The sequence below is a fragment of the Planococcus citri genome, chromosome 3 (genome assembly GCF_950023065.1).
Source record: "Planococcus citri chromosome 3, ihPlaCitr1.1, whole genome shotgun sequence".
NCBI lineage: Eukaryota > Metazoa > Arthropoda > Insecta > Hemiptera > Pseudococcidae > Planococcus > Planococcus citri.
The window spans coordinates 78,735,413-78,957,871 of record NC_088679.1 but is presented as its reverse complement, the minus strand read 5'-3'; the positions used below and the strand labels follow the sequence as shown (position 1 = coordinate 78,957,871).

The 222,459-nt window shown below is 34.5% G+C and overlaps 15 protein-coding genes and 2 long non-coding RNA genes across 23 annotated transcripts; 12 read left to right on the top strand and 5 right to left on the bottom strand.

Annotated features, from left to right (window-relative positions):
• Positions 1-2,248: 2,248 nt before the first annotated feature.
• Positions 2,249-3,681, top strand: LOC135839548 (ribosomal RNA processing protein 36 homolog). 2 transcript variants are annotated; one of them, XM_065355630.1, is made up of 6 exons: positions 2,249-2,452; positions 2,538-2,680; positions 2,846-2,969; positions 3,055-3,186; positions 3,305-3,422; positions 3,502-3,681. In XM_065355630.1, exons 1-6 carry the CDS (start codon positions 2,408-2,410, stop codon positions 3,633-3,635), a joined length of 696 nt encoding a protein of 231 aa, XP_065211702.1. In that variant the 5' UTR covers positions 2,249-2,407; the 3' UTR covers positions 3,636-3,681. The 2 variants fall into 2 exon arrangements, with proteins under 2 accessions (XP_065211702.1, XP_065211701.1); XM_065355629.1 differs by having other exon boundaries at positions 2,254-2,452; positions 2,535-2,680.
• A 95-nt stretch (positions 3,682-3,776) lies between these two features.
• Positions 3,777-7,823, bottom strand: Elp1 (elongator complex protein 1). Its single transcript, XM_065355628.1, has one exon. The coding sequence runs from the start codon at positions 7,672-7,674 to the stop codon at positions 3,871-3,873; it is 3,804 nt and encodes a 1,267-aa protein (XP_065211700.1). The 5' UTR covers positions 7,675-7,823; the 3' UTR covers positions 3,777-3,870.
• A 368-nt stretch (positions 7,824-8,191) lies between these two features.
• On the top strand, positions 8,192-9,777 carry LOC135839546 (retinol dehydrogenase 11-like). The gene is made up of 4 exons (XM_065355627.1): positions 8,192-8,654; positions 8,737-8,972; positions 9,061-9,358; positions 9,441-9,777. The coding sequence occupies exons 1-4, from the start codon at positions 8,382-8,384 to the stop codon at positions 9,612-9,614; spliced, it is 981 nt and encodes a 326-aa protein (XP_065211699.1). The 5' UTR covers positions 8,192-8,381; the 3' UTR covers positions 9,615-9,777.
• Positions 9,778-9,901: 124 nt separating this feature from the next.
• Positions 9,902-16,761, top strand: LOC135839544 (SCY1-like protein 2). Of its 3 annotated transcripts, none has more exons than XM_065355625.1 (17): positions 9,902-10,581; positions 10,655-10,853; positions 10,925-11,129; positions 11,217-11,361; positions 11,438-11,587; positions 11,657-11,989; positions 12,087-12,229; positions 12,305-12,464; positions 12,553-12,789; positions 12,856-12,997; positions 13,119-13,208; positions 13,281-13,452; positions 14,876-15,002; positions 15,124-15,213; positions 15,282-15,456; positions 16,123-16,282; positions 16,356-16,761. In XM_065355625.1, the coding sequence occupies exons 2-13, from the start codon at positions 10,727-10,729 to the stop codon at positions 14,877-14,879; spliced, it is 1,908 nt and encodes a 635-aa protein (XP_065211697.1). In that variant the 5' UTR covers positions 9,902-10,581; positions 10,655-10,726; the 3' UTR covers positions 14,880-15,002; positions 15,124-15,213; positions 15,282-15,456; positions 16,123-16,282; positions 16,356-16,761. The 3 variants fall into 3 exon arrangements, with proteins under 3 accessions (XP_065211697.1, XP_065211694.1, XP_065211696.1); XM_065355622.1 differs by having other exon boundaries at positions 14,342-15,002; XM_065355624.1 differs by having other exon boundaries at positions 14,342-15,002; positions 15,086-15,213.
• Positions 16,762-18,153: 1,392 nt separating this feature from the next.
• On the top strand, positions 18,154-22,027 carry LOC135839545 (SCY1-like protein 2). Its single transcript, XM_065355626.1, has 12 exons — positions 18,154-18,357; positions 18,460-18,656; positions 18,729-18,933; positions 19,061-19,205; positions 19,282-19,431; positions 19,512-19,844; positions 19,925-20,067; positions 20,167-20,326; positions 20,407-20,646; positions 20,714-20,846; positions 20,966-21,188; positions 21,392-22,027. Exons 2-12 carry the CDS (start codon positions 18,530-18,532, stop codon positions 21,438-21,440), a joined length of 1,908 nt encoding a protein of 635 aa, XP_065211698.1. The 5' UTR covers positions 18,154-18,357; positions 18,460-18,529; the 3' UTR covers positions 21,441-22,027.
• Positions 22,028-23,269: 1,242 nt separating this feature from the next.
• LOC135839543 (SCY1-like protein 2) lies at positions 23,270-28,819 on the top strand. The gene is made up of 13 exons (XM_065355621.1): positions 23,270-23,472; positions 23,577-23,773; positions 23,844-24,048; positions 24,164-24,308; positions 24,387-24,536; positions 24,607-24,939; positions 25,025-25,167; positions 25,247-25,406; positions 25,481-25,717; positions 25,792-25,924; positions 26,457-26,676; positions 27,636-27,797; positions 27,867-28,819. Exons 2-13 carry the CDS (start codon positions 23,647-23,649, stop codon positions 28,336-28,338), a joined length of 2,487 nt encoding a protein of 828 aa, XP_065211693.1. The 5' UTR covers positions 23,270-23,472; positions 23,577-23,646; the 3' UTR covers positions 28,339-28,819.
• A 2,116-nt stretch (positions 28,820-30,935) lies between these two features.
• Positions 30,936-39,706, bottom strand: LOC135839527 (RNA-binding protein spenito-like). Its single transcript, XM_065355601.1, has 2 exons — positions 37,023-39,706; positions 30,936-31,728 (listed from the first exon to the last, which is right to left on the bottom strand). The coding sequence occupies exon 1, from the start codon at positions 39,378-39,380 to the stop codon at positions 37,071-37,073; it is 2,310 nt and encodes a 769-aa protein (XP_065211673.1). The 5' UTR covers positions 39,381-39,706; the 3' UTR covers positions 30,936-31,728; positions 37,023-37,070.
• Positions 39,707-57,202: 17,496 nt separating this feature from the next.
• LOC135839528 (uncharacterized) lies at positions 57,203-64,271 on the top strand. The gene is made up of 3 exons (XR_010557612.1): positions 57,203-57,522; positions 63,706-63,869; positions 63,987-64,271. It is a non-coding gene; the product is annotated as an uncharacterized LOC135839528 (long non-coding RNA).
• A 2,530-nt stretch (positions 64,272-66,801) lies between these two features.
• On the top strand, positions 66,802-72,072 carry Amun (protein amun). 4 transcript variants are annotated; one of them, XR_010557610.1, is made up of 8 exons: positions 66,802-67,191; positions 67,699-67,795; positions 68,238-68,397; positions 68,467-68,622; positions 68,708-68,889; positions 68,968-69,285; positions 69,373-69,540; positions 69,651-70,139. XR_010557610.1 is itself a non-coding variant. In XM_065355596.1 (7 exons), the coding sequence occupies exons 1-7, from the start codon at positions 67,031-67,033 to the stop codon at positions 69,472-69,474; spliced, it is 1,176 nt and encodes a 391-aa protein (XP_065211668.1). In that variant the 5' UTR covers positions 66,803-67,030; the 3' UTR covers positions 69,475-69,587. The 4 variants fall into 4 exon arrangements, 1 of the variants encoding a protein (XP_065211668.1); XR_010557609.1 differs by lacking the exon at positions 69,651-70,139 and adding an exon at positions 70,162-72,072 and having other exon boundaries at positions 66,803-67,191; XR_010557611.1 differs by having other exon boundaries at positions 66,803-67,191; positions 69,928-70,139.
• A 655-nt stretch (positions 72,073-72,727) lies between these two features.
• Positions 72,728-74,466, bottom strand: LOC135839525 (uncharacterized). The gene is made up of 6 exons (XM_065355598.1): positions 74,175-74,466; positions 73,952-74,089; positions 73,557-73,837; positions 73,295-73,457; positions 73,077-73,191; positions 72,728-73,009 (listed from the first exon to the last, which is right to left on the bottom strand). Exons 1-6 carry the CDS (start codon positions 74,350-74,352, stop codon positions 72,892-72,894), a joined length of 993 nt encoding a protein of 330 aa, XP_065211670.1. The 5' UTR covers positions 74,353-74,466; the 3' UTR covers positions 72,728-72,891.
• LOC135839526 (uncharacterized) lies at positions 73,829-78,558 on the top strand. Its single transcript, XM_065355599.1, has 6 exons — positions 73,829-73,941; positions 74,648-75,251; positions 75,413-75,498; positions 75,952-76,098; positions 76,753-76,809; positions 76,895-78,558. Exons 4-6 carry the CDS (start codon positions 75,975-75,977, stop codon positions 77,299-77,301), a joined length of 588 nt encoding a protein of 195 aa, XP_065211671.1. The 5' UTR covers positions 73,829-73,941; positions 74,648-75,251; positions 75,413-75,498; positions 75,952-75,974; the 3' UTR covers positions 77,302-78,558.
• A 2,184-nt stretch (positions 78,559-80,742) lies between these two features.
• On the top strand, positions 80,743-84,218 carry HBS1 (translation elongation factor EF-1alpha (GTPase) HBS1). The gene is made up of 14 exons (XM_065355595.1): positions 80,743-80,925; positions 81,157-81,231; positions 81,301-81,396; positions 81,479-81,529; positions 81,612-81,743; positions 81,832-81,967; positions 82,053-82,310; positions 82,393-82,505; positions 82,588-82,704; positions 82,772-83,005; positions 83,089-83,262; positions 83,333-83,532; positions 83,603-83,848; positions 83,948-84,218. Exons 1-14 carry the CDS (start codon positions 80,883-80,885, stop codon positions 83,954-83,956), a joined length of 1,884 nt encoding a protein of 627 aa, XP_065211667.1. The 5' UTR covers positions 80,743-80,882; the 3' UTR covers positions 83,957-84,218.
• A 2,277-nt stretch (positions 84,219-86,495) lies between these two features.
• On the top strand, positions 86,496-91,208 carry LOC135839520 (protein adenylyltransferase FICD-like). The gene is made up of 7 exons (XM_065355594.1): positions 86,496-86,599; positions 87,566-87,660; positions 87,768-87,863; positions 90,086-90,177; positions 90,282-90,376; positions 90,489-90,872; positions 90,962-91,208. Exons 1-7 carry the CDS (start codon positions 86,565-86,567, stop codon positions 91,128-91,130), a joined length of 966 nt encoding a protein of 321 aa, XP_065211666.1. The 5' UTR covers positions 86,496-86,564; the 3' UTR covers positions 91,131-91,208.
• Positions 91,209-92,488: 1,280 nt separating this feature from the next.
• On the bottom strand, positions 92,489-109,576 carry MED23 (mediator complex subunit 23). The gene is made up of 21 exons (XM_065355591.1): positions 109,144-109,576; positions 108,842-109,086; positions 108,632-108,764; positions 108,377-108,559; positions 108,023-108,310; positions 107,758-107,955; positions 107,591-107,677; positions 107,313-107,515; positions 106,822-107,240; positions 106,563-106,737; positions 106,137-106,470; positions 105,893-106,047; positions 105,635-105,815; positions 105,422-105,564; positions 105,207-105,336; positions 105,035-105,134; positions 104,721-104,951; positions 93,799-93,958; positions 93,442-93,726; positions 93,143-93,352; positions 92,489-92,948 (listed from the first exon to the last, which is right to left on the bottom strand). The coding sequence occupies exons 1-21, from the start codon at positions 109,261-109,263 to the stop codon at positions 92,810-92,812; spliced, it is 4,119 nt and encodes a 1,372-aa protein (XP_065211663.1). The 5' UTR covers positions 109,264-109,576; the 3' UTR covers positions 92,489-92,809.
• Positions 109,577-109,856: 280 nt separating this feature from the next.
• Ssl1 (general transcription factor IIH subunit 2 Ssl1) lies at positions 109,857-111,829 on the top strand. Its single transcript, XM_065355593.1, has 6 exons — positions 109,857-110,176; positions 110,251-110,455; positions 110,523-110,828; positions 110,910-111,154; positions 111,229-111,472; positions 111,542-111,829. Exons 1-6 carry the CDS (start codon positions 110,115-110,117, stop codon positions 111,644-111,646), a joined length of 1,167 nt encoding a protein of 388 aa, XP_065211665.1. The 5' UTR covers positions 109,857-110,114; the 3' UTR covers positions 111,647-111,829.
• DCTN2-p50 (dynactin subunit 2) lies at positions 111,760-114,255 on the bottom strand. The gene is made up of 9 exons (XM_065355592.1): positions 113,960-114,255; positions 113,810-113,884; positions 113,598-113,731; positions 113,398-113,509; positions 113,169-113,329; positions 112,872-113,091; positions 112,610-112,801; positions 112,429-112,531; positions 111,760-112,335 (listed from the first exon to the last, which is right to left on the bottom strand). Exons 1-9 carry the CDS (start codon positions 113,993-113,995, stop codon positions 112,148-112,150), a joined length of 1,221 nt encoding a protein of 406 aa, XP_065211664.1. The 5' UTR covers positions 113,996-114,255; the 3' UTR covers positions 111,760-112,147.
• Positions 114,256-114,562: 307 nt separating this feature from the next.
• Positions 114,563-173,488, top strand: LOC135839521 (uncharacterized). The gene is made up of 7 exons (XR_010557608.1): positions 114,563-114,827; positions 114,904-115,105; positions 115,237-115,411; positions 116,633-116,798; positions 119,820-120,082; positions 136,573-136,701; positions 172,400-173,488. It is a non-coding gene; the product is annotated as an uncharacterized LOC135839521 (long non-coding RNA).
• The last annotated feature ends 48,971 nt before the right edge of the window (positions 173,489-222,459 follow it).

Here is a 222,459-nt window from a genome sequence, read left to right as displayed (position 1 = left end):
TTTTAATAAACCAAAATTTGCAGAATTTTATCCTCTTCAAAATGAGTTTTCATTCAAAACGCTAGCACTAACAGTTCGAAACTTATTGAAGCTCAAAGTCGTAAAAAATTCAGTGTTGGCAAAACGAAATTATTTCGTTTTGTAAAACGTTAAAAAAACGCAAAACGAAACGAAAACGAAATGAAAACGAAACGAAATACAGACCAAGAAAATAACGTTATGACGAAAACGAAACGTTTCAAAACTTTTCGTTTTGAAAACGGATTTTCGAGAAGCAAAACGTTTTTTTCGTTTTTTTTTTCGTTTTACCTACTTTTTCGTTTCACCTTTTTTCGTTTCGTTTCACCTTTTTTTCATTTCGTTTCACCTTTCTTTACTTTCGTTTCACCTTTTTTTCGTTTTGTTCCACATTTTTTTCGGTTTTTATAGTATTCTTTGCTAGTAATATGCAATGATTACTTCACAGAAGTTGTTTTAAAACTGTAGAAACGTTATTACAAGGCAAAACGTTATTGTAAGGCAAAACGTTATCATAGGGTAAAACGTTTCCATAAGGCATAACGTTATTTTAAAGCATAACGAAATGAAAACGAAAAAATTTGAGCAAAAGTAGGCAAAACGAAATAAAAACGAAATATAAAAAGGCATAACGCGAAACGTAACGAAAAAAAATCAGAGGCATAACGAAAACGAAACGAAACGAATTGCTGTTCCATTTTACATAACGTTATGAAAAACGAAACGAAATTAATTTCGTTTTGCCAACACTGAAAAAATTGTTGCGCGCGGTAAAAATTCAACTTCAATTAAACTGCTATTTTTTTTATAGCGCTTTGGATAATAAACAAATTTTGAAGAGGATAAAATTCTGCACGTTTTGAGTTTGGCTTATTAAAATACCTATGTGTTTTCTGAAAAACGAAAATTAAAGTGAAAATTTCGCATAGGTAATTCTAATTCTAATTCAGAGTTGACAATTGTATATTTGTATAATTTGTTCATGTTCATAAAAAATAATATAATGTTAAAATTAAAAATCACAATTTTTGTACAAAATTGACTATTGAGAAAAAATATGTATGTCAATAATCAATATTACCAATCAGGCAATCAATAGGAAATTTAATTTTTTTTAGTTCATGTCCAAACAAATGAGGGAAAAATGGGAAAGTGCATTTATCATACAATTCTATGGCTGTATTCATATTTCATATTCATACCTACGAAAAATTTTTTTTACTCAAAAAAAAAAGAAAAGTCAGCAAAGCTCCAAAAAAATTTACATCTTGTCATTTACTATCGAATTGTAATTTTTTCCGATGGAAAAAATGATTGATGATTCTAGAACAATTTCAATTCGAGATTTTTTTTCAACATTTTTTTATTGAGTTGATGAACTTTTTGATTTTTTTATTTTAAAAGTTTTTTAGGAGAATTTTTTCTTGAAATTTTATTTATTTTACATAAATATTATGAGCCATGATGCCATGAATGATGAAATTGAAATCGGAAAATTGAAACATCGGAGCTAGCATTCGGAGGTAAGTACATATTTTCATTATATAAAAAAACTTACGTCCGAATGCTAGCTCCGATGTTTTTTTTACAATATTATAGAAATATAACAATAAATAAAATAAAAATATAGGTAATTTGTTTGATCAAATTATTATTTTTCAAATTTTCACTTTTGTTGTAAAGTAAATGAATTAAAAATTTAAATGAAAACAAAAATTAAAAAATGCAAAAACTATGAGAAATTGTTATTTTTATTTCAAGTATTAGGTATAGGTAGGTAGGTACATATTTAATCATGTACTGAAATATCACTAGGAAAAAAAGGTAAGAAATGAGAAACTGAATTTATTTATTTCTCTATTACGATGAAAAAAATCAAAAAAATATAAAATAATAATTTGATCGATCATTTTACACTTATTATTATTTATTCTTACGAGCATATATTTCTATATTACTATATTGTAAAAATAATTACCTCTGATGTTTCAATTTTCCGATTTCATGGCTCATATTTATGTAAAAGGAATTTAAAAAACATTAAAAATCATTTATTTCAAAAAAAAATTGTCCTAAAAAATTTTTTAGCATAAAAAAATGAAAAAATTGATCGTGTACAATGTGTGTTTCATATAAAACTCCCTATAATGTTGCGAGAGAGTAGCCCTCATTTCGCCGCGAGCGCTCTCTATAAGGCGGCGACGTCGTTACTGACGTTTCTGAAAGTGCTAGATTTTCGTCTTCCTCTACACTGTCTATAGTGAAAATTTTACTTTTTCGATGAATTTTTCAACGTTTTTATACACTTTCCAAGATGTATTATGTTAATTTATGGAAATAATAAATTGATTGTTTATTCCTAGCATAATTATTTTTCCGAACTGGAAAAATGACGGATTCAGAACCAACAGACGTAGAAACCGAAGGCGAAGAGGTGAGTGAACTGAATTCTCCGATAATATTCAATATCAATACGTTAAATTTGTCATCTTTCATGAATCTGTGATGACTTGTAGCAGGATATTCGAATGCCCGATGAATTGTCTAATGTTCCATTTCAAGATCTGGACAAATACACAGATAAATTCAACGTTAAACGTCGGAAAATTAAATCGAAGAAGTCCGAATCACAATCCCAATTTCATCGAGAAAATAAGAACAGGTACAGTTCTTTTTGCAATTATGAAGGTACTCGAGATCTAAGTATGTACCTCAGAATCGAAGGATTGTTGAATACATATTCTTACTGAATATTTGAACAAATTATAGCCTTAATCAGTCCTCTACTTCATTCAGATGTTTTTATAATGAAATCCTTCAATTTCAGACCAACTGAAGTGTCCTCCAAAAGACCAAAACAACACTTGGCTCCGATCCCAAAAGCTCGTCCTTCTGAACCAAAACCAAGAGATCCGAGATTTGATCATCGAACTGGCACATTTGATGAGCAGGTAAAATCAAAGGGATGAACCCTTGGTAAATAGTGTCGTGAGTTTTCTCTATACAGGTAATTAATAAATCAAATCTGTATTTCAGCATTTTCAAAAAAATTATAAATTTATAAGTAAGATCAAGAAGAAAGAACAGAAGATGTTATCTCAAAAGTTACAAGATCCTGAAACTGATTCCAATGATCGTGAAAAAATTAAATTACTATTACAACGTCAAGTAAGCTTTACATTTGTATTTCTCGAAGTCCATATGCACTTCATTTTCGTTACACACTTTTAACCGCAAGCGATAGATTTCAAACTGAATTAAAATTTTTGCAATTATATTCTCACAGAAAAATCAAAATCGAGAATTGACCAAGAAACGCAAACAAATGAAATTATTGAGCGAGAAACGAGCATTTGAAATATCTCAATTGAAACAAGGAAAGAAACCGTATTATCAGAAGAAATGTAAGTTGACACACGTTCTCAATAAATTCTCTACAAAAATAATTATCCAAGTTTTACACGAATGTTGTACTTTTTTCAGCTGCTCAAAAACTGCTCGAATTAGCTGAACAATTTGAAGATTTGAAGAGTAAAGGATCGTTGAATAAGCATTTGAAACGTCACCGGAAGAAAAAGATGATACAAGATAAAATTAAAATGAATTCCGCTTTGTAATACACCTGTTTTGTTTGTATTTTTAAATTAAATTTAGTCGTCATAATTTTGAGTTTTATTCAGACCCAGATTATTATCGTATTCCAAATTCAAATATTCAATATTTCATTTTCTACAAAAAAAAAACCAAATAGCACAAAATTATAATAAGTTAAATTTTTATTAGAAAAATACATCACGATGATACATTTTAACAACGTTCAAATAACAAACAGCATTACAAAAAAAAAATTAATCAACTCTGTACATCAGATTTAATAAAATTACTTTGAATAGAAATTGGTGTAATAGTAGGAGGACACTTGTTCATTAAATCCTTGAACCCGCCTTCTTCGCTGATCTCATTAGGATTCCACACTTCAGAAATGACTTTCTGAATAAACCCATCGAACCTCTTATAATGTTCAGTTAATCGATCGGCCATATCTCGTTCATCGATTAAAAACAACACCTCGATCAATTCGGCCACACGAGTGTTATAATTGCTGTCAAATTGGCTAATGAATTCCTTTATGGCGTTGATTATCGAAGGCTTCTCTCTGGGATTACCAGGTTTTAAGTTCCATAGTTTTCTTTCTCGTCTTCGAGCACGTTTCGCGCTGCTGGTAACGCTACCTCGAGACGATCGAGTCGAATACGTACTGGCTGAACTTTCCGACGAAGTGACACTTTCGCGACTGCTGAATCTGTCGAATTGGTCGTCTTCGTTGGTACGTTTACTTTCATTTTCTTTAATTTGACGTAATCTCGATACGTGCTGCTGGAGAGCGTTCGCATGGGTATGGAATTCATCGATAATTGAGGTAGCATGTTGCAGAAGTTTCGGTTTGAGGGAAAACGACGCTGTAGATTGACCACCTCCGGAAGCTTTAGCCATATCTAGAGTTTTACGGTATTTTTTAGCTTTCAGGTAGTATTTGGTAGCCAACGAAGAATCTTTCATGAACATGAACGCTATCAAAGCGGCGTCTTCGAAGTGCTGTTTCGATACTAACGTATAATGAAGTTTAGCGTACACATCTGCTGCTGCTGAAGGGTCTCTTTCGTTTAAACAAATAGCGTTGATGAGAACAACCGCAGAATGCCAGTTACCGCTACTCGAGTAGCATTCTAACGCTTGGTCGTTCAGACCGATTTTCTCGTAAATGACGCCGGCTTCGTCGTAGCATTTTTTCTCGAGCAAGTGTTGAGCAAACATCGAGGTTACTTTGATATACCTCGAGGCTATTTGCTTACTGTCGTCGACGGTTTTCAAAGTTTTATCGAAAATTTCGTAAGCTTCTCGGTAAAGTTGATGTTTTACTATGAAGTTGATGCATTCGTCGAAGTGTTCGTCTTCTTGACAAGCAGCCAGATTCTCCAAAGCCAGTGCATTGTTTCCGAGATATTTATTGATAGAGAATTTTTTATAATCATCGTTCATCTTTTGTAAACTCTTAATGAACGGTAGGTAATCTCCTGGGTCCATTTTTGAGAACTCGGCGATTTTCAAAGCGCAAGATAAATCGTACGAGGCGACCACAGCTCTATACACAGCAGGACTATCGACCAATTGGAATAGAAAAGACAATTCGTTATTTTCCACAGCGTATTTGGCAGCATCGGATAATTTCTCTAAACGTACCAGTAAAGCGATCTTGGGTAATACGAATTTGGACGAGTTTATTTCATCCAGAACCGATAGCAAAGTTTCGCATACTAGGTTCACTTTGTTATCGCAGCTCGTATCTGAATCTTGATACTTCCAAGGGAAAAAACGTTCGACTACGTTGGCGTTTTCCAATTCCATCGCGAAAAGCGTCAAGTACGATGGATCTTCTATCGTTTGTACGATCGATTTGGCATTTCGTAGGAAGCTATTCGCATCGTGATCGATTATAACGTTCGAATTGATACGTTGTTTTCGTAATAATTTAAATACGCGGTAGTAACGTTGATTGTTCAACTCGAAGGCCATTTTATTCGCGACAAAAGGACGCGGTATAATGAGTTCGACGTTGCCACGAGCCATTTCTAGTAAAACTTGGTCTCCGACGATGGTCACTAGATACGATTTTGGTTCGACTCGACGATTGGAAATTTCGCTGAATTGATTTTTGGTCAATTTTGCGATCACCATTCTACTATTCGAAAGTACCATCACCAAAAACGGAGCTCGCCAATAGAACGAGCCAACGTCGCGCCATTTTATCTCTTTGTTCACGTATAAATTACGATTTTCACTCAACGCAGCTACAACGCCACCGGTGCTCAGGGGTATAATACGGTAACAAGGTTCTGGAAGCGATAGATTTCGACACAGGTGTAGTTTTTCATCTTTATACATCAATACTTTGCCATTCTCCGAATGTACCATCAAACACGAGCTTTTTGAGGACACAGTCGATATCACCAGAGCTCTGCAATCCAATTTAAAGCATTTGTTGATGATCACCCAGTTTCGAGACTCTTCTGTATGTAGAAATGACTCGCAGAAGTAATATCCTTCGGGTCTGGTCCAACAGAAGTACAAACGGTTGTCTTTGGGTAACCACGTGAAAGCTGATAATTCACCAGGACTGGTGAATTTGATCGGTTTCATTGGCTGGGTATTTTTACCACTAGATCGTATTGTAAAATGATGAACGTCGTCGAAAACATCTCGCTTCGATTCTTCCGGAGCGAAGTTATACTTGAGAATAGTATTATTATTCGAATAAATCAAAGCTTCGGTCACATGACCCTCGGTGTTTCCTCCGGTACTCCCAAAGATCACCGAATTTGCGTAGAACGGCAACGTGACGACTTGATCGGCTAAACTAGGAGGTCGAAATACGCTGCCGTAAGAAGTAACACCAACTTCGGGACCATTTAGATTGCATATAATTTTAGAATGATGTTTCTGGTTGATATATTCATCGGATTCGATTATCTGCCAAGTCCACTCGTACATTCTGTACACTCCTCCATCTAGAATGAAATGTAATCGATTTTGGGCCTGATCGTCCCACTGCATGTAAGATACTCGAGATGAGAAATCCAGTTTCTGTTTAATATACCATTTGTAATTACTCGTAGTCCATAAAAGCACTACGTGACCAGCGTCTTCCGATACATTTTCAGCTAAACTGGCTAAAACGGTGCCTTGATTATTCCACGCTAATTGCGTGACTTTTAAATCCTTCGGTAGTTGAAATTCGCCATGTCGTAGACCATTCTCTTCGATAAAACACACGACGTCTTTGTTAGGAAGTTTTTGAACGTTGAAAATTAAATTAACCGAAGGGCACCAATCGATAGCCATTTCTAATCCGCGAGTGTTTTTCACCACGTTCATCAGAATACCATTTTGATTGAATATTTTCACTTTTCGCGTCATTTCTCGACGACATTTATAACTAACGGCGAATGTAGAGCTGTCGTTTTTCCAAACGACGAAAGTTTGGTCGTCGATAGCTTCGCTGATGATGGCGGTATCGGCGTTGTCGTCTTTCTTCTTCGTTAGTTTACCTTCGGATCCTCGAAACTGCGTCTCCGAACTACCCCAACCAACATTGACGAATTTTTTCGTCTCGTCTTCGATGTCTTGTAAGGATACGCAGGCGAATTTTTCGCATTCGTTTTCCACATTTAGTACACACATCGTGGATGATGATGTTACCATAACGGTTCGTTCGAAGTCGCCGCTCCATGATACAGATGTCACTTCACGTACTTCGGAATCGTAGGCGTTGAAGTCGTCGGCGGTTGAATATGAGAATAAAATGATAACGCCTGAATTCAGAGTGATATATAGGATATTGTAAACTTGTTGTATGTTTACAATACGAGTATCTTCGAGCCATTCGATGCAATCGGATTCTTTCAAATCAACCACTGATGCTGTTTTCATCGAGTCTTCGCAATTTGTTTCCAGGATATATAACTCGCCGAAATCAGATGCCAAGCAGAGATATGTCGGTTTTCCGGTACTTGGATCCGTGAAAATGGTACATTTTTCGAATGTTTTTGGTACTTCGTACCGAGAGATGAAATTACGAAACGGGATCAAGTTACGCATTGTTTTCACTTTTAACAAATTGGACGACTAGAATGATTGAGTTTTAATGTCTGCGGTATCATTTACGCGATTCATTTTACCAATTTCTAATTATTTTCACGATATTTTCAAAATTTTTTATGAATTTTATTATCACTAAAAAATTCAAAACAAGCACGTGCCAAAATCACGTTGCCAAATTGGCCAGGAGTCCACGTGCAGCGTTGCCACGAATGCCAGCTCTTCTTTTCATCACTGAATTTTTTATTTTCATTTTTTTCCTTGTATATTTCAATAATGTTGAAAAAATTGTAATAAAAGAACATTATCAATTGTTGAAAATTTTTTTTACATCATCAAATTTTCAATTCATCATTTTTGATTGAGAAAAAAAAAGAAAATTGATATTCCAAACATCACAACAAAAAATACGAAACGACATCCGAACAAAAAAATCAAATCGGTTTGTCAATGTTGCCATCTTTTAAAAACACTAAAGTATTGCTTCGATTTTGAGATAAATTGGCAAAACTGGACGATAAAAATTGATAAGTGATGATAAAAATTTGAGCCTTGAAATAATTTTTCGGTTTTCTACGATGTATTTAATTATCTTTAGCTGTTCGAAACGCGAAAAATTGTACAATTTTTGCCTTTTCCCATTCGTAAAGTGATGTAACGACTAACGAGTGTTTCACAAAAACTACGCGTCAGTATCATCAACCACAATGATTTCAGGTTTCCTTTGTGTTATTCTGCCCATCGTTGTTACCTTAGGCATTCTTAGAAAATATCGCGAATCGAAATGGGGCAAATTCGAAAGCCAAGATTCGCTGAAAGGAAAAGTTTTCATAATTACCGGTGCCAATTCCGGTATAGGAAAAGAAACCACAAGGTGTTTGGTTCAAAGGAACGCTAAAGTCATCATGGCTTGTCGAGATATCAAAAGCGCCAAAAAAGCCATCGCTGATATACGTACAACAACGGCGAATGGTGAAATGGTAAAGATAACTTCACCTTTACGTATTTCGTTTCATATAAATCATCGTCGTTAATTCTGAAACTACTGAAACGTGTTTACAGATACCTTTGTATTTGGATTTGCAATCGTTAGATTCTATCAAAACTTTCGCCAACATCATACTGCAAGATTTCCCTAAAATTCACGTTTTAATCAACAACGCCGGAATCTCGATTCCTTGCAGACAAAGTAGCATTACCGACGACGGATTCGAAATACATTTTCAAGTAAATTACTTGGGACATTTTATCCTCACCAAATTACTATTGGCACGTTTACAAGAATCCGCTCCTAGTAGGTGAGCGATCGCACATTTCACTCAATTACGATCGAATCTGTTCCCAACTTCACAAGTATTTAATTCGCTTATCCTTTTATTTACTCAGGATTGTCATCTTATCGTCAACACTACACGAAAGAGGATCCATCGATTTTGAAAATTTAAACGGAGAAAATGGTTTCGACTTGAAGACTCGTTTCAATCCACCGTACTGCAATAGTAAACTAATGGATACGTATTTCGCTTACGAGTTGCGTAATAAATTGCAAAACAGCGGCGTATCGGTGTACGCAGTTTGTCCAGGATGGTGTAAAACAGGATTAATGCGACATTCGCGACTTACTTGGTATAAATGGCCAATATTCCTCATGGTGGCGATTTTCTTCATGAGATCATCGTATCAGGTTAATTGAGTTAACCGATTAATTGATTCATTGAATGTTGAATTACTCTTGATGTAATATATTTCTGTTTTTGTTTCAACAGGGATGTCAAACTGTCGTTTATTGTGCTACATCTGAAGAATTGGAGCTTCAAAAAGAAGACTGGTTTTATCGCGATTGCCAAAAGTATAAATCGAAACACGATTTTAACGCCCAAATTAGCGATAAGTTGTGGCAAGTTAGTGAACAGTTGATTGCCAACACCAAAAAATTTTAGAACCAAATATCTACTTGTACCATTATTGTAGCGAAGAATTTTTATTTATTATTTTACCTCAGTAGATGTATTTTATGTTGTAATTTTCGGTGTGAGAAGTGAAAATGTATCGTGGTTTTTTTTTCTGTTTAGATTTTTAAGCAAAATAGAAGTGTTCAGATTACGTGTGTTTTCAGTTCACTTCTTGAGTCGTAACGTATAGCTTAATATTGTAAGCCAACATTCGAAATAATGGGAAAGTTTAGTTATTTGGGATGAAAGTAAATTGTGGAAAAAAATACTCGATTTGAAGAAGCTTCGTATTATTTTGATAATTGAGATGTAATTTTGAGTTGCTTTTTTTTTTGTTTGAAGTCATTTTTGCAAAAATATCAAATTACGCGATTCTGTATGATTCGTAACTTTTTGGATCACAAACCGAAAATTAAAACGAACGGATCTTTAATTATTGAACTAATTCGTCTCAAATATTGATGTAAGAAAAACACGTTAACGATTTGTAATGACGAAAAATTTCAAATTAATGTTGACCAAAAAAATGCATCCAAAAACGTTGTGAAAAGTATCCAAATTTTGATGAAATTCGTCGTAAGAATGTAATTTCCACATTTATTGATATTTTATTTTTTTAAAGTTGAAAACAGGTGGAATACTGGAATCATATGGACTCCTCACTGACAATATTGGATGTCCATGCCCGACTTGCTCGTGCGCAGCAATTTGCCTATCCTTTTAGGGTCGAAAAATTTCAAGCTTCTGGCCTGTACAAAATGTTTAAAAATTTCTGCCCCTTAAAATAAAAAAGTAGGCAACTTTCAGAACATGGCAAATGAAGGGCAGAAATCGCAGGAAGAAACCGGTTTGTGATTGAGGGTGGCGACAAAACCATAACGTGAATCATCGAAGTCCAAAAGTGACGAACAATCAATAAAGAGCACGAAGTTCAAAGTACCAAACCAACTGATAGGTACAGGCTTTTATTATTTCAACGCCATATGTTGAAATAATATAATACTTACCTATACCTATTTGTTCCCCAGATTTACGAAGCATTGCAGAAGTTGATGTTTAAATTTAACTCGTCGTGAATTAACGTGTATTACTGCTTGAAAATGGACGTACTCAATAAGTTATACTATACTGTCAGTAGCACCGTATCACAGCTATCTATAGTTTTACCAGGAAATCCGGTTACCAGAGAATACGAAGCCACTAATCATATCGCGAGCGCTGGACCAGGTTTGAAAATAATTCCTCATAACTGTAATTCTCCAACCAAGATATTTTTTAATGAAATTTCTTCATCGTAGGACTACTGTGGAAGATATTCAGCGGATTCAAGAAATCCACCAACCAAGAGGCTTCAATATTAGTATTAGAAAAGAAACAGTTGGGCAGATTGTCAAAGAAAGATCGCGAAGCTGTGCTAGATACTTTGAGAAAAAGTATCTCTCAATTAGCTCGTTTAAGACATCCTCAAATTCTGGCGGTGCAACATACTCTAGAAGAATCACGGTAAGTTCGTAGTCTTTCAACTAGGATTGACCCATGTAAACTAATACTGTATGTGATCGTTTGATATACGTTAACTGTTTGTTACAGAGATAGTTTAGCTTTCGCTACTGAGCCAGTTTTTGCAAGTCTGGCAAATATTTTGGGTAAAGTAGACAACGTACCAGTTCCAGTTCCTGCCTCGGTGGAAAACTACAAATTATTCGAAGTTGAAATAAAATATGGCTTGCAACAGGTCCATTAACCTTTCATCATCACATCCTGCCAAAAAAAATTGAAAACAAACTTAATTTTCGATTCATTTTTTACAGATTGCCGAAGGCTTTTCATTTCTACACAACGATGTGAAATTATTACACCGGAATCTATGTCCGCAGAATATAGTAATCAACAAAAAAGGTGCCTGGAAAATATTCGGATTTGATTACAGCGTTCACTGTATTAGTGGAGCAGAAGCTATCGTACGTTGTCAATTATAGGTTTCAAACTCGCAATTAGTTTTAAAATTAATTTCAAAATCTATTCAATAGGTAAGATGGCCGACTATCGAATATGCCATGGATGTACACGCATTGGCTCAGCCAAGTTTAGATTACTTGGCTCCAGAATCCGCATTATCTTGCAAATTATTAGTGTCCAGCGATGTGTTTTCATTTGGGATGTTGATTTACACTTTGTACAATAGAGGCCATCCTCTTCATTACTCCAATAACAATTGGACAACGTATAACCTGAATGTGTTGAAATTTAAACGAATTTCTAATTCTGATCTGTTATCGATTCCTCAAGAAATTAGAGAAATTGTTAAACTCATGTTGAACTATATGCCCGAGCTGAGGCCAGAGTTTCATGATTTTTTAAAGGTAAAGTGATCATCCTAACTTCTTTTTTTTTGAACTACCTACTAAATTGAAAGAAAATCGCATATTATTCTATTCCATACGTCGTATTTTGTTTCAGTCTGAATTTTTCGATGATGTTGGTATCAAAGCATTAATTCATTCGGATTCCATGTTTCAATGGGATAATCTACAAAAAACACAATTTTATGAAGGATTGCCTCAAATTTTAGAAAAAATTCCCCATCGTGTATGCCTATTTAGGTAAAAAAAATTCTTACATGTCTCTTCATTTTACAGTATAAACATATTTTCACACTGATCAATTTCTGTTTACAGGATAATTCCATGTTTGTGGAAAGAATTCGTCAATCCAACCATGGTGCCTTTTGTTTTACCAAGTGTATTCGCCATCTCCGAAGGTTGTACTAAAGAAGAATTTACGCGATATATTTTACCTTATTTAAAACGAGTACTAAGGATGCAAGAACCCGTGCAAGTGAGAAAAATGATAATTTTTCAATGTGTACTCATTAATGCAATGTAATGTAGGTATCTATACCTTATTCAAACTGTGCATCTTGCAGATTCAACTTATCTGTTTGCAAAAAGTGGAACTGATGCTGAAACTCGCTCTCGCCGATGAAATAGAATCAGAAATTTTACCCGTGTTATATCGAGCACTCGAGTGTAATTCGCAACAGTTGCAAGAACAATGTTTATCTGTTATACCCACTTTCGCTACCTTAATCCATTACCAGACGATGAATAGAGATCTGCTGCCTCGTATTGAAAAACTCTACAAATCCAACTGCTGCGCTTCTGTGAGTGACATTAAAAAATTTTTGTTCATCTATTGGAACTTCTGCTCAATTTTACATACTTTCCAGGTTCGAGTGAATTGTTTAGATTGTATCGGTAAACTAGTGGAGCATTTAGATTCATGGGGAATTCGGGTTGATGTTTTATATTTCTTACTTTTTTTGAGAGTCAAAGATCGCAAAGAGCCGGAAGTTCTGATGAGTATTGCAGGTGAAAATATTTTCAATCCTTATTAATTCGACGATTTTCATTATACAATTATGTATTTACATTTTTTCTTCGTTAGGTGGTTTTCGTGTTAAGTGAATAAAAATTATCATATTTTTTTCAGGTATTTATAAGAAGATTTTAAATCATAAAAAAGTTTCCGTTACTAAAAGAATAATAGCTGAGAAAATGATTCCAGTTTTGATGTGTGTCGGTAGGGAATTGTCTTATTTTTACCATTATGATACAATGTATTATTCAGATTACCCTAGCTATTTTGTCGTAGAATTCGGGGAGGAGGTGCCGTTGCCGTTAGAGATGCCTCTTAGTATTGAGAAATCTCTTACAGCGAATCAGTTCAACGCTATAATGACTGTGGTAGAAGAAATGGTCAATGTGATTGTAGCTGAAGACCCAGCTGAAATCGAGCAACTTTGTTCAATGCAAGAACAACATAAGTAAGTGTCATTTTTACAATAGAATTTGTTGGTGTTGGAATAAAACATGAAAATTTAATTCTGAGCTCAAATTGAACGAACATGTGCCTTTTATAGGTTTCAATATTTTTAACCTAATTTGTAGGGCTGAGAAAAATATTTTATAACATATTTTTTTGTAGCATACTATAGATAAGGTATATGTATATCCAACATAGTTTTACGTTTCATAAAATTTCGAGTCGATTGAGCCTCACATGTTAGAGAATATTTTGGTACCTTTTAGACATGAATGCATATTTTAGCATATTTTGAGCTTTTTTTGTGAATATTTGGCTATATGCTATATTTAGCAATTTTCATTGTTTTTCGAGAATATTGTCTTTTTAAAAAACTCATGAAACAGGTGAAATTTTGAAAATGAAAAAAAAATTTTTCAATCAAAAATGAAAAAATTGAAATTTGAAAACAACATTTTTTTTTAAATCAAAAATTATGTTAATTTTGATGGAAAAGGATAGGATTTCTTATTTATTTACCTAAAGTATCATATAATAATCATAATATCAACAAAATGAAAGAGAGAATAAGATTGTCTTTAAAATGATAACCCATATTGTAAGGGAATTTTTTTGCATATTTCGGGTTTTTAGGGAATATTTTACATATTTCACGCTTTTTATTTTTAGGAAAGTATTTATAAGGAATATTTTAGCATTTTTTAGAAAATAAATATCTCAGCCCTACTAATTTGATATCTCTCCGGGGTCAAAAAAGTGTTGTATAAAGAAAAAATTTGGTCAGTTTCTGATTGAAAAAGTAATCAAGATCATCTGATATGTAACTTTTGAACTGTCACTTTTCTTGATTTAAACTGAATGGAAACTAATTCAAATATTCTGTTTAAAAGGAATTGCGATTTCGGTACCAATAACAACATTTCTGATGGTTTGGGCACATCGCTGACATCCCAAGAAAAGGAAGGATTATTATTATTATTATTCTTATTCTCCGGTAACTTTTTCTTCTAAATCAAAACCAGCTCCGAAGGACCTAAATTCAACTCTGATAAATAGTAATTTGGAATATTTGGATAAATGAAGTTGAATACATCTTTATCATCAAAACTACATACCTATTACCTACCTATCAAAACCATCGCTAACCATCTCATCGCTGCAAATGTCTCCAAATGCAAATATTGCAAATAATTTCAGCACTTTTCATAAGTCCTATCAACCGACGTCGTACATATCCAATTCGATGTCTGATTTCAATAATTCGGAATTCCGCATTTCCTGCGCAGAATGTACCCTTAAATTCTGCAGGGCTTAGTCCAGCAGCGTTTTTCATAAGAACATCGCCAATTATTATAAATTTATCTCTTGTCATAATATAACGCGTTATTATGTATTACCTACTTACGTTTCCTTTTTCCTATTAGTTAATAATCGTGGGTAAACTAGTGGAGCATTTAGATCCATGGGGAATTATTGTTGATGTTATACTTTTCATACTTTTTTTGAAAGTCAAAGACCGCAAAGAGCCGGAAGTTCTGACGAGTATTGCAGGTGAAAATATTTTCAATCCTTATTAATTCGACGATTTTCATTATACACTAATATACAGTGTATTTACATTTTTTCTTCATTAGGTGGTTTAAGTAAATAAAAATTATCATATTTTTCTCAGGTATTTATAAGATGATTTTAAATCATAAAAAAGTCGCCGTTCCTAAAAGAATAATAGCTAAGCAAATGATTCCAGTTCTGATGTGTGCCGGTATGGAATTGTCTTATTTTTACTATTATGATACAATGTAATATTCATATTAGCCTATTTTGTCGTAGAATTCGGGGAGAAGGTGCAGTCGCCGTTTCAGATGCCTCTTAGTATTCAGAATTCTCTTACAGCGAATCAGTTCAATGCTATAATGACTGTGGTAAAAGAAATGGTCAATGTGGTTGGAACTGAATACCGATGAGCTGAAATCGAGCAACTTGGTTCAATGCAAGAACAACATAAGTAAGTGTCATTTTTACAATAGAATTTGTTGGTGTTGGAAAATAACATGAAAATTTAATTTTGAGCTCAATTATATTCATACATCTTTCATTCCCTTTGAAAATGATTGCATTTCACGATCCTGTTGCCGGTTATGATAGGTCAGGAAATGTCAAATTAAGGGAGTGAAGTTTTCTTTTAGGGATCTTGCATTTACCCTTTAAATGAGGAAATTAAAAAGTTGGAAATTACAGAGAGGTCATTTTTTTCAAAGGACCATAATAAGGACCCAACATTAATAAAAATGAAGCTATGGATGAATACATATACCCTTCATTGTGACCAAAATATCCAAATTTCAGCATCTCAGGTCATCCCATATCCCATTTAAGGTGGAAAAATTACATTTTCCTAATATTTTTGACCCTCAAACACACCATAGATGTGCCTTTTATAGGTTTCAATATTTTAAACTTCATTTGATTTCTCAGTGCTGATAAAAAAAAATTGAAAATTGGTCGGTTTCTTATTGAAAAAATAATCGTCTGATGAATAGGTAGTCACTTTTCATAGTGAATAGCAACAAAAATAAGTACCTATCCACCTTATGATGCCTGCATTACTCTGAACTGTCACTTTTATTGATGTTAACTGAATGAAAACTAATTCAATTTTTCTGTTTGAAAGGAATTTGGATTTTGATATCAATAACAACATTTCTAATAGTTCGGACACATCGCTGACATCCCAACAAACGGAAGATGAATTACAAGATTCAAAATGAATATTTCCGATAGGTGTATAAAAAAAAGGAAAGCAAGCCACTGAATTTACGTGAAAAACAATGGTACCTATCTCGAATAACAATATTTCAGATAAATCAAGTTACAATGGAGTTATTAACGCGAATCTTTTTTTAGCTTATTTAAACAAGGCGAGCATGCACCGTCGTCTCGAATAGAGCCAGTAATTAATCCTACACCGATCACTTCTTCTAAATCGAAACCAGCTCCGAAAGACCTAACTTCCGGCTTTCATAAATAGTAATTTGGATGAAGTGAAGTTGAATACATCTTGATCATCAAAACCATCGCCAAACATCTCCTCGTTGCAAACGTCTCTAAATATTCAAAATAATTTCAGCACTTTTCATAATACCTATCAACCGACGACGACGTACATGGCCAGTCAATAATCGTGGTCTTACTTTCAAGAGGGGCACATTCTTGGCCGATTACATTTTTACATCACCAGATTCAAACGATTTTGATTTTTGATGCACTTTGTAAATATTTAATACAATTTTATTCATTTTTTTGTTAATAATGTTACCTATCTTATTTATGATTATGAATTAGGAAGTTACCTACCTACGGAATTTTCTCGGTTGGTATTGTTTTGACTGCGAAATGTACAAGTATCAAGAGAACAAAGTAGAGGCTGGAGAATCAAAGGACAAAAAGGGTTTTCCCGAAATGGATCGAAATTATTTACAGACATTTTGACAAGGCCCAGGCAAGCATTAAAAATTCAAAATAATTCATCATGAAACAAACATTAGAAAGGAGTCAAGGACAGACAAATAAAGAGTGGAAAAAATTAGAAATAAGCTATCAAAACTGAAACTAATATTTAATTTTTTCAGAGGCAAACGATAATTTTCTGGTGGTATTTTTATTTTTTTGGTAATAACAAATCAAATTTTTTTATTTTTTTCATCTTGGAAATTTCAATTTTCAAAAAGAAAGACTGAAAGAATAAACAGGCTTGATCCGCATTCGATACAAAGACTAAACCTTTAGAAAATTTGTCTTTTCAGAAAACAATAATATTGTTGAGTTTTAGAATTTGAATAACTTTTTTCCAGAAATTGAAATTTTTAGGGCAAAAGCTTTCAAAAACAGGCTTGTAGGACCCCTCAGGTTTTGCGGTTGCTCTAAAATCAAGGTGTTTGTTTGGAGCTTTCAAATGGTCCGGTCCGGTCATTCTGTTCTACATTTTTTGCCTTTGTAGGTGGCGGTCTGGTTCGGTCCTGACCAGAAATTTGTATCCTGGTCATGGGTCAGCCCATGAGCCCAGGTTCAAAAAACGGTCTTTATTTTTCAGAAAGAAAAAACTTTCCAACACATTAGATGAGTCTAAAAATGGGATTTTTTTCTTTCAGAACATTGAAACTCCGAAAGATATTGAAACATACCTAATGGAATTTAATTCGAAATAAGCATCTAAAATGGCTCAAAAATTTGCGTTTCAAAAAAAAAATGTTTTTTAAGAGGGGTTTATTAGTGTTCAAAATTATATGTTTTATCATTTATGGATATTCTGAATCAGAAAATTCAATTTTAAAAAAATAAAAATAAAAAGACTCGAACAAAGCAACTAGCAAGGGCAAGGGCTGAACTGAAGTATTCGAAAATTTCATTCTGCCTTTGCCAGTTGGACATTTTCAAAAGTTGAACTTTGATGTTAAAGAAGCTGATAATGTTCTTGATGCAGAATTTCAGAATTAGACAACTATTTAAACCTGATCGAAGCAAGGGCAAAACCAAAAAAACTTTCATTTCAACTTTCAAGCTCCGAAAAAAGCAAAAAACTAAAAAAGTTGTTAGCGCACTAGATCAATTTGGCAACGTCTGGCAACATTGCAATCCTCCGTGCAATTTTCGGACTAGCCATTGACGTTATATCAAGAGTAGGGCACTAATCAAGAGGTACAACTAGTATAACATAACGTCAATGGGACTAGCTGATATGCAAATGATGATGACTCAAGACTCAAATTCTTTTTTCAGTTTTATTATTTAGGTATTTCACGATTCTTACCGTACGCATATTTGAGTAATTGAATCGATGAATCAGCGTTATGTTTCATATCCACATTGCTAAATTGTCAGCATCGTTGTTTTAATCCATTTTCAATGTGTAAGTAACTTTGTAAAGATAGGTACAAGGCTCCTATTATTTCAACGCTATGTAGATAAGCTATGTTGAACAAATATAATACTATTATTTAATGTTCTCCAGATTTATGAAGCACTGCAGAAATTGATGTTTCAATTTGACACGTCGTGAACATGCGTATTACTGCCGGAAAATGGACGTATTCAACAAGTTATACTGGACTGTCAGCAGCACCGTATCACAGCTGTCAACAGTTTTACCAGGGAATCCACTTACCAGAGAATACGAAGCCACTAATCATATCGCGAGCGCTGGACCAGGTTTGAAAACAATTCCACAAACTATAATTCTCAAAGCAAGCCATTTTTTAATGAAATTTCTCCATATCGTAGGACTACTGTGGAAGGTATTCAGCGGATTCAAGAAATCCACCAACCAAGAGGCCTCAATATTCTTATTAGAGAAGAAACAATTGGACAGATTGTCAAAGAATGATCGCGAAGCTGTGCTGGATACTTTCAGAAAAAGTATCTCTCAATTAGCTCGTCTAAGACATCCCCAAATTCTAGTGGTACAACATACTCTAGAAGAATCACGGTAAGTTCGTCGACCTTGAACCATGATTTAATACTCGTGCTATCGAACGAGAGTAGGTATATAGGTACACTTTGAACCAATACTATTTATGTGTTCGTTTGATAATACATTACCCTGTTTGTTACAGAGATAGTTTAGCTTTTGCTACTGAACCAGTTTTTGCTAGTTTGGCAAATATTTTGGGTAAAGTAGACAACGTACCAGTTCCAGTTCCTGCCTCGGTGGAAAACTACAAATTATTCGAAGTTGAAATAAAATATGGCTTGCAACAGGTCCATTAACCTTTTTTCATCATATCCTACCAAAAAAATTTGAAAACAAACTTAATTTCCAATTAATTTTTTACAGATTGCCGAAGGCTTTTCATTCCTACACAATGACGTGAAATTATTACACCGAAATCTATGTCTGTACAATATAGTAATCAACAAAGATGGTGCCTGGAAAATATTCGGATTTGATTACAGCGTTCACTGCATTAGTAGAGCAGAAGCTATCGTACGTTGCCAATATTATAGGTACCTAGGTTTCTAACTCACGATTAAGTTTTAAAACTAAATTCAAAATCTATTCAACAGGTAAGATGGCCGACTATCGAATATGCCATGGATGTTCACGCATTGGCTCAGCCAAAGTTAGATTACTTGGCTCCAGAATCCGGATTATTTGGCAAATTATTAGCGTCCAGCGATGTTTTTTCATTCGGAATGTTGATTTACGCTTTGTACAATAAAGGGCAACCTTTTCATTCCTCCAATAACAATTGGACAACGTATAATCAGAATGTGTCGAAATTTAAACGAATTTCTAATTCTGATCTGTTATCGATACCTCAAGAAATTAGAGAAATTGTCAAACTGATGTTGAACTATATGCCTGAGCTGAGGCCAGAATTTCATGACTTTTTAAAGGTAATATGTGATGAGTACAACTTTTTTTTATCTAATTGGATGGATCGTATTATTCTATTCCATGTTGTATTTTTTTTCAGTCTGAATTTTTCGATGATGTTAGTGTCAAAGCATTAAGTTATTTGGATTCGATGTTTCAATGGGATAATCTTCAAAAATCACAATTTTATGAAGGATTGCCTCAAATTTTAGAAAAACTTCCCCACCGTGTATCAGTATTTAGGTAAAAAAAAAAAAAAAAAAAAGGATAGGTACCTACATTTACTGTCCCCTTATTTCACAATAAACGTATTTTTCACCTTAATCAAATTTCTGTTTACAGGATAATTCCATGTTTGGCAAAAGAATTCGTCAATCCAACCATGGTGCCTTTCGTCTTACCAAGTGTATTCGCCATCTCCGAAAGTTGTACTGAAGAAGAATTTACCCAGTATATTTTACCTATCTTAAAACCAGTCCTAAGGATGCGAGAACCTGTGCAAGTGAGAAAAGTCAAATAGTACTTTTTGAATACCTACATTAATATTGCAGTGTACTTACTAGAACTGTGCATTTTTTGCAGATTTCACTTATCTGTATACAAAAAATGGAACTAATGCTGAAACTCGCTCCCGCCAATGAAATAGAATCAGAAATTTTACCCATGTTATTTCGAGCACTCGAGTGTAATTCGCAACAGTTGCCAGAACTATGTTTATCCGTTATACCCTGCACTTTCGCTACCTTAATCGACTACCCGGCGATGAAAAGATCTGTGATCTCTCGTATTCTAGGACTCTGCATTGTAACTAAGTGTACTTCGGTGAGTGACATTGGAAAATTTTTTGTTCATCTATTGGAACTTCTACTCAATTTTATATACTTTCCAGGTTCGAGTGAATTGTTTAGTTTGTATCAGTAAACTAGTGGAGCATTTAGATGCACTCGGAATTTTTGCTGGTATTATACCTTTCTTTCGTTTAATTAAATCCGAAGAGCCGGAAGTTCTGATGAGTATTGTAGGTAAAAATATTTTCAGTCCTTATTAATTATTCAACGATTTTCATTATGCAGTTATGTTTTTACATTTTATTTTCATTATAGGTGATTTAGTTTATTAAAAATTATCATGTTTTCCTCAGGTGTTTATAAGATGATATTAAATCATAAAAAAGTCAGGATTCCAAAAGAAATAATGGCTGACCAAATGCTTCCTTTTTTGATCCCTCTTAGTATTGAGAATAGTTCTCTTACTGAGAATCAGTGCAACGAAGTAATGACTGTGGTAAAAGAAATGGTCAATAGGGTTGAGATTGAACACCGAGCTGAACTGCAGCAACTTAGTTCAATGCAGGAACAGCAGAAGTAAGTGTCATTTTTTCAAATACAAAGTTGTCGGTGTTGGAAAAATAACGTTAAAATTTAATTTTGAGCTCAAATTAGACGATTTTAGGCATGTCACATTTTATTTACACACATCTTTCATTCATTCCCTTTGAAGATAATTGCATTTCACGATCTGTTGCCTGTTCTGATAGATAGAGTTATTAAAGCGATTTTTTTTTCAGCTTATCTGAACAAGGCGAGCTACACCATCGTCTCGGACGGAGCCAGTAATTCATCAATCTGGATAAATGATGTTGAATACATCTTCATCATCAAAACCATCGCCAAACATCTCCTCGCTGCAAATGTGTCTCCAAATATTCAAAATAATTTCAGCACTTTTCATAATACCTAAGTATCAACCGACGACGACGTACATGGCCAATTTGATGTCGATGATGTCCAATAATATCGCATTTCCTGTGCAGAGTGTACCCTTAAATTCTTCAGGGCTTAGTCCGCAACAGCATTTTTCAATAACAACATCGCCAATAATAGTATAAATTTATCTCCTGCGCTTAGTAATAATATGACAATAAAAGCGTCGGCTGAACCTTTAACTTCGTCAAGAAAATAATGATTTTTTGAATTGAGTTTACAGTCATTCATAACGCGTTATTATGTACTTTTTACTTGAGTTACCTTACTACCTAGTCAATAATCGTGGTTTTACTTTCAAGTGGGCCACATTCGGTGCCGATTACTTTTCTACGTTATACCAGATTCAAACGATTTTGATTCTTGATACACTTTGTAAATACATAATATTTAATGATGTTACGTCTTATGATTATGAATTATAGGTACCTACGAAATTATCTTTGTTGGTATTGTTTTAGCTGCGAAATGTACAAGTAGGTACCGAGAGAACGAATTTGCTTTTCGAATTAGAGGACAAAAAGGGGTTTCCCGAAATGGATCGAAATTATTTACAGACATTTTGACAAGGCCCGGGCAAGCATTAAAAATTCAAAATAATTCATCATAAAACAAACATTAGCAAGGACAGAGGACAGATAATAAGGAGGATAAAAATTTGAAATATCAAAACTGAAACTAATATTTTTTTCAGAGGCAAAATGATCATTTAATGGTGGTAATTTGTGGTAATGACAAATGCCATTTTTTCATCTTAGAAATTTCAATTTTCTTAAAGAAAGAATAAACAGGCTCGATCGATGCGAGGGCTAACTAAATAACCTTTAGAAAATTCGTATTCTGAGGAAGTGAGGAGTAAAAAACAATGCAAAGTTTCAGAATTTGAATAACTTTTTGAGTTTTTTCCAGAAATTTTTAGGGCAAATATAAGTTTCCCAAAATTTGTGTTTCAAGAAAAAAAAAAGTGTTTTTACAAGGGGAGTTTATTACCTTAAATAAATATGTGTTATTCAGAAAGTGCAATTTTGAAAAAGAAAAATACCCGAACAAAGCAAGGGCTAAATAGTAAATTATTCGAAAATTTTATTTAAATTATTTATATTTATCAATCAAGAAATTAATTACTAAAAGGTCGATGGGTATAGTTTTTTTTTTTTTATAAGGAAGGATAGCCCGATAGGTCAATTTTTCTGTCTTTGGGCCTCGACTTTTTCAAAAGTTGAAGAAGCTGATTTGTTTCTGATGCAGAAATTATTTAATAAACCCACTCGAAGCTAATCGAAGCGAGGGCAAAACCTTTGACTATATATACATGGACTGCTATCTCCTATTGTTGTTGAACGGGAATCGTGAAGCCAAAGCAATGGAGGTACTTAATCGGGACATGGGCTCTGAGCATGCGCGAGATTTCGTTGCAGCGAGCAGTGCGGTTGTTGGAACGTAGGAGGGTGTCCGTCGCTGGTGATTGGAAGGTGTGAGCGCGGTTCGGATTCCTGCGCGCGCATGAAAATTCCCGATGCTCCGATTAAGTACCTCCATTACTTCGGCTTCATCGGTGACAATGAAGATAGCAGTCCATGTATATATAGTCAAAGGGCAAAACCAAAAGCTTTCATTTCAACTTTCAAGAATTCAAGCACCGAAAAAACTGAAAAAGTTGTCAGCGCGCTAGATTTGGCAACGTTGCAATCCAACGTGCAACTTTCGGATTAGCTGATATGCAAAATGATATGATAAGACTGAGATGCTCAACACAAATTATTTTTTCAGCCGTTTTATTACTAATTTCACGATTCTTACGCTTAGATATTTGAGTGATTGAATCAATAAAACAGATCCGCGTTGCTAAATTGTCAGCATCCTTGTTTTAATCCATTTTCAATGTGTAAGTAACTTTGTAAACAATGAGCATAGAGCCATAGACACAAGGATCCTATTATTTCAACCATACGATAAAAAAATATAATACTTGTATTTGATGTTCTCCAGATTTATGCAGCACTGCAGAAATTGATGTTTAAATTCGACTCGTCGTGAATATGCATATTACAGCCTGAAAATGGACGTACTCAATAAGTTATACAGTACAGTCAGTAGCACCGTATCACAGCTGTCAACAGTTTTACCAGGGAATCCGGTTACCAGAGAGTACGAAGCCACTAATCATATCGCGAGCGCTGGTCCAGGTTTGAAAACAATTCCACAAACCGTAATTCTCAAACCAAGACATTTTTTAATGAAATTACCTCATCGTAGGACTACTGTGGAAGATATTCAGCGGATTCAAGAAATCCACCAACCAAGAGGCTTCAATATTCTTATTAGAAAAGAAACAGTTGGATAGATTGTCAAAGAATGATCGCGAAGCTGTGCTAGAAACTTTGAGAAAAAGTATCTCTCAATTAGCTCGTTTAAGACATCCTCAAATTCTAGTAGTGCAACATACCCTAGAAGAATCACGGTAAGTTCGTCGACCTGCAACCAGGATTAAATACTCGTGCTTTCAAACGAGAGTACACTTTGAACCAATACTATTTATGTGTTCGTTTGATAATACATTACCCTGTTTGTTACAGAGATAGTTTAGCTTTTGCTACTGAACCAGTTTTTGCTAGTTTGGCAAATATTTTGGGTAAAGTAGACAACGTACCAGTTCCAGTTCCTGCCTCGGTGGAAAACTACAAATTATTCGAAGTTGAAATAAAATATGGCTTGCAACAGGTCCATATAAACCTTTTGTCATCATATCCTACCAAAAAAAAATTGAGAACAAACTTAATTTTCGATTCATTTTTACAGATTGCCGAAGGCTTTTCATTTCTACACAATGACGTGAAATTATTACACCGTAATCTATGTCCGCACAATATAGTTATCAATAAAGAAGGTGCCTGGAAAATATTCGGATTTGATTACAGCGTTCACTGCATTAGTGGAGCAGAAGCTATCGTACGTTGCTAATTATAAGTTTCAAACTCACAATTAATTTCTAAAACTAAATTCAAAATCTATTCAACAGGTAAGATGGCCGACTATCGAATATGCCATGGATGTACACGCATTGGCTCAGCCAAGTTTAGATTACTTGGCTCCAGAATCCGGATTATCTGGCAAATTATTAGCGTCCAGCGACGTGTTTTCATTCGGAATGTTGATTTACGCATTGTACAATAAAGGCCAACCATTTCATTTCTCCAATAATAATTGGACAACGTATAACCAGAATGTGTCGAAATTTAAACGAATTTCTAATTCTGATCTGTTATCGATTCCTCAAGAAATTAGAGAAATTGTTAAACTCATGTTGAACTATATGCCTGAGCTGAGGCCAGAAGTTCATGATTTTTTAAAGGTAAAGTGATCATCCCAACCTTTTTTTTTTCGAACCAATTGAATGAAAATCGCATTATTCTATTCCACGTCGTATTTTTTTGCAGTCTGAATTTTTCGATGATGTTGGTGTCAAAGCATTAAGTTATTTGGATTCCATGTTTCAATGGGATAATCTACAAAAATCACAATTTTATAAAGGATTGCCTCAAATTTTAGAAAAACTTCCCCACCGTGTATCAGTATTTAGGTAAAAAAAAAAGATTCATTTACTGTCCCCTCATTTCACAGTAAACGTATTTTTACGTTGTTCAAATTTCTGTCTACAGGATAATTCCATGTTTGGCGAAAGAATTCGTCAATCCAACCATGGTCCCTTTTGTTTTACCAAGTGTATTCGCCATCTCCGAGGGTTGTACTAAGGAAGAATTTACTCAGTATATTTTACCTTTTTTAAAACCAGTCCTAAGAATGCAAGAACCTGTGCAAGTGAGATAAAATCAAATGCTATATTTGAAATACCTATTACTACAATGTACTTACTGGAACTGTGCATCTTGCAGATTTTACTTATTTGTATGCAAAAAATGGAACTGATGCTGAAACTCACTCCGGCCGATGAAATAAAAGCAGAAATTTTACCCATGTTATTTCGAGCGCTCGAGTGTAATTCGCAACAGTTGCAAGAACTATGTTTATCTGTTATACCCACTTTTGCTACCTTAATCGATTACCCGGCGATGAAAAATGCTCTGATGCCTCGTATTAAAAAACTCTGCTGTGTAACCAACTGTACTTCTGTGAGTGACATTGGAAAATTTTTGTTAATCTATTGGAACTTTTACTCAATTTTATATGTATATGTATTTTTCAGGTTCGAGTGAATTGTTTGGTTTGTATCGGTAAATTAATGGAGCATTTAGATAAATGGCTGATTTTGGATGATATTATACCTTTCTTACCTCAAATTAAATCCAAAGAGCCGGCAGTTCTGATGAGTATTATAGGTAAAGATATTCTCAATCTTTATTAATTATTGCAGGGATGAAAACGTTTTGGAACAACTACTTTTGGAACCATCACTGTCCGTTTTTTTGGTCAGATTTGAACATTTAGAATAGAAAAATAACAAAAGAACCAACATCGTTGAAACGCCCTGTTTTTACCAAACTAGGAAACATTTTTTGTTTCAATTTTTTTTCTATATTCTGTGACTGGAACAATTTGAACACCAAAAGTGAAATACAGAGAACAACTAGAACAAATAAAACAGTTTGAAATTTGAATATGGATCAATAACCTGAAAGGTACCTTTTGAAACTAAAAACAAAAAAAAAAATCAAAGCCACACTTGAGAACCTTTTAGAAACCTCAACCTATAATCACTCGTTTCCAAAGGTCCTGAAAATCACCACCAATTCAAATTTAAACGATTTTCATCCCTGATTAATTCAACGATTTTCATCATGCAATCGAGTACTTGCGTTTTTTTCTTCATTAGGTGATTTATTTCAATAAAAATTATCATTTTCTCCTCAGGTATTTATAAGATGGTTTTAAATCATAAAAAAATCACCATTCCTAAAGAAGTAATGGCTGGCCAAATACTTCCATTTTTGATGCCTCTTAGCATCGAGAATTCTCTTACATTGAATCAGTTCAACGCTGTGATGACTGTCGTAAAAGAAATGGTCAATATGGTCGAGACTGAACACCGAGCTAAACTGGAGCAACTGAGTTCAATGCAAGAACAACAAAAGTAAGTGCAAAATGAAGTAATACAAATAACATATTATTTAATATTTCAAGGGATTTTTGGTAGGTACATTATTTAAATAGTATGTTGTAGGTAGTTCATTGTTCTTTGAAAAATGATACTTGAAAAATTTGGAGAATAATTAAAAATTCCAAAAAAAATTTAATTCTGATTTCTTAGATGTTTCATTTAAATAATTTTGAAAAAAGCAATCGGAATCTGCCCTTGAAATGTTTTTAGTTTTTTTTTTTTTTTCAACAGAAAATCAAATACGATTTTAGGTACTTTATTCTTCATTATAATTGCAATTGAGAGGCTTCATGGAAAAAGGGCTTTAGTCAATTTTTTTCACTGATTGTTATACTCAAGTTCAAATGGACTTGAAAATTTTTTATACAAGCCAAAATTTTCCAATTTGTTTTTTTAAAAAAAATGTCAATGCATTCAAAATTGTTAATGAAGAAAAAAAAACAAAAAAAAATCACTACGGTCCTTTTCCATGGAAGCTCTCAATTTCAAGCCTTGAAAAGCCCCGGAGGCCCGGAAAGCCCTGGACACTGAGCCCTGAAACCCAAACCCAAGTTTCCTGGACCCCAATCCAAGCCCAAGACCTAATAAATTTTTGATTGAAAGCCCAAACTCCGAAACCCGGAACCCGAAAAAAAATCGTTCGGGGCCTCATCCCTGAAAATTACAGAGAGTCATTTTTTATGGATCATATCAAGGATCAAAAATTGTTATGAATGGTCAAAAATGAAGCCATATTTTCCTACTATTTTTGACCCTCAGACACTCCATTAATGTGCCTAACTGCCTATGTGCCTTTTATAGGTTTCAATATTTTCAACCTAATTTGGGTTGGTCTTTGATTGAAAAATTAATCATCTAATAAATTTTGAACTGTCGCATTTATTGAGTTAAATTGAATGGAAACTAATTCAAATATGTATTCTGTTTAAAAGGAATTTCGATTTCGGTACCAATAACAACATTTCTAATGGTTTGGACACATCGCTGACATCCAAACAAACGGAAGAATTACAAGATGTATTCAAAATGAATATTTCCGATAAAAGTGTGAAAAAACAGGAAAGCAAGCCATTGAATTTACGTGAAAAACAAAGGTACCTATCTCGAATAGCAATTAATAAGTTACGAGTATTATACAGTTATTAACTCGAATCTTATTTTAGCTTATCTAAACAAGGCGAGCTACACCAGCGTCTCCAGATGGAGCCAGTAATTAATCCTACACCGATCACTTCTTCTAAATCGAAACCAGCTCCGAAAGACCTAACTTCGACTCTGATAAATAGTAATCTGGATGAAATGAAGTTAAATACATCTCTATCATCGAAACCATCGCCGAACATCTCATCGCTGCAAATGTCTCCAAATATTCCGAATAATTTCAGCACTTTTCATAATTCCTATCAACCGACGACGACGACGACGTACATGGCCAATTCGATGTCCAATTTCAATAATACCGCATTTCCTGCGCAGAATGTACCCATAAATTCATCGGGGCTTAGTCCTGCAGCTTTTTTCAATAACAACCTCGCCAATAATAATATAAATTTATCTCCCGCGCTTAGTAATGTGAAAACTAAAGCGTCGGCTAAACCGTTAACATCGTCGGAAATTAATGATTTTTTGAATTGAGTTTTCAGTGATTACGATAACATAACGCGTGTTATTATGTATTACTTAATTAAGTGTTTCGTTTACCTAGTCAATAATCGTGGTTTTACTTCCATTTTATACCCCCGTCACATTTTAAAATTTTTCTTATTAAGTCAACACGAGAGTGAAAGTTATATACTAGATGAGCACATTCGGTGCCGATTACTTTTTTTACGTTATCAGATTCAATCGATACATTTTGTAAATATTTAATACGTTTTTATTCATTTTTTTTTTGTTATTAATGTTACCTTTTATGATTACGATGAATTAGGTACCTACAAAATTATCTTTGTTGGTATTGTTTTGACCGCAAAATGTACAAGTACCAAGAGTACGAATTTGCTTTGGTTAAAGACGCTTCGTATTACAAGAATGCGAAGATGATCGTTGATCTATTGTAAACTACCTATACATAAACATTCCAGTAACGCTTAATAAACGTTTATATTTGTGTGTATCTTTTTCAAAAGTTTTTATTTAATGAGTTGTTTAAAATTAGAAGAATTCTAACACAGAAATAAGAAGTTTTCAAAAAAAAATATATTTGATTTTGATTCACTCATTTTTTTTTCAACTTCGAGGGTGTCATACAGTAGTCCGGCATATGACAATAGGAGTAATTGAACCCCCCAGACAACTTTTTTCTTAAAGGGGACATCCTAAGGAACATTTTAAAGCAAACTTGCCCAAAAAAAAAGTTGGCTTTACTTACAAAATGGCGGCCAGTTTGATTGACAGGTCTGCCGTAATCGCAGATTTTGCGTTTCAACATAGGACTTGCACGAAATATTTCAAACTTTACAAAGATAGATCGAAAGATCATGCAAAAATTTATCACCTGTCAAAATTTCAAGTGCTAAAGTGCGTTTTTCGATTTTTGGTGAATTTCTGAAAATCGAATTTAGGGCAAAAATGAGGGAAAAAATCAAAATTTTACCAAATTGACCAAGAAAGCTGAAATTTGGGATATTCCCTATTTTCGACATGCCAAATCAATTGGAAACGATTTCAACCCGTTTTGAGCAGTTCTGGAGCCTCCAGCAGATTTTTGAAACTCGAAATTCCCACAAAATTCCATCGAATTGGAGTTGTAAAGCTAAAATTTATTCTGAAAACTAATTTCAATACGCAACGAAGTACTGCAGGTGAATTTCAAGTCGTTTTGGAGCCTCCAGCGACTTTTTGAAAATTCCTAAAGCCTCCAGTAGATTTCTGAAATTTTAAATTTTCACAAAATTTCATCAAATGGAGATGGAAAGCTGAAATTTACTCTACACTCAAATTTTAACACCCTCTGAAGACGACTTCAGGTAGGTTCAAGTCATTTTAGGGCCTCCAGCGACTTTTTTGAAAATTACTGGAGCCTCCAGTAGATTTTTGAAACTTGAAATTTCCCCAACATTTATTTATCAAATGGAGTTGGCAAGTTGAAATTTACTTCGCAGACTACATGGTGGTTTCAAAGGGTTTTGAAGCTTCCAGCTACTTATAGGAAATTTCAATTTTTCAAAAAAACGTCATACAACTTTTCAAAAAGTTGCTGGAGGCTCCCAAACGACTTGAAATTCATCAGCAGTCAACTTCGTAGCGTATTGAAATTAGTTTGCAGAATGAATTTCGACTCTCCATCTTGGTTTGATGATATTTTGGGGAAATTTCAAGTTTCAAAAATCTACTGGAGGCTCCAGTAATTTTCAAAAAAGTCGCTGGAGACCCTAAAATGACTTGAACTCACCTGAAGTCGTCTTCAGAGGGTGTTGAAATTAGTTTGCAGAATAAATTTCGACTCTCCATCTCAAGTTTGATGAAATTTTGTGAAAATTCAAAGTTTCAGAAATCTGCTGGAGGCTTTAGGAATTTTCAAAAAGTCGCTGGAGGCTCCAAAACGACTTGAAATTCACCTGCAGTACTTCGTAGCGTATTGAAATTAGTTTTTAGAATAAATTTTAGCTTTAAAACTCCAATTTGATGGAATTTTTTGGGAATTTCGAGTTTCAAAAATCTGCTGGAGGCTCCAGAACTGCTCAAAACTGGTTGAAATCGTTTCCAATTGATTTGGCATGTCGAAAATAGGGTATATCCCAAATCTCAGCTGTCTTGGTCAATTTGGTAAAATTTTGATTTTTTCCTTCATTTTTGGCCTAAATTCGATTTTCAAAAATTCACCAAAACTCGAAAAACGCACTTTAGCACTTGAAATTTTGACAGGTAATAAATTTTTGCATGATCTTTCGATTTACCTGTGTACAGTTTGAAAAATTTCGTGCAAGTCCTATGTTGAAACGCAAAATCTGCAATTTCGGCTGACCTGTCAATCAAAATGGCCGCCATTTTGTGAGTAAAGCCAACTTCTTTTTGCGCAAGTTTGCTTCGAAAAGTTCCTTAGGATGTCCCCTTTAAGAAAAAAGTTGTCCCGGAGGATCGGCGGGAGGGGGGTGCAATTACTCCTATTGTCATATGCCGGACTACAGGGGATCAACTAACTAACGTATTAGATGATCATTTCTTTCCATCTTCAGTTTCCCACACAAAATCTGAACAAAAAAAATGCGATTGTAAAATGAAAAAAAAGAAAAACTCATAACGTATATTATTGTTCAATATAAGCACTTTGATAAAACGCCACTATAAATATTAGAATACATATAAATACACACTACGTTCTCGTATTTCTCACTTCGTTAAACATTACTTACACGTTAAAAAATACTATCGAATAAAACTCCTTTTTTAAAAAAATCAAAAAAAATTCACAAACCAATCCGCGTAAAACAAAAAAAGTTTAAACCATTATACGAACTGTCCACAATTTACAATACGTCTTCGTAATAAATATCATACTTGCGAAATGAGTAATCACAAAAGTAAAAGCATCGGCTTCGAAAATATGAAAAAAAAATAAATAAGTAAAATAAAATTACGAGTAAGTAAATAAAAATACCCGTTTTATTGCATTTTTTTCGAAACAAAAAAAAACTATAAGTTTGTTAAGAAAAATAAAATGAATCAAAACTAGATTAAACCATCGCGAAATTACACAAATAAAAAAAATTATATAAGATGCATTTTAAACAAACGTCACACAAACACACACTGTCTTTGTATAGTATTCAATAAATTAAACACTTTCACCCCGTAATACTATTACATGAAAAAAAAAATCACGATTCTTATTTTAACATGAAAATAAGATACAAATTATAAATCCGTCCGCGATGTAGTTCTAGATTTGCGGTACTACAAGTATGTACAGTCCACCACGAGCATCACAAAAATATCAAAACGAAACCGGTTAAGTTAATCGCAATCGCGCGGCGCGGGCACAATTCTTCGGATGATAAAAAATCAATCACATTACTACTGTAACTGAAACAACGAAATGATAACAAATAATCAAAATCAATAAATACAACAAAAAAAATAAAAATAAAACAATAAATACGACACAAAATTCTGGCTAAAACTTAACATGAACCCCGCACTTATTTTACACCACGAAAACTCTACGAATCGATAACAAATTGTAAAAAAAATATTCGCGTACTCGAAATAAAAGGTAACGATAATTTCAAGGGTTAAAAAAATGAAAAAAATCGCGCACATAAACACCATACATATTGCGGGTCACACCGATACGTTCGTCACTTGAAAAAATTGTCGAATTTTAATCGAAACTTATTCGCTAATTTTTCCATTTTTCAGAAAAACAAAGCACTTAACATCTGCACTAAATGATCGTGTAACTATATCGTAGAACACTCAAATCAGTCACTAAAATTAACACCACTTCACTACATAGGTATTGCAACACTATAGAGTAGAAAAAAGACGCCCACAATAACTTGCAATAACGAACTTTTCGCGAAGACGATCTATCGAAGTCGAGATTATTATTTTACATACATGTAAGATGAACAAAACTTATTCGCGCAAGAATACCATCGTAATTGGTTTTCTAAAACGAGATTTTAATCGACGATTTTACACCACTAAACATGATTGTGTATGTTCGAGAGTATGCTTTTTCAACGAATCAATTCGAAAGGCCAATTAAACAAACCTATAAATACATAAGAAAAACAGATGATGAATATTACACACAATTAGGTAAAAAAAAAAATGAGTAATTAATATCAACGAGTTGGTGAAATACATGAATTACCCCTCCGTTCAGGCAATCAGAAGACAGAGTTCTTACCAATGGGGATGTCAGTAGTCACTAGTCAGTACCTGCTGTAACTAAAATAATGCTTAGGTAAACATTGAAATTTGCTGACTGTGTGTTCGGAGAGCCTAACCTAATCCCAAAACCGAGCTGATTCGACATGAAATGACCATGCAAAGGCTGAAATTTTCGGAATTTTTTTCGCTATAAAAACCAATAATTTTGAAGGGGAGAGAGAAGTAAAAAATATTCACAAGGATAAAATAAAAATTGCATTTCGTAAATTAAAAATCCAAAATTTTCAAAACGAAATATTGAAAATCCAGTTTTACCCCCCCCCCCCCAACCACAATTAACTCTCTTCTACAGTATGACACAAAAGTAGTGCTCGGTGGTTTTTATTTCCAAGTGGGAAGAGCTAGCGAAATGAATGAAGCGTCGTTGAGTAGGGAAAAATAAGGACTTTCAAAAGCGACCTTGAAAATTTCAGGCTCATGCACAGGATGTCCACAAATTAAAAAAACCGGTTTGGTCAAAAAATGCAAACTGGTTTTTATTGGCGCCATGTATTCCACATTTTAAGGCGTCAAAAATGTGATGAATTTTTTGAAACCTGTTCATTAATTTACAACCAGTTGACAAAAAATACCCAAAAAATGTAGATAGAGAAAAAAACTTGAAACAAAATGTAATATTCTGGCTAGATTTCATCAGTATTTTCATCTGCTAACTTTAATCACGTCACTAATCGGTTCAACTCGTTCATCCCCTAATTCAAATTAATTAAAACTCTAAATCAAAATATTTACTCGCGCTTTCAAAATTCATTAAGCGTTGTAAATTTAAAATCAAAACATTTACCCATGGTTTGGGTCAATTATTAAACAGTAAAATTTTATAGCTGTGGCCTCTTCAATTCCCACAGCCACCCCCTATTCATGTGATAATTTGATTCTCATAAATGTCAAATTTTTTCACCCTTGTGCTAGCGACCATTTCAATATGATTAAAAACTGAAATTATTTGAATACTTTAATATTTTCTCATACCAAAAAGTTGACACTTGTAACAATTTGTACAAGAGCTAATGAGCTCTAAGTGCTTTTTAAACCCCTTTAAAATTAACCACAAGTACATTCAAAACATTGACATGACATTTACAACTTTTTTATCACTTACTAATTATTCAGAATTGTAACCCTTTTTCATTTGTCGCGCCCACGCACCCTCAAAATTTCAATTTTACGATGTCATAAATGTCATTCACATTATGAAATTGCACGTCCTTTTTGATCCTTTCCCAAAATAGATTTAAATCAAACTGTCATACCAATTTACCCAATTCACAGCCCTCCCTCTCAAAACAAACCAAATTTTAATATAAATAGAATTAGGATGAGTCTACAAATCCTCAGTTTTTTTCGGACCTTCTAATAGATACTTTGAGTTCTGTTTTACAGTTGTTCGTTTCTCAACTACCTACTGTCAAACCCCCTAATTTCGGACACCTTTTTCATGTTTTTCGTAAAAGGCTTTAAAACGAGCGATTCAACTTTGTGTTTGTCTTCACATTCTCATAGAATGTCACCGTGTGAACAGTTTTTGAGCATCAATTTATTAATTTTACGTGATTTTGTTTGTTTAATTTGAATTCGAAAAGTGTCCGAAATTAGATCCAAGGTACCCTAATTTCGGACACTTTTTCTTTAACGTGGGAACTCGAAAATTTTAGTTGAAAAAGAAATTATTTACCTCTGAAAAACAACTCCAATCAAAAACAGCTCGAATCATGATGTGAAATGTAGAGAAAAACGATTTTTCAAGGAAATGTTCAGCACTCTCATTATCCACTTTCTCATTAGAAAAATAAGTTGGTAACATTGAACAATTTCTTATCAAACTCCTTGTTGATGATTTTACGACTCCGACTTTTACTTTTCAGTATGGTTTTTAGGAAAATGAGTGAAATAATAGTACAATATCTTCATCAAAACTGAAAACACTTGAAAAAATACCTCCGAACTCGAAAAATACACATTTGCAAGTGCATCAGTGTTACCCTTCCAAACTCGGTAAAGCGTTAACCAAAGTGTCCGAAATAATGATCCGTTTCGCGACTTTTTCAGTTTTTAGGATTTAAATAATAGACACAAAACGTGAAATTTGATAAATGAATTTTATTTTTAATTACCAGTGACTTCTTGATATTTTAGAGCGATTTTCGTGGTTATGAAAGCATTTGGATAGACTCTGTGAATAACTTTTTCCCCACACTTTACATGAAGCACTTTGTAAAGTCCATCTTAATGGCTAAATAAATAGTGTAAAATGAAAATTCTTACATCAGGGAGATTGTCCGTGATCTAAACTAATAGAAGAAGTGTTCACTTTTACTTGTACCCTTGGTTCTTATCAATAAAAGAGCAAAAACACTGAGTGTCCGAAATTACGTACCCTGTCCGAAATTAGGGGTTTTGACAGTACTTTGTATTTTTAAAAAGTTCGTTACTGAATTTTGTCATTGTCGAGTTCACAATTTCAATTTATTTTGTTCACTAGTTTTCAAGTATAGTTTTTCGGGAGATTTATTGAATTTATTTGCGAATCAATTTATGGGTCAATTATTTTTACTCTTGAGTCAACAAACGTTTTTTATAGCGAATTTTATAATTTTTCACAAGATCATTTGAGAATTTAGATTTTTGGTTCGCAAACCCATTTATGGCACCTGAGATTTCCTGTCAATTTTACTAGTTCAATTTATTCGACTTAATTGTCAAGTCTCCTTTTGGAGTTTTATTTTATTTATTTAAATTTTAGTTTGAGTTTTTCCTTACTTTGCCTAAACTTGATTTCAAATTTTTTGTATTTCGTGTAAATAACAATTTAAACATTTTTCCAATTTAACCGTAAATTTTGATTTTTATAAATTTAGATTTTATTACTTTTTATCCACAATTCTATCTTGAATATATCAAATTAAATTTTGAAAACTTGAATTTTCAAATTTTATGTAATTCGTGAAAAATTACACAATTCTGTCAATCACATTTTGAAACCAGTTCATTGGTTCGCATTTAGCAACCAGTTTTTGATAATCACCTAAAAAACATTCAATATAGGGAAAAAATCTTGAAACAAAAGTTGTAGAGCGTAAAAAATTGAACCATTTTCACGGATAGGATTTTGAAACCGATTCATTAGTGCACATTTTAGCAACCATGTGTTTTTGACAAACGCCTAAAAATTGGAGATAGAAAAAAACTAAAAATTTTGAAACATAAGTTGTAGAGTGTAAAAAGTTGAAGTATATTTGATAATCAGATTTTGAAACCGGTTTACTAATTTGCGGAAAGCCATCAAAAGTTACCTGGTTACAAATTAATTAGCAATTTTCAAAATCTAATCAGTAAAAATGTATCAATTTTTCACGCTCTGCAACTTTTGTTTCAAGCTTTTCCCCCTATATTCAATTTTCAGTTGATTATCAAAAACTGGTTGCTGAATGCGAACCAATGAACCGGTTTCAAAATGTGATTGAACAGAATTTTGTAACTTTTCCCGCCCACAACTTTTATTCCAAGCTTTTTTCTTAATCTCCAATTTTTAGGTAATTGTTGATAACTGGTTGCAAATTAATGAACCGGTTTCAAAATCCGATCCGCGAAAATGGTTCAATTTTATACGCTCTACAACTTTTGTTTCAAGCTTTTCCCCCCTATATTCAATTTTCAGTTGATTATCAAAAACTGGTTGCTGAATGCGAACCAATGAACCGGTTTCAAAATGTGATTAGACAGAATTGTGTAATTTTTCACGCTCTACAACTTTTGTTTCAAGCGTTTTTCTCTAACTACATTTTTGGGGTATTTTTTGTCAACTGGTTGCAAAATAATGAACCGATTTCAAAAAATCATATCACGTTTTTGCCGTCTGAAAGTGTAGAATACATTGCACCAATAAAAACCAGTTTGAATTTTTTGACCAAACTGGTTTTTCGATTTGTGGACACCTTGCGCATGGGCCTGAAATTTTCAAGGTCGCTTTTGAAAGCCCTTATTTTTCCCTACTCAACGCCGTGCCGCTTCATTCATCTCGCTAGCTCTTTCCACTTGGAAATAAAAGCCACCGAGCATTACTTTTGTGTCATACTGTATTCCTCATACCGCCTTGCTTTCGACCTTTTCTAGGAGTTCCTTAGCTTTCACAGGAATCAAATTTTCCCTCCAGATTTTCAAAACTGTTTTAAAACAAATGCAAGAACTCGAACGTCTGAATACTCATTTTTAAACTTCTACAAATTTTGAAACTGGGATCATTCTCGATTTTAACCGCAATCATGAAAAATGAGAAAACAGCTGTCCAAATTTTTCCCTCGACTTACCACAGAACCTCAATTGAACGATGATTAATCGCTGTAAAAACTGGATTAGTAAACCAACAATAAAAATACTCGTGCAAATGAGCTGTATCGAGCATCGCAGTTCATACTTACGAAAAATATGTAGACCACGCGAAGTACACAGCACAAATTGGAGCCGATCTACGCGGCGGCGTCATTTTTCACGACGACGATCATAAGGTGATCTTCCTTCATACTTTCGGCTGACATCGCGTGGGCGGTACGTTTGAGCAAATCGGCCGCGAACTGACAGGGCGGAAAAGCGTACAGTACTCCCTTGGCTTCGGTATCTTTATTGAACAAAGATATCACACCGGCGGCTTCTTTCTGCTTCAAATACGAGATGAGATTTCTCAGCGGTCTGCATTGAGCGGTAGTTTCGTCGAAAAATATACTAGACGAAGGGCCGGGTAGTCCGACAAAAATCCCGTAACCAGGAGATGAAACGATACGCTTCGAAACGTCTTCCAATTTAGCCGTATCTAAGCGTAATCTTTGCGAAATTCTCAGCAGGTGTTTGCTTTCGTCACTTTTCATCAGAACGTTGATTATGTTACCGTCGCCATCGGTGATATGGAACTTGGCCGGGAACAGCGAGCTTTTAAGGATCAGCGCTCCTTGCCAAGCGTTAGTAGTGCAACGTGTGATATCAGCCAAAGACGTAGCCGTGGCCAGAGCTCCGTTGAAACGGTTATCGGAGTCGCTTTCGCTGTTATTGCAAGATGAACGTACTCGTTTATATTTATGACCATCGTAATCTCGATCTGCGGCTTCTTTGGCCCAATCGTCTTCCTTCGGGTAGTCGTTCGGACTGCTGAGGGTGCGACTGCCGTACGAGTCTTTGTCGTTTTTACCTCGTTCGCTCCATAACGTGACACCGGGTGGAATACCAGGCGGCCTGCTGTCGTATTCGTAATCGGTATTCCATAAAGGTTCGTAAGGCTCGTACGCAGGTACATCGGCACCGGAGGATCCGATTCTGTTATAATCTCCGGCACCGATGGCGACATCATCGTACGAAGAAGCGGGCGGAGGTGGAGCTCTCGGCTGGCGAGATCCGATATCGGCGAAATCTACTCTGAGCTTGTGTTCGCTGCCACCTAGAGGGAATCCGCGCATTTCTTTCACAGCTGCGGTGGCTGCGTCGATCGAATCGTATAAAATATAGGCGCTGTTTTCGTTTTTATCGTAGTCGATTTTCTTAATCGCTCCGAATCTATCGAATTCTCTTTCGAGTTGAGTAGTCGACGTCCAAGGGCCTAAGCCGCCGACCCAGATTCTAGTAGTAGGCGTGGCTTTTCCGTAACCGATTTTACACTGGAATTTACCAATGTATTGACCGGAAAGTTCAACTTTGGCGCGATGAGCCATGTCTAAATTCTTATACCGGACGAAAGCGTAAGCGTTACCGGTACCAGGCATTGGTCTTTTGATATCTATATCTTCGACGACACCGTATCGATTAAATATACGCCTGAGCTCTTCTTCCGATATACTCAGCTCTAAATTACCAGCAAACAGAGTACGCGTAGCCAACGGATCGTCTTCCGGCGGTATATGTTGAAGATAGTTGGGAAACTTATCTTTTTTCTCGAGCTTATCCATGAAATGAGCGTGAGGCGGTTTGAACGGCATAAACGGACGCGGTCCGGGCACATATAGATGAGGAGCCGGCGGCAAATGAGGCGGAACCGGAAGAGCAGGATGAAGAGGCGGTCTCGGCAGAAATTCAGGATGCGGTACGGGCGGTAAATCGCGCCGGAAATCTCGTATCATCGGTAGCGGAGCGTAAGGTAACCGATCGTAGAATCTATCCGCTCGGTACGGATCCGGTATAGGTGATCGGCGATAATACCTGTCGTATTCGGGCGAATAGCTCCGCGATCTGGGACGACTACGATGTCTATGACGTTCGACCGAGCTTCGGCTTTCGTAAACTGGTTCGACTAAAGCCACTTTATCGTAAATAATGACCCGAGGTTTAGCGTGTTTGGCTTCTTTAGCATCTTCGCTATTGCGAAAACATACGTAAGCTACTCGTTCGTCTAAATCGTGCGAAATACGTACGCTCAAGTCGCCGAATTTCTTATACTCGTTGTACAAGGCGTCCTTTATAACGTCGTCGCTGGCTTTGGTATGCAGGGCGCTAACACATAGTACTTTGTACGACGCGTGAGGTTTTTCACCGTCTCTAGAAGCACCGTGTTCTTCTCGCGCACCTTTTTCGTAGCCGTATCGAGAATGGGGACTAGCAGGAGATCGAACCCGGCTATGGCGTCGAATTCTATCCGGTGAAGTACGTTCGTCCGAGCTGTCGTCATATCTGGAACGATTTCGCTTCCTGCGATACCGAGAGCTGTCTCGGCTAGAACTGCGTTCGCGTCTTTTCATATTCTTTATCTTTACCTTGATATTACTGTCGTTTTTGTAACTCGAAGAAACGCCAATCATGAAGAGTACATGAACGAGAAATATTTTACTTGGAATTGGAAATTATCATCAGAATATCACACCGAGAGTTGAACTACGTCACGAAAGTAGACTAATTGTTATGATTACGAGTATCAAATATCACTAGTAATAAGAACAATATCGAAATTCAACTACGAATTGATCGCGGAAACGTTCAACTGTTATGTAGAACTATTTATTGATACCTTTAAATCGCGATTGCACAAATTAAAACGAAAATTGCATTAAAAATTTAAATTACTCGCGTATTCGTACGAAGAAATTCTTGAACTTTGACTCAAATGATAATAAAAAATATTAAAAATGGCGTTTACGGTGTTTGCGACTTTGCGACGTTTCATTCGAAAATATGGGCGAATTCGTTCACGTTCGTTTATTAAATTTAGTTTATCGACAAAGAAATAGGTGGCGCTAGTGTGTTATCAAATTTTTAAATTAAAATAAAATGTCGGAAAATCGGGAAAATGTGCGAAGAAAATTCGCCAAAGAGTAACTTGAAGATCAAATCTTCGAATTAATTGCCAAAAAAAGGGGTTCATAACTTTATCTGAATAATGAAACTCTTGGAATTAGAACTTTCAAGTTTCAAAACATCCAAAATCTAAAATTAGATTTTTCAAATCACCCATGACCCAATTAATAAAGTGCATATGTATAAAAAAATAAGTAATTGAAAAAAAAATAGAAAAAGGAAACTTTTGACTCATTTTATGATTTTAAAGCTAAAATTTACCCACCTTTTTCATGCAGATTCTATCAATTTTGAATTAACTTACATAAGTTCGATAATAATATTCTTCTACATACACCACAGTACTTGCCTAACTTTTTTATTATTCTATTCCAATGATATATTTTTTTTACTGTCCCGTTTCTAATCCATATTAAATTCATCGTGAAAATCGCAGTTGAAAGTTGAAACTTGAAATGTTGTAAATTAGCTTAAAATACAATAATACAAATAAAATAAACGTAAATACTCAGGACTCCGCTCACAGCTGGAAAGTCTGGCTCAAAATTTTCGATTTGGATAACATCAAAATGATTTACCTATAATTAAAATCTTCCTGATACTCATTTAAATACTTATTATCTCCTTATCAGGAAATACATCAATGCTACCTATGTACAATTTTGGAAAGACTTGATGATTGTAAAAATATTTTTCATTAGAGCCCGTTTAGAGCCTCAATCAATATCCACAATATTTCAATATCAAAATTCAAAAAAGTACCCGACTGTTCATTAAACGTTTTCAATCAAATTTCATAAAATAAACGCGTACTTTCAAAAGTAACTCAATATTCACTTACCTTGACGCCATCAATAGATTTACTTGATCTACCGAATCTTCATATTCATATGCTGTCAAGAAAAACATTATTATACACATAACATTATTCAGTTACAATAAACGTGACATGAAAAATAATGAATGCAATCGCAAATACATCGATAAATTGATAGGCACTTAAAAATAGATACGATCGTTACATATTTTTTAACCTACTGCTTAAATCTAACCTATAGTATCCGGATACTCCTCACAACTTAAGATACTATGTTATACATAATGAATTACAAAATAAATTTTTCAAATTAGGTACAATAATAATATGAACATTTTCACGAAATAAAAATGATTACGAGTCCAATTTCACTAATTTCAGAGTATGATGGTACTTCTGGTACTTCACGGTAGAAATCTATAATGTCCAATGAAATGAGTGATGTAGTTGGCAAATATTTGTGGCATTTTTATAATACGCAATATGTACCGAATATCCAACGCTTTCAAAATATTCTTTTCCAAAAAATTAACCAACCTCGTCGACTGTTTCCAAAGGTACCTGCATAGAAAAAACAATAAAAACAAAACCCATAAAAGATAGGTACGATGAACCATGACCATGACAAACAAATCTCATAAATTCGCGCCAATTCATCGGGTTCCTCCCAAGCTCATCTTTTTACGATCTCTGACATATCAAGCTGACGTCAGACGTGTACGAAGCAATTTTATAAAATACTTATTTAAAAAAACAAAAAACACTCACCAACAATCGTTGTTCGTTGAATTATTTGTCTTAAATAAATTTATCTCGTAAGTCGTATAATTCCATCAAATGAGCAGGAACTTGCCAAATTATTATATTTCGCAGCTTTCTATTAAGTAATCATACTTTGAAATGTTGAATTCATACGTTCAGATCTCTGAGTCGAAATGATTCTTTGTACAAGTTGGAACTTGCCTATAAAAGAAATATTTTATTTAGGTACTTTATTTGCAAAATATTGAAAATGCATTATATTTAATACTGATACGAGTAGGTATTCACAAGAATGAGAGTATGATTTACTTACCTTGATATTTTCAACCATTAGTACGAATCACACAGCCCCTAAAAATGATAGGTAGGTACATTATTACATATATTAAAATATTTTTCATTTTAATTATCAACTTCCCATTTTATTCTAAATAATAATACTCTATTGAAAAGAGCAAAAGCATTTTTATAAATAATTATTAAGGGAATTTTTCATGCCAAAAGATGAGAAGTCGAGAAAAAAAACAACAAATGGAAACCGATTCTCAACTCCATACTTTCCCATTCCCTTTTTCCCCCCAAGCTCATCAGTTGATCGATTTCAATTCCTCTTGTGGAATTTTAAAATGCTTGAAATTTTCTCGAAAGGTATTGCCTCATAAAACTGATCTGCCATTTAGAACGAATATACAGGAAGCTCAACTAAACTTTTTCATCTAGATAATTGAATGTATATCTCAAAACGTTACGTTTGGTGCAAATCGAAGGTTTCTAGCGTTTCAGACGTTCGCAAAATAGATCGAAATTATAAAAAATTGTAAAATTGGATTTTTAAGTACCAGCAGCGCAAAATTTTATTAAGCCCAAAATTTGGTAGGATGGAGGTCTTTCAGATACTAATTTGATGTAATTAATCTACTTAATTATATTAGCCAAACGAGTCATCGAGGCTGCGGTGCACAGGAACACAACCCCCGAGCAGCAATGACAACAAATCATACCCAGAGTTCAACATGTCACCGCAAGCAAACGCAACAAAGCATTGCAGCAACGAGAGCCCACTCTGCCGTCCAACCATCAGGAAAATTTTAACCATCATCGGGAAAATTTTAACCCATCACAGGAAAATATTAACCCTCAGGAAAACCTTTTCCCAACTGCGACAGGGAGCCCGGAGACCCGAAAGACCCTCGCCACCACAAATTTCCACCACGCTCGCCAACAATGGCACATCTCCCTCCAAGTAATCTCAGCTGAAATCACCACCAAGAAGCGTGTAACCGGCACCACAGACTTAATTTCCATTTTTATCACACTGACCTGTATTGACTTGACTGAGCAGACCGAGACTGGGCTGACCTTACGGGTGGGTGGACAAGTAAGTCGGCAACTGAGCGTATATACAGAGAATCACCAGTCGATGGAGACTGAGCAACCGGACTGACTAACACCAGAAACTTTGGATTTGTGAGACTCAAGACTCATGAAGGGGCTCTCAGAAGAGCTCATTGCAGAAATGAAAATAAAAAACTAGCCAGACAAAAAAACACTATAAAGTCCTGATGAACATGTGTTCAAAAGTGATTTTTTTAACTTGAGTAGTTCGTGTTACTCTTAGAAAAAGTTTTGGAATGAGCTCCTCATTGTGAAACTCGTACTCGTGAGACTCGGACTCAATTTTCATAAATCTCTTCATCTCTGGTGCAGCGAGACAAGGACGACAGACCCTCCGCTGCACAGACATGTCTGTGCAGCAGATCCGACCAGAAAATTCTCAACACTGCAGCCCCGAATGCAGAGAGTCGAGAGAACACCCTAGGAAAGCTTACAGACCCGGGCAGACTCAGACAAGACATGCAGGTTTTCTTTTTGACATTAGGTATGCTAGATTTTGTTAAACTTGAAAAAAATCTACATATCAAGAGATACTGAATAACAGTGTGAGGTGACTTTTGAAAACTGGGGAAACTGGGAAAGAACCTGTTGACTGTCATGATATGCTATCAAACTTCCAAAAATGGCACCAATTCTTTGCAGGCTCACTACATCAAAAAACTTCAAACTTCTACAAATTTTGAATGAAAATTAGAAAATTCAATTCCCCTCCTACAATTCTAAAATACTGCCTGGGTACTGAAATTTTCTTGAAAAGTATTTTGCCTCATAAAACTCTGATCTGCCATTTAGGAGATTTTGGATTTGGTGAAAAGCAATTTTTTGTCAATGCCAATATGTGCTCTGTAAAATGTAGGTATATATCTGCAGTTCAAGAAATTTCAGATTCACATGTAAAAGGTGTCTTGATTTGGAAAACAATGAATTCAAATTTTTGAATGAAATTTATCAAAAAACTTTGCATCAGTTAAGAAAAATACTTTTAAAAAGTCCGAAGTCCGAACATTTGGCAAATAATTTTGCTTACAAATTAGGATTAGAAAGCACATACCTTTGCAAGTCCCGAGTATAGAAATTGAAAAAAAATCACTTACCAATGATCGTTGAATTGTTCTTAAAAAAATTCTCGTATTTTTACCAATTATAATCACTCGTAGGTACTTGGTACTTCCAAATAAATGGAATATTGCATGTTCAAGTAGACAGTATCCGATTTCGAAATAATTCTTCGTAAAGTTGGGACTCAGTATGATACAAACCTATAGCAGGGACAAGCAGAGCATTATTAGTAAGTACATACTTATGCATACATTTATTCAAATGAAAGTGTAATGTGGTTCACCTTGACCAGTAATATCTTGAGATTTTCAATAGTGCACAATATAATTGTTTGAATTTTCCAGGAGTCATGATCAGTTATTCAGCTTGAGGACGTTAGTGGGTGGGAAACAGCTCCTAAAAAATAATACATTATTATGTTGAAATATTTTTCATTTCAAATTATGAACTTGGGTAGCCTACTCGTAATGGATAGATAAGTATTGCTAAATTTATCGTGTATAGGTACTTGATACTGAAACGTATTCTTATCCCCAATCATAAGAAATAAAAAATAAAGGAAAAGAACCAGAAAAATAATAAAATGTCAGGGAAGAAAGAAGATCGAAAATTGAATGACACGTTTCGAGCAAAACATACTCGTATTTGTACATTACATAAAATAATTATAAGTCAAGACAAATCTGGAATTTTCTTTTCCTAGAGTTCGAAATAATCTATAATAATGAAATTATGACTGGAATAATATGTACCTATATTATACCTAATTTAAATAAAACATACATCTATTTGTTTTTCTTTTTACCTTGATTTCTTAAGTTGTCAATACAATCTACGAAACATAGTCTACGTAGCAAGAGACTGATTCTGATATTAATATGCAAACTACATATTTCAATAATATTCTGCAGAGTTTTCTTTCCATTAAATACGACTCGTTCATGCTGCTAGAATTCAAGCATCTGCGGCAGCGTGTGAATCAATTATCTGTCAATTAAACAAATAATACGTTAATTTCTAATTGATGATGAAATTCAATTTACCAAAAAATACACTACGTAAATGTAAAATATGCAAAAGAATTGGAAAGTAAAACCATATCGTCGATTTCCATACATTAAAATACAGGTAAGGAAATGCAATTACAAAGTTACAATTTTTTGTTGATCTTTGGATCAATGCAATAAATAAAGCTCACAAATCATGAAAAATAATTTAGTAAAAATAAAAGTTTAGGTAGGTATGTATTGTTCATAAAAAAAAATCAAAAAATCATGTAAAATAAGTTGCCTATCGGGTTTGCCGTAAATAAGAATTGTTTTGAAAAATAACCACTAAGTAAATTGATCATTCTTAAAACCGAAACGTCTTCTTTAGCTATCATGAAATACTTACAGAAGAGAAGAGAAGACTCGAAAAGAAAAAAAGTGAAAGTAACGAAGAAGATCAAAAATTGAATAGATGTACATACAATGATTAAATAATTATGATTGAAATACACTAAGTACATAGGTACATATAATTTGAAGACCAAAAACAAACTACCTACAACCTACAAGGGAAAAGAATGAACCGAAACTCTTCCATTTGAACGAAACCAACCCAGATCGAAAGGTCACCTCCTAAACCCAGTAACCAACATTTCAAACGCCAAAATTCATTTTTAAATTCCTGGCAAATTTTTGAAAATTTTAAAAATCCTCAACTTTTTTATGAAATATAATTTTTTTTTGATCAAAATGAACCGATGTGAGGAATGCCTTCAATTCAAGTCCACACACATCAACAACTTCTGGTTTTGGGCCATTCTAAAGCCTCCAGAAGTCCAGAGATTTTTCAATTTTTTCCGAACATTTCATATTGCTCTGGAGAGGCCATAAATGAACTTAACACCTATAACTTTGGTCAGAGCTCACTGCACCATTTTGACCAATTTGTAAATGGGCAAATTATCCAAAAATTGTTCAGAAGTCTAACTCAAAAGTCAAAATCAGTACCTAAAATCCTATAATTGTAGCAAATACAAATTTCAATTTGAATTTCAATTCCAATTTTCAAAAACTTTAACAAAATCTTTTGCAAATCCAAAAGGTACAATACACACGTGTTCAACAAATCTTACCAAAATTCAAAAATTTTGAAAAAAAAATCCCAAAATTGTACTAAAAAGTCATCTAAAATTCGTTCATGGTTTAAAAGCAGATTATTGTCCAAAAATTGATCACAGGTTTCTAACATTTCAGACGTTCCCAAAATAGATCAAAATTACGAAAAATTGTAAAACTGGATTATTGAGTACCAGCAGTGCAAAAAATTTTATTGAGCCCAAATTTGGTAGGATGGAGGTCTTTCAGATACTAATTTGATGTAATTAATCTACTTAATACATCCTAATCCAATTAATTATATGTATTAGGCAAATGAGCCATCGAGGCTGTGTGGTGCACAGAACCACAACCCCCAAGCAGCAATGACAACAAATCATACCCAGAGTTCAACATGTCACCGCAAGCAAACGCAACAAAGCATTGCAGCAACGAGAGCCCACTCTGCCGTCCAACCATCAGGAAAATTTTAACCATCATCGGGAAAATTTTAACCCATCACAGGAAAATATTAACCCTCAGGAAAATCTTTTCCCAACTGCGACAGGGAGCCTGGAGACCCGAAAGACCCTCGCCACCACAAATTTCCACCACGCCCACCAACAATGGCACATCTCCCTCCAAGTAATCTCAGCTGAAATCACCACCAGGAAGCGTGTAACCGGCACCACCGACTTTACTTCTATTTTTATCACACTGACCTGTGTTGTCTTGACTGAGCAGACCAAGACTGGGCTGACCTTACGGGTGGGTGGACAAGTAAGTCGGCAACTGAGCGTATATACAGAGAATCGCCAGTCGGGGGGACTGAGCAACCGGACTGACTAACACCAGAAACTTTGGACTTTTGAGACTCGGACTCGTGAGACTTGACTCGGACTTTCGTAAAACGCCGTTTTCTCCAAATTCAACACTCTGGAGCTTTGCAGACTCATGAAGGATGAGCTCGTCATTGCGCGACTCGAACTCGTGAGACTCGGACTCAATTTTAAAGTATCTCTTCATCTCTGGTGCAGCGAGACAAGGACGACAGACCCTCCGCTGCACAGACATGTCCGTGCAGCAGATCCGACCAGAAAATTCTCAACACTGCAGCCCCGAATGCAGAGAGTCGAGAGAACACCCTAGGAAAGCTTACAGACCCGGGCAAACTCAGTCAGACATACAGGTTATCTTTTTGACAGTATTCCAGATTTTGTTAAACTTGAAAGAAAATTTATCAAGAAGATACTGACTTTTGAAAACAGAAAAAAAATTTTCCACTTCCTGACATAATGTCAAGATTCTAAAACGACTTGGAAAGATGATCAATTAAAAACAGTGTGAGGTTGACTTTTGAAAACTTGGGAAAGAACCTGTTGACTTATTGAAAATGTGTAGAAGCGATTCAAGTCATCTTCCAAAAATCGCACCAATTTTTTGCGTGCTCACTTCATCAAGAAACTTTAAACTTCTACAAATTTTGAATGAAAATTGCAAAATTCAATTCCCTTCTTGGATTTTTAAAATACTGCCAGGGTACTGAAATTGTCTCGAAAAGTATGGCCTCATAAAACTGATCTGCCATTTGGAAGATAGTGTGGGAGGGGGGCATCAAAATCGATTCGTACCTATTTAACTTATATAGTAGATATATTAATTTAAAATATAAGGCACTTTTTCATCAATGCCAATGTGCTCTGTAAAACGTAGGTACATATATACTCGTATCTACAGTTTGCTTCATTTTTAAAAGGTGCCTTGATTTGAAAAACAATGAATTCAATTTTTGAATGAAATTTATCAAAAACTTTGCATCACTAAAAAAAAATACTTTTAAAAAGTCAGAACATTTGGCAACTAGTAAAGGGTGTTGATTTTGCTTACAAATTACGAAAAGAAAGCACATACCTATGTAAGTCCGAGTATTAAAATTGAAAAAAAATCACTCACCAATGAACGTTGCATTTTTCTTAAAATAATTCTCATAATTTTACCAATTATAACAGGTCCTTCCAATACTTCTAAATGTATGGAATTTGTATGTTCAAGTAGACAGTATCCAATTTCGAAATAATTCTTCATCGTAAATTTGGAACTCGGTGCAATACAAACCTATAAAAGGCACACAGAGAACATTTCATTAAGGTAGGTAGAAGGTGCTTTATTTATTAAATTTATGTACCTCGAATTGAAAATACAAAATATACTTATTAGCCTATGGCGTGGCGATGTGATGTGTCGGTGGGATGAGGGGGGTGAGATTGAAATTTTTCCAGCTTTTTTCGCCAAATCTTCTCAACTTGGTGTAAATCTTTTGAGAAAAAGATCACACCACGTTTTGTCGTTAACTTTTTGGGGAAACGAACCATTGTGCTTTGGATTATTCTGAAAATTTGTGTTCAGCGATCTTGAAAACATGATGGATTTTCGATCTATCATACGATTTTCGGCGACTTTTCAAAATTTTATCCTATTTAGGGGGGCGTAAGGGGGTTTTGAGGAATCGTAAGCAGAAAAAAGTTCATATTCGGGTTCAGCTGGTGACCTTAAAAACATACCATTCGATATATCACCCGACTTATTTTCACGATTTTTCATAATTTTTGCCCCCTTTTTGGGACACAAAGAGACATTGAGGGGTTGGATCCAAAAAATAAGCTCATATTCGTACTCATGCGACCTCAACAACGTACTATTCAATATATCACACGACTTTTTCGTGATTTTTCGAAATTTTGGCCCCTTTTTGGAGCACAGTGGGACATTGAGGGATTAGATTCAAAAAATAAGTTCATATTCGTACTCAGCAACCCCGAAAACATACCATTCGATATATCACTCGACTTTTTCATGATTTTTCGAAATTTTGGTCCCTTTTTGGAGCACAGTGGGACATTGGGATTGGAAATAAGAAATAAGTTCATATTCGTACTCAGCAACTTCAAAAACGTACCATTCGATATATCACTCGACTTTTCACATTTTTCAAAATTTTGACCCCCTTTTTGGGATACAGAGGGGCTTTGAGGGTCTGGACCCAGAAAATAAGTTCATATTCGTATTCAGCGACCTCGAAAACATACTATTCGATATATCGCACGTCCAGATCCGTTTTTCAAATACATGATTCAGTTGTGTGTTTAATCAAGCACCCCCCCCCCCCCAACCAACCCCTAAGGATGGTTGAAGTCCAATCAACGGTGGTTTGATTAGTAGTTGGGTGAGTAGAGTTTGTAAAAAAAAATTGAGCGAAAACGAATGATATTAAGTAGTAACTTTGATCAGTTCATTGGACTGACCTTTTTTGAAACACCTACTCTTTCCACCCCTTTGAAGGATGGGTATTGAGCGTAGTATCAAATTGTCGAGAATTTGAAGGGGAACATTTTTTGTCATGGTAGTTTTTCTCGTAAATATAATATTTGCGGAATAAATCGCAAAAAAATGTAGAATTTCTATAAAAGCAAAAATTTAATGCAAAATAATTTTTAAAACTGTTATAGTTAGATGCGTTTTAAAATATTTTAAACCAAATTATTAAAAAGTTTAAGCAGAATAATTAAAACATGAATTTTGAAGCTGAATCCAAAAAATTTAACTCTCAAAAAAATCACTGCAAGCAGTCACTTGAATTTCAACCCTCCCCCAACTCCCACACGCAAAAAAAAATAAAATTATTCAATTTCAATAATAATTTAATTAAAAAAATTTCAACCAATAGGCTGATCTTAAAACAAAAAAAAAAAAATAAACTACTAAAATGTCGACCTCGAAGTTTTAAAAAATTTTCAATTTTTTATTTATTTATTTTTTTTATGTTTATAATTACAAGATTATTACACCCGTAAAATGGGGGTTTTTAGATTTGGTGTGTGAGGTTGATGTTTTTTATTAGGGAAATAAATTTTTGCATTTCGGAGGGTTCGTCGGGGATAATAGAACGGTTTTCTTTCATCTTTAGTGAGAGTCTGTTTTGTTTTAGTTGAGAGGACAGTTGAATAGTATAATGTGAATTTCGAAAATATAGACACTTTGGCATTACTAAAAATGTTTCATAATTTCATTTTAAAAATTTTAAAAAAAAAGGTAAGTGAGTAGGTAACTGTTAAGAAAAACGTATTTTTATTTATCATTTTATTCCAACACGATCATTATTATTGTGTTTCAAAAATAAATTAAAATCATTTGAAAAATATGGTTAAAATTGCATCAGTCACCTGGTTTTTTTTTAACCAATTGGGTGCGTATTTTAAAAATGATATATTTTCAATCGAATTTGAAAAAAAAATTAAATCTTTAAAATTCAGAATGGGCTATCAAAAAGTTTTGAAATGAAATTCTGATGGATCAAAAATATTAGCAAAAAAATAAACAATAAGCATACGTATAGGATAGGTAGAGGTACCTAAATAAGTTTTGGAATTTTTTTTGGTGTTTTCAATTCTTAGATCTTAAAAGTTTGCTAGGAGCTAGGTTATGTTTCTTCATCGAGGTGATGAATTTTTCTGTTTCAGAGGGGTTGTCAGAAATGAAGGGAGAGCTTTCGTCTATATAATTTAAATTATTTCTTTTATAGCAAAAAACACGAGTAATTTTTTTTGACTCGAATGTGGGCAACCAGATTATTACACTCGCGAAGAGAGAGATTTAGATTTAAAAATTTTCCCTTGCAAAAAATGTATACCTACGTAAGAAAAACTATTTCGTCCATGCCATTGATTTCAAAAACAATTGAAAAATATAATTACGAACTCGCATACAGGGGAGGAAATTTATTACCAAAAATGAAGTTTCAAATCAAAAACGAAATTATGAACCAAGGATGATGTTAGGACACTCAAATTCAGTTCGGAATTGAAAATTGAGTTCAATCAAACTCAAAAATGAAGTTCAGGACCAAAGATGGAGTTTCTTTTAGCCAAAAATGGAACTTTAAATACAAAAAAAAATGAACAAAATTTGAGAATAAAAACGACGTTTGGAACCAAATACGAAGCTTAACCTCAAAAAATAATATTTGAAAACAAATACAAAAACGTGGTTTAGAGCCAAAAATGAAATTAATATGTATTCAAAAATATAAAGTTCGAAGCAAAATAGAAGTTTGAACTCAAAATTGAAGTTGAAACCCAAAAACATAATTATTTTTGAACCAAAAAATGACGTTCGAAAATAAAAATTGAGTTTGAAATCAAAAATGAAGTTTTAAAATTCCAAAATCAAAAATTTCGTTTTTTTTCATAAAAATTGGAAATTTTGTTGCGTTTTAGCTATAGATTTAGATTAATAATTGTTAAACTTCTCAATCACTTTATTAGTTTCATAATTACCAGACACGATGATCTCAAATTCCACTACCATAAAACCCCCCTTCCCCCATCATCAAGCTAATGAAAAATAATTCAATGGTAGTGTAGTACAGTAGGTACGAGTATTATTCAAGAAAAATAATTTTTCTTAAAAAATCACGTGAAATAAGTTGCCTACCAATATGCCGTAAATATACAAATTGTTCAAAAAAAGATGTGAAATAAATTGCATATTCAGTTTGCCGTAAATGGATATTACATAGGTACATAGCAACATTCTCAGTGAGACTAACTGGACTATGATGGTGTGAGAGGAGGGGTGTAACGTATCCCAAAGAAAACTAACAAGTAAGAGCTATCACGAAACTTCATCCTCGAATATACATACAGTATAATGTATTACTGGTGAAAATATCAAGTGAAAAATAAACCCCATGAAATAATGTGAAAAGGTCAAGTAACATAAAATCCAATAAAATGTGTAAGTAAGAAAACGAGACACGATACGTCAAATTAGCTAACATGAAACAGAAGCCAGATCGTCAGATGCCAAACGATTCGCGAGAAAATTACTTAAGTTACACGTATGTAAATTTCAAAATTCAAATAACGATTATTTAAAAACAAAGAACTTCAAACTTGAAAAAGAAAAGTAAAAAAGACCCAGTGAAGCGAGGGCAAAATCTCTCAAAATGTAAAATTCTAATTCTAAAAACGTCGACAAATGAGCCCTTTTCTACAAGATTTGTTCAAAATTCCAGAAAAAGAGGGAAAAATTGAAGATTTGAAAAAGTCTTATTGAAAAATGAAACAGGACTTTATTTGGATAAAATTGTTGATGAAAATCGAGTTGTGTATTATATGTACTCGACCTGTTTAAAGAGTTTATCCACATTTGAGTCTTTTTTGGGAGAGGGGACACCTCAAGAGTGGTTTTTTGACCAGATTTTTTCAAAATTAAAAAATCCAAAAAATCAAAAGATAATCTTTTGTGAGAAAACTTTTAAAATTTGCGCGAATCGCTGTATTTCTTCAAGAACTAACCCCCGGAGCGCAAATTCTACCATTTCCAGCCGTTTTGGAGCGAGAGTGACACCTCAAAAAAGCACTTTTGAGGTGTCATGTCACACTCAAAATCGGCTCAAATGTGGATAAACTCGTTAAACAGGTCGAGTATAATACACAACTTGATTTTTAGCTGTCCAACTGCATATTCACGCCTTCTGGAGCAAATCCAAAATTCTGGAGAAATTGAAAAATCACACAGGAGGCTCCAGAATGACGGGAAATTGTGGAATTTGGATTTGGGAGGTTAGTTTTGGACAAAATTATTGAGCGATTCGCGTGAATTTCGAAAATTTCCTCCCAAACGGTTATCTTTTGTTTTTTTGGAATTTTTAATTTTGAAAAAAGCTGGTCAAAAAACTACTATTGAGGTGTCACTCTCAAAATCGGTTTAAATGCACGTGGATAAACTCGTTAAACAGGCCGAGTGTAATTTACAATTCGATTTTTAACTGTCCAACTTCATATTCACGCCTTCTGGAGCAAATTCAAAATTCTGGAGAAATTGAAAAATCGCACTGGAGGCTCCAGAATTGCTGGAAATGGTAAAATTTAAATCTGAGTAATTAACATTAGTTTTGGGACTTGTTTTGACTATTTTTACTGATCAAGTAGGGGAGAGGGAGGATGTTCTGGACAAAAAAGTTTGAACCCGATTTGTGACTCCCAGTAATGTGGAAAAAATTGATCAAGTGCGGCAAACGATTCCTTTGGGTGACACATACCACATATATTTTTTGCAAATTTTTAAATACAAAACTGGTGGAGTAATTCAACTTTGAAAATTTCGATGTTTTTGTCCAGAACATAACTTTGGGTGCCATGTTCTGGACGCAAGGGTGCCATGTTCTGGACAGCATACAAATTGTACCTAAAATCAACGATGTGGTATTCTAATCAAAGGAAAAACGATTGAAATTTATTAAAAAACAGTTTATGCGTTTATTCAGAACATTTAGGGCATTCTACAACCTCTTGGTCATTTTTTGAAAATCCGAGGCAAACATCATGCAAAAAAAAAAAAAAAAAATGACACATTTCGAAAAAGGACGCATATCCACGCAAAACCAAGCTTCCTTTCTTTCTAGGCCAGTTTTCCAATCTTTCATGCATTTCTTCAGTTTCTGAGACAATGTAGGTATTCCATACATGTAATATAACCCAAGTGTCCAGAACATCACACCCCCTCATTTTGGAATCAATCGGAAATATTACGAGTTGAAAGCGTTCTAGGATGAATATCACCAATTCACGTTATAAAGTAAGGTTCACTACTTTCATAATTGCCTGCAGTTTTTTCTCCCGTCGTTTCTTCTTTTCAAAATATTGAAAACTAAAAAAAGTTGTTGGCGAAAAAATCACACACGTTTTAAACAAAGTCACATATTTTTTTGATAAGAACTGCCAGGGGAATGTTTGTCAGTGCAAACGCATGTAGTATCACAATGCCACGTACTTTTATGAAAAAATAATTTTTAGGCACAGTCAAAGTGGTCAAACTAGATTTCGTCCAGAACATCACCCTGTCCAGAACATCCTCCTTCTCCCCTACGTACTTTTTTTTAAAAAAGTATAAATCGCCAAAAACAGTTACGTAATTTTGGATTTTCAAAAATTCGCCAAAAATCGAAAAATGAACTTGGGCAGCTGAAAATGTGGTTTTGGGGGTTTTAGACTATGCTCTTTCCAAAAATCGCGGTCCTGTTCAAATTGGAATGTGACACCTCAAGAGGTTCCCTTGTTAGGTAGTAGTTACCTATACTTAAAGAGACCAAGCACGAGCTCTGAGCGAGAGCAAAAGCTTGTTTTGAGAAGTAAAGTTTTTCAGGTAAAAAAAGTGTTTTTTTGGCGCAACATTTCTTTAAAAATTTGAACGATATATTTTTAAAAAATTCAATTTGAAAGAAAAAACACAGGAATCCAAATGCAGGGACGAAGCGAAGGGGGGCTAAGGGGGCAACCTGCACCCCAGTGTTTCGCGAAAGTTAGGAAAAGTTGGGAAATTGTGAGAAATACAAGAAAGTTGGGAAAATACAAAAATTCCGACAATAAGTATTTTAGTTTTGGAGTTTTCAAAAATATTAAAATTTTTTACAATCATCAAAGTTAAAAACTTTCCCAACTCTTGAAGCTAAAACCAGTTTCCAAATCTGATTTTCGCCCAACTAAAATTCGCATTTTTTCAACAAATTTTGCCCTCGCTTCGCTCGGGCCAATTTGTTTTTTTTTCACGCTTAAAATTTCAAGAAACTATTGATAAATTTCTTACAAAAGTTGAGATTAGAAAAACCGAATTTTTTCATTAAATTTGATATCGTTCTACTTTTTGAATAACAATTATTCCAAAGCTTTTGGCTTTGATTTTCTCGGGCCAATTTGATTCTCTTCTACTAAGTTACAATTTCAAGAAACGTACCTATGCTTGAATTTGAAAAAAATTCAGACCAGAAAAACTGGATTCTTTTATTAAAATTTGATGTTCTACTTTTCCATATTTTCAAGTCACATATTTTCCAAAACTTCTGCCATTGCTTCACTCGGGCCAATTTAGTTCTTTTTTTCACACTAAGAATTTCACAAAACCATTGATAAAATTAAAAGAAAGTTGTGATCAGAAAAACCGACTTTGCGAACTACAAACTTTTTAAAGCTTCGGCCTCGCTTCGCTGTTCGCTCGGCCCAAATTGATTCTCATCTGCAAAGTTACAATATTTTAAAAAATCTATGATTGAATTTGAAAAATGTTGAAATTAGAAAAACCGAATTCTTTCATTAAAATTGGTGTTGTTCTACTTTTTAAATCATAAATTTTCCAAAACTTTTCCCCTCGCTTCACTCGATCGGGCCATTTCAAAATGTTCCTTTAAAAAATGTTAAGAATATGAAAATTAAACAGAAATATTCCAGAATCTCATAATATTCAAAGCTTATAAAAAATGCAAAGTTTTCATTTCTTTCGGAACAGAAACACTAGCTTTTCAAAATTTTTTAATACCAGAGTGTCAGCACGTTAAAATTTTGATTATAGTCGGGAAAGTTACAATTTTTTGGTTACAAAAATGTCGTAACACAATCCCCTCACTACTTGTAACTTAAATTAGTCGGGGGGCCCGCATAAGGATCACATGCACCCCCCTGCCAATTCTCCGGGACAACTTTTTTCTTAAAGGGGAAGTCCTAAGGAACATTTCTAGCCCTTGTCCTCAAAAAAAAAAGTGGCCCTACTTACAAAATGGCGGCCATTTTGATTGACAGGTCAGCCGAAATCGCAGGTTTTGCGTTCCAACATAGGACTTTCACGGAATTTTTTAAACCGTACAAAGGTAGATCGAAAGAGCAGGCAAAAATTCATCACCTGTCAAAATTTCAAGTGTTAAAGTGCCTTTTTCGATTTTTGGTGAATTTTCAAAAATCAAATGTTGGCCAAAATGTGAGAAAAAAACAAAATTTTACCAAATTGACCTAGAAATCTGAAATTTGAGATATGTCCTATTTTCGACCTGCAAAATCGATTGGAAACTGTTTCAAACCGTTTTGAGCAGTTCTGGAGCATCCAGCAGATTTTTGAAACTCGAAATTCTCTCAAAATTTCATCAAAATATGAAGTTGGAAAGCCGAAATTCATTCTGCAAACTAATTTTAATACGCTATGAAGTCGACTGCAGGTAATTTTCAAGTCGTTTCGGAGCCTCCAGCAATTTTTTGAAAATTACTGGAGCGTCCAGTAGATTTTTGAAACTTGAAATTTCTCCAAAATTTCATCAAAATAAGGTTAGCAAGCTGAAAGCTGAAATTAACTCTGCACTTCAATTTTAACACCTTCTGAAAACGACTTCAGGCGAGTTGAAGTAATTTTGGAGCCACCAGTGACTTTTTGAAAAGTTTCAACGCGTTTTTAAAAGAATTGAAATTTCGAAAAAGTAGCTGGAAGTTTCAAAACCACTTGAAACCACCATGCAGTCGACTTCATATTGTATTGAAATTAGTTTGCAGAGTAAATTTCGACTTGCTAACCCTATTTGATGAAATTTTGGGGAAATTTCAAGTTTCAAAAATCTACTGGACGCTCCAGTAATTTTCAAAAAATTGCCGGAGGCTCCAAAACGACTTGAAAATCACCTGCAGTCGACTTCATAGCGTATTGAAATTAGTTTGCAGAATGAATTTCGGCTTTCCAACTCCATTTGATGAAATTTTGAGAGAATTTCGAGTTTCAAAAATCTGCTGGAGGCTCCAGAACTGCTCAAAACGGTTTGAAACAGTTCCCAATCGATTTGGCAGGTCGAAAATAGGACATATCTCAAATTTCAGATTTCTAGGTCAATTTGGTAAAATTTTGATTTTTTTCTCACATTTTGGCCAACATTTGATTTTTGAAAATTCACCAAAAATCGAAAAAGGCACTTTAGCACTTGAAATTTTGACAGGTGATGAATTTTTGCCTGCTCTTTCGATCTACCTTTGTACGGTTTAAAAAATTCCGTGAAAGTCCTATGTTGAAACGCAAAACCTGCGATTTCGGCTGACCTGTCGATCAAAATGGCCGCCATTTTGTAGGGCCACTTTTTTTTTTGAGGACAAGGGCTAGAAATGTTCCTTAGGACTTCCCCTTTAAGAAAAAAGTTGTCCCGGAGAATCGGCAGGGGGGTCTCTTTTTTCATTCAACTTGGGAATTTTCAATCGAATAAGTTGGGAATTTTCAGTCAAATTAGTTGGGAATCTTAGGATCTTTGCCCCCCCCCCCCATCAAAATGTATTTTGAATCAACACTCCCCCACAAAATCGGGTCACGAAAAATTATAATTACCCGAACGAAAAATAAACACGAAAACGAAAGTGATAACGATGACACGATAACGTAATTGAAACAACGACGTACGTAAAATCTCCAGATTTTTACCAAAAAACAGTAATGAAAATGGTATAAACTGTCACTTATTAATTTAAATAAACTTTTCACTCTTTGTTCGTGACGTAGATTATGCATTTATAGTATCAATAAACAAATCGCTAATTCAATTTTTCCGAAAACGAACTCGAATAAGTAAATCTAATATCACCGTCAACATAATACCTAGACCTACGTGCAAAAATAAATCGCTCGGAACAACACAACAATATTGAAGATTTGATCATAAGTTTATCTACATACATTGTAAGTACCTAGCTACCTACCTATGTACAGTATAAACACACGAACTGAAATGATTTGGATCCATAATGATTCATAGAAACTTTAATTTCAAACAATATGATCGTCAAGAGAAAACATTCCAAAGACATCTTTTACTAATGATACTAGCGTAAACTAAACTACGTATATCCCATCTATTATTGTTCGACTTTTAATAAGTTATCATGAATGTTAATCGTATTTGTTTTCTAAATTGTATACCACATCAGTGACATGAAGATGAGAAGACATCGCAGACCAAAAACGCATCATCGTGCTTCACTTGGACCGCATAATACTATTTTTAACATAACTCTCACTTCCTAAACCTACTGTTTTATTTAAATTTGGACCCATCGCAACAAACAAATCGCATAATCTGTCAAAAACCCATCCAACGTTACCAAACACCTGAACTTTTGAAGCAAGTCTAGTCACAACTGAATCAACAACCATCAAATCTTTTCCGAAATCAATGTTACTCTCACCGAACCGCGAACTAACCCGAGTTGGTTTATCATCGCCAAGAACATCGCTATAGTGAACGTACCATCATAATTTAAATCACTATAGTTTTAGTATTCATTTCAATCAACAGTTTTCCGTTCCTCATCCCTTAATTGCTTCCACGATGGAATTCACGAAGGAATTTGTAACCTGACCGTAACATATTACGTACAATAGTTACCTATGCCAATTTTCTAACCTATGTAAGTACTTGAGAAAGACTCGAGGTTTAGAAAAAAAATGGAATTCGCATGAAAACACTAGAGAAAACGAATAAAATTCATTCAAATAAGAGTAACGTAGACGCCTACGGTTTCGTCGTCGAACACACCGGAACTCGAATCGACTCGCGAAGAAATCACATAATACCGGTACCTACCACACAGACAGAGGGTACGTAAACACGAATAATAATTACGTGCGTAAATTTTGAATAAAAAAATAACACGAGATTAAGAACAAAACTTTGAAATTAGCTCAATGAACGAGAGTACACGAATGAAAATTCACTCGAGTTACCGAGTAGGAATAAGGAATAACGTACAATTTCACCGTCAGACACACCGGAACACCGAACGATCCGTTAAAAAAGCACATAGACGAACAGAAGAATTACCTATGCAGATAATATATCTACCGGAACACGAATATTAATAAACGATACGAGATTACAAAACACAACTTGTAGGTAGAATTTGATCGAATATGAGAAAAGAAAACGCGAAGGAAATTCACTCCATGAGTAGTCGGGTAGGATCGTGTGTGATTTCGTCGACGCAGGAAATTTAGAAGAATAAAAAACGAACAACACGAACGAAATTCATACATTGAAAATTGAAATACCTACCATAAACGGATATTTAAAACACATTTGAGTAATAATCAAGTAAAGTACTCACCGATTAACCGAAGAAAATCTGTACATAATCATGATGAATCAGCTTTCAACCGGTAGACTACTGGGCGCCGGAAAACACGTAGACAGCATCGAATACATCACAAGAACGCCGTCAAAAACTACCGGAAAACGAAACACGCGAAAATATTACGTAGGTCACCGTGACTTAAGTAAATCAAATCACCACAAATCACTTTCTAAGCATAGTTACGTATAAGATCCGATGAAATTTACGAGAATAAATTCGCGAGAAATAAACCGTCGAAGCTGCAAACGAATACACGCACTTCTTCAATAAAAAAACACCGTTAAAGAGAAAATATCGAACCTTATATACTTTTGTTCACTTCGAGGCACTGAACTGCACAAAATTATCCAAAAATATTAACAAAATATCGCGTTTAATTCGAATAATTAACGGAAACGTACTTACGATCGAGTCACGACAAGAAAAGCTCAACTAAACAAATAGTCGTTATAGGTATCGTAACGGTCAACGGCTCGATCAGGATTACAAAAACATAGTTCGGAGAAAACAACACGTTCGCGAAGAAATTACCGAATAATCGAACGTAATAATATTTAAAATCGAATCTACGAAACATTTTAATAAATATAAACGCGAAAATACCGTATTAATTAATAAAATTTAAGTACATATTGAGCGCAACGTAAGAGTGTTTTCCCAACGACTGAAATAAAATGGCGGAGTACTACAAAACGCGTAACTGCGTTGAGCCGCGGGTGCGCACGGCGCGGGGAGTTTGATGAAGTAAACAGAAATTAAAATCGTACGGAAACTTTCGTTTTTCATTCTTTTTCAGCTAGAAATGGAAATTGATCGTAGTAAATGAATAATTTAGAATTGTTTATGGAAATGGGAAATGCATTTTCAGCTTTTGCATCATGATTATGGAAAGAATAAGTATGTTTTTAAGGCGGTTTGAGGAATAAAATTCTAGTCTTTTCCTTAGCGTTACCTTAATGCCAAATCCGAGTATGTCCAAGAACGTGAATTTTTCAGGAGAGGAAATTGAAAGTTTGAAAGATGATAAAAACAAATGGAGGGGATATAGAGTAGTAAAATTTTGAAGTATGATAGCTCAATCTCTTATGAAGAGATTGTCTGAGCTACATTTGTAAAATTTCTCAATTTAGTACCTGTAATTAAATGTTTTTCAAGCGGTGATGGACATACTCGGGTTTTGATTCTATATGCCACATGTTGTTAAGAATTGAAATCCGAGTATGTCCCAAATTTCTTATGAATTTCCGGTATCTGTTTAGGTTTTAAATTAAGTTGATGATAATTTAGTTAACCATTAATCCAAATAGTGTTTGGTAACCTGTCTCCTACAAATACTAGAGCCTAGAACAACACAACTGCGGACATACGCAATTTTCCTTCCTCCGTTGTAAAGTAAACAGTAACAGAACGTAAGTTTGCATATAATTTTTCATGTAAAAAATCAAATTTTTTCGTTTGTTCGCGGGTTTGGGTGAACTGTTATGCAGTCTTAAATTAAAGACAATGAAATTCCTATTCGATTGGCGTTGAATTTTTATCATTTCGCGTAAAAATAACGATTTTATGAGTACTTCTATTTTACTGATTTTTGCATACTACGTACGTCATAAATGGACATACTCGATGTTTAAAATTTATTTAAATTCAATTTTTTTACATTTTCATAATAATTATAAGGCAGGGCCTATTCTAAGGTTTTTTTGGAGCTACACAATACTGACTGAAATTTTTTGAGATTCGTTTCAAAGGATATCTTCTCCCCCCCCCCAAAAAAGAAAAAAATTAATGCAAACTTTTCATATTTTTTTGAAAAAGAAAACTTCTTACTTAAAAAAATATGTGATGTTTTATTTTGAAAAATTATTAAATTTTCGAAAGTTTTTGCCCTAGCTTCGCTCGGGTCTTTAGACTGTTGTTTCTATTTTTGAAATTACATAATATAATTTCCTGAAAACTATTGTTAGGATTTTTAAATGTTGGAGCTATGAAAATCAACTTTTTGCATCAGCCATTTTCCTTTTTGAATTTGTCAATTTTTTAAATTATTCTATTGTACAATTTTTTAAAAATTTTCAACAATGAAACATTACCTTCAGAAATTTAATAGACATAACCCAATCAGTACACGGTTGGTATGGGTGCGAAATAACGAAACGTCAAAAAATTATTCTATGTAACTCAGAATAGCGAAAAAAAGTGCTAGGATTCATTCAAAAATACCAAAAAGCTTGAAATTTAACGTTGAAACTTCTTGAAAATAATGATGGGTACTTTACAAATTGTGAGTTTTCTTGGTAAATCTTTTACTCTCACTTCACTCGGGAAGAATTGAAAATTTTCCAAAAATTATATCCTGTCCTCTTTAAATTTTGTTTTCACAGACCAAAAGCCGAAGAAAATCCACAAAAAATATGTAATAAGAAAAAAGGTGCGAATTTTTGATTTTTGATCTTACTTCACGAACCTTGCAATGGAACAATTCAAATTTGTTTTGATTCTAGGTAGCATCGTATGTATTTTGAAAATTTAAATTATTCAACATTTTTGCTTCCAACTCCTGGCTAAATGGTTCGAAAAATCCGTGGAAGGGGGTTACCTGGGGTAAAAAGTTGAGAAAATCTGGCGAAAAAAGTTGCAAATATTTCAGTCTTACCTCCTTCCCTTGGAGCCCTGTAACTAAAATCAACTCCCATGAACTAACTTTTGTAATTTCTAGCCATTTAGCCATTCTGGAACTTCCAGCGCGATTTTTGATCCCCCCAGAAATATAATTTCAAAATTTCTCTTACGAAATGTGTGGAAATCAATTTGGGCAGCTAAAAATTGTGGTCCATTTTCGGGTCTATTCAACAAGTTTGTCCACATTTAATTTGATTTTCAGGCAAGCACATCAAGGACATTTTTTTCAACCAGTACTCTCCACTAATCAATCATTAAAAAAAAGATTTGTTAAAAAAACGTACCGTGTGTGACTGTCTGAAAATCAGATCAAATTTGGATAAACTCCTTTAATATGTAGATCAAAAATAAGCTGGTTTTTAACTCTTCAGCTCTTCAAATTTTTTAAAAATGTTTTTAAAATAACGACGGATCGACATTATTGTAAAACTTGAAATAGGTAATAGACATACGTTTCCCCAAGATTTCTTCAAAAAAGCCTCAAAAGTTTTTTTTCTCCACAGAAATAGCTCATTAACAGTAGGAAGAGCGTTACGAAATTGTCTATGGATTTGTTTTTTTATCATTAGAAGTGAAAAGAACTGGCCCATAAAAAAATTTCACATAACTCATGGCAATCATTAGGTTTTTTCTGAAAAAAAATGGGGGTCCTCCTGAAAATTTTTTGGAACCCTCAAAGATTCCGCAATAGCACATTTCTATCCGCTGGGCGCCACTGCTGTTTAGTAATTTTTTCTACTACATTTATGTATCTACCTTTTACCTGATGATTTGTTTGATAGCATTGTGCAGTTGTTTTTGTAGTGTACCTTTCACACTAAAGTTACATGGCTCCCAAATTCGTTTTTTTTGAATTTGATTGATAACTGTTGTAGTTCATTATTTTATAACCTAGTAATTTTTTTAAAATTTGGATTCTGAATAATTTTTTTCCAACTGCACAATTTTTTTTCCAACTGCACATCGATTTTTTGGAGCTACACAATATTGTTGAAACTACACGTTAGAATAGGCACTGTTATAAGGGTTATTATTTATTTCACTAGATTCGGCTGAGCATCAGCTTTCCAGTGATACCAAAATCAAAAAATCGAAAATTTTGGACATACTCGGATTTGGCATTAAGGTAACGTTATCAGTAGGTCTAGGTACGTACTGCAGAAGTGCAGATTCTGTAGAATAAGCACATAAATTATCGTTCCTAATCCAGCGTTTTAATATTCAATATGAATAAATTAAAATTTAGATCATCGATTAACAACATGAATGATGAAATTCTTGCATAAGTATAGGTACTTTCAAGTTCTAATATCTATAAGTATAAAGACGTAGCTAATCACCATCGTCTTGAATACTTACCTAAATGAAATCTTTCATATTGTCCGTATAGAAAAATTAGAAGATGGATGATTAGGAATCGTTTTAATTTTTTTTAAAAAAGTGAGAAGATAAAATTTCGGTCGCAACTTTACACGAATAATACTTAGATAAGCATTATAGTTAATAATCAAAACGAGAGAAAATCTGCAACTGTTTCGTTATAATTATTTCGAAATCTAAGTATATTATTCGCTTTTCGAAACAATTATGGTGAAAAGAAAAGATGTCACATATTTTCTTATTCATTTAGAGAAGTAGGTAGCCTTACCTGGAAGAAAATGCTCTCATGCCTTTCAGTCTTTCATATTTACCTGCATACATATTTCAAAACAGATAAATACTTATACTTATGCAGTAGAAGATGATAAAAGCTCAAACTCAACTATTGTAATCCAATCTAACATTCGAATTAATGGGATTTCCGAATGCTTAGTCGAAATTTAGCAATATTTTTTCAAACAAATTGAGAAATTTACATTTGAATCACACTATTTTGGGTAAAATTCTGAGATTTTACTTCGTTGAAATTGTGAAAACATAATTTTAACGTTTTTTAATCAGTGTTCAACTGAAAATTTTGCAGGTTATTGCGACGAAAAAAATAGTTCAAAATCAAAAAAATGTCTTAAATCTGGATTTCAATTAATTTTTTTAATTTTTTTTTTCGTTTCAGTTACCATGGCAGAGAGAAATCCAGAAGAGCTCCAACCATCAGAGATTTCGAGACTAAGAGCTGAATTAGCTGATCTGAGGGTTGGCATGCAAAATTTGAAAGATAAAATAGCTCTGTTCCGTGGCGAAATAGCCCTTTCAGACAGTAGGGATCTAAATTTAGAGGTAAGTTTTTTGCACATAAATATGGTAGTTAATAGGTAATATAACTTCACAGAATATATGGATATAGGTACAATTTTATTAAAAACGGCAAAATTAATGACTTATTGTGTCGACTAGGTGTATGAATATTTTCCCTCTGAGAACTCCAATGCTGGTCCCTTGAAGTTGAGCCGCTCAATGATTAATAAAAGGTTGAAAAAATATGGACTCGTTATATGCAAGAATATTGAATCGTCTAAATCCAGATTTGGGAGAGAGAATTAGACTCTCCACTCCAGTTTATAGCCGCAGATGTCCCCGCTCCATTACAGTTCCATTTGAATCGAGATGCGGCTGTTACCCACGGAAAATGAATTCTGTAAATAAACATAAAATTCTCTATTAAATTTTTATCAAAGTTCATATGATTTCATTTACTTGAATAACATTCTATCAAACTCATAACTTTTTGTTTTAAAAAATGATATTTGATTAGTAATAATGTTTTAATCAACGTTAAAATGTAATTTGAGCTTTAAATGCAAAGTAGCGCGTGGTAAATGTTATCAAAATAGTGAAAAAAAACGTTGAAAATTTTTTTCTGCCTGTGAGGAGATTCAAACCCTCAACCTCCGAGTTCTAGATCTGTTCTCTTAACCAGGACACCACCCTGTTCCATTCCATAAGGGATATGGTATTAAAGAAATATATATTCTCCTTCCCACTCTCTGGACTTGAGAAATTTTTGGAAATGTTGAATGAAATTTGATAAAATGAGGTTGAGGTTGATTAAGTTCGATCAAACTTGATCAAGATGAATATGTTGTACGTCATACAGAAATTATTTTCATCTTTCATGTCCGTATAGAAAAAATTTCAGATAGATAATTAGATACCTACGTTTTAATTTTTTAAAAAGAGGGTGAGATGAGAAAATTTCGGTCACAACAATACATATGTAGGTACTTGGTTAACGATCAAAACGAAGACAAAATCTACTAATGTTTCGTTAATTATTTCGAAATCTACCTATATATTCGCTTTTTGAAACAATTATGGTGAAAAGAAAAGGTGTCACATATTTTCTTACCGGTATTCATATAGAACTATAGTCTTTCTGCATATTTACATATTTCAAACCAGATAAATATATACAGTAGAAGATGATAAACGCTCGAACTCAATTACGTAATCCAATCTAACATTCAAATTAATAGAATTTCTGAATGCTTCGTCGAAATTTAGCATTCGTTTTTAATAATTTTAATGCTTTTTTTGAGTATTTTAAAAACATGTTACTGCATTTTCCACTCTTTTTGTGCACTTTTGGCAAATTTATCTAGAATTTCATTTAACAGTCATTTTTCGTAATTTAGTTGGTGTTAGAGGAGGGAGTTGGAGCACTTCGAAAGCTTCTTGATTTTTACAGAAATTGTATCACTCGAATTTAGTTCCTAGTGATTTTTTTCTAAATGCAGTTTTGATTTTGACAATTTCTTCGCAATTTTAATTTTTAACTTGTTTTTGAACACCTTTTCATGCCTTTTTGGCAATTTTTTTTAAATTTCATCCTTTTTGGCGATGTTTGTTGTTTTGGTTATTTTTATAGCATTTAAAAATATTTTCTACACTTTTGTAAGTTTTGTATGCGTTTTTGACAAATTTTACTGAGATCACTTTATTGTTTCGTCATTCGTCCTGCGATCGTGTTTTAATTTTTATGGTGTATTTTTGGCAGTTTCCATGTTATTTCAACACCTTTTTATCGCTTTTTCACGTATTTCGCGCAATTTTAATAGAACTTGAAGCAGTTTTTGATATAATTATCAGTAATGCCATTGCTTTTTTGAGTAATTCTGCAACATTTTGAATTTTTTCAACACTATTTCGTGCACTTCTGTCCAATTTCAAAATTGTATCCTTATAGGGATTGATAATTTTCAGTAATTAAAAAAAAAAAATGCAAGGAATAGACTTACCTATTGGGTTGATAAATCATTTTTTTTCTGTGTGATTAATTTCGCACCTGAATTGATTAAGTACCTACGTATGGTATGCGTAATTCATTAAATGTAGGAATGGATGAAGAATAATTGAAGATCTTCGAGTACCTATACTGGAAATTGTAATAAAATGAAGTTGTCAGAGTCCGTTGTTTTCCTGCAGGTATTTGAATAAAATAAAATCTCAGCATGCTTGGAAAATTAAAAGTACTTAGTCAATGAAACAAACTTTCCTTCATGTTTTAGTGATGTTTTCTTTATTAACGTTTGATTATTATTCAATCAACAGTTATACCTACTAGCATTTCATTGAATAATAGAGCAAATTTTTGAATGCTCAGGATCTTGCATGACAGTAGTTAGTTTGATTGATCTTCTATCTGATTAGTGATTTTATTATTTTATCGTATCGAGTACCTATTTCATTCTGACTGTCGACTTCTAGTTCTATCTGATATTTTTTTGTAAGCAAAAATCAAGATCAATGCATAGCTAAAAGCTATTTCGGACATTTCAAAATTTCAAATTTGAACGCTATCAAAGTTCATTCTTATTTTTTTGAAAAAAAGTTTTCGATTTGTCTTGGACGTTTAAAATTGAAATTCCCTTTTTGGTGCACATATTTTCAACTTCACTTCGTCTATGATGTCTTTTTGTTCAATATTTCATCGCAATAATGATCACGAAAGTCTTCAATGCAGCAAAATACAAAATACAGAATGAATAAACGATTATTTAATTACAAAATCGACAAATATTCACACGTAAACGAAAAATCAAAAGAGAATTTTTCATTTTCGATTTTTCGCTCGCAATTTTCGAACGAAAACGTTACGGTTACAATTTTGGGAACCAAGCGCGACGCCGATTGGCTGATTTCGGTTATAAAACAAGTTTACGTGGATGGTCGTCGAGAGCGCTACATGTCACAGAGAGGAACAATAAATAGCGGTTTCCAACTTTCCATGTAAAAGCGGGGTTCAAGAAGTTTCTTTTATTGTTATGTCTCGATGTAAAATATTCAAGTGTGTAGAAATAATTGATAGTAGAGAATTTTATTGAAAAACGTAATCATTTGCACACTAGGTTTCGCGAATTACGATGTAAATATTGTTATCGGTCGGTATCAAACGCGGTTAAGTGAGCTAAGATTTCTAACAGTATTTTCATATAGTTAACATGGCTTCCATGAAAGACACAGCCACCTTTTTTACAGAAGGTACTGCGTCTCAGTTTCAGTATATGTTAAGTTTATACCCTCAAGTATTAAAGCTAAAAGCCGCTAGGAAAGCTGAGAGTAAAAACAAAAACCCGGAGGATCTAATTAAACTCGACAATTGGTAAGTATACGATTGTGTTTTACTCATCTACGCTTGGTATGTGTGTCATTGAACCTCACTTTTCAAAGAATTCACTTCGTCGGCTAATTCTTTTCCACGAGTCGATATTCGCGATATTTTGGCGTTATTTTCATTCGAACCAGCATCCGAATATTAATAACGTATTCGCTCGGATCGTTTAATCGCTAACGTAAGTTTACTCTTGCGAAACGCGTTATTCGGTAATTATGTCGGTATCACGAAATGTGCTCGTACAAGCATTTCGGTAAATTTACATTTTCACATTTTCTATCGATAAAATCGACGAATTTGGTGATTTTTCTTATTTTTACTCGATTTGTTTACGTGTCGAAGCGTATTCCGGTGTATTTGCGTTAGTATGCAGGTGTCACCACTCACAACCATTGTTTGCAACTGAACTTTGCTTTGTTCAGATCATTATCCGGTGGTAGTGAATAAATTTCGGCGTTCGATCGATAGTAATTTTTGTTCTGTTTTTTATTTCAGGTACCAGAATGAATTACCAAAAAAACTCAAAGCCAGAGGGAAAGATGCTCATTTGAATCACGAAGAATTAGTTCAACTCATGAAATGGAAGCAAGCTGTGAGTATTATTTACTCTCTCGCATATTTATTTACAACTTTACTCTTTATTTCGAGTATCATTTTTTAGCAGAAAATCTCGTTCGAAATTCCATCGATGGATTTTTCAAGTACACGTAGCTACGATTACGTCGAACGCTTGTTTTGACGAAATTTGTTCAATTTCGGTTTCATAATCGAACAATTTATGGCCAATTTCAAAAAAAAATCGAAACGATTTACTGGAATAAATCACATGTTGGTCGTGTGTTATCAGTAAACGTTTTTCAAAACTTATCTCGAGTTATCTGCGAAAGATAACGAGTTGTGAAACACGATTCGAATCGATTAACGATGGTCGTTTGGCATTCTGTTTTGTTAACTTGTAATATTATTTTATATTTTTTACGATTAATCGATTCGATATTTTATTCATTTCGGATGTGAACTTTTGTTTGTTTCAGAGAGGCAAATATTACCCTCAGTTAAATTATTTAATTAAAGTAAATACTCCTCGAGCTGTAATGAATGAAACGAAGAAAGCTTTTAAGAAATTGCCCAACCTGGAACAAGCAATCACCGCGCTTAGCAATTTAAAGGGAGTTGGTACTACGACAGCTTCAGGTAATCAGGTTCGCTGGACTCAATTCCGAATACACTGACGACATTTGCTAAGATTATTTAATTTTACAGCTTTATTAGCTGCTGCTGCGCCTGATATTGCACCTTTTATGGCCGACGAATGTTTGCTGGCGATTCCTGAAATCGAAGGCATTGATTACACGACGAAAGAATACATGAATTTTGTATCACACATTCAAAATACCTCGGATAGACTCAGTAAAGAATGTATGTTTTTTTCCTACTCTTTGAAAATTTGAAAGAGAGATATTTTTCGGTCATTTTAATGAAAATGTTTTATAATGTTACGCAGCAACAAACGGAACGTGGAACCTGCATTCCGTCGAGTTGGCTTTATGGACTCATTTTGTAGCTAGTGAATTGAAACCAGAATTATTGGACGGTATTCCATGTCCGAATGGCAAAACACCGTCGAATGTTACTCACCAAAACGGCGACGTTTCAAATACTGCCTCGAAGACAACTTCGCCGGAGGTAAATATATAATAATTGCCACGTTAACGTTTCTTCCTTTCTACGGTTTCGATAAATTTTTCACTTCCTTTTGCGCAGAATGCAGATTTATCTAACGATGTAACTTCATCAGAGGATGCCGACAATACTAATAAGGTAGCTAACGCCGAGTGTTCAAATTCAAATAATGACGAAAATGACGCGATTTCAATTAACGAAGAAGACTCGTTGGATAAGTCTTCGGTGACGCGTATCAACGCCGAAATTAATAACGACGATGATGCGACCAACGATTCAGTGATAACTTCTGATTCAGCTACGAACGATTCTGTCGAAGTTGAAAACAAACAGAAGAACGTCGTAGTGGACATTAACGAAGAAACTTGCTCGAGTTTCCTCGAACCGCCTAATAAAAAGGTACGTCAGTCGTCAATCTTCTTCTGCCACTGAATCAAATTTTCAGACGGTCGAAAGTCAACCTAAACTTATCTGATCCTTTTGCAGGTCAAGTTACAAAATGAAAACAGTTTGGATGCGGTAGAGAACAACAGTTCGGATGCGGTAGAGAACGATGATTCGCAAAACTCTATACCGGATAATAAATGACAATGTTCCCTGTTTTATACTTACCTTCACAATGTGTACGTGTATTAAATGCGATATCAGTAACAGGTAGGTTTCTCCTGTCATAAATTTCTCACTTCGAAATCGATTTTGATTATAGAAAGCACCAAAGGGCTGGTGAAAATTTTAATCTCGGTCTCGGTATTTTTTTGGGACAGAAAAACGAAGAAGATTCGCTTTATTAGTTCAGAAAATTAGTCGAATTCGTTACGTTGTCGAGTCATTATGGTAGCTTTTGTAAAACATTTTCGAAAACTCGCGATTTTTATGACAAATCGGTCCCTCATGTTTAGCTTATTTTTCTGGTCGACAAAATATTAATCTCAGACTGTGGAACACGCGTTCTTATATTCTATTAACCTTGTTCTCAATATTAATCGTTTTCGTTCCCTGTAACATTTCTTTTTTCTCGATGATTGGATGATCACATCGCAGATGAAACTGGCCAGCACCTTCATTGAATCTTCAATGTGTCGGTGAATGGGCTCGGGGCTTATGGGAGATCGTGCTTCGTCTATGTATAATGAATGGGTTGAACTCGTAGTATAATTCTACCACTTGCTGAGAAAAAAAAAATCGCTCTTTTTTAAGTTATTTGACGATGTGTGGTTCTTTTTTTACTGACTAATGAAATTTTTCTTCTTTTGTTTTGTTTTGTTTTTTTTTTAGCAAGTATTCAAATAGTAAGAAAATTTTGCACATTTGTAAAAAGTTATACGATTTTGGAGTAGTAGGTAATTTTAATTTTATTCACGGATCTGTGTAATTTATTAATTTTATATATTTATTAAAATTTAAATGAATACGATGAAATGAATAATAAAAATTAACGATCGATGCGGTAAAAAGAAAAAAAAGGGATTCAAGATGAGATTACTTTTGAAAAAGTACGAATGTGCAATGCGATTCTGATCAGTTTTCATGTTGAAACGTTCGTCTTCGTCGTCGTGATTTGTTTGGTAATAAGCTTCGCTTAGTTTTTAAAAATTGAAAAAATTGAAAAAAAAAACTGAAAGTATAACAAATTATTTAAAACTTTTTTATCGATTTTTTTTCTTTTTTTTTTTGATTAATTATTTCGTAACTCTAAATAGGACCTTATAAATTATCGTTAGTGCTACTCGTTCTACTATTAACGTTAAGGTTTATGAATTACGATTTCTATATTGTTGTTATTTATAATAATTTTTCTAATTTATTACTTTTACTATTATTATTACGGTAATAATGATAATAATAATGTCTTATAGTTATTATTTATTCGATAATTATGGTTACTTATTGTACGTATGTAATTTATAATATTTGAAATTCAAATGTAGCCCTTTTTATTCGTGTGTTGGTTGGTACTTTGTAATCGACGAATGGTGATGTAAAAAAAAAAAATTCCCCCGAATAAACGTAACGGATATTAGCAGTATGTACAAAATGTTTTATTACTTCAACGGATATGTGTGTATTTTTTGATCTTTTTTTTCTGTTTCTGTTTTGTTTTTTTTTTTTTTTTTTGTTTTTTTTCACCGTCTCTGTCTCTCGAAATAATTATGATGTATATAAAAAGCAGACATTTTTAGACTACGATGTAATTATCTACATATATACCTGTTTTATGCTTGCAAATTAATTTTTAATAAAAGAAATATCGTAAGTATTGTGTGCCTTATCGTTTTATTTTAAAATATTTATATAGTAGCGCGTGTATTTCTATTTTACTTTACTTGGGTGTCGTATGTTGTACAATGGTGATCAGAATCGAGTTTTTTTGAAGCATATACTGTTCTGTCTGGCACATATTCGTTGTATTTTAAGTTGAAACGTTTTGTTATTCACTATTTTGGGAAAGTCGTTCTTAGAACTTATTTAAATTATTATGTTAATGCCCAGTTGGAAAAATGAAAAATGCATTACTAATTATTTATTTTATACCTTAACGGTACCTTAATTTATTTTTTTACCTATTTATGTCGCGACACGACCGTATGAACCTGTACTTTGAGATTTTTATTTACGAAATTGATTTTCATTTATTTATTTATTCGTTCGTTCGTTTTTTCTGTATGAAAATACGCGTTGATTCGATTAACAACTTCTTCTTATAAATATTACAATGTACCGCGGCTTTAGTTTGGATTTTTTTTTCACCAATCGCTGTCTCAATTGTATTCCTGTTTACATTCCTTTTTATTTTATTCATCCGAATCGATGAAAATGTACCTATAATTTATTATTTCTTTTTTTTTTTTCTTTCATCGTCTAAGAATACGAAGATATTGTGTTATCGTTCGTAGAAGTACATACATTCGTTGTTTGAATGGCGATTTTTTTTTTGTTTTTTTTTGTTTCAACGTTGAAATTTGATGGTATCTTCCTAAAGGGAAAATGATGGCGAATAAATGTGTACTTTGAAAAAAAAACGGAATTATCGAGTTTGTGAAATAGTTTAATTTAGTATTGTCTAGTGCTTATGGTGCTGTTAACGTTGGACTTGTAATGTGTCGACCAACGAGAAGAGTATTGTGTTTATATACTTTTTTAAAACATTTCATTATGTCATGCATGAATTATACCCTTTTGATTAATTGTCGTTTACGTATTAGATGTGAAAGTAAAATTAATAATTCATTTTCATCGTAATTCGAGTCCTTTTTGTTTGTCGTACACGTCGAACTTACTCTTCTGTTTTTGGAGCTTCTTACTCGAACTAAGAAGTTTGAGACGTTGATAGGTATATGTTTGTGTTTTTGATCGGTTTCATGGCTTCTGGGTGAATTTGATTTTGTTCGGATGAATATAAACCATCTAGCATTTCGTTTTGATATGTTCATGTAAAGTTGGATCAAATTCGTGGTTAAAATTGTGATGATCTCGCTGGACTGGAGGAGTTATTCAGAGTCCTGCTAACGCTAGAATTGTAATGTTGATCGAAATTTGATTTTATTGATCGGTTAGAGCATTAGATTTACTTATACTTCATGTGAACATACCTTCTAAAATTTGTACGAAATTCTTATTTGAAAATTTTGAGAAATTAGATTTATAATAATGATACAGACACTTTTTCTTTATTGTATTATGGCAACACTGATTTTCGTCTAATCTCAATTCTCAGCGAAAATTATCTTTCATTCATTATTTTATTAATATTTTTCTTAATTTTCTCGATAATTATTTTCATGGATCATTTATTTCAATTCGAGTTGAATGAAGGAATTCTTTATGTTACGTACTTCATAAATAATGAGTCATCAATGTTTACTAGATCTAAGAGAAAAAAAATCAAGTGAGTCTTTCAACTTTCAAGTAGGTAACATATTAAGTACCTTATTAGCATGAAGTAATAATTCAGTAACTGTTTTTCTCGATAATATTTTTTATGATTTAGAAGTAGTGCTCGTTCAGTTACAAGATGAAATTTCTGGAGATTTGCTTCACGTAAAGTACCATTGCAGCGATTCGTACGCTGATCAGATGTACCAAGCTGAGGATTCTTTCTTCATCGTGGCAGCAATTTCCGCTACTAAATGGTAAAAAATTTGATACAATTACAAATATTTCTTCGAACCCAATTGTAAATTTATTCTTACCTATCATCCATCGTTGTTTTGAATAAATCTACGACACTAATGTTCTGTTTTAGAATGATATCGATGAATCTGAACTGGAAGAACTCCTCGTAACTTTGTAACCCACATACCACGACTGATTGGATGTTGGAAATAATTAGATCGGCCGAACATAAATTAAGGATGCGTTGAACGCTGAATTAATATAAGTAAGTAAATTTGGATCGATGAAAAATTACCTTGTTCGATGAATAAATCAGTCAAAGCAGTGTTATTGAGTAATCGGACTTGGTCGTCTAAATGAGGAAATTCATTGTGGTAAATTTGATAGCATTTTTCGTTCAACCAAGACGATGTTGTTTCCAACCAAGCTTCCGAGTCGGTCTCAAATGAACACCAGTTCTTTAATATCATATTAATTGATGGTAATTTAGAAACTGAATGCTGCATATACTATACTTACATTTATTTATTATTTTGATTTATAGATGATATACGTACTTGAAATACGAGCCGCCTCAGGACGAGTAAATACAAGATTTGATGAGTCAAGACGTACTCAGCGGAATTCTCGTTCAAGATAAGCTGCTCGCATTGTTTCGAAATATCGCAATTTTCGATCAGATGCCGGATGCAAGATTCATATTCTGGTTGGAAGGCGGATGAATTTGAAAAGTCGAACGGTTTTACTTCGTTGGAAACCCATTTGCTTACGGTTTGGTTTTGTAAACAAGATGGCGCGATGTCGAATGACCATAAATCCGTTGAGAATAATTTCTGTTCTTCATACCATAAATTCGGAAACGAACAGAATGAAATACAAATATCGTGGTATTTAAATGAAGATTGGTCAAATGCCTGCCTATTAAATTAAGAAAATCGATAGGTATACTTACGTGTTTTATCATTATTTATATTTGCTATATTTCGCCGTTGTGCCATTTTTATAATAACGTCGCACATGTTTTTAATATTAATTAATTTCTGATACGTTTTCATGTCTAAATTAGCCACTTCTATGAAACGTAACTGCCCTAAAATTGTAGTAAATTTAAATTAATTTGAAAATTAGAAATATTCATTTACCTACCAATTATGAAACATTTCATTCTTGTTTACCTGATGCTATTGTCACACCGAATAGCAAATTAATATCTAAAATATGGTTATTTTCTACACAAAATTTCAAAATATCCTCTAAAGAGTTTACAATTGTATCCAAATACGAATCATTTTCAACCGATTCGAACGAAAAAATAATTATTAAAACGAAAAGCAGTCTATAAAATATGAACATCTTGCATCGAAAAAAAAATAAGGAACGCAAACAAACCAGCAGACTTGAAAATTCAAAGAGATTGAAATGAAAACGAAATGATTTGAAAAGTCACCTACCTACGTGTAGCCTACCAGTCTTATTTTTCATTTTCACCCTTGAACTTTACTTAGCTCTTACCCTGGGGGTTTTTAGATGTGATCATCGATTTCCCACGCTGTGTAGTTTAGCAATAAAAAAGGTATTATTTAAATTACATTTCGTTCGTTGTAAACGGACAATATATTTGATGATTTGCAATTCATTCTGATTTCAGTGTGACTTGTCGATTCTTTTCTTTTACGTAGAATAATAAAGATATAGAAGAGCAGTGTCAACGATGTTATTTTATTAACTTGTATGTAAGTATCTACCTACCTATACTTGAACCCAATGTGGCGACAATAATATCATCAATAATGATCATTTTTTTTTAAATTTTGACAAATTAATTTTCATTTTACATTTTTTTTTTGCTCATTCGGTACACTTTAGACGCTCGTAGGGGAGCTTGTAGGTACGGTAGCGCACCGTGTAAAGATGGTAGGTACTATTCCCATGTAAATCTGCCATGTTGGCCACGTAACCATGTCTGATGGAGTGATGGCAGGTTAGGTTATAAATAGTTAATTTTTCCAATTTTGAAATGTAAAGAAGGGAAAAGTTATGTACAAATGCTATTCTGTGAGTTGTTTCTATGCAGATCGAAGAGTAGGTTTGTAATAATTGTTAATTTGGTTTAAACTAGTGCTAATTTCCTCTACCTTCAGTAGCTTTCAGCGAACCAACCTACTGGTGACTGGCGTGATTTACCTACCTTTGCTTCAGAGGTGCGAACACACGAAATAATGTCAATTTTGTGCTCTTATTAATGCCTTAGTGTAGGTATATTTTGTCGCTATTATACAAGTGTTGAATAAATACTTGACGTATATGTTTCATTAATTGACGAGAGGGAATACTTCCCTAACACTCTAAGTCATATGATAATTAATCCGTTGTAGGTACATCATGATTAACCCTACGGTATTTTAATTTTCAGGTTTTGAAGACATTGTGCGTTTCACGATTAGTTTACTACACTTTACAGCTTGAGGCACTTCATTTTTCATAATCAGTCTTCGCGAGGTATGTACCTAAGTACATTGGGGTCGTTATCAAATTGTTGAGTTGTTGTAATGTTATGGGTTATGGTAATGTCTAATCTACCAAAGCGCTGTATCATAAAATGCATTCAGTGCGGAACGTAAAAAACCCCTTCATTATCATCTCCTTTTACTTGATGGCATGCACCATTTGTTTAAAAACAACTTCACCAGGTCGGACATATGTTGATTATGAAGACAAATCTGTCAATACATTTAGTGTTCTTTCGAGATCAGTCGAAGTGCTTCACCTCCGAAAGTTCACCCCTTCCCTTACAAGTTTTCTGATGATTTAATCATGGTACACATTCAATGCTCGGCTATACTGAGACTGACAAACCCTGCTGTCAGTTATACTATTATTAATTCTCTAAATAATCAGGATAAATGATTATTACTATTTCCTCTACCAACCTAACCTAAAATATGTTCGTAGAAAATTAGAAATAGAACCATAAAATGGAACTGCGTTCCTGTAGAAAAACGAGGGCATCTACGAATCATTATTCCGACCATATCAAATTGAAATTCAATAAAAAAATGAAAACATCGACCAGTTCAGCCAACGCGAAACTAATTTTACGTAAGTAAAAATCACTGTTCATCTTTGAATTGAAAAATTTTGATCACTTTTATTTTGTTCTTCAAGTACCTACCTAATAGTGTTCCATAATTCAAAAATTTCAATGTGACAACCTGAACAGGTTTTGTATTTACGAGTAGATAGGTAATTTTGACCTAGAAAAAAATTCAAAATACCTATTTTGAAAATGTTACTAAAATTTATATAAGCATTTTTTATTTTTTTAAAAATTCTTTCATTTTTCAAGTTTTTAATAAAAAGTTTTGATCACTTTTATTTTGTTCTTCAAAAGTACCTACCTAATAGTGTTCCAGTTCCATGATTCAACATTTTTAATGTGACAACCTGGGCAGGTTTTGTATTTTTATGCATACATAAAAAAAAAATTCAAAATATCTTTACCTATTTTGAAAAAGTTACCAAAATTTATATAATTTTATATTTTTTTGTAATTATTTCATTTTTCAAGTTTTTATTGCAATTTTTCGATATTTTTGATGAACTTTCCTTCAGGAAGACTGTGTCCCCCAGCGCTCCTCCACAAAAAACTGTAATAAGAGCATCTTTATGAAGAGTTTTTTCCTGATGTAGGTACTTATCGTCATTCTCTATCAAGTGCACTGATAATTATTCCTATTTTCAATTTTCATGCAGATGTGAATGCTACAACAAACAAACTTGAAAGATTCAATGGTACCCCATTGGAACCAGGTAATGATCATAGAACTGATAGAACTATGAGAGTAGCTTTTAGCTTTCATTTCAAGTACCTACTAATGAGTTTATTTCAATACAGTGCCCGATTTAGGCAGATTGAAACTGTACCAGTTTATTCATACCGAGTGGTTTCAAGACAACTCCTTACTGTTTGACAATTTGCTCACTAAAAGAGAAGATTTTATATTGTGCATTTACCCGCCAGGATCTGGTAAGAGTACGACAGCAACTTTACTGTATTATTACCTATCAAAGAATGCTAAACCACCCGGAGAAATTCAAAAATGGTTGAATAAATGCAAGTTTCAAGAAAAAGAGAAAGAAAAATCTCGCGAGAATCCTTCATATACAGAATTTCGACGTTCATCATCTTTTGTTATGCTCATGGACTTTAGTAGGATACGTGGTGACACGCGTGAACGCTTAGAGAATGTCTTACACAGACCTTGTAATGTTCTGCTGGAAACGCTCTGGAATGCCAACTGAGGAACTGGAAGCAGAAGCAAAATTAATGCAAAAAGACCCTGGTGCAATATGGTCTTTATTAAGCCGTCAGAATTCTATTGCTGGATCCATGTTTGATGGAAGTTTATACCTGATACTGGATGGTTTGGACAATATTTACAACTTGATTGCGAACTTGCCAGCTCCTGATAATGTAAAAGTCTACGCTGAATTCACCGGAACAATGGAGACGATGATTAGAGGAGCTCGAGCTTATCAGTCAGGGATGAGAATATTTGCATTCGGTGTTTCACCATCTTTGATAAGTGAATTTCAAACCAAGTGTTTTTTCTCTATTGCTGATGAAAAAACTTCCATTAAAGAATTTTTCTCCTATTCTGATACTTCAATCAATGAATTGATCAAAAAATGGGAGTTAGATGTGTCATTAGAAACATGTAAATCAGTGGCTGGATTTAAGTACAATTCAAATGAGTTTGTAAATCCATACCTATGCGTTTCTTTCTTGAACGCCTTGCGAGACAAAAGAACATATTCAGTTAATTTATCGCTTCACTCATTGTGGATGAGATGGACATTTGAAGAACCTGATTTAGAAGTGCTTCGTCACATATTAAAATCACAGAAATACAATTGTAAATTTGAGATGGGTGTGAGCATGAAAACTATATACACTATTCCGGAATTTTCAGAATCTCTTACATTATATTATCCGTTGTTTGTCTTCGGCGGATTCCTATCTTGCACTATGGAAAAAAATAAAACTTACACCTTGTCTGCTTCTAATGATACTGCAAAAATTGTTTTGAACTATCATTTAGAATCAATTCAAAGAAATTTAAAATTTTAGACACTATAAAGAAAACTGTAAACGAGATTTATGTAATGACCAGAATTTGGCGTTGATAATTAATGAACATATGACGAAATATCATGATTAAAGTTGAAATAATGCAACGTTGATTGAGCCGACTTATTTTTATTGCAGCAAGCAAGAAAACTATTACCCTATTGGCAGTATTGGCCTATTCACAAATTCACAATGTAGGATTCGATCCGAATAAATGCTGCAATGTTGTATCAGAGTTGAGAGAATACCTACCTACGTTTTTGAAAATGAAGAGAGTACAGAGTATTACTGTGTGGCTTTCAAGTATGGTAGATGGTACCATTGGTCTTATCTACCAGAAAAGCAAACAGTGAGAGGAGTATCAAAGAATTAGCTAGATATTTATCAACTCCTGTATAATTTAAGTTTTAATAAATGTTTGAAAACTATCACCACAGAATGAAAATTATTCTTTCAGATGTTTTTCCTAGTAAACCATGAAGCACCTAACGCGGGTGTAAATCTAATTACGATTGATCTACATTCCATGTCGTTATTGTCAGTTCGTGGTCGTGCTAAGTATTACTGAAATAATTTACAATACCTATACAAACTCTTTCAATTTCTACGCTTTTGACATAAAAATGCATTCGTACTGAGAAAAAACACATTATTAAACCTATTTCGTTTTATTTCAAAATTATACAACATGTTTTCATGATTAAAACTATTTTAATCTATGAAATAAAAACCTGATTTTTTTAATAATATATATGATTAGGTATTAGAAAACTGGAAGTTGATACGGTTTTCTTGCAGGAATTAAACAGTTAAACATTCGCGATGAAAAGGATGAAGGTATCCATCTGCTACGCAGCTATGTGATGCTAATCCATGTTTAATACAGTAACCAACGATTCGTTTAGTCTGTAAAATGTATATCATACTTACATTAATTACAAAGTTTTGAAAAGCTCATATTTTACTCTCTATCATTGATTAAGTAGGCAAATGAGCTCAGATGTACCTGATGTAGGTACCTATAATTCAATGAGCATAAAAAAATTCAAATTTGACTTACAACTTGAACTTCCATATGACAAATATTATTGTTTTGGAATTTGATATCTTGCTCCTTTTCAATTACATTGCTGACCTGCCGATTGTAATTCAATTTGTAGACATCAAATAAGTAGGTACCTAATCATTCTTTTAAAATTTAGAAGTTCGAACTAAGTAACTTCTCCAAAAATAGTCTATAAATTTATACAGCTAAAAAAAACTGGAAAAATTGCAATTGGTTAATCATCTTACCTCTTTAGCATCATCATCAGAATCGATCATAACATCGGATAGATTTGCAGCATACGATACAGCTGCTAAACTTACAAGTAATATCACGTTTGTACGATGAAACATATTTTCTTAATAAATTTTTAACTGTACAGATTTAATATAAAAATTCAAATAATTATTTCTACTTTCTACAATATAGATAGGTAGGTATAGGCAACACTCTAAAATCTACAAAAAATTAAAAATACCGCGTTTGTTCATATTACAACATCTACTTGTTCACAGACCGCGGATGTGATTCAAAATACAATGATTTTCAATTTGTCACTAGATCTTATACCTAAACGTATTCGTATAAAATATATTGATGGTACGGAGAATGAATCACGTCATTTGAATTACCCTCGCCACCTTCTATCTATGCATAATGAAAATGCTCTAATTTTTAGCAGCATTTTGAAAACAGGTTTTAATTAAATTAAAGTTGAGTAAAATTAGTACGAATGATGGCGGAAAAGTAATTTACGGTCAAATACTAAACGAGAAAATTAGTTCGGTACGTTTTAATGGTTTCATTTCTTTCTATTTTTAGTTGCGACAGCGAATACGAAGTTTGATTAATCGACATTTTTTTCCCCTATTTGAATTGGCGATAGGCTGTTTTCTTGTTTAATTTTAACTCATTTAAATAGAAGGTAGGTATGATTGTATTGGTGAGTATCTTTTTTTGTAATGGGTAGGGTTTTATTTGACTATAGAGATATTGGTTTTTTCTTCTGATGACAAAGAATCTCTTGCCCATCGAATTTCGGAATCACTTGATACCTTACCTATTTTAACTGATTAGAAATGATCCAGAAGTCCAAATTCATAGGATTAGTTGATGAAGAGTAAAGGCAAGAGTAATAAAAGTGATCAAATTATCTTATACACTTGAGAAATTACAACATTATTATAGTAAAGGCTCGTGGCTCATCATAATCCATCATATCTTCGAGTTTGAGTTGGAATTTTGAACTTTCAAAGCACATATGTACCTAGGCCAAAATACATGGTAAATATTATTTTGGATGAACCTACAAACAACGGGACTTGGAGTGAATAATTCATTTCAATTAACGATTTAAGTTCAACGTTCGAATAATTTTTGATATTTTAATTTTAATTAATTTCGAGGAACCAATAAAAATAAAAATAATAGAAACAGTTTAAACTTTCACCTCATCATAAAAAATGTAAGACTATACTGTTCAAATTAGCCTTCCCTTCCCCTCCTCAGAACCCATTGTATATTTTGCTTTTCATTTTTCTTATCAGTTGTAATCACCATCGTCGTCGTAGTAAATCGTGATTTTTTCAATCATGAACTACAATTTTGATTTTAAAATTAATTTTAATGTATATTAATTACTTCTGGATAGAAAAATCATAGCTAAATTAGGTATCTTTTAAATTATTATTTATATTTCATTGCATCATGTCACGACACAGAAACATACGCACCTATCATTACAGCGAAGGTAAGTCATTTTTTCGTCAATCTACAGTACTTTGGGTAACAATTGGTCATTTTTGAATTTAAAATGACCATAGAAAGCGATCATATTCCAATGATTAAATAATAACTGCCTTTATTAGCTTCTGTGTAGTGCTTTGAGTACAGATAGTATAGTAGAATTATTCGTACCACCATATGGAATTATTGTTTTAAATATTCATCATTGACGTACGATCTTCTGCTTCTTTTCTAGATTACGGAGATGAAGTGGATGCAGATATATATGGACAATCTGTCGAAGAAGATGTTTGTCTATCACCCACTGAAGGTATAATATAACAGTTTTCCTGATCTTCTGTGTAACCTTGTGTAATTGGATTTTTTCATCTTCTTTTAGAATCATTCATCTATAATCGGAATCATGCCGCGAGAAATGTGTCTTCCTTTTTTGATAATACTTCTACAAGTTCTGGGATAAAAGTTCAATGTGGAGGTACAATTTTTATTTCACTGTTTTAAATTTTCACTCCTGTGGTATATTTAACGTGTATTATTCTTGATATACTTACGTTTAGATGAAAGTTCTTCGATAGAACAGACCAACAATATGCAAAATTCAAAGCTAGGTAAGATCAAGTTCGTGCTAAAATTCAAGTATAATATGATTATCATCGATTTATATAACATAGGTTAATGTTTCATTATTAGAAATACAAAATGCTAACGAAAGAATGCTACCGGAAAGGATATCGAAACTGGAAACATCACCGAAACCAGTAAAAGTTGTATATCCTGCGAAAAGCACCGTAGTCGAAGGATTCGATGTTTCTGTATCAGAAAGTGAGCATCATTCGTTCAACGAATGTCATCAGTCAAAAATGGTATTCGTGATTTACTCAAATCAATCTTACGTTTATATTTTTCGCAGCTGATAAACAAAAATCTTCCCAAGACACCCTAGTTGATTCAAATTCTACCTCATCGCGTTATCGAGAACCCTCCAAAACTGCAACCGAAGTCAGTATAAACAAATCGGAAAAAGAAGACGAAAACTCCAATATAAAGTACATACAAATTAATTCGTTCATCGATAACCGTTCGATGTCTATCATTTCGTTAAAACGTACCAATATTTTATTCGATTCACAGAATGAAATCGGAAGAAGAAACTAGTAATAAAGATATCGAATCGAAATTCAACGCAGCTCGCGGTTCACGCAAACAAAACCTATATTTAATCGTCATCGGACACGTCGATGCTGGAAAAAGTACTTTGATGGGACATTTACTCCATAAATTAGGCTGTGTTAATCAGAAACTAATGCATAAGTACGAACACGAGACGAAAAAAGTTGGCAAAAGTTCGTTCCTGTATGCTTGGATTTTGGATGAAATTGGCGAAGAGAGGTATTTATTACGAGTAGTACTCGTTCAGCGGTCATTTTCCAACCATTTATGATGGCGATATTGAAAATTGAATTTTATTTAGAAATCGTGGAATCACTATCGACGTAGCGAGGAATAAATTTGAAACGAATAAATTTATAGTTACACTTTTGGATGCTCCCGGTCATAAGGATTTCATTCCTAATATGCTTACAGGTTGTGTATGATGTATTTCGAATTGGGATGAATATCGATTGATTGTCTATAAATATTGTAACGTTGTAAATTGTGTGTTCAGGCGTTACTCAGGCTGACGTCGCTATTTTGGTTGTTGATGCAACAAACGGAGAATTCGAAACTGGATTCGAAAGCGGAGGACAGACCAGAGAACATACTTTGATTGCACGATTTTTAGGTATAATATCGTGAGTTGAACTCTGAAGACTTCTTCGATGATGATCTAATATTTCATGTTTTCGTAGGTATTAATCAATTAGCCGTCGTTGTGAATAAAATGGATAACGTTGGTTGGTCCCAAGACCGATTTAATCAAGTTCGTAAAAAATTATCAACGTTTTTGAATCAAGTCGGATTCAAAGAAACCGACGTAACTTACGTACCATGCTCCGGATTAAGCGGAGAAAATCTAGTACAAAAGGTCAACGAACCGGCATTAAAATCTTGGTACAATGGACCTACGCTGATCGATTTAATCGGTTAGAGCTTCGCTTATAATTTTCATAATCCTGGGTTAGTTTTTTATTACGTTACTGATGTTCATGATGAATGTGTTCCACAGATTCTTTCCAATCACCTAAACGTCATTACGAACGAGCTTTCAGAATGGGAATTAATGATATATTCAAAGGCACCGGAACCATACCTTGTTTAAGTGGTCGAATAGAAAGTGGCTACGTTAACGTTGGTAAAAAAGTATTAGTGCAACCTTCTGGCGAGGTTGCCACCGTTAAAGGTATGAAAGCTTCATTTTTAGAAATTTATATGATTTATTTATGACTGAATTCGTTAAATTTTTTCTGCAGCTTTATACGTTGACGAAGTCAGCGAAAACACCGTTTATGCGGGAGACTACGTGAATGCTGTGTTGATTAATTGTGACACCGAGAACCTTTACGTTGGTTCTGTTCTATGTGATATTGAAAAACCTATTCCGATTAGTACTAAATTCGAAGCTAAAATTGTTCTGTTTAATGTCGTAATACCCATCACTAAAGGATTTACGGTAAATACTCCAGCCGAATAAACCTCTTACATTGGCAATAACACGAATTCAACCCGTTATTCTGTTTTAGGTGATTTTACACTTGCACAATATTATCGACAGTGTTATTATCAAAAAGCTTAATGCTCAAGTGCACAAAGTAACCGGAGAATTAATATCGAAACGACCTCGCTGTTTACTTAAAAACACAGCTGCGATTGTAACAATCGAAAGTAGCCGACCGCTGTGTGTAGAACTATACGAGAATATGAGAGAATTTGGGCGATTCGTATTGAGAGATGCTGGCGTTACGATAGCTGCTGGTTTGGTTACTAAAGTGAGAATATACTAATTATGTCTTTATTGTCTTTCTATAACGCTAGATTTTTTATATCGACAGTTTCTGAATTTTTTTTTCTTGCTTTTGTCGTTTCAGGTTTTATGAAAATACTCACCAATTAAATCGAAATGTTGATTTTATAATGATTTCCGGCATGGTTCAATGAACGAGGAAAAAAACATTCAAATGATACGTGATGCTCATGGTACCATATCCGTCGTAATCTGTTTCTATTTTAAAGCGCTATAAAGCGCAGTCACATTTGTAACGCCGGACGTAATCTACGAATAATTCTACCTGCTAAATCCTTTAACCGTCGATGGATCGATATGATATTTAAATAAAACTTGATTATCTCAACCAACAACGATTTTCTTTTATAACTTGTTTTACCTGATTTTTTGTGGTTTCATCTCTTTAACAATCGGAAGAAATCCGGCAGATAAATTTCAAAAAAAAAATCGATGATATTTTCATGCGAAAAGGTGGACTAAAAATTGAGTTTGTGAAATACGGGGAAAAAAGAATTTGAGTCATCATTCATTTTGGAAATTGAAGATTCTTCAAAATGAACTTGTTCCAGGATTATTAAAAATTGACTTTGTAACTTATTAAACATGGATTAAAATTTCGAGAAAAATTCAAGTAATTGTGCGGAAATATTTTTTGAGCATTTTTAAAGCATTTTGAGCTTAAAATGTGTATGATTTTTGACATTTAAAAAAATGTTTCATGTGATGTATCAAAATGAATTACAACTTCGGCAGAAAACAAATTCAACTCCCCAAATCCAAATTTATCCATTTCCAGCCATTCTGGAGCCTCCAGCGCGATTTTTCAATTTCTCCAGAATTTTTAATTTGCTCCAGAAGACATGAATATGAAATTGGGCAGGTAAAAATCGAGTTGTGTGTTATGCTCGGCCTGTTTAACGAATTTATCAACATTTGAGTGGATTCTGGAAGGGACACCTCAAGAGTAGTTTTATGTACAGTTTTTTTCATAATAAAAATATCCAAAAATCAAAAACTTACCATTTTCTAGGAAATTTTTGAAACTTGCTCGAATCGTTGTATTTCGTCATGAACTAACCCCACGAGATCGAATTTCGTCAATTTCCAGCCAGCCTGGAGCCTCCATCGCGATTTTTCAATTTCTCCAGAATTTTTTAATTTGCTCCAGAAAACGTGAATATGAAGTGGGGCAGCTAAAAATCGAGTTGTGTGTTATACTCGACCTGCTTAACGAATGTATTCACATTTGAGCCAATTTTGGAGGGGACACCTCAAGAGTGGTTTTTGACCAGCTTTTTTTCAAAATAGAAATATCCAAAAATCAAAAATTTCCAGTTTACGAGAAAATTTTTGAAATTTGGGCGAATCGTAGTATTTTGTCATGAACTAACCCCACGAGAGCGAATTTCTCCATTTCCAGCCATCCTGGAGCCTCTGGAAAAATTGAAAAATCGCCCTGGAGGCTCCAAAATGGCTGGTAATGGCGAAATTCGATCTCGTGGGGTTAGTTCATGACGAAATATTGCAATTCGCACAAATTTCAAAAATGTTCTCGTAAACTGGAAATTTTTGAATTTTGGGTGTTTTTATTTTGAAAAAAAGCTGGTCAAAAAACCACTCTTGAGGTGTCCTCTCTAGGATCGGCTGAAATGTGGATAAATTCGTTAAACAGGTCGAGTATGACTCACAACTCGAATTTCACCTGCCCAACTTCATATTCACGTCTTCTGGAGAAATTGACAAATCGCGCTGGAGGCTCCAAAATGGCTGGAAATTGTGAAATTTGGATTTGGGAGGTTAGTTTTGGGACAAAATACAGCGAGATTCGCGTGAATTTCGAAAATTTCCACACAAACGGGAAACTTTTCATTTTTTTATTTTGAAAAAAACTGGTCAAAAAGCCACTTTTGAGGTGTCACTCTCAAAATCTGCTCAAATGTGGATAAACTCGTTAAACTGGTTGAGTGTAATATACAACTCGATTTTTAGCTGCCCAACTTCATAATCACGTCTCTGGAGCAAATTCAAAATTCTGGAGAAATTGAAAAATCGCGCTGGAGGCTCTAGAATGGCTGGAAATGGTGGAATTTGGATTTGGGTAATTAATATTAGTTTTGTGACTCATTTTGACCATTTTTATTGATTAAGTACCTACGTACTTTTTAAAAAAAATAAAAAAAGCATAATTCGCCAAAAACAGTCAATTTTGAATTTTCAAACGTTCGCCAAATATCGAGATATGATGTTGGGCAGCTGAAAATTTGGTTTGGGGGGGTTTAGACCATGCTCTTTCCAAAAATCGCCGTCCCGTTCAAATCGGTGGCCGACACCTCTAGAGGTTCCCTTGTGAGCTGAAAATTTGGTCAACACTTTCGAGGTTACCTTATACCTGTCACAATGGCTTAAAATATCGCAAGAAATTCGAACATTTCGACAAAAACTTCTTTTTAGCATTTTGGAAGAATAGTAAACTTAAAATATGGTCGTGAATTTTGCGATTTTTGAAAAAATTGTCATGAGCTATCAGAATAGGTTAAAATTTTGCCAAAATCCGTTATGAGAAAAAAATGACTGAAAATTTAATTTAAAAACGAACACGTATTTTTTTTTTTTTTCTAAATTAAAACACTGTTTTTTTTTTATTTTTATTTAAACATGTTTGAAACGCAATCCTGGCACATGCGATTCTTTCGTGTTTCATGCAACGTTGCATCATCTTTTTACATTTTACCAAGTGAGTATATACAGGGTGATTCGGATAAGACCTGAAAAATTAAAACCACGTATTCTACTCATAAATAGGAGTAAAAAATGTTATACACACCATAGACCAAAACCGCTTCATTTCGGAGTTATTGACCTTTAAAGGGGGCCAGCTGTTTTCTTAAAATTGGGCGTTTCGGCGTCTCTATTGAAAATTTTTGGGGGGTAGGTGGTGGAAAAAGTGAAGTGAGATCTCAGAAATGTAGAGTATCATTCTTTTCTGTTTTGGTCCATAACTTGATGTTTTGAAGTCAGAAATGTGTTTTCTTAGATGAAAAACAATCAAAACTTGAAGTTAAATTAAATTATTTCGATTTTTATTAATGATTGCGGTAGTACTTCTCATTCGACACTCATTAAACTTTAATTTCTCTTTTTTGGTCCATTGGATGCTGAGTAATCAAATTTTTCAATTTTGACAAACTCTCCAATTTGTTAGAAACTAATGTTTTTGAAGGTTTCCTGTACTCAATTATCAATTTTAAATACTTTTATGAAAAAAAAAAATGCTATTCCTCAATAAAACATAATTTATCTCAACCAATATGCTCACTTTGGCAACATCGCAAAATTTGTCACGGTAAATTACGATTTTGTTTCCTAAAAACAATAGAAATTGCTGGTTGGTAAACGATTGCACTTCAAATCAAAGTAGGAAATCGTAACTAAGGAACACTTTTTGATAACACTCTGATTTGAGCTATGTAACAATGCGTAACACATAAGGGAAATGTAAATGCGGTGTTGCCATATTTTACACAACTTTAATTGCAAATATCTCATTAAGGGTTGGTTTTTCAAAATTTTTGCAAAGGAAATTTTTTCTCAATTCGACGAGTAGAATATGTGGTTTTAATTTTTCAGGTCTTATCCGAATCACCCTGTATATTGCATTTTATTTAGAGTGAATTTATGATACAACAACAATGGGTTTTAGTTCAAAATTAGTAACCGCGATTAATCGAATAATGCGAGAATATTTTCCAAAGAAGATTACTGAATCTCAAGTTCCTAAGAAGAAGTCATCATCAAGTGAGCAACTTGTGTTTTTGATCATCTAAGCTAAAGCATAATATGAAAAATAATTGTAGGTATAGGTATACCCGTTCTTAAATAAATTTATTATATTTTTTCATCAGGAAAGAATTCTATCTTCATTAACAGACATATCAGAATACCTTGCTATCAAAATGAATGCAAACCATCAATTTCTTATCATACTCCTTGTAAATGTGGTAAGGTTAAAAAAAAACATTTCAGCCACATAATGTGAATGATCCACATCCTGTACTTCATACTATATGTACAGTATGACACAAAAGTAGTGTTCAGTTCAGTGCCATTTATTTCTAAGTGGAAAGAGCTAGAGAGATGAATGAAGCGGCGTTGCGGCGTTGAGTAGGGAAAAATAAGGGATTTCAAAAGCAACCTTGAAAATTTCTACCCCATGCACACTGCACAGGGTGTCCACAAATTGAAAAACCGGTTTGGTCAAAAAATTCAAACTGGTTTTTATTGGCGCAATGTATTCTACACACTAAGGTAACAAAAACGTGATATGAATTTTTTGAAACCGGTTAGTTAATTTGCAACTGGTTAACAAAAAATACTCAAAAAAAAAAAAAAAAAAATTGAAGATAGAGAAAAAACTAAAAAGTTTGAAACAAAAGTTGTAGAGCGTGAAAAATATTACACAATTCTGTCTAATCACATTTTGAAACCGGTTCATTGGTTTGCATTTAGAAACCAGTTTTTGACAATCACCTAAAAATTGAACCATTTTCGCTGATCGGATTATGAAACCAATTCATTAATTTGCAACCAGTTATCAGAATTACCTAAAAATTAGAGATCGAGAAAAAAGCTTGAAACAAAAGTTGTAGAGCGTGAAAAATTACACAATTCTGTCTGATCACATTTTGAAACCAGTTCATTGGTTTGCATTTAGAAACCAGTTTTTGACAATCACCTAAAAATTGAAGATAGAGAAAAATGCTTGAAACAAAACTTGTAGAGCGTGAAAAATTGAACAATTTTCGCTGATTGGATTTTGAAACCAGTTCATTAAATCGCAGCAAACCATCAAAAGTTACCTGATTGTAAGTTACTTTCATTTTCAAAATCCGGTCAGCACAAATGGTTTAATTTGTCACGCTCTACAACTTTTGTTTCAAACTTTTTTCTCTATCTTCAATTTTTGGGCATTTTTTCTTAACGGGTTGCAAATTAACTAACCGGTTTCAAAAAATTCATATCACATTTTTGTCACCTTAGTGTGTAGAATACATTGCACCAATAAAAACCAGTTTGAATTTTTTGACCAAACTGGTTTTTGAATTTGTGGACACCCTGTGCATGGGCCTGAAATTTTCAAGGTTGCTTTTGAAAGCCCTTATTTTTCCCTACTCAACGCCGCTTCATTCATCTCACTAGCTCTTTCCACTTAGAAATAACCCGCACAACAATTGTAGACGTCGACATTTACATCGACTACGTTTTTTTCCAACATATGATGGAAAAGTGATCAATTAATTATTTAGTAGGAATCTTCTGTCCATACAAAAGCCAGGTAAATTAAAATTTTCGAAATTTTCTCATTATTTCTGATACCTCGACATGCCATCTCGACATGTAGATGTAAAATTCGATGCTCGAAATTTACATCTACTACTATGTCGACCAATTTTTCAGAATTTAAATTTCTGTTTCAGTGTTTAAAATTTTAGTAAACATTCAAAAATATGATCTTGTTCAATGTGGAAAACAAATTTTTTAGGGAATTGATGAAATTATTCACTTTTCCGCAGTTTGGAGATGTAGATGATATGATGTTGATATTGTGGATGTATTTGTTGATGTCGAATTTCACATCAACATTAACATCGACATGTCGACATGAAAAAATGGATTAGTTTAGTACTCGCAGATAAAGTATTGCACCATCTTTGATATAAGGGATTTCTGTTGAACTTCTTGATTATACAGACTTTTCGTCTGTACTTCTTCGGAAGTGGACTTTGCATCGATGCTGTTTTCAGCACTAGCAATAGCCACATCAGAGGAAATAATTTTTGGGGGAAAAAATTAAAAATTTTTAAACTCATATTCTATAACTTTACGAAGCAGGAGGTCGACATAAATTTCGATGTGAATGTCGATCCATCCACATCCGTCACTTTTGGATGCCCCATGTCGATGTGAATTTCGACCCTATGTGGAGCCAATTGTCGACACGAATGTAGATCAACATCAGTCGACAATTACATCAACAATTAGCTCGACACAGGGTCGAAATTCACATCGACATGTGGCATCCAAAAGTGACGGATGTGGATGGGTCGACATTCACATCGAAATTAGCATGGTCATTGTTGTACGGGAAATGCCACCAAACAGCGAACACTACTTTTGTGTCATACTATATAGTTACTTTTATTGTAAAAAATTTCCTTTTCAGTTACCAAATTTATAGATTCAACGGCTGATAAACTTGAAGACGCAGAAAACCTACCGCAAAATGATTATAGTGTCAGTAAATCATTGCACGATGTGAGTAAAAAATCAAATCACCTGTTCATTTTTTTGTTAGGTAAATTAAAAATTAAATGATAATACGATAGGTATAATGATGAAATATTGATGAAAAATTTCAGTATGCTAAACAGTCTCTTCTTATTGGAAAAGTTTCTCCCACTGACGAGAATATTGAAATTATTAAAAATGCATCCCTGTACGCAGATACCATAAAGTAAGTATATTTTTTATTTTAAAAAATTTCAAAGATCAAGATACTTTATAGGCAGTCATTTCAGAAACCCCATTTATTTATATTTATGTCTTCTTCTGATTCTGCTTTGCAGTTTAGAAGATTTCAATTTGAACCATTTGCTTGAAATACATCGATTAGTTATGGCGAAAAATGACCAACTTGCTGGTAAAATACGAGACCAAGATGTAGTTATTCGATTACCAAAAGATAAAGGATCATCATTGATTAAACGCATACAAACACCTCTGGCACACGAACTTCATGACTGTCTGGAGAAATATTTTCAATGGTTCAGGGAAAAAATGAAAAATAGCGAAACAAACGACCTGATTTTTGCTGCGATGGCTAAATATTACTTCTTCACAATCCATGCCTTTGATGATGGGAATGGCATAACATCGAGGATCATTTTGAATGCTATTTTACGTAAATTTTCGCCATACTGGGTTACCATACCATTGGCTGAAATTGCGAAGTAAGTTTATAGGGGAGAGAACGATTTTTTAAAATAAATATGCCATACCAATAGGTAATAACTGTGTTTTGTCTTCTTCAATTTTTTAGATATTATGCGGTCATTGGCATCGCGCAAAACAGCAACAACTACAATCCGTATTTGGCGTATATCACCAATTGTATTAGAAGATCATCGGATATTTACATCGATGAAGATCGTACCCGCCGTAATCAGATGGCTGCTGCAGGATATTTTTGTTGCATACATGGGCGATGATTGAGGATTTTTCGATTACCTATCTACTATTCAACGTTTTTAGGGAATATTATTTTCATACAATAAATAATTTTTGTACAGTATTTAGCCAATTTTACATTTTTTCCACAATATTCTCTAAAAATAAAATCATAGATCACATGGAACTTTTTCAAAAATACCAAAAATTATCACCCAATTTTAAACTAAAAATTTTTTTGTTGAAATGGTGGATTTTTTTACAAAATTTTGAGTTTTGACCCATTTTGATAGATTGCATAACACCTGTTTCAAAATTATGAAAAAATCATGGCTCAATATTTTTGGTCTTCTGCCAAAATTTGAAGCTTTTTTGAAAGGTCGCAGAACAATTCGAAGTTTGAATCTAGAAAAGAATAAATACTATTTGCAACTTTTTGGTAATTTTTTGACAATTTTTGGCAAAAACGTGAAATTTTGACAATTTTAGCAAACGTAGTGCTTTTTCACGGTTTTAACCAAAAATCAAAAATTCTTTAAATTTCTTTGCAGAAAAGGTCGATTTTAGTAATTTTTGGCAAAAGTCAAACTTTTCGGCAAATTTTAGTTTAAAAAAAGTGAGTCAATTCTTGGCATTTTTTAAGAGTAAAAAAGCAAGTTTTTTGACAACGTGGTAAAAAGCGTTACATTAGAGCCAAGATTTGAAAAAATTGAATTTTTTATAATTCAAAAGAAAAGTAACTTTATTATCTAACTAGAATTTCGAAAAAGTAACCAAAAGTTACTTTTAGTAATTTTAGTAACTTATTTGCTTAAAAATAGGTAATCGAGGACGAGTCCTAAATTTTTCAAACAAATCAAATGAAACAATTTTAAAGCACAAGAATTTGGAACATTTCAAATTTCATTCTAAAAATATTTTTGCCATGAGAACGATAATTTCTTTTTTGTTGTTGAAAATCTTGAAATTTTGGAACTCGAACAGAAGTTTAATTTCATGATTTTTTTTTGTTTTTTTCTCTCCAACTTTTCGAAAAGGGTCAAAGACATGCTCCCTGAGCAGCCCTTTGTTGTTGAAGTTTCAATCCATTTTGATACTTATCAAAAATTGCAAAAATCAGGACTCAGTTTTAGGCTCGAAATTCGTCAAAAATTTGATGGTGCTTCGTTGGGTCAAGTTTTGAGGAAATTTCAAGTTTCGAAAATCTGTTGCAGACTCTAGAACTGCGTAAAACCGTTCGAAACTGTTTCTAATCAATTTAGCATTTAACCAAAAATCACAAAATGCACTTCTGCTTCAGAAATTTTGGCTTATAATATATTTAAAATTTTTTTGAGTTGAGATATCTCTCACGAGTAGGATTTCCAACTAATTTCCAAAACAATAAATTTCGATGAAATTTAAAAATGATAAAAAAATGTATTATTTTCAAGTACGGTGATTTGATTTTAACAGAGTAAGTACATCATATTCTAACAATTATTCACAACTGGCGTTCTATGTACATACGTATAAAAATATTACTCATTTTTCGTCTCTTTTGTGATGAATTGATCTCTCATCGTAGCAGAGATGAACTTGTATTCTGTCGTGCATCTTGCTCAGTCAAGTCTTCACCTTCGGATGATTAAAATATTCCTCTATTGGTTTCTGAAATCAATCTATACGTTGGCAGAATCCAACCAAAGTGAGAATTATTCGACATGTATTGTAACCAAAGTTACTGTTGCTGTATTTCGCTGATATTCAAATGGGCTATGAAACGTAAACGCATCTGCAACGCTGGACGTAGTTTACGAATGATTCCTTCTACTTCGGATTTCATTAGATCGCCGACGAATTGGTATTTAATGTGATATCTGCTCAAAGTTTAGTTAAGGACTCGTACTGTCAGTTTGTATTTCTATTCAAGTAACGTGACATTTCCGGAAAGGATTAAAAAATCCCTGTGAAACGCACCTAGACTGGGAAAAAATCAACTTTTCCAATCTAAAACTAGTACGTAATACTTAATTCTAATAAACTATACGGTAAATCAGAAGAAAAAGGATACAGTAAATCGCATATCGGATCGATATACTTGAACTCTTTGTTATTCGAGTTGACTTGCTCCAAAGCATTGAATAGTTCAACAGTTAGATCCAATATACAAGGCGAAGGACGATCTACGTTGTACCTCGACAAAAACGGACCGATCAAATGACACAGAAAAATATACTGTTCTTCACTTCGAATAACCGGAGTCAATTTCTCTTTTACGAATCTATTCGCAAACAAACAATATGATATTATAAGTTATCGAAAAAAAAATCACAATACTGAATTCGTCGAACCAATATTCTTGACACTTACTGAGGTACAGCTGATATTTGTCCGACGCCGGCGTGATGCCACATTGCTTGAGCAACCGCTAACACATACACGAATTTATTTTCAACCCACGAATTATTCACTTCGGAGAAATTAAACATATCGAACGGCGATCTATCGTAATCCCATTGTAAAAGACGAGGACACGTTATAGTTTCGACCAAACGATCGTGAAGAACTAGCCAATAAGAATCTGGTAGAGCGGACATCACGAGACCGATGCAATTGATCCATAGTTGTATTTGATTTGTTGGTATTACCGGATACCTGATGGAAGAGTCGTTTTAGTACAGAAATTCAGCAAACTCGAGTTAGGTAATATTTGCGGTATTAATTTACCCGACGGTAACCACGTTGATTATATTATTAGCGACTTCGCTGAAAGCCGAAGGTAAAGCCATTAATTCGACGCAGGTCATGTACAAAGCGTAAACGGCCGGATTGGGGAACTCGTTGAAACGCCAGTCCGTCGATGAGAATTGGGTTTTACCAGAAATAGCTGCAAGTAATCAGAAAATTGATTAGGTCAAATGAAACACTGCCAATTTAAAGCTACCCTAACTGGAAAAAAGTGCTCCAGAAATCATGAGTTCAAAATGTAAGAAAAAATGCATTTAGATTTGCAAAAATTCTGAAAATATTGACTCAATTTTGAGCTTAAAATTCTTCAAAAACGCTCAAATTTTTTTTTGTCGAGATATTTGAATTTCTCGCGAGATTTAAACCCATTTTTGTTGGTCACATGATATATTTTCAAAAATTCTGGAAATAGTGACCCAATTTTGGGATCAAAATTCTTCAAAAATGCTCAAAAAATTTTTTTGTCAAAATATTTGATTTTTTCGCGAAATTTTAACCCATTTTGATTAAAAATTAATTTCGTCAAAATATTTGAGTTTTTTGCAAAATTTTAACCTATTCTGATTGGTTACATAACATTTTCAAAAATTCTGAAAATATTTACCCAATTTTGGGCTTAAAAATCTTCAAAAGTGCTCAAAAAAATTTTCTATCGAAATATTTAAATTTCTTGCGAAATTTTAACCCATTTTGATTGGTCACACGACATATTTTCAAAAATTCTGAAAATCTTGACCCAATTTTGGACTCGAAATTCTTCAGAAATGTTCAAAAATAGTTTTTTCGAAATATTAAAGTTTCTTGTGAAATTTTAGCCTATTTTGATTAAAAATTAATATCGTCGAAATATTAGTTTAAATTTTAAACCATTTTGATTGGTCACACGACATATTTTCAAAAATTCTAAAAATCTTTACCCAATTTCGGACTCGAAAATCTTCAAAAGTGCTCAAAAAAAATTTCTGTCGAGATATTTGAATTTCTCGCGAAATTTTAACCCATTTTGATTGGCCACACGACATATTTACAAAAAATTCTGAAAATCTTGACCCAATTTTGGACTTGAAATTCTTCAAAAATGTTCAAAAAATAGTTTTTTCGAAATTTTAACTTATTTTGATTAAAAATTAATTACGTCGAAATATTTGAGTTTTTGCAAAATTTTAACCCATTCTGATAGGTCACATAACATTTTCCAAAATTCTGAAAATTTTGACCCAATTTTGGGCTTCAAAATCTTCAAAAATGTTCAAAAAATAGTTTTTTCGAAATTTTAGAATTTCTCGCGAAATTTTAACCTATTTTGATTAAAAATTAATTTCGTCGAAATATTTGAGTTTTTTGCAAAATTTTAACCCATTCTGATAGGTCACATAACATTTTCAAAAATTCTAAAAATCTTTACCCAATTTCGGACTCGAAAATCTTCAAAAGTGCTCAAAAAAAATTTCTGTCGAGATATTTGAATTTCTCGCGAAATTTTATCCCATTTTGATTGGCCACACGACATATTTACAAAAAATTCTGAAAATCTTGACCCAATTTTGGACTTGAAATTCTTCAAAAATGTTCAAAAAATAGTTTTTTCGAAATTTTAACTTATTTTGATTAAAAATTAATTACGTCGAAATATTTGAGTTTTTGCAAAATTTTAACCCATTCTGATAGGTCACATAACATTTTCCAAAATTCTGAAAATTTTGACCCAATTTTGGGCTTCAAAATCTTCAAAAATGTTCAAAAAATATTTTTTTCGAAATTTTAACCCATTTTGATTAAAAATTAATTACGTCGAAATATTTGAGTTTTTTGCAAAATTTTAACCCATTCTGATAGGTCACATAACATTTTCAAAAATTCTGAAAATTTTGACCCAATTTTGGGCTTAAAAATCTTCAAAAATGTTCAAAAAATAGTTTTTTCGAAATTTTAGAATTTCTCGCGAAATTTTAACCTATTTTGATTAAAAATTAATTTCGTCGAAATATTTGAGTTTTTTGCAAAATTTTAACCCATTCTGATAGGTCATATAACATTTTCAAAAATTCTGAAAATATTGACCCAATTTTGGGCTCAAAAATCTTCAAAAATGTTCAAAAAATAGTTTTTTCGAAATTTTAGAATTTCTCGCGAAATTTTAACCTATTTTGATTAAAAATTAATTTCGTCGAAATATTTGAGTTTTTTGCAAAATTTTAACCCATTCTGATAGGTCACATAACATTTTCAAAAATTCTGAAAATATTGACCCAATTTTGGGCTCAAAAATCTTCAAAAGTGCTCAAAAAAATTTTCTATCGAAATGTTTGAATTTCTCGCGAAATTTTAACCTATTTTGATTAAAAATTAATTTCGTCGAAATATTTGAGTTTTTTGCAAAATTTTAACCCATTCTGATAGGTCACATAACATTTTCAAAAATTCTAAAAATCTTTACCCAATTTCGGACTCGAAAATCTTCAAAAGTGCTCAAAAAAAATTTCTGTCGAGATATTTGAATTTCTCGCGAAATTTTATCCCATTTTGATTGGCCACACGACATATTTACAAAAAATTCTGAAAATCTTGACCCAATTTTGGACTCGAAATTCCTCAAAAATGTTCAAAAAATAGTTTTTTCGAAATTTTAACTTATTTTGATTAAAAATTAATTACGTCGAAATATTTGAGTTTTTTGCAAAATTTTAACCCATTCTGATAGGTCACATAACATTTTCAAAAATTCTGAAAATATTGACCCAATTTTGGGCTCAAAAATCTTCAAAAGTGCTCAAAAAAATTTTCTATCGAAATGTTTGAATTTCTCGCGAAATTTTAACCCATTCTGATCGGCCACATAACATTTTCAAAAATTCTAAAAATCTTGACCCAATTTCGGGCTCAAAAATCTTCAAAAGTGCTCAAAAAAATTTCTGTCGAGATATTTGAATTTCTCGCGAAATTTTAACCCATTTTGATTGGCCACACCGCCACACGACATATTTACAAAAAATTCTGAAAATCTTGACCCAATTTTGGACTTGAAATTCTTCAAAAATGTTCAAAAAATAGTTTTTTCGAAATTTTAACTTATTTTGATTAAAAATTAATTACGTCGAAATATTTGAGTTTTTGCAAAATTTTAACCCATTCTGATAGGTCACATAACATTTTCCAAAATTCTGAAAATTTTGACCCAATTTTGGGCTTCAAAATCTTCAAAAATGTTCAAAAAATATTTTTTTCGAAATTTTAACCCATTTTGATTAAAAATTAATTACGTCGAAATATTTGAGTTTTTTGCAAAATTTTAACCCATTCTGATAGGTCACATAACATTTTCAAAAATTCTGAAAATTTTGACCCAATTTTGGGCTTAAAAATCTTCAAAAATGTTCAAAAAATAGTTTTTTCGAAATTTTAGAATTTCTCGCGAAATTTTAACCTATTTTGATTAAAAATTAATTTCGTCGAAATATTTGAGTTTTTTGCAAAATTTTAACCCATTCTGATAGGTCACATAACATTTTCAAAAATTCTAAAAATCTTTACCCAATTTCGGACTCGAAAATCTTCAAAAGTGCTCAAAAAAAATTTCTGTCGAGATATTTGAATTTCTCGCGAAATTTTATCCCATTTTGATTGGCCACACGACATATTTACAAAAAATTCTGAAAATCTTGACCCAATTTTGGACTCGAAATTCCTCAAAAATGTTCAAAAAATAGTTTTTTCGAAATTTTAACTTATTTTGATTAAAAATTAATTACGTCGAAATATTTGAGTTTTTTGCAAAATTTTAACCCATTCTGATAGGTCACATAACATTTTCAAAAATTCTGAAAATTTTGACCCAATTTTGGGCTCAAAAATCTTCAAAAATGTTCAAAAAATAGTTTTTTCGAAATTTTAGAATTTCTCGCGAAATTTTAACCTATTTTGATTAAAAATTAATTTCGTCGAAATATTTGAGTTTTTTGCAAAATTTTAACCCATTCTGATAGGTCACATAACATTTTCAAAAATTCTGAAAATTTTGACCCAATTTTGGGCTCAAAAATCTTCAAAAATGTTCAAAAAATAGTTTTTTCGAAATTTTAGAATTTCTCGCGAAATTTTAACCTATTTTGATTAAAAATTAATTTCGTCGAAATATTTGAGTTTTTTGCAAAATTTTAACCCATTCTGATAGGTCACATAACATTTTCAAAAATTCTGAAAATATTGACCCAATTTTGGGCTCAAAAATCTTCAAAAGTGCTCAAAAAAATTTTCTATCGAAATGTTTGAATTTCTCGCGAAATTTTAACCCATTCTGATCGGCCACATAACATTTTCAAAAATTCTAAAAATCTTGACCCAATTTCGGGCTCAAAAATCTTCAAAAGTGCTCAAAAAAATTTCTGTCGAGATATTTGAATTTCTCGCGAAATTTTAACCCATTTTGATTGGCCACACCGCCACACGACATATTTACAAAAAATTCTGAAAATCTTGACCCAATTTTGGACTTGAAATTCTTCAAAAATGTTCAAAAAATAGTTTTTTCGAAATTTTAACTTATTTTGATTAAAAATTAATTACGTCGAAATATTTGAGTTTTTGCAAAATTTTAACCCATTCTGATAGGTCACATAACATTTTCCAAAATTCTGAAAATTTTGACCCAATTTTGGGCTTCAAAATCTTCAAAAATGTTCAAAAAATATTTTTTTCGAAATTTTAACCCATTTTGATTAAAAATTAATTACGTCGAAATATTTGAGTTTTTTGCAAAATTTTAACCCATTCTGATAGGTCACATAACATTTTCAAAAATTCTGAAAATTTTGACCCAATTTTGGGCTTAAAAATCTTCAAAAATGTTCAAAAAATAGTTTTTTCGAAATTTTAGAATTTCTCGCGAAATTTTAACCTATTTTGATTAAAAATTAATTTCGTCGAAATATTTGAGTTTTTTGCAAAATTTTAACCCATTCTGATAGGTCACATAACATTTTCAAAAATTCTAAAAATCTTTACCCAATTTCGGACTCGAAAATCTTCAAAAGTGCTCAAAAAAAATTTCTGTCGAGATATTTGAATTTCTCGCGAAATTTTATCCCATTTTGATTGGCCACACGACATATTTACAAACAATTCTGAAAATCTTGACCCAATTTTGGACTTGAAATTCTTCAAAAATGTTCAAAAAATAGTTTTTTCGAAATTTTAACTTATTTTGATTAAAAATTAATTACGTCGAAATATTTGAGTTTTTGCAAAATTTTAACCCATTCTGATAGGTCACATAACATTTTCCAAAATTCTGAAAATTTTGACCCAATTTTGGGCTTCAAAATCTTCAAAAATGTTCAAAAAATATTTTTTTCGAAATTTTAACCCATTTTGATTAAAAATTAATTACGTCGAAATATTTGAGTTTTTTGCAAAATTTTAACCCATTCTGATAGGTCACATAACATTTTCAAAAATTCTGAAAATTTTGACCCAATTTTGGGCTTAAAAATCTTCAAAAATGTTCAAAAAATAGTTTTTTCGAAATTTTAGAATTTCTCGCGAAATTTTAACCTATTTTGATTAAAAATTAATTTCGTCGAAATATTTGAGTTTTTTGCAAAATTTTAACCCATTCTGATAGGTCACATAACATTTTCAAAAATTCTAAAAATCTTTACCCAATTTCGGACTCGAAAATCTTCAAAAGTGCTCAAAAAAAATTTCTGTCGAGATATTTGAATTTCTCGCGAAATTTTATCCCATTTTGATTGGCCACACGACATATTTACAAAAAATTCTGAAAATCTTGACCCAATTTTGGACTTGAAATTCTTCAAAAATGTTCAAAAAATAGTTTTTTCGAAATTTTAACTTATTTTGATTAAAAATTAATTACGTCGAAATATTTGAGTTTTTGCAAAATTTTAACCCATTCTGATAGGTCACATAACATTTTCCAAAATTCTGAAAATTTTGACCCAATTTTGGGCTTCAAAATCTTCAAAAATGTTCAAAAAATATTTTTTTCGAAATTTTAACCCATTTTGATTAAAAATTAATTACGTCGAAATATTTGAGTTTTTTGCAAAATTTTAACCCATTCTGATAGGTCACATAACATTTTCAAAAATTCTGAAAATTTTGACCCAATTTTGGGCTTAAAAATCTTCAAAAATGTTCAAAAAATAGTTTTTTCGAAATTTTAGAATTTCTCGCGAAATTTTAACCTATTTTGATTAAAAATTAATTTCGTCGAAATATTTGAGTTTTTTGCAAAATTTTAACCCATTCTGATAGGTCACATAACATTTTCAAAAATTCTGAAAATATTGACCCAATTTTGGGCTCAAAAATCTTCAAAAATGTTCAAAAAATAGTTTTTTCGAAATTTTAGAATTTCTCGCGAAATTTTAACCTATTTTGATTAAAAATTAATTTCGTCGAAATATTTGAGTTTTTTGCAAAATTTTAACCCATTCTGATAGGTCACATAACATTTTCAAAAATTCTGAAAATATTGACCCAATTTTGGGCTCAAAAATCTTCAAAAGTGCTCAAAAAAATTTTCTATCGAAATGTTTGAATTTCTCGCGAAATTTTAACCTATTTTGATTAAAAATTAATTTCGTCGAAATATTTGAGTTTTTTGCAAAATTTTAACCCATTCTGATAGGTCACATAACATTTTCAAAAATTCTAAAAATCTTTACCCAATTTCGGACTCGAAAATCTTCAAAAGTGCTCAAAAAAAATTTCTGTCGAGATATTTGAATTTCTCGCGAAATTTTATCCCATTTTGATTGGCCACACGACATATTTACAAAAAATTCTGAAAATCTTGACCCAATTTTGGACTCGAAATTCCTCAAAAATGTTCAAAAAATAGTTTTTTCGAAATTTTAACTTATTTTGATTAAAAATTAATTACGTCGAAATATTTGAGTTTTTTGCAAAATTTTAACCCATTCTGATAGGTCACATAACATTTTCAAAAATTCTGAAAATTTTGACCCAATTTTGGGCTCAAAAATCTTCAAAAATGTTCAAAAAATAGTTTTTTCGAAATTTTAGAATTTCTCGCGAAATTTTAACCTATTTTGATTAAAAATTAATTTCGTCGAAATATTTGAGTTTTTTGCAAAATTTTAACCCATTCTGATAGGTCACATAACATTTTCAAAAATTCTGAAAATTTTGACCCAATTTTGGGCTCAAAAATCTTCAAAAATGTTCAAAAAATAGTTTTTTCGAAATTTTAGAATTTCTCGCGAAATTTTAACCTATTTTGATTAAAAATTAATTTCGTCGAAATATTTGAGTTTTTTGCAAAATTTTAACCCATTCTGATAGGTCACATAACATTTTCAAAAATTCTGAAAATATTGACCCAATTTTGGGCTCAAAAATCTTCAAAAGTGCTCAAAAAAATTTTCTATCGAAATGTTTGAATTTCTCGCGAAATTTTAACCCATTCTGATCGGCCACATAACATTTTCAAAAATTCTAAAAATCTTGACCCAATTTCGGGCTCAAAAATCTTCAAAAGTGCTCAAAAAAATTTCTGTCGAGATATTTGAATTTCTCGCGAAATTTTAACCCATTTTGATTGGCCACACCGCCACACGACATATTTACAAAAAATTCTGAAAATCTTGACCCAATTTTGGACTTGAAATTCTTCAAAAATGTTCAAAAAATAGTTTTTTCGAAATTTTAACTTATTTTGATTAAAAATTAATTACGTCGAAATATTTGAGTTTTTGCAAAATTTTAACCCATTCTGATAGGTCACATAACATTTTCCAAAATTCTGAAAATTTTGACCCAATTTTGGGCTTCAAAATCTTCAAAAATGTTCAAAAAATATTTTTTTCGAAATTTTAACCCATTTTGATTAAAAATTAATTACGTCGAAATATTTGAGTTTTTTGCAAAATTTTAACCCATTCTGATAGGTCACATAACATTTTCAAAAATTCTGAAAATTTTGACCCAATTTTGGGCTTAAAAATCTTCAAAAATGTTCAAAAAATAGTTTTTTCGAAATTTTAGAATTTCTCGCGAAATTTTAACCTATTTTGATTAAAAATTAATTTCGTCGAAATATTTGAGTTTTTTGCAAAATTTTAACCCATTCTGATAGGTCACATAACATTTTCAAAAATTCTAAAAATCTTTACCCAATTTCGGACTCGAAAATCTTCAAAAGTGCTCAAAAAAAATTTCTGTCGAGATATTTGAATTTCTCGCGAAATTTTATCCCATTTTGATTGGCCACACGACATATTTACAAAAAATTCTGAAAATCTTGACCCAATTTTGGACTCGAAATTCCTCAAAAATGTTCAAAAAATAGTTTTTTCGAAATTTTAACTTATTTTGATTAAAAATTAATTACGTCGAAATATTTGAGTTTTTTGCAAAATTTTAACCCATTCTGATAGGTCACATAACATTTTCAAAAATTCTGAAAATTTTGACCCAATTTTGGGCTCAAAAATCTTCAAAAATGTTCAAAAAATAGTTTTTTCGAAATTTTAGAATTTCTCGCGAAATTTTAACCTATTTTGATTAAAAATTAATTTCGTCGAAATATTTGAGTTTTTTGCAAAATTTTAACCCATTCTGATAGGTCACATAACATTTTCAAAAATTCTGAAAATTTTGACCCAATTTTGGGCTCAAAAATCTTCAAAAATGTTCAAAAAATAGTTTTTTCGAAATTTTAGAATTTCTCGCGAAATTTTAACCTATTTTGATTAAAAATTAATTTCGTCGAAATATTTGAGTTTTTTGCAAAATTTTAACCCATTCTGATAGGTCACATAACATTTTCAAAAATTCTGAAAATATTGACCCAATTTTGGGCTCAAAAATCTTCAAAAGTGCTCAAAAAAATTTTCTATCGAAATGTTTGAATTTCTCGCGAAATTTTAACCCATTCTGATCGGCCACATAACATTTTCAAAAATTCTAAAAATCTTGACCCAATTTCGGGCTCAAAAATCTTCAAAAGTGCTCAAAAAAATTTCTGTCGAGATATTTGAATTTCTCGCGAAATTTTAACCCATTTTGATTGGCCACACCGCCACACGACATATTTACAAAAAATTCTGAAAATCTTGACCCAATTTTGGACTTGAAATTCTTCAAAAATGTTCAAAAAATAGTTTTTTCGAAATTTTAACTTATTTTGATTAAAAATTAATTACGTCGAAATATTTGAGTTTTTGCAAAATTTTAACCCATTCTGATAGGTCACATAACATTTTCCAAAATTCTGAAAATTTTGACCCAATTTTGGGCTTCAAAATCTTCAAAAATGTTCAAAAAATATTTTTTTCGAAATTTTAACCCATTTTGATTAAAAATTAATTACGTCGAAATATTTGAGTTTTTTGCAAAATTTTAACCCATTCTGATAGGTCACATAACATTTTCAAAAATTCTGAAAATTTTGACCCAATTTTGGGCTTAAAAATCTTCAAAAATGTTCAAAAAATAGTTTTTTCGAAATTTTAGAATTTCTCGCGAAATTTTAACCTATTTTGATTAAAAATTAATTTCGTCGAAATATTTGAGTTTTTTGCAAAATTTTAACCCATTCTGATAGGTCACATAACATTTTCAAAAATTCTAAAAATCTTTACCCAATTTCGGACTCGAAAATCTTCAAAAGTGCTCAAAAAAAATTTCTGTCGAGATATTTGAATTTCTCGCGAAATTTTATCCCATTTTGATTGGCCACACGACATATTTACAAAAAATTCTGAAAATCTTGACCCAATTTTGGACTCGAAATTCCTCAAAAATGTTCAAAAAATAGTTTTTTCGAAATTTTAACTTATTTTGATTAAAAATTAATTACGTCGAAATATTTGAGTTTTTTGCAAAATTTTAACCCATTCTGATAGGTCACATAACATTTTCAAAAATTCTGAAAATTTTGACCCAATTTTGGGCTTAAAAATCTTCAAAAATGTTCAAAAAATAGTTTTTTCGAAATTTTAGAATTTCTCGCGAAATTTTAACCTATTTTGATTAAAAATTAATTTCGTCGAAATATTTGAGTTTTTTGCAAAATTTTAACCCATTCTGATAGGTCACATAACATTTTCAAAAATTCTAAAAATCTTTACCCAATTTCGGACTCGAAAATCTTCAAAAGTGCTCAAAAAAAATTTCTGTCGAGATATTTGAATTTCTCGCGAAATTTTATCCCATTTTGATTGGCCACACGACATATTTACAAAAAATTCTGAAAATCTTGACCCAATTTTGGACTCGAAATTCCTCAAAAATGTTCAAAAAATAGTTTTTTCGAAATTTTAACTTATTTTGATTAAAAATTAATTACGTCGAAATATTTGAGTTTTTTGCAAAATTTTAACCCATTCTGATAGGTCACATAACATTTTCAAAAATTCTGAAAATTTTGACCCAATTTTGGGCTCAAAAATCTTCAAAAATGTTCAAAAAATAGTTTTTTCGAAATTTTAGAATTTCTCGCGAAATTTTAACCTATTTTGATTAAAAATTAATTTCGTCGAAATATTTGAGTTTTTTGCAAAATTTTAACCCATTCTGATAGGTCACATAACATTTTCAAAAATTCTGAAAATATTGACCCAATTTTGGGCTCAAAAATCTTCAAAAGTGCTCAAAAAAATTTTCTATCGAAATGTTTGAATTTCTCGCGAAATTTTAACCCATTTTGATTGGTCACACGACATATTTTCAAAAATTCTAAAAATCTTGATCCAATGTCGGGCTCAAAATTCTTCAAAAATGGTCAAAGAATATTTGAATTTCTCGAAAAATTTTAACCCATTGTAATAAATCGCAAGGTCATTTTTACAGGAAATTTGAGTCACTTTTTACCAGCAGGACTGTACACTGCCACATTTCGAGCACAAACTTACTGTCGACTAATCTTTGAATCAAATTGATGTAATAATCCAACTCTGGAGTCCACGATGGAGTATCTACTTTCATATATTGCAAATATTGTTCGGATAAGCTTCCGCCTGGAGATCGAGATTCGCAAAACGGTGATAAAATTGCGTTCACTAAACGACGTTTGAGCAATGGTCGATCTTGCAGTTTGCGTTCGTAGTAATGCAGCGTGTTGTATAAATAAGTAACAGGTCTATCTGTAATTTCAAGATAAAATATATATTACATAAATAACAGATGATGATGATTCTTGATCTAAACTAAAGTAAGAATATTTTACCATGAAATTTGTACAAGCAACCCAAATGTTCTAACAACGTCTCCAGCGATTTCGTTACCGGAGGCAGTTCCAAGTATCGATGGATTACGATATCGAAAACCTACCAAAGTAGATGTCATTTAAATCGATACATTAATATTGTAAAAAAAGCAAACGAACGAACAGAACTTACCGGTAAAAATCGCAGACAAACGTTGCCAAAATAAACGGGCAAAGATTGATAGGGCGATGTGCTAGAACTTTGCTCTTCTGATGCGAACGTTTCGGGATATTTGCGATGGAATGCTAGATGTTTCTCGTGCCTTAAAATTAAATAAATTTACCAGATTAATTGTAATCCATTTCAAGAAATCATAGTCAAAAGAAACAGGAAGAGGCATAATTTACCAATTAGACTGCTTCCAATGATCGGGAGAATTCTCTTTGATGAATTCTTGAACACGAGCTCTAAATTCAGCTCCTTTGAATAATAATAATTGTATTATAAAAAAGCATACTTGGGCTTCGCTTCCTTCATGAGTTCTCAGAGCCTACAAAAAGAGAAAATTGATTAGAAATTCTGGCAATCGAAATACCTTTCTATAAATGAAAAATATTTACCAAACATAATACGAGTCTGTCGATCGTTACGATATTATATTTCCATATCATGCTATTTATAGCATCTACACATTTAGTAACATGTTGACTTTCCTCCGATAGAGAGAACTTGAAAACTAAATAATCACAGAATTTCCTTAAATGAGCTGATAATGCTCTCGCTCCAATTCTTTCTAAAATTCTGTTTTAAAAAAAAATCAAACGTTGAAATTTGTTAAATATAAAAAAATAAAACGAAAAGATGAAGATGAAACGTACTTATAAGCGATAGGACTAATTCGATCAGTTTCCAGGATCATTTTCCATAAAAGACATAAAAATAAAGGCGGTGTTCCGGGTACAGAGAAATGAGCAATTATATCATTATCGTTAGTCATCGAAGTCCAATTCCTATATTCTTCTTCTACAGATTTCTACACCAATGAACAAAAATTTTTCACAGTAATTATCATTGAATCAATAAACGAGTCGCTGATTTAGTAATTTCTCTCGTTAAACTCACTTTTAATTGTTGACGATTTTCCTTTTGAGTGGAATTTTGTTGAAAGTATTCGTTCAAGAAAGCAGGGAAACATTGTAAAGTATGTCCGGCCCAGTTATGAGGAGTGTTCTGCATTATCGTATTTAGTAATTCTTTACACCACATTCCAGACTGGGAATCGCTGCCTGTGCCCGTTATATGCATAGAACGAGCTAAAGTTAGCACTAGAGCCCGATTTAATTCTTCCGATTCAGCCGATACCAAGGTTTTAGGCTCGCTTAAGAATCTAGACAGTTGTGGTTGTACTTCGTTACTCCCCAGACCAGTTATTAAACGTAGAGCTGTGCTTTCCACGCTACGAAGTGACATAAATGAAACAAACATTATAAAGGGAAATTCGAGTACAAAAAAATCAGTTTTCATAAAGCATTCTAGCGATAAACTAACCATAAATGTAACTGAGTCTGGTTCGTTTGAGGAACTACGGCCAAACTATGAAGATGCGAAAGCAATTGAACCCGGTAATGAGGCTGTATATGATGCATTCGGTAGCTGAACATCTCCAGTAACGTGTACAGTATTCCCCAAGCATGAGATTTGAAAACAGTCGGCAATAATTGACCTAAAAAATGAAGAAGAAATTATCAAAACATCGCTCTAAAAATTCTCAAGCTTCAAACTATCGTATTCGACGAACGTTACTTACTAATAAATCCTTTAATTCCTAAAGATTCTATCTCCGTGTACACCAATAATCGACTATATGTTTCAACTAGAGCCGGCGCCAGCGCCATATTAGATTTAGACTGAGCTAATTTAATAACGTAGGTTACAATACTATGAATTAGACTCATTTTAGCATGGATCGTCAACGAATCCAGAATAGCCATAGATAAAGGAGTAGTTGGACCGCTGGGTAGGGCAGCGTTATTCGATAAAGATCCGCTGGACATGGTGGAAGGTTGCTGGTTTCCTCGTTGAGAGCCTAGTACAGCGTCCACCAGGGCAGCCATAGGTCGTGATAAGTATTCGTTATTGGTAGAGTAAGCGTTACACAGTAACGCGATTCGATAATCTGTACCCATGACGAGGTTCGAGTTGGGAGCCACTTGCATTTTTAGAAACCTGTCGACAAAACGGAAGTTCTCCGGTTACTAGATGAAGTGAGAATGTAGACGAAAGTCGTGTATTACGTACTCGTGATGAGCTTTCAAATTATTTGGTATGTTTCTTTGTAAATTGACGTTATCGGTTTGAGCTTTACATAGCAGATGTATCCAAATACAAGTAACCGCCATTTGATGAGTGCAAAGAGCATTGTTAATATCGGGTACTGGTAAAGGCTCCGTTTCAGGGTACAGTAAGTCGTACAGTTTTAATACAGGAAGGAAATTCTCCAACTGAAGAAAAAAATATGAAAAATAAAGTACATGATCGCTATATAATTACAAATAAACATTATCGAAGATACTTGCCGGTTTTCTTTGGATGCTGCCGGAGATGAATTGCAATAAAACCCACATCAAGTGATCTCGTCCTTTTCTCAACTCTCTCTGAGATAACTAAACATCAAGAAAAGACCGTACTTATGTTAATCTTTCCAACAATGGAACATTATTTTTTTTTTAAATCTCTCATTTACCTTCTCATGTAACGCATTAACAATATTAGGAAACACTGCGAATTGAAATAATACAAAATAAATCAATTGACTGGATAAATGCAACCATAACCAATGATTTTCGTCTTGATCGGTAATGCTCTTCGATTCAACTCTTTCCATAGCGTTGATAACCAATTCCACCAGTTGTTCTTCCAAAGCGGCGCAATGATGTTTATTCTACGACAAAATTACACCATTTAAAATCCACCGGTTCACATATGTACTTCTAACCGATCATACTTACAGCTTTCTGCAAACCTAACATCGAGCAAACCATATCCCTCGAGTAAGGCTGCTCAAGAACATATCTCAATAGTTTCGTTTGAGGTTCTAGTAACGAACTATCGTAGGGAATATTTCCTTTAACGTTGAATTTCAGAGAAGCAGGATCCAGCTTCCAAGGAGTAATCAGGTGATCTCCATAGCCCGAATGTTCAACAACTGGAAGCATACTGGCGTGTCCTATTATCGAGACCATTTGCGCCGTGTACCGGAAGCTTTTAACGAAATCTGACATCAATGTACTGGATTTCTGTACGTGAAAAATATTAAATATCTTCGAATTACGAACTGAATACAGCGAGCTGGTTCTATTTACCCAATATGGCCACGATCCATTCTCCATGTAAGGTTTCCTGATCTCGTTTATTACGAAATAGGCTGGCAAAAGACAATTTTCACGATTGAATATCATTTCGAGGACTTTTTGCAAGATGTTTACTTGTGGCATTATTGAGCTATCGATTTCGGTAGGTAGAGATAACGCTTTTTCGCAACAACCCTGAAAATAAAACGAAATTTTATTACGAAATTCACCGCTTTCGAAGGTAGAGAAATCCAGGCCACTACTTACTTTCATGATCTCTCGTACACCTTTGTAATCGACGTTATGAATGTTTTTCAAGATTAATTCGAAACTCAGATTCCAGAAATCTTCTCTTTTGAACGCCAATTTATCACAATTCAGGATACATTCGCAAACCATTCTACAGTCCGGTAAAAACACAATTAGAAATAAATTATCGCCCCAAAAATTTGTCAAAAATCTGGAGTAGGCATTTACCTAGCGGACCAAACTTTCTTCTCGATGAACTGATTGAAAATATCGAACAACCATTTCATTCGAGTACGATTCTCAATAGTTGCAGCGAATTTTAAAAGTTGTCGGAAAGTCTGCTCGTTCTGCTCGGAATTCAAACCTTGAAGGTGTTTGTTCAAAATCTCACCGCAGGATTGTATCTTCTCTTTGTACTCGTTAGGGTTTCGTAGCAAATAACAGCTGAAAGATTCTTCTGTATCGTCTCCCATCTGAAATGATTCATTGATGAGTACGAGTTAACTAGCAGAATTGAAAGAATAACTTACAATTTCATTTTTTATATGCTCTATGTCTATATCGGTGATGATTTCTGGAGCACTGACGCTGCCGATACTATTCAGAGTGCTTGCACCGCTTTCGTCGATGTTTGATAATTGGGCATCCATTTTAGTAGAATTGGGTCCTTCCTACGACTCAGGTTTTTGTGTTTGAATTTCAATACGAATTGCAGCTCTGTCTTTGATTCATAGTTATCAATATAGTGAGTTGTTCAACGATTATCCTACGATTACCGGTATCATTTCTACTTTGACAGCTTCGGTGACGCTTCTAAACTCGATTATTGCTTCTGAATGCTTGATCGATGAACTTGTAACACTTCTAGTGTTGAATTAATACATTTTAATCGTGAATTTTCACGAAAAAGTCTATTCTTTTATCAAAATACTGCAGAATTTTACAACTTTTGGATTGTTTGTAATCAACAATCAAGACTGAAGCAGGGGTTCGTAAAATGGAAATGTTCCAAAAACACATAAACGAAAGTTTTATTTCTCATTTTGTCATGTTAAATCTGTTTGAATATTAAAAAATGAAATTTTAAAATAATTTTGAAATAAAATTATTGAGAATAAATGTAATAAAACTAAATTCAACGAGCTTTTGTGACCAAAAAAATGAAAACTTTATTTCTTGTAATCATAGTGTTTTGCTGAGATTGGTAACCACTGAGTAAATAAGACCGGGCCTGAAAAGTTGGCACTTGCGCTCTGGCACTTGGCACCGGTCGCCGGAAACGAAAGCCGGAGAATTGCCGGTAGATTCGATAACAATTTCGTCAGTGTGGTGATTTTTATGCCGTTAATCTCGGAATTTTGAAAAGAATTCTGGACTCTGAAGAATTGTTACTCACACCGAAGATACCGATGTCGAACCTGAAGACCTGAGTCCCAACGTGAGATCAAGGATTACACTCGTTAGTACTTTTTTGATCGAATTTCTATCTCATCCATCAATCATGACCGTAGAAATGAACGATATCAAAGAATATCGCTGGGAAACCGGCTACGAGAAGTCCTGGTAAGTGCTGATTCACTTGGAACTCGAATAACTGAACTATTATAATTCTAATAACCATGGTGTTCTCATTTTAGGGAAGAAATCAAAGAAAATGAAAGAGGTTTGGGTTTATCGGTGCTCTCCGAGTCGCTTTCCTTATTGGAACAAAAAAAGAAGAAAGTGGTTGTCGAGAAGGTGGTCAGATTGGGAATGATGAGACATTTAAACATCATAATCGATTTCTCAGATTCCATGCTCGATCAAGATTTAAAACCAACACGACAGATTTGCACTTTGAAAGTAAATAGTCGATGAAAATATTGAAAAATTTACCCTTAAGAATGCTCTTCATGAATTATTTTTACAGCTCGTGAATAAATTCATTCAAGAATTCTTGGAACAAAATCCTATCAGTCAATTGGGTATTGTAGCTACTCGTAACAAAAGAGCTGAAAAAATTTCAGATTTGTCCGGTAACGCTAAGAAACATCTGCAAAGTCTGGAACCTTGTAATAGTCATACATACTGCGTTGGAGAATCTTCGTTACAGAATGCATTAGAATTAGCTCTCGGTTCGATGAAAATGTTACCTTCGCATACGAGTCGAGAGATATTGGTGATTTTTGGCAGTCTGACGACATGTGATCCTGGCAACGTTATTGATACCATAAAGGTGCTGTCTCTTGATTTTTTCATTCATTTTTGTCTCTGATGAATCTATAATATTGTTTTCTTCTTCTTATTCTTCTTACAGACTTTAAAAAACAACGGAATTAAATGCTCGGTGATCGGTTTATGTGCAGAAGTTTATGTTTTACGTCATTTATGTAACGAAACCTCAGGACAATACCATATCGTATTAGATGATACTCATTTTCAAGAATTACTAATGGGTCACGTAAAACCACGATCTGTTAATAAAGATTGCGAAGCAACGTGTGTCAAAATGGGATTCCCTCATCACTTGGAACGATTACCAGCTATCACTTATTGTCTATGGTATGTTGAAACTGCCTTCGTTGTTATTATTATTTTACGTGATTGAGTATATTAGTTGGAAATTTCCTCTACAGTCACCTGAATGAAACAAAAATTCCAAACAAAACCGGCTACTTTTGCCCTCAATGTAATAGTAAATATTGCGAACTACCAGTCGAATGTAAAACCTGTGGTATAACGTTGGTTACCTCCGCTCATCTTGTACGTCCATTACATCATTTAATTCCTATACATCCGTTCAGAGAGATCGAAAATTCACCCAATACCAATGCCCAATGTTACGGCTGCATGACCAAATTGCAGCAAAGTACCGAACAGGTAAATCAACACAATATGATGGGTACACTCTTCGTAAAGAAATTTGACTGAATGCAATATTTATTTTAGATCAGTGTTTGCAACGAATGCAAAAATATGTTCTGCCCAGATTGTGATAATTTCATTCATAATTCGTTACACGTATGTCCTGGATGTGCTGTAGCGTCGAAATGAAATGTTAATCGGTTTCTTCTACGTACCATCAATCTTCTATCTGCGATAATGAATAATCCGTTTCAATGGATCGAATAATTTGCTCAGGATTTCATAAAATATATCACGAATGCTTTAAAAGTAAACTCGTTTATTTTTGTAAAATGTTAAAAAAACTATATTATAATTTACAGTTGCCCTTGACTTTATATTTCAAATAAATAATTCGGGCACAATTACGAAGTATAAATGCGATAAAAGTACGTAATTAGAAAGTTGTATCGCTGTAAATTTACAGGTGATTTTACGGCAGGAAAGGAATAAGCGAATGGATTACGAATAAATTAATTCTCCGCGATTTAAGGAGTTTAATAAAATACTGTATCGAACTTGAGCAATAATGCATTTAACGATTTGCTCATTGAAGAATACAGATACATAAAACTTTCAGCATCGAATCGTTGATAAAACGACTGACGAAACAAAGAGTAATTAAAAAAGCTCAACTCGGAACTAGATAAATCATTTTTTCGGTTTTTTCAAATCCTCGATTCTTTTCTTCAAAGATTCTATATTATTATTGATGGTTTCGGTATTTGCAGCCATGCTTTGTTTGATGTTATTCAATGTAGTTTCGTTGTTGGCTAAATTTTGAGCTAATTCGGTTTGCAGTTTTTCTAAATGACTGATGGTTTGCAGAGTAAATTTACCTGCAACGAAAAAAAAAACAATCATTATAAGACGAAAATTATCTTCAAGACGATCAAGACGATGTCTTGGAAAATGGATCAAAATGTACGCACCTTGCTGATGTAAAGACTCCAAAGCTGTCATTCGTTCTACTGCGTTTTGAACCAATTCTGATTTCTCTTTGACTTTGGTAGATAATTCGTACAATTCGTTGATCTGAAAATAACGAAGATTCATAGAAAAAGATAAACAGTGTGTTTTGATTTTGAACGCTCTCGCGTGTTTTTGACTTACTTTCTTATCTTTATCTGTGTCTTGAGCAGCGGAATTCAAATTAGATAGAATCTGTTCAAGTCGCGAATTTATATTACCAACTCTACATTCCATCGCGTCTAATTGAGTCGAATCCAATAGAGATAATTTAGCTACCATCCACTGACAACAATTTAGCAGCCCATCGTCTACGTTAACGTTACATAAACGCACCTAGAACAGCAAATACCAATTAAAATCTTGAATAAATGAGCTCAAAACCGAAAAAATTATGTCAACTTACGGTAGAACTGACACCGGATCCAATCAAACTCTCCAGTTTGCTGATTTTACGTTCTAACTCTGTCGATCGAGCTATCAACATGGTACGCTGATTGGGTTTCAGTTTGAGCAGAAATTGAGCAGTATTTTCTACACAAGCGTTCACTTCGTTTAATTCTTTCTCTGGAATTTCTTTGTTTTCTAATTTTTCTCGTAAACCGTTCAAATGATTCGTTAATTTCCTAGATGTAAAATATCAAAATTAGCTAGTTCGTAGTTCACTTTTTCTATACTACGTGCTTACGAATAGGAAACTTACATAAACTGAGTTCCTTCGGAAGTAGAATCACTCGTTGAAGATCCCTTTCCAGTTTTCTCAATCAATTTCAAATCAGCGATTTTACTAAGTAAATCTTGAGCAGAGTTTGTAGAAATTTGTAGATTATCAGATAACTCGGTCAGATCTTTTTCTTTATTTTGCTGCGAATCAAAGCATTAATGATACGAGAGTAAAGATTGTAAATATAGAAAACGGTTAGAAATATTACCGAAAAACTAGATATTTCTGCAATGAGATTTTCCACTTCTAATTTGAGACGATTATACTTTTGTAACTGTGTTTCTTCTTCATCCGCTGCAGCTAGTTCCCAATCGTGTGATCTGTGAATTGATATTTTACATTAGGATTCATCTACTATTTGTACTAGTAATTGATGAATTACTGAGTAGAAGAAATACGAGCACTGACCTGATATTATAGCTACCAATGCGTGATTTCCTAACGCGAGAAAAGTCAACGGTGGTGGCATCGGCTTCTTTTCCTTTGAATAAATTGAATGCATCTGGCCCACTTATAGAAAGTCTTTCGATGGCTTCGGATTTCTACATTTTGAAATATGTATCAATAGTTAACATTCATGATTGAACATTTATCAACAAAATTGAGGAATTATTACGTACTTCTTCGAAAATATCTGTAATCTGGTCAACTTCGGGTAGATCACTGGTTTCGTATACATCGGGTTGATCGTGTGCCTAATTACAAAAGGAAAATTCATTAGTGATTACCTATGGTTCGGAGTTTCGATAAAAGATTAGTGTTGAACTTACAATTCCGTACAGATTAGCATACTTCGGATCGGCCATGGTAGATTAAATGAATTTCAAATAAATTAGTAAAAACTTGAGAGCAAAAAATAATAAAATGAAACAATTCTTATCACTTCTTCGTCATCGTCACCACGAAGTGATTAAATTTTCTGCCAGTTGTTAGTTCGATTTTTGAACGTTTCCACCGGAAAGATGAGGCGAAAGTTCGGTTTCCAACGGTCGCGAATTTAATGTAATGACGAATATTTATGCTTCGAAACTTATGAAATAAGTTCTAATTTGATTAATGCTATTAATCTCGAAAAATAAAAAATTTCGTGTTTTATCATTATCAGTAAAAAAGTGTTTATTGATGATGGATTACTTCGGATTGCACCTCATCATGAAAAAAAATAACAAAATGTTCAAAACAGCCATTTTAAAGAAATCACAAAGAACCAATAACATTCCTTGAAATTTTAATGCGTGTTTCTGATTGGTTGTAGTCTGAGTTTTGATGACGTTTACACTACAAAAAAGAGTTCAACATTCTTCATTTACGTCACGTGACCAAAATCGCGACCATTTTTTCTGCAATTTTGAATTTTTGCTTGAGGTGTTTTTGAGTGTTTCTCTCGTTTCTTACGTACTCGTGTCGCGTGTGAATTATTTCTCGATTTTGTTTGATTGTTTATTGAAATTTGCTTTTATGTTATATGCAAGTGATCGTGAAACGTTTAGAAGAGACAGAAGAGTTAACTGGTAGTTCTGCAACTTCGAAATCTTGCTGAATACGAAATTTGGTCGCGCTAGCCAACTGTTGAATAGGTATCCCAAATTCAGTGGAACTGAAATTTCGAAGTACCGGAAAGAAGATGATTATTTGAAGGTAATTTAAATTTTGAAAACTCAACTCTGAATATATGAACCGATAATCATAATTTCATAAACTTTGTCGTCAATAGAGTAAAGCGTGAATCTATACAAAAGCTATTACCGCCACCGCCGGCCGGTGATATTCTGCTTACGTGACTTGATTGATCTACATTTTCCACCGAAACGCAGACAAATGCTCGCAAGATTTTCCAGTCCAAATACCGCTGAGCTATTGACTATCGATTATAATTTAACGACAGAAATTCCGAACTAATGAATGCATCGATTCGAGTGAGTTTTCCTTTTCTTACATGTTTGTTTGATACTTTGAATTAATCACTTTCGGTATAGGTAGTTTTGCTCCAAGTTTTGATGTCATGTCAGCGAAGTTCAGTATTATTAAACGTTTGTTGTGTTGTTAGGTCAATCACTCAATTTTTCTTCAAGTTACGTATCCTGCGTTGAAATTGAAATGACACACGTAAATGAAGAAGTTTTAATTGTTCGTGAACGTGGATTTCGTTTTGCCGGAAACTAGTTACCATTATGCTATACATGGAAATACTTGTTCGAAGAAATGGCTATGATGAGTGACGAGTGAGTATCATCAGAGTCCCCTGATATTTATTTCCAGTCTAGTTTACTATTTCGTTCTCTTTCGTGTTTCAAATTCTCTTCGATTTAATAATCATCGAACCGAAACAATCGGAGTAAAATTAATCCAATTCGAATGAAATTTCAAAGCATCGCATATTTTAACAAGAAGTCATTCACGTAGCGAGTAACCATGACCGAAAATTAACGCCGTACGTTTTGCTGGTAAACGTAAAATACGAAAGTTTATGAAAACTGTTCGTGCAATAAATTTCAGCCACCCTATATATTACGATGTTATTGTTTCGGAAACATAGAAGGATTTTCTCGTCCACTTCTTTCTTTTATCTAAATTAATTTTGCTGAAATTAAAGGGAGAAAAAGGGTGAGTTTTAGTACATAAAGTTGGCCGAATCGTTGTTAGAGTGTAACATTTACAATGAGAAACCCATGGATTAGAAGTGGAGCAGGAATGCCGGCGAAGAAACGGGTAATGGGGGAAAAGTTGAAACTTTAAACATGATTTACAACGGTCATCTGAAGTAGCCGCTGCCATTACCTGATTCCTTACCCCGATCCTTCACATCGGCGCGCATCGTTTGTTAATTGCGGCCGTTTCCTTTTTAGTCGCCCCGCGCCATCGCTTGTGCACCCTCGCACTGTAATTATTCTTCTTATTATTAAGCGCTCTACACTTGGTTTTGTTCGTGTTACCTTCCGTTTCCTTTTCGCAACTTGATATTGTACAATTAGAGCTTGGACCAAAAATGGCATTCTGCTGTTTTCTTCGCCATTACAAACTTGATAGTTACTTACAGCTATAGCCGAAGGTACCTACTTGCTGTGTGAATGTTTGGAGTAGGTGCCTGGATCCCTTTTGATGGACAAGTGCCATCTTTTTTAGTTCTATGTGTTATCAGTATTATATTGCATTGCATTATTTATCGATATTTTGACGAGTATAGGCTACCTACATTTGTGTTTTGATATTTCGTTTCCCGGAACAAAGAGGTCTTCAATTTCGGTGTATTATTTGGCCGATAAAATTATTGTAGAAAACTTAGAATTATACCTGATACGATTTCTTCTTTTAAAAAAATGAATCTTTGACCATTTCTTAACTTTTTTTTGTACCTGAATTCATTTTCAATTATCTAATACTTAATTTTCATTCGTTTTATCAAAATATTTCATTCGAAAGTAAATTAATTATTGTTGTTTCAGGTTATTGCATGTACCAGGTGTAAGTCGTATATGATACAAAATCCATATAATTGAGAAGAAAAAATGCTCAGCTCTACTTTGGGAAGATGGAAACCGAAATTGATTTTACGACAATGGAAACTATCTGCGCCTGTATTCCTCTACTTGAACTCGTCGCCTATCTATGGTATGAAATCATTTGTCATTTTTTTCGATTGTTGGATTTTCTATCCATCATATTTTCCATATTTTAGCATCAATTCATGTATAAGGTTCGAGGTTTCCATTTCCAGTGTTATTAATAGCAAAGAAAAAATTCTCTATGGTATTGTGGAAAAATTTGAAGTGGAACCAAAACCGAACGAGTGACTCGGGAGCTTTCCAGTTTTCGACGTTGTTTACATTAAATTTTTTGAAATTCGTTTTTTTATCTCAAGATGAGCAGCATATCAAGAAAGAAAATTTTCCGAAAAACTCTGATGTATCCGATGCTAGAAATAGAAAGCTTCTGAGTTACTCGCTCCTTGGGTGGGGGGGGGGGGGCTAAAATATACGTTTCAATATCTTCATACATTTTAAAAACATCTCATAATTTATTTTTTCGAGTTTTTTTCCTCTGGACTTTTTGAACATAACAACCGGAGTCATTATGTCAGATTTTGCTCGTGTTTGACATTCAGGGTTGATCTGTCGTTCGATGGAGGGAAGGGGGGGGGGAGTTGAGTAGGAATGACCTTGACCTGAATTTCTCGCAGGTCCTAATTTTCACTTCAAATTGTGAGAAAAATCAAAATTGGAATTGATCGAAAGAAAATCGAATGTTGTATAATGTGTTCAAATATCAGAGTTTTCAAGCAAGGGGGGGGGGGGGGTCGGTTTTTCGTGTTTTTTGACATCGAAAATGCTTGCCCCCCTTCTCTCTCTTAAACCAAATTGATCTGGGAGGCTGATATTCAGCATTATCATTTTTTTAAAAGTGTTTAAGATATGATATACATACAATATACATACCTGTAGGTAGATTTAGATGGGTTCGACTTTTCACCCCCCCCCCCCTCTCCTCCCTTCCCACAGTTTTCTCTAGTAAGTCTTGAGCTTGAAAACAATTGATTTTCGCGTCATTTTTCATGGTTTTGAATTTTCTTCCCACAGTCTAAGAGTATGAAATTTAGCATGTACATTCGGAGGATGCTCTAGATTTAGAGGTTTCGGCTTTTCATCCGCTTCCATCTCTTTTCAATACCTAACAGAAGAAATGTTTTTTTTTTCGAATAATTTTTCAAAGTTTTTTGATGCTCATCAAATTGATCTGGGGAACTGAAATTTGGAATTTGCATTCACAGGGTGATCTTGATGGGCGTATGGAAGATTCGATTACTCAACCCGCCCCTCCACTTCTTTGCAGTTTTGAAAAAGGTTATTTTTGGGCCATTTTTTGCAGTTTTTGATTTTATGTTGTTGATACATCTACCGCCTCTCCATTCAATTGACTTGAGGGGGGAGAGGGGGTCGACTTCCGCCCTTACCCCTCGCTTTTTCAGTATTGAAAATTAATTTTCGCGTCATTTTTCTTTATTTTTGAAGGTGTTTAATTTCTGTAGCCTCCTCAAATTGACCTAAGAGGCTAAAATTTTGCAATGTGCATTCTCAGGGTGCTTCTTTCATGATGAGCCTTTTGGGGGGCTTTGACTTTTCAACCCCCTCCCCATTTCTTCCCAGTTTCCAGAAAATTGTTTTTCATGTAATTTTTCACAGTTTTTGATTTTGTACCATCTTTAGAGCTTCCTCAAATCGACCTGGAAAGCTAAAATTTGAATATTTGCACATTCACAGTGTGTTCTTGATGGGGGTTTTCAAAATTTCGACTTTTTAGACCATTTTCATTCTCTTTGCTTTCAGTTACGAAATACTTACTGCATTTTCGCGTCATTTTTCACGTTTTCTGATTTGGTGTTATTGCTGCCTCCTCCCTCTTGACCTGAAAGGCCAAAATTTTGCGAGTACAATCAGAGGATGAGTTACAAGGGAACCTCGTCACCTCCAATTCGGCTGAAATTTGGCTTACTGGAAGTTCACGTCGCCCACCCCTCGGAACCAAATTTCCAGCCACCGAAGTTGATTTTTCGAATTTTGGCGAATTTACTGACGAGGTTTTCATACTTGAAGATGATAAACCACGAGATAAAAAAATCTAAGATTTGGTTTGGATATTAAAGTCGATCTCTCGAATCGATTGCCACTATTTTCGAGACGATCTGGAGCTTCCAGCAGAAATTAGTTTTTCTCCAGCGCACTGGAATTGCTTCAGAAGACGCTGTGATTAACTTCAGCTGCTGAAATTTTAACCCTACCGTAAGTTCGATATTCTCAATCGATTAGGGAGGTTAAATCGCGAATCCGAAATGACGACTTCACACGTGTATTTTTTAAAAATATTCCATAATTTATAAAAGTTCCAGTACCGCGTATTTCTGGAGAAAACTGTCCCGCACTTCGTCTATACCCTAAAATCGACCTTCAGAATTGAGTGCGACCATTTTCGAGAAGACTTGGAGCCTCCAGCAGAAATTAGTTTTTCTCCAGCATATACTGGAATCGCTCTTGAAATCGCTGTAATCAACTTCGGCAGCTGAAAAATGAGTTCTGAGGTGTTGGTGGCATGAACTGGAGGGTTCGCTTCTTAGATCTGCTCTATGAAGCGTTTCGACTTTTCAACCCCTCTTCGCAGCTTTCTAGTGACAGAAAAACTTAATTTTCGCGCCTTTTTTTAAGGATTTTAATTTTTAATAATAGCGTGAAAACTGGAATTCTTTTTCTTGGCACCTCAACTTCTCAAATTTTTTGAAGGAATTTAGATTTTAACTGCAGAGTTAATTGGGTAAAAAAAAAATAAAAAAACAGATTATTCAACCTATACACCTTTATTTGTAATACTTCATTTTACACCATTCGAAGTTAATTTTACCTCTCTCCCTTCATTGCTGCAATATGTAATTCGAAAACAGTTCATCAATCATTCTAGTATTTTTTCAGGTTGAAATTGGCTTTTATTTCATTCGTATGCTGCGTACCCTACCTATTTTGACATTTAAAAGAACCTCGAATCTCTCAAATTTTTCAATTTTATCTCGATCTTCTCGACTATGTGCATATTATTGACGTCTCCTATGTCAATCATCTTTATTGATCATAATATTTTTTTGTATAGGTATCAAGGAACGAGCCTGCACTTACACGATCCAACAAAAATTAGACGAGCATATAAATGAAAATCTAGCAACGAAGCATCATCCGCTGCGCACAACATTCTTCGAGATGGAAAAAACCGCTAAAAATGTATTTGCAAAAAATGAAGAGAAGCGAAAGAAGAATCAACAAAGACAGCGAAAAAAGCTGAAAAGAAACGGGGCACGAAAAAGACCAAAAAGAAAGAAAGCATCGCAGAAAACCCGTGGATAAAAAGGCGAAAAGGTGTGGTACAAAGCAGCACTATAATCTATGATATACCTATATAGCTATATAGTATAGATATATATATTTCGAAGAAAAAACAGAGGAAAATTTCAACTTTATCGTTCGCAGCAAGAGGAATATGGATGAACGACGACGCGAAAAAGAAGTATAATCGGGCGAAGGATAGCGAGCGAATGAAAGAAAGCCGGGGCCCGGGGTACCCTGTGCGAGCTGAAGTGAAGGTATATCGAGTAAACCGTTGAAGTAGCCGAATGGGGGGGGGGATCTCGCGCGGAGAGATCTATACATATAGATACATTTATAGAATGACCGCAAAAAATACGGACCATCGGCGCGGACGCGGACACGGACGCGGCGGATAGATAGGGGGTAAAGGTGTCGAAGGTGTGTGGCAAGGACGGCGAGGAGGGGGGTGGATTTAAAAGGCAGTTCAAATACCTGAAAATGGGCGGACGAGTTGGCGCTCCGGTTATCATTTTTGCAACCAATAGCATTCGCCGGCGATATTATATTATATTACGTCATACGTTCAACCCTTAAAACGACAAAGTGAAAGCACGAAGCGGCGGTCGGCGGACTCGGGGCGGAGGTCGATATGAAGGCTCTAGCGCCGGTCTCGGGTCTTTTCATCTACTACCCCACACCGGCCCCGTCTTCTTCGTTGGTCGCTTGCGTGTACATATCTCTGGTCTTTCGTCGTTTTGCGGTTCTTACATAACCTTTCACCGCCGCCGCCGCCGAAGCCGAAGCCGAAGCCCCAGCGCCGCTGGACGAGCAGACGAAGGCGAGCACCGTATAGTCCGGCACAGCCAAGCCGTGCTGCTCTGCTGCGGAGAAAAAGAGGGCAAAGTTCTCTCTCGCTTTTATTGATTATTACGTTTTCCTCGGTACTATATATACTATATCGTACTATACACTAGTAGTCCCAGTTGTTAGCTATATGAAATGATAAGAGTAAAGTAGCCACCCTTTCAAAATACCCAACAGTTTTCTCCTCTGTCCTCTGCTGCAGTGCCTCTGTGCCCGCGCGCGTTATTCTCATCACCGTCACCGATCGAGCAGCGTATACAACGTCAAAATTGCCACTCACACCAGCGCACACTATAGCGAAGAAAAACCGGGGAGAAAAACATATATATATGCTGTGGAGAAAGACATAGCCCAACAAACGAGCAAGCAAAAAAAAAAAAACCACTCGCTTCGTCGCTCGTTTGCTTTTGCTCTTGCTCTTCTTCTTGCTCTCATATACGAGTAGGTACGTGTAACTCTCCCATCCACCCACAAGCCGAATCCGAATCGACACTGTACGCTTGGCAAATATGTATTACTGTGAATAAAGGTTACGTCGTCGTCTAAACTCTATACTACGCCCTGCGCTATGATATTATATCATATTCGCGATTATATGAAAGTGGGGCGTGGTCCATACTACCATTGGACGAGCGTCTAGCCGCGAAACCAATGATTTTATTTCATATTATATGTATTTTCCACAGTACCTCTCTCTCTCTCTCTCTCTCTCTCTCTCTCTCTCGCGAATCTCGCGTTTCTCTGCATCTTTCGCTGTTCTCTATGTATACTCATAACAGCGTGCAAAAATTTCCACCAGACCCCCTTGTATTAACAGCTTATACATATACGTTGGTACCTAGCTCGAGTTGTATAGGCAGGCATTGTATCTGTACCATTATGTGTACTATAAGGTGGAAACTCTCGCTGTATAATGCTGCGGTACCCCCGAATACGATCTATATAGGTACGAGCTCCTATATAGGCAAATGCTGGTTTTGCTCGCCTTTGTCACCTGTATTATATGCTTACTTATTCGGGCTGTGGCGATGGTGATGGCGTGCGCGACCTCGATACCAAAATCGCTGAATTTTCCACTTTTTCTTTCTCACTCCCTGCTTCTCTTTCTCTCACACGTATCTACTTACAGTTTTTTCTTTTTATTTTTCTCGATATCTTCACGAAGTACTGTAGGTACTTGTGCACCTATTGTTGGGTCTTTTTTTTCTCACTTCGGTATACTCGAATATTTATGGAATTAACATTATATGGGTTTCAATTTGTCGGTTTGTGTATTATCGTCACAGCTAGCTATATAAGTGTAATACGTAGCATCGTCATTGTGTAGGTTTTATGTTTTTTTATGGAAAATGTTGGGTTATATGGCGTCGCCATGTGCAAGGACACATTTTTATGAAGTTGCATCGTTTCGTAATGCGCCAACGTGATACGAGTACGTAGACGTACGTACGTATACGCCATAACGATGGTACTGTTTAATTCAATTTGGATACGGACGGAAATTCGATCACGTTCCGTACAATACTTACTCGATACATGGAGTTAGCGTCTCGTAACGCGCGTATAGTTTTGATTGAATTAAATTCACCTTCTGTGTACGACTATATATATGGGATATTTTGGTAAGTATACGTACACATACGTTCGTGGGTACTGGTGATACAGTGTACTTTGTAGTACTCTGTTCGGAGATTCGGCAGATTGAGAGAAGAGGTGCATTCCAACCCCGAATCTACGGCCTCAAAAGCTGTATAGTCACCCTAGAGAGTGGGAGTGGATGTTTCAAGAAGTACTGTGGTATACGAGGATTTCGACGTTTGTTCTGCAGTGTGGAATTGATACGAAAATTGGTGAGAAATTTTGGATGAAAGGTCAAAAAATGATATTTTTTCAATTAGTGAACGTTGAATTTTTGTTAATCACTATTTTTAGAGGAAAAATCTTCAGGAACGAACCGAAGCGGTTTTCTCAGAGGAAGGGGGGGGGTCGCTAAAAATGCCAACTTTTGTTAGGTACCGTAATTTCCTACTTCACACAGGTGTATTTTTTTTTTTTTTTTTGCTTCATGAGCAAAGTAAAATATGTATTTTCAATTTTGGAAAAGACAAATGAGTGGGCTCAAGCAAAGCTGGAGCAAAAACTTGAAAGTTCTAATTTCAAAAAATAAAAAACCCTATAATTATTTTTTATGTAAAAAGTTTTGTCTATATTTGTTTGGCTTAAAAATTTTAAAATTTGAATTTCTAAGGTGCACCGGGGGAAGTCCGAATTCGGGGTAAGTCAGAAAAACTGCTCTAGCTCTTAGAGGCTTATATCTGCCGAAGCGCTACCCAGGGGTAACTTGAGGGTACTACCCCTACTTCATCACAGCATAAAAAATTTCGCGACCCAGTTTCATTTTACAAGCTTTTGATTGGTTCTTTTTTAGTTGCTGTTTTGAATTTGATTTCAAATTGTAACCAGTGTTTTTCAAACTGCTTTTTACCTCAGAAAAAATGATCAGTAAAAGTGATATTATAAGTGAAAGCATTCCTAAAACAATAATGTAAAACCCCAAGTATTCAATTTTTTTAAATTTTCAATTATTCATTATTTATATTGCTTTTTCTGACTTACCCCCTAAATTAGTGCTATGGGGTAAGTCAGAAAAGTGAACATTGATAATTAAGATTCGACTTCATCAATGTGTAATACGTAGAATGATATGTTTTCGAGGTCGTAGAATCCGAATCTGGGGTTATTTTTTTGTAGGAGTGGGGGGTGAGGCGTGGGGAGGGGGAAATTCAAAATTTTTTCTACATTATTGTGTAATATGTCGATTGATATGTTTTCGAGGTCGTAGAATCCGAATCTGCAGTTATTTTTTTTGTAGGAGTGGGGGGTGAGGCGTGGGGAGAGGGGAAATTTCAACACTTTCCTACATTATCATGTATATATGTCGAATAATATGTTTTCGAGGTCGTAGAATCCGAGTCTGGAGTTATTTTTTTTGTAGGATTGGGGGTGAGGCGTGGGGAGAGGGAAAATTTCGAATTTCTCCTACATTATTGTGTAATATATCGAATAATATGGGCCAATAGGCCTACCGCTTATAAGGAAACGACGATATGTTTTTGAGGTTGTAGAATTCGAATCTGGAGTCATTTTTTGTGGTGAAGGTGGAAGGTGAGCCGTAGGTTCGTGTGGGTGGGGGGTTTCAAACTTTGCTTATATTATGGTGTAATATACATCGATTGATGTTTTCAAGGTTGTAGAGTTCGAATCTGGAGCTGGTTTTTTGGTAGAATGAGGAAAGTAAAAAATTCCAAATTTAGTTTTCATTTATCTCAACGTTTTCTTATACTTACCAATGATGTTCAAAGTTGACAGTTTTTTATATAAAATCAGAATTATTCAGAACATGTTTTGAAAGAAAAAAAATGCTGTACAACCAGGCAATATCATGTGTTCTTTTCTGCAGGATGATGTCAGATGTGTATTTTGGAGTGGTGTTACTATGTTTTGGGGATTTTTTCCTTTGTTTTCTCAGATGATTATTATTTTTTCTCCTTGCATGAGTTTTTCAATTTTTTTACAAATACATTTTTGTACTCCACAATAAATTGTCAGATGAATTGTTTTTCTGAAGTTACCACAAAGACAGTCATAGTGCCACTATGGGAGAATTAATAGGTAGGAGGGGGAGGGGGAGATTTCTACAAATCGCCATTTTCATACACATCCGTGTTTTTGAGCGGAAGGTATTTCAAATAATCATTAGTTAGCTCATTTCATTACTGTTCCAACTTCCATGGGGCACAGTAGGCCACAACCCCCCTCTCCCCAAACAGTGATACTTGAATAGCATTCGACCCTAAAAACTAACTCAAGATTCGAATTCTGCGACCTTGAACACATATCAATCAACATGTTACACAATATTATAGGCAAAATTTGAAATTTCTCCTCTCCCCTTGCCTCGCCTCCTACCCCTGCGAAAAAATAACCCCAGATTCGAATTATACGACCTCAAAAACATATCAATCGACATATTACACATTAATATAGACAAAATTTGTAATTTACTCTCTCTCCCCTTGACTCACCTACCACCCCTACCAAAAAAATATCTCCAGATTCGAATTCTACGACCTCGAGAACATATTATTCGATATATCACACAATAATGTAGGAGAAATTCGAAATTTTCCCTCTCCCCATGCCTCACCCCCCACTCCTACAAGAAAAATAACTCCAGATTCGGATTCTACGACCTCGAAAACATATTATTCGACATATTACATGATAACGTAGGAAAATTTTGAAATTTCTCCTCTCCCCACGCCTCACCGCCCACTCCTACAAAAAAAATAACTGCAGATTCGGATTCTACGATCTCGAAAACATATTATTCGACATATTGCGCATCGATCAGGGTCGAATCCTAATATTACCAATTGATTTTGTAGATTTTCTGACTTACCCTACTTTGGGGTAAGTCAGAACAAGTTACATTTTATTCGATTGTGCGAAAGCTATTGCGACAATCGCGCTGAAATTTTTACCATAGGTTAAGAACCCTTATGGGAACCTACATACCAAATTTCAGCCATATTGGTTCATTAGTATGAGAGTAACAGCTGATCAAAGTTGAAATTGTGAAAAAACGTTCTGACTTCCCTCGGTGCACCTTATGTTTTTCTTTTTAGAAATTTCAATTTTTACACAAGAAAGCAAACAAGCCTGAGCGAAGCGATTGCGATATCTTTGAAAAATTCCTACTTCGAAAGGTACGTAAAAAAGCAGAATTTTTTGTGTTTTCTATGATGAAAAGGGTTAATTCTAATAATTTTTTGGCTTCAAAATTTTAGAATGTAAATGATGTTTCTTTTAGAAATTTTAATGCTAAAACTGAAAATGAAGGTAATGGCAGTTTTTTTTTTTAGAAATTTCAAATTTGGAATAAGATTACGTATTTTTATATGTAAATAAAACGTCAGTTGTTCCACCCTAGGAATTTTTAAAACTTGAAAATTCATATAAATTTTTTTACTTCAACATTTGACGAATTTTTGGAATATTCAGTCAAGTTTTGAACTTTCTTCGGAACATTGGTTCAATTTTTCATTATTTTGTCTTCGTCATGAAAATCTGTCGATGTCAATTTCGCGTAAGTGACGCGTTAAAACTTGAAATCATGAAATTTGCCAATTTTTGTTGTTAATTTTTTGTTGGAAAAATTTCTCTCAGGTCGTAAGTTGGAATTTTCAAGTAGTTCTAAACAGTTAGAAATCCTCATAAACCTTGAATAATTTATCGTGTTAATTTATTTACGTAGTTGTTTTTATTTGCCATCCAGAAGTTGGTAAAAATGTCAACTTTGCCAATTTCCACCAAAAAAAAGACGAATTTGCCAACTTTTCCAACTTTCTAGATGCCTATAGGAGCAAGCTGCCCTTGCCCCTCCTTTTGGCTTCGTTTCTAAAAATCTTGCGATTTATTGATGAAAATTAGCGACTGAATTTGCATCGGCTAATATTCCAGTGGACACTTCTGCCTTGTTTGGATAGTCCTGAAAGCGATTTTTGGGTGGTTCTGAAGTGAAAAATTAGCAGTTTTAAGAGTCAATTAAATACAAAAATTGAGAATTTTGCAGAAGATAATAATACGTAGTTGAATGGATATCCTAATTTTTTTTTTTTCAATTTCTTTTTTGTAGAAATCTATGAGAATCCAAAATTACCACGAGTTTTTGTGTTGAAATCCAACATTGTAAAGTTTTATTGACGTCTTGACAAAATTTGATTTTTTTTTTGTCCAAATCACGATATGATTTTCATTAGAGGTATACTTTGGTGAGCATCGCTGATTAGTGGTTGTCATGAAGTTTCTATGAGATTTTCTGCCCGTTTTCCAGACAGAGGTTAGAGGCACGAATTATGCATGTAAATGAAAAGAATGGTAGAAAAAAAGTCAAAGAATACAGACATTTGATAATCATTTTTCACTGATAATGATATTTGTAATTGAAGCATACGTTTCCAAAACGCACCAAGTCCAAAAAAATATTGATAAAGACATTCAAGGTACTTAGTACAGTTTAGAAACATAGAAATGGTCCAAATTGGCTGATCTTTTGATATGTTGTAGCCAAGACCCTTGGGCACAACATATCAAAAAATCAGCCATTTTGAGCCACAACTTTTTGCTAGAATGACTTGCAACCTCAGAATCTCTGAAAATGGACTTAGTGCGTTTTGAAAACGTATGCTTCAATTATTTATTTTGAAACGAAAATAAAGTCCAAAAATTTTAAAATTCAAATCTTAGACTTTATGGTTGTTTCCTGCACGGATCACTTTGAAGGGGCAGAAAATCTGATTCCAGGGGAGGCGAATAGATAATAGGACGGTCTTGGAGATCAATTTTTTTCGTTAGGTAGGTATTCTGTTTTTTCTGGGGGGGGGGGGGGAGGGAGGCACTTTGAGAAGGCAGGTTTTAAAAGCCTGGAAAAACTTCAAAACAGTTTGCATGATTTTCGAAAAATTTACTAAAATTTTGTCATTTGTATTCGTTTTTTTTCCTTAAGTTTTATATTTTTGATCAAAACGACTGTGTTAAGAAGAAGAATCAATTATCGAAAACGAGAAAATTGAAACTTTTTGGAGGTTTTGCTAAAAAACGTAGGTACTAATTTAAAAATCACGATTTTCAAATTTTTTTTCATTTTTTTTTGGAAGTTTTCTACGTGGTTTTTTTCTTTGCTGTCGCAAAGCTGAAAATATTTTGCATAAATATCCTTCAATAGTTTGGTGAATTGAGGGAAAATTGGAAAAATTTCTGTAATTTTTCTAATAGATCATTTTTTTCCTTGATTTTTATTTTTTCCCTGTCAGTGGCTGGCCAAAAAATACACTTCGGTACATTCTAATGAGGAGAAAGAAATTGATATCTCGTTGTTAACTTCAGATTGTCTTGATGTGATTGAAAATATCGTTCGAGCACGTAGAAATTTTATTATGAAGTTAGTTAGGCATGTTTGATAAGTTTCCGTTGAGAAGAGTAAAATTTTCAAAAACTTTAAATTTTTGTTGTTTCTGATTTGATCCAGCTGAGGTTTGACTTTTTAAAAATTCACTAAAATTCGGAGAATTGCTGAGGAATTTAGGGTTTGACGATTTTTTTCACGCGTTTTTTCCAAAAAAATCCAAATTCAAGTCTTTCTGTTGGAGCCAAGGGCTTCAAATACTTCCTTTGTAAGTTGTGAACGTGTTTTATGTATTCGAGGCACATATCTGAGGAGTGAAAATGACTTCCGACACCGCTCAAGAAAAACGTCGATAGAAGTGTTGCCTACCTATGAAATTTTAAGGAGCAAACATTTTTTAATGAGAAGGAAAATAGGAATAATTTCTGGCAGAGTGAAGAGGAGCAGATGATCTGGAAATGCGATGCTGCGAATACCATTTTGGATTCAAAAGGGCGAACGATTGCATGAAAATTTAGCTACCTTATGTAGTTGATTAGGTCTGAAGTTGTGGATTATGATTTTTTGAAATTTCTTTCCTGATAGGTATGTATTATTTTTGAATTCTCGATCTAAAATTATCACGATGTAATTTGCTCCATTTTCCATATGTCATTCATTTTCTTGCCCATTTCCCGAATAATTTTTTTTTCAAAATGTAAGTATTTGTAGTCCCCTCCACGATTCACAAGTAGTAGGGAAACTCATCTGATCAAATTTTGCTCAATTTTCGATGAACCACTGATCGTCGTGGTGAAAAAATAATTTCATTTGTTTTTTCATTCGAACGATGCTTGCCCCTTTGCTCCTGAAAATAGGCAACATCTTCAACCAATCGTGTATTTTTGGAGGTACCCCTGCCCGTACCCTCGTTTGATCGTCACTCTTCAGAAACCTGCACCTTTTGGATCCAACATATTCTCTCGAGTAGGTAATGATTCGTTGAATTTCGTGATGGATCAGATCCCTTCTTTGAAATTTGTTTCAATTGCTCGAGTTTTCTGAAGAATACGAATCATGTTTATTTTGCTCGCGATCTTGTTAGCTTGAATAAAGGGAGTTTGTTTCTAGTTTAAGGTACTTTGGAAGGGATGAAGTAGTATGCATATATGATGGTGCGTGTATGCGAGCGGTTTAGGCGTTAATAAATTTAAGGATACTTATAATAAGACGAGGAAGCATAGAGGGCACACATACTGGCGTATACTATAACGTAGCCACCACGTAGGTGCGTAACTGCGTGTACATATACTAAATACGAGCTTGGACAAAATAGATAGAGGTTGTCTAAGTCAGAAAGCCTCGATATTTATCGAATGCCCGGCATGGTACGCGCGGCATTATCTTACGCATCGTCGAACAGTTGCTTTGTACTGTCTTGCGGCCGTTTATTTCGTTACCATTAAATTTATAACTGTTTCACGGTTGTAGTTTTCGGCGTTCGGATACACCACTGCTGCCGCCTCCGTACTCCGTAGCCGAAGAGAACCCAACATCCGGTCATCTGTAGCCGTGTAGCCGGAGCGGTAACAACATCGGCGGCCAACGCTATACTTGTACACACAGATACACCATAGAGTCTATATCTCTGTAGTACCTATACTCCTACCTACTACCTACCTCTCGTGTGTATTTAAAATTAACTCGTCATCTACCCTCGCTCGCTCACTCGCCTTTTCGCTCTCGGTTCTCCAACTCCGACTTATACTGGGCTTGGGCTTGGGCTGTATGGTTTTTGTTTTTGACGTTATTTGATGGCTTTTAGCCGATCGATTACCGATTACAATACACGCTCCGGCTTAATAAACGCAATTACACGATCCGATAAATCGAATATACCGCGTTGTCCCCTTCGCCCGTTCCCCGGTCCCCTTTTCGACCGTGGCACTGCTAACGATGCGTTCTTGCGCTCTGTCTGTCTGTATGTCTTGTCTGTGTCTGTGCGTTTGTGTGCGTTCCCTGTGTTATTTTAACTTTTCCCCTATGTATTATTGTACGTGTATAGGACTTTTGGTACACCTAACTACGTATCTACCTGGCTGGGTGTCTGATAGATGGATGGGTGGTGTACGAATGTTGTGAAAATTTACAAATTTTATGCGATAATCGAGTGTACGTCTTCGTATGATTGTTGTGTTGGTGAATTTTTACTGTTCTTGCTTCCTGAAAATTGTGGAAATTTGTTCGGTTGTTCAACCTTGAATCGAAATCTTTGCTTTCTAATCCTGAAAGAGAAAGATACAAGAAAGGAAAGAACGTGCTGAGGATGTCTCCGATGTTGATACGATTGCATTTCAAGTGAAAAAATTTATTATGGGGCTAGTTTCATGTTCAGAATGTGTTTTGAAGACAAAATATTAGTAATTTGATTTTTAAACATGTAAGAGTTTCGACCTCCTAGGAAGCCTATAAAAATGCCAGTTTCAGTGATGTGTCGTTGAAGGGGGGGGGGGGGGGGTAGACTGAAATTTTTCAAAAAATTACTCCCGACCCCCTTTCCTCCCCTCTGGTATTTTCATGTTGATTAGCCAAATATGATTTGAACAAATTCAGGAAGGGGGGGGGGGTTGGAAACGTGTTCAATGCTGTTATACGTATTATGTACTTGACAAAAGAATTTGAATTGTTGTTCTGTTGAAAGTTTGGTACATACTTACTAAAATAAAAATCAAAAATTCGCGGTTTTTTCGTGTTTTTTTAACCTTTAAAAATTAAAATTCAAAAAGAGAAGAGAATATTTTCGATTTTGGCTGAGCGAAGCAAAGGCGAAAGCTTTCAGAAAATTTACAATTTGCGAGGCACAAAAAATAAATTGATTTTCAATGCGTACTTATAACAAGTTTTCAACGTTGAAAATTTGTGCTTTTTGGTAGGCCTATTTTTGAATGAAATTTCGCACATTTCTTCGTTATTTTGCCTTTTTTCGCACCCCTTCGAAACATTAATTAGACAACATCATTAATGAATTTTTGATGATGCCAAAAGTTGGTTTTTGAGAAATTGTAATAAATTTAAAAATATGAATGAGCCTTGAGCCTCAAAGCGAGGCAAAGGCGAAAACTCTTGAAAATTCACAATTCTTCATTTTTTTCAGGACATGATTATCTTATATACGAGTATTTTCTAAAACAACCAATTTCGGTAAAAATTACCTATAAAAATGTCAATTTTTCTACTACAATTTTTTTGAAAATTTATAATTCAAAAAGTAAAAACCCACAGTTTTTGGGTAGGCTTAATTCAATGATTTTCCCTGCTTATACAATTTCTTCCCAACTTTCCCAAATTTTTCCCAAAAAATTCCCAACTTTTCGCCTAACTTTTTCTGTCGAAGAACGGAATGGTGAGGGGGGGTGTAAGACTCTCCCCTTCGTTTGGTACGCCTTCAAGCCAAAATATCAAATTTTTATGTTCTAAGGAAAGAAGACATTTTGAACTGACATTCTCAGATCTGAATGAAACCAAAAGACCATGTCCTAAAACTTCCTTTTGACCAAAATTTCAGCTGCTCAAGTTCATTTTCGGATTTTTGGCGAATTTTTGAATGCTGTTTTAAGATCAATTTTCCAACTTTTTCTTGAAATATTAAATAATTTTTTTCAGCAAAGTCAACTGATGTGAGTAATTTCTTCAATTCAACCTCCACACATCCACAACTACTAGTTTTGGACCATTTTAGAGCCTCCAGAGATTTTTTAATCTTGTCCAAAAATTCCAAATTGCTCTGGAAGCGCCAAAATTGAGCTTAGAATTGATATTTTTGAGAAAAATTGAAAAATTGCTGGAAGGTTCCAAATGGTTCAAAATTACAGTGTTGTTGATGTGTATGTGTAAAGGTTGAATTGAAGAAACTATACTAGCATTGGTCCTCTTTGTTGAAAAAATGCATATTTCATGGAAAAGTTTGAAAATCGCCTTTAAACCGGTCTTCTTTTTACTTAATATTTTTTATTTTTTCAAAAATTCCCTGAAATTCCAAAAATTGACTTCTACTTTTGAAATTCAAATCGGATAAGGTGAGTTCAAAAGGTTCCACTTTGAGCTCATAACTCGATACTGATTTCGAAAAGGAAAAAAAAAATGTTTTCTCCTCAGTTCGTGAAATTTTTAAAATCCAACGCTTGAAAATTTATTTGGCTGGCTGAAAATTTAGTTTGAAAAATGATGCAAAAAGTTGGTTTTTGTGAAATTATTGTAGATAATATTTTAAAATATGTACGAATGAGTCCCAAGCGAGGCAAATGCGAAAGCTCTTGAAAAGTCACAATTCTTCATTTTTTTCAGGACTTGATTATTTTATATAAGAAGGTAGTACCTATGTATTTTCAAAAACAACCAATTTTGGCAAAAATGAGAAATTATTGTTTCCGAATTTTGACTTCTACGATATTTCAGTAAAAATTGGCACTTTCTGGCAGTTTTGATTGGAACGCATTGGAGAGAACTTTTTTCTTTGGGAAATTTCCAGAGTAAATCAATATTATTTTTGACGTGAGAAGTAAATTTTTGTACTCTACAACTTTTTTGAAAATTTATAATTCAAGAAGTAAAACCCCGTGATTTTTGGTAGATATCCAATTCAATGATTTTTCCTGCTTACCCAATTTCTTCGTTCCCAACTTTCCCAAATTTTTGTCAACTCACCCAATTTTTCTCCAAAACCTCCTAACTTTCCGCCTACCTTTTTCTGTCGAGGAGTGGAAGGGAAGGGAAGGGGAGGGGAGGGGGGCTTTTTTGGCACGCCTTCAAGCCAAAATATCAAATTTTGATATTCAAATTAAAGAAGACATTTTGAATTGACACTTTAAGATCTGAATGAAACCAAGCTAGATCGAAAAAATCCTGTCCTAAAACCTTCTTGACCTAAATTTCAGTTGCTCATGTTCATTTTCGGATTTTTGGCAAATTTTAGAGCATTTTTAAAATTCAAAAAAGCTGTTTTAAAGGCGATTTTCAATCTTTATCCTGAAATATGATTTTTTTCAAGCAAAGTCAACTAATGTGAGTATGTTATTCCTTCAATTCAACTTCCACACATCCACAAATCTACTAGTTTTGGACCATTTTAGAGCCTCCAGCGATATCTTAATCTTGTCCAAAAATTTCAAAATGCTTTGGAAGCGCCAAAAATGAGTTTCAGGAGAGTCCAAAATTGTTCGAAATTATAGGTTGAATTGAAAAAACTATTAGCATTGGTCCTCTTTGTTGAAAAAATTCATATTTCATGGGGAAGTTTGAAAATCGGCTTTAAAACAGTCTTCTTTTTACTTAATATTTTTTCATTTGTCAAAAATTCCCTGAAATTCCAAAAATTGATTGCTAATTCTGAAAAGAAAAAAAAAAACAACGTTTTCTAGTACGTTTATAAATTAGTTTGAAATGCTGAACCTGAGAACTGACTTATCCAGCGAATTTCAGGGGAATCTTTTGTAAGATAAGTTTGGATACTGTTTCAAAACTGTTTTTAACAAGTTTGAAGTTCAGAAAATTTAAAATCTAATGAAAAAAATTAGCCTTCGACGAAAAGTGATGAAATTCGTTTTTCGAGAAGTTTTTACTCGTATGGTAATTTGACTTCAAAAGTACTCGTACACATATTCTGGAAATATTACGTTTTTGAGGAAAACTCCCCATTTTTTCATCTAAAATAATAAACTTTCAGAATCCAAAAAATTATTATTTTGTCACAACATCAATCTTTTTATTAGATGAGGCATATTACCCCTAAGGATATTACCTACCTACTTAAATTTGGAAAATGATATTTACGTTCATAGTCTTCTTTCCTCTCTCCCCCCTCCTAACGCAGCGCAGATCTTATTTATTGCCTGCAGATCGTTTATATTGTCAAATCATGCGAATCTTTGCTGTCCTCAAAAAATTTTGATAAGCATGAATTCCCTCGAAGAGGTCTCATGAGATCAAAATATTAGGTGTTCTCTGAGGTTCACTTTTTTTTTTTTTTTTTTTTTGATGAAAAATTGATAAAAAATTATAGAATTTTTGCCTGGTGTTCCATTTCCTTTTCCATTGGTTGTGTAAAGTTAATTAAAATTGGGCTGATTAATTAAGGAATGAAATCGCACGTGAATTGTGTTTTTGCGGTTCGCCTTTGTATTTTTAATTATGCTATTTTATTAACACGTTGCATGCGCGTATACCTACACGAATAGATTACTAACGCGATGATTATGATTCGTGTAAATTGAGAAAAATATTGCTTTTTTGGTTCATTTCATCGAATGTGTTTTGATTTAAAATATTTTTAATGTCGATTTCGAGTTATGAAACGAGCTAGCGAGAGAAACAGAAATGAGATGAGAACTATTCGGTACTAATTTTGTTGTTGTGACGGAACACTGGTGCCCCGATTACTTAAATATTTTATTCATTCTATCTCCAGCAAATGTGTACCTCTCTGAATCATCTTTACGAATCACATTATGTATTTTGTACCCAGTATAGTACATACCCGTACGTAGGTAATACCTATACGTATAATACACGAAATGAAAGAAGAAAATCGGAAGCATTCGATATGAAAGAGAAACTCATTTTAACATTCCACAGAGCGTTCTCTTCGTTGTTCGTTATCTGGAAAGGAGAAAAAAAAAGCCGATACCTCCGCGCTAAGCGGCGAATGTTGCGTAAATCTTGAAAAGCCGAGGACGAAGACGATGGTGGAAAAGAACGAAGAAAACGATAACTGCAAAAAAACCTCCTCTTCATCCACCGTATCGCCATCCTACCCCTGCTTCTCCTTCTACTAGCAGCATCGTTGCCGAGCGTACCCCTTTACTCTGCTGCTCGCCCCGATGTAATGGAAGAGTTTTATATTTATCTGAGAATATTTCAGAAAAGATACGTATAGTATACTATTACTATATAGCCAGTCGCGATAGCAATTTTCAAAAAATACCGCCACCGCGCCGGTGGTGCGATGAAGGGGGAAAAAAGATGAATTGGAAAAAATTCAATAAAGAATGGCGCTCTCGATAAATTTTATACCCTAACGGAACGAATTCATTTATATAATACCTACCTCTACTTGTGCTACTTGTAAATTGTATTTTTTGATTTTGATACCTATTAGTATTGAATCGTGTACGAATTCTTATTTTTTCATCGATGGGGAGTGTGATTAAGGTTTTAAAAATATATATTACCCTCAAACCTTGCGAATTATCCAATGCAACGATTATTTATAATGGGTCATTCCATGCCAAATCGGCGGATTTTTGCACGAGGGGTCTTCGATTTTTTTCAAAATCAGATCATTTGTAGAGGTCATCAAACGATGACAAATGACGCAAACTGGACATTTTTTCGATTTTTTTTGACGGAGCTGTGGCGCTTCAAAGTTCTCCAAAATGACCGAAAATGGAAAATTTCAGTTGCAAATTGCTCCGGTTGTACGTGGTATAGAATTTTGAACTTTTTTTCAAATTGTAGTACTTTGAGAGGGCAATCGACAAGTGATGTCAAAATCAGTGTTGCCACTTTCAAAAACCTAAAAAAATCGATTTTAAAACTTATAATTTGAATAAAACCACGATGTCGACGAGTAAAAATTCTGAAAAAATTCTCAGTTTTAGTCCTTTTTATGTAGAATGACATATCAAAAAATTGGACTGGCATCTTTTTTCATTTTCGAGAAAAAAAAATTACAAGTTTTACAATCGCTGCAAAAGTACCATCAGAAACCTAAAAAACGAAAATTTTTGCATTTTTGAAATATTTTACCAATTTGTAGACGATAATGTGAAAAAAATCCCCCTCCCCCAATTTGTCGACAAATTGACGAAAAATGCACATATTTCACTCTTGAAATAAAAATTTATAGCACAAAAAATGTCAATTCGTTGACAAATGGGGGGAGGGGGATTTTTTTCACATTATCGTCTACAAATTGGTAAAATATTTCAAAAATGCAAAAATTTTCGTTTTTTAGGTTTCTGATGGTACTTTTGCAGCGATTGTAAAACTTGTAATTTTTTTTTCTCGAAAATGAAAAAAGATGCCAGTCCAATTTTTTGATATGTCATTCTACATAAAAAGGACTAAAACTGAGAATTTTTTCAGAATTTTTACTCGTCGACATCGTGGTTTTATTCAAATTATAAGTTTTAAAATCGATTTTTTTAGGTTTTTGAAAGTGGCAACACTGATTTTGACATCACTTGTCGATTGCCCTCTCAAAGTACTACAATTTGAAAAAAAGTTCAAAATTCTATACCACGTACAACCGGAGCAATTTGCAACTGAAATTTTCCATTTTCGGTCATTTTGGAGAACTTTGAAGCGCCACAGCTCCGTCAAAAAAAATCGAAAAAATGTCCAGTTTGCGTCATTTGTCATCGTTTGATGACCTCTACAAATGATCTGATTTTGAAAAAAATCGAAGACCCCTCGTGCAAAAATCCGCCGATTTGGCATGGAATGACCCAATAATAATACGTAAGTACGTGTAGCATGTGTCACTTGATCACACTCGCTATCAGCAGGAACTTCGTTCTCTGAATCATTTTTATTGGCATCGTTTTTCAAGGTTTTATTACGTGGCTCATAATTTTTGAATGCTTTCTGCAGTATTGTAGTTTTTTTAAAACTTTACTTGCCTCTGTAAAATGTAAGCTCGATAATAATATATCTTTATTAATTTTTTTTTCAGCTTATTTTTTGGATTCTACGGAAGTCAGAAAATGCATCACTGATTCGCTGTCATGACAATGAAAGATACCGCAAAATTCCGTCGATTTACCAACATCTCAGCGACAATTGTTCCATAAACCTGGCTGAGGTAAGAAAATTAAAATTTTTTCAGTTTTCTTTACTCTTAGTTGCTTTATTACGTAATTTCGACCGAGGAATGAGATTTTTAAATCGTAAACCCAACTTGAAAATTCCTGCAAAATGAATTCGTATTGGAAAATTGTGTACCAAATTTTTAAAAACGGTAACTTATGTGAAAAATTGAAGTAAATTCCTCGATTATGTTTGGTGTGTTGGGGTGGTCCTTCATTTGATACTCCTGAATAATTTTATGCGTTCTTTTTGCTCCCACGCCCTTATGTTGTTGTCTTTTTATGAATACGAAAGAATCATTGACGAATTTAGCCCCCTAAGTGGTGCCCAAAGTTGAAAAAATGAAAAAAACATCGATTAAAAAATCTTGATAAAGAATAATATTCAACTCATCCATCAGAATTGTTTTGAATTACACCATTTTCATTCAAGAATAGAACCTCCCTGGTCCCCAACTTTCCCAAGCAATATTGGTCCTCTGGAACAATGTCCCCAAAGTTGGAATAATTTTTTTTAAAATGTGTTTAAAAAACTTTTTATTGGAAATTTGTAACTCATGCGTCAAAGTTTTGAATAAACATTTCATATGTAAAAAACACCCTGAGTTCTTACTACAACTACATATGACCCTCTCTCTGTACAGAGCTCTTCAAGATTGAAAAATAAAGAAAATTGAATGCCTAAAAGAGAAGTTGTTGAGTTTTCTTTTGTTGAAAATTTTTAATTTCTGCGTTCAAATTCTTCTGAACCATCCTCTTTTGAAAAAACTTCCCTGGTTTCGAGTAATTTTGGTCTCAAAATGTCAAAATGTACCCCCTCCCCCTCCAACCCACTGAACTTGCGACAAAAAAGAGAAAAACTAAATGAAACATTTTCTCAACGATGTTCAATTTCTGTATTGAAAATGAAATCGTTTCGAAATCCGATCAGTTGAACAATGTTGGCGCTTAGAAAAACTCCTTTAGAGCCCCCCAAAAAGAAATCAAAAAATGAAGGAAAAACGTATTTCAAAATTTTCGAGGGGTGGAAGGGATATTTCACGCTGAAAAGTATATTGTTTGTGTGCAAATAATTCGAGTTTTCGATTTTAAAAGATTCCGCTTTAGTCCAGTCAAATTAGCTCATATGAGAACTCAACCTGGAATAAATTGGTGGAAAATTTTTTTTTGCGCCAAAACGCTTAGGATGGTGTCCTAAATGACATACTAAAACCCACCCTAAATCCGCCTGGAGCTTCTCCCCCCAGACCCACATTCGTGCCCCCCCCAGCACCGTTTTTTGCGATTTTCTCGCGAGCAGTTGATTTTACGTCGAAAATAATTTTATTTTTGTGTTCTACGTCAAATTTCCGATCTAGTGATGTATCAACTGCCCTTCTACCCCCAAGGGGGTGGGGCTGGAACCATTCAAAAAAGGGGGATTTCTTGAAAAATACATAAAGGCTATAGGCGCCTAAGAGGGGTGAAATGGTCCCCGAAGGGTTCGAGTTGATATCAGCATGGATGGAGAAACTTGCGCGTGGAAAATTTCAGATCTACATCCCCTCCCCTTTTTGGTGACCCCCCCCCCTTTTCTGAAATTTCAATAACACTTTTCTCAGCCCCATTTTAACCGATTTTGAACATTTTTCTGGGAGTTATGTATATCCTCAGTAGGTACCCCCACAAAAATTTTCAACCCCCTCCCCTCATGTTTACCCCTCAAAACGGCGTTTTTTTCATTTTTTTATGCCTATTAACAATCAAGATTGCGAGGTACAATTTTACAAACACGTTTTTTGGATGTATTTTTGACCCCCAAACATCATGTAGTTCTTTCAAAATTTTTGCTCTAGTGCGCCGTGCTGAAAAGTTGAAAAAATGTGTCTTAGGGGGGTGGGGGTGATTTTGAAATTTTGAGAAACATGAATATCAATGAGTAGGGTGTCGTTTTCTTATGATTCAATACCACTGAGCACGAATATGACCTCAGATTTTCTGCTACACCCACCTACCCCTCTCCAGAGCCCCTCAGCCCCTCCGGACCCCTCAGTCTCACCCCTCAATTTTTAAGATTTTTAAAATAAACTTACTTTGATGAATTTTTGTGTCGTTTTCTTACGATTCAATACTGCTGAGCACGAATATGACGTCAGATTTTGTTTTACACCCGCACATCCCCTCCGGACCCCTCAATTTTTAAGATTTTCAAAATAAACTTACTTTGATGATTTTCGTGTCGTTTTCTTACGATTCGATACTGCTGAGCACGAATATGACGTCAGATTTTCTGCTACACTCGCACATTCAACTGCCTCCATTGGATGCAAAGGCTGTCCAATTAACCCCCCCCCCCCCCCCAAAGAAAAATAAATTGGAAAAAAATTTCCTTATAAGGTAAACATTCTGCTGAGGTCATATTCGTGCTCAGTGGTATTGAATCATAAGAAAACGACACCCTACTCATTGATATTCATGTTTCTCAAAATTTCAAAATCACCCCCACCCCCCTAAGACACATTTTTTCAACTTTTCAGCACGGCGCACTAGAGCAAAAATTTTGAAAGAACTACATGATGTTTGGGGGTCAAAAATACATCCAAAAAACGTGTTTGTAAAATTGTACCTCGCAATCTTGATTGTTAATAGGCATAAAAAAATGAAAAAAACGCCGTTTTGAGGGGTAAACATGAGGGGAGGGGGTTGAAAATTTTTGTGGGGGTACCTACTGAGGATATACATAACTCCCAGAAAAATTTTCAAAATCGGTTAAAATGGGGCTGAGAAAAGTGTTATTGAAATTTCAGAAAAGGGGGGGGTCACCAAAAAGGGGAGGGGATGTAGATCTGAAATTTTCCACGCGCAAGTTTCTCCATCCATGCTGATATCAACTCGAACACTTTCGGGGACCATTTCACCCCTCTTAGGCGCCTATAGCCTTTATGTATTTTTCAAGAAATCCCCCTTTTTTGAATGGGTCTAGCCCCACCCCCTTGGGGGTAGAAGGGCAGTTGATACATCACTAGATCGGAAATTTGACGTAGAACACAAAAATAAAATTATTTTCGACGTAAAATCAACTGCTCGCGAGAAAATCGCAAAAAACGGTGCTGGGGGGGGCACGAATGTGGGTCTGGTGGGAGAAGCTCCAGGCGGATTTAGGGTGGGTTTTAGTATGTCATTTAGGACACCATCCTAAGCGTTTTGGCGCAAAAAAAAATTTTCCCCAATTTATTCCAGGCGAAATCCCTATTTGACTGTATTACTTAAAAGATCACCATCGTTGCTCAGGATTCCTCCCTGGGGGGGGATTTTTCTCAAAAACAGATCTTTTTCGAATACTTCTGACAATGACATGGAAATTGAGAATTTTCTGAAATATCTCATCAATTCTTTCTGTATTTCATTTTTTTTTTTTTTTTTTTTTTTTCAATTTGTAGTACTCTGTGCAAGAAGACCAACACTGCTTGAATGACAAAGAGAGGTTTTTTGACAGAACTTCATTTAAATCAGAAATGTTTGCTTTATGAATTGTGATAAATGCTCTGATTTGGGGCATGAGATGCTTAAAAATGACCGAAGTGCTGATTTTTCATGTTTTTGTGACATTTCGAACCCTTTTCCCTTCTTTCGAAACTTATCACGAGTTATAATGTTAATTAGGGTAAGTTTTTTTTTCAACTTGATAAGAGCTCATGCAAAAAAATGGTAGTCAAGTCTGCTCTTCGAGGAAAGTAAGTTTTAAATCATGGATATTTTTCTTGCTCAAGAAATTTCAGAATTTTGGTGATTTTTTTTCAAAGTTTTGAAAGACTAACGCAGTAGGTAATGTCGAGAATTCGTAGGGATTTTTTTGTGAAGATTTTTTCAAAATTTTTCTCGTATTCAAAAGTTAGGCAAAAAAATGGTTATTTTTTATAATTTTCAAGTCTGATATAATATTGAAAATTCATCACCATTTTTTTCAAACTCCTAAGAATCACAAACAAGTTTCCAATGTTCCCCCCATTTTCTTCAAGTTTTTAATTGTCCAACATTATATCAGAAATTAAGTTGAATTTTTTCCAAAATTTCGACAGTTTTCAAGAATCTGACCAAAAATTCTAACAATGGCTTGACTCTAAATATTGGAAATTTGACCAAATTTTTTCACGTTTGAAGTCTGACTTGATGTTGAAAATTTTTCCAAGTTGTCAAAGTAATTCGCTCAAAATATTCTAAAATCAGATATGCTCTGAATAATGAAAATTTATCAATTCATATAAAATTCAATTCGAACTCTAAAAAGCACTCACACGCACACACAGCAAAAATCATACCAACTTAGACCTCATTTACGTCGAGCAACGAAAGAAATTGAAAATCATAATACACCTACCCACGTTCATCACTCACGTACCCATAGGCTACATCGCGTGATTGTAATCCCATAAACGAAGCTCGTGATACGTTAACGAACACACACAAAAAAAAATGTTTAATAATAATAATAAAAAAAATAGACACAAAATGAAAATCAAAACGCGAACCTATATAGCGAAAATTTTTCATCGAAGAGCACGGAACGATTAATTATGAAATGAAAAATACAAAACCGAGTTAAACCAACTGTCAGTTCGTATCGTATGCGAGTTGGTTTATGAAAATTGAACAAATTTCAAGTTCAATCTCGATATGACAAGTTAATTTACATTTATAATGAACAATATGCTTCGAAGAGTGTATGCTAAGCGTAAGGTAATACCGCGAGAAACACGCGATAGCTATTATAGTAGGTACTCGAAATTTCTTGTCAGATTTAATAACCAACTATATTGGTGGCTATGTGATCGATGGTTTTGTTTCTATGTAGAATACGCATTATTATAACGTGTTCCTGTACGTGGTATTTTTTTTTACAAGGGTCAAAAATTATACGTAGCTTTGCTAAAACTCATCATTTTCGTTTCCAAATGTACATCGTAGACGTCAAAACCGCCTACTACTAAAAAGCTGAATTTCAAGTTGCTGAAAAAATTCAATTAACAATCATCATTGAATAATATGTATATTCTAAATCACCACGTAAAATTCACTTGGAATAATTCCGAACAAAAAATTAATTTTGTCGTACTTTGAAAAAAATTCATTAGAATTCAACAGTGAAAAATCAATTTGAAATCACCACAAAAATTTATCTCATCATTTGAAAAAAATATCACTAGAATTGAACTCTGAAAAATCACTAATTACAAAAAAAAATTCATTTGAAATAATCAAAAAGAGTTCCAAACTAAATCATCATTGAACAATAATTTATTCTAAATCACCACGAAAAATTCACTTGAAATCATTCTACTTTTTTGTCAAAACATACAGAACCGCATTGATTTATGCCTTCACTTCCTTAAAGGTCATATTTTTCCAATATTTCCGACAAAATTCTGTTTTTGCCAAAATTGTCAGAATTTTTTTTTTTTTTGGGAGTTTGTAATTACTTACTTGATTATTACACCCGTCGTGTGAGATTTAAATCGAGTTGGTAAGGTCAAGTTTTTTAATTAGGTCTAAGAATTTTTTAATTTTGGAAGGGTCGTCTGGTATGAATAGGGATCTTTCATCTATTTGAAGGGATAGTCTGTGCTGATGTAAGAAGGGACAGTGAAATAGTAAGTGTTGGACAGATATAAGTTCTGACAGGCAGAACTGACATGTGGGTTTTGGGGCCTTTTCATGGAGGTGATTGCGTGTGATTTTTGTGTGGCAAATTTTCAATCTGGTTATAATGATTTCTTCAAGTCTGTTTAAGTGGGAGAGGTTTTTCCAAGGATGGACTGATTTTTTATGTTGAAAGAGCTTGTTTGTGGTTTGGAGGGACCAAAAGTTTTGCCATTTCTTAAGTGTGCTTTTAGTGAAGATAGATTTGAGGTCGTCAGCTGTGATAAATATAAGGGGAGAAAGGGTGGTGGCAGATTTTGCATTAATATCTACAATTTCATTTCCCAAGATTCCATCGTGGCTAGGTACATACATAAGCTGTATGAAGAAGTTTGAATTTTGTAAGTCAAATAGAGTTTTATGAATATTTTGAATTAGAAGGTGATTGGGAAAAAGATTTTGGATAGCAGTTAGTGAGCTGAGGGAATCACTTTGAATTAAGAAGGACTTATTTTCTGATTCATAAGTGAGTATATCACAGAGACAGTGGAAAATAGCTGTGAGTTCGGCAGTGTAGATTGAAGAACAGTTATGGATTTTAAAATTAGAAATTCTATCATTTATAGAGTAGGCATATCCTGTGTGAAGTGTTGGTATTTTTGATCCATCTGTAAAGCAAAGATTGAATTTTTTGTATTCTGATAAGAGTTCAAGATAGTTCTGTTTTATTACTAATGGAGAGTGGCTATTTTTTGAGTAGTTAATAAGCTGTAGATTGACTTGAGGAGGCTTTAGCAGCCAAGGAGGGTATAATATTGGTTTTTGGATGAAAGTTTTAGGATTGATTTGAAGATCATTCAACATTGTGATGAAATTAGAAATGGGTCCTTCTATAATATTATGGTAAAAATGTTGGGGGTTTGGTGGGTTAATTGAGTTTTGGAGTGGATGGGAAGGGTTGGTGGATACATTTGAGATGAATTTGTTTGTTATGAGAGTTCTTCTAAAATCTGGGGGTAATTCTGCTGCTTCAGTGCTTCACAATAAATGCTATCTACTCGTATTGGAGAGGAATGGGCTCCTATACAGATCCTTAGGGCTGAATTTTGAATTGTTTTTAGGATATTTGAAGTTTTATTTGAGATATTTGCAAAACATGGGCTTCCATACTTAATTTTACTGCAAATTAGAGATTTATACAAGTGAAGTAGGAGTTTGCAAGATGGATTATACTTAGTATTTTTGATTATTTTCAACAGATTTAGGCGTTTTATGAGATCTGATTTTACTTTTAGGAAATGAGGAGTCCAATTTAGTTTTCTATCAAAAGTTAAGCCAAGAAATTTAGTAGTGGTTTTGAATTCTAAAGAGTGTCCTTTGAAGTTGAGAATGAGATCTGGAGGAATCTTATTTTTTTTGGTGAAAAGTACCTATACAGTGAGTTTTTGACTCTGAGAAGGTTAGACCATTAGAATCTGCCCATGATTCAATTTTTTCAAGGGTTTCTTGGATTAAATGAAGAGCTAGTTGAATATTATTTGAACGAAAGAAAATGTTTATATCATCAGCGAAGATTCTCAGGGAAATTGGTCTAGAAACAACATTGGAAATGTCATCAATCAAAAGTATAAATAAAACTGTGCTAAGAACTGAACATTGGGGGACTCCGTTTTCAATTTCAAAAAATTCTGAGTATGCATTGTCAACTCTTACTCTAAAAGTAAGGTTTGTCAAGAAATTTTGAATAAAGTAGGCTAAATGTCCTCTAATTCCAATGGAATGTAATTTTTGGAGAATTTTATAACGCCAGGCTTTATCAAATGCCTTTTCAAGATCAAAAAAGACTGAAAGAACACTTTCTTTATTCTGGAAGGCCGAACTAATTTCTTTTTGGAGACTAAAGAGGTGATCTAGGGTAGATCTTTTCTTTCTGAAACCACTTTGACAAAATGCTGAGAGAGTTTGAGGAATCAATATACCAATTAAGACGTTTAATAACCATTTTTTCAAGTATTTTGCAAGGAACTGAAGTTAAGGAGATGGGGAGATAACTAGATGCAAGATTTGAGTTTTTATCAGGTTTTAATATTGGAATGATTGTATGTTGGAGTTTTCCACATTTTTGGAAAGGAATCAGAAGTCCAAATTTTGTTATACATATAACTGAAGTAAGTCTAATTTTACAAAAATTGCCAAAAAAAAGTCCAAAAATTATTGTTTTTGCCAAAATTACGAGTAAAGTCCTGGTTTTTTCTTTATTTTTACAATCAAACTTCGCAATTTTTTATTCACCTATTGTTCCCTTCATCTTTCAGAATTTCATAATTTTTCTTTTACCTAGTTCGACTCAAAAAAAAAGAATCTGGCTCGAATAAATATAAACTATCTCCGTCCCTCCTTCTAATTGAAACATTTGAAAAGCTTGTATCCTGCTTTAGGAAACCTTGAGACTGAAGTCCTACTTGGTTGTGAGGTTATCGGATTTCAGGACGATATTTTTTCACCACGGTTTTCTCCTGTAATGTTCAAGTTTTTTTTTTCGCTCTCGCAATTTTCCAGGGAAAAGGGCGAATTACAGCTCGAGCTTGTCCAAGTAGGCATTTATATTGATGAAACAGCCATAGGCCAATACATAAATTGACGTTACCACAGTGAGAGCTAAATGGCGAAAACCACACGTACAAAACACGTAGTAGGTACCTACCTAAGCAATATGTGCTGCCTCTGCAGCCTCGCCCTTTTGATGGCGTTTGTTAGTCGGCCTCGAAGATATAAAATGTAAGAAAACATACATAAGAATACGATATACGCTCGTATAATATTATATACCTACCTACAATACAACGCACTCAAACCATACCACCTCCATGATGTATAATAGTATATGGTACACTTACAGCTTCGTGGGTATAGTACATGAGGAAAGTTTGGAGAAAAATGGAAAGAATTGAGCCAGCCGATGAGAAAAGAGTACACGGTGATGAGGAGGCGAAGACGAGGGGAGGAAGAAAAAGAGGAGGAAAAAAGCGCCGATATACGTAACACTACACAGTACACTATATACGGACGAAGAAGAAGACGAGTTGGTGAAAAAGAGAAAGCCGAAGAGAAGGTGAGATGAAGGAAGAAAATAATGGAAATCATGGGGGGCTGAAAAGTACTTTCATAAATCTGCCCAGTTAAGATATATAGTGCGCGCAATTTCCGGGAGTTGGCCATTAAGAAGAAGCCCGTAAAGGGCATATCTTCTCTTTCATCGTCGTTTCTCACCATGCCTCCCTTCGACCTTATGTATATACTATATATACGCCACCGCCGCGCCGCGCCGCCGCTCCACACCCCAGTGCCCCCTCACCCGCCCCCGCAAACTCGGCGCTCTTATAGTATACACTTTTATATATATACGTCGGTTAAATATATAAAACTGCTGCGAGAATAATCGAATCTGCTGACTAACTTTAAATTCTACATGTTCAAAATAAATAACAAAACTGCTTATTTATCTACCTACCTAGGCTACCTATTTTCCAATAACTTTTGTACCCTGGCCGCCATATTAACATCGTTCCAGCGGTAGCACGTATTACGTAATACGACGTAGAGGTACGAGTAGGTATATCGTGTACGAACGAATACTCGGCCATATTTTATCAACATCTTTCACCTGAAATGCGTTTTTCATTTATTTATGCGAATGGTGCCCGACTGCTGCCTTGCTTTTTACCTTCGCTTCGTTGCGATAACGTTGCCGTTGGCTTTTTTCATTTTTACGCTCAAATTGTAAACGTGTATAATATATTTGTTTAATGTCATTGCCAAGAAAATGGATTATGGAAATTTTGCTCTTTTGAAGAGGGTAGGTGTACATATAAGTGGTTTTGGCAGATTCGCGCATTTTAGAATTTTTCGAGTTTTTCTTTGCAAGATAATGCACAATGCGACGATGCCTACGGTGGCAGTATGATTTTTTCATAATTACTACCAGTCTGAAAGTTGAAAAACTCTTTAGCTCGAATGGTCTCTTGAAGGAATGGACGAATTTTTAAAAAAAATGTCATACGTATATGAGGCTCAACATGAGGCCGGGAACGCCGTAATTATAATACTTGTAATCATGAGTCGTAATGCAATTTAATTACACAAGTAGATACCCGTACAACAATTGTCAACGTCGACATTTACAGCGACTACGTTTTTTTCCAACATAATGATGGAAAAGTGATCAATTAATTATTTAGTAGGAATCTTCTGTCCTTACAAAAGCCAGGTAGATGAAAAGTTTTGAAATTTTCTCATTATTTCTGATACCTCGACATGCCATCTCAACATGTAGATGTAAAATTTGATGCTCGATATTTACATCTGCAACTATGTCGACCATTTTTCAGAATTAAAATTTCTGTTTTAGTGCTTAAAACTTCAGTAAACATTCAAAAATATGATCTTGTTCAATGAGGAAAACAAATTTTTTAGGGCATTGATGAAATTATTCACTTTTCCACAGTTTGAAGTTGTAAATGATATGATGTTGATATTGTGGATGTATTTGTTGATGTCGAATTTCACATCAACATTAACATCCACATGTTGACATGAAAATGGATTAGTTTAGTACTCTTAGGTAAAGTATTGCACCATCTTTGATATAAGGAATTTCTGTTCTACTTCTTGATTATTCAGACTTTTCGTGTGTACTTCTTCGGAAGTGGACTTTGCATCAATGCTGTTTTCAGCAGGAGCAATAGCCGCATCAGAGAAAATCATTTTTGGAAAAAAATTTTTAAACTCAAATTTTATAATTTTACAAAGCCGGATGTCGACATAAATTTCGATGTGAATGTCGATCCATCCACATCCGTCACTTTTGGATGCCCCATGTCGATGTGAATTTTGACCCTGTGTTGAGCCAATTGTCGACACAAATGCAGATCAACATCAGTTGATAATTACATCGACAATTAGCTTGACACAGGGTCAAAATTCACATTAACATGTGACATCCAAAAGTGACGGATGTGCATGGGTCAACATTCACATCAAAATTAGCATGGTCATTGTTGTATGGGTACTTGAGTAATTACATACAATTAATCATGAAAATTTGTACCAAAAAAAGGATGAAAAGGGGGAAAATAGCTATGTCAAAAGCAGAGCCGATATTAGTTTTATTGATTTAAAACCATTTGAAAATAAATTTTGAATTTTAAAAATTGAACAATGGGAAAGATAACATCCTAGATTGTAAATTTTCAACAGTTTTCACAACCAACTGTGTTCTTTTATTTACCTGTATAATTACCGACTGTACACATGGAAATCCTATGGTGGTGTCAAAAACCAAATCGATTTCATCCTACTTAGTACAGAAGAGGTGGAAGTCGGTGATAAGATAATCCAAGACTTATTCTGGAGCAGATGTAGGGTAGCATCAGATCACCAATTACTGGTGACTTCATTTAAATGGTGTCTTTGCAGTGTGAAGAAACCAACAAAGAAAAATTACATACACCTTACTGACTAAGAAAGGAAAAGACTTGCTGCCTAAATAAATATTGATCACACGGATGAAGAGGACCTAAATACCTTATGGGAAAATATTAAGGCAGAAATCCAAAAGAAACACGATTTGGCGATCAAGAATGGAAAGGAAGAACTGAGAAAATGTCAACCATGGATGTTGGAAGAAACATTGAAGCTCATAGAAGAATGCAGAATAGTAAAACTGGAAGGTAATGATAACACATAGGTACAAAGCCTTGAATGGATGCGTTCACAGAAATTATAAGAAAGATACAGAGAAGCCTACCTAAACAGATGTTGTGAAGAAATTCAAGAATATGTTGACCACAATGAATCAAGCATACATCATACTATCCAAGAAGATAAAACAGATTACCAGAGAGTTTAAACCACAATCATGTAAAATCACAGCCAAGGATGGTACAGTTGCATGGAACTCGAATACGATTCTGAGAACTAGAGATTCTATTGCAGGAAGCTATATATCGGAGTGAACCACAGAACCCAAACAACAATGAAGTACTAGAAATTGAAGTGGACAGTGTATGAAGAGCAGGAAATCTTACTTGACGAAGTAAGAGATGCCATCAAGGCGTTGAGAAAACGCGAAGCGCCTGGATGTGGCTGTATTGTGACTGAGATCTGTGCCCCAAACAAAGTGGAACAACTGCAAGAACCAACCAGGCTAAATGAAATATGTGACACCAGGATAATGAGTTATTTTGGACACATAGCCAGAAGAGGACCGGGAGCCATCAAAAAAGGGATTCTCTTTGGCAAGGTCCCCAGAACATGAGGGAGAGGAAGATCTCCAACAAGGTGGACTGATACAGTCTGGAAAATAGTTGGCTCAGTTGAGACTGCAGCCACACTAGCTCAAGACAGAGAGGAGTGGTGGTTGTTATTGGGGACACACTAGTAGCTTGCAACTATGACGTTAATGATGATGATGATAAATGAAACACCATAATATTGGTAAATTTGAAAAGGCAGAAAACCAGTTTCATTGATTCAACTACCCATTTACAACATTAAGAAAGTAAATTTTGAATTTTCGAAATTGTACAATGGGGAAGATAACATCCTACTTCCTAGATGAGAGATTCTCAAATTTTAGGGATACGGTTTTCATGACCTATTGTGTTCACTCATCTGTTTCTTTAATAAATGTACCACTGCAGTCAGCACATATAAAATCACAATAGGAGGTCCGGCCCTTCTCTTGGTTTTCCAATTCAAGTTTTTCAATTTTCCAGATCTTCCATCGGTCTCTCACGGTTTATTAGGGTTTTTGGATTTTTTTAAAATTTAGCCTAAACAATGGCCCCATTGGTTCCTTAAATTTCCTGAAAATTGAAAAAATCGTGTGATACGGTTTATTAGGTTTCCAGGAACGCTGTATACAAATGTGTCATTTTAAAGCAAAAGGTCCCACTTTGACATTTTCAGATTTCTTGCAAAATCGATTTAAAGTTGAAAAATGTCAAAGTGGGACCTTTTTATTTTTTGACGGATTCGGATACTAGACGATCTCCTCTAACAGCTGGTATGATTTTTAGTTCGCGCTCCTAACGGGAACCCCGCGAACTAGCGCGTTGAAGTTAACTACTCAGGCCTATCCTTTCATTTATCGGAATTTGAAATTATTTTTTGCTTTGATCTTCAGAGAGGGGGGAGAGAAAAGTTGAAAAATGATTACATGTTTACAATTTTTTGAAAAAAATCAGAAAAAAATTGAAAATAAAAATTTTTTAAACAAGAAACTGATGAAAAATTGCAATTTGAAATCATTTTTTGCTGTGATTTTCTCAGGGAGGGGGGGAGAGTTAAAAATGATTACATTTTTACAATTTTTTGAAAAAATCAGAAAAAAATAAAAAAATTTTTTTTCAAAAAATCATGAAATTTTCTACAGTTTTTTTACGAAAGCAAAGAGATATTCTGCAGATGACTTCGCGTACATATTACCATTAGATTCGGCATAAAATTTCCTTCAAAATGAGCTATCGGTGACCTTTTTAGCGTTGGTTTGACGATTTTAAATGAAAAAAACACTCAAAAATCTTTAAACTCGTTTTTCTCAAAACTATGTTTTTTGTAGTGTTGAGTGTTTGGTGGTGTAAGTTGGGTAAAAATCAACGAAATGTCGTCGGGTTTGCTCCATTTGATCAGGAATAGTCCAAAATACAACTTGGCGGTCTTAACTCAATTTTGTCAAAGTGGGACCTTTCACCTTAAAATGACACAAATACATGCATCATACGTATTAGGTAGCTTGTTTTTTTGATACGGCTCCTGCCACGTCTTTGGTGCCTCTCAAAATTTTCTGAAATTAAAGAAATCGTGTGACGTGTAGGTTATTATATTAGGCCTCAAGTAAAGTTGATCATAATTAACAACATGATCTAAGAAAGCATAATGTTTCTGAATTTGAAAAAATTCCCATTTTGAATAAAATGTCGAAACATTTGTGTAGAGTGCAGGAGCGTAAAAATTTTAAAAATCATTTGATGAAATTTCATTTTGAAATTCGAAGCTGGGAAATGGAATGTTGGTAAGCATCTCATTTTAATGTAAAAGTTGAGAATTAACAAAATTTCGAAATCAAATTCCAGGAAAAAATTTTCAAAATCGATCAAAAATTAAAATCGTAAATATGTACTTTGGTTTGGTGCATGAGATGTTTGAAAATAAATGAAGTAGGTACCGATGTTTTAAAATCTTGTGACATAAACTCAACGTGGGTTCAAAATGTTCATTCAAAATAGATTGTTTTTCAATTTTTTTTTTTGAAATTCATGATAGAATTTTTCAAAAAATCATACCCAAAAACGAAACATGGAAAATTTTTTCAATTTTTTAGCCATGCCTGCCTTAATTTTCTCTTACTCCTCCCCTCTGAAAATTTCTCAAAGAAGGATCAATTTTTTCGGGGGCGGGGAGAGGAAGGGTTTCATTAACGTAGAAGCTTGAATTTAATTTTTGTCAAGTTCCAGAGTTCTCAAAATGACAGTTCTTGTCATGATGTGGCAATTTTTCCTGGTGTGCTGTCGAAATAAAAATAAAATAATAAACTAGGTATTTTTTGAGACGTTGAATTTTTCTTTTGAGAAGCCTGCAAAACAATCCAGGAGAATCGTATTGTAATGATGATGGAATTTTTCGCAGCAGATTTCGGTCATTTCGACTTGACGAATCCTCAATTTCCAGATTCAGTTTTTTTTTTGCTTCAAGGTCATAATATTAGTTTAAAAATTTTTGTAATCCATGCGTTAAACTCCTTCCGGGCATTGATAGACATAACAATTTTTTTTTCAAAGACAGTTTGAGAGGCACTGAGACGTGGGCTGGGCATTTTTGAATCGAGGCTCAGATTCTAAATCTTTACCAGGCGTTTCGATCAAGAAGTTTATGATTCTGGCCTTTTAAAGGGCTTTGAATTCAGGTGCCAGACTTGCACTTTTTTCAATTTTTTTTTTTTTTGGAAATTGATTTTATTTTAGCTAGATTTGATTTTTTGAATTTTTTCAAAATTAGCCATTGTCGATTTAAATTATTTTTTTTTCAAGCGTAAAAATTGAAAATATTGCAGGTGTCGCCTGAAAAATTGAACAAAGCATGACTTCTGGGAAAAAATTCCAAGTATATTTTTCACCGAGAATTTGAAAATTTTTAATTTATGCTCCACTTTTGGCCTTCCTTCTCAGTTGATCCCAATTTTCACTTTGCTTCCTCTTTGTACGTAATTAGCTTTTCTAAAGGTTCATCAGATTATTATTATTTTTTTTGATTTTTAAAATTGTCAGTATCACATTATTCCCCGGGCCTCCCCCTCCTCAAATCATAATTCATTTATTCACAATGACGAAAAATTAAAATTTTACTCATATTTTAATTTTGTAATCCCTGTTGGTAAAAGTAGAAATCTTTAATAATTATTTCAGACGAATTCGTTAAGCTTGCATCTCTCAATATCTATAATGAGAATTCGGAATTCGCATTCCTCGTTTTTGATTATTTCGTCAAAATAAATAAAAGGGTATTATCTTACAAAATCAAATCATCACAATTGCCGAAATATTTCAATTGCCATTTCTATAACTTACCCCCTTTTTTTCCGTGGCAAGTTCGTTATTACTAAATCGTATCTTTAAATTGCGGTTTAAAATAGGTACCTACTACTGAAATATCGTAACAAATGAAAAAGAAAACCAGCATCGTCGTCGCCATTTCACCCGAAATAATTAAGTTTTTCAAATAATACGTACAGTAGCGAAAGTTTCAACTATTTAGGAGACAAGAGAAAGGGCCAGAGATAATTACAGGTCTTATAAGAAAAACTTAATTTTGTAAAATTTTCGTCTCGAAAGGAGAAAAAAAAGGGATCGTAGTAGAATAACTTGAAGGCGAAAAGGGTTGAATATAATGAAGAAAATGAAGAAGAAGAAAAAAAGGGATTCGTATTTTTTCAATATCGGTTGATATTATTTTTTTGTTCGGATTCGCGTCTGTCGTTCTCTTGTTTTTTAAGAGAGTCATCATCGCTGAGCTAATAACGTTGAAAGAAATGTATTTTATTTACATTTTATTGTTATATCGTGTACCTGTTTTGATTTTGAAAGACGATACGAGGGTATTTATATTCAATTACAATCTTCACTAAGACTTTTTATTTTTTTATATTTTTATTCCCCTTTGTTACTATTATGTGGAATATTTAACCCTATTTAGCGGTTTGAATTGTAGATGTGTGTAAGAGGGTGTGAGTTAGGGTGGGTCATCGTTTGATTATTTTGGTGTGAGGGGGGAGGGTTAAAGATGAGGTACGAAAATAATTCTTAATTGTGGTGCAATTAATGATTTGATTCGAAGTGTGAAAGTATTAAAAAAAAAAAAAAAAAATACATCTAGAATGACGAAAGTTACATTTTTGAAGTCCTCCAAAAAGAGCCAACAGGGGCGATGACTCCTGCTCTGAACTTGGGAATTTTTTTCAATTGAGACAGAAAATTAAAAATAAGTACGTAATGTGCAATAATAATTACAAGACCGAAAAAAATGACGATGCCATGCGCGAATAATATAAGTAATAACATTACAACTCGGCGAGAAAAATAAATAAGAAACGGACGACAACGACGCTTTCAGCTTCAGCTACGAAACGAATTTAAATTAGATTAATAAAATAAATGTATGTAATGCCATCATCCGTTCCCCACCCCGCGTAGTCTTACGAAGAATTTAAGAAATGAGAGAATCTCAGCGGTTGGAAACTATAATGTAGGATTTTCTTATCTCGCCAGTTCACCACGTCGCGTCGCCTTCTTCATAAAATCTGCGAAAAGGAAAAACATAATGGAAAAACTCTGATTCTAAAGATGAAACAATTCTTAAAAATAAAACCGTGGTAAGTTAGCTTTTTCCTTTTCCTCCTTTTTTTTTCTGCGCCCCACTTCTTCGCTCACTCTCTATTCCACAGATATTTCGACACTTCTCTCACTCCGTCTCTTTCCATCTCTGACTCTAGCACCGTCTCTGTCTCTGTTTTTCTTGCTTTTTTTCTCTCTCTCTTTTCGTAAATATATATACATAAGAACGAAGACGACGAGGAAGAGAGAGAGAAAAAAGAAAGAAAGAAAGAAAAGGGAAAAAAAGTAATAGGGGAAAACAGAAAACGAAGAACCGTTGTTCTTATTTAATATGGAAATTATAAGTGGAAGTTTTTTCTTTACAAGCGACAGCGGGTGGTGCGTCTCTGTGTTATTATTGGATGAAAAGCGGGGACCAGTAATTTATTTTTTCCAACTCTGTTTGCTTTGGTTTTTTTGTTTCATTTTCTCCTGCCATTTGAAAGAAAAGAGTATTTTCGAATAAATTATTACTCTTTTTTGCGTTCTATACCCCTCTCTCGCGTACTTTTTCTCGATCTCTGTCGCGTTTCTCTTTTTTTTCGTACTTTTTTTTTGTTTTTTCTCTTCTTTTTTTTTTGGCAAGCTTAAGATTATTTTCTTTTTGCTGTTAGTCGTCGTTCGAAGTCGAGTTTCGTTTTATTTAATCATAGCGGTGAATAAGAAATATGTCCGGTGTATAATTTTTAACTAATTATTAAAGTGACTTTTAGGGAGGTTTAGTTTGTATAGGTTGGGTTTACCAGAAAACGAGGTGGGTGGAAAAGTGTGGTATGAGGAGCGTGTGTGTGTTTGATGCGTTCTAATATGAACGGAATATGAAGCTTTTTTCTTGGAGAGAATATTGGTAAATGTGTCTACAAAAAAAATGAGAAGTTTAAAAAATCTATAGTACCTATGTTGAGTTATATAGTTGTTTGAATTTCAAAGCAATCGGAGAAATATTGCAGATTAAGACGTTCTTGTAAGTTTTGGTCTACTGACTCACTGCCTTTGCCTTCATGAAAAGGAGTCAAGTGGGAAGGGAGGAGTCGGCGTTTGTTTTGAAAAAATGCTACTATAATTTAATTCAAGTTATGTAGAAATTCAGGAGGAAGTTGCAGAGTAAATAGTATCGAAATTTGCGTTTTTTTCATGTAGACGTAACTCTTTTCAAATGGAATTTTGATCTGAGAACTCATCAAGAGATAAGGAATCAACAGACAGGGATTGAAATCATCCTCCTGGCGCAGAAGCCCCCTCCCTCTTGTTTCCACAGAAATGAAAATTTTTGAATTTTGTTTAAAAAACTGATATCAAGTACAACAAAGGGCAATTTCTGAAACCCAACTTGTCAAATTAAAAAAAAAAAAAAAAACCGAAAACATCATTTGGAAAGTTGAAATGGCGATTTTTCTTCTGAAAATTGTGATTCTGGAACAAGTCTGCATATAGGAATCAAATGATGACATCGTCCTCCTGGCGCAAAAGCTCCCTTCCTTTTATTTCTGCAAAGGCTTAAATTTTTGAATTTTTGAAAGATCCGATAATAAAAAAACGTTAATTTACTTTTTTCAATCTGTTGTAAACTTAAAGGCGATTGTATTACGTTGAAAAAGTACCTGTGATGATAATTTCATTTAAAACGCTCGAAATAAGTTCAAAAATTTGAAAAACAATTGAGATGGTAAGAAATTGTCGACCCCCTCCCCTCAAAAACATATATGTATATCGGAATACTCCACAACACCATGGTGTCAGCTGACCGAAAAAAATACGAAAATACGAAAAAAGTACGACATTCGAAAATGGGCTAAAAAAGTTCGAAAAATTGCTATCTAACATTTTTCAAAAATTGTTTTACAAGAATAAGAAAGGTTGAAACTGGAATAAACTGATGAAAATCAAACTTTTTGTCCTCTCAAATTGTAAATTTTCAAAAGCTTTCGTCCTCGCTTCGCTCTGCTTCGGACAGGAAATTGTTCGCTTCATTTTTTGCATATTTTATCTTTTCAATTCAATTCATCTCCCACAGCATGAAAATTCAATCAATTAAAAAAAAAAATTAGCCACAAAAAATAAAAAATAAAGAATAATAATGTACGATAAAATTACTAAAAAGTACGACATTAGGATGTTTTTGATTTAGTATAGACAGAGACACCACGATAACAAAGTGAAATTGAAAAATTAACGTGTAAAATTTTGACCCCCTCCTTATACTCTCAAAAAAGTCGTGAAGTGTTTGCGAATCGAAGTGGTAAAGGTATGTTTGACATCCGCTTCCCTCCTGAAAATCTTGGAATATCCGAAGACCTTGAAAAAAGCGAAAAATTCACCCCCCCCCCCTTCGTCTGGAAAGTGAAGAATTCGTCAAGTGTTTGAAAAATGTCCTACCAAAAATTAAGTCCTGCTTTTTTATTTTGAAATTTTGTTAGACACTTTGAGTAAGTATACTTGAAGTTCAATTTTCAGAACTTCCAAAAAATATTCATCATATTCGCGAAAATGAAAAATGCAGAATTCTTTGTCTGGAGAGGGAAGAGGGAGAATGGGTGCAGTGGATTCTTCCAACGTTGTCTTATTGATTGAAACAACTCTGCGAGCTCCTCGAATAAAGTTAACCCCGAAATGTATTTTTCATCTATTGTAGACCTTGAAAAAACGATCAAAACTAAACATTTCCTGGTCAACCTTACAAAAATGTGGCACATGCCCAACTTTGGAGTTTAGTTGCTCGGAACTGCTGCAACTTGAGAAAATCTAGTTGCGGCGTTTCAAAGTTAATTCGAAGTAGTTTCAAAATGATTCTCCAAAAATTCCAAAAGTTCAAACTTAAGCTCTTTTTGAAAACTCAATGTTCAAAACTTCAAAAGCTCGCCATATTTTGTAGCTATGATTTGAAATTTTGAATAAAATCCAGAAAGCATACCTTTTTATGATATTTTGTAACTTAGAACCTTTCTTGAAGAATTTGCAAAACTCGTGAGGAGGAGAAGGGGAGGATGTAGAGTCCCTAAATTTTTGTAAAGATGCGAAAAAATGTCAAATATTGTGTGACACTTGACACATCATTTCATAAGGGTTTTCGAGAACGCTGAATACAAATTCATATTAGTTTATTTTTCCAATCTGACCCCTCTAACGTTCCCCATCGCCCCGGCTCCATTTTCTAAGAATTGAAAATATTGAGTGACATGTGAATTATTGGATTTTTGGGAGCGCTGAGTAGTTATGTGTTTTATTAGGCCCCTCCAATGCTTCCATTGGCCCTTAAAAAAAACTGAAAATTGAAGAAATTGTGTAACATATTATGGATTCAGGATTAGTACACCTGCGACCTTCTTGTTTGTTTTCAAAAATTCCTAAACGGTGGATGTTGGAGTGATCAAATTTTGAATTGAGTTACTCAGAAAGAATTCTGGCTCCACAGGTGCCCACGGAGGGAAGAAATAAATCCTCAATAAAAATCCGAAAATTTAAAAATTTTCAGCAAATATTTTTGAAATCACTTTCAATTAAGTTCAAATGCTGCAAACAGATTTTCTTCAAGTCTTAGCAATCTCAAGCTATTGATCCCCAAAATTGAGCAACAATTCGAGAAATTTCAATTTCTGAAAAAAAAACTGACCCCACCGTACTTGTCTTGGGATGATTAGAGAGCCAATGATAGCGATTATTCTTTTCACCTATAACAACGTGAAGAACCTATGAGAAAAATTAAGTATTAATACCTGAAATCCCGAACCCAAAATTTGGTTAATTTGGCATGGAATGATCTATTAACAGCTATGATACCGTATGGATGCGAAATGTGGGCTCTAAAGAAGTCTGACAAGAAACAATTAACAAAGGCAGATATGAAATTAATGCCGAAAATGACGGGGGTGACTCTCATAGGACAGATGAGGACAGTGTCAGGTCAGAAGTGACACATATGAAAATAATCAAAGCCTGCAGAAGAAAAAACGGAGAACCATACGTTGGATAAATAGAGGAAACAAGATCATTCTAGCAGGGCCTTCTAAATAAGGTGCCCTGGGGGAAGTTGGAATTCGGGGTAAGTTAGAAAACTTGCTCTAGCGCCTGGAGGTTTATATCTGGCGAAGTGCCACTAAAGGTGACTTAAGGGTACTACCCCTACTTCATCACGGCATTCAAATTTTCGCGATTCAGCTTCATTTTAGATGTCTTTGGTTCAATTGTATTTTGTTGTTGTTTTGAACTTGTTTTGAATTTGTTCTAAAATACAGACTTTCTATTTCTTAGTTTTTCACATATAGCGGACGAACCGTGCGTCCTACTGAAAATCTGAAGAGAGTGATCTCAAAGAGAATTAAATTCTCTACAATTTTGTTTCTGAGCAATTTTTCTAGGACGCTCCGTTTGTGATCTACACCTCTGCAAAGTTTAGCCTGTTCTGACTTCCCCCAATTGGGGAAAGTCAGAACAGTTTATATTTTATTCCGCTGAGCGAAAGCTACTGTGTCAATCACGCTCAAATTTTCACCATAGGTTAAGAACCCTTATGGGAACCTACATAATAAATTTGATCCATATTGGTTCATTAGAAGGGGAGTAACAGCTGGTCAAAGTTGAAATTGTGAAAAATCATTTTGACTTGCCCCGTGCACCTTAATCAAACCAGCAAGAGGAATAGAAGAAGATCTAAGGCAAAAATTCATCGATACCCCAAGCTCCTTCTCACATCAGAGAGTTTCACACCACAACAGATGGACCAACCAGTCTAACGCTGATATGGATGGATGCGAAGACATATTCATCATTATTATGATAGATCTGCAAATCATCATCATCAACGTCATAGTCGCAAGCGACTAGTGTGCCCCCAACAACGACCGCCATTTTTCTCTGTCTTGAGCTAGTGTGGCCGCATTCGCAACTGAACCAACTATTTTCCGGATTGTATCGGTCCACCTTGTTGGAGATCGTCCTCTCCCTCTTGTTCCGGGGACCTTGCCAAAGAGAATTCTTTTTTCAATGTTTTCCGGTCCTCTTCTGGCTATGTGTCCAAAATATCTCATTATCCTGGTTTCACATATTTTATTCAGCCTGGTTGGTTCTTGCAGTTGTTCCACAATTGATGCATTTGTTTGGTGCGCAGTGTATGGTATCCTCAACATCCTGCGCCATACCCACATTTCAAAAGCATCAATTCTTCTTCGATCATCTTGCTTCAGTGTCCAGGTCTCCGCTCCATACAAGAAGACTGGGAAAACTAGCGTCCTGATCAGTCTCTTCCTTGTTTTTATGGAGATTTTCCGATTGGTGGTGACTTTTTTCCCAAGGGCTATTCTTCTTCTGATTTCCTTGGCTGATCCTCCATCAGCATCCACAAGTGAGCCCAAGTAAATAAATGAGTTCACTTTTTCGAATTCATTCAAGGCTTCAGATTCTGGTAAGTGTCCAGCTCTATCAACTACCATGACCTTGGTTTTCCCCACATTTATGAGGAGTCCCATGTCCTCACTGACCATCCTGACTCGCTTGATTAGTTCTTCCAGTTCCTCTTCACTTTCGGCTATTAAGGTGGTATCATCAGCGTAACGAAGATTGGAGATTCTTCTTCCTCCTATCTTGATGCCACCTTCCCAGTTCTCCAAGGCTTTTTTCATGATGTACTCACCATAGATGTTGAACAGCAGAGGCGAGAGTATGCAACCCTGCCTCACTCCTCGTTCTGACTGAAACGGGTTAGACTCTTCTCCACCAGCTCTCACCACCATCTCGTTCTTGTCATATAGCGATTTGATCAGCTCAATTAGATGGTCTGGAACTCCCATCTCGCGTAGTATCTCGTATAGCTTTATCCAATTGACACAGTCAAAGGCCTTTGCATAATCAATGAAGCATAGTACAGCAGGGATGGTGAATTCGCGGCTGTAAAAGAACCATGAAAATTAAAAAGGTCAATGGCTAATTTTGAAAATTGAACGACAAAAATAATTTTACATACCTACATACATTTTACCCACAATTGTTCACACAGTTGATGTTGGTGAAGTGAGTCTTTTTCATTCATTGATGAAGGTAGGTCCATTGGTCCAGTTTGGAAATCATTCGTAAGTTTTCAATTAAAACAATCGATAAAAAAATTCGAAAATGTTGTGTTCCGAATATTGATAAATAGATTCAGGTACCTTGTGTAATGGTTCAGTTCACATTCAGCTGTAGAAATGTACGAATAACAACAACTGCGTAAAAGCGAGCAAATTCGCAGATGAAGCGTCACCAGCCTCGAAATTCTTTTTAGGGCGTAAACAAAATGCGCCAAAAAAATTGTCGGAAAAATTAAAAGGGGAAAAAAAGAAGAAAGAATGCGAAAAACCCCGTAAGTGTATAGCAAAAGTCAAAATCGAAAGCGATTTATATCGAATGCCGGCGCAGGGAGGTTTTGCATTTTTATTCGATTTTTTCGCAACAAAAATCGTAATATTGCCTTTTTCGTTCCATTATCTTTTATTTGAAGAAGCGAAATGGCCGCTATTACAATTCAAAAAAAGAATAATGCTCGCACATTATCTGGCACTTGGGTCGTTTTTTTTAGTTCTTTCGAAGCGTTGCACGCTCGAATAAAAGGCGAACTCGCTTCCTATACCTTCTACGAGTAGTACGAGAACAACGCGAGAGAGGCAAACCATAAATTCAAAAGGACGAGCGAGAGAAAAAGCGCGCGCTCCGGAGAAGAAAAGCGGACAACGCGGAGTAATATTATCGGACCCCGGACCCCGGCTACTGCCGGAGTGCCGGGTCGGGTCCGTATACTCCGGCATTGCGGCAGCGGCGGCTGCCGCCGCGGCCACGTTCGAAATAGCCAGCGGTAGCGGCTTGGGCTGTGCGGCGACGGTGGCGGCCAAGGCAGCAGCGTATCGTATAGTAAAGGCGCGTATCCACCTTCGTTTTGGAACAAAAACGTCAATATCGTAGTGTTACCATAAGAGTGGACAGCGGCGTAATTCCCGATTCTCTGCTCCCTTATCCCTTATCCTCGTCACCAACGCCATCCTCCTCCTGTCTGCTGCTCCTGCTTGCGCTCCTGCTTCGGCTATATGGCTCTTTCTCCTTTCCGTCCGTCCGTGTTTCGACCGACCGTAATATCTCGTTTTGTTCGCGAGATCCGAAGCTGACCGTTCGTTTCGTTTATATAGATATACTACCACTACAATACTATGTACTATGTAGTAGGTGTACTTGTACTATTACCATCACCTCGCCATCATTTTCTACTGTTCTGTACCATGTATTATGTGCCATGTATCCAAGTACCTACTACCTACTCCTCTAAGGTGTACTAGACAATGTAACTGCTCGCCAATACGCGCGCAAAGGCAGCACAACTGCTGCGGGTACCCTCTTTTTCTTCTTTGCCTACGTTGTCAATTTTTTTACTCGACTTTTTTTTTGTTCGTTTTTGCCGTTTCGTTTTGTTTTATTCTTCTTTTGCATCGTTCAGTTCACGTTTTCTTCGCAGCTCCATGGGAAATCTGATGTACGTATGTGTTGTTGTTGCAAAAGGGGGAAAAACTGCTGCTGGTCGCAGAGAATTGACAGCGCTTATAGCTTTTGCTATCACTACATAGGTCCGGCTTCGTGTTTCAACTTTTACCAAACGTACAACTTTTTAATAAACGGACCGGACCGTCGTCGTATACCTAGCGGAATCGCGTTACCGATGATGCTGCTGCGTTAGGGCACAACTTTTAACTTACGTTGTTGGCCAAGCTATCGTATAAAGATGAAATTTTACCTTCTCGTCTTCGTTTTCGTTTTGGCCAATGGCCGAGTAAGTTTTAAACGTCTTGGTTTTTCGGTATTGCGAGTTTACTGCCTCGATTGAAGGCTTTATTTTGGTCGTTTCGAGGGTTTTTTATTCGTAAGATTTTCTCTGTGCTTACCTACAATTTCTTCAGAAAGCACGAAAATTTCAAAAAATTGGCGTCGTTTCCAATTTTTATTAAATTTTCTCTGTTCCATACTTCTTGAATTATTAATTTTCATACGCAACTGCTCGCTTTTTTCCAAATTGAATTTTCTAGAAAACCAAGTACATCTCAAATCTGAAAAATTCAAGTCCAAAAAACCAATCTTCATGTCTAAAATAATGTTTTTTAGAAATAATTTTCGATCAGTGTACCGTATAAGCTAAAACTTGAAGTGCCAAAAACTTGGAAACCTATTTGCTTTTGTGTTGAGGAAAGATGTTGCAATTTGGTAAAAGTAGCAAACGTACACATTACACAACTACACACGTATTTTGTATAACTTCTAAATTTAGAGGGGCGAGGAGAAATGGATGAATCTTGAAATCTTACGTTCATGGAAAAAAATATCGAAAAAATCTGCTGTTGAAATATTTTTACGTAATACACACTCGTAATCTCATCATTACACCTCTGTCGCTAGATGCAAAATGTACGGGGTGAAACACGTACGTAATAGCCGTATTATGTACGTGGTGTTATGTGGCAACGCCGCGAAACTCGCCATTACGTACGTGTTACGTTTGGACATAATTTAACAAATTTAACCGGTGAAGTTTGGTCACTCATAGACGCACATTTTTTGCATCTAAACAACAGAAGTGTAAAATGGTGAGGTTACGAGTGTTTATTATGTAAAGCACCTTACATTACGCGATTAATAAAGTGTGTGATTATGAACTCGTGCAAAGTTACAGCGCTCGTCTTCGACTCGCGCAGTAACTTTGCACTCGTTCATAATCACCCACATTATTAATCTAGTAATGTAATGTACTATTAAAATCCGAAGACTCCTTGAAGATTTGATGGGGGGGGGGGGGGTTGAATTTTGTCCCATCTTAGAAAAATTGTGGATTTCGTGTTATGGAATGGAGACGTTGGAAAGGTCGAATCAAAAAAAAAATGAGCTGATATTCGTATTCAGCGTTCCCTAAAATCTATAGTAAACCATATTCACACGTCCCCCCCCCCCATTTTCAGAAAATTTTGGGGGATCAAGGTGGGGTAAGAAGTGTCGAATCACAAAAATAGTGTTCAGCGGTTTCAAAAACGTTTAAAATTTGTCGATCTTCTTACATTTTGAACGAAATTTTGAGGTTCTGTAGGACCCCTCCCCTCTTCTCCCCCTCATGATTTTTCGAATCCAATGACGAGAAGTTTATGGTTATAATAATATTTTGTAAATTTATGCTTTCTGGGTTTTTTTTCACGTTTTCAAACGCAATAGCTCCGAAATTTGGCAAGATTTTAAAAATTAAACTTTCAAAGAAACTCAACAAACTTTGAACTTTTGACATTTTTGTCAAATTCTTTTTCAAGCTACTTGCAATTACCTTTGAAACGTCGCTAACAGATTTTTTCCAAGGCGCAGCAGTCCCGTGTCTCGAGCACTAGTCTCCAAATCATGAGCAATATGATGAGAAATTTCGATTCCTGAATAAAAAATAAACCTTGCCCACCTCAGGAGAGGTTGAGGAGACAATGACAGCCACTTTGCAATATTAGGTGAATTGAAAAATGAAGAAAGTGTCCTGCTTTGCTCGTGTTGTTAGGAAGGTCGAAATCTACTCACCTTAGCGTCCTATATGCCTACTTCTGTTACTCCTGGCGCAGTAGCCCCCTTGCATTAGAAGAAGGTTTTTTGCTAGGCGCCTTCAGATTTGTAAGAAAGGCTAGAATTTACTCATCAGAACTTGCCTGTAATACACACTTTTGTCACTCCTGGCGCAGTAGCCCCCACCTCAATATTCGGTAGACAAAAGAAAGTAATTGAAAAATGAAGAAAAGGGTAGTAATCTGTGCTTACTCGCCTCAACGTCCTGTAAGGCTATTTTTGTTGCTCCTGGCGCAGTAGCCCCCTTGCATATTATATGAATTGTGAATTGAAAAGCGAAGAAAAATTTTTACTAGGTCCTGTGAGAGAGGTTGAAATTTACTCACCTCGACATCCTTTATACCTACTTGATTTTGTCACTACTGGCGCAGCTGCCCCCTCCCCCCTCATATATTCTGTAAACAAAATAGTGGAATTGAAAAATAAAGAAAGTTTTTTCCTAGCTGGCTTCAAAGGGTACTCTCGAGTAAAATTGGTAAAATGCCCCTGTCTTCGGATTTTTGAAATTTTGATGGAATATTGTTGGGTACCATGCCCCTTACCCCCTTGCCCACAATAATGAAAAAAAATTTTCGGGAGGGGGAATCATACCTACTTGAATAAATTTTGAATTCACTCAAAATTCATAGAGGAAACATGAGTGTAACCACGTGAATGTTTTGAATGTTTTTAGCCCACCCAGGAGGGAGATATTGGCGAAAGAAAATTTTAAACCGCAATATCTCCGAACCTAATTCTGGCACATGAAATTTTTTTTCTTCCAAAAATATACTTGCATGATTAATTGAGTACTACGTATTATTGGAATGTTTCCTCCTGGTGGGCCATTTTCGAAAACTCAAAAAACACTCAGAAATGTGTATTTTGATTACCAAAAAAATAGTGATATAATTCTGCAATTTTGCTCGTGGGTCTCTTAAAACAATAGAAAACCATACAACTTCTTGAAAACTCCATTTTGAGCCCATCCTCGCCCAATTTTGGGGTGAAAGTTGAAAGATTGACAATATGGGTGCATAAATTGTTATCATATGAATCGAACCCGCTGAACATGATTATGAAGTTAGATTTGCAGTTGGACCCTTCTAAGGGTCACATTTCTGGGGGAGGAGGTTGCCCAAAAATACTTCTATACTATGCTAAAAAATTTGAATTTTTCCATTTAATAAGGAGAATGATCCAGCCCTAGTGAAGCGAAGGTGAGATCGATGGAAAATTCATTTTGGAAATTCCAAACCTTTGCAGGACCCTTTACCCCTTTCTTTTTCAATCGAGTGACTGATTTTTTTAGCGTCATCTACTCCATGGATTCCCCAGCTCTGGTAAAAAAAAAATGAACGGAATTGATAACTGAATAACAGAAATGTCCTCAGAAAAAACAGTATCCGCGCTCGATGACCATCCTATATAGTCCGGCATATGACAATAGGAGTAATTGCACCCCCCGCCGATCCTCCGGGACAACATTTTTCTTAAAGGGGACATCCTAAGGAACATTTTAATGCAAAGTTGCCAAAAAAAAAGTTGGCCTTACTTACAAAATGGCGGCCATTTTGATTGACAGGTCAGCCGAAATCGCAGATTTTGCGTTTTAACATAGGACTTGCACAAACTTTTTCAAACTTTACAAAGGTAGATCGAAAGATCATGCAAAAATTTATCACCTGTCCAAATTTCAAGTGCTAAAGTGCGTTTTTCGATTTTTGGTGAATTTTTGAAAATCGAATTTAGGCCAAAAATGAGGGAAAAAATCAAAATTTTACCGAATTGACCAAGAAAGCTGAAATTTGAGATATACCCTATTTTCGACATGCCAAATCGACTGGAAACGGTTTCAACCCGTTTTGAGCAGTTCTGGAACCACCAGCAGATTTTTGAAACTTGAAATTCCCACAAAATTCCATCAAATTGGAGTTGTAAAGCTAAAATTCATTCTAAAAACTAATTTCAATACGCTACGAAGTACTGCAGGTGAATTTCAAGTCGTTTTGGAGGCTCCAGCGACTTTTTGAAAATTCCTGAAACCTTCATCAGATTTTTGAATCTTTTAAATTTTCACAAAATTTCATCAAATGGAGATGGAAAGCTGAAATTTACTCTACACTCCAATATTAACACCCTCGGAAGACGACTTTTGGCGGGTTCAAGTAATTTTAGGGCCACCAGCGACTTTTTTGAAAATTACTGGAGCCTCTAGCAGATTTTTGGAACTTTAAATTTTCACAAAATTTCATCAAATGGAGATGGAAAGCTGAAATTTATTCCACACTTCAATTTTAACACCCTCTGAAGACGATTTCAGGTGGGTTCAAGTCATTTTAGGGCCTCCAGCGACTTTTTTGAAAATTACTGGAGCCTCCAGTAGATTTTTGAAACTTGAAATTTCCCCAACATTAATTTATCAAATGGAGTTTGCAAGTTGAAATTTACTTCACAGACTACATAGTGGTTTCAAATGGTTTTGAAGCTTCCAGCTACTTTTAGGAAATTTCAATTTTCCAAAAAAACGTCATACAACCTTTCAAAAAGTTGCTGGAGGCTCCAAAAAGACTTGAAATTCACCAGCAGTCAACTTCGTAGCGTATTGAAATTAGTATGCAGAATGAATTTCGACTCTCCATCTTGGTTTGATAACATTTTGGGGAAATTTCAAGTTTCAAAAATCTACTGGAAGCTCCAGTAATTTTCAAAAAAGTCGTTGAAGGCTCTAAAATGACTTGAAATCCACCAGAAGTCGTTTTCAGAGGGTGTTAAAATTGGAGTGTAGAGTAAATGTCAGCTTTCCATCTCAATTTGATGAAATTTTGTGAAAATTTAAAGTTTCAAAAATCTGCTGGAGGTTCCAGAAATGTTCAAAAAGTCGCTGGAGGCTCCAAAACAACTTGAAATTCACCTGCAGTACTTCGTAGCGTATTTAAACTAGTTTTTTGATGGAATTTTGTGGGAATTTCGAGTTTCAAAAATCTGCTGGAGGCTCCAGAACTGCTCAAAACGGGTTGTAACAGTTTCCAATCGATTTGGCATGTCGAAAATAGGGTATATCTCAAATTTCAGCTTTCTTGGTCAATTCGGTAAAATTTTGATTTTTTCCCTCATTTTTGGCCTAAATTCGATTTTCAAAAATTCACCAAAAATCGAAAAACGCACTTTAGCACTTGAAATTTGGACAGGTGATAAATTTTTGCATGATCTTTCGATCTACCTTTGTAAAGTTTGAAAAAGTTTGTGCAAGTCCTATGTTAAAACGCAAAATCTGCGATTTCGGCTGACCTGTCAATCAAAATGGCCGCCATTTTGTAAGTAAGGCCAACTTTTTTTTGGCAACTTTGCATTAAAATGTTCCTTAGGATGTCCCCTTTAAGAAAAATGTTGTCCCGGAGGATCGGCGGGGGGGTGCACTTACTCCTATTGTCATATGCCGGACTAATACATAAATGCTATGTACCCACATTTTACTAGACCCCTTCAGCACGAAAATCTGGGTGCACGACCAACACTACCACTTCGATTGCGACTTCCAAACACGAAGCAACGCGAACTACACATACACACTTAGCAGTCTACACGTTGAAATTTATTCTTTCAATTTTCTTACTTTTTGAAATTGAAAAGCACGCTATACGCGCGAAATGTGAATTTATGTGTTGGAAAAAAAAACAAAAAGCAAGAACAAAAGGGAGGTGGAATTCTGGAACGAGAAAACGAAAGACGACATAGCTCAGCAGCCGCGCCGCGCCGCGCCGCGCCGCGCCGGGTATACAGTAGGAGGCAGCAACGCAATATAAAAACGATTATTCGTGCTTTAAAAATAGATGGTCGACATTAAAGGAAACAAATAAGCAAATTAAATTACATAAATAAATAGTAAAATGATTTTCGAGCGAATAAAATCGTGGTCGATGACGTCGCGCGCGCGAAGAGAAAGAGAAAATTAAAGAATGCGAAAGGGTCGCTATTCGTTATTTCGTTAAACGAGGGGAAAGAGGTTAATTTCAAAACACGAACCGGATAAATTTCGTTTAGCCTTATATTAGCGGCCGTATAATTTACCAATTTGTCAATGAAACGCTTCTCATCTTTTTCTTTATCTCCGTCTCGCTCGCTCGTTCGCTCGCTCCTTCCGCTTCACCGCCGCCGCCGGTCTTGGGCTCGCGTCGTCGTTGTCTTCGCTACCCTCGCTCTCGGCCTCAGCCTCAGCCTTCATCATCATCGTCGTCGATGGCTCGATGATGCTGCCTGCTAGTCAGTTGCCGTTGGGGGAGTGTTGGCCCGTATCTAGGCGTCGTTTAACCCTTATCGTTCATCTTTCGCGTATCCACCTCCTCTTTTTGGTATTATCTTTAACGGCGCTATCCACTGTCAGCTTTTCGGCTTTATTACAAGGTGATACAGCGGTTAACGAATTTAACCATAACGCTAACGTTGCGTTACGTCGCCGACTCCAGCTTCGTGCTACGCTGCTACCGACTACGCTACCGTCGTCGTCGAAATGCTGCTAGCGAAGCTCTTCGCCATCTACCGTCGTCGTCGTCGTCGCTGCAGCATCCGACAGCAACCGCATAAAACGCGCAGAAGGCGGATCTCATCTCGCTATTTGAGATACTCGTCGCGCCACCACCTTAATATTATACGTACGCGTACTTTTATACCAACCATGTACCAAAGATACGAGATACCGAAAGACCAGCGAAAACTGCGTATTATTATTGTAGGACATCTCACCAGTGCCATACTGTACACCGAACCGAACTACCAAGCGTCTTATTTTTCTTTATGGAACACTACACGTACATACGTATGTACGTTGAATTTCTGATCGTAGAGTAGGCTATATCAGACGCGATGAACGACGTCGACCCATCTTGCTACTTGATGTATATTTTTTCCTCCCTCGTTTGCTATCTATCTTTTTTTTTTTTTTTTTATTTCGACGCTTTCCATTCTTTTATTTGGAGTATTAGTATTCCTTTTCAACGCTTATTAAAGACTGTGCAGAAATTATCTCGGACGAATGCGTACGCGTGTCGCTCGTTATTCGCCATTTTTACACGTATTACGTTATCTTTTCGCTTGTTCGCCTTAATTCAACCAGCAACCGTTCTCGGCTTACGTTTAATATGAATAAATCCCTGAAATATGACCGCATTTAAATTTCCATCTATAATGTATCTCAGTCATAAGTCGAGTAAAACAGCACGACAATTGTAAGGGGTACGAGAGAATCACCCATGATACAAACGCAAGCCATTTTTTGGTTTCATGTTTCTCAGTTCTTCATTCCTGTGTTTATTTTACAATTAATTTCATATACTTACAGAATGTGCCAATGGGTGCTACTGCACCTGGTAGTGATAAAAATAGGGATATACAGAGTGTTATGGTGAACAAATTTCAACCTTAGTAAAACAGTTTCTTCATTTTTCAATTTGAATCAATAATTCACATGAAATCACAGTGGAGGGTTCTGCGCCAGGAGTGCCACAGATAGCCATATAGGATGCCAAGGTGAAAAGATTTAAACCTTATTTACAAAGGGTACTCCCGGGTAAAATAGGTGAAATACCCCTAAAAATTGTAGACCCGAAATTTTTTGGAACGCAGTGGTGCCAATGTTTTGTGAAGGGGGGGGGGGGATCTGGCATAAAAAGTTGAGAACATTTCAGCCCTTTCCTCCCTCCTCCTTCCAACGATTCAACGGTTCGTCACGCATCTGACGAGAATTTCAAAATACATTTCAGAACCAGAATCGAAATCAGAATTAAAATAAAGAAAACTTGAATCAGGTTTTTAAATCTTACAAGGGAACCCTGCCACGTGATATTCTCCGATTTGAATGAAACTTGGACTGCTGGAAAGAGGACCTCAAAAAACCCCCATCCCCCAATTTTCAGCAGCTGAAGTTGATTTTTCGATTTTTGACGAGCGTTTGAAGTTTTGAGTACACAGGTAAAGTTGTTCTGTAAATTCGAAAAATGGTCGTTTCTCCTCACCACATGAACTTCAGCAGCTGAAATTTTGGCCAAAGGGTTTGTGCTTGATACCTAATCGACTAAAACTACCGCCGGCCGGATCTGGAATTATCATCAGAAATCGAATTTTTTGTTCATCTGGTGGTTTATAAATGCCATTAAAAAATTTGAAAAATCAGTAAATTAAGCTCATCCAATGAACTTCAAGGGCTCAAATTTTGGTCAAACAGTCGGTGCCAAATACCAAATCGACTCATACCATTATGGTGGGATCCGGCCGTCCGTCCAGAAAACAGGATTTTTTGGCGTTTTTTTTCTCATTATGTGTGAATTTGAAAAATGACCGTTTCTCCCGACCACATGAACTTCAGCAGCTGAAATTTTGGCCAAAGGGTCTATGCTTGATTCCTAATCGATAAGTACTACCGTCAGTCAAATCTGGAATTATCATCAGAAATCGAATTTTTTGACATGACTCGAGAAAAAGTATAAAAAATGCACAAAATTGCAAACGCTCGCCAAAAATCGAAAAATCAACTTCAGCAGCTAAAAATTGGGGGATGGGGTTTTTTGAGGTCCTCTTTCCAGCAGTCCAAGTTTCATTCAAATCGGAGATTATCACGTGGGAGGGTTCCCTTGTTAGAAACCATGAGTTGAAACCAAAACACAAAAGTTGAAACAAACTCAAAAACCAGAACAAGAATTTAAACACGCGATGGATCGAAATTTAAATCAAAATGAGAATCGAAATAGAACCAAAATTGATACCCACCGAAACGCAGAAATCTGATCCATGCCGTAAAAACTGGAACCAGATTTGCAAAACTTGGAAACCAGAATCGAAACCAAGATCAAGCCAAACCACAGGAATTGAAACCATGCACGAAAGAAACTAGAACTGCAATTATTTGAACACTCACTTGGATAGCTGAATCGAAGCCATAATTAGAACCAAAAATAAAAACAGAATTGAAACCAGAACTCAGAAATCGGAAACCAGAACGACAACAAAGAAATTGAAACGCATGTCTCGAACTGGAACCAAAATCGGGTCCGATCCCCAAAATGGTACCAGAATTCAGGCCATTTCTTGAGCAATTTTCACTAGGTGGCCAAGAGACAGTGGCAATGCCAGAGGGAGGGGCGAAGAGGGTCATTGCCCCCCACTCACGAGTAAAAATTTGAAGTAAAGTATGCAAAAATTGTTTTTTTTTCGTCGTTGGGACTCATTTTTTCAAAAAATTTTCGTTCTCACTCTACTCGAGCAGTAATTTTACCATTGTTTTTATAAAATCATTACACACATCATGAATAATTTTCAGAAAATCACCTCTAATTTCGATTTTTTATGCCTAAAAATCCGGCTTTGCCCCCTCCTTGAGATGTAATTTTAAAAGTAGTTCGGTTTGTCTAATCTCAACATTTTTCAAATTTAATCATAGGTTTTTTGAAATTCTAATTCTGCAGTAGAGAACCAAATTGGCCCGAGCGAAACGAGGATAAAAGTGTTTCAAAATTTATAGTTTCAAGAAGGTAAAACAGCAATAATTTCAAAGTAAATAGTCAGTTTTTCCATCACAGTCATTTTAAAAGTTTGAACAGAAATACTTTCCAAGCACAGTCATGAATAATTTGAGAAACAGAAAATAACAAGTTAGCCTGAGCGAAGCGAGGGCAAACGCTTTTGAAAAAAATAAGACTTTTGAGAATAAATTGGTGATTTTGAGTGCAAATCAAAAATTTTCTTGGGCAAATCGAACTTACATTGGTTTTGAAAGGGAAAAACTTTCGTGGCCAAATCGAATTTACTGGGTGGCCAAAACTTGGTCACTGGGTGGCCATTGGCCAAGCAATTATATCTTAAAAAATGCCCTGCCAGAATTCAAATCAACATCAGAATCAAAACGAATAAATTGGAACGATATCACCTGAACTGAAACCAAAACATGGGAAACTTGGAAACTAGAATCGAAACCAAAACCGACAACATTCAAGAATTGGAATCATGTCCCAAACTGGAATCAAAATTTTGAAACTCAGGAACTAGAATCTGGAACCCCAAAACTACAACCAAGTCCAGAACTAAAACTAAAATACTAAAATAGTTTAAACCAGGCCCGAAACCGCAACTAAAATTTTTATAACTTTAGAATCAAAATCGAAACCGAAACACTGAGATTGGAACCAGAATTTTGGAACTCGAGAACCAAAATTGAAATATAAACCAGAACCAAAACGCAGAAAAGAGTTTTTTCCCCAAATAGGACCCTAAATTTTGAAAACTCATTTTACCAAAATCAATAGCAGAACCAAAATAAATGAATTAAGTATATTATAACCATTCTTTAATCTGGAACCAGAATTTTGAAATTCAAAAACCAAAACACGTAATAGTAGATTATGCAACTAGGGAGATAATGTGATTTTCAACAAATTTTGAGGTTTATTTCCCGAGCGAAGCGAGGGAAGTAACTCAAAATGGTTGAAGATCACAGTATCTCCCTTGTTCCATAATATATTTTACGTTTTTAAGGGAGAAAATCGCTAGTTTGTCCACCGAGCGATTAGCGAGTGGGAGGTAATGTAGTACATTATCTCCCTAGAAACGTAAAGGAATTTTTCCCTCACAGTAAACTCAGAATTTTGAAAACTCAGTCACCAAAATCAAAACCAAAACAAAAAAATTTAAACCAGACCCAAAACCAGAACCAAACTTGTGAAACTAGAAACAGAATCGGAATCAAAACCAAAATCAATTTGATTCCACAACCATGAATAATCAAAACGTTGATGGTGATGTAGTTGACGAAATAAATGTTCTATGTATTACCATTATACAGCTACCCAAACCATCTTTCATAATTTTTCTCGATAATTTTCGAAATGTGAGTTCCATTTCCCCCAACTCATTTTAGAATGATTATTTTTTTGTCATCGAGAGGATCGGAGGCGAAATAAATTCAGTACTTTTAAAAACTCTGTGTATGCGCAGTTCTGTTCAAAATTTTTGTGCCCAAAAAAATGAAGAGTGATATTCCAAAACTCGCTTTGTCCATTTTTATCAAAGTTGGGTTTTCAGTGGTACGTGGTAGAAGAAGTATTAACTCACATTCCTACATCATCAACCTACCAAAATGAGGTGTTAAACTCACCTAAATAGCCAATTCACTAAAAATTAAAAAAAAAATAATGTTCCAAAACGCGCTTTGTTCATTTTTATTGAAATTTTTTTCAGCAGAATTTAGTGGATGAAATGTATACCTACACTCCTACATCATAAATCCACCCAAATAAAGTGCTAAACTCGCCTAAAAAGCCAATTTACCCGTTTAAAGGGAAACTGTTTTTCCTCTCTCCTGAAAAGTTGTGAAAATGGACAAAGCGAGTTTTGGAATATCACTCTTCAAATGTTTGCAACACTCTGTTTCTTTTTTAATTTTCCTCCACGTCTCATTTTGTATTTTCGATTTTTTTTCAACTCCCCTCCCTTTCATGTGAGCTATTGATTACATAATTATTTATATTTTGTTTATTCAATCGAAATGTATCACGGTTTTAATTTTAGTGCTGAAAATTTTTTGTTTCAGATCAACTACTAATACCATAGCGTTTGTCGCGTTTGAATACAACGAGGGTTTGAATTTACCGCAGAGTATAATAGCGTATTTTTCGAAACACCCTACGCAGATTTAAGGTAAGAGATAGCGGTATTTGTATTTTTATACCTAAGCCGAGTTATATATTTATTTTAAAGCGCGATATCATAATATCGTATACTTTATACAATACACGTATAAGTATCGAGAGTATGAAACACCCTATTTTGAAAAAACAAAAAAAGAAACAAAACAAAAAAACTATAAAAGCAGAAATAAAAATAGAAAGAAAAATATCTACCGAAAGAAAAAAAGAAGAAGAAGAAAAAGCGCAAAAAATAAAGGGAAATAAAAAGATGGAAAGAAAGGAATAAACGAATGGAAAGGCAGCAGCTCGCGGATAAGGTTGAGAAACACCATCAGCAGAAATTTATCGATAGCAATATGCAAAATGACTGAAAAAACGATATCAATAAAGGATAAATAAAATGATGATATTCCGTTTACTCTTTTTGAATTTGCGGGGTAAAACGCGATAACGATAAAACGAATTTAACAAATAGCGTTTTAAAGGAAAATCGCAGGAAAAATATACGACGATTCGGTTTTGTTTTTCTGTTGCTTTTTTCTCTCGCGCGTTTTTTTCTCCTTCTTCTTCCTCGGTGCTTTTGGTTCATCTATATCGTCCGCCCTTTTGTATGTTGTATGTATTTTTTTCCCCGCACTTATTCGCATATATTATACATTTATTCGAATGTGAGCAGGTGAATAATACGTGTAGGCTTATGCGTGAAAGTAAATTGGTATAGTTGTGGAAAATTTTCAATCCCCCCCCCCTCCTCAATAGTTGGATGAGAAAAGGATGATTGCTCGAAAAATTTGTCGTTCAACCTACGTTATTGATTTAGTATATTGACGATTTGGGGATGAAAAAGTATCGAAGTGGGGCATCTATTTTTGCCAATTTTTAATACGAATTGAACATCGTTGTTAAACATGTTGTGCTTGTGCGTGTACAAGAAGTACACGATTTGCGATTACTGTACAGTGTACAGTGTATAGCCAATAGCCATCGCCACCGGCCGTACACATTAATCATTGCGATACGACCACCGCTCAATGTACAGTATAAACGGACTGGCGATGAGTGAAGTAGAGAGAAAGACAGAAAGAGGGACGAAGAAATCATGACTTGGGATCAAGTGCTTTTAGAACATTTCGGTGCAAATATTTACTGCGTGATAAATGTAAATATTGCACGTATCTATACGACTGTATATTATACACATGGTGACGTAAGTCTGCTTCATATCAACGCTTTATACTGATTATAAACGCAATTGTGTTGTGATATGGGTTTCACTTTTTCGCCCTTTTAATATATTACAATGTTATTTATTCACCCTCCTCGTTGGATGGAAAATCTACATATTATACGCAACAGTTCTAAATACCCTGTTTATTGTATCTTTTAAAAACTCGCGTACACTTATCTGCTTAACGGTAAATTGCACGCTTTTTTTTTCGACGACGACGACGACGTTCTTCGACTTACTGTTCCTCGTACCAGGTTTTTTCTTCTCTTTTTTTTTTGGAAAATACGTACCTTCTCCCTTTTGGTTTACTTGTCTTGGGAACCCGAAGTTTTGGTCGTTATTCTAAGAGAAGAAAGTCTGTTTTCATTGATGAAGGTCGTAAATTTGGAAATTTTTCTGTTAGGTATGTATCTAATAAGTAGACACTTATTTACAAAATTCATTTTTATGACCATTTCTTTGAAAAAAATTACCATAAAATTTGTTAATCGATTTTCGAGGGATGTAAGTTGAAGAAAACTCTCAGTATTTCTTAATACGACTTCTGAATTACACCATATTTTTTCAAAATGGGTGTGATGGACAGAGGGAGAAATTCTATGGAATCGAATTCAGAAAATAATTTTTTTATTCAAACTCAGCAACTTCAAACAGGTCACATCTTTTTTTTACAATTGAAGGGTATGGAAGGTCGAATTAAAAATAAAAATCTAAAATAGCTAACTTAGTTTTTTTTTTTTTTACCAAAATTGCAAAACAGTCCTGCCTTTTTTCATTGCTTTAAAACGAAATTTCAGAATCTTCCTTTTGAGTAGGTACTTGATGTATTTGATTTTTCTATCAGAATTTTGAATTTGTTTTAATTTCCTCCAATTCTCTTTGGAAATGTAAATATTTCGCTTTGAAAAAAATCCCCCCTTACTTCAAATTTAATCGTTTGAAAAAATTTATTGCTAAAAGTCTTTTTTTTTTGTTCAAAAATTGTAAAAATTCCTAGTCTTGTGTTTCACAACTTGCAAAAAAAAATTTTGACGTGAAAAATGGCTAAAAAATACTGCTTTATTGACCAAATTGCAAAATGCTCTTACTTTTTTGCCGAATTTTCTAAAATGCTGTGCTGAAAAGAAGTCCTCTACTTCAATTTTAAACTTTCCAATTTTTCCCGAAATTTCAAAAAAGTTTTTGTTTTTTCCAAATTTGCAAAAAAAAATCCTGCTTCTCTTCTAAAATTGCAAATCTGTTGTTTTTTTTGTAAACGTAACCGAAAAGTCTTTCAAAACTTGTAAAAAGTTCTGCTTTGCATTTTTTTTTCTAACTTGCAGAAAATCTGTTTTTTTTGGCAAAATTTCACAACTGCCTTGCTTTTTTCCATATTTTTCAACCAAAATTTAAAATTTAAAATTTTGAATTTTATTTTTGATTTTTCTATCAGAATGATGAACTTATTGTAATTTTTTCCGATTCTCTTTGAAAATGAAAGAAAAATTAAATTGGATGAATTTCCCTCGCAATTGGACCATTTGAAAAAATGTCTGCAAAAAGTCCTGCTTTGATGCCAAAATTACGAAAAAGTTGTTCTTGATTGATTTGCCAAAAACCAGATTTGCAAGATTGATGAAAATTGAGGCCTTTTAAAGATTGTACGGATTTTTTAATTTTTTTTGGCGCCCAAATTCTTGTAACTTTTTCAAAATCAAGCTGTCTAACGGTCCTGCCAGAAAGATTTGTTTTTTTTTTAAATCGGACTTCAAATTGTCAAATTATACGTAATTTCTTCGGAATTTTGAAAAAATTTCGTAGAAAAGGGCTCATAAAGAAACTTGTTTTTTTACTTCTAAAAACATGATTTTTTAAAAACTTTTGCTTTTCTGTTTAAATTTTGAATTTTTCAAAAAAAAAATCATATTTTGAACTTTAAAATTTTGAAGCAAAATGATACATTTTTTATGAGTAACTCATCATCGTAATTCGAATTTTTCGAAATTTCGATTGCGAATCAAGATGGATTCAAAACAGTTCAAAGTGCTTCTCAAAGTCCTTCAAGACGGACGTAATAAAGAGCTGACCAAACAAGTCTCAAATGCACTCAAGAAATTCTGAGAAAAGGACTCAGCAAAATCCAGTTCAAAAGTCACTCTTGTCTTGTCTAATTTTGAAGCTTTTGACTCAACTAAGGAAGAATTCTCAGCATTCAAATCCAGATTCGTCAACTTTCTAAAACTAATGTAGACTCGCGACTGCGTTCATATCTAGTGGCGATCTCGATGATGAGTCATGATTCGGAGAGATACGACACTTTTGAAATTCCAATCTCGCCTGTTTCCACCTTTTTCAACCAAACTTTAAAATTTTGAATTAATATATTTTTGATTTTTCTATTATAATTTTGGATGTTTTCTAATTTGTTTCTGTTTCTCTTTGAAGAAAATGAAAGAAAAATTGAATTGAACAAATTCCCCTTCCTACCCCCTCCCATCCTTTTGCAGAGAAAACTCCCAGCAAAAAGTCCTGCTTTGGTGTCAAAATTGCAAAACAGTCCTCCTTTTTTTTTTGACAAATTTGCAAAAAATATCCTGCTTTTGTTTTCAGACTCGCAAGAAAAATCCTGTTGTTTTTCCATACTTTCGAAAAGTCTTGCTTTTTGCCAAACTCTCACAAAAATCTTGTTTAGTTCCCAAACTTTCATTGTGTTCTTTTTTTCGTAGATGTGGCGAAAATTGTCCTGTTTGATTTCCAAATTTGATAAAAAGTCCTGCTTTTCAGCCAAACTCACAAAAAAGTCGTATTTTCGCTGAAATTGTCGTACTATCCATGCCTTCTCCATTTTGTTTTTTTGTTTTTTTTTTTTCAATTTAAAATTTTTTTTTATATCAGTAAAAAATGACTTGAATTAATCTCTTTCAATCCCTGTTCTGTATTTGAAACATTTTTAAAAAAATTTCCATTCAGAAGTCTTGCGTTTATGCTGAAATTACAAAAAAGACCGGTTTTTGCTAAAATTACCGGATGGTCGTGCTCTTTTCTACTTTTTAAAAATAAAATTGCCAAATTTTCTATTTATTCGTACTTTTTCCTACTTGCAGCTTTTAAATTAATAAAACAATCAATATGCCATTTCATTCAAAACATTTTTTCTGACCACCCCATAGTCCAAGACATACATAAGTCCCTTTTTAACCTCCAATATTATGATTACTCAATTAGCTTCATGTATGTTCCCAGCCACATAGGTATCACTGGAAACGAAACTGTTGATAGATTAGCAAAAATAGCCGCTAACCCCTCCCCTCTTACCACTCTCACTCCTGATGACATTAAATCTCTAATCACTCACAACACATTTACTAACTGGCAGAACTTTTGGTCACAACAAACTTTAAACAAACTCTTCCAACATAAAAAAACTACTCTCCCCTGGAAAAATCTAGGCCACCTGAACAGAAAAGAAGAAATCCTGATTACCAGACTGAGAATAGGCCACACAAAAATTACTCATAACCACTTGTACCAAAAAGAACCAAAACCCTCATGCCAATTTTGCAGAAATGAACCCATATCCATCCAACACATACTCTTCAACTGTCCCCAACTAAAACAAAACAGACTTACACTACAGATAAAAGAAAACCCACCTACTATCCCTGACGAACCCTCAGAAATACAAAAATTCATCTCCCTAGTAGAAAACATCGGCCTCACAAACCAAATCTAGCCCCCCCCTTACGGGTGTAATAATCTTGTAATTATAAACACCCCCAAAAAAAAAAAAAAAAAAAAAAAAAAACTTTAAGAATTTTTTGGCGTCCAAATTTTTGTAACTTTTCATCATTTTTATGACAACTTCACAAAAATTGTACTGGCCATGATTAAAAATGATGAAAGAAGTGTAGTTATTTTTCAAGTACCTACCTAAAAAAATCACCATTCCATCGGCTCATAACTTCAGAATAATACTTTTTTGTCTCCTCTCAGACGATAAAAAAAGTTCACAGATTCTGTATTTAGCCCCTTTGATGGGCAGTTTGTCCTTTCAGTAAAAAAAAAAAGGAAGAAATCAAAGAAACCGAACAAGCATTTCAAAAATGGTGAAAAAGAAATCAATTTTTACCCAATTCACGTTAGGCAGAATTTTGTGAGAAGAATCTCAACTCTAGGGAGAAACCTTTACTTTTAATCCCTTCCCTTTGGGATTGCTGGTAGTACTCTTAAACTATAAGCCTGGTTCATATAGATGAAATTTCCGCACTCATGCCTCGTATATTAGGGTACATATGGATGTGAAACTTATATAGCGAGGATGGAAATCACTGCTGCAGCGGCACCTCATTCGGACTCGTACGTACAGCATCATTGATATTAGTATGATTATTGGTATGATTATTTCACGTACGGCGACCACCACAGTCATCATACTGTCGTCCTGTATCGTAGGACATTGTATCAACAAAATAAAAACTTTTGTATCGACGATGCGGCGGTAACTATGTAGCTATACTACACATACATACGATGGATGGCACACGAGACAAAAAGAGAAGAATAGAAAAGAAGAGAGTGAGTGAAAAAAAAAAACAGCAACGAGAGAAAATTATATTTGCACTAATGAAACGGACCGTGATAGTACATCATTTGTAAAAGGGTGACTGATAAAGCAGGGCTAACGCATTCTCGCTTTTTATAAAACTTGTCGGGGTTCGTTTCGCTGGAATAAGAGGGAGGGCTGGTGTAGATATTTACTTTTTAAAAATTAACCGCCGCAATCTGTCAGATGAAACACTCCCGCAAACGCTATAATATAATTCTGTCGATCATCGGTATCGTATTCGCTTCGTCGAATTAATTGCTTTATAGACGGTCTTTTTTCATGTAATTTCTTTCAGTGGTCGGAAATGTTGCGTGCGTATCGCTTCGCTAGGTTTTTCCATGCTTTTGGCTTTACTCTTTTTTTTTCACCTACCAACACCCAAAGTTTCGCGTTTTCTTTGCTTTTGGTTTTTTTCGAAGGTTTATTTTTTCTCTCCTTATTTTGTTCTGTGTATACGAAATCGATGCTTGGCGCTATATTTACATAACGAAGTTATCGTCAAAATCAGTTGTGTTTTGTAGTCAGCGAGTGTTACGAATTTATGATGATACGAGGCGCGTGTTTTCTTCGTGTGAGCTTTGAGAGGAGATGGGTTGAAAATATCAAAATTGTATTGCTAGGTATTTCGATTCAAAAATGGAGGAAATGTTTATTTTTAAAATTTTAGGGCGTTCGTATCTCCTTCCTACTTTATTCCGAGATTTTTTTACTTCAAATAATATACGTAATTGAATAAGTAATGTTTCACTTCAATTTTTCAGTAAGAAAAATTCTCTAATCAAGGGGTCAAGATTGATATAAATTGGATTGGTTTTAATAGTTTGTAAATGGTACGAAAAAAACTGATTTTTGAATATATTTTCAATTAAGTTGAAAATTTGATGAGCTCGGAAAAAAGTTGTCAATATTTTCAGATTTTTATCTTATTAAAGAGGAGCTGAGGCGAAAGAGGGGTCGAATAAAAAAAAAGTTGGTACATTAATCAGAAAAATCACTACATCTCTGATCCTGGAACACTAAATTTAGATGACCAGAGGCTCAGTGATTGTAGTAAATTCACTCTTGCTGATCCTGTTTTCTACCAAAAAGAAGTCAATATTGAAAGTTGGTTAGATTGTATCATCAACTCATCCAAACGATCCTGTTGCATTACCTAGCTTGAAGAAACCATCAACATCAAGTAGTAACCTGACTGTTTCACAAGTTGAAACGCAAATGAAATAGTTTTGGGAAATTGAAAATATACCTTCCCCCGGCCTCCCGTCTAAAGAAGATGAAGCGTTTTTGAAACATTTTGATGAGACCACAAAGCGAGGCCTGGATGGAAAATTTATTGTCAAGTTGCCTTTTGGCTTTTACACAAGATCTGAAAGTTATCACTGGTAACTTTGAAAAGGCATACCAAGTGTTGTGTAGTATGGAGCATCGCCTCAAGCCTGAAAATCACACCTTGTATTCTGCATTCATGGACAACTATATAAGGAGAAAGGTCATTTATCAGTGATCTCAGTTGTGAACAACAATGATGATCAATATTATACTACACATTATGCAGTTTATTGCCCTTCTAGTATAACTATCACGTTGCGAGCAGTTTGCATTGCTTTGGCTAAATCTGTCAACAATTTGTGCTCAGAGCCATGAAGGAGAGATTCTACCACCCAGTGGGGCCAGCTTCTGTGTCCTCCCTGCTTCCACACAGGGAGTACCTAAGCATCAGTGAACTGCACACCAGCAAACTGACCCCCACTCAGGTGAAGAGTATACTTGAAGATATTGAAAGGAAACGCAAGGCAACGATCCAGAGGGACAACTGGGGACATATATCAGTAAGATCAAATGGGGTATTTACGATAGAAGAACTAGAAGATCACCTAATGCTGCAAATCCCAGAGTATATGCCTTAGCGCATTGTGTTAGCTGGGACTTTGAGATGAGTAAGGGCATAGCAGTCAAATTCAGATGAGCCTTTGGCAATGTTGACACTCTAAAGTCAAGGGGTGCCAAAGTGGATGATGTAGTGAAGATATCCAGCAAAGGGAACTACATTTTATATCGCACCTCGGGAGTTATAAGGTCACATCTCAAAAAAGTGAAATTTTACAGGAGAGTGATTTTCTTTTTTTTAAAAACTTGATTCTTTATTTTTATCAACTTATAATTAATTGTGAGGAATGAATAGCACCTCATTTTAAAGATCTGGTATCCTACCTTCATTTAGCATAAGAACACTTTGAAAAATAAAATCTTAAAGAGGAAATATTTCAATGTTTGGAAAACATTTTGAGTTATAACCTTTCATTAAAGTTGATGTGGAGGCGAAAGGAAGGGTCCAAAAAAATTTCATGACAACAAAGTTGTAGAGAATTAAATTTCCAATCGACATAATGTCGTTAGTTTTTTTCTAAAGTGCTTAGTTTTTGAGTTTTTCTCAAAAAACTAAAATTTCATGATATGTGCAAATTCATTTTTCTGAAAAGTGATCAATTTAAAAAAAAATTTCTATTTGGTACAAACCAATAAAAAATGCACTCCTTGTGACTATTTCTAACTGACAAACATTCAAAACAATCAAAACTATTTGTTAACACTTTGTATGTACGAAATTTGATCAAAAAAGGTGAAGTATTTTGAGATGTGCCCTTATAACTCCAAACAACTTGCAATGTTGTTGAGATTTTGAGTTAGGCCATTTGCGTTTTTTACAAGATATAGATGATGTACCCAACTCAAAGTGTAATTTTTGGTTGAGGGGGGTCATACAAACCCCAAAAATGCAAAAACATCAAAATCATTTTTTTTTGAGATGTGACCTTATTACTCCCAAGGTGCGATATGCAGTAACCAAGGAAAAACACCAGGACAAACCGACAATAGGAGACTTTGTACAAACAATGAAAGCACTGGCAGTCAAATGTGTTGAGCTAAATATCACAAAAATCGCAGTACCAAGATTAGGGTGTGGCTTGGACCAACTTGAATGGCCACAAGTTGAACAAGCGCTCCTAGAGTGCTTCAAAGGCCTTACAGTGACTCTGAGAGTTTGCACCCTGCCACCAAACACGAAAGCGTGACTACCTGAACAATATGTCAAAAACCTATATTGTCAACTGTAAATCAAACTATGCCCGAAGCCAAATTCAAGACATGAAATACTCAGGACCAAATTTACCTGGATCCTGAGATAATCCTAAAATTTACTATAATATTTATCTATACTTGTAAATACTAAACTTATAATATAGAAAACAATCTTTTCTTGTGGGCAGTTGGTGAGAAGCCCTAAGCAAGTGCACCGACTGCCCCACAAAAGTCCAAATAAACCTCGTGGCAATAACTAGGGGACCTAACTTGTTGGGATCACCCCTAGGCAAAATCACTCCCCCTTCAAACTTCACCCTGAGATGGGTTGGGGGCTCAGTCGTGATTGGAACAGGTATGGGTGGAAACAAAACCTGGGAAATGACAACTGGGCCTTCGGCAACTGCCTAGGGGTTTGGGTCGCTGTGGACAATCCGTCTCCACCTCCCCCCTCTCCCCTCCCTGCTTAGACTTGGGGTGAAGCTATAATTATATTTAGATACATATGTTTAGGCAGGTATCCTAAAACCATTGCTTAAAGTTAGGCAATGGCTAAGCAATGCATGATGCTAGCTAATTGGCTAAGCAACCAACAATCTGGTGCTTAGTTGTTGCTTAAGCAATCATTTTCGTTTCAGAATACCCGCCTTATTCTAGTAACCCTTAGTCTAAGATTGTTTTTTTCTTTAATGATAAAATACCCCCATCAACTGGTGCGGATTGGGGAAAAACAAAAAAAAATCTCGTTGAATGATATTTTAATGATTGGTCCCATATTGCAACCACCTCGGCTCTTCTTGCTGATAATTTGTTGCTATTTTGTACTTAAAGGTTTGCAATGACTGGTAATATCGCTCAAATGTATCATAATGCTTGGGTTGCAAAAGCTCATCGTAAATATCTGTCGATTATTTGGCAAGGTACAGTAGAGTCTTGATAACTTGAAGCTGAAGGGAGAAGGAGTTGACTTCGAGTTATCGGAGTTTTCGAGTTATCAGAGTTTGAGTTATGGAGGTTAATTTTGGTATATTTCGAGTTAGCGAAGTTTTGAATTAGATGAGTGCTTTTTTTTACTAGAATGAAATGGAAACACGTATTATACCTGGTCAAAAAGATTGAAGCATGGAGTATGGAATGAGATTGTACAATAGGTACCATTGAAGATAACTGAAATGTGAATGTGAAAGAGTTTTGTATCAAGGTGATTCGGATTTACATGTGTTTTCAACTAGAAATTCGAGTTATTGAGGCAAAACGTTGGCAACGTTTGACTTACAGATGTTTTTCTTGTCTTTTTCAAAAATTTTACTTCGAGTTATCGGAGTTTTTGGACTTTTTACTTCGAGGTAAAGAAGTGAATTTTACATTGAGTCTTATGGAGAGTTAAAGGGAAACAGACTTTGCTTCAAGTTATCGGAGTTTTCGAGTTAACGGAGTTTGAGTTATTGAGACTCCACTGTATTTGTTGTGAATTGAATACAATACCATCACCTTTGGCACAGGCTCAGCAGCTGCGCAAGCAACTAAAATTCTTGAAGCTACTGCAGAAGAGTGTAAACACTTCCATCCCCCTGGAGTATGAACTAGAGCTGAAAACGGTACTCGCTGACAGCGGGTAACTATCGTATCCGTATTGTAAATTCTCGCTACTCGGTAGTAGCGGGTAGCGAATTGAAAAAATGTCGCACGGGTTCAGGATATAACTAGTAGCGCATTGAATGCGTAGCTGGTGTACCGGCATGACATCATCATTGTCATCAATCATGTCAAACGTCAATCACACATACGAACGACAGGTGTCGAAGCGTAACTCCTCCCACTTACGCATTATCAAATTTTGGGGTGCGTGCGCAGACCAAGTGCGAAAACATTCGGGTTGTACTCGCTATACGCTACTAATCTATATCCGAATCAACCCAATACAACCACTAGCGGGTTTAGCCGGTATTTTAACCAGATACCAGTAAGCGGGTAGCGTAACCGTTTTTAGCTCTAGTATGAACCAATCAAGAGACATTTTTACATGGGTGATTTCCTCTGTGGTGTGGATTCTGTCAAAGAGTTGATGAATTTATGGAAACAAATCCATGAAGCTCTGCTCAGTTATGGTTTTGAGCTTCATAAATACCTATCAGTCCAACTAGCCAGAGGTTCTTAAAAGTATCAACTCCAATTTTGTTGAAAGTAATGTCGATATGTGAATTTTGGTCAGCAAGAAGCGTTATCTGTTCTCGGATTAGGTTGGAATTGCACTGAGCGACATCTTCCCGGGTTTTCATCGGGCTTTATAAAAATATAATCATGCAGGGTACAGAGTTCTTGAGTTTCATTTTTTCATCTGTGAATCTGAGGCCCCGAACCTCGAGGTTTCAGGTGAGGGAACCCCCCTCCCCACCCTTCACAGATCGATCCGCTCCTGAGCTGGGAACAGCGTACCAAATGGTTGTTTTTCAAGTTTTTGTGTGAGTAGATATTATAAAACAATTGAGCGAAATCTAAAGACATGACTTTGAAACTGAAGTGAAATTGACTTAGAATGATCCAACACCATCTTATCCGTTCAAAATTGACAATTATTGATAACCATGAAAAATTTTATGTCTGTGTAGACTGTAGGTATTAGTTCAAATTATGTTTTTGAACATTTTTCATCTCTGAGCAGAGTACTTCTAGATAATTTTTCTTCAAGAAAAAACGTCCTTACTTATTTGAGGTTTCATTTTCACTATGGCTATGAGCAAATAACGTCTAAAGTGATCGATTACTGAAATCAGACGCCTCATGACTAATTTTCAAAATTTTCTGGGCATTCTACCCCCAAAATGTTATAAGAAGAAGTTTTGGCGCTGTTTTGAAATATTTCATTTTTAAGACATGTTCTCTTGAAGATGAGGGGTGAACGCCTCCGCCTCCTATATACTGTAGGTCAAAATTCAAAATTTCAACATCAAGTATGGGCATGTGACATATCGATTGACATGTTTTTGGAAACGTTGAACATGAATATATGGCCTTACTTTTCCTATTGGGCCAACTCCAAGGCTCTTAGAGTCTCATCTCCATAAATTCTGTTGAGGATTGATGCGTTTTGTGTCCTGTACCTAATTGCAAAATAGACACCCTGCTCTTAGTTTTGCTCTGCTACCACGAGCATACTGCGCTTGTCGAAAAATCTGCTTCACTATCATTATTATTCGTATTCCGGTGTATAAGTACGTAATAAGCTTATTACTCTCGTGTCAATGACGCAGATGTAATTAGTTGAAGTGAACCCGGAATATGATGATTTGTTCACGCTTTATGAATTTATTGCGCGCGAATCGGTACATTATACCACTCACCATGATGTACACACTATACACACACACAGACAGATAGCCAACTTATTTGATCTATGCCCTGCTATACTACATATACGATGCTGGTGCAGCGGTTGGTACCGCGATGTTGGTGTATAATATCGTAATACGTCCCGCAACAGCAAGTGTAAATCACCTCGTTCAATATATTCAATTTAATAAAGTGTGTCCGTTGTTGCAAATGATGAGAGAGGGCAACCGGGAAGAAAAGAAGAAAAAAACTCCACGCCGCGCCGTGCTGTGCCAATAAGGAAGTGAGAAGCAACAGGATGCATATAGTGTGCAATTTGCTTTTTATGCGAGAGGGTGCAAAAGTAAGGGTGATTAAAAATAACCCGAGTAAAGTGTTAACCTTGCGCAGCGAGCTATTTTACGCCGACTGAACGGCTATATGTACAGGGTGATATGTGTGTCTGTGTCGTTGTAGTGGTACGTGTATGTACATTTTATATCTATAAATCGTAACAACGCGTATTGTACAGCTTTAATGCTGTAATACTGCATCATACGAGAACGAGTAAGATGACGAGTGTACTGTACACACGAGCACACCACCGAAAACATACTCATTACTGGATACATGGACCAAAAGCGCGAACAGCTTTCCAAATTACAGCCTGCGTATTTTACAGAGAGACAGTTGCTTATAGGCCGCGTCATATTTGTATTAATACGACGACGACGTATACGTTGGCCTGTATCTATTTACTCTCGTACTATACGCCGAAGCGACTCTTTAATTTATTGCACCGTACCACAATACGAGCCGCTATTATTTTACGACTCTTTTAACGAGAATCTGTGGTGGAATTAGCTCGTACGTTGGAATTGTGTTTAATTTTGTCTCATTCTCGTTTAAAGTACGCCGCCCTATCAGATTCTGTGTATTTACTATTTTCCCTCAAGACTAATGATACCAGTACTATACGGTTCTTTTTACATTTTTATGAAATAGCTGCTCGGTTCGGTTAGAAGAAATACTCGTATAGTAATACGAGAACGTTTAGCCCAATCGGTTGTAATATGGATGAGTTTTGAGGGATTGCGATGTTTGAACGGACAGGAAAAGTATAATGTGGTGGTTTTTGGCTTACTCGTATCTTCGCTCGATATTGTGATTACGTAGTACGTAGAATTTGATATCAAAATTCATCGTAATCATCATGAAACTTCAGTCAAATAGGTTGCTTAAACTGCCTTCTAAGGCTGACATATGAGTGCAAGAATCGCCCCTCAATATAGGTACCAATATGTTTTTTCATCGGTCTTTTTTGGCTTCTTCCGTCAGTTTGAGGGTAATTCTTGATTCGACGAGATGATCGTTTTGGTTTTGACATTTTTTTAATGTGGTTTCTGCAGCTTTCAACTCGATCAATAATTATTAGGATGAAGGAAATTGTGCACTGTCAGGTAGGAAGATCTGCGAGAATGGTTCAATTGATCACCACAGGGATTGTTCCAAGATGCCTCCATCAAAATTGTCATAGATTCTCTGATAAGTATTCATCAACAGTCAACATTTTAAGTCCTAAAGTGCATTTTTCGATTATTGGTGAATTTTTGAAAATCACATTCGAGTCAAAAGTGAGGGGAAAAAATCAAAATTTTACCAGATTGACATAGAAAGCCGAAATTTGGGATATACTTTATTTTCTACTTGCCAAATCGATTGGAAACGGTTTAAACCCGTTTTGAGTAGTTTCTGGAGCCTGTAGCTGATTTTTGAAACTTGAAATTTCCACAAAATTTGATCAAATCGAGTTGGAAATCCGAAATTCACGCTGCACTTCAATTTAAAAACGCTATTAAGTCGACTGCAGGTAGATTTCAAGTCGTTTTGGAGCCTCCAGCGACTTTTTGAAAATTACGGGAGCCTCCAGTAGATTTTTGAAACTTGAAATTTCTCCAAAATTTCATCAAAGGGAGTTGGGAATCCGAAATATACACCGCACTCCAACTTCAATACGTTATTACATTTTTTCGATTTTTGGTGAATTTTTGAAAATCAAATTTAGACCAAAAATGAGGGAAAAAATCAAAATTTTACCAAAGTGACCGAGAAAGCTGAAATTTGGGATATACCCTATTTTCGACATGCCAAATCGATTGGAAACTGTTTCAAATCGTTTTGAGCAGTTCTGGAGCTTCCAGCAGATTTTTGAAACTCGAAATTCCCACAAAATTTCATCAAATGGAAATGGAAAGCCAAAAGTTCATTCTGCAAACTAATTTCAATACGCTGCGAAGTCTACTGCAGGTGGATTTTAAGTCGTTTTGGAGCCTCCAGCGACTTTTTGAAAATTACTGGAGCCTCCAGTAGATTTTTGAAACTTGAAATTCCAACAAAATTTCATCAAAAGGTGTTGGGAATCCGAAATTCACACTGCTCTTCTACTTTAACACGTTATTAAATTTTTTCGATTTTTGGTGAATTTTTGAAAATCAAATTTAGACCAAAAATGAGGGAAAAAATCAAAATTTTACCAAATTGACCAAGAAAGCTGAAATTTGGGTCATACCCTATTTTCGACATGCCAAATCGATTGGAAACGGTTTAAACTCGTTTTGAGTAGTTTCTGGAGCCTGTAGCTGATTTTTGAAACTTGAAATTTCCACAAAGTTTGATCAAATCGAGTTGGAAATCCGAAATTCACGCTGCACTTCAATTTAGGGTACCATTTGTTTCGCCGCGGACGTTTCGCCGCCGCCAAAAAAAGGTCATTTTTGAAAAAGCGTTCATTTCGCCGCCACGGTGATGTATTACAAAATACATAGCTGTTCATACATGAAATGAACTGAATGAGAAGTAGATAAGTATACGTGCTGAATGAGAGATGTTCTGTGATGAAGGCAGTAGTCCAGGTCTTTCAGGGTCCAGGTCTTGAATGAAGTGTTCAGGGCTTTCCGGGGCTTTTCAGGGCTTGAAATTGAGGGGTTCCATGGAAAAGGGGCCTTGGTAAATTTTTTATTTTTTTTCACTGTTTATAAGTTTAAATGGACTTGCAAAATTGTATTACAAGATAACATTTTCCAATTCGTTTTACGTTTTTTTCTCATGGAAGACAGTTCAATATATCACTGAATATGGTGAAATTAATATAAAAAATAATTTTTCATACCTACATTCAAAATTGTAAATGAAAAAAAAAAAAGACTAAGGCCTCTTTTCCAAGAAACCCCTTAATTTCAAGCCCTGAAAACCCCCGGAATAGCCCTGAACACTTCATTCAAGCCCTGGACAATGAGCCCTGAAACCCAAACCCAAAGTTTCCTGGGCCCCAATCCAAGCCCAAGACCTAATAAATTGTTGATTGAAAGCCATTTTTTATCATTACGTAATGTTTCACTGTGGCGGCGAAACGATCGCTTTTTCATAAATGACCTTTTTTCGGCGGCGGCGAAACGTCCGCGGCGAAATGTCCGCGGCGAAACGTCCGCGGCGAAACGTCCGCGGCGAAACAAACAGTTCCCTTCAATTTAAACACGCTATTAAGTCGACTGCAGGTAGATTTCAAGTCGTTTTGGAGCCTCCAGCGATTTTTTGAAAATTACTGGAGCCTCCAGTAGATTTTTGAAACTCGAAATTCCAACAAAATTTCATCAAAAGGAGTTAGGAATCCGAAATTCACACTGCACTCCAACTTTAATACCTACGTTATTACATTTTTTCGATTTTTGGTGAATTTTTGAAAATCAAATTTAGACCAAAAATGAGGGAAAAAATCATAATTTTACCAAATTGACCAAGAAAGCTGAAATTTGGGATATACCCTATTTTTGATATGGCAAATCTATTGAAAACTATTTCAACCCGTTTTGAGCAGTTCTGGAGCCCCCAGCAGATTTTTGAAACTCGAAATTCCCTCAAAATTTCATCAAATGGAAATGGAAAACCGAAATTCATTCTGTAAACTAATTTCAATACGCTGCGAAGTCAACTGCTGGTGGATTTTGAGTCGTTTTGGAGCCTCCAGCGACTTTTTGAAAATTACTGGAGCCTTCAGTAGATTTTCGAAACTCGAAATTCCAACAAAATTTTATCAAAAGGTGTTGGGAATCCGAAATTCCCACTGCACTCCAACTTTAATACGTTATTAAATTTTTTCGATTTTTGGTGAATTTTAAAAAATCAAATGTAGATCAAAAATGAGGGGAAAAATCAAAATTTTACCAAATTGACCAAGAAAGCTGAAATTTGAGATATACCCTATTTTTGATATGCCAAATCGATTGGAAACTATTTCAAAGCGTTTTGAGCAGTTCTGGAGCTTCCAGCAGATTTTTGAAACTCGAAATTCCCTTAAAATTTCATCAAAAGGTAATGGAAAGCCGAAATCCATTCTGCAAACTAATTTCAATACGCTGCGAAGTCAACTGCATGTGGATTTTAAGTCGTTTTGGAGCCTCCAGCAATTTTTTGAAAATTACTGGAGCCTTCAGTAAATTTTTTTTGTGGTGGTTTCAAGTTGTTTTGAAGCTTCTCCAGCTACTTTTTCAAAATTTCAATTCTTCTAAAAACGCCATGAAACCTTTCAAAAAGTCATTGGAGGCTATAAAATTACTTGAACTCACCTGAAGTCGTCTTCAGAGGGTGTTGAAATTGAAGTGCATAGTTAATTTCAGCTTTCCATCTCCATTTTGATGAAATTTTAGGGGAATTTCTAGCTTCAAAAATTTACTGGAGTAATTTTCAAAAAATTGCTGGAGGCTCCAAAACGACTTGAAATTTACCTGCAATCGACTTCACAGCGTATTGAAATTAGTTTTCAGAATGAATTTCGGTTTTCCAACTCCATTTGATGAAATTTTGTGAGAATTTCAAGTTTCAAAAATCTGTTGGAGGCTCCAGAATTGCTCAAAACGATTTGAAACGTTTTCCAATCGATTTGTCAGATCGGAAGTGGAGTATATTCTAAATTTCAGCTTTCTAGGTCAATTTGGTAAAATTTTGAATTTTTCTCATTTTTGGCTCGAATTTGTTTTTCAAAAATTCATCAAAAATCGAAAAATGCTCATTAGCACTTGAAATCTTGGTTGGTGATGAATTTTTGCATCCATGGTGCAAAGCAAAATCTGCGATTTCGGACGACCAACTATTTTTTTTGGCAAGTTTTCTTCAAAATTGTTCCTTAGGATATCCCCTTTATGAAAAAAGTTGCCCCAAAGGATCGGGAGGGGGTGCAATTGCTCCATATGTGGCATGTGCCGGACTATAAAGAATGTATACAGCTGATTTTAACAAACTTTGTAGTTTTTCTCTAGGTTTATTCGATCAAAAGTTTTTCCAAGACATGTTCGGGGGTGGGGACGTAAAAAAAAGTAGGAGCGTTACCCCTAAATGAAGCAGAAAAAAATCAAAATTTAGAATCAATGCACCCTACGAGGTATTTCGAATGACAATAATTAAGCTTACGTTGGTTTCTTCTTGTAGACATTTATTGCTAAATTGAAAATCATCGACGCCTCGTCGTCGTCTCTGCAGTTGTTTCGTGACAACAGTTACAGGTGCACGGAGGTACCTATACTCTTATCGATCGACTTTTAATTTGCCCGTACAGTACGCGTAGGTACACACGATTAATTAAACATAGCTACCTGCGTCCACGAGGAAGATTTACTACTGGGAGTTGACAAAAGTAGCATAGAATTATATGTACGTCTATGCATAAGGATTCGAACAACCAACTCGCTACATGAGATGTTTTTAAATTAAGAAAAGAAGAAATCAAAATGGTATGCTGAGTTGAGACTGTATAGTGTATGGTATATAGCGACTTGGTATATTATGCAAAGTATATAGAGTATACGTATATATACATAATACTCGTATATCTGAAGGTGTAGTAAAGATGAAAATACGATTGTTACAAAGCGGAAAAATAAACGCGTAAATATATACGAGTGCTACGACGAAGACGGTGGTGATAAGGGTAGGAGCGCAGAGCATCCAGCACAACGTTTAAGAACTGCGGTACTTTTAACCATCTATATGAGAAATGTCACCAAAACAGAGAGAAACGAAAAAGGAGGAGACGAGGAAGAGTCGTCGTCGGTGACGTTAATAAAATAGTAAGGAGTAAGGAAACGCGCGGAGAGAGCAGCGAAGAGGAGACGGTATCCAATTATAACTTCTAAAATGAGAAATTTCTAATATCGCAAACAACGAGAGCAGCAGGAAAAGCGGTTGTAAGAGTTGAATCTCTCTCAGCAATTAAGATTTTCGCATATTACGGAGTCGACGAAGCGTTTTAAGAAGACAACCTTTAGTTGCTTCTGTTGTTTCTACAGTTCGCTGTGCGCTGCGTTTGAAGTTATATTTTGCGAGATTCCTTTCCCCTTCTCGACGCAGACAATTAATTGTACCTATTTCTTAACTTCATCTTTTACGCCATCTTTTAACGACGAAGACGACGAAGACGACGCTGACGACGCTGGGCGCCGTCGCCATCGCGGGCGTCACGTCGCATGTCACCTTTATTCGTGGGTACTTTTTACCACCGCCATCCACTCTACATTTTGTCGTTATATTTTGCCTTTGCATGCCCCCGTGGAATGCAATTCAAAAGTACGCGATTAAATTGTTCACCCCGCTCGTCTCCTGCATATCTATCACGATTTTGACGCGAATACCACCACCAGCATTTGTGTACTTTGCTGCTTGCCTGCCTCATACTCGTAAAAATTTAGAGAAGGTATTTGCTGCATGGGTATCATTATGATGATGTTACTCTCGCCGAGATGAGCCGCGTATATTATAACAATAACGAAAATTGAAAATGATAAAGGAAAAAAAAGAGCAATACCGCACGAAGATGACGAACCACGACAACGACAACGACAATGACAAAAAGAAGTAACATATCGCCGATTTTTGATACACATGTACAAAGATCGGAAGAGAGAAGAGGATTTTTTTTAGCGGCTCCGCGTTTCGTTTCACTTTTATTATTATTAGTATTATTATTATTATAAAGAAGCTTTAAGATGTATTACACGCGTATATGAGCACTTTGAATAAAAACGACTGCTACAACACACCGAACCGAACCAGTATCATAGAACAGATGTCTAAACATTGTCAACATATTATACTTTTTTTTTTCGGTCGTATGATATTCTCTTTAATAGATACGTCTATGTACCTAATGTGTACTATACACATATTACATACTCGTTTGTTTCCTGCCAACGTTTTTCCATTACTCGATCGACTGCCTTTTACCCTATATAGACCTGTGGGTTTTGATTTACTTAGGTACAAATTTCACGATGAGGATGAAGATGAAGTGCAAGTTTTGCTAGAAGATATAAGTTCTAACTTTGATTAGAACTTGATGTAGCCTATGGAGAAGATGAAACTACAAAATGACAAAATGAGCAGTACAATTTGCAATTTGTTTTATTTTTATCCCTAATTTTGACCGGTTTTAATTGAAAGTGAATCTCACACCCTTCTATATAGGCTATAGATTATGTAGGTACTCTCCCTAAATCTGGTATACGAGACTCGAGTTGTTACTGTAGTGAAGTATTATACTGTACAATGTACATATGTGCTCGATGAGTTTTTGAAACAGATAACGTATGGTTCGCAATTTCATTTTGTATTCATCCCTTAGTAATATTATGAACATATCATTGCAAAATGTTGGATTTATTTTATGCTGGAATTTGAATTTTTGTGTTCGTGGTGTCAAACGATCCTGCTAGTCTTGTAGTTGTCCTGTTTTTCATTACTTTACATCAAAAATGTCCTGTTTTCTTTTTAAATCATACTTCAAATTTTCGATTTATTTCTCCTTTTTTTGGAATTTTGAAAAAACTCGACTGTTGATTTGTCGACTTTTTTAGAACTTGAATTACACATTTTTTGGAGCTTTTTCCCCGCTTCGCTCGCCTCGGGCTATTTGCTTTTCTTTTTCAAAGTTTGAACTTTTTTTTAAAAAAATCATTACACTTTCAAATTTAATTTTCAAATTTTGGAGCAATGCTTCTTCACACCAGAAACATGGTTTTTGTTTTGTGACTCTCTTGACACTCATTTTCGAGAGCTTTTGCATTCGCTTCGCCAGGGCCAGTTTGTTTCTCTTTTTCGAGTTTAAAAATGCCAGATTTGAAGAAGAAATTTGATAATTTTTATATGTTATATGAATATTAGGTAAAATTATGAGTACCTTCAAAATGACGAAATTATTATTTTATTTCTTACTCATTTTACTTTAAAACCCCCTTTTTATTTCGAGAAATTGGTAAAAAAAATTTACATTTTTAAAAAATTTGTTATGTTGAAATAGTTTTTTATTCGCCCAATTATTTCGTTACATTATAGCAAAAAATAAAATCAAAAATTAAGATGTTTGAAGACTCTAAAAAAGCGAAAAATTTGAGTAAAAAATGTTGCCTCGCTCCCCCTCCCCTCTTCTTGAGAAATCTCAAGTGTTCAAAAAATGTCCTGCGGAAGTCCTGCTATTTTATTTGGAATTTTTTTTAGATACCCCTGATGCTGGGGATTGAATTTTTGTCTTGTGCTATTGTTTTTTGGTGGAAAAAAGGTTGGATTTGAACCAATCAACGGAAAAGCCAAAGAGCATTCAAAAGGCCCATTTTCCACAAAAAAAAGTTGGTGCATATTCGATCAAGGGCTGCAGTATTGTAAGCTAGACTTGGTTTATAATTTTTATATAGAATTCCTTCAATCCTACTGAATGACTTTTTTCAACGCAAATTTCAAAAAGTCTTGATTTTTTTTCAAAAAAAAAAAAAAATCCACGCCAATAATTGCCAAAAATCCCATCTTTTTGCTTTATAGAATTGATCAAGTGTTGCTTTTTGCTGAAAACTGATGATAAATTATTGTTTAAGTATAATGTATCAAAATGATAAAAAGTATTGTTTTTTTTTATCAAAAATTACCAGAAATTCTTGTTTTTTCCCCCGAAAAAGTTGCAAAAAGTCTCCCTTTTTCGGCAAATATTATACGAAAAAAATGAGTACTCGTATTTTCGTTCGCCTATAACTGCTGAAATTGTCAGTTTTGAGTTTTATAAAAAATTATCGAAGTTCTCATTTTTTAAAAATCGATCAAAATTCTCGTTTTTTAGAAAAAATTGCTAAAAGTTGTCGTTTTTTGCAGAAAATTCCAACGAAGTCTCCCTTTTTTCCAAAAATTGTATAAATATCTCGTTTTTTACCAGAATTTTCCAAAAAGTCCTTCCTTTTGCTGAAATTGTCAAAGTCTAGCTACTTTATCAAAATGTTGCGAATCCACTTTTTTAAAATTGAAAAACTGAAACATTTCATTTTGTGATGTTTTTTTTTGGTGATATTTTTTCTACATTGAAAGTTTTTTTTTGGCATTTTGTCACTTTTTTGGTGGCTTTTTGTGTACTTCTTCGAGCTATTTTGGTCGCACGTTTTTTGAACATGAATTTACCAATTCAACGGTAATTCACGTTTTTCGAGTGTTTCGATATTTTTGCATTAATTGATGCGAAATAGGTACATAAATTTAAGAAGAGAAAATTTTTAAAATATAAATGTAATTGAGAAAAAGCGAATTTCAAAATTTTTAACGTCTCAGTAGCACCCTGAAAGTTGTTTTGGATTTTTTTATGGCAATGGCCTTCGACAATGTAGAATTTCAAAAACAGCAAAAACTGTAGGTACAAACTTTTTTTTTTTTTTGAAATTGGTAATAATGACTAAAACATGTGCTAATGTGAAATTTTCGAATTTTGGCCAACTTTTGAAAAGCTGAAATTTGACATGTGCCTCATTTTCAACCCCTCACAAATTAAGTAGAAACGGTTTCAAACCATTCTGGGCAGTTTTTTGAAGCCCTCGGTAGATTTAAAAAATCAAATTTCCACAAAATTTCATTCAGTGAAGTTGGAAAACTGAAATTTTCTGTATAAGTATAGGTAAGTCTAAATTTAGCTTGCTGAGTTGACATGGCGACAGTTTCATGCCGTTGTGGAGCCTTCTGCCATATTTTGGAAATTCCAGATTTTCAAAAAGTGCCATGAAAACCGTTCAAATTCAATGGCACGTACTCGTATCAAAAATTTCAAAAACGAATGATTCTGAAGAAACCGATTTTGGAAAATTGGTACAGTGATTAGGTCAAGTAGGGCGCTTGTACGCGTCAAAGTTGATTTTTTACAAATTTTATGACATTTTTTTGGAAAATTGGAATTTCCGGGAAGTTACTGGAGGTTTTAACAAAATACCTTCAAATCATTCAATTTTTATATCAAGTTGTGTTTTTACGTGCTAAAGCCGATATGTACGTTTTTCATGACACTTTTTTTTTGCAAATCTGAAATTTCCAAAACATGACTGGAGGCTCCAGAACTGCCTGAAACCTCCTTCAATCGACCCAGCATAGCATGTTAAAATTAAAACGTGAAGTAAATTTCAGCTTCCGTACTTCAGTGGAAAATTTTTCGAGAATTTGAATTTTCAAAATCTGCTGGAGGCTCCAAAACTGCTTGAAATCGTTCGGAACAGTTTCCAATCGATTACCGGGGAGGAGGGGGAGGGGGGTAATGATGAAATACATCAAGTTCTATTTCAGCTTTCTAGGTCAATTTAATGAAATTATGAGTTGTTCCTATTTTATTTCGGCCCAAATTTGATGGGATACCTCTTTTGTGAGGTCACTTAAAATTCAATTTTGTGTTTGATGCACCATTGCACCATCCATACCTAGGTACATTACAACATTTATCTATGTAGAAGAACGCGACTCGATTGCGGCAAATTTGTGGAATTTGAAATTCGTATTCCATACCTACCTACACTACTCATGTGTATAATATAATATACCGGTATCGGTATGTAAAGTAGCGTTTACATAAGTATGCGACAAGAGTATAATAATTCATCATACATAAAAGATGGGTATTTGAAAATTCGAGCGGTCATTTTTATTATTCATTTCTACCCGATGGATTTTCATAATACCGACGACACAAAGTGCGCCCTATTCAAAAAAGAAGCTGCCGAAAGAATACCTGCGAATAATGGTGACCTAGATTAGCGTGCGCTGTACCTTACCGCCGCCGCCTATATAATATAAGGAATTATCAAAGTGTATTTGATGGTTATGTATGGTGTTCTAGCTGCCTATACCTATATTTTATTTACCTATATTATACGAATATTTCTTTATTTGTGCCGCTCTTTTTTTTTCTGTCAAACATAAGTAACTACTCGTCGTACATTATGTCATATGCGGCTACTTAACTCTCTACACAATGAACTGTGTAATCGAAATTGTAACGGCTGTTTTCCGATTTTTATAAGATGTTGTATGGGTGCTGTACAGTGTACACACGTATTTTCATCATTGTGTTATGACGAAATTGTTCTTATAAAAGGGGGTAAACGAGGTGAAAACGCGTGCGGATCTAAAAGCAGACTTCAGTTACTCGTAGTTCATTCGAATAATTTGTTTTGAAAACTGTGTGTTTTTTTTAAAAAAAAAAGTGCGTTTGAAAACAATCATGGAATGAGTGAGAATTATTTGGAAGGACACCCTCCCTCCCTCCTCCCCTTATTATGAATCCTAGTTTGAAATTACATTTTGACAGAACTTCACTCTCAGATCTGTAAAAATGTGGTGACGATTTGAGGTCAGGGAGAGGTCTGCTTTTGATCATGCCTTCAGTTCTTCAATTTTAAAGTTTTATGACTTTGCACAAAAGAAAATTTTTGTAGAATTGGCATATTTTTTTTACAAAAATCATCGTTTAGGTAAACTTTCATTTTATTCTTTTATGATTTTTTTTTGAATACTCTCAAGGAAATTTCATTTTATGAATCTGAATTCAAATTTTTGTGAACTGCCCATCCAATTTTGCCCAGAGTGTTGCAAATTCGTAAGTTGGTTGCTAAAACTGCAAAAGTCACAAAATCACCAAAGTAGCAAATTTTCTATTAACAGGGTGCCCAGAAAACCAGGAAAGGCAGGGGGACTTTGCCTTTCTTGAAACACCAGAAAAATGTCTGAAAATGTTGTAGGTACCTACATACCTAATTTTAATTCCAAAATCAGAGAGCTTTAAAAATGAAATTGATTACTCAGTTGATAATACTGTGAGTAGGTCAAGTCAGATGACTGTTCAAATTTTACTCTCTTGAGGAGCGAAAAACCGCACGAAAGTACAACATCCTTCTTCCCTCAAGCCCTTGAGTCATAGTGATGCAGATTCGATTCTCTCTGTTTTTTTTTAAAGTTGCATTTATTGCTTCCAATAAATTATTGAATCCGTCTATTTTGCCAATAAAATATCTACGATTTGTTGATTCCAAGAATTGAAAATTCAGATAAGGTGAACAGTTGAACATCTGGAAGCATAACTAAGTTTGCCCTCAAAAAACTGATTTGGAGAGGAGGTGATTGGCTCAATTATTTTTTGAAACTACGGACGTTCTTGAATTGAGATGTTTTGGGTTGGCTTAAAGAAATTTGTGAACACTTCAATAACGTTTGGAGTATATTAGAGGTGGGCGGAAGAGGAGGGGCTGCCTCAAAATTTGGAAAACAGGCATTTTTTCCATTTTGTGGCATGAAAGATTTGGAAGATGTTAGGAAAGGGGCAAAGGGACAAATGCTTGATAATGAATAAGATACCTACTGATTCTTTCACACTCAATAAATCTATCTCTGTCCTTTTCAAGTCACCATGAATGATGAATCTCAAACGTCTTCAACGTCAATAGAAGTCTGTATTGTCCATTTTAATTTGTTAGTCAACAAAATTGCCAAATGAGGCGAATTTTCGTAATTTTCGCAAATTTTAGTGTGTAGATATAAATTTTCTCAAATGAGCCTGTGAGATCACTTTAGTTTTTGAGATTCAATTTTTATGTTTTCCGATATTGTTTTTTTTTTCTTGGTTTGGGGTTGGAAGAAGTTGTTGCAGCGTTAAAATGTCCAAAAATTGGTGAAATTTCAGTTTTAAAAATTCTCAAGGTGTTCAACTCCGCCCCTCCATCGAGTCTCTGCAGAAAATCTCAGCAACTAGGAAATTTCTGTTTTACACGAGTAAGTACTTACATTTTTTGTGCGTTAAAATTCAAAAATTGAGAATAAAAAATGTTTGAAAATAGCTACATAGGTTATTTTTGGTGTGATTGTGTGGTAAGGGGATGCATTGGCCCATTTTTCATTTTGAAAATGTTCTGCTGGGGTCCCTCATTTTTATTTTGAGATTTCGGTAGACAATCTGCGTAAAACTAGTACTTATACTTATATATTCCAAGTACTTATGAATGGTCAAAAAATTTTTATTTTTGAAATATGACCTACTCTGACCCCCCACCCTCCCTCAGGCTGCAGTTTTCTGGCTGTTTAATGAAATTTTCCGTTGTCGTGGTTTGAAAAAATTCAACCCCCTATTTTGTGTGTATGTTATATCATTTTAAAAAGGCTCATAAAAACAAGAACAATTGATCTGGAAAATTGAAAAAGTCGAAGAAAATTATATTTTTCTCAGAAAGATTGTCCACCCTGTTGCACAATTTTGCCATTTTTTTTTTTGGCAGAGAGTGGATCATGGTAAGAGTTAATCGAGGAAAGAATGTTTTTTTCGTGTTCAAGATCTTGAAAACTATGCTGATGGTTTGATGATTCAAGATGACGTGGTTGCAAATTTTTTCAAATTTGCGGGGGGGGGGTCGCTTTATTTCATTGAAATTGTGCATTTTGAAAATATCGCGTTTCGAATTTATACGATTGTTGGATGTTTTAGATATTTTTTCAGCATTTTAAACTGTCCCAACCAAACCTACGCTCTTTTGTGAGTAGATTTTTATTTTTGTTTCAATCGAAAGAATGTGGCAAAAAATTATTCAAAATAGTCTCAAAATGAGGTTTTTCAAGTTAATATTCGCGTCAGGCTTTCTTCGTGTGAAAGTTCATGGCTTCAAATTTTAAGATGGGAATATTTTGAAAAAAATTAATTCGAGTATTTTTCTACCAAAAGTGTTTTCAATTCGTTTTTACCACCTCCCCTCTTTTTTTGATAAGCTTTAGGATTACCAAATTGTGTTATTTTCTGTTTTTCTTTTTCTTTTTCAAACAAGGTAATTTTTTTTGAGAGCAGAAAGGAGAGAAAGGAAGGGTAAAATATTGATAGTCGTTATTTGGAAAAATATTATGTACCTACCTATAATTTTTGAGAAGAAAAACCCCGAAAGATTTTTCTTGAATTTCGTCTTAAATAATTGTAAGGTTTTGAGTAAGCATATTCTCATTTCTTTAAACGCGTCATTTGGTCAAATTTTCAGCAAAAACGTTAAAACGATGGTACCGTGTAACGCAGTTTGTTGTATGTACTGTATGTTTGAGATGATACAATACTGACATTATTTTACGGACAGTTTCGTAAAGGAAAACCTGCGCGAAAATACATATAAGCGACGGGGAAAAAAAATTAAGCCCGAGAAAAACCAGGAGAGGAAATCGAAAAGGTTTTCGCCACGATACGAGAAGAGAAGGCAGGGTAGGGCAGGACAGGACAGGACAGGGCAGTGAAGAATGTGTGTGTAGTGTATACTAAAAATAGAGGATACAAAATATCGATAAAAGTTGGTATTGTTTGAGCCCATATAACGCGCGAGTGAAATTCTATTCAGAACTTTATAGCAGGGGGCACCTGATCATTCATTTGAGACTAGCGGCACGGCACGGCAAGGCTAGTCCATAGAAAACGGTCATTTATGGGTGTCGGAACTTCCATCTGGTCACTATGGTAACGGCGGCGGTGCTCGTGCAGCACACATATACACGGCGAACAAAATTTTCAATATATTCGCCGCACACCTACACAATTTTATCAACTAACACATACGCGCGCATACACGTCGTATTATCTTTCTCTCTATTCCTCTCATACACGTGCAAAGGATATCATTAAACGGATCACCTTATCATAACTCGGACCCGTGGCGGCCATCTTTGTATTGCCTTTCGTTAAGTTTATTTTTCTTCCTTTCTTTCCTGCTTACTAGTACTTTTTTTTCCTTCTTTTTTTTCTCTTTTTTTTGACCAAATCTTCTCTTTTTTCATCATTCTATTCTATTCTTTACTCCTTTTTTTTCATTTTCATTTTCGTTTGTTGGGTTTCTTCTATTTCTTTTTCTTCTTCTTCTTTGCAGAAGATATAGGAGAATTATTGACGAACGCTTTAATTTTTCTATAGCCTGGTTCGGCACACGGTTACGGTTATCGAACAGTGTATCGAAAATTCGATTTTTTTTTGAGTGGTAGAATGTCGACCCAAAAAAGAGTGTGTATTACGATTGCTGGAGAGAAATTTTTCGAACGCGTTTTCGTTTTCATAGATGTAGTACCTATAAATCGCGTTTCGGTTCCATTTCAATATTTCGAGTAATTTTATTCCATCGATTTGTTTTCAATTTAGAGGCAGACAGAGAGAGAGAAAGAGAGAGAAAAAGGTTCGCAAATGAAGAAAGAAAGCGTTCCGAGGATTTTCTATCGGTGACAGATTACTTTTTATCGAACCCAAAAGCGGAGAAATTGCATTATCTGCAAGGCGATTTAACGTTATATAAGTTGCATAATCAAATCGCCTGTTATTTGTAGCTTTTTTTCTTTTACGAATGCACGGCGAACGCTTATGCAATTTATTGTACGTTTTTTTACCATCCCAACACCGCGCCACGTTATCGCGTTAATATAGCGTGGTAGATGTCGTGAATATAATCAAATGATAGCTTACGTACGGTGGATAAATCATGGGGGAAGAGTGAATTTTAAAGTCTTGATAACCCTCGTTGTTGGTGCAGACTGCAGAGTGTTTGGTTTGAATGTTGTGACGTACATTGGAAGGTGTTTTTAAATTGTTGGGAAAGTTATTTTTTCGCGCCTGAGATTAATGAGTTGAGTAGGTTCACGAGATGGATATTTTTTCGAAGACAGATACGTTCACGTGTATTGGAGAGTGGTTATTTGAACTAATCCAAGACACGCTGAACAAACTAACGAGCCAAAGTTATACATTTTAATGAATTATTAAATAAGTAATATCTCCAATTTTTGGAATTTTTCGACTCTATTTTTTTTATTGTTTTGTGCAGGGCCTGCCGAATTTATTGTGATGGTTTTTCATTCAATTTTTTTCTATTTTTGAATACCTGTCATAAACATTTGGCTTGTTTTTATATTTTTAAATATTTTTTCGCGAAATTGAAACTAGGTACCCGGGTAACTTTTTAACATTTTTTTTGACGCCAAAAACATTTTGAAATTCTTTCTGCAGTTTTCATTTCAATCAATTTTACATTTTTCAATGTTTTATTAAAAGTTATGTAATTTTAATCAGTTTTTGAAATTATTAAAAAAAAAATTTCATCATTTTTATTCCAATTTTTTTTTGTTCTTTCAATTTCGCGTTGAACTCTTTCTCATCCGTTTTGTCTTTATCTTTCAAGTTTTCAGTTTTTTAATCAAACATTCAGCTCGTTTTGTACCATACTGTGGGATAATTTTGTTTAATTTGATTGATCATGTATTCTTGTCGTTGATAGTTTTCGATTTAATCAATTTTTTTTTCATTCGTACATTTGTTGATATTTTCTGTTTTGATGGTTTTACGACTTTTAGAAAATATTTTCAAACTTTTGTGATTTAAGTATATATGTGATTTTTTTTTTTAAATTTTAATTTCCTTTCTTGCATTTTTCACTCCTTAATTTTTTTGAAATGATTGTTGTTGATTTCTAACGAAATGTACTGCCAGGAAAAAAGTCCGTTTCGTTAGTTTACCTATTCGGAAAGAATTTGAAAAGTTTCATTTTGAAGCAGAAAAAAAAACTGAAATGAAGTTTAATCAAAATTTAGTTATTTAATTCGTGTCGTTCCCCGTCAAATCAGCTCAATTTTGGAATTTAGATCTTTCGACATTGCTTAATTTTTTTGTGGGTTATATTTATATTCAGAAAGAAAGGGAATTCCTGTCACTGTCTCCCTAGTCCTTCTTGGGGCATGGCAGGTAGAGCGGGTCTGTTTTTTTTTTCAGCAATTGATACAGGGTGTCCAACAGTTCTTCTTGTCCTGCTTTTAACGTGTGTGTGTCGGTATGTCCTGCTGTCATGCTAAATTCCTGCTTGTTTTTATATTTTACTAGACAAATTTCAAAATTTTTATTAAATCTTCCTTTTTCAAAATTTTGAAAAAAAAGAAAAACATTTAAAAAGTACTCGTATTGCTTAGGTATTGCTGGAAAATTTTAAATTTGTTTTTTTTTCACTCAACCCAATTGGTAAAAAAATTTAATTTTTTTTTCGTCTTTCACTGTTATCATACTCGAATAATAAAAATTTATTTTCGGAATTGAAATTTTTCAGTTTGCTTTTAAATTATTCATTTTCCATCCCCGAAGGGTTGCAAATTTGTTGAACAGAAAATTGAAACTGGAAAAGTTGTTTGTTTTGCCCCTTCTCATAAAATTATTGAAATATCCGAAAACGTTTGAAAAATGAAAAATGAAAAATTGAAATAAGGAATTTTGAGCTCCCCCTCCCCCGAAAATGTCTCGAACTTTGTGGAAAATGTCCTGCTAAAATATCTTGCTAGAGTCTTGCTTTTGCATTTTGAAATTTTTTGGACATCTTGTTGACGTTTCTCTTCATAAATCTCAACTTTTAGAGTCTAATTCTTAGAGGCTGCTAAACCTTGAAATTTATTCGCTGCGTTTTAAAGGTTATGAAAAGAAATTTCAAGACTTTCAAAAAATTTCAAAGTTCAAAGTTGAGCTTTTTTTGAGCTCAAATTTCAAAAGCTCTCAAATTTTGAGGCTGGGAAGAGTAATTTTGAAATGAAAAAAAATCCAGGAAGCAGAACATCTATTTTTACGATATTTAAAACTATTACGAACTGAAAGCGCTGAATACGAATATCAACTCATTTTTTTCATATGACCTCTTCAACCCCCCCCCCCCTTCTCTTCAGACCACCAAATTTTCTAAAAATTGAAAAAATCTTGTGACGTGTGGTTTATTTGGTTTTTGGGAGCGACGAATACCAACATATTTTTTCGATTTTTCTTTCCCAACCCCCCCCCCCCATCGACCTTCAAAATTTTCTAAAAATTGAAAAAAATCTTGTGATATATTGTTTGTTCGGTTTTTGGGAGTGGTGAATACGAATATAAACTCATTTTTTTGATTCGACTTCGCCAACCTCCCTCTCCCTCAAAATTTTCTAAAAATTGAAAAAAATCTTGTGACATTTACGGTTTGTTAGGTTTTTGGGAGTGGTGAATACGAATATAAACTTATTTAAATGATCCGACTTCGCCAATGCTCCCCCTCCACCTCACTTATTGAAAATCGAAAAATCGAAGTGACAAATTTTGAGCTTCTTCCTCCTCGCTCGAAAATTCTGCGAACTTTGTGAAAAATGTCCTGCTGAAATATCCTGTTAGAGTCGTGCTGTTGCATTTTGAAATTTTTTGGACATACTGTTGATGTTTCTCTTCATAAATCCCAAATTTTACAGTCTAATTTCTAGATACTGCTGAAACTTGAAATTCATTTGCTGCGTTTTAAAGGTTACAAAAAAAAATTCAAAACTATTCCAAAAAATTTCAAAGTTCAAAGTTGAGCTTTTTTTGAAAGTTCTTGTTTCGAATACTCTCAAATGTTGGAGTAGTGAAGTAATTTTGAAGTTTGATTCAAAAAAATCCCCGAAGCATAATATCTATTTTTATAATATTATTCAGGCATCTCAATTGGTTCTTTTTATAAGGAACTGTCCTTTTTTTCAATCTTGGTCCTTAAAAGTCCTTTTTTCACAAAAAGTCCTTTTTAACTCCTTATTTTCTTGATTTCCCCTCGCCTTGAAAAAAAAATAATTCCTTCATTCATCACACCAGAAAACGTCATTTTTATCCTCCTCGAAATACTAATTTTCGAGAGCTTTTGCCCTCGCTTCGCTCGGGCCCGTTTGTTTTTTTTTTGATTTTGAATTTAAAAAACAAATTATCATTCGAGTTTTAAAATTTCGTAGCAAAATAATAAACTTTTTATTAGTAACTCATTAGGGGAAAAAACATCGCTTTTTATACCTCTTGAAATACTGATTTTTGAGAGGTAGTTTGCTCCTCTTTTTTCATTTCTTTGAAAAAAATCATCTTCGAATTCCGTTGTTTTATGCCTCTGGAATACTAATTTTTGAGAGCTGTTGCCCTCGCTTCGCTCGGCCTGTTTGCTTTCTACGATCGTTTTTAAATTTTAAAGAAATCATCATTCGAAATTTAAAATTTTGAAGCAAAATTGGTAAACTTATAACTGTAACTCTTCACATGAAATATCATCGTTTTTTATAGTTTTGTTTGCCTGCGTATTTCATATTTCAAAAATTTTGAGTTGGAAATTTCAAGGCGAAAAAAAATCCACGTGTTGGCATTTTTATGTTTTCTTCTCCCCCTCTCCCCTGATGAAAAACGACTTCAGTACGGTTCATTTAGAGTTTGTGTTTTTAATTTTGGAGCGGTTGGTATCCTTTGTTTCAGTTTTTTTTTTTCATTTCATCAACTTTTTTCTATTTTCGTAATCTAATCAAAATTGATGTTTTAGTTGTTAGTTTCATAAAAATATTCCAAATGAAAATAATTTCGAAGTTTTTTTTCAATTTTTTGTAGCAAATACAATAATTGTGTTGATATTTTGGCCCAAAACACTTGAATTCGATAATATTGAGGTCCTTTTTTAGTCCTTTTTTGGTGAAAAATGTTCCTTAAATTCCTTTTTTTTTTTTCAAAATTCAGTTGAGATGCCTGTATTATTTGAAGCTGGTCTGCGAATTTTTCGTGATGACGTTCGCCAGACAGATCATCGGGAGAGCGAGGAGAGGGATGGCAAAGCCCCAAAATTTTCGCCTAAATGTAAAAAAATGTCAAATATCATGTGATCTATCGTTTTATACGTTTTCGATAGCGCTGAATACGAATATCAACTAATTTTTTTGATACGACTTCTCCAATCCCTCCCTCCCACCATCTTTCCCTTGGACCCCAAATTTTCTGAAAATTGAAAAAATCTTGTGACATATGGTTTATTAGGTTTTCGCGAGTGCTGAATACGAATACCAACATATTTTTTCGATTTTACCTTCCCAACCACCCCCCCCCCATCGGCCTTCAAAATTTTCAAAAAATTGAAAAAAATCTTGTGACATATGGTTTATTAGGTTTTCGGGAGTGCTGAATACGAATACCAACATATTTTTTCGATTTTACCTTCCCAACCACCCCCCCCCATCGGCCTTCAAAATTTTCAAAAAATTAAAAAATCTTGTGACATAAATGGTTTATTAGGTTTTCGGGAGCGCTGAATACGAATATGAACTCATTGTTTTTCTTGAACTTCGCGAACACCCCTCCCCCCTTCCACCTAACTTTGGTCCTTCAAATTCCTAAAAATTAGAAGAGAAGCGATGTACTTACAAATTGTTGCTATTTTGAACTCGAATATTGACTCATTTTTCCGGTCTGACCCTTCTGAACTTGGTAATTCCTTTCGAGTTCGAATACCTGCTCGTTTCTGAAATACGACCCATACAGTCAGTCTCTTCCTACCCTCCTGCATGATTTCCCGATAAAACGCTAAAAATTATGAAAAAATTGTACGAAATGTCGATTCTGACCAATTTTGAGTTTCGGTAAGCGCCCAGCTGCTGACTTTTTTTCTCGAAATGTGACGAAGTGAGATGAACTGTTGTCATTTTTCTTGCCTATTTTTCATTTTGATTCGTCGCCTTCAGTCCTTCATTATGTTTTGAAGTCGGAGAACGATCGTACATTACGAATGCATTATTCGTTCTGTCGTCTGATATTGTTGAAAATGTCATCGAGAAAAATGACTCTTATTCATACGCGTACGTACAAACGTAAGTGGCACTGGCTGCAGCAGTGCTCGTATTAACACGACGAAGCGTCGTTTGCGATTTTAATAAATCCGACGCCATCCACCGTGCGTCGCATACTTTCACAATAGCCAAAAAGAAACACACGCAGAAAGGCCTACACGTATTCGGATACATTTCACTAATGAACGTACATATGTATATACGTGAGTATATGCATTTGTGTACAATGTAGCCTATATACATTTATACAGTGTGTACTCGCATTAAATTATGAGTTTTTGAAAAGCGCGCGAGCGAGAAGGAGAGTATATGGGCGCGCGCACAGGCGTCCGCGCGATGGTGAGAGAAAGAGAAACGGGCCAAGCATTGAAAGTTGATAATCGACGATGCGAAACCGTAAACCATTAATTTATTCGGAAGCCGCTTACTTATCGCGAGAATGTTTTGAGAAATGAAAGGAGGCGCGTGCATTTCTGCGTTTCGTGTGCCTTGTGACTTTTCCATCAATTTTGTCGCCCTTTGCACCCGCGTGTTGTAGCATAATAGGTAGCGGTAGCTAGCTTTTTGGGCTCTCTGAGAGAGAAAGATAGTGAGAGACACGGGGGGGGGGGTGTTGTCTATACACTCAGATACAGCTGCGGAGGCTGTGACAGTGTCTAAAATCGTATAGATCTCGTATACCTAACCTATGTAAAATCTCGTAGGTGCCTATAATATCGTATGTATTTGCTCGCGACCTCTCGGCTCTCTTGCTCTACAGCGAGCTTCGTCGATTCTCGTTTCCTCCTCGTCCTCACCACTCACCATTCACATAGTCTTCGTCGTCGTCGCAGAGCTTATGATTATTTAAGCGGATGCTCGATACGAGTATAGCTAATAACAACGTTAATGCTCTCCATTCAATTTGTGTTTGTCTTTTGTATGTATATAGTACCGTAGTAGTAAAGGTACTATATACAAAGTATTTCTCGCTCTCGTTCGTCGTATACGCAGTCGTTCGTACTACAAGAATTTCCCAACGTCGATGTATCTTATACGAGGTACTACATACATACATACGTACATAACATACTACATAGACATACAATTACGAGTACGATCCTCCACACACACACAAATACAACGACAACTTATACACAAACACATACATATTGTATGTTAAAATATATAAGGGATTCGCGGATGCGAAATTTGGTGTACGAGTACCACGTTTTTTGGTAAAGACGAGCCGAGTGTACTGGCGCAATTATTCACCTCCTGCGACGTTTCACTCGATCTTGTGCTGTAATATTGAAAAGAAAAATGAGAACTCGAACTTGCTGCTTTTGACTGCGATTCAAATTTATTTTATTTTCATTTTACCACCGCCGCCGCCGTCTCCGAATGATTTGAATAATAGAATAAACGTGACGTCATAACGTTACAAGGGAAGAAGTACATTTCTATGTACATCATTTGTCGTATGCCATTCGCGAGCAAAAACTCACCCCCGTTGCTGCCCTCCCCACAGCCCTCCTTCGTCGGCTTATTTATTTTGTTCTATTATACAGCGACTTGATCCTCAGCTCGTCTCGCGTTCTCGTTCTGCTTCTTCTTATACACTGCTGAACCGCGAGTCTCTTTCGCTTTTTAATAGAATTTTTGCCATTTATGCCCCCTCTGCCCCCCGCCTCGCTGCTGCCATTCTGTGACGCCACTCCGCACCGTGCAGCGAGCTCCGAGTATTATTCGATTTAGGTATATTCGCGTTATTTATACGCGTAATTTTATTCGAAAAATGTATCTGATTTGGAAAGAAAGGCAAAAATTATATTGACGTTGGAATGCTATTAGAGTTGTGTGTGTTTTGAAGAGTTGTGTAGAAAATAGGGATGCTGTTTTGAGAAAAGCGTGAAAAATTCTTTGGTGGGTGTTTCAATCTATACATTTATATGATCCGAGTGTGGGAATGAAAGAAAAAAAATGAGATTTTTCATTGAATTTTGACAGTTTTCACCAAGAGCCTTGAAAAATTCGTATTTTAAGAGGTGAAAAACACAAGGTTTTTTAATAATTTTGTTCATTTTTGTGCTCCAAAATTTTAGAATTAGAATTTTGAGGTTTTAAAAATTTCAAATTCATTTTTGAAAATGAAAAGCAAACAGACCTGAACGAAGCAAGGGCAAAAGCTTGTTTCGAGAAGTAAAAAAACAATGTTTTTTCAGGTGAAAGGTGTATTTGATTTGATTTCAACATTTTTGTGTTCTCGACCTGTTTAAAGGTGTTATCCACGTTTGATTCGGCTTCCTCGAGGGTGTGATTTTTTTTTTATCAACAGATTTATGAGGAAAAATGTCAAAAAATCAAAAACTTTCTTTGAGCGGGGGGGGGGGTTCTCCCCAAATTCGATTTTCACCATCCGAGTCACTCTGGAGCCTATGATGTAATTTTCGATTTTTCAAACATTTTTTTCAATTCTCTTAAATTCTAAAGACATCTAAAATCGTGCTGAAAATTTGAGAATGACTCTAATTTCGTGAAATTCGAATTCGTGGAGTTTGCTCAATTCTAGGCAAACGGCAATTCTTTAGCAGCCCTAACTGGGTTCTCCGTCTTCTAGAAGCATTTCAAACTTTTGGAGAACTCAAAACAGACAGAACTATAGTAACATTTGGTTCGGGGGGGGGGGGGGTTGACGTCAGTTTCAAGAATAATTTTCATCATTTTTATAGTCCGGCATAATTTATCACCTGTCAAAATTTCAAGTGCTAAAGTGCGTTTTTCGATTTTTGGTGAATTTTTGAAAATACAGATTTAGGTAGGCCAAAAATGAGGGGAAAATCAAAATTTTACCAAATTGACCAAGAAAGCTGAAATTTGGGATGTATCCTATTTTCGACATGCCAAATCGATTAGAAACGGTTTCAACCGGTTTTGAGCAGTTCTGGAGTCTCCAGCAGCTTTTGAAACTCGAAATTCCCACGAAATTCCATCTAATTGGAGTTGTAAAGCTGAAATTTATTCTAAGAACTAATTGCAATACGCTACGAAGAACTGCAGGTGAATTTCAAGTCGTTTTGGAGCCTCCAGACACTTTTTGAAAATTCCTGAAGCCTCCAGCAGATGTTTGAAATTTTAAATTTTCACAAAATTTCATCAAATGGAAATGGAAAGCTGAAATTTACTCTACACTCCAATTTTAACACCCTCTGAAAATGACTTCAAGTGGGTTCAAGTCATTTTAGATCCTCCAGCGACTTTTTTGAAAATTAGTGGAGCCTCCAGTACATTTTGGAAAATTACATCAAACTGAGATAGAGAGTCGAAATTCATTCTGAAAACTGATTTCAATACGCTACAAAGTTGACTGCTGGTGGATTTCAAGTCGGTTTGGAGCCTCCAGCGACTTTTTGAAAAGTTGAATGGCGTTTTTTTGGAAGATTGAAATTTCCTAAAAGTAGCTGGAAGCTTCAAAACCATTTGAAACTACCATGTAGTCTTCGAAGTAAATTTCAGTAATGTTGGGGAAATTTCCAGTATTAAAAATCTACTGGAGGCTCTAGTAATTTTCAAAAAAGTCGATAGAGGCTCTAAAATGACTTGAACCCACCTGAAGTCGTCTTCAGAGGGTGTTAAAATTGGAGTGTAGAGTAAATTTCAGCTTTCCATCTCCATTTGATGAATTTTTTTGAAAATTTAAAGTTACAAAAATCTGCTGGAGGCTCCAGTAATTTTCAAAAAAGTCGCTGAAGGCCCTAAAATGACTTGAACCCACTTGAAGTCGTCTTCAGAGGGTGTTAAAATTGGAGTGTAGAGTAAATTTCAGCTTTCCATCTCCATTTGATGAAATTTTATGAAAATTTAAAGTTTCAAACTTCTGCTGGAGGCTTCAGGAATTTTCAAAAAGTCGCTGGAGGCTCCAAAACGACTTGAAATTCATCTGCAGTACTTCGTAGCGTATTGCAATTAGTTTTTAGAATAAATTTCAGCTTTACAACTCCAATTAGATGGAATTTTGTGGGAATTTCGAGTTTCAAAAATCTGCTGGAGGCTCCAAAACTGCTCAAAACGGGTTCAAACCGTTTCCAATCGATTTGGTATGTCGAAAATAGGGTATATCCCAAATTTCAGCTTTCTTGGTCAATTTGGTAAAATTTTGATTTTTTCCCTCATTTTTGGCCTAAATTGGATTTTCAAAAATTCACCAAAAATCGAAAAACGCACTTTAGCACTTGAAATTTTAACAGGTGATGAATTTTTGCTTGATCTTTCGATCTACCTTTGTAAGGTTTGAAAAATTTCGTGCAAGTCCTATGTTGAATCGCAAAATCTGCGATTTCGGCTGACCTGTCAGTCAAAATGGCCGCCATTTTGTAAGTAAGGCCAACTTTTTTTGGGGCAAATTTTCTTTAAAATGTTCCTTAGGATGTCCCCTTTAAGAAAAAAGTTGTCCCGGAGGATCGGCTGGGTGGGAGGGGGGGGGGGTGCACGGTGCAATCACTCCTATTGTCATACGTATGCCGGACTATTACTGAATAAGTACTTACATGTTATTTTTTGTTTCAAAAAAGCATCAAATCTTCTCCTAAAACAGTCGATTTAAGATTTCAAAAAATTCGTCAAAAATCGAAAAAACAATATGAGCAGCTGAAATTCAGGTTATGGGGGGAGGAGGGACAAAATTTCAGACTATGATCATTCTCAAAATCACGGTCCCATCGGAGACGGATAACTGGAAATGTTTTCTAGTCACAAGTGGCAAAAAATTAGTTTAATTGAAAAATGACCCCACTTTAAGGACCGTTGGTTCGGCTCCTGTACGGCTGGGGTGCTTGAAATTTTTCTCAGTGGTTCCAAATAAAGAGATATGCTGTTTTTCCGAGTTGAAACTTTGATATAGCCTTTTTGTGTGGTAGGGGAGTGACAATAAGTATTTATATATCGACCTTGCTGAGGAATGGCTCGATTCATCGATTGAAATCAAGTTTTCTATCTTACCTGTACCTAAGTATACTTATGGTGAAGTGCTTATGGCTCATTTTCACGTCATTTTTAGCTGCAAATCCCGGGTCATATTTCTTGAACAATCAAATCAACCTTCAACGAGCAAAGAGCCTTTCAGGATTACCTATAGATAGTGAGATCCGCTCTTTCTCCGATTTTGACGAAACTCATCCAAAATGATAGTTTTAATGTAAAATCATCCCAAAAAAGTTGTTAAGTAGACCCCCCCTCCCCTACCCCGACCCAAGAAATGTGCCCATACGGGCTCAAAATTCAAAATTCTCGTTCTTCGGCCGGAGAGGTGGTGGTTCAAAAATTTTGAAACTTCCACAGGAAATAGTCTCTAGGTAGATGCGTGTGTGAAATTCTTCTCAAAAAAAATTTCATATTTTGGAGGTGTTTTGAGGGGTTTGCAAATTTTAAAAATTCGTAAAAAAAATGCTCAAAAAATCAAAATCTTGCAGCATACGAAGTTGGGAATCAATCTGTTCGAAACTCAAAACTCACAAAATTATCCGTTTACCCCTCAAAATCATATAGTTCTAGGCTGCAGCCCCCTGGGGTGAGTTGAAATCATATTTTATATGTGTTGTAAAATCATATTTTCTTAATACAAGTCAAAAAATATGTCAAATTTTATCGAAGGTCGATTACCTACTGCACTGGAGTCTTATTTTTTCCCACATTCAAAATATCTACTAAAAACAAAAATCTCTCACAAACGAATTAATAAGACTGAAGTATCCATACTGGCAAATGAAATTATGAAGTTTAGAGTCATCTAGTGTCATAAATCCTTTTACGTCTTCATCTTCATTTATTATATGTAGTCGACTGTGCGAATAAATTACTCATTATCGTACATGTCGAATCAAAAATCTTCCACCGATGGCGCGAGCTGATAAATGCGCTGCTCGAATCGAGCTAATTATTTTTTTTCTCCTTCGAATTGAGACGCCAGTGTAGTAATTGAAACAAGGGCAACTTGAATTTATTCCCAAGAGTTGCGAACCATCTTGGTAATTCATTGAAACGTCAGTTTTTCCTACAACTATGCTGGTTTTTTTTGCCTCTTCTGTTCGTTTTTTTGTTACCGGTTTAATCGACGAGATGACAAATTATAAATATTAAAATGGTTTAAAAAACAAGAAAGTCGTCGATGAAATAATCGAGTGCATGCGAAACAGAATTGAGAAAAGAAGTAGAAAAAAAAATAGGTAACGAGGAAAAATGCATGATTTCTATGAAACGTAACGCGAAACGCTGCAGCGCAGCGCGATGGTGGAGTATTTATTTTCCGGCCGAATGGCTCCATCAGAAAACGACTATCGCACAAATTAATTGACATTCAAATAGTCGAATGACGCATATGCGACATTTAACGAATTTTAATCAACTACACTATCGGCTTGGGCATTTCGCATCTTATGCTATGTATATGTATAGGTATGGTATATAATCTACGTGTAGTTATATAGCGACCGATTCCGATTGATGCCTGGTAATGTCATTGTTACGGTGGACGCGATCATTCAAAATTAATGATTAATGACAATAAAATTCAACCATCGTGGCAGGTAGCTTTATACGTACGAGTAGCTCTGACCACGATGACAAAATGATACATCATCGCGAGCTGACCATCGGTCTATCCAAATCGATTAAAACCAAAGTTAATTAATCCGTTTCGCGACTTATTAACGACCAGTAGTCGGCTACTCGTAGAAGGCAAAGCGAGGGTATGTAATTTGGTAGGTACCACCATCGTCGTTGAAGACGATGACGACGATGGGGGCGATGGTGGCGCGGATACACTTTTGCTTCTCTATAATAAGGAAGTGTTCTTCTTCATTGTGGCTTTAGGCTTTTGTACACTATACAAATGTGGAGGAGAAGATGCGACAATGCGAGAGTTTCTTATAAATCGAGACTTAGGTATGAGCGACATCGACGTCGTATCGCCGGTATTTATTTTATATCGTATTTTTTTTTTTATTTTTATCACGATGACACGCGTTAAAAAATTTGTCAAACCGTATCAAGTGATCGTGATCGGTTACATTGGGAAAAATAAATATAACGAATGATCCGTCACGCTGTGTCCGAAATACTACACCGACAACAAACTGTCTTTTAACATCTTGTTCTGGTGTGTACTTTACGTAAATGTACTCGTACTGTAGATGTACTCGTACCTTTACCTAGGTATATTGCCGTGTCGTCTTGGTCGGATTCGCTGACGCGCGAAAATCCTCCAACTGTGTTGTTGTTGTTGTTGTTGTTATGTCGTTACATCGAGTGATAAGGATGCAGGCAATTAAATGCTTCGAATGTAATTTAAGTTAAACGAATGAGTAGATGTGGTGACCGTGATTTCATCTCACCAATAGTCGTGGTGGCAAATGTCAGACTCTTTGACAGTTTATGGAAAAAAATGAAAATCTTACTGTTTTCCATTTAAGGCCATATTGTCAGAAAAAAGCGCGCCTTTTTCGAATTTTTGTGAAAAAAAACGATTTTTTTTTTACAGTTTTTAGTTAAAAAATGAGAATGTTGCCAAAAATGAATATTTTCGCTAATTTTCGGCAAAAAACAGGACTCTGCCAAATTTGACAAAAGGCGAGATTTTTTGCAGTTTTGGACCGAAAGCGAGAATGAATTGGACAGTTTGAATCCTCAGGAGGATGTCAGGAATTTTTATCGACTTTTCTTTAGTAAAGTAGAGTACTGTATTTGTTGCGATAGTGAGGGGAGTGACGTTTCTTTAAATGGCTGAACCGATTTCGATAAAGTTTGAAATCTCGCTAGGCCTTCACGATTCCTACAGAGTACTAATATGACCCTCAATTTTTGGCGAATCATTCATGAACGAATTCATAAATTTTTTGAAAGAACCATTCGCCAATGAATCAATCAATTCCGTAATTTATGAATCAATTCGTTCGCGAATGATCCACAAAAAATGATTCAATTCGTTTGTGAATGATTCACCAAAAATTAAGTAAATGAATCGATTTGTTCGCGAACGAGTCACTTATTCGTTCGTGAATTATTCACCTAAAATTGAGTAAGTGAATCGATTCGTTCGCGAATGAGTCACTTATATGTAGGTACGAATCAGGAGGATGTCAGGAATTTTTATCGAAATTTCTTCAGAAAAGTGGAGTACTGTACCTATTTGTTGCGATATTGAGGGGAGTGACTTTTCTTTAAATGGCTGAACAGATTTCGATGAAGTTTGAAATCTCACTAGGCCTTCACGATTCCTACAAAGTACTAATACGACACTCAATTTTTGGCGAATCATTCATGAACGAATTGATCAATTTTTTGAAAGAACCATTCACCAACGAATCAATCAATTCTGCAATTTATGAATCAATTCGTTCGCGAATGATTCACAAAAAATGATTCAATTCGTTCGTGAATGATTCACCAAAAATTGAGTAAGTGAATCGATTCGTTCGCGAACGAGTCACTTATAAAAATCAATTTGTTCGTGAGAATGATTCACCTAAAATTGAGTAAGTGAATCGATTCGTTCGCGAATGAGTCACCTATACGAATCGGTCACTTATACGAATCGATTCGTTCGCGAACAAGTCACTTATACGAATCGATTCGTTCGCGAACGAGTCACTCATACGAATCGATTCGTTCGCGAACGAGTCACTCATACGAATCGATTCGTTCGCGAACGAGTCACTCCTACGAATCGATTCGTTCGCGAACGAGTCACTCATACGAATCGATTCGTTCGCGAACGAGTCACTCATACGAATCAATTTGTTCGCGAATAATTCAGTAACTATTGATCAACTTGTTCGCGAATGATTCACCTAGAAATCAATCAGTTTGTTCAATCGCCAACCGGTGGTGAATGATTCGATTTGATTCACTTCGCTTGAAAACAGATCAATTCCTGTACAATAGTTTCACAAAAACCGAATCAATCGTAAATTAATTGATCCGTTTGCGAATGATTCACCAAGAAATCAATCAATTTATTTAATCGCCAATCGTTCGTATAAATGATTCGATTCGATTGTAAACAGATCAATTGCTGTACATACGAATATTTCAAAAAAAGTGAATCAATTCGTTCGTAAAAGATTTTTATTTGAAGAAAAGTCGGTCTTCTCACGCTAAATGCGTGAGTGTTTTTTTCCCTGGTTAATATGTATTGTACCTACTCATTCCCCAGTTTATTTGAGAGATGTTTAGTGATCATTCGAACTCTCACCAGCGACATTATGATCAATTTCAGCCATTTTTTTGTGTGAAATTTAAAAAATTGAAGACGATTAACGTAGCTACCTGCAGCTTGAGGATGTAAAGTAAAATTAGTTACGAAAATGAGCCATTAATATCGATTGAGAGAGTCAAAATCAAACGTGGATAGACCAGATTTTGCGAAATTTCAATATTTTCCCTGGGAAGGAAGTTTATTAAAACTTCAATCTGCCCTCTGCCCAAATAGCGTTTCAGGGAAATGAGTCTCCCTGACTTTCCTCGAGTTTTCCAGAAATAGTTTTCAAGGTATAAATGAATTTCCAACTGCCGAAAAAGGTTTAGAATTTTCTAAATTTTTGATGAAGATAATATTATGTTGACCTACATTAATCACGTTGTATTTTTTATTTGTTTGTTTCAGGTGAGTTCACATTTTTGATGTAAGATTGATGGAATATGTACATATACTCGTACGAGAGTCGGTGAGTTGATGATTTTAAACATGTACAAATTGTGAATTATGGAGGGAAAACTGCTCTGGGGGAGGCGAAATAGAAAATGATCACGAATTTCGAATTCAGCACTTCTGCTTTGAATGAGCAGAAATGAATGAATAAAGCATCTATCCAAAGTACATTTCCGCTTCAGAAATTCAGAATTTGAGAAAAAACTTCATGTTGTATAGAGTCCTCTAAAATTGGAAAAAATTTTTAAAAAAATGAAAAATGGAACCCTTTAGAGCATTTTTTGATCATTTTTCATCTCATGGTCAAAATCTTTCTATAAATAACCCATTTTTCGAGGAAAAACTTCCCTTGGCCCCTCAAATAACAACGTTGGTATACCTAGAGCTCTTGAAGTTGAGGAAAAAATTAAATTATGAAGTTTTTTTTTCAATTTTTAATTTCGGTGTCAAAATTCTTGTACAGAACCAACCATATTTTCATGAAAAACCATTTTCATGTAAAACCACCCTTGGGGTCTTCCAAGCAGTGTTGATGAGTGGGGAGGAGCCCCGTAGAAGTATCAACGTTGTTTGGGGTCAGGGGAAGGTTTTGCATGATAAAAGGGTTTGTTTAGAGAAGTGCTGACGCGAATGGGATTTTTTTCAACAATTTATTACTGATTTTTTTTTGTTCTATTCTTTTTGATTTACTACAATGGAGGTTCAATATTCAAGAGAGCAAAGATATTTTGAGGGTTCAGTTTTTTTTCCAAAGGGTTACCTATTTGAAAGATTTCTGTGGCAAAAATGGGAAATTTTGTATTTTTCGCTTTTCTTTAGGTGATGAAAAGCTCTTAACCTTTTTTAGAAGGTGGGGGGGGGCTTGTGAGATAAATGAAAAAATTATGAGATTAAAATCTTCAAATCTTGAACCCTAACCTGATTATATTGTACGAGGGAAAAGGAAAGCGCGTTATAACCTATTCTCACACAGATACCTACTAGGTATGTACATTTATGTATAAAGACTAAAGAGTAACTTGGTCTCGGTACCGAACTCCTATTTCTCATGCTCATCGTTGAGAAGCTCAAACCCGTGACCAATATTATAAACGAAGCGATGTTTTCGCGCTGAAATTTTATGAGAATATTCGTGGCCGATGAATTATTTAGCTGTCAAGTTTGAAAGTTGTAAGTAGTAAGATCTGTGAAGAAAGGGAAAAAATTAGCCTAGTAAACTGTTGGTTGGTTTGTTTGTTCGCGACTATGCGATAGTTATACGTTACGTGATAGTATTCATCATCACGAAATTAAGGAAGTCGTTAACCATCTGCGATTGTTTCATTCGTATAAATACTTACGAACCGGTTAATTATAACTAATTTTCTTTTATCGTAATGTCAGAAGTGCAACGTTTTTAAAATATATATACCTAGGAGTAAGCTTATAAGCAAAGCAGATAGCGTAGAATAAATATCTACTTATACCTATATTTAAAATCGTCCGTGGCATCGCGTCGGTTAGGTACCTCTCTATCTATTGCTTGCTGTTGCTCTTGCTGGCATTTGTTGTTGGCGCTCTGTGCTGATCATAGAGTGATACCGAGACCGACCTAAACAATAACGCGAAATAGATCGCCTCTGGGAAAATATTCGTCGATTAAATGCGCTTCATCTTGAAGGATGTTTACTTATATTATTCTCTATTCTATGTTTACCTACATTTAAATGTGAGAGCTATGCTTGAGAGGTGCTAGTACCATCTGGAATTCGATAAATTTTATTTTAATTTGAAACGAACACCTTGATGAATATTTTATAGCTATATTATTGCATTACGAATGCATTGTTTTATAATACATAATATTTCGAATCGACTGCTATACGATCATAAATTCGGGGCAATTTAGTGCGAAATTGATATTTTAATAATAATGATGGGTTCATAATGTTATTCGCTTTTGAGGGATGTACAAAGAGGGGGGGGGGAGGGGAATTTGTTCCAGTATAAATTTCTTGGAAGGCTCGGGATCTCGTTCAAATTCCAACTTTCAGTTCATTAAAATTAGATTTTTTTCATATGACCAGATTGATGAACTCCTCGTTTTAAAAAGTTTGTTCAAAAATTCACGAATAATTATGAACTTTTTTGTCCATTTCAATTCAAAAAAACTGAAATGCCCACCTTAGTTATGATTTTTTTGCGAGAATTTTTAAATCTTAGGGGTGAGGAGGAGGAGGAGGATGGTAAATGAAGCTAGTCCTGGTGGACCCATTTCGATTTTTAATCGAGTGTGAAATCATTATACCTAAATGCATTGGAAATATGTAGAACTAACAAATAATAATGTGGGAAAAAAGAGGAAAAAGATTGATACAAAAAGACGTGAAAGAAGAAAATTTGACTTACTTAAAGGGAATTATCTTCGTGTTGATTTCAAACAATGAAAGAGCCAGAGGTTACACCTTTTCCCGCCGCACAACAAGTGCTTCGCGTGATACGTCTGTCACTTTTCTCAATCTTTTGCTAATAGGTTTTAATTTCTATTCGCATACCTACTCTTCGAGCTATCGGCTTCGTTCTGTTGGTTCAAGTAAAGCACAGTTCGACTCGTGGAATTTCAGCAGGTAGTAAGGCAATCAGTCGATTTAATTTGAGTAGTAATACCTAGTTGTAAAACTTTGAGAATAATTTTTTAAACATAAAACAATTACCTTCACTTTTTTTTTCGAAAAATTCCTTGCCAGTATTCCAAGTAGAGTCAAAGACAACTCACTTGACCGCAGAGGTATCTCACTCCAAAATACATCTCTAGCTGAAATTTCAGCTGGTGGAGTCAAATTTTTTGCCGGAGTTGTCCAACAGTCCCAAGTTTTTCTAAAATCGTGTAAAAGTGAAAGTTTTATGCCAAAATTATCAGGAAAAAGTTTGTTTTTTGTGCCAAAATGATCAGAAACTGATATTTCCGCTAAAACTGTCCGAAAGTCTCATTTTTTGTCAGAATTATCAGAAAACTTTCTCAAAATTGCAAAAAAAATCCCTTGTTTTCTGCCAAAATTATGAAAATGAAACCAATGTTTTTTTGGTCAAAATCGTCAAAAAGTCTCATTTTTTGTGCTCAAATTATCAAAAAATTCCAACTTTTGCAAAAAGTGCAAAAAATTCTTATATTTTGCCAAAAACGCCCTATTAATTTTTGCCATTATGCTGTCGAAAAAGTCAAATTTTTTTCAAAATGAATTTTTTTGGTAATAATGTTGGAAAATCTGGTTTTATACTCAAATTGCTGAAAAAATTTCCGCGTTCTGCCAAAAATTGACCCGAATTTTTTCAAAATCGTCAAAGAATTTTTTTTATCAAAATTATCAGAAACTGACATTTCTGCCAACACTGGACTCAGCAAGTCTTTATTTTTTGTCGAAATTGTCCATAATATTGCGTTAAAGCCACATTTTTTTGTCAGAATAAATTGTCAAAAAAGCTTTCTCAAAATGGCAAAAAAGGCCTGTTTTTTTTAAATCGAAATCGTCAAAAATCTCATTTTTTACCAAAATTATCAAAGAATTCCAACTTTTGCAAAAAGTTTAAAAATTCGTATTTTTTGTTAAAAACATCCATTCTTTTGATTTTTGCCATTATTGCTGTCGAAAAAGTTTTATTTTTTTGAAAACGAATTTTTTTGGTAAAAATTTTGGGAAGTTCGATTTTATGCTCAAATTTCTGAAAAAAGTCCCATGTTCTGCCGAAATTGTCTCTTTTTCCAAAATTGTTAAAAAGTACCCTTTTTTGTCAAAATTGTAATTGTCATACAGATCCATTTATGTCAAAATTGCCAACAAGTTCCAATTTTTTTCTGAAATTACCAAAATGTCTTTTTTTGCCAAAATTGTGAAAAGGCGAACTGTTTTTTAAAATTAAAATCGTCACTTAGTTATGATGCTAAAATTGGCAAGAGGTACCTGCTCTGCCTTAACGTACCTAAAGTATCGACTTTTTGCCTTGGCTGTGTCAAAATTCCTGTGTATTTTTTTTTTCAAATTGCCTAATGAAAATCTTGATGGGCCAAAAAAAGTTCAATTTTCTTTCAAAGCACAAGCCCTGATTTTGGTCGTATTCAAGTAGATCTTCAAATGGGTCTTTTAAAGAGGGTTTTTGCTCTAGTCATTATTGTCGAATTTTGAAATAGTCCAATTTGCTAGGTCATAAAATAGGCAAACTTTGTACTCGATTCATAAAAAATAGAAAATTGAAAAATTAAAGGACGATATGTATTTACATAAATCTGAAAGAATCGTGTGCTGCTCACCTGATTCGTCTTCTCTTATACATAGTACGTACGATATTTTATGTCAAGATATGTATGTGATATGAAAAGGGGAAAATACGTTTGGAAACACCTTCGTGAAGATTTTCCAATCGCCATTTTTAAAATAATACGAGTAATGGAGGGTGCGGCCAAGCTTATTTTCACGACAAATGATAACTTTCGTATAGCTTACATAGTTGTATCGCTGTGTGTGTGTTTAGATATACGAGATATAATATATCGCTGGTATATATTACATCATGTAGAAGGTAGGTACTCCATATAGCGAGCCCGTTATAACAAAAGAGGGTTTCAACTTTTCACCAAATATATCCACATCCAGCCAGCGTTGCTCGCTTTTTTTCCTCCTTTCTTTCGGCGGTGGATTTTTTTTTTTCCTTTTTCATTTATTATGTCGTATGTATCATATGGTATATGTATTTTGGAAAGGAAACGGAAAAATCAAACGTCTCTAAATCAACGTATTTATTTATTATTATAATTTTCAAAACATAAAACCATTTCCTTTTGTCGTTTATTTGGACTGTTAGTTCGGAAAGGAACGCTTGTAGACGCGGATTTTTATGTACGTCGATTTTTACGTTAGACGCGTTCGTCGCAGCAACGTCGTATTATATCGGAAATGATTAGCATTACAAAAATCATTTCATTTCGCTAACGTTTTCATTTTTGCGTCAAGTTTGATGTATGAGGTTTTTTTTCGGATGAAGGCACTGAAGGCGTGTATAGATTGCGTATTATTTGCTCCTCAAAAAACATTCCATAATGTACAATTGTACATGTTTGGGTGATCATGAACGGTGAAATGGGCAGTTGCACTTGAGAAAAGCAGGATATTGAAATAGTAGTAAAAAGAAATAATCATTTTGAACTGTTTTTCTGGGAAAATTTTGCTCTCGAATAATTCTTACGCGAGAGAGAAAAGCAGGATACTGAAATAGTAGTAAAAAGAAATAATCATTTTGAACTGTTTTTCTGGGAAAATTTTGCTCTCGAATAATTCTTACGCGAGAACCTGTTGAGGGGGAGGGGCGAATTTTTGAGAATTTAAAATTGACCATTTTCAACGATTCATGCTTCAAAAAAAAGGTGTGTACTAATTCAGTGAAAAAAATGAAGGAAATTAGTCCTGAAACTGATATCGAGTCCCCCCCGCCCTTAAATGTCACCATTCCGAGCCATTCTGGAGCCTCCGGCGCAATTTTTGATTTCTCCTGAATTGTAAAATTTCTCCAGATATAATTTGGGTTACTAAAATTTGAGTTGTGGCTTTACTTTCGACTGGTTTAAAGAGTTTAACCGCATTTTGAGCCGATTTTCACTTTCTAGGCGGACACCTCGAGTGTGTTTTTTTTTACCGTGGGATAAAAATTGCTTGAAAAAATATGATATGAGGTTCGGACATAATTCCTATTACACTCTTGTATAAAGGCAGATAATAGGAAAGCAAAACACCTGATGGCGCCGTCGCCATCAAACCTCGTGTGAATAACCTCGACATCTAGAATTTAGACCGATAATTTCTCGAAAGGAAAAAAAAAATACCAAATACCTATGTGGCTATACGAGCTTCCACAAACCGACCATCAGCAGACCAGCCAGTCTCAGTCGACTATATTTTGAAATGTTATAATTATAATTACGCCGATATGTTGTTTTCTTATTGTCCATTCGAGTAATATACGTATATATCACATCGAGTATAGGTTACTATAAGTACATATTTTTGAGTCAATTTGCAACAATTTCATTATACACTTAATAAATGACTTGAAAACATTCTGACGTGTTTATTGTCAGTACTGGCAATCTTTGAGTAAACTTACTGAATGAAAGGATGCTGCACTTTCAAGTAGGTCTAAACTATAAAGGTGTATTTATCCACTGGATGTCTGAGAGTAGACGTTTGACGGCGGTTGAGCTCATCATTAATATCACCTATGAAATGGGCCATTCATTTCTAACGTAAGGTGTATTTACCTAATTGAACACAGCCTATTAGGCAAATCATAACAGGGCGTCTAACTGTCCTGCAAGTCTTGCAATTATCATAAGTACCTACTTTTCAACAATTTTATCGAAAAGTCTTGCTTTTTTCTCAATCAAACTTGTATTTTCATTGATCTTCCTTTTTTGTGAAATTTTGAAAAAATTACGTTGTTTATTCCACCGTACTTATGAAAAAATTTCGTGTAAAAATAGTCCTTGGCAGATGGAAAAATACAAAAATTTTCAAAAAAATTTACGCCCAAGCGAAAAAAAAATCGTAAAATTGATCAAAAATTCATCAAAGCAGCTAATTTTTTCTACATTTTTTGGAATCATCAAATCCTTGGTAAAGTTACATTTCCCTGTTCTGTAATTCTTGAATTATGAATTTCCAAAACCTTTACTTTGCTTTGCTTTTTTTAAATTTGAATTTTGTATAGAAAACTCGCTTGAATATGGAAATTTTTTTTTTTGGTGAAAAAAATAACCTTTTTACATCAAAAAGTAGGTAATGTTTTTGAAAGCGAATTTTGAAATGTGTTTGCCCTCGCTTTGCCCGGCTTACTTTTCTTTGCTTTTTCAAAATTGAAATTTTCTATTTAATTATACATACATGTAGGTAACATAATTATGTATTATTCAAATCTGAAAAATTTCAATCTATGGTTAGTTTTTCTTCAAAAAAATGAAAAAGCGTTTAAAAAGCAGTGGCTCCACTTTTTGTGTAGAAAGGGTGGGAGGGAGGGAAGAAGAATGTGATAATTTCATGTAGGTACCTATGTATGTGCTCTTATTGTACATTCGGCTAACGTTGGTTTTTAAAACAATCCAAAT

Excerpts from the sequence above, each read along its gene's own strand:
- LOC135839545 (XM_065355626.1), top strand. The coding sequence starts at position 18,530 with ATGGACGTATTCAACAAGTTATACTGGACTGTCAGCAGCACCGTATCA. Across the intron at positions 20,647-20,713 it reads TTGTAACTAAGTGTACTTCG|GTTCGAGTGAATTGTTTAGT; the intron begins GTGAGTGACATT and ends TATACTTTCCAG. Across the intron at positions 20,847-20,965 it reads AGTTCTGATGAGTATTGTAG|GTGTTTATAAGATGATATTA; the intron begins GTAAAAATATTT and ends TGTTTTCCTCAG.
- LOC135839520 (XM_065355594.1), top strand. The coding sequence starts at position 86,565 with ATGCAACGTTGCATCATCTTTTTACATTTTACCAA. Across the intron at positions 86,600-87,565 it reads ATCTTTTTACATTTTACCAA|TTCAAAATTAGTAACCGCGA; the intron begins GTGAGTATATAC and ends AATGGGTTTTAG. Across the intron at positions 87,864-90,085 it reads TCATACTCCTTGTAAATGTG|TTACCAAATTTATAGATTCA; the intron begins GTAAGGTTAAAA and ends TTTCCTTTTCAG.
- MED23 (XM_065355591.1), bottom strand. The coding sequence starts at position 109,263 with ATGGATGCCCAATTATCAAACATCGACGAAAGCGGTGCAAGCACTCTG. Across the intron at positions 108,765-108,841 it reads AAGAAAGTTTGGTCCGCTAG|AATGGTTTGCGAATGTATCC; the intron begins GTAAATGCCTAC and ends ACCGGACTGTAG. Across the intron at positions 105,816-105,892 it reads ATTAGTCCTATCGCTTATAA|AATTTTAGAAAGAATTGGAG; the intron begins GTACGTTTCATC and ends TTTTTAAAACAG.
- LOC135839544 (XM_065355622.1), top strand. The coding sequence starts at position 10,727 with ATGGACGTACTCAATAAGTTATACTATACTGTCAGTAGCACCGTATCA. Across the intron at positions 10,854-10,924 it reads TATCGCGAGCGCTGGACCAG|GACTACTGTGGAAGATATTC; the intron begins GTTTGAAAATAA and ends TCTTCATCGTAG. Across the intron at positions 11,990-12,086 it reads AGTTTCATGATTTTTTAAAG|TCTGAATTTTTCGATGATGT; the intron begins GTAAAGTGATCA and ends ATTTTGTTTCAG.
- LOC135839543 (XM_065355621.1), top strand. The coding sequence starts at position 23,647 with ATGGACGTACTCAATAAGTTATACAGTACAGTCAGTAGCACCGTATCA. Across the intron at positions 24,309-24,386 it reads TAAAATATGGCTTGCAACAG|ATTGCCGAAGGCTTTTCATT; the intron begins GTCCATATAAAC and ends TCATTTTTACAG. Across the intron at positions 24,537-24,606 it reads TTAGTGGAGCAGAAGCTATC|GTAAGATGGCCGACTATCGA; the intron begins GTACGTTGCTAA and ends TCTATTCAACAG.
- LOC135839525 (XM_065355598.1), bottom strand. The coding sequence starts at position 74,352 with ATGTTCATATTTTATAGACTGCTTTTCGTTTTAATAATTATTTTTTCG. Across the intron at positions 74,090-74,174 it reads CGGTGTGACAATAGCATCAG|GGCAGTTACGTTTCATAGAA; the intron begins GTAAACAAGAAT and ends CTACAATTTTAG. Across the intron at positions 73,010-73,076 it reads AAAACAACGATGGATGATAG|TAGCGGAAATTGCTGCCACG; the intron begins GTAAGAATAAAT and ends TTTACCATTTAG.
- LOC135839548 (XM_065355629.1), top strand. The coding sequence starts at position 2,408 with ATGACGGATTCAGAACCAACAGACGTAGAAACCGAAGGCGAAGAG. Across the intron at positions 2,681-2,845 it reads CATCGAGAAAATAAGAACAG|ACCAACTGAAGTGTCCTCCA; the intron begins GTACAGTTCTTT and ends CTTCAATTTCAG. Across the intron at positions 3,423-3,501 it reads ACCGTATTATCAGAAGAAAT|CTGCTCAAAAACTGCTCGAA; the intron begins GTAAGTTGACAC and ends TACTTTTTTCAG.
- Elp1 (XM_065355628.1), bottom strand. The coding sequence starts at position 7,674 with ATGCGTAACTTGATCCCGTTTCGTAATTTCATCTCTCGGTACGAAGTA.
- LOC135839526 (XM_065355599.1), top strand. The coding sequence starts at position 75,975 with ATGGAACTGCGTTCCTGTAGAAAAACGAGGGCATCTACGAATCATTAT. Across the intron at positions 76,099-76,752 it reads CAACGCGAAACTAATTTTAC|ATGTGAATGCTACAACAAAC; the intron begins GTAAGTAAAAAT and ends ATTTTCATGCAG. Across the intron at positions 76,810-76,894 it reads TGGTACCCCATTGGAACCAG|TGCCCGATTTAGGCAGATTG; the intron begins GTAATGATCATA and ends ATTTCAATACAG.
- HBS1 (XM_065355595.1), top strand. The coding sequence starts at position 80,883 with ATGTCACGACACAGAAACATACGCACCTATCATTACAGCGAAG. Across the intron at positions 83,263-83,332 it reads CGAGGTTGCCACCGTTAAAG|CTTTATACGTTGACGAAGTC; the intron begins GTATGAAAGCTT and ends TTTTTTCTGCAG. Across the intron at positions 83,533-83,602 it reads CCATCACTAAAGGATTTACG|GTGATTTTACACTTGCACAA; the intron begins GTAAATACTCCA and ends ATTCTGTTTTAG.
- LOC135839527 (XM_065355601.1), bottom strand. The coding sequence starts at position 39,380 with ATGATTGGCGTTTCTTCGAGTTACAAAAACGACAGTAATATCAAGGTA.
- Ssl1 (XM_065355593.1), top strand. The coding sequence starts at position 110,115 with ATGACCGTAGAAATGAACGATATCAAAGAATATCGCTGGGAAACCGGC. Across the intron at positions 110,177-110,250 it reads ACCGGCTACGAGAAGTCCTG|GGAAGAAATCAAAGAAAATG; the intron begins GTAAGTGCTGAT and ends TTCTCATTTTAG. Across the intron at positions 111,155-111,228 it reads GCTATCACTTATTGTCTATG|TCACCTGAATGAAACAAAAA; the intron begins GTATGTTGAAAC and ends TTTCCTCTACAG.
- LOC135839546 (XM_065355627.1), top strand. The coding sequence starts at position 8,382 with ATGATTTCAGGTTTCCTTTGTGTTATTCTGCCCATCGTTGTTACCTTA. Across the intron at positions 8,655-8,736 it reads CAACGGCGAATGGTGAAATG|ATACCTTTGTATTTGGATTT; the intron begins GTAAAGATAACT and ends ACGTGTTTACAG. Across the intron at positions 9,359-9,440 it reads TCATGAGATCATCGTATCAG|GGATGTCAAACTGTCGTTTA; the intron begins GTTAATTGAGTT and ends TTGTTTCAACAG.
- DCTN2-p50 (XM_065355592.1), bottom strand. The coding sequence starts at position 113,995 with ATGGCCGATCCGAAGTATGCTAATCTGTACGGAATT. Across the intron at positions 113,510-113,597 it reads ATTGGTAGCTATAATATCAG|ATCACACGATTGGGAACTAG; the intron begins GTCAGTGCTCGT and ends ATCAATTCACAG. Across the intron at positions 113,092-113,168 it reads TCCGAAGGAACTCAGTTTAT|GAAATTAACGAATCATTTGA; the intron begins GTAAGTTTCCTA and ends TTTTACATCTAG.
- Amun (XM_065355596.1), top strand. The coding sequence starts at position 67,031 with ATGGCTTCCATGAAAGACACAGCCACCTTTTTTACAGAAGGTACTGCG. Across the intron at positions 67,796-68,237 it reads TCATGAAATGGAAGCAAGCT|AGAGGCAAATATTACCCTCA; the intron begins GTGAGTATTATT and ends TGTTTGTTTCAG. Across the intron at positions 69,286-69,372 it reads TCGAACCGCCTAATAAAAAG|GTCAAGTTACAAAATGAAAA; the intron begins GTACGTCAGTCG and ends ATCCTTTTGCAG.